The 288358-nt window shown below is 34.2% G+C and overlaps 1 protein-coding gene and 1 pseudogene across 1 annotated transcript, besides 3 other annotated features; one reads left to right on the top strand and one right to left on the bottom strand.

Moving 5' to 3' along the window:
- Positions 41400-41959: an enhancer, noted in NCBI's record as "H3K4me1 hESC enhancer chr5:27119569-27120128 (GRCh37/hg19 assembly coordinates)". NCBI's record gives its function as "activates a minimal SCP1, AML or CMV promoter by ChIP-STARR-seq in primed H9 embryonic stem cells {active_cell/tissue: H9 hESC(primed)}" and the evidence as "EXISTENCE:reporter gene assay evidence [ECO:0000049][PMID:30033119]".
- On the bottom strand, positions 49749-49852 carry RNU6-738P (RNA, U6 small nuclear 738, pseudogene; annotated as a pseudogene).
- Positions 66766-67265: an enhancer, noted in NCBI's record as "H3K4me1 hESC enhancer chr5:27094263-27094762 (GRCh37/hg19 assembly coordinates)". NCBI's record gives its function as "activates a minimal SCP1, AML or CMV promoter by ChIP-STARR-seq in naive H9 embryonic stem cells {active_cell/tissue: H9 hESC(naive)}" and the evidence as "EXISTENCE:reporter gene assay evidence [ECO:0000049][PMID:30033119]".
- Positions 112592-112792: a silencer, noted in NCBI's record as "peak5192 fragment used in MPRA reporter construct". NCBI's record gives its function as "represses an SCP1 promoter by STARR-seq MPRAs in K562 erythroleukemia cells {active_cell/tissue: K562}" and the evidence as "EXISTENCE:reporter gene assay evidence [ECO:0000049][PMID:32103011]".
- CDH9 (cadherin 9) lies at positions 122835-280824 on the top strand. The gene is made up of 12 exons (NM_016279.4): positions 122835-122958; positions 173039-173315; positions 245497-245791; positions 254583-254702; positions 255295-255462; positions 257597-257784; positions 258692-258945; positions 270857-270993; positions 271464-271585; positions 275338-275455; positions 275556-275807; positions 279798-280824. Exons 2-12 carry the CDS (start codon positions 173088-173090, stop codon positions 280283-280285), a joined length of 2370 nt encoding a protein of 789 aa, NP_057363.3. The 5' UTR covers positions 122835-122958; positions 173039-173087; the 3' UTR covers positions 280286-280824.

Raw genomic sequence — 288358 nt, 5'->3', positions numbered from 1 at the left:
TACGCATTCATCCATTACTGGACACTAAGTTTGGATTTGTACCTTGGCTGTTGTGAACAGCCATGCTGAGCTAAACATGGGAGTGCAGATAATCTCTTTGATATATTTTCTTTTCTTTTGGATATAGACCCAGTAGTGAGATTGTTGGATCATATGTTAGTCCTATTTTTAGATTTTTGAGGGACCTCCATGTTGTTCTACATAGTGGCTGTACTAATTTACATTCTCACCAAAAATGCACAATTGTTTTCCTTTTTTTACATGCTTATCAGCATTTTTATTGCCTATCTTTTGGATAAAACCCATTAAAACGGGTATGAGATGATATTTCATTACTGTCAATTTTGTCGTTGTTCTTGACACAGGTTTTTTCTCTGTTACCTAAGCTGGAGTGCAGTATTGTGATTATGGTTCCCTGCAACCTCAAACTTTTGGGCTTAAATGAATCTCCTGCCTCACCCTCCCAAGTTGCTAGGAATATAGGCATGCACCACCACCCCTGACTAATTTTTTAATTTTTTTTTTTGAAACAGGGTCTTGCTATGTTGTCCTGGCTAGTCTCAAACTCTTGGTCTCAAACGATCCTCCCAACTCAGCCTCTAAGAGTACTGGGATTACAGAGATTAGCCACTGTGCCCAACCTCATTGTAATTTTAATTTGCATTTCTATAATGATTAGTGATGTTATTATATAGTGATGTTTTTATATATATTATTAGTTATTATATATATATTGGCCATGTGTATGTGTTCTTTTGAAAAAATGCCTATTCAGATTGTTTGCTCATTTTTAATTGGATTATTTGTTTTTTCCCTGTTGAGTTGTTTGAGTTCTTTATATATTCTCATTATTCATCTCTTGTTAGATGGGTAGTTCTCAAATATTTTTCCCATTTTGTGGGTTGCATCTTTAGTTTGTTGATTGTTTCCTTTCCTGTAGAAGAAGTTTTTCTATTGTTGAGATTGCATTTGTTCATTTTTGCTTTTGTTGCCTGTGCTTTTGAGCTTCTACTCAAGAAATCTTTGCCATGAACAATGTCTTTGAGTGTTTCCCCAATGATTTCTTCTAGTAGTTTCATAGTTTCAAATATTAGAATTAAATATTTATTCCATTCTGATTTTATTGTTATATATGGTGAAAGACAGGGATCTAGTTTTATTCTTCTGCATATGAATATTCAGCTGTCCCAACACCATTTACTGAAAAATTTGTTATTTCCTTAATATATGTTTTTGACACTTTGTGAAAACAAGTTGACAATAAATATATGAATTCATTTCTGGGTTCTCTATCCTGTTTCAGTATTCCATCTGTCTGTTTTTATGCCAGTTTTATTTTTTTTAACTGTGATTTTGTAGCATAATTTGAAGTCAGGTAATGTGAAACTTCCAGCTTTGTTCTTTTTGTTCAGGATTTCGTTGGCTATTTTTTTTTAATGGTTGCATTTACATTTTAGGGAAAGTTTCTTTCTGCTTTGAGAAATGAGAGAAAATAGTACAGAGGACAGCAACTTGCAACTTGGATATCAGCGCAGCCACAGTGAAATAAAGCACCAGGCGAATACCTGAAGCCCAGGATTCCAGGTATTTGCTCCTGGATGGTGTTTGTAGACTCACTCTTGCCAAGATGGAAATCCACAGACTTAATCCACAGTCACAGGATAATTCATCACCTGTTGACTAACACGGTCTTGGCCTTGAATAAGTATTAGCAGCAGCCAGTCAGTGCTGGCCACAACACTTGGGTGAGCCCCAGTACTGTGCTAGTCTGCAAGACTTCAGGTGTATCCCTGTGTAGTAACAGCTGTGGTGACCATGAGAGTGGCCACATCACACCTTTCCCAACTCCAGGGATCCCAGTGCAATGAGAGACTCTTTCTATTTGGGGGGAAAGAGAGAAAGGAGAGCAGGAGACTGCCAGGCAACTCAGGGAATTATCCCTTATCTCACTCATATGCACCAAGGCCGTGTATCTAGGAGGCTACAAGAAGAGTTACAGTGTTTGGGGGCTCAGTTAGTTTCCTGGTGCTGAAACAACTGCAGTGACTGCAGGCTTAGGCCACAACACTCAATCTCCTTTTAATCTGTGAAAAGCCCTCTCCAGAAGAATGAATGAAAGTAAGCCCAGACTTGGAAGATTGGAATAAATACGTAACACTTCAATGGCCTGATATGCACGAGCATCCATAAGCACCAAGAACATCCAGGTAAACATGACTTCTCCAGATGGACTAAATAAAGTACCATGACTATATTAGTCCATTTTCACACTGCTATAAAGATACTACCTTGGACTGGGTAATTTATTTTAAAAAATGTTTAACTGACTCACAGTTCTGTGTGGCTAAGGAGGCCTCAGAAAACTTGTAATCATGGCAGAAGGTGAATAAGAAACTAGGAATTTCTTCACAAGTCAGCAGGAGAGAGAGAGTAAAGGGGAAACTGCCAATCACCTTTAACATCATCAGCTCTTATGGAAACTCACTCACTATCATAAAACTATCACTGTCATAGTACAGGGGAAACTGTTCTCATGATCTAATCGCCTCCCACCAGGCCCCTCCCTTGACACATGGGGATTACAATTCCCAGTGAGAGTTGGGTGAGAGCACAGAGCCAAACCATATCATTCTGCCCCAGCCCCTCCCAAATCTCAAGTCCTTCTCACATTTCAAAAACAATCATGCCTTCTCAACAATCTCCCAAAATCTTAACTCATTCCAGCATTAACTCAGAAGCCCAACTCCAAACTTTCATCTGAAGAAAGGCAAGTCCTTTCTGCCTATAGCCCATAAAATACAAAACAAGTTAGTTACTTCCAAGATACAAGGATTTGGGTAAATGTTTCCATTCCAAATGGGAGAAATTGGCCAAAACAAAGAGGCCACAGGCCCCATCTAAGTCCAAAATCTGGCAGAGCACTCATTCTATCTTAAAGTTCCAAAACAACATTGGCTCCATGTCTCACATTCAGGGCATGCTGATACAAGTGGTGGGCCCCACAGACTTGGGCAGCTCTGACTCTGTGGCTCTGCAGGGTGCAGCCCCTGCAGCTATTTTCATGGGTTTGTGTTGCATGCCTGTGGCTTTTCCAGGCTCACAGTGCAAGCTGTTAGTGGGTTTACTGTTAATTGGGTCTGGAGGACAGTGGCACTTTTCTCACAGCTACACTAGTCAGTGCTCCAGTGGGGACTCTGTGTGGAGGCTCAAACCACACATTTTCCTTCTGCACTGCCCTAGGAGGGATTCTCCATGAGGCCTCTGCCCCTGCAGCAGACATCTGCCTGTACATCCAGGTGTTTCCATACATTCTGTGAAATCTAGGTGGAGGTTCCTAAACCTTAACCATTGCCTTCCGCATACCTACTTACCCAACACCATGTTGAAGCCACCAAGGCTTAGGGCTTGCACCGACTGAAGCAATGGCCCAAGCTGTATTTTGTCCCCTTTCAGCCACAGCTAGAGCTGGAATGGCTAGGATGCAAGACACCGTGTTCCAAGGCTGACAGATCAGCAGGGCACTGAGCCTGGCCCAAGAAACCATTTTTACCTCCTAGGCCTCCTGGCCTGTGATGGGAGGCATTGCTGCACAGATCTCTGAAATGCCCTATAGACATTTTCACCTTTGTTTTGGCAATTGGGACATTCAGCTCCTCATTGCTTATGCAAATTTCTGCAGCTGGCTTGAATTTCTCTCCAGAAAATGTTTTTTTCTTTTCTACCACATGGTCAGGCTACAATTTTTTCAAACTTTTATGCTCTGCTTCCCTTTCAAATATAAGTTCCAATTTCACACCATCTCTTTGTAACTACATATAAGTGTACACTTTGAAAAAAATCCAGGTAGCCTCTTGAATGTTTTGCTGATTAGAAATTTCTTCTGCCAGGTACCCTAAATCATCTCTCTCAAGTTCAAAATTCCACAGATTTCTAGGGCAGGACAGAAATGCCACCAGCCTCTTTGCTTAAGCATAGCAAGAGTTACCTTTGCTCCCATTCCCAACAAGTTCCTCATCTCTGTTAGAGACCAACTCAGCCTGGACTTCATTGTCTGAATCATTAGCCACATTTTGGTCAAAACCAATCAACAAGTCTCTAGAAAGTTCCAAACTTTATCACATCTCCCTGTCTTCTTCTTCTGAGCCCTCCTAACTGTTCCAATCTGTGCCCATTACCGAGTCCCAAAGTTGTTTTCACATTTTCAGGTTATCTTTATAGCAGCATTCAACTCTGCTGATACCAATTTTCTGTATTAGTTTGTTTTTGCACTGCTATAAAGATACCACCTGAGACTGGATCATTTAAAAAGAAAAGAGGTTTAACTGACTGAGAGTTCCATGTGGGTAAACAGACCTCAGGAAACTTACAATCATTGCAGAAGGTAAAGGATAAGCAAGCACCTTCTTCACAAGGTGGTGGTATAGAGAGAAAGCAAAGGGGAAACTGTCAAAAAATTTTAAAACTATCAGCACTCATGACAACTCACTCACTATCACAAGAACAGCATGGCAGAAACTGTCCTCGTGATCCAATTGCCTCCCACCAGGCTGCTTCTCCATCATGTGGGGATTACACTTCCAGGTGAGATTTTAGTGGGGACACAGAGCCAAACCATATCAATGACTAATCCTGGAGTGATAGAGACATGTGACTTTTTCAACAAGAAATTCCAAATAGCTGTCTTGAGGAAGCCCTATAAAATTCAAGTTAACACAGAGGAGGAATTCTGAATTATAGAAAAATTTTTTAAAAAGTCAGTCTAAAATTTTGGAGCTGAAGAATTTAATTAACAAACTGACAAACGCATCGGAGTCTCTCAACAACAGTATTGATTAAGCGAATAAAGAAGTAGTTAGCTTTAAGACAGGCTTTATGAAAATATACACAAAAAAGAAAAAACTATAGAAAAGAATTAAGCACACCCAGGACCTAGAAAATAGCCTCTAAGGGCAAATCTAAAAGTTATTAGTCTTAAAAAGAATACATTTAGAGACATATGGGTAGAAAGTTTTTTCAATGAAATAATAATAGAGAAATTTTCAAACCTAGAGAAAGATCCAAATAGCTATTTTGAATGTCAAAGAACACAGAAGGAATTTAACATAAAATGAGCCTACCTCAAGGCATATAATAATCAAACTCTCAAAGGTTAAAGACAAATGATCCCAAAAGCATCAAGAGAAAAGAATCAAATAACCTATAAAGGAGCTCCAATATATCTTGCAGCAGAAATCTCAGCAGAAAATTTAAAGTCCAGGAGGGAATAGGATAATATATTCAAAATGCTGAAGAAAAAAAAGGTTTCAACCTAGAATAGTATATCCAGCAAAATTTTACCTTAAACTACAAAAGAAATCAGAGTTTTTTTGTTAAACACGAATGACTCCATTTTTATTTTGACAAATTTCATATTTCTCCATTTTGATCAAAGTCTTTTTTGATGCCTCAAGAAAAGTCAAGAATAGAGAATCAAGTTATTCTGGAGGAAAACATTATTCTTTTGGGTTTTTGTGATACAAATTTCATACACAAAAAGAGTGGTAAATATGTGTGACTTAAACTTAAAACTTTCTGCACAGCAAAAGAAACAATCAGCAGAGTAAACAGACAACTCAGAGTGGGAGAAAATCTTCACAATCTATACATCTGACAAAGGACTAATATCCAGACTCTTCAAGGAACTAAACCGAATTATCAAGAACAAAACCAATCCCATCAAAAAATGAGCTAAGCACATGAATAGACAATTCTCAAAAGAAGATATACGAATGGCCAACAAACATATGAAAAAATGTTTAACATCACGATGATTAGGGAAATGCAAATCAAAACCACAGTGTGACACCACCTTACTCCTACAAAAATGGCCATAATCAAAACATCATAAAATAATAGACGTTGGTGACAATGCAGTGAAAAGGGGACACTTTTACACTGCTGGTGGCAATGTAATCTAGCCCAACCACAATGGAAAACAACATGGAGATTTCTTAAAGAACTAAGAGTAGAACTACTACTTGATACAGATACCCACTACTGGGTATCGACCCAGATTGAAGGAAGTCATTATACAAAAAAGATACTTGCACACACGTTTATAGCAGCACAATTCACAATTGCAAAAACATGGAACATGGAAGCAGTCCAAATGCCATCAATCAACGAATGGATAAACAAATTGTGAAAGTTACATATATATATGTAAAGTTACATATATATGTGTATATATATATATATATATGTCAAAAAAAGAAACACAGTAATGACATTCACAGCAACCTGGGTGGAATTGGAGACCATATTCTAAGTGAAGTAATTCAGGAATGGAAAACCAAACATCATACGTTCTCATTCATAAGTGGGAACTAAGCTATGAGAATGCAAAGGCATAAGAATTATACAATGAACTTTGGGGATTTGGAGAAAAGGGTGTAAGGGAGGTGAGGGGTAAAAGACTACAAATTGGGTACAGTGCATACTCCTCGGGTTATGGGTGAACCAAAATCTCCAAATCACCACTATGGAACTTACTCATGTAACCAAACATGACCTGTTCCCCAAAAGCCTATGGACAATATATATATTTTTTAAGATACACATTTCAGTGTCAGTTCAAAGAATCAGTTTAGAATGGGAGAGTAGTGTTACAGGAGCTAATTAAAAAGGTGATGCAGAGAATTATTATCCAAACTCTTTTCAAGGGGAGAAAGAAGAGCAGAAGGCAATGAAGTATGACTTGTGAATCACATGTAACAAATTATGCCAGTAGCTAAATTTTGAAATATGAATCTGAAAAATGTTAAGAAAAAAACATTTTCTTGAGAAATGAAATTAGCATTTTGAATAAAAGAAAGTATTTTGTTCCACTGAAAAGAAAAAAAAAGGATCCTGTAAAACAGAAAAAAAAGGAAATTCAAAATTAAAACCTCCAGTACCTTTACTAAGAGCAGTTTAATATTTCAAGAAAACCTTATCATTTTATATAGGAAACCATTTTTGGTTTTATATTAGTGTATTTTAATATCAAATATTAATCTTTAGAAAGATTAATTTAGAAAAACAATTACCTTTTAACTATAGCCTACTTGATTACACAATTTTTTTTAAAATTTACCTTTTACTAACCTCATCATGACTTACGCAGACCTTTGACAACACACTTAGACTTTCTGCTTTGTCCTATATTTTCTCTTTCCTTAATTACCTATCATTTTGGTTTAGTACAAAAATTTACCTCTCAAGATTATTTTTCTGAAAAAATTATCTTTTTTCTAACCTTTCTTACCAAAAAAATCTTTAAATTCAAAACCTTTTTCACATCTGTCTTTCCTACTTGCTGCTTGCTCTTTATTTTGTTTCTATTTCCTTCTTAAATGCATGTTTTTAAACAACCTTTTAATAACCTCTGAGTTAGACAAAATAATTATTTTTAAAATGAAGAATACATTTAAAATGATTTTCTTTTAATTTTTCTCATCAAAAATACATTTCAGCTTTTTGGTACACTTTATATACACACATATTAATTTTTAGCAAAACCTAGGAAGCAATAAATTTTCAAATCTCTGTCACATATCACTATTATAGAGGTGAGAACTATTTTATAAGTTTTAGAAACAGTTTTCCCCATCACAGAATTATTCTTATATGTATTCATAGACCCAAATAAACTTAATCTTTCTATAAAATTTAACAAGTCAAGAACAAGATTTATATTAATGTTCAGTAGTTTATGTTTTTTCTGTCTTATATGAAAATGCTCCAAGAATTTAATTGGTGTTAATTATTTAATTTAACATAACTTTATGATTTCAAATTGCATGACATGTTTGTTTTTAAATGTTTATCCCATTTAGGTTTAACTAATTTATTTGTTTTTAACTATTTTCCTAGATTACTTATGAAAACTTAGATATCAGATGAAGCTTATCATTTCAAGTTATTCCTTTGTGAATCTTTTTTATAGCCTGTGAATATCAGATGTTCACAGAAATAACAACTTGAAGCTTAAATATATGGGTATTTTGCCAATAACTCAGACGATATAGCTCTGTAAAAATTAAGCCAACAATATTCACTTAGTCTTACTTATGAAAGAATTGCACAAAGAGCATTCTGTTTTAGGCTGGGTTTATTGTTTTATAACTTCTGTGTCAAAACTTGACACCATAAAACATCTAGTAGACACTAATATAAAGCAGTCTCACCAATAAACCCAGGCAAACATTTATGCTGACTTTTCAAAGATATTTATATTGACATCTTAGCAACCATTATACAACAAGCTTATTTATGATTTACTTAAGTCACTTAACTAAAAATCATTTGGACTATTTATTACTATATAGCTTACTTGAGCACTTATTTAAGCCAATCTGAATTGAATTTCTTAAGAGCTTTCTGGACAACTGTGGTAGAATTTATCATGTAGACTCAACATACAACATAATGTATGTATGTAGGTGTAAACACACCTAGACATGTGTACACACATAGATCTCATAGTTTTCATATTAGAATTTTAGACATGAAATAGTTACATACATTTGCCAGTTTATAAAAAAAAAAAAAGTTGGATCCAAATTGTATTTTTGACAAAGTGAGACATGTTCACATGGGTAAAACTTGGTTTGCCCTTACAGGTAATCTAATGAATGCTATAAAGCAACATTTTGGGTAAATAGTTGGTTTTAAATAATCAATTTTAGCCTTTTTTTCCAATTTTAAATGAGGTTAGCAATACATTTTGTAATGTTTATATTTTAGCTAGGACTTTCTGAATTGTACAAGAAAAGAAATTCAATATGGCCTTGAATCAGTAACAAATCTATCTTCTGTTTGCAACTGATCTCCTTGACTAGTCAATGAGAGTAGGTAAGCATTTCAGCAGGTTCTTTTTTATTTTATTTTAACTTTTTTGCTCATTTGTTTTCCTTTTTGATCCCTGAATGACAGACAAGAAATTTTGATGTCAGATAGAGATACTTCATATTATTTTTCTCAGCTTAAGATTTTGACCTATTTGTTCTGAAAGCGTAAATATATAAACACTTTTCTAGGTCTTTTTTTTTAAGACAATAATGTTTTCATTAACTGTTCCATCAATCTAAGTAACTGTTAGTAAGGCAAACCTATATTTATGTTTTCAAAAGGTATCTAGGTTGTTGGTTACTGTGAAGTTATTGTTGTTTGTAAAGCCATGAATTTGAAAGTCCTTTAAGATTTATTTATTCATTTAACCATGGCTGGATTGTCTTCAGTGGTGGGTGTTCATCTCAACACCAGCAGAAAAGTCAGCAAATTAAAAGTAGGCAAAAAATAAATAGAGAACTTAGAAGGTTCTACATGCTTACTTTATAAATGCAGGTTTTTTTTTTTTTGAGGCTTTGAATAGTGAACATTCAAGCTCTGATTTTTTTTCTTGATGTAATTTGCCTATCAGTTTAAAAACATGCATGAGAAGAGGTTATAATACAGCTGACTGAATCTTCAGATAACTTGACATGCCTTAAAGTTTGAGAATCTCATTAGTTTTACATTAATCTTTTGAGATTAAAAAAATTATATAAATCCTGTCACGGAACAACAGGAGATTGGACTGATGTTTCAGGTTGTGGCAATACCCCTAGTGGCTTTCAATTAGCCATCCTGAATCCACCATTTAGAATGTTTATTTTTGCTATTGGAGGATTTTCAGAAACAAGTAAGGGTAAAAAGCCAAATCACTTACAGATGTGCATCAACAAACCAACATCGAAGTGTTCACGAAATTTTAATCCAGGCATGCAGAATAAACAAAATATTAAATTAGGTGTGCAGAAAGAATTAAATTTACCAGAAAAAAAAATGCCTCAGAGTCAGAATGTAAATTCTCTAAGAAACTGGAATACCTAGACCAGAAGGACATTTGTCTTTATACCAGAAAGTACTTGCCAGAAAAAACAAGAGTCTTTTATCACACCAGGAGGAATCTAGGATTTTTTTTAATAAATGTGGACTTATAACCAAAACAAATCCCAAATAAAACAAATAGGCCCTCTCTTGGCCTGAGAGAAGACTATACAGAGTAGAAAAGTTGAGCCATCAAAGTGGAGAGCTTTGGCCAGGTGTGGTGGGTCACGCCTGTAATCTCAGTACTTTGGGAAGCCAAGGCGGGTGGATCATGAGGTCAAGAGATGGAGACCATCCTGGCCAACATGGTGAAACCCCGTCTTTACTAAAACTATAAAAATTAGCTGGGTGTGGTGGCAAGTGCCTGTAGTCCAAGCTACTCGGGAGGCTGAGGCAGGAGAATCACTTGAACCAGGATGTGGAGGTTGCAGTGATCTGAGATCACGAGATCATGCCACTGCACTCCAGCCTCGACAACAGAGGGAGACTGTCAAAAAAAAAAAAAAAGTGGATAGCTTTAAGGGCTCAAGAGAATACTATACTAGTTCCAAGAATTGTTGTGTTTTTTTTTTTGAGATAGAGTTTCGCTCTGTCGCCCAGTCTGGAGTGCAGTGGCGCCATCTCGGCTCACTGCCAGCTCTGCCTCCCGGGTTCACGCCATTCTCCTGCCTCAGCCTCCCGAGTAGCTGGGACTACAGGTGCCTGCCACCGCGCCCGGCTAATTTTTTGTATTTTTAGTAACACGGGGTTTCACCGTGTTAGCCAGGATGGTCTCGATCTCCTGAGCTCGTGATCCACCCACTTCGGTCTCCTAAAGTGCTGGGATTATAGGCGTGAGCCACCACTCCTGGCTAAATTGTTGATTTTTTAAGATAGTGATTATTCTTCAAATCTCACTTTGGGCACTATTTATGTCAAACTAAATAACAAACAGAATTACCCTGAAAGAAAATAATATTTATTTGAGAACCAGGCATTGCAATGGGAATGTACACATAATCTACTATAACATGCGTATTCTCATTGCAATGTCCTATTTCCAGAATAAATATAATTTTCTATTAGAGGGCCTCTCTCTGTTATTTAGGTTGGTGATAGTATAAACTAATATTGTAGCTCACATATATGTTACCATGAGCATTTAAAGGAAGAGTGTAGAACTCCCTATATTCTATGGGGTATAGTTCAGGAAAACTAAGGGGTTACTATCTTCATTTCTACATAGAAGAGAAACTCTGTCTCAGAGCAAAGCAAAAAAGCTTCTTTTATTGCTTTTTTTTTCTTTTTTAAATGAAATTCTCAGTAGAATTAGAAAATAAAGTTTTTAGCTTTATTTTGTTTCAGGGCTCTAGGTAATAACAAACATTCATGTAATTGTCACTTTGTAAAAATGTGCATGCATTTGAAACATTACAGAAATAGAAGTAGATAAGATTACGGTCGGCCGGCAGCGATGGCTCACGCCTGTAAAGCCAACACTTTGGGAGGCTGAGGCGGGCAGATCGCGAGGTCAGGAGATCGAGACCATCCTGGCTAACACGGTGAAAGCCAGTCTCTACTAAAAATACAAAAAAATTAGCCAGGAGTGGTGGTAAGCGCCTATAGTCTCAGCCACCGGGGAGTCTGAGGCATGAGAATGACGTGAACCCGGGAGGCGGAGCTGGCAGTGAGCCGAGATCGCGGCACTGCATTCGATCCTGGGCGACAGAGCGAGACTCTGTCTCAGAAAAAAAAAAAAAAAGAAAGAAAAAAAGATTACAGTCATTTCTAATATAAAATGCAATAATCTTTAGTTGATAATGCTAAAGAGTTCTAAAGAGTTTTATAAGGTGCATTTATATTTGTTTGTTTGGGGAGGTTACCGATTTGTCATTCCTGCACTAAGCTGCTAATATAACATACTATCTTAATAAATTTACAAATGCTGAACATTTCACAAAATCGTATGATAACACTTAGGTAGACATGATAAATACAAGGCTTACTTTGTCCTACTATATGAAATAAGCTTTTATAAAAATGTATCTAACTACTTTTGGTCTATTATTTCACTTCGAATATATGTTTTCCTTGTTAAGTTTTATTTTTAGGACCTTAGTCTGGTTGAATGAGTTGAAAATATTTCAGTTGCTAAATTAGTTTGAAATGTTTAAAAAATATAATCACTTTCTAAAATTCATGGTAGAACTTCTTTGTAAAATTCACCCAGAACAATCTGGGGACAGATATATTTCTTCCACAATAATTTTAATTCAATATTTTCTACTTGGCCTTAAACAAATTTTAGTAATTATATTTTCCTGGAAATTAAATCAGTATATTTACAAATACAATTGTATATAAAATATCTTAAATGATTGAAACTAATCAGTATATAGAGTTAGGTCTTTTTAATTTTAATGGTTTATAGACATGACACCTATCATTTTATTTCTTTACTTAACTTGATGGAGATCACTGTATTTAATAGCTTTTATGTAACTACTATCTAAAACCAGAAACTAATAGTTGATATAGTTGTGTTCTTAATATTTTGTCTTGTAATTGCATATTTTAGGGTTATTTTGATGTTCTTTTCTGTAATTCTTATGTTTAAAACATCATGGAATCACTTTTCAAGCTTTATTCTAATAAAATTTTTCTTTTATCTATTTGTTTCTAAAATGGCTTTACTGCATTCAATTGGTTTTGGTTTGCAAATCTGACACTTCAACTAGTTTGAATAAATTATAGGATAAATTTTGTTTAATGTGGTATTTAAATTAAATTTTTGTTTTCTAAATTAAAAAGACATTGGTTAATTATATTTTATTGTTAATTTCAAATTGTATTGCATGGTTTCAATCTGTATTATGTTTGCAATTTAGAAGATGTTAAGATATATTATTTCTTGGTAGTCTTTTCCTTTTTTCTGTTCATTTATTTTTGTTAGTCTTTTTTAAGATTATCTGCTTTCTAAGTAAAAATTTAATTCACTAATTTTTGTGATTCAGATCTATATAATATAGATAATATATCTGTATTATATTTTATTTTTATTGGCTGTGATTTTCTTTTTGTAATTTTCTCTGCCTTATTTGGCAGAAAACAATGTTAGGTAAAGTATTGTAAGTTTTGTTATAAATATATTCTTTATTTCATACTTACTGTGTGTTTTTCCTTTTTTTTTTTTTGAGACAGAGTCTCACTCTGTCGCCCAGGCTAGAGTGCAGTGGCACGATCTCGGCTCACTGCAAACTCTGCCTCCCGGGTTCATGCCATTCTCCTGCCTCAGCCTCCCGAGTAGCTGGGACTACAGGCGCCCGCCAGCACGCCCAGCTAATTTCTTTTTGTATTTTCAGTAGAGATGGAGTTTCACCGTGTTAGCCAGGATGGTCTCGATCTCCTGACCTCGTGATCTGCCCACCTCGGCCTCCCAAAGTGCTGGGATTACAGGCGTGAACCACCGTGCCTGGCCTAAAATAGTAAATATTGTTGTTACCTTGCCAGTCATTACTTACTAATAACCTTAACATATTATTTCTATTTTTCCAGTGTTTAAACGTATAAATTTTTTAAAACTTTTCTTTAAAAGTCTATAACATTATTTTCACTTCACAAAAATATATGAAGTTTTCCTGTTTTTATTTCCTTCCATTTCTCCCTCCATCTCCTCAAATTCCATTCTAGAGGGACTTGTAGTACCAATTGTTGGAAATTATTTATTATAGAATGTAATTTATTTAGCAATGTGACTATTTATTATCTAAACACTTATACAAAACTGCCTATATCATTCTAATAGCATCATTCTAATTACATTACTGGTATTAATGCATTTTATTTTTATATAGATGATATTAGAGTTGACCTTCCATATCCGTGGGTTTAGCACCCATGGATTCAGCCAACCACAGATCAAAAATATTTGAAGTAATAAAAGTGTACTGAACATATACAATTTTTTTCATCATTTTCTAAACAATGCCTTATAACAACTATGTGCATAGCACTTCATTGTATTTGTGGTTATAGGCAATCTGGAGATGATTTATAATGTACAGGAGAATGTGTGTCAGTTATATGCAAATATACAGTATTTAATACAAATAATTTTAGCATCCACAAATTTTGGCATACATAGGGAGTCCTGGAGCCAATCACCCACAGACACCAAAGAACAACTTTAGACAAATTTGATCACTTTTATTGTCATTGTATAAATGAGTAAATATTATGCAGAAAGAATTTACATGATTCACTTAATATCAAACAGCTAGTATTAGGTAGTGGAATCAGTCCACAAATACGACCCGACTGGCTTCAGAATACATGCCTTTAATCATTTAGACAGAAATGCAAGTATTTCCAGTTTTTCTGTTCATCACTGTCTATATCTTTCCTTTGATATTGCTCTCCTTTTTAAACCTTTTCTTTTTTTTTTTTTTTTTAGGACGGAATCTCGCTCGTTGCCCAGGCTGGAGTGCAGTGGCACGATCTTGGCTCACTGCCAGTTCTGCCTCCCGGGTTCACGCCATTCTCCTGCCTCAGCCTCCCGAGTAGCTGGGACTACAGGCACCCGCCACCACGCCCGGCTAATTTTCTGTATTTTCAGTAGAGACTGGGTTTCACAGTGTTAGCCAGGATGGTCTCGATCTCCTGACCTCGCCATCCGCCCGTCTCGGCCTCCCAAAGTGTTGGGATTATAGGCCTGAGCCACTGCGCACGGCCTAAACCATGTCTCTTAATTTACTTAGAGATAATTTGTGGCAAATGGTTATATATGTTAAAATCTTAGACTGTCATATAAAGTGACACTTGGCAAAGACTTCAAAATGCAAAATAAGTTTTGTTATTTGTTATATTTTTTTCAAATTACTGAAGTGATTGTTTCTGTATCTGTCAGCATAAATTGTTTCTGTTGAGAAGATTAATTTGATGTAATTCTCATTCCACTGCTGTAACTCTTGGGTTTACATGTTTACTTCCTTTTTTGTGTAAATGTTTTGCCACTATTTCATTTCTGAAAGCATTTTAGAATTTCTTTCACATCTTGTATCACCATGATATTGCTATTGTGGGCCTTTTTATTTGAATACTCAACTAAGAATTTATTTTTGTGTAAATTAATTAATTTTAAAGATGTGAGGATTTTTTAATGCTTAAGTTCAAATTTATTTCATCCACTTTTATTATATGATGCTTCCTTTCTTCCATTTTAAAATCCTAATTTTTTGTTTGTTTGTTTTTACTTTGTTTGGTGGAATATTTAATTGTTTCTTCTTTCTTCATTTCTTTCTCTAGTTAATACATTTAAGATATTAATTATCTCTCTGAATAGAGATTTGGCAGCATTGCACTGGCTTCATTTTACTCTTCTTACTGATAAAAAATAAAATACATACAATTAAAAATTGATACAGACAAAAATAGAAATACATATTGAACCTGCATATTATCAGATACAAATACTGTCCTAATTGTCAACATAAGATAAAAGTAAAACTCAGAAATTAGAGGCCACAGAGGTGATGGAGCCATAGCAAAAGTAAAAATATATATATTCTCTCTATAAAAATATTTTATTTTATTATTAGGTTCATTTTTATTTTTTCCTGTTCTGAATTATATCTTAGAATTCAGCCAGTTAGAAAATATTTCAATATTTGTCTGCGATAACAATATGTATAAAATATTAAAAGTCGGAAAGGTAAATGCAAATGTAGCAGCAGTAAGAACACCTGAACTCTAAACTGATCTCAAATTCATGCTGGCACTCTATTTTGGTCAACCGTGTATATTTTAACATTTTCATAATGAATGTAATAGTGTTTAATTCCATAGATCAGTATTTGTGACACTTTGTTTCTCAACTGTCAAGGTATGTACCATAGATACGATGATGGTCAAGAAGTCTGAGTTACTTTGTTATAGAACATAAAATCCAGGCCAGGCAACATCAGTTACAAAAATAACAGCATACAGGCACCGCAGGAGTCCTCAGGAGGCTGACTTAAGGTAGCCTTGAACTAAGGGAAAGCCTGAGGTTTAACTAAGTTAAAAGAAATGGGAGAGCAATTTCAAGACAGTCAGTTTCAAGAAGTAGAATGAAGACAGGAAAGAGCAATTGAGAGCATGACACTTTCAGAGACTAAAAGTAATTCAGAGTTGCTAAAATTTACAGGGAAGTTGGAAAGAGAGATGAGAAGGAATAAAATTTAGTAAGTGAAGAGATCAGGGATAGCAATTTAAGTTAAACAAATTAAGTTGACTTTGCACCAAAGGCATAGGAAGAGCTTTAAGCAGGGGAATGGCAGAAGTAGTAAGATAAAAAAGAAATAAAAATTTGAATATAATAATCATAGTAAGCAAAATAGTATTTTTTGATTATTAAAAGTCAAAATTATCCTATTACAAAAATTATCAAACCAGGACACTATTTAGAAAATTGGATGAAGTACAATGTATTTATACATAAGATACAGTAATATGAAAAAGAAAAAATAAAAGAGGGCACAAGAACAATTAAAATATGTATATTTGTATTAAGAGATAATTATTGTTGGGAGGTAGAATGTTTTAGTCTTTCACTAACACCATTTCTCCCTGTTGATCCTTATACAGTTAGAAATCTTGAGAGCTGAGATAATGTCTCTCTGTACAAGTGCAGTGTTGTTTATTTGCCATAAAGAGTAGTAGATTTTTTAAGCTCAGTATTACACACCGCCCATGCAGGCTTCAACTGACCCTCCATGTCACCTTAGGGAACTTCAGGGCAAAGGAAACTTGAACAAGTTTGATGACATTGCTAGTATTGGCTGTGTGGTGGTTAATTACATTATTTGTCTCTGATCCAGAAATCTGATGTCTTCTGACAGCATCTATGGAACTGTAACAGGCTGACTCATTACCTCGTAAGTGAAGTAAAATCAGTCATCTTAAAATTATGTAATGTGTTTGATTTATTTTTGAGAGGGTAAATAAAGTGTTTAGTATTCTAGAACCAGTACTTTAAAGAAATAGAATAAATTACCAAAAAATATTTTGAAAAATATCTCAGACACCAAATAATTTTGGAGAGTTCTTCCAAATTATTGAAAACCTTAAAAACAAATTTTACCCACTGAGGAAAGTAAGATATTTCAAAAAGTATGCCAATTTATTGTATTAGACTAACAAAGTGTGCAGAGTAATAAACAACAATTAATTCTGAAGATCAGTCTTATCTGTGACCATCACTGGAGAAAGATACAATTATCAGGTAACACTAAGAATCAAATAATAATGTATAGTCCAGTATAGTACATGTGCTTTCAGCTGTCAATTTAGCAAAATTCTAACAATGTTAAAGCAAATTCTCATGGTCTTAGTTTCTGATTTTATTAGCAATGTATCAGAGAAAATGCTAGATTGGGATATATGAATGCCAATTACTACTTATTATTTCATGTATTTACTAGTTGAAACATTTTTTCTAGACTTTGCTAAAAATGTATTAACTGACTGGCTTCTTGAAGTAGAGTCATTTACCTTATATTGATAGCATCTAGTGTAAGTAATGTCAGGCATTTGGAAAATTATCAATAAGCATTTAATATTAGCAATAAGTATCCTTTATGAAAGTCAATTATGGACCCATTATTTCATTGGGTGCATTAGGCATATGTATTTCATATTCACAGCAGCAGACATGGAAAGTGAAGGTAAGAGAAAAGATGTAAACATGACTTTCTCCTTTGTAAGAATAAGAAAAACACTTCACGTTGTTTCTTTCAATATTGTAAGGCAAAACTTATTAATGTTGGTTAAATGCAGTATATTCTTTATTGCCACTGTAAAAATTGACACAATATTGATGGCTTCAAACAACCCAAATTTACTATTTTACTATTCTGCATGTCAGAAATCCAACATGAATCTTACTGGCTAAAATCAAGGCATCAACACAACCGTGTTTCTCCATGGAGACTCCAGGAAATAAACTTTCTTTGGTTCTTCAGGTTGTTGGAAGAATTTCCTTGCTGTGGTTGGTTGTAGGACTGAAGTCCTTGTTGCCCTTCAAACCTGCAAACACTGATACAAGTCATTATTACCTGTTATTACTCCTTATTACCTCTTTTACCCATCTCTGGATTCCTCTTTTATTATTTTGATCTCTCCTATTCCTCTCTTTTTTTTTTTCAATTTTTAGGACACATGTAATTAGATTGATCCAGCAAATAATCAAGGATAATCTTCCTGCTTTATAATGTGTAACCTTAATTCCATCTTCAATGTCTTTGTTTTCCATTTTTTGCCATATAATGTAACATACTCACAGATTCCAGGGATTAGGACATGCACATCTGTAGGAGATTGCTTATGTCACTACTTCATTAATTAACGAATAGAACTACCAAAATGATTACCTTAACAAATTTATGTTTTCCATAAATAATTTAACTTATATACTAGATAACATAATTCAGATTTATTTTCCAGAAAGTTTATATCTATCAGCAAAAGAACACATTATAATAATAGATTAATAATAATTATAATCAAGTTTAAGTGTAAGTTCTATTGGAAAATTTTAAAAAAGAATTATTTCTGACCCATACTAAGTTTCTTAACAACAGAATTTTTAAATTTACACCTTAATAAGCAAAATGAGTAAGAAATGTACTTTGCATTTCAAATAGAAATACACTGAGAGTTTTAACTGAAGACGTGAAGTCATAAATGTTGATAAGAACTCCTGAAAACCATTGCAACTAGCAAATTTTCAATAAAATTGGTTGGCTATTTTCTGTATTTTAGTTTATAGATATATTATTCTTTATCTTTATGTGCTTCCTTTGGGTCATTTTGTGTTTTTCTCATTTTATTATAATTTTACATTAAATAATCATCTTATTTTTAACAGACTCCTGTACAATAGAAAAAAAAAATACCCTTTCCTCATCCATTGCTGGTGTCTTGTCTGAGATACCTATTAAAAAAAGTAACTAGAGAAAAGCATGCAAATTTATTTAATTAATTTTATGTGACACAGACTCCTTCATTAGGAGATGAAGACCTTAGGAACCAGAAAAAAATTGTATTTTTGTAAACAATTAGCAGAATCATGATTGGAGGGGAAAGAGTATGATGTAATGGTAACAAAGTGGGAGGAACTTAGCGAGGTCTGTTTGTCCAGATACTTCTTGCCATCTGTGTGACATTCTTTCTGTCTAGGTATAGGGAAGACACCTAGACAGGTGTAAAAAAACCTGTAAGATGAGGTTAATTAGGAATTAAGGGAGGGAGAAGGCCAGAGAGTGTGTTTCCTGAATTGTATGGCCTGCTTCAGGGGAGAATAGTGGAGAGAAGATGAGAGTGGCTTTCTCGCTTCTACTGTTCTCTCAAATTCTATTGTGTCATATTTTGGGGTAGCATTTCCTGCACTCAGTGACTCCCCAACGTCATTTTAAAGTTTTGGAAACAAAACTCCAGTAAATTAGTTTCTATATCTTCGTAAGAATATTTTTAAGTTGGTAGAATAATTCTAGATTAAAAGAAGAGCTATTTGAACAATCTTCTGAATTTTTAGGTGCATTTTTGAATTCATAGTTGTATTTTTATACCAACAATTAGAAGGTAAAAATGAAAATTAACATCACTGGTATTCACAAAGTATTTTTAAAAATGTAAACTACTTCTTAAATGGGATAATAATTTTGTCTAGCTATAAAAATTTAAATATTTACATTTCACATATAACTGAATTGTTTCAAGTATTAAAAAGAAGAAAATACTTAGGACCTAGAGTACTTTTAAAACATAGAAAACAATTTAGTATTTGTTTAATAGACTTTTCTGTGCTAAACCATTAGTAAGAACCTAATATCAATGAATAAACCTGAAAATATGTTATGTATATGTATAGAAAAAGTCAGTCATTTAAAGATATTAATTCATCTCAAGAAAATTTATAAATCAAAAAAAAAATCCATACAGATGTCCAAAATAATTTTGAAAAAAAAAAGAAGGTAGAGAAAACGAAGACATAAAAATAAGAGAAAATGAGTAGGGAGAATTAGGAATTGGCCTTTCCTGACATAAAAATTTGAAATAAAACCAAATGCAACAACTCGGTTAAAATGTTTTTATTGAATTAACTCAGAGCCATTTTTTTCTGGAAATAAGTAATGCCAGATGTAAACAAATACTTAAATGTATACGCTATCTTAATTAGGCTTTTTTTTGTGTAATGAGAAAAATATTGGCTTTCAGGTGGAGGTTAATTTAACATAATAAAATATACATTTCTGTAAAGATCACTGTCTATATTTAAGATAATAGGCTAAAGAGGAGGAAACACACATTGGGGAAGCCAATTAGTAGGCTATTGTGGTACCATAAACGAATAGTTAACAAATTGTTTTCAAATTCTTTATTAAGTCTGGTGCCATTATTCTAGGGTTCTCTGACTTCAGTGTTTCCATTAAAACTTTCTGGAATGTGGTATTGAATGAATGTTGAGTTTCCTGTGTTATTTTTAAACCAATTCACTTCTGCCCATGACTCATTAACCAATATTCTTTCAGTTTTTTCAACACCATTCATTCAGAAAAAAATCATTTTGGACATGGCCAGAAAAAGTAACTGAGGATAAAAATTGAATCCACAGGAGTTTTTTGTTTTTGTTTTTGTTTTATAATAATAGCTTAGGACCTGATATGATTTGGCTCTGTGTCCCCACCCAAATCTTATCTCCAATTGTAATCCCCATATGTTGGGGGAGAGACCTGGTGGGAGGTGATTGGATGATGGGGGTGTTTTCCCCATGCTGTTCTCATGAAAGTGAGTGAGTTCTCATGAGATCTGATGGTTTAAAAGTATGACACTTCCCATTGCTCGCTCTCTCTCCTGTCACCATGTGAGATGTGCCTTGCTTATTCTTCACCTTCTGCCATGATTGTAAGTTTCCTGAGGCCTCCCTGGCCATGCAGAACTGTGAGTCAATTAAACCTTTTCTCTTTATAACTTACCCAGTCTTAGGTATGTCTTTATAACAGTGTGAGAATGGACTAATACAGGACATAATATTAATAATTGTGCCTATTTCTATTATTAACTAAAATAAAATGATACAGGTTACCGAATCTGCATATTGGCCCACATGGATACTTATTTTAAGCTATTCTTTTCAGGGTATATATGAAGGAAAACTAATTACTCAAACTACTTATCCTTACTGTAATTGAATGAGTACTAATATTTAGGGATCAAACAAATGTCATCAGTTTGGGAAGTTCAACAAATCTTGCAGAACATGTTCTTTCCGAAAGCAATCAATATTTTGAAAACCAAGTAAATGTATTAGCAATATCATAAATATAATTTCTTAAATAGAGGGGCCTACAACATAGTCTTATGTCTATATAGGATTCTTTAGTTAGAGGACATTATTATGAGAAAATTATGGATAATAGAGGCAAGATAGCAAGATCTGGAGAAATTAGAGTAAGTGTAAAGTTCTTAAATCCTCAAATTCTCTTTAAAGTAAAACCAGAAACCTGCATAGGAATAATTACATCAGCTTTGTTTTTAATAATCAAAAACTGGAGGTAACTGAAATGTTCAATAGCTCAATGGTATACGAATGTTGCTACATCTGTACAATGGAATATTATTCACTGATTAAAAAAATTAAACTATTAGGCTACAAAAAGACATTTAAAAAACTTGAATACATATTGCTAAGTGAGATATACCTGTCTGAAAAGGCTACATACTATATAATTTTAACTACATGACATTTTGGAAATGCAAAACTGTAGAGGCTACAAAATTATCAACAATTGTCAAGGGTTTGAGATGAGAAGGAGAGAGAAATGCGTGAGCATAATAGGTTTACTGGACAGTGAAACTATTCTCTATGATATTTTAATTGTAGGATCCATGATATTGTGCATTTGTTAAAATCCATTAAAATATACAAAATAAACAGTGAGCCTTACTGTAAAGTATGATCTTAGTCAATATTTTGATGCTATGATAGAACACCACAGACTTAGTAACTTACAATAAACAAAATTTATTGGCTCACACTTCTGGAAAACTGAAGTCCAATATCAAGATGCCAGAATCCAGTGAGGGCCTTGTTGTTGGGCCATCACATGGCAGAATATGAGAGGACAAGAGAGAGCAAGAGGGAAGTAAACTCACCTTTCTTTATAAGAGCATCAATTCCACCTTTATTAGTCCTCATGGCTTAAATAACTCTTAACTCTTCCGCCTCTTGATACTTTTACAATGCCAATTACATTTCAACATGAGACTTGGAGGAGACAGAGTTCCAAAGCTTATCAACTTTGAACTTCAATTAATAATAATAATGTAACAATCACACTTAAAAGGATGTTAACAGTAGGGAAAATTGTTGGGACACAGGTGGTAGGGGAACTCTCTAGTAATTACTCAATTTTCTGCAAGTCTAAAACTGTTCTTAAAAAATAAAGTATATTAGTTAAAACTAAATGAAATATGGGTGGCTGAGGTGGGCAGGTAACCTGAGGTCAGGAGTTGGAGGCCAGCCTGGTCAATATGGTGAAACCCCGTCTCTACTAAAAATACAAAAATTAGCTGGGCTTGGTGGTGCCTGTAGTCCCAGCTACTCAGGAGGTTGAGGTAGGAGAATCACTTGAACCTGGGATGGGGAGGTTGCAGTGAGCCAAGATCACCCCACTGCACTCCAGTCTGGGTAACAGCGCTAGACTCTGTCTCAACAACAACAACAACAACAACAACAATAAATGAAATAAAAATTTGAAAATTATTTAAGAAGAGAATTGGTCACATAATATGGATATGTATTCAAGTTGAGAAAAGTAACATTTATTCACAGATGAGAAATTCAGAGGCAAGAATTTAAGTGGTCTGTCTATTTTTTTCTTTCGTTGTGCACTACAACTGAAAACACTTGACCGATTAATAAGTATGCACAGTTAGTGATTGATCAAATCATTGTTATTTATGAGGAAATACTGTAATTACATGTTTTGTGTGTGTGTGTACATTACAATAGAGGTTTAAATGTATATTAAACTGAGAATATTACAGACTCAATATTTACTATTCTTAATTATTAATGTATAAATGATAGTACAAAGTAGCTAAGATTTTTTGGTCTGGCTTCTACAGCATTTAAGAAATAGGCTTTTGTTGTGTGTTCTGTATCCTGCTTTTATACAAACTCACCTCTGTTAAGATTCAATAACCAAGATATAGCACAAATATACACACAGACACACACACAAACAGACACATAACACACACAGTATTTGAACTCTGGCAAATATTTTTTCAAAAAATTCTTTTTTATGTTAGCCTACAACTTTGTTACAAAAAGGGAAATTACTTTCTTTGTGACAATTTATCAATATCTAATGGTCACATACCTTATTTTATAGCAGTTTTCTTTCATGCTCAACCATTCTTACACACAGAAAAAGTCTAACCCAAAGGATGAACAATTGTGTTGCTTAGGGATAGAGACTCTTTATTGCTCCTATGTGTTTAATTATAGGCAGTGAAGACATAAACAATATGACAGCTTGTGAAGCCAAATGGATGGAAGAGAGAAATAAAATATTTTCAGCTAGATTTTCTAATCCCTGTGGTTACAAGTAATGAAGGAACATATCATATTACCACCAGCCTCATTCACTTACACATACCTCTGAGCCAGGCTTTAGAATAGGTCTTTTCTTAATATATGAATAAAGAAATAAACAAAACACCAAACCCTGTTTTCGATCAAATTTATTTTTCTGGCAGAGGAAAAAAATAGACATGAAAAAAGTATTGTATATGGAAATAAAGAGCCTTCATCCTTCAATTTCAATTCAGTCTACTCTTATCATCAGTGTGAAGAGTGATTCAGTGTAACATGAATCCTTACTAACAGAGTTCTGCCATGAAAGAAGGGGCTAGGAATAAAGGTCAAGTCAACTGTAGTACAAAACTCCCACCTTTGTGAGTTATTAAGGGAGGATCCAGACAATTCCTCCCTAAATCCAGGCTCCCTCCAACACAATGTGTGGTAAATTTGCTGGGATTAGTCCCATTATTTATTTCTTCCTTATTTGTGGTATCCCCAAAACCCACCCAGCCTCAGTCACACTTCATGGTCCAAAATCCAATCTCTTTTAAAGCTCTGTAATCCCTATTTTTCCTCTTTTCTTACCATCCTATTTCCTGACATCCTTATACTGTTCCAGAGGAATTATTTTACATCCTGAGATCAAATTCTTTGATCTTTCCTTTCAAACTATTTTTCTGATGAAAACATGGATCTCTCCTGTGGACATGGCTTCCACTGCTGGCCTGTCAGTAATATTCGTTTTTTGTTCTCACAGCTTCACAAAACAAATCTGGGTTTTATTTATTTATTTATTTAGGATTTTTGCTCTCTCGCCCAGGCTGGAGTGCAGTGGTGTGATCTTGGTTCACTGCAACCTCTACCTCTGAGGTTCAAGCAATTCTCCTGCCTCAGCCTCCTGAGTAGCTGACACTATAGGCATGTGCCACCACGCCCATCTAATTTTTTGTATTTTTTTAGTAGAGACAGGGTTTCACCATGTTAGCCAGGATGCTCTTGATCTCCTGACCTCATGATCTGCTTGCCTCAGCCTCCCAAAGAGCTGGGATTACAGGTGTGAGCCACTGTGCCTGGCCTTTTCTTAGATAGTATTTCCAAATTCAGGGCATTCCTCCTCTCTCCTTCCTGACGATCCTTGGGTTTTTGATATGGTTTGGTTCTGTGTTCCCACCTGATATGATTTGTCCCCACTCAAATCTCATCTTGAATTGTAACTCCCACTATTCCCATGTGTTGTGGGAGGAACCCAGTGGGAGGTGATTGAATTATGGGGGAGGGTCTTTCCTGCACTTTTCTCATGATAGTGAATAAGTCTCACAAGATCTAAAGTTTTTAAAAATGGTAATTTCCCTGCAGAAGCTCTTTCTTTCCCTGATACTATCCATGTAAGACTTGACTGGCTCCTCCTTGCCTTCCTCGATTGTGAGGCCTCCCCAGACATGTGGAATTGTGAGTCCATTAAGCCTCTTTTTTTTTCCAGTCTCAGGTATGTCTTTATCAGCAGTGTGAAAACAGACTAATACACCACCCAGATCTCATCTTGGATTGTATTGCCCACTTGTTGAGGGATGGAGCTGGTAGGAGGTGATTGGATCATGGGGGGTGGTTTCCCCCATGCAGTTCTCATGATATTGAGGGAGTTCTCACAAAATCCAATGGTTTAAAAGTGGCAGTTTGCCCTGCATGCTCTCTCTCTCCTGCTGCCTTCTGAAGAAGGCACTTGTTCCTGCTTTTCCTTCTGTCATGAATGTAAGTTTCCTGAGGCCTCCCCAGCCACGTGGAACTGTGAGTCAACTAAACCTCTTTTCTTTACAAATTACCCAGTCTAAGGCAGTTCTTCATAGCAGTGTGAAATGGACTAATACAGTTTGAATCTCATGTGTATTATTATTTTTCTTCACTCACTAGCCTTCATTGTTGCTGTCATCCACAACCCACAGATTTATTCTCCTCCACAGCTCAATGATTTTAGAACATAGTATTCTTACCTCAGTTCTCTGTAATTGCAATAAATACCTGGAGGATGCTTCCAACTTCTGGCACTGCAGATCCTTGAATTCCATTTCCCTAAAGTTCTGGTCTTTATCTCAGCCATAATCTATTTAGGCTTTTTTCATTGTCTAGATCTTGTGGTACTAATTACTACATCACCTCCATGATCTCAGTTTCTTGAATTCTATACTTTGACCACCAATTCTTCTAATTTACTTCATCACCCTAAACCTAACAAAACTTCAAATCTCTTAAAACTTCCATTTCATTCATCTTACTAACTTTTTTTTTTCCCTCTTCTACTTGATGTCTCATATTTCTCATTCCGCAGTTTTAATTCCATGGCCATTAATTAACAAAACAGATATCCACCAAGTAATTAATATGTGCTTGCAGTATTTTAAGTCTTTCAGATTTATTAGCACACAAAGATGAAAAGATTCTTCTGCATTAATTCCTGAAACAATCGATGAAATACATTTGCTTCTATCAAACATCAGTCACTCCACTTCATTCTCCTAATTTATTCAAGGGTGTCATTTCTGCAATTCTTCTGTCTTCCTTCCATGTAATCAAATGTTCTCTATTATAATATTTCCATTACTACATAGTTTCTCATAAAGAAACTATGTTTTGCTTACTTTTTAAATATAATACTATTTATTTGCTCATATTTGCAGAACAACTGCTTGAAATTGTTGATAATTACCATCATTTCTAGTTGCTTTCTGACTTTATTACAATTTGTTCAAATTAGCCCTTTTTATCTATGGCTCTACCAAAACTACTCTCATTTTTGTAGACAGAAAATAGGTGAAACTTCATGATTCCTGCCCCCATATATTTATGTCTTTGTGTTTATCACTACTTTCTCCTCGTTTTTTTGACTTCTTGGATTCATCACTTCTTTGCTTTTTCTCCTAACTTGCTGGTTGATATTACTCATCTCTTGTCCTGGATTCCCATTTGCTCCCCACATGTTTAATCTATGAATTTCCTAGGACTCTAGATTCAGGCAATGATCTATGTTTCTGTTAAAGATCTTTGTCTTCAAAAAATTGAAATACAACTCTGTCTTTGGCAAAGAGAAATTTATTGTCTCAGATTTTTAGACATGGAAAGTATAGAGGTACAGCTGGGTCTCATGAAGGACTGGATTATGGTATCCAATGTTGCCATCATTCTTTCTGTCCTTCTCTCTCTATCTCTGGTCTCTGTAGGCTGGCTTACTCTGTCACTACATTTTATCCCAAACTCTAAGATTACTTTTTGTTTTGGACCTCTGTGCAAGATATACATAATTTCTTCTCCTAAGATCTGTGGACAAATGCCTCAGATAGTCTTACAAGGACTCAGAGAGTCTTATCTTGAACTCTGGTAGAAAATGGGTCACTTGGAAAACATGACTAAAAGAGTAAAGAAAAGTTTCATAAAGTCAGAGTTTCATTTTTGGAAAGTTAGAGACAATAAAGCAGTCGAGAAAAGGTTTAATAACAGTTGTACAACAGTAAACAATATTAAATTTTATCTTTTTCATCAATAAATTGTTTACATTGATTTCAAATCTGCTTCCTGAGTAATAATAATAATAATAGCTTATTTTACCCATGTCATAAGCTCTGCTAAATATTTTACAAGCATCTCGTGTGATCTTAAAGAATTTCTAAAGTAGAGATAGTATTTTTATTCTCATTATCACATGGAGGAAATCCAGACAGCTTAAGGAATGTTTCAAAGGTACCTCTGGAGTTCAAAGGTAGACTGGCCGATTCCAAACTCATGTGTTATACATTAAACCTCACTGAAGATGTGCATCCACTGATTCCTGTTCCTTTGTTCATGGGAGCAGGTGTTTCCTGATCATTAAAGCATAGACTTTGATGTGAAACAGTCCTGGGATTTGACAGGAGTCTGATGATTCTTAACCATGGTAACCTAGTCAACTTTTTAAACCTGTTCTCTGTACCTTATTTTTCAACAGGAGAACTGGGTTAGTGAATAATTGGAATTGGAGTAATAATAGTATCTACATTGAATGAATTAAATAAAATTATGCACTTGTAGGCTTTCTTGCTACATATAGTGTTCACTATTAGCTATTATTATTGTGAACAGCAAGATGTCAGAGTCTCTTCAAAACAGGTACATTTCACTCTGTTTTTCTTAAAAATCAAAATTAATTTTTAATCTCAGTTACAGGAATGGGCAAATTTTATGATAATTACAACTGAATTAACACAGGCTGATAAAGTAAGAAAGCTGAGGAAGCTGAAAGAATAAAACACTTGAATTTTTATATCTACTTATCAGAGAATTGGAGACCAGTTATTTCAAGTCAGTCATACTGCATTAAATACCTCAATGCTTCACCCACTTGGATCTGTTTCCCATGCCCTTTGACCAAGTGATAAAATTGCTTTTCTTTCCATTTGACTTTGATTCAACCATACAACCTACCTTGGACATTAAAATAAGACGGAAATAATGGCAGGCCATTTCTGAATTTTCACCTTACCTATTCTCTTTTATGCCTCTGCTGCTTCTATGAGAAAAACATGTCAGATCAAGTTCACGTGACACAGAAAGGGGAGGAAAAACACATTCAAAAAATAACATCCAATTTCTGTAGAGTAAACAAGCATGGTTAACATCAACACACCTTCCAGCTAATATCCATCTACTGTAGTTAATATTCAGCCTATCCATAGATCTATGATAATAAATTATACTTACTTTAAGCAACTAGTTTTGAGATGGCTTGTTGTGAGTCAGTTTTTAAAACAAATAGCATGGGCTAAAGCTTTACCTTTTTAAGATATTTGTATGTATGCGTATGTGTATATATATATATATATACACACACACACATAATTATTGTATGAATAAATAAATACACACATATTTCTAAAATAAATATGTAGTAATATGTGTAATGTAGGGATGTTTATATTTACATATAAAGAGAAACAGAGATAATATATACATATAATAGATGAAACTAGCCATACTGATATATAAAATATATTTTATATAATACTATATATTAATATTTGTATGGTATATATTATTTTATATTTACATAATATAGTAATATATATATTAATACACTATAGTATATAATGTACACTATTATATATATTATATATCTCCATGGCTAACTAGTTTCTTATTCTACTATGTAAAGTAACATCAAAAGAGCAATGTACCCCACAGTTTACAACTTTGGTGGGCTCCCTAATTAAAGAGTTTTTTTGTTTTTCTTTTCTTTGTAAACTTTTCTAATTAAACATTTTTTCCTGGGTTGCATTGCAAATCTTTGCGATAGATAGACATTATCTCCAATTTATCAAGTCATGACAACTCTATTATTAAAAACTATCTCCTTTATATTCAACCCCATCAACAATTTAATAAAAATAATTTATTAAACCTTTGATCTACAAATTCATTACACAGAAAATTTGGTTTAAATGTTTTAAAAATATCTTCAGGATCATTCTATTAAGGCTTTAAAAACCCTTTCATTCTCTACATGTTTTAGTATGACTGAACAAAGCAACCACATTAAAAAGGTTCATGCAAGTTCGAGGCCACCTTTATCCCTTAAGGGCTGTGTGGGAGGATGAGTTGATTTGATTAGTTCAGTACATTTATAAATCAGTGATGAGGGAGTGAATTATAGATTGATGATCATGTGTTTAAGCAGAACCCATTTTATTTAATTTTTTCATCAATTTGTACTGACTAATTATATGTGAAGAGTTTTATTCTTTTATTCCAAAGGCTTGTCAACATGTGGAATGGCAGTACAGAGGAAGATAGTAGTTCTTATTTATTGTTCTGAGCACTGAACACTCCTTTGTGTATACTTGGGATGTGAAATTACTTGATTCTCATTGTCTCTATTTGAACAAATTTAGACAACAAATAAAAAATATATAAACAACCACAGAAAAAATTCCCAATGCTTCTATATAGTTCTCATTAATCCAGTGAGATTGAAACTCTAAAATAAAAGCACAAGTACCCCTGAGTCCTTTTTTATAGTTGTTAGAGAACAGACTAGAACGTTTTTTTCAATTTTTTTGTTCATATAAACATAGTGACTTAAATGCAAAAGTGTGTTTTGTGAATAAGATCTAGTTAACTTGGTATTCTGTAAATACTTTCAAGGATTTAGACAAAGACATAGATATTTATATGCATAGTAAATGCCTCATGATGTGATGAATTTTTAGCATCCTCCAACTGTATTTTCTGATTATTAATTTTTAATTGAAAAGTGTTCTAAAATTCAAACCACTAAAATTATTCAATGGCTAATTTTTAAAATGAAATTGCACTGAGTAGAAAAAGTCTATTCAGGCCAGGCACGGTGGCTCACTCCTGTAATCCCAGCACTTTGGGAGGCTAAGGCAGGCAGATCATGAGGTCAGGAGATCGAGACCATCCTGGCTAACATGGTGAAACCCCGTCTCTACTAAAAATACAAAAAAATTAGCCGGGCCTGGTGGCGGGTGCCTGTAGTCCCAGCTACTCAGGAGGCTGAGGCAGGAGAATGGTGTGAACCCAGGAGGCGGAGCTTGCAGTGAGCCGAGATTGCACCACTGCACTCCAGCCTGGGCAACAGAGTGAGACTCTGTCTCAAACAAAAAAAAAAAAGAAAAAGTATACACATATAATGTATATTTTCAATCATGTGTTGAAATTATACAGTAAATATGACATGAAATAACCAAATCTTAATTTAAAACTACTATAATTTCCCAGACATCAGTATATTAATGTAAAATAAAAGCTACTCTGTAACTCATTTTTGATTGAAATGGTTTCTCCAATATTCGTATATAACAGTAAATCTGTGTATTTTTAAGAGTTTAACATGTACTCAAGTATTATATATGTCATATTTTACTCTAAAATAAAAAGAAGGAAAACTGTATTTGCTTCATTTTATCCCTTGCTAGCTGCTTAATGCTGGGTATAGTTTTCTGTCATTCTCATTCTTCTGTCTTCTTAGCATGAGTTTACTTAAGTGTTTGGTCACTGTTTCTATTTTTCACAGTAATTTTATCCTTGAAGCTCTTGCTTTCTTAGCAATTGAACTATTGTTGTCAGTTCCAGGCTGATGTCACATCTAATCTTAGCATTATGAGTAACAGAATTAATAGCCCTCCACTTGACACAACTATTTATCCATGACTCTTAACCTATTCCAGCTGGATGTACTCTTATTTTGAATAGATAAAAACTAATCCATTTTTTAGGGAACAAGTTGTTTGAAATTTCATTTATGACATAACATTAGAAATAAAATTATATATGCAAATCTCTATTCGTATATACTTTTTTTAAAATAAACTAAATCTTTAAAACTTGTGCACCACATTATATCCTGTAAAATTTGTCTGGTTTGTGAATTTTTCAGAAATTATTTACTTTCTTCTCTGTTACGTTTATATATTTTAATAATCATATGTATTCATGTGCACGTGTCCATGCATTTTAAAATGATAACACTTATGAAAAACACTATTCTCACTAATATCTTTGGGTATATAATTTTGAGTTTTGATTGTCATACCAAAAACCCGAATATTTGAAAGTTATTGATTCATCCTTTAAAGCAATTATTTTATATGAGCTATGCTTTGGTTTTAAGCCCATAAATTATATTGAGAATAAAACCATTACATTCTTATTGTTTTACTTGGGATTATTTTACATACAAGTGGACATAAAACTTAGCTAGAAATGGCTCCATCAGTGTTGGAATTTACTGACTCATGTCAGCATTTTGGGATGGAATTCTCAGCTGTTTTGAGGTGGTATTAATGTCAAAGCCTTGACATCTTTGCATCTTTCTTTTTTGTCTTCAGCTTTGAACTGCATCTTTGTGGGTGCAAGATAATAATATACAAGTTCAGGGCTATAAGGTAAATCATCTAAGTTTAGAAGAAAAAAAATCTCCAATCAGAAAGTAGGTGACGTAGGGGTCATCACTTGCTGACTTGCTTACCTACAACACATTGAATCTGTCTCTGGGTGATGTAGCTAGGAATATGCTGATTGGCTATCCTAAGCAGACTCATTGCTAAAGCTCTAAAAGTGGCACATCACAAGCCCATGAGGCAGGGAGGTAGTACAGTATCAAATTCTATAAGTTACTATTATTACTCTTAGAGTTAATAATAATTAACTGTAGCTAAAACCTTATAAGTGTTTCACTATCAGCTTAGTGCTGGACACTAAAAATATATCCTCAATTCAATCCTATAAATAAATTCTATGACATAGATGATATGAGTAAAAAGAATTTCTCTAGAGATTATTGTCACTGTGTTAATATAACCAGTATAAGATTTATGTAAGACATTTCTTTCAGATTTAGGTGCTGTAAGGCTGCATTTTTCTTCTGAGGTATAAAATGTATTATTTTTCCTGACAAACAGTAAAAATCTTTTAACTGACTAAATTTTATATTGTGAGAAACTCAAGACCAAATTTGGTACTAAACATTAATAACCATGTAGAACCTTACTGCTTATATATTAATTTTATAATTTTCCTCCAGTTTTAATCATCAATTAAAATGACATTTTCCTGGTTGTAGACATCTGGGCTTAGAGAGCAATGACAATATTTCCCTTATTTCCTGAAATGATGAAAAAAAAATCAAGGGCAACAAATAATAACCCATAGGGCCCACACTTTCAATATCACTAGGAGACAGAGACCACTATAACTCTAGATAATGTTTAAATAATAGAAATGGGAAAAGCAATATCAACTGCAGACCCACCATAATCTCATGTCTGCTCTAAGATTGTGGGTACAGAGAGCTTGAAAGGGGAGACCTGAAGAGACTCCATGATCAAGAACAGCCAGCAGCAGAGGGCTTAGAGGAGGCATACTACATCATCCTCAGAAAGAGAAAGTGAAATAACAAGAATAAACTTATTGAACACGGGTTGGGCCTTAGAGATTCTTAGACTTCATTATGAAGTAAAAGACTAAAAATGTGTGGAATTATAAGTGGCAGTTTGGAAAAGTGATCTTTCTTGGAAAGAACCAGATTCAGAAGAGGCAGTGTACTTCGGAGATGATGTCATGAAAGAAATAAAGAAAATAGAGGGGAAATGTATGTATCCTACTGAAGTAAGTATTCTACAGCTGATGAAAGAGAATAACACCACCAACTTATTTTCTCTCTTCTCCTTCTCTCAACCATGAAAGAAAATAGACAGAAGAGAGCAGAAATACCAGAATACCAGAAGAAGGAATTCACTCGCCGCTAAGAAAGAGTAGAAAAGGGTAGACATCATAAAATTTCTGTATAAAGTTAGATATGGCAAAACACAAATGTTCAGCTAGTAGAAAGTTTCAATAATACACAAACTATACAACTGAAAAAAAAATCAACATTGCAAACAGAAATTTACATCAAAACAAAATAAAAATATGAAATATTACCTTGAATCAAAATACAAAAGAGAAATAAAAACTCATTAAAGAAAATAAAAGTTCACTAAAATCATGAAATATATGTAAAAGATAAAATAATATCATATGTAAAGACAACATCAGAAAATGCCCTTGAGATAATAGATTTATTTGAATGAGCCCTTATTAAAGCTTATTGAGTCAAGGCAGGAAAACAATCAAGAGAATAAATCAGAGATGTTTAAAATATTATAAAGGACCAGAACAAAAGTGACTGAAATGGAAGAAAGACAAATGAGGTTGAACTTTTGCATTATTATTTTCCCTGAAGAAGAAAACTAAATTATTGTACTGAAACTAATATTTCATATTATAAACTAGAAAACTTTCCAGACATAAAATTAGACCAGATAAGTCCACACTGTCTTTAATACTTAAGTGGAGTCATACTACTTCTAACCAATGGACCGTGCATGGAGACACTTTATCAAAATTTGGGAATCAATTACTTAAAATATTTGTAAATGTCCATGACTTCTTCACCAATGAGCCTGGAAACCCATATAGATAGACATGTAGACAGATCGATGCTGTTTGGAATACCAAACCATTACATGGAGGACAGTTAATTGAAGATTTGCTTGGACTTACTTTGAACTTTGAGAGAGAGAAATAAACCCTATTTTGATAGAACACTGAAATATTTGTGGTTCTTGTTATGGTAGCATAAACTAACCTATTATGCCTGATGCAATTACAGTAAAATTATGAAACCAAAATATTATTTTTGCAGTATTATATGTAAATAATAAATTATAAAATAATATAAAACTCTAAAACTGATGCACTCTCTTCTGTTATATCAGAATGCCTTTAGCTAAAGCCCAGGAACCGCTATTTATAAAATGTTCTCCAAGTATACAGCCATGGCTAAAGACCTCTACTTGATTGAAATGAAGTCTGTACATAATTATGAAAATGTTTCCGTGAAAATGTGTGTCAGAAACAAAATATGCAGAAAATTTATCATTATAAAAATCATTATTTTTCCTCTCTAGAAGATAATTTATTATTTCAATGTGATTCCATATCATCATGCATGATTTGCACCTGTTGATGTTTTGCAAAATTCTTCATTTCTAAGATGATTGCTTTATGTAGTTTGCACTTCTTCTATTTTAATTTTCATCATCCTCTAAAAAACTACTTGTTTTCTGAACTAGAGTTCTCATTAAAGTTTTGAGGGCTGATTGCAGCTGATGTGCACTGTGTAATCATAAAGCTTAGTCACATAGCTTGGAACAAGTATGGCATCTAGTCTTTCTTAGAAAGTAATTAGGTAAAATTTAACATCTTATGACCAGCATCACTTTCTCTTAAAAAAATAAAAAAGTTTGCTCCACCTGTCCTCAATTTTGTTTTGTATCACATTTCAGCTTTTTTTTTATCCTTATCATGATTCTTTTTTCTATGTTTTTTCATTTTTATTTATTTTGACTCAGCACCCTCAATAACTTTGGTATTTTTTCTTACTTATTTTTTAACATTTTCCCCTAGAACAATACTTTTGATTTTTGGCTTATGATCTGAAATATGCCCTTATCACTCCTTATCACTTTCTCTCTCACATCATATGATAGATAGATAATAGATGGGTATAGGTACAGATACATAGATATAATTTATCTCACTGATAATATTATTACTTTTCTGTATATAATTTCCCTGTGTAATGACTATGAATAATGTTATTTTTTAGCCATCATCCCATTCCACATAAGATCTAGTTGTTCCTTTAGAAAATACCTCTTGTTAATCCATTTATAAACAGAAAAGCATCATCTCCAATGGGTTTTGAATTTTGACAAGCAATTTTAAAAGTTAGCTATGTTGCTCTATAGAGAGTATTTATAAATGGCTGAGTGGGTATGGGAATGTTGAGGACCTGGACAGAATACTTAAGTGTGGTAAAGAAGAAATTATTCCCAAGAGCAATTCACATCTGATGTCATCCAGCATTCAAATACAGGTCATTATTAAAATTTTGTCAATGCATTGTCTTAACAATATATCAAATTAGAAATTTCACCTGTTAAGTTGTTAATGTTCTGAAGATGCCTGTGACAGTTAAAAACTAGCCATTCTTCAAGGTTTTATTTGTAGGTCAATAAAACCTTGAAAAATTTTATTGATTACTTATGTCCCCACATGATACAATAAACTCTCAACCCTCAGTCCCTCATAATGTGATCTAATTTGGAACTAGAGCCATTGTAGATGTAATCAGTTAGGTTAAAATAAAGTTATTCTGAATTAGGGTGGGCTTTTAATCTGATATGATTGGTGTCCTTATAAGGACAGGAGGAGAAACACCAAGAGGGTGAGACACAGGGAGTATACCATGTGATGACGCAGGCTGAGATTAGAGCTATCCCGCTGCAAACCAAGGAATGCCAAGGGTTTTCACAACAGACAGTAAGAAGAAATCAGAAACACATTCTCCTGATGAGGCTTCAGAGAGGGCACTGCCATGCTGACCTCTTGATTTTGAACTTTTGCTTTCAGAACTATGAGAAAATAAATTTCTATTGTTTCAGCCACACATTGTGTAGTAATTTGTTATAGGAGCCCTAGAAACTAATACAGTAGCCAACAATAATATTGCAGCTAGTTTGAGTCACATCTTCCTTGGAGTTTATGGGGATGCAGACCCTTAAAATATCAATAAACCCCTATACATTACAGTTTGTCTTATTTTGTTTTCTACTTTTGTTTCAGGAATATCATTAGAATTTGTTGGTAATATATAATACCTGACTTTACCTCCATAACCATCAATATTGAAAAATGAAACTGCAGTTTTGAAAACTCAGCCAATGGGTATCAATATAGTTGTTGAGGCAATGCCCATTATGTTTTCTTGAACATTTTTTCCTATTGGCCAATGCTCGTTTCACCTGTCATTACATATTTTGAATAACATTCATGGAAAGTATTATTAAATCTGTCATAGTTAAAACTAAAGGACAATGTTAGATAGTTAATTGACCATGAAATATTCAAGAAAACGTGGACTTTACAAAAACCCACACCAAACAATAACATGAAAAACAATCCTCTTGCATGGAGTTTCAAGTAATAACAGACTAACCTGGATCATGATTTTAACTGCAATGTGGCTATACTGAAAATGTCACTTGTATTTACATTAGTATATGTTTAAATATCTGTGAAATGTTATAAATATGTATCAGCAAAAAAAACACTAAAATTTGCTACAAAGAAGTTTGTAACATACACAATTATGAATTACTGAATAAATTAGTTCCAGCTACATCTTGATTAAAAATGCAAGTAAACCACGACAGAATAGCCAACTGGTAGTCAAAATATTTTCTCAATATGAGAGGAATAAAAAAATTTTGCACTGTTTGATTTTATTGAAATAGTCACCTTCAGATCTCTTAAATTAATTTAAAGTTGTTTGAGGTCATTAGTTTGTATTTCCTAGAAATGTTCAGAATTATAAGTTTTTTTTATAACATATATAAAGAAGTTTAGATTCTTTATTTTAGATGTCAGAAAAATTCTTTTTTGAGTCTTCTCATCCCTGTTATTTTCTTCATGATTATGGCAGTTAGCTGTGTGCTAGACCGACTACCCTGCTGTCGTGTTAATCAGAGGAGAGAAGCCCCTGCTGGGAGTTGTGGTAATTACAGTGGGATAGTTCATCTCTTTTTGAACTCTCTCTAGGTTTTCATTTCTCCTAACAGCAACAATAATACCAATTAAAAATGGATGTTAATTACAAAAGTTTAAAATATTCTCTTTAGAAGTTAATGTAATCTTTTCTACCAAAGAAATAGATACGTTTTTCTATTTCTGTAGCTCTTTTGTCCAGCTCTCTGAAGTTAAAAAAAAATATGTTTCAGTATAACTATGTTTATAAATGATAAATAAATGGTCCTTTATCCAGGGACATATTTTTCATTCTCATTTAGGCATATTTCGGACCCTAAAGCCATTTTAGTTATTAATAAATATACCTCCTATTACGCTTTATGGCTTATAAAATTGGCATCCTGTGTACAAAAAGACTGGGGTGTTTATTGAAGCTTTGAAAACCAATCTTTATTTATAGAGGGTTATTAAACATCAACTAGCTGATGTTTTCCAAGAATGACGAGTGCAAATATAATTTGATGTTAATGCATGTATATATCCATTGAGGTATTTCATCTAAACCTCTTTTTTATTGAAATTAAAATCATAAAGTACATGGCATTGCAAATAAATGTGAAAAATATTTATTAATAAAACTGTGACTCCAAAAATAATAAAATCAGCTTAAAAATCACAAATATATTAGTAACATATGTTGGTCATAGATAATGGAGAAAATTGGTAGTAAAATTGTGCCTAGAGGATGTGAATAGGAACATTATAAGAAAATCTTGTGCATTTTATATGCTTAATTTAAATGTAAAGCAGTAATTCTAAAACGGAACTACAATTTTTATTGGTTGTGTTCCCATTTAAATTTCATATTTTACTTTCCATAGAAAGTATTAAAATATCCAGAAAACATTCTCTAAAAGAATAAACACTTGTGACTTATAAGCACCAGATAAAATTCTAGCAATTATTCCATGAAATCTGGGACAAAGAAGCTAATTGAGTGTATTATTATAAAATTCTACGGGGAGAAACAACAAGCTAAGCAGTGCTGTCAAAGGTTTAGAATATCTCTACCCTTTTTAGGATTAATCTCTCTGGAAGCACAAGATCTAAAGCAAACCATGAAAGAAGAAATCATATTTTAAGTGCTAATGCATTGAAAGAGATTGTCATTTCTCTAATAACCATAGCATCTTTAAATATTAGATGATGAAAAAAGTGAGAGTTTTAAATTTAGTCCTCCATCAAATTCTTCTAAAATGCACTTACATATTTTAAATATAATAGGCTAAAATATGACTATATTGTTTAGAAATAACCTTATTTTATAAATTTTATATATTTTAATGGTATAAATAAATAATGCCAACTGTGGTATAATTTCTTAGAAATTTTTGATGTCCACATCTATTTAACTCTATGATGCTCTTTTGTTGATTCTAAGATTCTGTAGTTTTTGAAATTCAGAAGACATAGTTCAGGTTCTGAATGCATATTCAGATATACTTAAAACTGGATGAGTCATTGTCAATTTTTGAGTCCTTGTCTCAAAAATGAACTATTTGGGAAGGTCTGATCTCTCAATGTCCTACTAGATTACCAAAAATATCTTTGACAACCATAAACTTGATGGGGCAACTTAGAATCCCAACTTGGTATACTCTGAAGATCCCAAATACAACAATATTATGTTGTACTGGAGATGCAGTACAACAATGTGGCTTTCAGGAAGGTGATCTTTTTTATTTTTATTACTTTTTAGAAAAATGATTGTTCTCTGCTGCCAAGGCTGGAGTGCAGTGGCAGTATCATAGCTCACTGCAGCCTCAAACTCCTATGTTCAAGCCATCCTTCTGCGTCAGACTCCTGAGTAGCTAGGCCTACAGGCACAGGACACCACATCTGGCTAATTTTTATTTTTATTTTTGTAGAGATTGGGTCTTACTGTGTTGCCCAAGCTGATCTGAAACTGCTGGCCTCAAGTGATCCTCCTGCTCAGCCTTCCAAAGTGCTAGGATTATAGGTGTGAGCTTTTAGGAAATTAGTTAATTTGAGTCATAATTTTATCATCTATGGAAATTAAATGACATGGCCAGGTTTGGTGGCTCATGCCTGTAGTTCCAGCCACTTGGAAGGGTGAGAGGATCCCTTGAACCTGGGAGGTGGAGGTTGCAGTGAGCTGATATTGCACCACTGCACTGGAGCCTGAGCAACAGAGTGAGACCCTGTCTCAAAAAAGAAATAAAATAGGGTCAGAAACGGTGGCTCATACCTGTAATTGCAGCACTTTGGGAAGTTGAGGTGGGTGGATCACCTGAGGTCAGGAGTTTGAGACCAGCCTGGGTAGCATGGCAAAACTCTGTCTCTACTAAAAATACAAAAAAAAAAAAAAAAAAAATTAGCAGGGTGGGGTGGTGCATGCTTCTAATCCCAGCTGAAAGTTTATGGCCTGCTAAGACAATCAATTGTGACATGGTTGGGTGCCTGTACCCTTGCCTTTAAAGGGGACTTTGCCTCCAACAAAAGATGTTTTAAGACAAGAATTGTCCATGCAAAAGGGGGTTCCGATTCTGAAAAAAAACAAAAAAAATTGCAATAAGATAATGTATTAATAGAAGAGATAATATTAAGATATTGGAAAGACCACTTTACCCAGTGTAAAAAATAGTAATTGTTGAGAAAGCAGAAAATTGTCATGCTTTGGAAAACTCAGATCCAAGTCAGGATTTGATGCAAATTTATTTTTTAGATGACACCTTGAGGCCTGATTGATGCTTAGGAGATTACTATTTTACTAATACTGATCTGGACAATTTCCTGTTTTACCCTCTATTTTCACAAGCAAGCTACTTCAAATAATATTCCATCAGTGCTAGACTACATCCAACTGCAGCTTGCATTTAGGTTTACTGCAATCGCTCTTATGTCACCAATGCCTTCTTTTTTTTTTTTTTTTTGGAGTTTCGCTCTGTCGCCCAGGCTGGAGTGCAGTGGCGCGATCTCGGCTCACTGCAAGCTCCGCCTCCAGGGTTTATGCCATTCTCCTGCCTCAGCCTCCCGAGTATCTGGGACTACAGGCGCCCGACACCACGCCTGGCTAATTTTTTGTAGGTTTAGTAGAGACGGGGTTTCACCTTGTTAGCCAGGATGGTCTCGATCTCCTGACCTCGTGATCTGCCCCCCTCAGCCTCCCAAATTTTTCTATCTTAAATTTTATTTCAGCTTCTAACAAAACTGCAACAACCTACTGAGGCAGCGCTCCTGTTGTGGGGGCAATAGCTGTGGGGGGTCTGTTTGTCCCTTTCAGACCCCTGACCCGCCGATGGATGAATAAAGTACACTGACACACAGATATTCTGCTTGGCCAGTCCAGCTGAGGGTCCGAGGCCACTCACAGACTCCAAGGAGAGTGCTGTAAAGAATGGCAGCCGTAGCCCTGAGCAGCTCGCACTCCAACCATTTTAGTATAGAATTAACAACAGAAGCTTTGAGTAAACACACTTGTGGATAATTAACATGGTTAAGAGAGTAGTTCTATGAATGATTAAAGTCCAGGTACTGAGGTCTAAAGTAAATACCATAAGGGGGCAATTTTCCCGGTAGACCTCCCCCAGAGGGGGCCATCTGGCTCAAAGGTTAGTTAATGGAGGTTGGGAAAACAGACTTAACTGGGGAAGCCTCTATTGTCCCTAGCATTTACCCTATTGTGTCCGGAATTGGTGGGTTCTTGGTCTCACTGACTTCAAGAACGAAGCCGCGCACCCTCACGGTGAGTGTTACAGCTCTTAAGGTGGCGCGTCTGGAGTCTGTCCCTTCTGATGTTCAAATGTGTTCGGAGTTTCTTCCTTCTGGTGGGTTCGTGGTCTCGCTGGCTCAGGAGTGAAGCTACAGACCTTCGCGGTGAGTGTTACAGCTCCTAAGGCAGCGCGTCTGGAGTCGTTCGTTCCTCCCGGTGGGCTGGTAGTCTCGCTGGGCTCAGGAGTGAAGCTGCATATCTTCGCGGTGAGTGTTACGGCTCATAAAAGCAGCGTGGACCCAAACAGTGAGCAGTAGCAAGATTTATCGCAAACAGCGAAACAACAGTGCTTTCACAGTGTGGAAGGGGACCCCCAACGCGTTGCCACTGCTGGCTCTGGCAGCCTGCTTTTATTCTTTTATCTGGCCCCACCCACATCCTGCTGATTGGTAGAGCCCAGTGGCATGTTTTGACAGGGTGCTGATTGGTGCGTTTACAATCCCTGAGCTAGATACAAAGGTTCTCCACGTCCCCATCAGATTAGTTAGATAGAGTTTCCACACACAGGTTCTCCAAGGCCCCACCAGAGCAGCTAGATACAGAGTGTCGATTGGTGCACTCACAAATCTTGAGCTAAACACAGGGTGCTGATTGGTGTATTTACAATCCGTGAGCTAGACATAAAGACTCTCCATGTCCCCACCAGACTCAGGAGCCCAGCTGGCTTCACCTAGTGGATCCCACACCGGGGCTGCAGGTGGAGCCGCCCGCCAGTCCCGTGCCGTGCGCTCGCACTCCTCAGCCCTTGGGTGGTCGATGGGACTGGGCGCCGTGGAGCAGGGGGTGGTGCTCGTCCGGGAGGCTCGGGCCCGCACAGGAGCTCATGGAGTGGGTGGGAGGCTCAGGCATGGCGGGCTGCAGGTCCCGAGCCCTGCCCCGCGGGAAGGCAGCTAATGCTTGGTGAGAAATTGAGCGCAGCGCTGGTGGGCTGGCACTGCTGGGGGACCCAGCACACCCTCCGCAGCCACTGGCCCGGGTGTTAAGTCCCTCATTGCCCGGGGCCGGCAGGGCTGGCCGGCTGCTCCGAGTGCGGGGGCCCACCAAGCCCACGCCCACCCGGAACTCCAGCTGGCCCGCAAGCGCTGCAGGCAGCCCCGGTTCTCGCTCGCGCCTCTCCCTCCACACCTCCCCGCAAGCTGAGAGAGTGGGCTCCAGCCTTGGCCAGCCCAGAAATGGGCTCCCTCAGTGCAGTGGTGGGCTGAAGGGCTCCTCAAATGCCACCAAAGTGGGAGCCCAGGCAGAGGAGGCGCCAAGAGCAAGCGAGGGCTCCGAGGACTGCCAGCACGCTGTCACCTCTCAGTATGACCTAATGCTCTAAGGTAAGAACTGGTTGCCTTCAGCCTGTTCAATTACTACAGGCTATGTAACCTTTCGGCCTTCCAAAAAGGTTTGGGACTTTTCCCTATAACTTTTCTTAATATTTCCCTTTAGTATTTCTGCCAACATCCTGAGTGAATCCCAACAGCTTACAATGTTGAGGATTTCTGCTTTGAAACTCTCTACCTCTTTTGTTCCATGAAACCATTATCTCTCTATTTTTACCAGTTACTTTGACTGTTCCTTAGCAATTTGTTTAAGAACCTCTAAACTCTAGATGATCATGAAGCTGTTTAAAATCTGTATCCACACCTCTATGTGAACTCGTCCAAACCCATTTCTTCAAAGGCGAGTCATATACTCCTCATTCTCTGTATTCCACCTTGCTGAGGTACAGACCTAAATTTTGGCAGTGTATATGGAAGTATCCACTACTATCCACTATTCCCCCTTAGTTAACACATTCTTCAGGTTAAATCTGCTTTTCCACCTACACTTCTTTCCTAAATTAAAGACATTGCGGCCCTAGGGATAGGTTAAAACCTGGGCATTGTCCTAAAAATCACATTTTCATTTGCTCATCGCAGCCAGCCTGTCTCCCAGTTCTCTACATTCTACCAGCTAAATAGTATGACATCACCCTCTTTTTTAAAACTCCCAATGTTTTAGTTAGACCCTATTTTTTTTACCAAAACTATTGCATTTTAATACGTTCCTAACTCTTTTGCTCTCTCCAATCACCTCCCTCACAAATAGTGACTCAGCTGTTTGTATTTCCCTACATATGCCATCTTTTTTACAATTCAATAGCAAGTCGAGAAATAGGGTGATGGATAATAAAGATATATGACTGGAGTTACATGAATTCGAGGATGAATCCTGGCTCTCCATGTTATCTTTAATTGGGGCAAGGTTATTTCTCTGTGCTTCAGTTTCCTAATTTGTAAAGTGGGCATACGTATCTAATGAGGTTCTGATGTGTTATAAACAAAGAGTTTGGTACACACTGTTCATTAAGTTGATTTTTATCTGGGCCCTCCAACGACCTCTTATCAGCCACTCTTTTACTCATTTAATTATGAATTCATGAGTACCTACTATGTGTCAGACTTCACTAAAAATGGGAGGTCTAAATATTTCTATATTTCCTTTGATTGTCTTTCTACTTTTGACACATCTGATTCAAATGTTTTTGCCATGTTATCTGTCTGAAAGCCTGTATTTGAAGACTCACTGAGGAATGTCGCATACATTTTCTTCCTCCCAAACTTAAGAAAAGTTATTCAGATTAGCTTTAGTGCAGCTTGTATACATATTTATTATGATATTCATTACTTAATTTCAATTTATTTATTTCTTCTTATTATTAGATAATGAACTTTTGGAGTACAGAGCCCATATCTCATCATTTCTTTAGCTACCTACCAAAAATAGCACATAATAAACAATTTAAAAAGAAAATATTCTCTCAGATATTTTAATTCATATACTTACATTTCTGTAAACATATTTTAGTAAGCTGTCTACTAAAGCCATTTAAAAATATTGATAAAAAACTAAAAAAAGTTCTTAAAATTTATTTTAGCGGAAAAGGGATTTCCATGAAAAAATTAAATTGCAACATAGTAGTCATTGTGTATTTGACTAATTAATAGTTCAGATAATAAATTCCATAAGAGTTCAGGGTAGAGAAGCATCAGTGTGGGTTACTTCATTTAAGTGAAATTTCCATGGCGAGTTTAACTTTAATGAGAGGAGAGAAAAGTCAAGGGCTTTCCAGGTGGTAGGAATGAAGTAAGTCATGGAGCAGAGGCAGGAATCTGTGGCATATTTTATGGGGAAAATATTAGATCAATTTTTGAAAGTAAAGAATTCACTTACAGAAGTAGTGAGTGGTCAATTTGGAGATATACAGACTGGCTTATGAGGGGTTTGAAGGCCAGTACTTCAGTGCGGCTGTATGATTTAGGTAGCAGAGTCATGAGACTTCATTCAGGAGGTGGAAGGAGGTACACAGCATTGTGTTACAACAGTTAGTTGGCCTGTGAGTTAGTTAAGGATTTACCTTATAGGTTTCTACATATCTGGAGAAATCAGTCAAAAGCCTATTGTGATCGTCTTACTATAAAATAATGAGGACGCAATGTAGATTTTTTGCATAGTCTTTAGTCTTCTTGTGAATTTAATTTCTTATTCATGCCAAAGTGACTGCAGTATCTTCAGGTAAAATATAAGAAGTTTCTTTGAAATGCATATACTTTCCATAATTATATTCTATTTATTTCCAAAAGATACCTGAAATGTAGTGAATTAAATTCATATAAATTCTAGAGAATTTACATAATAATTGTTTTCTATAAATAATATTTGTATTTATCATTCATTAAATATTTAAATTATTATTATACTGTAGAAGAGAGAAAATGAATGGAATAATTTCTGCTTTTGCAATGTTTACAATCTATCAGCAAGGCAGTCAAATTTATCACTATAATATCAAAAGTAATGAGTGGAGAATATTTTAAGGGTTTATTGAAAACAAGTCTCATGGGAGTATAATTTTGGAAGAAATAATCGAGGTAAGTGCTTCTGAAAAGATTTCATGTAGGCTTTGTTCTGAAGTAGGTATAAGATTTTGAGTCATACAGATGGCACCGAGGGTAAGAGTGTCAAATAAATAGAGACAGAAGAAACATATGCATGTTGGGAAATGGGCAGGGAGTCCACTGTGGTCCAAATAAAGGATGAAAGGAGAAGTGTCCTGATAAGCAAGAAGGTATAGCTGACTATGGTCAAGTCAGTGGGGCATGTGTGTGTGTGTGTGTATGTGAATTTGTATGTGTGCTTGAGGAGCCAGAATTTAAGTATTTTTATTGAATTTCAATGTTATTTTGGAGGGAATAGGGACTCATGCAGGTAGAAGAAGAACAAAACAAGAGACTACTAGTGATGTGCCAGGACCAGATCACAAGCATAGCGAGGAGTTTGGACTCTGATGTTCATCAAGATTTTTTTTTTTTTTTTGCTTGACCAAACTTTAATCAGAACTTTGAAAATCCTCTGTGCATTTCCTTGTAAAATTCAGTTTTATTAAGAACCTTGCTAGATCAGTTGAGCAAGAATTTCTACCTTTGATATATGATCATCCTTGGTATTGGATGTGGTTTTTCATTCTCCACCATCCCCCAGGTAATATCCGATCACTCTAGCCTGTCTTCAGCTGGAATCCTCCTAGGTCAGTTTAGCCAGAATACCCCTGACCTCTGATATTTCCTCTTAGTAATTTTCTATCCACTGAACTTCACCCTGTCCTTGGCTATAAATGACCACTTAGTCATGCTGTATCCTCATTGCCCATACTTAGTGAAACCCAGTCTCTCTTCCCCACTGCAAAATCCCATTGCAGTGGTCTCTATACTTACCACTCTGAACTGAATAGTCTTTCTTACTGGGCTTTCACAAGAATCATTGTTATCACAGTGAATACCTATTTTCTTTTTTCCTTTTGACTTTTTTTTTTTTTTTTTTTTGAGATAGGGTATCACTCTGTCACCCAGGCTGGAGTACAGTGGCCTAAACATGGCTCACTGCAGCCTCAATTGCCTGGGCTAAAGTGATCCTCCTACCTCAACCTCTTACATAACTGGGACCACAGGTGCACACAACTATGCTCAGTCAGCTTTTTTATTTTTTGTATAAATGGGGTCTCATTGCATTGCACAGGCTGTTCTAGAATTCCTGGGCTCAAGTGGTCCTTCTGCCTTACCCTCCCGAAGTGCTGGGATTACAGGCATGAGACACCAAACCTGGCCATTTTTATTTTTTTTTTAACAATGTAAGCATCAGGAAGTCACTGGAGATTTTTGAACAGAAGGATGACACAGCGTATCGGATATTCGTTTTAGGGAAATAGCTATGACAGAAAAATGTAAGATAGTTTACAAATGGAAGATAGAGAAAAGACTAGGTGGCCACTTACATTTGCGTAATAATTTGAATGAGACGTGAAAGAGGTGTAAGGCTCTGTGTCCCACTGAACACAACGTAAGGATGCATACAAAAATATGAACTGGATTCTAATAAGTAAATTCTGGTCATACAATTCAAAATCAAATACTGTCTTTTTTTAAATCAATCAATGTAACAGCACAATATTTTTTCAGGTACTGGACAGAAATTTAATATTAAACATACAGCCATTATTAAAAAGTTTAGATATTCTTCACTTTGTCAATGAGAAAATCTTTAGAAACAATTTCTGTAAAATATGTCTGTTTAAAAACTATATTTACTAACAAATGAAGTAAAAGTTTTAATTTCTAATGTTTATAAATCATAACTTTAGAAATACTGAAAATTTTATAACAATTGAACAATTTGTCCTTGTAGGTCAAATTCTTTCATTGATTCTTCCAGTGAACAATTTGTCCCTGCAGGTCAAATTCGTCAATTGAGATCAAGCCCTGCAGGTCAAATTCAAATTGTATTTATTTATTTATTTTAAAATAGTTATCAACAAGAAATTTAATCATTTTATTATTTATTACAAAGAAAATGTTCTAATTTTTAAAAAAATTTGTATTATACAAATGCATAACAGATTTTTCAGCAGCAACATTGCATGAAAGTTAACAATAAAATACATTTTTTGCCCCTGGTTTGGTTATTTCAGCACCTCACCAACATAATGCAAGACAGAGTTTCTATGTAACATCGTGCTCACCATATTTGGCACGCTGGCATTCCCTTTTAGGCTTGTTACCCTCATGACACCAAAATGGCTGCTGCAGCTTTGGGCTTTACCTGCATTTGGAAATCTTTTGTTTGTTTGTTGTTTTTTTACTTTAAGTTATGAGATACATGTGCAGAATGTGCAGGTTTGTTTCATAGGTATAAATGTGCCATGGTGGTTTGCTGCACCCATCGACCCATCACCTGAGGTTCTCTCTCTCTTTCTTTCTTTCTCTCTCTCTCTCTTTCTTTTTTCTTCCTTCCTTCCTTTCTTTCTTTCTTTCTTTCTTTCTTTCTTTCTTTCTTTCTTTCTTTCTTTCTTTCTTTCTTTCTTTCCTTCTTTCTTTCTCTTTCTTTCTTCCTTTTTCTTTCCTTCCTTCCTTCCTTCTTTCTTTCTTTTCTTTCTTTCTTTCCTTCCTTCCTTCTTTCTTTCCTTTCTTTCTCCTCCTTCCTTCCTTCCTTCCTTCCTTCCTTCCTTCCTTCCTTCCTTCTTTCTTTCTTTCTTTCTTTCTTTCTTTCTTTCTTTCTTTCTTTCTTTCTTTCTTTTCTTTCTTTTCTTTCTTTTCTTTCTTTCCTTCTTTCCTTCTTTCCTCTTTCGATGGAGTCTCGCTCTGTCACCCAGGCTGTAGTACAGTGCTGCAATCTGGGCTCACTGCAACCTCTTCCTCCCAGGTTCAAACAATTTTTATGCCTCAGCCTCCTGAGTAGCTGGGATTATAGGCATTTGCTTCCACACCCAGCTATTTTTTAATTTTTTTTATTTTTAGTAGAGACGGGGTTTCACTGTGTTGGCCAGGTTGGTCTCAAACTCCTGACCTTATGATCCTCCTGCCTCAGCCTTCCAAAGTGCTAGGATTACAGGTGTGAACCACCACACCCATCCAGTTTTAAGCTCCTCATGCATTAGCTATTTATCTTGATGCTCTCCCACCCCTTGCCCCCCAACCCTGCCACTGACAGGCACCAGTGTGTGTGTTGTTTCCCTCCCTGTGTTCATGTGTTCTCATTGTTCAGCTCCCAGTTATGAGTGAGAAAATGCGGTGTTTGGTTTTCTGTTCCTGTGTTAGTTTGCTGAGGATGATGGTTTCCAGCTTCATCCATATACCTGCAAAGGACATGATCTCATTCCTTTGTATGGCTGCGTAGTATTCCATGGTGTATATGTACCACATTTTCTTTATCCAGTCCATCATTTATGGCCATTTGGGTTGGTTCCATGTCTTTGATAATGTGAATAGTTCTGCAATAAACATATGTGTGCATGTATCTTTATAATGGAATGATATATGTTCATTTGGGTATACACCCAGTAATGGGATTGCTGGGTCAAATGGTATTTCTGGTTTTAGATCCTTTAAGAATCTCCACATGATCTTCTGCAATGGTTGAACTAATTTACATCCCAACCAACAGTATAAAAGCATTCCTATTTCTCCTCAGCCTTGCCAGCATCTCTTGTTTCATAACTTTTTAATAATCACCATTCTGATTGGCATGAGGTGGTATCTCATCGTGGTTTTTATTTGCATTTCTCTAATGATCAGTGATGTTGAGCTTTTTTTTAATGTTTGTTGGCTGCATATATGTCTTCTTTTGCGAAGTGTCTGTTCATATCCATTGCCCACTTTTTGATTTTTTTTTTCTTGTAAATTTGTTTAAGTTCCTTGTAAATTCTGGATATTAGGCCTTTGTCAGATGGGTAGATTCCAAAAATTTTCTCTCACTCTCTAGGTTGCATTTTCACTTTGATGATAGTTTCTTTTGCTGTGCAGAAGCTCTTGAGTTTAATTAAATCCCATTTGTCAATTTTAGCTTTTGTTGCAATTGCTTTTGGTGTTTCAGTCATGAAGTCTTTGCCCATGCCTGTGTCCTGAATGGTATTGCCTAGGTTTTCTTCTAGGGTTTTTTATGGTTTTAGGTCTGATGTTTAAGTCTCTAATCCATCTTGAGTAATTTTTGTATACGGTGTAAGGAAGGGATCTAGTTTCAGCTTTCTACATATGGCTAGCCAGTTTTTCCAGCACCATTTATTAAATATGGAATCCTTTCCCCATTGCCTGTTTTTGTCATGTTTGTTGAAGATGAGATGGTTGTAGATGTATGGTCTTATTTCTGAGTTCTCTGTTCTGTTCCATTGTCTATGTGTCTGTTTTGGTACCAGTACCATGCTGTTTTTGTTACTGTAGCCTTGTGGTATAGTTTGAAGTCTGGTAGCATGATGCATCCATCTTTCCTCCTTTTGCTTAGGATTGTCTTGGCTATACAAGGTCGTTTTTGGTTCCATATGAATTTTAAAATAGTTTTATCTAATTTCATGAAGAATATCAATGGTAGTTTGATGGGAATAGCATTGAATCTATAAACTACTTTGGGCAGTATGGCCATTTTCATGATATTGATTCTTTCTATCCATGAGGGTGAAATGTTTTTCCATTTGTTTGTATCCTCTCTTATAGTCTTGAGCAGTAGATTTTAGTTCTCCTTGAAAAGGTCCTACATGTCCCTTGTTAGCTGTATGCCTAGATATTTTATTCTCTTTGTAACAATTGTGAATGGGTGTTCACTCATGATTTGGCTCTCTGCTTGTCTATTGTTGGTGTATAGGGATGTTTGTGATTTTTGCACATTAATTTTGTATCCTGAGACTGCTGAAGTTGCTTATCTGCTTAAGGAGTCTTTGGGCTGAAATTATTGGGTTTTCTAAATATAGAATCATGTCTTCTACAAACAAAGATAATTTGATTTCCTCTTTTCCTTTTTCAATACCCATTATTTCTTTCACTTGTCTGATTGCCCTGGCCAGAACTTCCAATACTGTGTTGAATAGGAGTGGTGAGAGGGGGATCCTCATCTTGTGCCAGTTTTCAAAGGGAATGCTTCCAGCTTTTGCTCATTCAGGATTATATTGGCTGTGGCTTTGTCATAAATAGATCTCATTATTTTCAGATATGTTCCATCAATACCTAGTTTATTGTGAGTTTTTATCATGAAGGGATATTGAATTTATCAAAGGCCTTTTCAGTATCTATTGAGATAATGAAGCGGTTTTTGTCATTGGTTCTGTTTATGTGATGGATTACATTTATTGATTTGCATATGCTGAACAAGCCTTGCATCTTGGGAATGAAGCCAAATTGATAGTGGTGGATAAGTTGTTTGATGTACTGCTGGATTCGGTTTGCCAGTATTTTATTGAGGATTTTCACATTGATGTTCATCAGGGATATTGGCCTGAAGTTTCCTTTTTTTTGTTGTGTCTCTGCCAGGTTTTGGTATCAGGATGATCCTGGCCAGAAATATGGAACGCTTCATGAATTTGCGTGTCATCCTTACACAGAGGCCATGCTAATCTTCTCTGTATCGTTCCAATTTTATATATGTACTACTAAAGTGAGCACTCAAATTTTAATTTTTTAGTGGTTTTATTTTTTATAAAAAATTTATTTTACTTCTCCCAATGAATAGGTGTTCATTTCAAGATACACTGCAGTCCATTATTGTCGACACTTCAACCTTACTAGCCATTGCCTTCTTCAAGTGGCATAATTTGTTATACCGTAAGTGCAAGGTCACTTATGTTCAGACAATTGTAGATATGTTTCCATATATCGATTCATGTAACTGTTAAATTAAGTTTAGCCTAAAGCAACCTCCTTGTAAGTTCAGCTTAAAAGTTCCTACATACATAGTGAACTGTAACTTGAAGTGGATGTTTAAACAGACTGTAACCTATTCTTGTACAAATCACCAAGTTTCAGCCAAAAGTGATGAACTGTTACAACAGTGTTAGCATAAGACAAATGCCAGGCTGTAACCAATCTAACTGTTTCTGTTCCTCACTTCCATTATCTGTAAGGGGAGTGTGGTGGTGGTGCTCAATTCATGAATTGTTCTTTGCTCAGTTAAACTCTGTTAAGTTTAATCTGTCCAAAGGTTTTCTTTAACATAACACATTCCCAAAAAGGAAAAATTATATGTCTAGATTCATATTTTGAATTTACAAACAATAATTTTACTCATTAACCCCACTGAAATTTATTTTTGTTTCTATTATCATTTCTGGTATGTCAGACTCATATTTTGCTGAACGTATGTGGTATGATCAATCTGAAAATAATACTTTCGATTCCCTTTGACTTCATATGTCAGAGGCGTTTGAACCAGAGGAACTCCATCTTGAATAGGAGCTGGGTAAAATACGCCTGAAATCTACTGGGCTTCATTCTCAGATGGTTAGACATTCTAAGTCACAGGATGAGATTGGAGATTGGCACAAGATACAGGTCATAAAGACCTTGCTGATAAAACAGGATGCAGTAAAGAAGCTGGCTAAAACCCCCCAAAACCAAGATGGCCACAAGAGTGATCTCTGGTCATTCTCACTGCTTCCACCATCACAAATGCTATGGCAGCATCAAGAAGTTACCCTATATGGTCTAAAAAGGGGAGGTGTGAATAATACATCCCTTGTTTAGCATATAGTCAACAATTAACCATAAAATAAGCAACCAGCAGCCCTTGGTGCCGTTCTGTGGAGTAGCCATTCTTTTATTTTTTTACTTTCTTAATAAACTTGCTTTCACTTTACTCTATGGACTTGCCCTGGATTCTTTCTTGTGTGACATCCAAGAACCCTCTCTTGAGGTCTGGATCAGGACCGCTTTCCTGTAACACATATATCAGAACAATTTCCTGTTACCTAAGTTTCAACTTTTGGTTGTAGTATATTTGAGTACAAATATCCAGGGACAAATTCTCAATTGAATATATCTGAGAGACAAATTGTCCAATGATCGAATATTTTAAAGCTCTTAGAAGGTGAAGTATCACTGTAGTTCAAACACATATGAAGTCTTAGTATTTCTTTTAAGGATATGTTCTTCTAGTCTAACTTCAGTTGGTGATATATTGTTTATATTTCAACTGTAAAATATGAGAATTATATTTTTATTATAGAAATTTCAATAATTTTACATTCTGAGTGTATTCAAATGTTAAAAGAATTAAATTAGAACTATGTCCAATAAAAGTGGAGATAATTTTATAAATAATATATTCTATTATTTATAAGTGAGAATGGACTATACAGACAGTGGGACTCCAAACACATCAATCAAAATATGACTGTTGGAGACCAGAATATGCCACCCTAAAAAGTGCTTCTTAGGCATATTGATTATTTTGAGCTGGTTACTCTGAGAAACAGACACAGAAGTCACTCTGAAAATTTGTCTTTCTGTAAGAGAAATTTACATCAAAAAAGATAATTTCTGTTTGTAGGGGTGTCTTCCTCTCTGCACCAGGAATTGAGAAATGACTGAATGAAGAAGGCATGGAATTAAATCTGCATAACAAACCATGCCTTTGTTAAAGGGGATTTTCCTCATCATTTCATCTTAACCAGGTCTTTCCCCGCACACTTTTTTCTTTTAGGTAATGATGATATTTAAGTCTAAAGTTTAAAAGTATTCTTTGAGATATACTTTATAAAATTACTCACCTTCTGGTGTCTCCCATGTATATATTAACTATAAATGTTAATAAATGTTATTTGTTTTTCTCCTGTTAATTTGTGTTTTTTCACAGAAAACCCAGTAAAAAACTATGAAGGGTACAGAAAAAAAAAATGTTTTCCCCTATACAGATAGGGGTTGCAATATCCCTTAGCTAACTGCTACTGTTAGTGATGAGAATATTTGGGCTATGTGTCTAAATAACATACCCAGGCCACTTGTTTAACTGATGCCCCAGAACCAGGACTAGATCCTCAGACTTAACTCTTATTCTATTTTTCTTTCACTACATCATTGAGCTCTCTTATGTTTTAAAGTACCGTAATGCCAACTATCGTTTAGTTGGTATTAGTTTAGTATCTTTGCTTTGATTTACAGAATTAGTAAAGTTTAAAACAATGCTTTTTTTCCAGTTTTTCTCATTAGAAATACTATGATGATACTGTTTGTTTTATAAGAGTGCAGTCTTAGTCTTAATTTTATTATTAAGATAACATTTTAATTAGAAAAGTTTATCAAATCTTAATCTAAAAGAGTAAAAAAGTTTACATAAAAAACACAGCTTTAATTTTTTTTTTTATTTCAGTAAATCAAATTGTTATAGTAGGTAGCTGGTCAGAATGAGCAGGGCAAGAAAGGGCTCCCCAACTCCACATGCACCAGGCATGTCAGGCCACCAGGCAGTTGTTAACTGTCTCTCTACAATAATAATTGATCACAGCCAGCACCAGGGAAAGGCAGTCTCCCAGTGACGGAAAACACCTGAAACTGGTGATGAGCAGCTTCCTGATAAGATCTCTGGATTTGGGCAAGCGGGCTCAAGCATGCACATTAAAATGCAAAATGGCAGATTTCTACTTGCATATGACCTCCTAGGGATATTTGACTGATGAGGAAGAATGCCTCAAGTAAGCATACGTACAACTCCAGTAAACACACTGTGGGTGCTCCCTTTCCAAGTGCTCATAGGACACTGTGCATGGGTGCAGCCCACCCTAAGGGAAGAATCAGTGGACAAGGGATGCAAGACCTTGAAGTATATGCCAACATATAAAATCCTAAGTCAAAGGGCAAATCGTGCACTTGTCTTTCAACTCAGCTGCTTAGCCTTCTTCCAAGTGTACTTTGCTTCCTTTTGTTCCTGCTCTAAAGCTTTTTAATAAACTTTCACTTTTGCTCTAAATCTGGCCTTGGTCTCTCCTCTGCCTTATGCCCCTCAGTCAAATTCTTTCTTCTGAGGAGAGAAGAACTGAGGTTCCTTCAGACCCATATGGATTTGCCACCAGTAACATACTTCGGTGCTGTGTGAGTTGGATAAATTCTGCTGCTAACAAAATGTTGTCAGATGATACTCAAAAATCTTTTCCTTGTCTTCAATTAGTTAGTTATCTGGTTTTAACTGCCTTAGAAGAGATTTCAGAGATTTTAGTTTTCTTAACATTAAAAATAATTTCAGTTGAGAGGCCATTAGGCTGAGACAGCTCCCATGTCTTGAATTCCTACATAAATAAGCTGAAGCCCAATGTGAAGATTGAAATGAAACGTAAGATATACCTGTCAGAAACTGACAATTGTCCTCTAACTAAGGACTTTCCACAGGATTATACCTAAAATAAACAAATGCCTGGCTATAGCCAATCAAGTAATTTCTTTACCTCATGTCTACATTCAGCTTATAAAATGTCACTCGTTCATGCTGCTAAAGTGGAGCTCTCTTAACCTCTTCTGGTCCTGAGTGCTGCCTGATCCATAAATTGTTCTTTGCTCAAGTAAATCCTGTTAAATTAATATGTCTAACTTTTTTTTAACTTGAGTATTTGTTTCTTCTTATAAATAAATGAGTTTTAAAAATATATTTTAATAATATGCTTTGCAACCAGTGCTTATGATGTTTCCATATTTAAAATACTTAGAATGTAAAGAACAAAAAATTCCCATACATTTTATCCTTATTCAAGGAACCTTCAGTAATATACCACAAAAAATAGCAGTGACATGTGTATAGGGACTTATAGGCCTAGACTTTTCCAGGAGTACCGTAAGAATAACTCCTATTTTTTATTGTTTGATTTTAGCTGTTGATCATTTTTTAAAATAATATGCATTGACTGAATAACTCTGAGTTAGATATGCTGACTGAATTTCCACTAAAATATTTGTACAAATTTGATGAATTAGATAACTAACAGGTAGCTGCTTCTATGTCTTCTCTGAGTTTTAAAGATGTTAAATACATTGTGAATTTAAAGTTTCCAGAGGAATATGGTAAAATTTAAAATCTCAAAATTAGTTTGAAAGCTAATATCCTTGTCCTGAACAGCTTGTGTTTAAAACTGTATTCTGATTTTTCAATACCTTTTAAACTGATTTTAGAGTTCATAAGTCATTTTTGTATTTTTTGTTTTGGAACTTTTCTGTCCTCATCATTAATGATATTCTCTTTTATCTGTCTCATCCTACTTTCCTACTGGGAGATTTTTGTTTTTAAACAAAGTTTTTATGGTGGTTGGGGTGGTCCCTTTCCATCTTCTCCTGACTCCAACCCCTACAATTTTCTTTGGAAAACAGTATAACCAGTAAATTCCTTATTTATTTATTTATTTATTTATTTATTTATTTATTTATTTATTGAGGTGGAGTTTTGCTCTTGTCACGCAGGCTGGAGTGCAATGGTATGATCTCGGCTCACTGCAACCTCCGCCTCCCAGGTTCAAGCAATTCTTCTGCCTCAGCCTCCTGAGTAGCTGTGATTACAGGTGCCCTCCACCATTCCGGGCTAATTTTTGTATTTTTAGTGGAGATGGGGTTTCACCACATTGGCCAGGCTGGTCTCAAACTCCTGACCTCAGGTGATCCACCAGCTACAGCCTCCCAAAGTGCTGGGATTACAAGCCCAATTCATTTTATATCTTTTTTTTTTTCTGCTTTTTTTTTGACGGAGTCTCGCTCTGTTGCCCGGGCTGGAGTGCAGTGGTGTGATCTTGGCTCACTGCAACCTCTGCCTCCCGGGCTCACGCTATTCTCCTGCCTCAGCCTCCCAAGTAGCTGGGACTACAGGCGCCTGCCACTATGCCTGGCTAATTTTTTTTTTTTGTACTTTTTTAGTAGAAACGGGGTTTCACCATGTTAGCCAGGATGGCCTCCATCTCCTGACCTCATGATCTGCCCGCCGGGGCCTCCCAAAGTGCTGGGATTACAGGCATGAGCCACTGCGCCCAGCCTGTTTTATATCTTGAAAGTCTTACCTAATATAAAGAGAGAGAAGCAAATTGGTCACTACTATTAAATTGTTATTAACAGGATCTCAAGAATGTTATTTCATATTTTTAATACTATTAACAGAAGAGCTCAGTTTCAACAGTTTTTGAATTAAGCAATGCAATAGATCAAGGGCATCTCCAACACTAGGTTGAGGCTCTGGGTAGGGTCTGAGTAATTTCTGGAGAAAGAAACATGCCAGCTCCATTCACTAACCTGAGGTTGTTGGTCCAGGGGCCACATAACCAGCTCATCTGAACCAGTATCACTCCATATAATGAGACAAATAAGTAGGAAATGACAAAATATGACAAAATATTTTTAAATTCTGGAAGCTTAAACTGTGTATACACACACACACACACATATACACACACACATAGTTATATTTCACATATATTTCATTATATTTATATATTCCATTGTGTGTGTATATATTTATATAATGGTAATTATTTGAGTATAATTACCTACTTTACTGTTTAACAATATCTTTTCTACTTCCTAGATCAGAAGGTGTATTGGTTCTCTAAGGCTGCCGTGACAAAATACAACAGTATGATTGGCTTAAGCAATATATATTTAAGTATATATTAAGTATATATTATGTATATATACTTAATGACTGGAGGCTAGAAGTCCAAGATCAAGGCAGTTTTATTCTGATGCCTCTCTTCTGGGCTTCCAGATGTCTGTCTTTTTGATATGTTCACACATGGTCTTCCCTCTGTGTGTGTGCATCCTAGATGACTCTTTGTATGCCCAAATTTCCTCTTATAAAGGGCACCAGTCAGATTGGATGAGCATCCCTAAATGGCCTCATTTTAACTTAATCGCCCCGTGAAAGGCCTTCTCACTAAATACAGTCATACTGTGAGGTACCTGGAAATAAACCTGAAATGTAAGAATTTCTGGGGTAATTCACAAAGCATTGAGCCTGAAGTCAGAATGTCTGAATAAAATAGCTTCATTGCATGTATTATGCAACTCAACTGGCCCCTGGTTCCTAATCTATTATACGGAAATAATAATATCTACCTTAAGGTAATTATTATATGATTTTATATATATATATATATATATATATATATATATATAAAATGTCTACCAAACTACCTTCTCTGTATTGGTAATACATTTAGTGAATGTGCATATTATATCATAATCAATGTCTATTTTTTTCACATTCTAAGTTTAAGGAAATAATTTGATAGAAAATGAAAAATTTAAATTAAATATCTTCACTTTGCGTTTGCAAGCAACACATTTTTTGTGAAGAATATATTTGAGCATAATATATTAAATGTGTCCTAAAATTATTATAGCATTTTTAAACCGCTCCAATTTAAACACTCCAGTTTTATTTAGCCCTCCATAAAGCTTTTGTTCATGCATCATTGATTTATGGACAGTTGTCACAAACAGGATAGGCCCATATGTTAAAAGCACTTGCCATTTTTTTGTGACTGCCCTCAATCAGATTTAGCAGATTAATGATTGTAGTCCTCTGCCATCCTGATTTTTGACTACAAGGTTTTAATAACTATCCCACTATTTCAGCTTTGTCTCTTAATCTAAATCATTAATCTCTTTAGGACTCATTATAGCTTCTTTTTTACACATATTCATCTGCATTCAACTTGTATGTCTTTTGTAATATTCCTTTTCTATAATGTATGTTCATAGCAAAGTATTTCTATTAATTCATATGTTGATGTATTGTTACATTGCTTCACTTTAAATATCTCACCCCCATCACCCTGCACTTCTCAGTTTCACTATTTTAAATGTTTTAACCTCTTTTAGGTCTTTGTAATGTCCTTCCATATAAGATCAAGTACAGTAGGTTGACTGTATTTTCTAGTTCAAATTAAAAAACCATTTGTTCAGCTTGACTTATGCTTAGTGACAGCTCTGTGTATTTTTCACTGTGATGTGAATACATGAAGGACACAGCCTAGAAACTTAGTGCATTATACTCCATCTGCATAGTGAGGTAAATGTGACTGCGGTAATTACTGCCACCTAAGTTTTTATTTCTTTTTTCATTAAAGGTGTTATCATGCCAGGGACAAAATAAATAATACCCAATACCTGGCTTTTATTAGTTTCTGTCTTTGTTAAATGTGAATGATGTGAATGGCAATAAGGAAGGCTATAAAGAAATCATAAATAAAACATTAGCGCATTTTTGTAATAGCGCAGGTGTAAATGTCACTAATGAAGTAAGAATAAATATGTGATGTTAATTACTCTGCTTTACCTAACTATGAAATGTGAAAGCAAATGTAGTGCTTGGCAAGAATGAAAACAGAAAAATCAAATATGTTGTTTTTATTTCCCTGGGAAATACTCATTTTTTGTTTATTTGCCAAACAAAGAGTAGTTTATATTGCAGGTTAGGTCATATGTTAGATCTGTTTTATAGAGCAATATTCTATATACATTAAGTTACATATGGCTCTTATACCAGCTGGTCCTAAACAGAAACATATGTGTGTGTGTGTGTGTGTGTGTGTGTGCGCTCTCATGCAAGCACACTTTTATATACATACATATGTACATGTATATATGTATATGCTGTTTTTATATATGCATATACTGTCTATATATACACACACTGCTTTTGCATATGCATAAGCACACACATATATAAATGTACACATAAGTACTATATTATAAAATATGTCTTTCTATCTGTTTCTTCCGGGTGAAATAGTCAGCACATAATACTTCATGAGTACTTCATTGTCCCTTATTCTACACATTCTTTCTGCTGTGGGTCAATTGCTCTTTTATAACTTGCCAAGAACGGGGAGAGCTAAGTGTGTTAGAATTATATTTAACCATGTGTAAGAAAGCCAGAAATTAAGACAAAAAATATAAGTTCATGAACTTTAACAATAATTTTTAAGAGTTCATTGTTTTGAAATGGTTTGTTTGTTCATTTGTTATGTTCTAAAACAGAAAAAGAATGTGTTGTTGAAGTTCATGGCTCACTTCATAATTTTTGTTAGTATGGGTTGAAGAGATAGACTGTTATACTAACCACCTCACCATTAGATAGAATCAACAGCACAGAACTCAGAATTTAATGATTCCTCCCAGAATTTCCTCTAATAATCATTCACACTTCTCTGCTCATTGAATGTTATTGCATCCAGAAGAAACAATTTCATATATCTCACTCTGCATGCTTTACATTTATGCTCTGTCTTATATACAGAAGTAGAAATAATTAAGCTAGTTTAGCTTTATATAACTGAAAGTCCTCATTTTACAGACAACTGATCTTTGAATCACAGAGAATAATTGACTCTCCAATTTCACATAGCCACCAAATTTCAAAATCAGAATTCAAATAGGAATTCAACACTTCATTTTCCACCTCAGCTTCAATGCTCACTTGTTCCAAAAACTCTCTCCAGGTTACTCAGATGTGATTTCTCAACCCATCTATTTGGATCCTATAAACACATTCTACCTTAAATTAATCTTTGTTTAAGGGCATCTAGAACAGTGGCACAGGTCACTTTAATTGAGTGGCAATATTTATTGTTTAGTTTTTTGAAATGTGAATTTGCTATATTTAAGAGAAAACAAATCTTATTTTATAAAATAAAGGTTTCCCATAATTGAATTGAGAAAAAATTATGCTTTCTAAAGTAAATATTTATTACAGCAAATGAAATGTGTTTCTTCATGAAAGTATTTATTCATATGTTTGTCGTGCTGAAAAATTTAAATCACACTACCTATTATTTCTAATTAAATTATTTTAAATATTAAGCAAGACCAACATCACTGGAAATAATAAAATAAGGTACTATGAAAATCAACATGACTCACATAAAAACTACTAAGATTAGAGGATTTGATTAACTTACTGAAAAAAGAGCAAGATATACAGTCCATAGTTAGCTAGAAATTTAATTAGTTTAAAAATCCTATTCACAATCATAACAGAAATCCATAAAATTACTTAGAAACACTATTCATAAAAGGGATGAAGTATATAGATAAAACTGTGAAAATACCATTAAAATACAATGAAATTCAGAACAGAGATAAATAATTATTATTCATAGAGATTTAAATATCCAAATGTTAGTAACTGCAAAAAGGTAATTTATAAACACAATGCATAATGCAATTCAAATTTTTAAAATAAAAATAGTTTTAATTTTTTTATGATAGAATACATTTCCAAGACATTAATATATTATTTTGAAAATAACAATTGCACTTATGAAAATATTTTGCAATATATAGTGGAGTGGATGTTTATAGTCTACAATCCAGCCACTCTACCTCTAGTTATAATGCAAAGGAATTCTCATACATTTGCAAAAATAAACAAAGAATGTTTAAGACATGAGTAACAACATAGTTTACTAGAGCAATATATTGGAAACAAACTCTGTGTCAATCAAAAACAAAATGGGTAAATAAATTATGGGTATATCCATAGAATAAAATACTACACATAGACAAATGCTGTATATATAAACTAGATTACATTGGTGAAAATCTTAAACCTGATGTTGAGAAATAGAAACAAATTCCAAAAGAACACATAAAACAGCAGTCCCCAATCTTTTTGGCACTAGAGACCAGTTTCATGAAAGACAACTTTTCCACAGATGTTGTGGGGATGGTTTTGGGGTGAAACTGTTCCACCTCAGATCATCAGGAATTAGCTTCTCATAAGGAGCGAGCAACCTAGATCCCTCAACTTGCAGTTCACAACAGGGTTTGAGTTCCTATGAGAATCCGATGCCACAGCTGATCTGACGGGAGGTGGAGCTCAGGCTGTAATGCTCGCTTGCCTACCACTCACCTGCTGCTGTGTGGCCTGGTTCTTAAGAGTCCATGGACAAGTACCACTCTGCAGCCAGGGGGTTGGGGACCCCTGACATAGAGTATTAATATTTTATCTGTAAAGTTAAACAACATATAAAGAATGCAACACTATATATTATTTGATTAACAATGTATATTACAAAATATTCAGAAATGCATGAGAATAAGAAACAACAATTTAAAGATACTGGTTATCTCTATCAAAAGGAGTTTACACAATTGATACAGAGTACACACATGACTTCAACTGACTTGGTAAGGTTTTATTTATTTATTTATTTGTATACTAGATGGTGCATATGCAGATATTCCTGGAAATAGTTTTACACGACTCTATAGATCTTAAATATTTTATAATACATTTCTAAAGAAAACATCTCTTAGGATACATTGTTTTCTTATATATCGTAAACAAAATTTAATTTTCAAGAGATCATTAAAAAATTAAAATTATTTTATTTACATATATACTGATTAGTATTGTTAATAAAAAATACTAGTAAGTATTATTGCTAGTAAGATAATTGCATGGCCTTTTTTTTAATACACATTCAAATAGTTCACATTCTGTAAGCAGGAATATGATGTTAAGAACATTTATCATTAAAACTTATCAAAAATAAAGGTGTGTCCTCTTCAGCTAGAAGTATATAGAACTATATAGCTATCAACTGTTTTGATAAAAATAAGTTAATTTGACATTATTAATTGTAAATTAAAATATCAATGAGTTATTTGCCTTCAACCAAGAATGGTAATCTTACGTGCAATGAGTAAGTGCAGGCTACTGGCAATTACTGTTAAAATTCATTCAGAAAAAAATATGGGAGAAAGTATTAATATTAAAATATGTATATTATTTTTAAAACTAGAAGTTCAGCCCGTACCTAAGGAAAACAAAACTTTTTAAAAGCCTAAATAAAAAAACATGGGGCATTACTCTCTAGGGAAAAGTTTGCAACTGCAAAATGTATATAACCACTTAAATGTTTATAAATAGGGGACTGACAATAAATGATTATGGCACATTCATCATAAGAAATATGCCTATTTAAAAAATATTTGGATTGTAAATGATCGGCAAGAATATAAGTAAAAAATATTAAGTAGAAAAAATAAAATGTATCTATTATAAGTTTTTTATATACCATGTATATTTGCTTATACATTATATATCTCAAGATATCACTGAAAATAAAACAAAATAACTGCATGTGAGTACGTATGTGTAATTATAGAGAAGAATGTGAAAAGGTTCACAAAAAACTATGACAAAAAATCCAGGACCTTGCACTGGAAGAATAAATCAATACATAAGTGTGTCTACAACTTATCATTTCTTTTGTTACCAAGAGTATTTATTATTTGTGTGAGAATATTTTCAAAGATCAAATAGCCTACGAAGTAAAAAATGAATTGTGATTGTAATACATTTTTTAAGGGAACATAAGTCAAGTCCTCCTAAGGAAATTCATATAATTTAGAAGCAGGATATAAATATAAAATAAAATGTCTTCTACTTTGTTAGTATGCAATTTTTATCTCTGTAGGATATACATATACTCCTCTTCAGACAGTAAATGAGGATATTTTTTCTCCCATTTCTTAATCTGGTGCTATAGGATGGTGATTAACATCTGGGAGTGGAGATGACTGAATTGGCAACTGGAAAACCAAAAGAAGCTTCCATTCATGTGTACAAATCAAGTCTCTTGATAATGATTGCAGACATGATGTGAAGTGCTTATTGCTAGTGAATCATAGTTGGCCCAAAGATTTTGCTGTGAAAAGGCTTCTTGATTCTCAAACTTTTAATAAGAAATGGTTGTAAAAGGGCTCTGCCAAATCAGAAATTTGTATTAAAGCAACATCATAACATTCTTGATTGCTTTTCCCCAGGCTTAGCCCATCCGGCAGTGCATTCACTAAGAATGAACCTGGTGCAAAAAGGGCAAAGGGCATTCTTGTTGTGCAAACTTGAAAAAACAGAATACCATCCTTCTTTTTGTAAGTCTTTTAACACAGACGTAGATTACAAAATAAATGATATAAGGAGAAGGAAGCATTTAGCTTTGCAACTGAGTGGAGTCCTTGCTAGAGGGCTAGAAGGTCCCTGCATAGAAACGCTTTCACTCTGGTAGGTGTTTTCACAACCTTTTATCTATTTCAGCTACTTCTTGTGGAGACAATTAAAGTTCCTGCTTACATTTGTAAGCAAAATCATTGAAATGCTCCTTGAAATTGTTGAGTTGGAGGCCCATGGAGGATGAGACTATAAAGAAGTTTTTATAGAATAAAAAGATAAAAATAACTTCAGAATTATAATGGCAGGGATGATTTTAAACATCAACATATCTAGGAAACTGCAGAAATGGAAAGAGCTGATCTAAAAGAAAAACAGAGAATGAAAGATACAAGCACTGCATTTCTATCTCATCTAGGTGTGAATTTCCTCAAACTTTCCAAGGTGATGAGATTCCTTGCTATATCTTAATCTAAGGGAAAAAATATAAAATGAAATATAAAATAAATTTAATACTATAGTTTATAGATGCCTTTGCTCATTGAAATAGAATCACAGGAAAGGAGCTTAGATGTGATTAAGCCCAATCCCCCAGGAAAATTGGGGCACAGAGAAGTGAAGAGATTTACACACATTTATGAGAGAAGACAGCCATTATTGGAACAGGAATTAACATGTAGGACTGCTAAACCTTATTTGGTGATTTTTTTTTGTATAAAGAGAGAAATAATAAAACAATTCATTTATATAGTTGAAAAATAAATATTTATTAGACACATCTTAGTAATCTGATATTCTCCTAGGTCTCAGGATAGAGCTGAGAAGAAGACATCTTTTGTTGAGATACTGCTTAGATTCTAATAGGGGAGACAGGAAATAAAAAAGTGAAAGAAGGAAAAAAAAGATGCAAAATGGTAATTATTGTTGCATAATAAATAGAATAAAATGTGCAAATGTGATATCACCTGAGAAGGTGATATTTGAGCTGTATTCTGAAGGACAAGGGTCTTTCACTACAGGGAATATGTTAAGAGAATATCTGGCAGAGGGTCTTGAGATTCCCAAATCTGAAAAGGCAGAATGAGTTTGAGATGCTTAAGCATCAGAAGGAAAGATGTGTTTGGAGAATAGTAACCATGCAGGCAGGTGTTAATCAAAATGGTGTGGAACTATTCAGGGGTCAGATGAAGTAAGACATTGAAAGAATATAAATAAGCCTGGATTTTATTTTAATGATAGAAAAAGCCATTGGCATATTTTAATCACAGAAGCTTTTAGATTAATATGCTATGAACGAATTGATTTATATAGAGGCAATAGCAGAATCCGAGAAATCAATTAGAAGTTTATTGATTTAGTTCAGACAATAATAAACAATACTTTGATTAAAGCGCCAGTAATAAAAAACAGGAATCTTTGATTACCTATCCTTTATATTTTGAAGATAAGTCTGATAATTCTTCAAAATAAACACAATATGAGAAATTAGTTGAAAAGAAGAATTAAGTGTATTCCCCTTGGTTTGAGCAACTGGGTGAGCTGTGGTATCCTTAAGATGAGAAAAAACAGGGCTGTTGTGGAGTAAAGTCAGGAATCAAATTTGGATTTGTTATCTTAAGAAATGTATGAGACAACAACATGGAGGTATCAAGGAGACCATGGGATTTATGAATCTGGATTTCAAGGCTCCCATCTGGGTAAAGATATAAATGCAAAGTCATCTACATATAGATGGGGACAGTGTAACATCAAACTCTAGGGATCTCTAGCTCAGTGAACTAGAGGCAGCATATGTAACTGAGAGGAAATGTACTATGAGGTGGGAAGAAAATGATAAAATTATGGTGTCATGGTGAAATCACCTTTGCAAGATTGTGACTCAGACGGTGAGAGAGATCTAACTTAACTGACTCCATCTTGCTTCTAAGCTCCAGACTGTCTTTGTTCATTCCTGGGCATAGGCTGAAATAACTTTGAGAGAAACTTAGTTTATAGTTTGTGGTTTAAGGCAAAAATGATAGTGGCCCTTTCCCAGGGCAGACCTCCTTCTTGCCTGGGGACTAGATTGCCTTTGTAGGACTAACATTCGCCACAGGATTAGAAATTATGGTTTAGGAGTCATGCCACTGCAGGCTGTGAGATTCTGACCCTTCCTTAACTGTTCCTATGATCAGTGCTTGAGATATTTTATGGACCCTGCACTTGATGGATGAGCTGGCACCATCCAGATCAATAAACTGGTTCATCTGATCTTGTGGCCCCCACCCAGGAACTGACTCAGTGCAAGAAGACAGCTTTGACTCCTTATGATTTCATCTCTGACCAATCAGCATTCCTGGCTCACCGGCTTCCCCCCACCCACCAAGTTGTCCTTACAAACTCTGCTCCCTGAATGCTCATTCGGGAAGACTGATTTGAGTAATAATAAAACTATGGTCTCTCTCACAGCCAGCTCTGGGTGAATTACACTTTCTCTGTTGCAATTCTCTTTATAAATTGGCTCTGTCTAGGCAGCACACAAGGTGAATCCACTGGTCAGTCACAATGGAAGACAAGAAGTTAGTGTGTTTCAAGAAGTAAAATGTCATCTCTATTAAGTGCTATGCAGAGCTCTTGAAGTCACCTTTGCAAAAATCATAACTGAGAAAATTATGACAGTGAAACTTACTAGACCTAATTGACCCCATCTTGCTTGTAACCTCTAAACTGTCCTTGTTCATTCCTGGGCACAGGTCAAACTAGATTTGGGAAGGAATTTAGTGTATAGTTTATATATAATAGCCCTTCCCAAAAGGCTAAGCTGTTCTTGAAAAACAAATGAAAGGTCACGAGCCACCAAGTCAAAATGAGAGGGGCTGGAATTCTAAATATTACCAGCTATTATTCTGGAGGTCGTAAGATTTGCAACTTCCTCATTCCTCTTGAAGCTAACATCACTATTGTGAACCTAAGATCGGCCTTTTGAGGTGTCTTTTCGGTTTTTTGCATTTCCAACAGCCAGATGGCTCCACTTTGACCTGCCAGTCAGTTCTGCGGCCCCCACCAAGGAACTAACTCAGCAGAAGAGAACAGCTTGACTACCTGTGATTTGATACCCCAGCCAACCAATCAGCACTCCCGATTCACTGGCTCCCTACCCACCAAATTATCCTTAAAAACTCTGATCCCGGAGTGTTCGGAGAGACTGATTTGAGTAGTAATAAAACTCCCATGTCCCGCACAGCTTGCTTTGCGTGAATTACTCTTTCTCTATTGCAGTTGCCCTGTCTTGATGAATCAGCTCTGTCCAGGCAGCTGGCAAGCTGAAGCCCTTGGGCAGTTATACTCACACGAGATGAAAGAAGTTTTGGCTGGGCGTGGCTGCTCACGCCTGTAATCCCAGCACTTCGGGAGGCCGAGGTGCGTGGATCACCTGAGGTCAGAAGTTTGAGACCAGCCTGGCCAACATGGCGAAACCCCGTCTCTACCAAAAATACAAAAATTAGCCAGGCGTGGTGGCGCATGCCTGTAATCCCAGCGAGTAAGGAAGCTGAGGCAGGAAAATCGCTTGAACCCAGGAGGTAGAGGTTGCAGTGAGCCGAGATCGCGCCTTCTCCCACCAGCCTGGGCGACAGAGCGAGACTCAGTCTCAAAAAAAAAAAAAAAAAAAAAAGAAGTTTTATGTTTTTCAGATTTGGCATACAGCAAGTTACCATGGACCTTGACAAGAGGTATTTTACAATTAAAGATATAGGAATATTACATAAAATTGTATATGATGCCAGTACAAAATGGGAAAGAACTAAAATAATCTGAATAAAAGAAGTTTGAGAAGGATTGTTAATATATTTAATCTTGCTTATACTTTCATAATTTAAGAAATTTCAATGGCATTTTTAATGAGAAAAATCTGGTCCTATATAGTTAGCCTGAGAAATTCCTGTAGGCAAAAAGGTTAGCTCTGTCAGAAATGAAGTTAAGTCATGACTATTCAAGCAAAATAAATAATTAAATTTCATTGTATAAGATAATTATCTCAGGAAATAGTGTATGATGTGAGTCTCCTGGTTAGAGATGGAACATAACATGGTAGATTACATGATGTGTATAATTACAGAGTACTTTAGAATAATAGGTACCAATCCTGTGTTATTTTTCAATCTTTTGATACTTTTAAATATAATGCCTTTCAATTAATTTTTATTTCTGAAATATATTACTAGATGTTTAGACAGGCATTTCCAAAGCTCAAGTTATGCTACACATAAAATAGACTACCAGCTACTTACTAATTTTTAACAATTCTAGATACTCTTAAAGTTACTTCCCCTGGCTTACAGTGGAAGCAAAACTAGTCAGTTGTATAATTGATTGGGTAGTTCTTTTTCTAAGGTAGTTTAATATCATTTGTCAAAATCATCATGCTGATTTGAGAATGCAAATTGGTTAAATTTAGGTAGCTAAAAGTGCCCTCAAAGAAAAAAATAGGACTTTATTTTACAATAATTTATTTAGTTAACACTGTTGGCTGGGTTAGGTAATATTGGACCACTCCATATAAAAATAAAGTGGATATCACTGATGACTCAACTTACTTAAAAATGGATCTCCAACTAATTTTAGCTGATACTTTTAGTGAGAATAGTTAATATTCAGGATGAACAAGGTTTTTTTCCTTTTTTTGATAGGTACTCTTCTTTTCACATCAGGAGAATATTATGTTGAAGGGATGCTCATTCAGAAACATCATGCATCCAAACTCCAGTATCCCCAGCATTGAATAGTGTGATACAAACTGTTTCTTATGGATAGAAAATTAATTAATTTGAATTCCTGCTTTCTTTGCTCTTGTGAAGTCTGGGAAGAGCAGTACAGCTGTAATAAATGAGGTTAAGTCTAAATTCAGATTTGTAGTCTTACTTTATTATTTTGAGAATACAATACATGAACTCACTTTGTATTTCTTTTTTTTGTTTTGTTTTGTTTTTTTGTTTGTTTTTAAGACGGAGTCTTGCTCTGTCGCCCAGGCTGGAGTGCAGTGGCGCGATCTCGGCACACTGCAAGCTGCGTCTCCCGGATTCATGCCATTCTCCTGCCTCGGTCTCCCGAGTAGCTGGGACTACAGGCGCCTGCCAACACGCCAGGCTATTTTTTTTTTAATTTTTATTTATTTATTTATTTTTGAGACGGAGTCTCGTTCTGTCACCCAGGCTGGACTGCAGTGGCGTGATCTCGGCTCACTGCAAGCTCCACCTCCCGGGTTCTCGCCATTCTCTTGCCTCAGCCTCCCGAGTAGCTGGGACTACAGGCGCCCGCCACCACGCCCGGCTAATTTTTTTCTTGTATTTTTAGTAGAGACGGGGTTTCGCTATGTTAGCCAGGATGGTCTGGATCTCCTGACCTCGTGATCCGCCCACCTAGGCCTCCCAAAGTGCTGGGATTACAGGTGTGAGCCACTGTGCCCGGCCTCATTTTGTGTTTAATAAGAAAAGTTTGGCTTACTTCAAAACAATTGAGGGACTTTTTCAACTTAAAGGAAAGGCATTATTTCCTAACATGCATTTTTACTGGAAGACAGTCAACTAAGAGCTTCAAATGGGTTTGTTATCTGTAACAAATGCATGAGTTAGGGTGTATGATTTTAGAATGGAAATGTATAAAGTAAAAAGCAGAAAGTTGAAATACAACCCATCAACATGTGGAATCCAACTGTTCAAATTGCTTCTGAATGCAGAAAGTGAAAAAAAGAAAAAAAAAAGCCTAATATTCCTGATTCATTTTCATGATCCATTGGCCAGCTGCTATGAGAAGAATCACTAATGAAGCTTGCGGTTTCATGCTGTTTGGCCCCACAGCATGAGCCATGTGTCACCTTATGGTCACATTCTGTATTTGCTCTTCACACCAAAAAGGTCCATGTGTTTTGAACACATTAAGATATGATATGTACATATTATTCAGCTTTCTTTGAAAATCACTGACAGCTACCATACCATTTGTGGGAGTGACAGCGTTCAGTGGAGCATTGTTCTGTGAAATAGAGTACAGAATTACACAGTGTGAAAGGAAAAATGTAAAATCAAAAGTTTTCCAGAAGCTATTATTTAGTAAGGTTTTTGTTAAGGAGTTAATACTGTAAGCGCTTACCTGTAATTTTTGTTTCTTCTTCTGAGAAAACTTGAGTTTTGCAAACAACCAGAATTTAGTGTGTATTACCTGTTTTTTGATGTTCCTATCATTTATTAGGTTTGTGTTGTATTTCATAGAACTGTAAGAAACTGTGTGGTCTTTGACATTACAGCTTACGATTGAGTGTTGACAGCATAACGATGAGAATTTCTTACTACATTACTCTTACAAGCATTAAAAATAAATCTCATAAGTGTACTTTTAAGTTCTTGCATCTCAAAGTGAGCAGCACTGTTTTTTCTTAAGCCACCTACTGGTTGCTGAGGTTGTTCAGTTGATTCAAGTATAAATATGAAGCTCATTTATGTCTCTGTTCTTATTTTGGAATTGAAGTTGAGATTGTGTTTCAAATGCAAAGAATTTATAGAATTTTATCTATGAATACTGCTGTCGTTAAAAGATGAGCATGTATCCTATGTTTATCTACTAAAACATGCCCTAACTCAGAATGTTTAACCTAAGTTAGTGCAGTGATTAAGTGTGCTTTCTTACATTATTTAGTTCATTATATCATGAGTTTGCTCTATGAATAATACATTATGCATATAAGAAAATTAGAGAAATTATAGTAACATAGAAGACCACACTGCTGGCACTAGCTGAGTTAGAATTACAGCCAAAGCACTTGCCTGGATATTGTAGGTAAAATAGAAATTCACTGTAGTTACCTATTTTCATATAAAGCATAATGATAATTTTTCAAGTACCTAGAAATATCATATTTTTGTTTTTTCTAAGAATCATTCACATTTGGTTCCCCCAGAAAATAGAATTTGATGATCTGAGATCAATGGAAAAGCAACTGGTTGAGATGTTTTCTTATAACTGCCCAATGAGTTATTTTGCCTGCTTCCCACATAGAGCTGATGTATCAAGACAAAGAAATTACAATAGAGAAAGATTTCAATACACAGACAGCTGTCTAAAAGGGTGACTGGAATTTATTATTACTGAAATCAGCCTTCCCCAGAATTTGGAGGTTAGGGCTTTGCAAAGATAGTTCCCCAGGGAGAGGGCTGGCTAGGGAATGGGTGTTACTGACTGGTTGGAGATGCAATCATAAGGATATGGAAAATAGTTCTCATGCATTTAGTCCACTTATGAGCGGGGCCCACAGCACTCTGGGTGGGGCCATCTAGTCATCAGAGATGCAAAAGCCTGAAAAGATATCTCAAAAGGCCAGTCTTTGGTTCTACAATGGTGATTTTATCTGCAGAAGTGATTGGGGAAGGTGCAAATTATGTGACCTGTGGAATAATGGCTGGTAATCATTTAATGCCTATATCTTAGCATAATTCTCACTTCTCTCATCTTCCTAACCTGGTGGTCTTTCACTAGTTTTATAAAGGTGGTTTAATGGAAGGGAAGGGCTATCATCATTTAAACTATACATTAAATTTTTCCCAAAGAAAATGTGGTCCAAGCCCAGGAATGACCAAGGGCGGTTTGCAAGACGAAAGCAAAATGGAGTTGGTTACATCAGATCCTTTTCACTGTCAGAATTTTCCCACTGTTATGATTTTTGCCAAGGCAGCTTCATTCTCAGAAAGAAAGCCTGTTTCAGGGAAGGAAGCAAGATTAGACAGAGTGGGGAGTAAGACTTGGATGTCCTTGGAATAAAGGACTTAGCTTGTCCAAAGATAAGTTTTGGAGCTAGGATGAATGGATTTTGAAGCACGATGGCCAGGCATTTAAACTCCATCAAGATTATTAACTAAATATGGGCCACCCTGAGGAGGAGACAAAGCCTTGCCCAAGTTGCTTTTTCATCTAAGAGCAATTTCAAAGAAGGGATTTGGTTATCCTATAAATCTATATCTATGAACACCATTTTACATGAAGTTAAACATGTTCAAAATGTCAGTCTGTTATTTAAAGTTTATCTTTGTTTTTATAATTAACAATGTGTAATATTACCTTAAAAATTGGAAGTGATCAAAGAAGTTCAACCATTTTGATAAAAATGACATTATTAATGCCATTTATTAATTTTTATGCTGCTGATGATACTGATGGGTTATAAATGTGTGTGTTGTTAAATTTGGGGGTGTTTTTATAAAACATTATAAAAATCAGTTTTTGGTTATAAGGTACGTAAAATGTTTTGTTAAAGTTTGAACTCATGATTAGCCAGAGGTAAACAGCAACATAGAAATTATAATGGAAAAACAAATGTCTTTGAGAAAATATAGCACTTGAAATGTCTGAATGTATTATATTATAAATATGCTAAATAAATTTATAAAAAAAAAAGCTAAAAAATCTAAATCTCCCAATAAACTGTCAAAATGCCACATTGGTGCCTAGCAAAGTGATAATAAATAGAATTCAGTAAAATCATCCACCCTTCAGAATCCCTGGAATCTATTATTGTATCCTTCTTCCCAACATTTCATAGGGTCATTGCTATTATCCACTTTTACAGAGAAGAAAATTGAAGTTCAATGGGAATGAAGGAATAAGGCCGTTTAGCTAAGACATGAAAGATGTGATCATGTATCCATATTCTCTTAAAAAACTACCACTTAAAATCCCTGAAATTCATTGTGCTAACATGAAGGAAGAGAGGGTGGCGAGAAAAAATAAATCACAAAAATAAGAAAACTAGGAAGGAGACACTGCCTCCCCACATGAGAATAACATAACATATATGATAACGAAAGAAAAACACATGAATATGTATGGATTTGATACGGTGCTATGACCTGTATTTTGAGCTGGAATCTCTTTAGTTAAGTATTTCAACACAAGTGAGTATCTACTGTGTTTTTGGTACAGGATATAAGGTATTTTGACCTCACAGGAGCCAGTATTTGGAAATTAAGGATTCCTCTCTTTTCTTTAATTAGAATCTCTTTCAGAAGTACATTCATATAGAAATAAGGTTTTTAAAAAAGGAAGCTTGGTTTTTTGTTTTAACTCACATAATAATTGATAGTATGAGCTATATGTACTCTAATTTTAGAGATTTTATTCAATATGTTATAAAATTCAATTATGAGTTTACAATTTTAAAATCTACTTGTAATTTAATACATAGTTGACAATTAGTCTTTGTCATATTTAAGTCATTCTATTTCTTGGAATCAGGCCAAAATTTGGGAGTAGTTAGGCAACTATTGCTATCCATCTTTTGAAAAAAAGATGCCTTTCTAGAGATTATTTTTGTTTTGTTTTGATATTTAAACTTCATTGTATGACTTTATCTGAGGCTTACCCTCTGGTTTCCCCATGCTCTGAAATTTAGCAAGGAAAGTTAAAGAAAATCTTAATGTTTAGAAGTGAAGTTCTGAATGTAAAGTCATGTGAGAAAAGTAAACATTATTTATGGAAATTAATGGTTGCCAAGATAGTAGAAAACAGAATATAATTTAAAATAAATTTTCATATGTAATTTTTAGAAATAGAGGCATAAGGACTGGGAAAGAAAAAAGAAAGAAAAGGAAGATATGTAAAAATTAGAATATGTGTGTACAGAGAAAATCCTTCTACGCTTTTTGTTCCAAAATTTTATTTAAAATGTTTAAACATTCTGTAAAGGTGAAAGAAATTTATTGTGAATACCCACCACCTCTCATTTAATATTTTATTATATTTGCTTTAACATGTATCTGCCCATTTATCCATCCCTTTTTCATCAATATTTCTTATTTATATATTTTAAATTTAATCATGTTATGATTTTAAATTATTATTCAAGATGCTCATGGTAGTCTTCTTCAGATCTTTGCAAAAATGTTTTATCAATTCATCCTGCCTTGAACACAGTATTATTTTTAAAATTGCAACTCTTGGCAGGGCAAGGTAGCTCACGCCTATACTCTCAGCACTTTGAGTGGCCAAGGCGGGCAGATCTCTTACGGTCAGGAGTTTGAGACCAACCTAACCAACATGGTGAAACCCTGTTCCTACTAAAAATATATACATATATAAATTAGCTGGGCATGGTGGTGTGTGCCTGTAATCCCAGCTACACAGGAGGCTGAAGCAGAAGAATTGCTTGAAACTGGGAGGCAGAGGTTGCAATGAGTCGAGATCAGGCCACTGCATTCCAGCCTGGGAGACAGAGCAAGACTCCATCTCAAAATGTAAAAATAAATAAATAAATAAATAAATAAATAAATAAATAAATAAAACAAAGTAAAATGAAATAAAATTGCAAGTCTCTAAGCACACACAAAAACACACACATACATGCTCATGCATCCATGCTAGCATGCACGTGCATGCACACACACACACACGCACATCCAATTTCCCATTGCGACATGTATATTTTTACATAGCCCTTAACACCTTCCAGCTTATGAAAATGTACACAACATAAAGGCAGGAATTTGTTTTTTATTCTCTAATTTATTTCAAAAATCTAGAAGAGAGTATGGTGCATAGTATACGGTCAATATATATCAGTTGTATTTTATTGTGTGCATATGTGATGGCAAATGATACCTCATTGTAAATTATGTCAAGTTTTTGGGATATATCTTCAAGTTTAAATATGCAATCATATCATTTTAAGATACCAATACAGCTCTGTAAATTGATCCAAAGCTCCTTTCCAATAATATCTGCTATTAATTTTACAACTTTTATTTCAGTTTCTTTCTAAAGTTATCTCTGTCCTGAATAACTGCCAAAATAAAGTTTTAAATGAGAAAAAAATGTACATATGCCAATTTCATCTTTGGTTTGCATTCCTACCATCAGTGTCATTTCGTATTTGTTGATTCAGCGCTAATCTATTGCTAAATTACTTCATTTGTTTCTACTACTTCTAATTGATTTTACTACTTCTATATTTATTACAAAAGTCAAAATTAATAAAGTAATTGAAAGCTGATGTATGTTAAACATTTCCCCTTCCCAAACTACCACCACAGACACAAAAACATCTGTCTCTTTTTCATTATATATGGAAGATCAACAAACCTCCAAGATTTAATGTTTCAATGGCAAAGTGGTAGGTTGGGTTTTTGAGGGCCCCTCAGATTTCTGTCATGCCCTCAAATTTACAGAAAGCCAGCTTCTTATGCTTCCTATTATAAACCGTGCTCTGCTTTCCTGTTTTGACAATCTGTTTGTTATGATGAGGTCTTGGCTTTGACTTAATCTTGACATCAGTTGGCTTTTAGCTGAAAATCTGCAATTGAGATGCTGAAGCTGTCACTCTTGTTGACCTTTTAACAGCCTAGTGTCAGAGACTCATTTCTTTTTGCTAGACTTAAGTTAACCAGAGATTCCGTGGGCCAATTTAAATGAGAGATTTGGAAAAGCAAGCTAACAAACTGACAAATAGGATTAAAACATTCAATGTGTGAAAACATGCTTGTTATTCCATCAGATGATAGAATTTTGGGTTGGCTTATATAAGCTGCTTTTCAAAATACATGAGCCAAATTCAGCAGATAATTTTTCATTTCTCCTTCGATGTTGCTTGTGAATATTCCTTCTGAAACTAAAACTGTTCAATTCTAGAGACTATATTATTTTACACTAAAAACTTTCCTGATAGAATTCAAATGCAATGGAAATTGAGTATTACAAATAAACAGTATTTATATAAATAAAGGATGTTCACTATGTCTATATTATAAACTATGTTTTAAAAATATTGCAAGGATAACTGTCTTTACGTTGTTAAGCATAAAATGTCCACAAAAGCCAATAATAAAGTTTCAGAAATGCATATGAATTTCTTACATGGTAAAGTATATTTTAAGAATTATAATTATATCAACTCATATGTCATTGAAATATAACGTGTAATTTATATACCTTAACCATGAAATCTTGAAAATATGAAAGTATTTATTAGCATTTATTTCTTACATTTAGGTATGCATTTATATTAAAGAGTGCTTAAGGTATACATTTTATTTTTTCAAAAATTTTGTGCTTTTAAATGCTGCATAATTCTTCTATGACATTCTCAGAACATATGTATTCATGATCTATATTTGGGGTTACATTTTCTTTTTTCTCTGCATTTTTCCTTTCAATCCTTTCCCAATACATGCTTGATTCATATTAATCCTTTAATAGTAATTCTACCTCATCATTATAATAAACCATTTTAATGAGCATTTTAAAAACACTTCTGACATTCTTATCAAGCATTTAATAGCACAAATTAAGTAAATGACAAATTATGATTTCATTTGTATTCACTGTAATACTGTTATTCATCAGGCATTATTTTGGCATTCATGTGAATACAACTCTCTATTTCCATGAAAATTTATTTTTATTTTGTCCTTAATTGAGTCAACTTGACACATTGTTCTAGACGGTTTAGCTAGCTGGTTTCAGGCTCAGAGTACCTAAAAAATAACCGAGGTTCAACAGGAAGAAGAGAAATTCTACACTTTCAAGAAATATTTTGTTAGGCCAGTATTGAAAAGGCATTAAAATGTAAATTTGGAAGAATTTGTATAGCAATCAGAATTTCTGTTTCATCTTTTGCTTTATCATCAAAAAGTTTATTTTGCAGAAATAAACTTTTGGAGTATGTTTTCCAGCTTGTTATGATTCCATTTGACTTTCATATTGTCCTTGTTTCCTACTTTGTATTAACTTCCTATCGCTCGCAGACCAGTGAGCTTGCACCACTCAGGACACAGGGTTTCTTAAAGAGTATTGGGGATACTTTGTCCCTGTGTCATCTGTGAAGTTTGGTTCTAACCTCAGTTCAGGAACAGGATATCATGTAACTGATGATGTTATCAGTAGACAGGTAATTAGGCAGAGTAAGATTTGTTAGTGTTTCTGTAAAGGAATTTGTAACAGCATCAACCAGTTGCCTGGGTTAAACTATTCTTGATTACAGGCAGCAAACTCTGGTACCAGATGGCTGTCCTGGAAAATGGAATGGCTACTTGTGATTCTTTGTGTTTATGACAATTGCTAGATTCCAGAAATGGTTCTTAAATTAGGGAAATTATAATGGAACCAAGTTGGTTTTTAAGAAATTTTCAGGAGAAAAAAATGTAAATAGTCCAACTATCACAGTCCTTGATACTATGTTTTGCTTTTGTTTTTCTTCCCTTGTATTCATTATCATAAAGAAGGCCCTTAACTTCACTTTTTTTTTTTTTTTTTTTTTTTGAGACGGAGTCTGGCTCGTCGCCCAGGCTGGATTGCAGGGGCATGATCTCAGCTCACTGCAAGCTCCACCTCCTGGGTTCACGCCATTCTCCTGCCTCAGCCTCCCGAGTAGCTGGGACTACAGGCGCCCGCCACCACGCCCGGCTAACTTTGTGTGTGTGTGTGTGTGTGTGTGTGTGTGTGTGTGTGTGTTTAATAGAGACTGGGTTTCACCGTGTTAGCCAGGATGGTCTCGATCTCCTGACCTCGTGATCCGCCCGCCTCGGCCTCCCAAAGTGCTGGGATTACAGGCGTGAGCCAACACGCCCGGCCAACCTCACTTTTTTACCTTTTTAATGATCACTTCTACATTAGGAGCTTATTTTGTATTGAATCAACTTTTCTAATATAGTAAAAAGACAATATTTCAAGCATATTTTTCTAGGTAGCAATCATTGTTGAGTTTAAGGTTTATTGTTCCTGTCATGCTTTCTTAAAAAAGTACTTGCAATAATTAAACTTCCATGAAGACGAGTCCTCACAAAGGCCTTTGTGTATCAATCAACCCTACACCACCCATGCCCCTACTCATAAACATTTATATTTGCTATCCGTTAGTTTTTATCTTTTTATCTTGTCTAGCATTTTTCGTCATGTTTAAAGAGAAAGCCCGTAGTTTGCAGAGACAGAAGTTCCTGCTCTGCCATTTTTAGTTACGTGTAAGAGACTGCCCAGGCTCCACATTTTATAGTATAACTTTCAATAATAAATTGACCTTTCTAGGCCTCTCATTTTCATCTGCAAATGTAAATAATGCCACTTAGCTTGCCAACCCCATAAGGATTTTTTGAGTTTCAGTGATAATTATGAATTTATAGCCTGTTTTGGAAAATAAAGCATTGCTTTCACAACTACTATTTCAGGCCAAGCCATTTTATTTCTATATCTTCACATCTAAATGAAACTTGTTAGATTTAGAAGTATGATGGTAGAAGCGATGGAAAAGGAAAGGAAAGTAATACGGTTTTACTGTCAGGAGTGAAAAAGGAAATGAGGTTGAATGTTTTTTTCTTTTTTGTGGGACGCAGTCTCCACTCTTGTCACCCAGGCTGCAGTGCAATGGCGCTACCTTGGCTGACTGCAAGCTCCGCCTCCTAGGTTCAAGGTTGAATGTTTTTTTCTAAGATAAAAATCTATTCCAACCAGAATTTTCCTAAAACACAAGTTTGAAAATAGTGTTTTGCTGCTCAGTATTCTTGTCAATAAGATAGACTTCTAATCATTATGCATAGCATAAAAGATCCTCCATGATCTAGGCCCTACCTATATTTCCAGTCTTTTATTTTATTATTGTTTATTTTCTTAGCCATGCGGTCAGCAAACTGAGCTATACATACTAGGAATTTCCCAAATATGCTTTTGTTTCATGCATTCATGTTTTTTTTTTCAATTGATGATCTTTTTGATTAGAATTCCCTACTGTTTTTGTCAAATGGCTATCTTTTCTTGACATTTTAAGAATCTAATCTTGTGGTATCTCCACTAAGAATTACGTTTAACATGAGGAATTAAAGTGATTACTCCTTTGCTTTAGCTGTCATTGTGAATTCTATTCAGTCTTTTTAGATACAAAGGCGGGAGAGCGAGAATAGAATGAATAGCCAATAATAAGGCTGAAGGAAAAGAGAAAAGACTACGTTTTGGAAAATTATGAAGGATTTTTGAACAACCTTCTCTGGAAATCAGATGTTTATTTTTTCCATGTAGCTAGAGTTGGCCTAAAAGGCGGCGGGGAGAACTGACTCTTTTTAAGTGCAAATCTTGGAACTGAGGCTTGATACAAGAGGCAGTAATATGCATTTGAAGAGGCCACGTCAGAAAGGAAGAATCCAGGCATGACTGTGGCTAAATCAGAGTAACATAGTATAGAAAGCAGAAAGCTGAACCTGGAGTGGTTCCTGAAAATGAAATCTAGTGGATATTAGCTGCAGAAAAGGATTTTTTTGTTTCTTCTCTGTTTTTTTGTAGCAGAATATTTTGGACTCATTCATAGAAAGGGAACAAGCTGTTAAGGAAACCAAGCCAGTTCAGAAAGATAAAAACAAGGATGACCTGGGATCAGGCCAGGGTCTGAAGAATGAACTTTTGAGTTAATTAATTGTGCGGAGTGTGCTGTGGCTCTACCACACAAGCCTGATATTATTCTTTAAATACATTCCCCCAAAATTTGATAAAAGAAGTATGCATTCGCATAATGGCTCTTAAAGTAAAAGCACTCTTTTTTGAAATGACTATATACAAAATAGAAAATAATATGAAAAATAATTGCAATTGTTGCATAGCTATTATGTACAAGATACTGTGCTAAGCAACATATGAAAATAATCACATTGACTCAGCTGAAAAAAATTCTAATAACCATTTTATGAAAAAAGCAAGTTGAAATTTAGAAGCATTATGCAATTTGATGAAGACCCATGAGTATTAAGGAAAGCCACAATACAAGCTAGGTGTGTCTGTCCATCAATGTTGAGCCTTGAAAGTTTTTGCTCCTCACAATCAATCCTACCTCTATTTGATTGCTTTGTGGGTAACTTGTTGCAGCCCTTCATGTAGAAAGCTGTGTAATTTTTCATAAGAAAGTGCAGTTTAAAGCCTTTATTTTAATTATTCTAATATCCCCTAGTACATATCAACCTTATGATTAAGTTTTACATACACAAGCTAAAGTTGAAATAAAAAATGTATTAATAGAAGCCTTTTGCGCACTCACAAAGCAGTATTTGGAAGAATGCAATTCAAGGAAGATGAGTTGGCGTTTCCATTTTTAATTTAAATAATTACTTGCTGACTATCTAATATTTTTGGAGTCAGATTCAGAAATATTTTTCAGGCTCTGGATCTGCAAGTTTGCATCAATTTACATATTTTAAAGCAAAATAAGGTTTTATTATTGAAACTTTCTATACAACAAAGAAACATTTTAAGGTTAGATGCAAATGCATGTATTCTGTTAGTCATGAAACTAGGATTAGGTTTCCTGATGCTTAGTAAAATACTTAGGATATAAAAAATTCTAACTTTAGGTAACAAATGCTTATATTTTTTTTCTTCAATCCTCTCTAAACCTTTCATTGGACTTCTAGGTATTCGTGAGTAGGCTTCTCATTGAAAATAGGCATTGATAATTCTGTCTATAAAATACTGCATATTGAGGAAAAGAATGGTATTTTATTTAACTTGTCCTTCTTTTTGTTCTAAATTATAATTTATACTTGACATTGGGTATGAATATAAGAAATATGAGAAACTTAGGCCAGTAATCCTAATACAGTTTTAACAATGAAGGAACTTGCTAGTTGGTTTCAAATTTCCTGAAACTTTATCGTTAATTTAGCCCTGCATAATGGAGAATCAGGTTTTTGCACTTGTCACAGAAATGTATAAGAAACAACCTTTTTTTTTAATAAGATGGTAATGCAATTTAAAAAATAGTCCTCATCCTGAAGTTGGCTCATATCATTCATTAGAATTAACCTCTTGCAAATCAAAAAAAATCTTGTGATAGCTCTACAGCCCAGAGACCATAGTCCAATCTGTGACTTGCCATGAGGCCAGCAGTTCCTGCAAACAGTAAGAGTGTAATCATTAAATTGTGTATTTTTCCTTGACTTCTAATCAGAGGTGGCCTTAGGAATAACCCACGTTAATTCTGTAATGCTCTTGGTAAATTATAGCTTTGTTTTCTCAGTACACCCAAGTGGTAGAACTTATCAAGGCTTGAACCACAAACTCAGCCTGAATTTAATCATCACTAATTTTTTCTCTTAATGCTTATGTTGATGAGTTATTTAAGAAGATTGGGAGCAAAACTTATGTAATGGATTTTTAGGTATAGTTACTTAGATGCCAGGATAGGTCTAAAAGAGAAAGATATTCTTCAATACCAGATAATACTCTAGATAGTTCTTTTTTCTATCATAACTTATTTGTTTATTTAATTTAAAAATTTTCTTTTAGATTTGTGGGTACACGAGAAGGTTTGTTACATATATAAACATGTGACATAGGGGTTTGTTGTACATATTATTACATCACCCAGGTATTAAGCCCAGTACTCAATAATTTTCTTTCCTGTTCTCCCTCCTCTCACACTCCCTCCTCAAGTAGACCCCTGTGTCTGTTGTTTACTTCTTTGGGTTCATAAGTTATTCTCATTTAGCTCCCACTTATAAGTGAGAACATGTGGTATTTGGTTTTCTGTTTCTGCATTAGTTTGCTAAGGATTATAGCCTCCAGCTCCATCCATGTTCCTGCAAAAGACATGATCTCATTCTTTTCTATGGCTACGTAATATTCCATGGTGTATGTGTGCCATATTTTCGTTATCTAGTCTGTCATTAATGAGCATTTAGATTGATTCCATGTCTTTGCTATTGTGAACAGTGCTGCAGTGAACATTCATGTGCGTGCATCTTTATGGTAGAATGCTTTATATTCCTCTAGGTATGTACCTACTAATGGCATTGCTGGGTCAAATGGTAGTACTGCTTTTAGCTCTTTGAGGAATCGCCATGCTGCTTTCCACAATGGTTGTACTAATTTACACTCCCACCAACAGTGTGTAAGAGTATGCTTTTCCCCACAACCTCACCAGCATCTGTAATTTTTTGACCCTTTAATAATAGTCATTCTGATTGGTGTGAGATGGTATGTGATATGGTTTGCCTGTGTCCCCACCGAAATCTCAACTTGAATTGTATCTCCCAGAATTCCCACGAAGGACCCAGGGGGAGGTAACTGAATCATGGGGGCAAGTCTTTCCCATGCTAGTCTCATGATAGTGAATAAATTTCACTAGATCTGGTGGGTTTATCAGGGGTTTCTACTTGGGCTTCTTTCTCATTTTCTCTTGCTGCTGCAACTTAAGAAGTGCCTTTTGCCTCCTTCCATGATTCTGAGGCCTTCCCACCCATGTGGAAATGTAAGTCCAATTAAACCTCTTTTTCTTCTCAGTCTTAGGTATGTTATTATCAGCAGTGTAAATACAGGCTAATATAGTAAATTGGTACCAGTAGAGTGAAGCATTGCTCAAAAGATACCCCAAAATGTGGAAGCGACTTTGGAACTGGGTAACAGGCAGAGGTTGGAACAGTTTGGAGGGTTCAGAAGACAGGAAAATGTGGGAAAGTTTGGAACTTCCTAGAGACTTGTTAAATGGCTTTTTCCAAAATACTGATAGCAATATAGATAATAAGATCCAGGCTGAGGTGGGCTCAGGTGGAGATGAGGAACTTGTTGGGAACTGGAAAAAATGTGACTCTTGCTATGTTTTAGCAAAGACACTGGTGGCATTTTGCCCCTGCCCTAGAGATTTGTGGAACTTTAAACTTGAGAGAGATGATTTAGGGTATCTAGTGAAAAAAATTTCTAAGCAGCAAAGCATTCAAGAAGTGACTTGGGTGCTGTTAAAGGCATTCCGTTTTAAAAGGGAAACAGAGCATAAAAGTTTAGAAAATTTGCAGCCTGACTATGCTATAGAAAAGAAAAACCTGTTTTCTGAGGAGAAATTCAAGCTGGCTGCAGAAATTTGCATTAGCAGCAAGGAGCATATTGTTAATCCTCAATACCATGGGGAAAATGTCTCCAGGGCATGTCAGAGGTCTTCATGGTAGCCCCTCCCATCACAGGCCCCAAGACCTTGGAGGAAAAAGTGCTTTTGTGGGTAGGGCCCAGGGTTTCCCCGTGCTGTGTGCAGCATAGGGACTTGGTGCCCTTTATCCCAGCTGCTCCAGCCATGGCTGAAAAGGGACAACATAGAGTTTCTGAGGGTGGAAGCCCCAAGCCTTGGCAGCTTCCATGTGGTGTTTAATCTGCAGCTGCACAGAAATCAAGAATTGAGGTTTGGGAACCTCCACCTGCATTTCAGAAGACGGATGGAAATGCCTGGATGCCCAGGCAAAAGTTTGCTGCAGGGGCGGGGCCCTCATGGAGAACCTCTGCTAGGGAATTGTGGAAGGAAAATGTGGGGTTGGAGCCCCTACACAGAGTCCCTACTGAGGCACTGCTTAGTGGAGCTGTGAGAAGAGGGCCACCATCCTCCAGACCTTTAAGGAATTTACTTAAGTTCCTTATAGTTGCTGATATTAGACCTTTGTCAGATGCATAGTTTGCAAATATTTTCTCCCATTCTGTAGGTTATGTGTTTACTCTCTTAATAGTTTCTTTTGCTGTGCAGAAGCTCTTAAATTATTTAGATTCCATTTGTCAATTTTTGCTTTTGTGGAGATTACTTTTGGTGTCTTTGTCATGAATCTTTGCCTGTTCCTATGTTCAGAATGGTAGATCCACCAACAGCTTGTGCCGTGTGCCTGGAAAAGTTGCAGACACTCAATGCCAGCCCGTGAAAGCAGCCAGGAAGGAGGCTGTATCCTGCAAAGCTACAGCAGGGGTGTTGCCCAAGACCATCAGAACCATCTTTTGCATCAGCATGACCTGGATGTGAGACCCAGAGTCAAAGGAGATCATTTTGGAGCTTTAAAATTTGACTGCCCCTTTGGCTTTCAGATTTGCATGGCCCTGTGGCCCCTTGTTTTGGCCAATTTCTCCCATTAGGAACAGCCGTATTTACCCAATACCTGTACCCCCATTGTATCTAGGAAGTACCTAGCTTGCTTTTGATTTTACAGGCTCATAGGTGGAAGGGACTTGCCTTGTCTCAGATGAAACTTTGGACTGTGGACTTTTGGGTTAATGCTGAAATGAGTTAAGACTTTAGTGAACTGTTGGGAAGGCATGATTGGTATTGAAACATAAGGACATGGGATTTGGAGGGGCCATGGGTAGAATGATATGGTTTGGCTGTGTCCTCACTGAAATCTCAACTTGAATTGTATCTCCCAGAATTCCCATGTGTTGTGGGAGGGACCCTGGGGGAGGTAATTGAATAACGGGGTCCAGTCTTTCCTGTGCTACTCTTGTGATACAGAATAAGTCTCATGAGATCTGATGGGTTTATAAGGAGTTTCCACTTCTGCATCTTTCTCATTTTCTCTTGCTGCTGCCATCTAAGAAGTGCCTTTCACCTCCTGCCATAATTCTGAGGCCTCCCCAGCTATGTGGAACTGTAAGCCTAATTAAACCTCTTTTTCTTTTGTACCTCAGGTATGTCTTTTTTTTTTTTTTTTTTTTTTGAGATGGAGTCTCACTCTGTTGCCCAGGCTGGAGGGCAGTGGCACGATCTCAGCTCACTGCAAGCTCTGCCTCCTGGGTTCATGCCATTCTCCTGCCTCAGCCTCCTGAGTAGCAGGGACTACAGGTGCCCACCACCATGCCTGGCTAATTTTTTTGTATTTTTAATAGAGATGGGGTTTCACTGTGTTAGCCAGGATGGTCTCGATCTCCTGACTTTGTGATCCGCCCCCCTTGGCCTCCCAAAGTGCTGGGATTACAGGTGTGAGCCACCGCACCTGGCCCACCTCAGGTATGTCTTTATCAGCAGTGTGAACACAGACTAATACAGTATCTCATTGTGGTTTTAATTTGCATTTCTCTAATAATCAATTATATTGAGCTTTTTTTTATATGTTTATTGGCCGCATGCATGTCTTCTTTTGAGAAGTGTCAGTTAATGCGCTTTGCCCACTTTTGAATGAGTTTTTTTCTCTTGTAAATTTGCTTAAGTTCCTTATAGATGCTGATATTAGAACTTTGTCAGATGCATAGTTTGCAAATATTTTCTTCCATTCTGTAGATTATGTGTTTACCCTGTTAATAGTTTCTCTTGCTGTGCGGAAGCTCTTAAATTATTTAGATTCCATTTGCCAATTTTTGCTTTTGTGGTGATTACTTTTGGTGTCTTTGTCATGAAATCTTTGCCTGTTTCTATGTTCAGGATGGTATTCCATAGGTTGTCTTCCAGGGTTTTTATAATTTGTGTTTTACATTTAAGTCCATAATCCGTCTTGAGTTGACATTTGTATATAGTATAAGGAAAGGGTCCAGCTTTAATCTTCTGCATATGGCTAGCCAGTTATCCCAGTACTATTTATTGAATAGGGTGTCATTTCCCCATTGTTTGTTTTTGTCAGCTTTGTCAAAGATAAGATGATCATAGATATGCTGCCTCGTTTCTAGTCTCTCTATTCTGTTTCATTGGTCTATGTGCCTGTTTTTGTACAAGTACCATGTTGTTTTGGTCACTGTATCCTTTTAGTATAATTCTAAGTCAGGTAATGTGATTCCTCCAGCTTTGTTCTTTTTGTTTAGGATCACCTTGGCTATTTGGGCTGTTTTTTTGGTTCCATGTATGTTTTAAAGTATATTTTTCTAGTTCTGTAAAGAATGTTGTTGGTGGTTTGATACTAATATCACTGAATCTGTAAATTGCTTTCGGTCGTATAGTCATTTTAATGATGCTAATTCTTCCTATCCATGAGCATAGGATTTTTTAAATTTGTTTTTTGTTCTCTGATTTATTTGAGTGTTGTTTTATAATTCTCATTGTAGAGATCTTTCACTTCCCTAGTTAGCTGTATTTCATTTTGTTTGTATGGCAACTGTCATTTGGATTTGCCATTCTAATTTGGCTCTCAGTTTGGTTGTTGTTGGTATACAGGAATGCTAGTGCTTTTTGTACATTGATTTTGTATCCTAAAACTTTGCTGAAGTTGTTTATCAGCTGAAGGACCTTTTGGGCCAAAAGTATGAGGTTTTCTAGATAAAGAATTTGTCATCTGCAAAGTAAAGACAGTTTGACTTCCTCTCCCCCTATTTGGATGCCCTTTATTTTTTTTTATCTTGCCTGATTGCTCTGGCTAGGATTTCGAATAATATGCTAAATAGAAATCGTGAGAGAGGGCATCCTAGTCTTCTGCCAGTTTTCAAGGGGAAGGCTTCTAGCTTTGGCCCATTCAGTATAATGTTGGCTGTGGTTTTGTCATAGATGACTCTTATCATTTTTAGGTATGTTCCTTCAATACCTAGTTTATTGAGAGTTATTAACATCAAGGAATGTTGAATTTTTCAAAAGCCTTTTCTGCATCTATTGAGGTAATCAAGTGGTTATTGTCTTTAGTTCTGTTTATTTGATGAATCACATTTGTTGATTTTCATATGTAGAACAAAACCTTACCTCCTGGGGATGAAGCTGACTTGCTCATGATGGATTAGCTTTTTGATATGTTGCTGGATTCAGTTTGCAAGTATTTTGTCAAGGATTTTTGCATCAATGTTCACCAAGAATATTGGCCTGAAGTATTCTTTTTTTGTTGTGTCTCTGCCAGGTTTTGTTATCAAGATGATGCTGGCCTCGTAAAGTGAGTTGGAAAGAAGTCCCAACTCCTTTTTGTGAAATAGTTTCTGTAGGAATTAAACCAGCTTTTCTTTGTACACCGAGTAGAATTCAGCTGTGAATCCATCAGGTCCTGTGCTTTTTCTGGTTGGTAGGCTATTTATTACTGATACAATTTCAGAGCATATTATTTGTCTGTCCAGGGAATCAATTTATTCCTGACTCAGTCTTATGAGGGTGTATTTGTCCCAGAATTTATCTGTCTCTTCTAGGTTTTCTAAAACCTAAAATGTCTCGATTTCCTTCAGTTCAGCTCTAATTTTTGTTATTTCTCATCTTTTGCTAGCTTTGGGGTTGATTTTTTCTTGTTTCTCTAATTCTTTCAGTTGCAAAGTTAGGTTGTTAATGTGAAAACTTTCTTACTTTTTGATATGGGCATCAGTGCTATGAATTTCCTTTCACACTGCATTAGCCGTGTCCCAGATATTCTGATAAGTTGTATCTTTGCTCTCATTATTTTCAAAGAACTTCTTGATTTCTGCCTTAATTTTATTATTTATCCAAAAGTTATGCAAGACCATGTTATTTAATTTCCATGTAATTTTATGGTTTTGAACAATTTTCTTTGTGTTGACTTTGATTTTTATTGAGCTGTTGTCCAAGAGTGTGTTTGGTATGATGTTGGTACTTTTACTTTTGTCAAGGATTGTTTTATGTCCAATCATGTGGTTGCTTTTAGAGTATGTGTCATGTAGACATGAGAAAAATGTATATTCTGTTGGTTTTGGGTGAACGCCTATCAACTCTATTTGGTGTAATGCTGAGTTTAGGTCTTGAATATCTGTTAATTTTTGGCCTCAAAAATCTTTCTAATACTGTCAGTAAAGTATTGAAGTCTCCCACTATTATTGTGTGGGAGTGTAAGTCTCTTTGTAGGTCTCCAAGAACTTGCTTTATGAATCTGGGTGCTCCTGTGTAGGGTGCACATATATTTAGAATAGTTAGGCCTTCTTGTTGAATTGAATCCTTTACCATTATGTAATGTCCTTCTTTGTCTTCTTTTGTTGGTTTCAAATGTGTTGTGTCTGAAATTAGGATTGCAACCCCTGTTTTTTTCTGTTTTTCGTTTGCTTAGTAGATTTTTTTTTTCCACTTGCTTATTTTGATCCCATGTGTCATTATGGGTGAGATGGGTCTCTTGAAGATATCTTACCAATGGGCCTTGCTTTTTTAATCCAGCTTGCCATTCTGTGCCTTTTAAGTGGGGAATTTAGCCAGTTTACCCTCTAGGTTAGTATTGATATGTGTGGATTTGATCCTGTCATTGTGCTATTAGCTGGTTATTATGTTGGCTTGTTTGCGTGATTGCTTTACAGTGACACTTGTCTGTGTGTTTAAGTGTGTTTTTGTATTAGCTAGTAGTGGTCTTTCCTTTCTATATTTAGTGCTTCATTCAAGATCTCTTGTAAGGCGGTTGTTGGGAATAAAGTCTCTCAATATTTGCTTATCTGAAAAGGATTTTATTTCTCCTTCACTTGGGAAGCTTAGTTTAGCTGGATATGAAATTCTAGGATGAAGATTTTTTTTCTTTAAGAATGTTAAATATAGGCCCCCAATCTCTTCTGGCTTGTAGGGTTCCAGCTAAGAGGACTGCTGTTAGCTGGATGGGGTTCCCTTTGTAGTGACTTGTTCTTTCTCTCTAGCTGCCTTTTACGTTCTTTCATTAATTTCAGCCTTGGAAAATCTGATGATTATGTGTCTAGGGGATGGTCTTTTCATATAGACTATTTGGGAGTCCTCTGTTTCCTGAATTTGACTGTTGGCCTCTCTAGCAAGGTTGGGGAAGTTTTTATGGGATATATCCTGAAACATATTTTTCAAGTTGTTTGCCTTCTCCTCCTCATTTTCAGGGATGCCAGTGATTTATAGATTTGGCCTCTTTGCATAATCCCATACTTGTTGGAGGTTTTGTTCATTCATTTTTATTCTTTTTTCCTTATTTTTGTCTGGTGTCTTACTTCAGATAATCAGTCTTCAAGTTCTGAGATTCTTTCTTCAGCTTGTTTCATCTTACTGTTAATACTTGTGATTGCATTGTGAAATTCTTATATTATGTTATTCAGCCCTGTCAGACCCGTTAGGTTCTTTTTTATACTGGCTATATTGTCCTTCAGCTCTTGTATCACTATATTATGATTCTTATTTTCCTTGGATTGGGTTTTGCCATCCTCCTGAATCTCAATGATCTTTGGTCCTATCCATATTTAGAATTCTACTTCTGTCATTACAGCCAGTTTGGCCTGGTTAAGGCGCAGTCATTTGGAGGACCTGTGGCACTTTGGCCATTTGAGTTACTAGAGTTCTTGCATTGGTTCTTTCTCATTGTTCCATGTGGGTGTTCCTTTAACTGCAGTGTAGATTGAGTACAATCAATAGACTTATTTTCTGGATATTTTCACCTGGCCAAGGCATTGTGTAGGATCTTTATTTGAAGCTGACTTTTTGACTCTGGTTTCAGAGGTGGATATATTGGTGAGGTATTTTTGGTATTGAAGCTTTGGGGTTTGATTCAGCAGGTGACCTCTTAGGTAGACTACTGCTCGGTTGTGTGGCTCCCCTATGTTTCTTCACATTTCCAACCATGTTCCCTCTCTGTGTTTTGAAAGTGTGGGTTTCTCTACCCCTTAATTGCTGGCTGTAGTTTATGACTTGGCATTCTTGGCCTGCTCACTGCACTTCTGGGGCAATATCGGTGTTTGTGTTCCTTCCCTAAATAAGAGGCAGCAGAGGAAGATATCTCAGCAGTGGTTGTGGCCAAGGCTTATTTGCTTAACTCTTGGGAGCTATATCCCAGAGAGATGCAGGTCAGCACCTCCTCAGTGCATTCAGCCCCAGATGATGGGTTTGTGCTGTGTGCACAAGCCAGGGGCTCCTTGTCTGGTGATGAGCAGTTGGCGATGTGTGGGACTTATGGGAGACGGACTGGCCTCCTTTCCTTGGGTTGACTGCAGCTTGTTGGAGGTGTGGATAAGGCACTTATGGTCTTTGATCCTTGATTAGTCCATGGGTAGCATGGTCAGTTCCCTTGCAGAGACTGTTGCAGAGAGGTTTTCAGTTGCCCCTGAAGGCTCTGTCCAGGTTTGATAGCTCTGGCAGGGGGTGGCTGGAGGCTCAGGCCTGGAGGACTTGCCCAGTGAGAAAACATGGGAATGGGTACCCACATAACAGTCTGGCCACTTTTCCATATAACTGCTTGGGTCTGCTCCAGTCCCTAGTCACCTCAGATTTCTCAGAACCTGGAGATGTCACCAGTGAAAGCTGTGAAACAACAAAATGGCAGCCTATCCCTCCCTCTGGAGCTTTGTCCCAGGGAGGCACAAACCTGTTGCCAGCCCAAAGCACCTGTAGGAAGTGACTGGAGACCCCAGCTGGGAGGTCCTGCCCAGGGAGAAAGAATGGGATTGAGACTCACTTTAAAAAACAGTCTAGCCACATGTTGGTAGAGCAGCCATGCTGTGCTGGGGGTCCACTTCAGCTCCCCCCGCCTATTGTTTCAGACATTCTGAAGCCCAAAGGCTGGAAATACTAAGTCACCCAAACAGCAAAGATGGCAGCCTGCCTCTCCCTCTTGCAGTGCTGTCCTATGGGGAATTCAGATCTCTGTTAGCTAGAGACCTTGGTGGGGGTGGCTGGAGGCCCCAGTTGGGAGTTCTTGCCCATTGAGGAGGAATGGGATTGAACACTCACTTAGAGCAGCAGTCAGCCTACATTTTGGTAGAGCAGCTGTGCTGTACTAGGGTATGCCTTTTGCCCTGGGTCGGCTTAGACTCTCCAAAGCCTGAAGGCTGGAACAGCTAAGACACCCAAACAGCCAAGATGACAGCTCGACCACCCCCCACCCCCAAAGGAGCTCCTTCTTAGAGTAGTGCAATGCCGATACTGGTAGTTAGCTGGAATTCCAAGCCAGTGGGTCTTACCTTGTGAGGTACTGTGGAAGCGGGGCCTGCGGCCTGTTGCTGCTCATCCCGTGGATTCAGTATCTTTCCTAGGGATATGTATATGAGTCTAACCTTCCACTTTGATGGAGCTGCAGCTACTTCTGTCAGAAAGTCAGAGTATCTAAGGCTACAGGGTCTCCACACATGCCTGAGTAGCTGCATGTGTGGAGATTCCATGTAGCTCTGTCTGTCAGACTGAAGACTGAAGTACCTGGTGGAGTGGGTTCAATAGGAAATCTCCTGACTTGAGGGTTACAAAGATCTCTGGGAGAAGCATGGTTTCCCAGGGTCACGCATTCACTCACCACTTCCCTGGTCAGGGATGTTGCTCCCAAGTGGGTGGTTGTCCTATCTTGCTTTACTTCATTGTCTGTGGGTCAGGTTGTTTTCTTGATTAATTCCAATGTGAGTATCTGTATGTTTCATTTGAAGCTGTATTTGCTTGCCCCTTCTGATTTGGTTCCTATCTACTTACATAACTATATTTGCATACTGTGATCAATATTATTATTAAATAGACATATTGTACATGCTGCCCTTGAATTTACCATAGTCTATTTAATAGGTCCACTTATTTGAAGCTGTTAAGTTTTGTTTGTGGCTACTGTGAGATGATTTAATGACTAGGACTGGGAGTACTATGCTCTAATCTGCCTCGTTCCAGTGGCCAGATTTAGTCATGTGACTGTGTCTAGGGACAAGGGAGATGAGAAACATGATCTATCTGCCTCAGTGTTGTGCTTCTGTGGCTTTCCAAGTTTGAGCAGAAAGAACAAAACTGAAATAATTGACTAAAACTTAAAACATTTGAAAAGTAAGTTAAGCTAACTGAAAAATAAATAATCTTATTTAAATCACATAATGGTCTAAATTTCTCCAATGAGCATATTAAAAAAATAAAATAAGTGAGAATAATTACTTTGTACCAATCATACTTATAACTGACCTATTTTGGTAAAGTAAAATTTAACCAATTACTTAGATTTACTTTATTCATATTTATTCTATCCAGAGTATTTTAATACCTATCATATTGCTTCCTTTAAGTTTCTAAAGGAAGAAGCAAGTCTTAAAATAGAACTTAAAAATTAAACCAAAAAATCATAAACAAAAGACATTAGTTGTAACTGCCCCAAATCCCAGAAGTGGGGGGAAAACTCTCAAGTTTAAGCAGACTTATTTTATCTCTGATGTTGTTTCTCTTTGATATTCTTTCCACTGCAGCAAAGGATTCTGACAAAATCAGATGTAATTGAACAAAATGAAAAATTATGTCCTTCTATGCAAAGGTTGCCAAAATACATTTGAATTTTTTTTAATCTTAAATTGTTTTTTCTCTTTTATATTCAAGGCATGTCCATGGATGATGTTGTAAATTTTCTCATGTCCATGACCTTGTCTCTGTAATCTTTGTAGATGGCGATTTTTACAAACACTATTGTATTAGAATTTTCTATAGTGCCTGGATGGCAGCAGATAAAATTGGAATTGGAATAGTTCAATTGGGATGGTGGTTTGGCTAAACATAAAGTTAGAGAACATGAGCCACAAACTCAGGATCTATGAGGAGTGAAGCATTGTCTTATACGCTGCTATGTCCTTGACACTTATAATTCCTATTGCAGAGTAGATATTCAATAATTTTTTGATAAATGAAATAATAATAATATGATTTATCCTGAGAGCTTTGGGATGTATATACTTTAAGCTTTTGGTTGAGAAATAAATGGCACACCTCATCTTATGCCATTGCTATTTATAGAAAGAGGCAGTTGTTCTATAGTGGCAAAATAAGCTTATTATGGAATTAGACTACCTGGGTTCAAATACCTGCTCTGCTACTTACAAATTTTGTGATGTTGGGCAAAATGTGAACCTCTGTGTAATAATTTATCAACTAAAAAATAAGAGATTATAATAGTGCATATTTAGTAAGGTTGATGTGATAATCTAATGTGTTTCTATCAGTGCCTGAGGCAATATAAGAGCTGAATGGACAGTGCTTAGCTCAGTTAATGAAATGTATAGTTAAATTGTGTGCCCACTTATCTCAATAGTCTAATATTATTAACACTTGATAAGTAAATCCAAATATATATGGCACTAAGGTCATTAGTGTTTAATAAATTAATCAGCAGTTTATCTCAAAAAAAATTTTAAAAAGTAAATGGCTTAAGGTTTACATTTCTAAAATATTTTGAAATTAGTCACTTACTCTTTGTGCTTTTCTTTTATTAGAAGTTGTCTCCTATATAGCTTTCCTGTGTCAGTCAGATGAGATTACTTCTTATCATATTTCAGAACAAGTAATAGAAATAAAATGTAAATTGGAAGATTGATTGATAGATGATAGGCAGATAAATAGAGAAATACAATTTTAATATTTCAGAAAATAGTAATATTAAATTGTCCAAAGATGGAGGCCAGGATATAGATTTTACTAATGCTGTACAATGGAAATATGGACTATGAAGAGATGACTTTCAATAAAGCAGTATACTTTCAAACTCCACTTTCTTTAGAAATTATGAATATAGATTCTATTTGGGCTTGTGTCAAAGTAATTTTCCAGGGTGGGAATCTTGCTGCTAGTCATTTTTATTCATTTTATTTGTTTGGATTCACCTTTTTAGTGAAAATTACACATTGGTTTCCACATTTTCTCAGTTGAATGAACATGGTAAACCCAATCCCCAGGTTTCTGAAGTGGAAAGGTAACTGTTAATGTCATCAGCCTGGGAATGTGAAGCTGAAATTGGTGATATACAAACAGTGCCAGTAGTCACTTTCCGTATAGAAATATGATGCAAGGGTTTCCAAAGAGTTTCTTTACAAAAGTAGTAAAATAGCTTTTCATTGTATAACCTGATCATCTTTTTCAAAGAAAGTATAGCTGGTTGGTCATTCTGAATAATGAGAGATTGAATTTATTCTATAGTTCAGTGAGGAGTGCAAAGAGTAGAATATTATGGTAATAACCTTCTTGAGTTTGCATTTATGTCATTGTAATTCTGCTGTCCTTAGGCAGAAGTTGGTAAAGATTTAGGAACTTTACATGATTCTTCAAAAAACTCAGAGAAAAGAAATCAGTAACATTTAAACTAATAAGACTTTTTAAATTAATGCATTTCATATGAATAACCACTTTGTGGAATTCTTAATCTTTTAGATATAGTCTTATAACATTACCTCTTATTTCTCTTATCCCAAGAGAGAATACAAAAATTCAAACAAGTTTGAGGAAATGTGCAATTAATCCTGGTCCTTCTGGAATATTCACATCACAGTGCATTATTGTCTCCATTTGAAAATTGTAATTATTTGAGATCTCTAATGGATATTATCATTCTCAGATAATAACCAAATGAGGACAAGATAATATGTTCTTGGAAATTTATCATGTAAGTTACAAAATATATTCTTAAAACAGGAAAAAAAGAGATGATAGAAGAGTTAGAGTAGCTTTCAAATGGTGTAATATTATTAATATTGTGGGTATAATCATACATCTATGAGCTAAGTAGACCTAGACAACTGTGTTAGTTGTATCTTGCAACTGGTTTTTCCAACTAATTTAATTGCTCTATTTTGTTTTTTGATCATTAAAATTAGAATAATGACATTATAATGATGTCATGAGATTGTTATGAAAGTTACATGAGGCAGTTACGTGGATTCTATGAGATTATAATAGGTGAGTTTAGATACATCACTTTTTAATTTGAAATCACAAAAATTTACCATAAAGGATTTGCTTTTCACCCACAAATATTTTTTTTCCTGAAATAGGACAGACATTCCTATTTCTAATATTGAGTTTTTAAAATAATAACTATGTAACACTTACTGAATAACCATAAAACCAGGGGTGGTACTAAAAATTTTATGGCTGGTAGGATACAGATAAGGTCAAACCAAAACAGATGCCAAGTATGAGCTGCCAATAAATAAAAACTATTACAAAACAGCTAATTATCCACCCAACAAAAAGATAAATATATAGAGAAAATATATATGTAATTTAAAAAAATGTGCATAGATTATGAGCATCTTAATGATTTCCATTGAAAATGTGTATTTTGACACTGTAATTTCTGTTTGTTTTTGTTTATTATTTTGTCTTGTTCTTAGATGGGAATATATTTTTATATATTTAATAAATATAAAATAACATCTTATATATTAATATATGTAATATTTATAAAATATATATTATATATTTAATATAGTTTTTAAACTAGTCTAATATGCATTGATAGGTGTGTCTTGCTTAAGATTATAGCTGCCATTTATTAATTGACTGCATCAAATAAAAATCATTTATTTTTATTATTTATAAATATATTATTTGTGAATTATTAATAATTTGACTAAATTAAATTTTTTCTCTATATTGCAATAATTGTTATATGGGGTTTCCTACACATTTTGCTATCTTTTCTACATTTTAGAATTTTTGTTAAGTTTAATAAAATATTGACAGATAATTATTTTGAAATTTGCTTTATATTCTGGAATAAAGGTTGGCAGACTTTTTCATTAAAAAGCTAGATAGGCTGGGCGCAGTGGCTCATGCCTGTAATCCCAGCACTTTGGGAGGCCGAGGAGGGCGGAACACAAAGTCAGGAGATCGAGACCATCCTGGCCAACATGGTGAAACCCCGTCTCTACTAAAAATACAAAAATTAGCTGGGTGTGGTGGCTTGCGCCTATAGTCCCAGCTACTTGGGAGGCTGAGGCGGGAGAATCTTTTGAACTTGGAAGGTGGAGGTTGCAGTGAGCCAAGAATGTGACACTGCACTCTAGCCTGGTGACAGAGTGAGGCTCTGTCTCAAAAATAAATAAATAAATAAAATAAAATAAAATCTAGATCATATATTGTATAGGTTTGGGAAACATACAGCATTTGGCTCTGATTCAACCCTGCTGTTGAAGTTGAAACAGCCTTAGATAAAACGTGAATGAATTTGAGTAACTGAGCTAAAAGAAAACTAAATTTACAAAAACAAGTTGCTGGGCTAGATTTGGCTCACGGGCCGTAGTTTGCTGAATCCCTGTTCTGGAGTATTATTTCCCCACCCATAGAGATGTCTATGGAAATGTAATCTGGATTAGTCAGGATTCTCCAGAGAAACAGAACCAACAAGATATATACATATAGATATGAGAAGATGTATTATGGGAATTGGCTCATGAAATTACAGAGGTCAAGGAGTCCCACAGTCTGCCATCTGGAAGCTGGAGAACCAAGAAAGTCAGTGCTGTAATTCAGCCCAGATCTGAAGCCCTGAGAATGAGAGGAGACATGGCGTAAGTCTCATAATTCAAATGCTTAAGCACTTGAAGTTCCCATGTGTGAGAACTTCTCCCAGGAGAAGAAGGATGTCCAGCACCAAAAGAGATAGAAAATGTGCCCTTCTTCTGTCTAATTGCTGTATCCAGGACTTTAGTCAATTGAATAATGTCTAACTCTGTTGGTGGGAAGAGATCTTTATTTATTCTACTTATTCAAATGCTAATTTTCTCTAGAAACACCCTTGCAGACACACCCAGAAATAATGTTTTAAGGGATGCTATCTGGGCAACCCTTAATCCAGTCAAGTTAACACCTAAAATTAACCACTACAGGACATCACAGTCAAGTTGAAACATAAAATAAGCCATTGTATCTGTTTTGTTTACTACCTTATAACTGGTAAACAACAAAATTCCTGGATATAGTATGAATTTAATAATTGTATGGGAAGGGAATAAATAATATAATGTCTTCTCACTGGAAGCATTATTAAATATTTTAGTTTATAGAAATTATATTTAAACTACAATGCAATAGTATATATCCTACTTTCAGCAAAGCTTAAACTCTATTAAAATGTTCCCGGTCATAGAGGATAACCTATTTCCTCAGTGAGAAAAGTATGATTGCATATCACTCTATGAATAATGTATTCAGTCATCCACATATACTACTAATAGCTTGTACAATTTAGTAAGAAGTCTATAACATAAGAAGAAACAAAAAGTACTGCCATTAGGTATCCTTAATTTCTATATTTCATACTGATGGCTGTATGTAAATATTTGTCATGGGAATATATCATTAGCTAATATATATGTTGTATATGCAAGTTTCTCAGAATTTTGAAGCAAATATTCTCATTTAAACACAACAAAATACAATGCTATTTTGTACTAAATTTAATTGTATAAGAGAGAGGTTTCTTCTGAAAACTCAGTTTATTTTATGTTTTATTCAGCATTTCAAATTTTCTACATAAAAGTTACTTAAGAGCAAATTTATTTGAGCAAGTTACAACCTATTTTAGTAGTTAATTGTAGTATTAATATTTGATTCAAGCCTACTAATATTCCTTATTGTAATCAGAATATGTATGTTTTTGTTATTATTCATTGTTAACATTCTTTGAACAAATCACATGGGAATAAAACATTCTTTAGCACATTGAGAGTGCAATCTGAAATAAGGTGTTGTTTTTGTGAGATCCACTAAGCATACTGGTGTAATAATCATAAACAGAAAGTTATCTATAATAGCATTTTTCCCTCAGGAAAATTTATATTTATGTAATATTATGTATTAACACAGATATATATGAGAAATACTAGTCTATAAGAAAACTGTGTTAGAGCTTACCTTTTAATAAAATTAATTTTCATGAATTATCTCATTTAGAAACTGGAAATTTTTCCTAGCACACCAAGTTTCACTTTATGATTAAAATGCATACCATAAAATCTGTAATGTTTATATTATTGCATAATCATCGAGCTTGAAGGAGCCTCAAGTGTTATCTGAAAATTAATACAATAACTTCTTTGTAGATTGCAAAAATTATCATATTTATTGGTACCATTTTTGACCATGAGAAAGCAATACAAATGAATGATGATCAAAATTCCCAGGCCATGTTCACTTCAGTAGTCATTCAATACCCAAGCAAATGCCTTAGTGGTTTTCATGAATGTCAACCGAGATTGACTATTTTAAGTAAATTCCTCAAGTACAGTGAAATAATTGTCATATCCAACATCATCTGTTTTAGTTTTTAAATTTTTTATGCTAGCAAATTTAGATGAAAAAATGAAAGCTCTATTTGCAACTATGTATTAGTAAGAAACAAGACATAAAGACTAAAGAGGAAAAACATTAAAGATTTAGTATAGTCTATTGAACCACAATCTCTTTATGTTTTAACAAAATGTTCCCCACAATGCACAACCGCAAGTTATGACTGCCACTCTATTCTCTATTGTGGCCATACAATCCAGTACTGTGGCCCAGATCTTACCTATGCATCCTAGCTTTACATCTCCTAAGAAATGTATCAGGCATTTTCTCTAGGATGTGCTGTACTCGTCAAAAAGTGTATGATTTAAAAATTCATATAATTTTTTTTTCTCCCTGAGTATTTTTATCTCTGAATAAATAAGACCAGAAAAGTTAAATTTTCTTTTAGGAAAAGTCCCACCAACAATCATTAATGCCTCAAAAATGTTAATTTCTCTATGATCTTCATTGATGTCTTTTGTGTGGGTCAAGATCCTAACTCTTTATTAATAAGATACCCAGCAAAAAATGCCAATACTTTAAGTTTAATCAAAATATCATGAACGTTACTGTCAACTCCATTTCATTGATGTAGGAACTGAGGTTTAGACAGCTTTGACACTTTGCTCAAAACTGCACTGCTGATGAGACTGCGAGAGAGGCTATAAAGAGAAAAAGAAACAGACAATTAGGGAGAAAAAGGAATAAGGAACGTCTTGGAGAGAGACAGACTACACAACTGAGAGAGTAGAAGAGAAGTAAAATGATGAGGTATTGCATATGCCAACAACTGAATAACACTACCAAATATTGACGCTGTAAAAGATAAATATTAAACACTACAGAACATGGAGCATTTTATTTTCATTTTTAAATTTTAAAAATTGTCACTTTGAAATCACTATGATTTTCTTTGATTTAGCTAATATAATTTGTATCTACTATTAATAATCTTTATAATCTTTAGGATTTTGAGAATGTTTGCAAAAATATTTTCTCTATGTTCGTTTATCATTATTGTTCATTTCTACCCTTCTCTATCAGCACTATCCAGTAGCACTTTCTTCTCTGTCTAATATGGAAGTCGGTAGCCACCTGTCATTATTGAACAGTTGAAATCTGCCTAGTTAGACTGAAGAACTTAATTTTTAATCAATTTAAGTATAAACTGTCTGAATTATCTTCTGAAAAATGACACCAGTAGCTTCTCACTTGGTATGTGCTACCTTAACCATTTAAACATTATTTTATTCCACTTAGGACTCTACTTTGTGTGTGTGCGCATTTGTGTGAGTGCGTTTACATCCCTTTGTTGTCACCCCTATGTAGTCTTACAATTGGCAGTGCTGTCCCATGCAGTCGATTCTGATTCTGTGGGTAGACTGCGTCCTAGAGAATGGCACTCACAGAGTACAGTATTGCTGCAAGGCTGGTGCTTTATCAGCTCCTTCAGAAGATCACTCCTATCCCATATCTGGTCGACTACTTCTGGATGGTGTGATAACTCCTTTGCTATGAAGCATGTCTGCTATTTAAATGCTATATTACGGTATGGTATTCTATATCTATAGATAAAACATTCCGTAAGAACCTGAATAGTGCTGCTGGCTGAGGATCTGATAAGCAGGAAAGGCAAATCCACATCTGGAATACACATCTATTCTTCTCAGGATGAACCTCTGGCCTATTTAGAATAGAAGAAAGGAACCTAATGTAGTTAACTTGCAACCATGTGGCCAAATTAGTATTCTCAGACTAATGAACTCTTGCTCATTTGGTTTCCTGTTCTTACCCCAATGATCAAGCCGACTGATATCCCCAAATCCAATCCCACTGATACTGCATAGGTTCCTACTTGCACTTGCTAGCAACACTGGGATATAAAGCCTTTTTTTTTCCTCATTATTCCCAGCACATCTCCAGCTTGCATATGCTTTGATTTAATATTAGTGGACCTGGAAGTCAGAAGCCTGCAATCTAGGAGTAGAGGTGAGAGAAATCATGCCTTGAGCAAGAGACGTCTCCCCTGAAGTGTATTTTCACACAGGGGAAATGCTAATTTTTTTTTTTTTTTTTTTTGAGACGGAGTCACGCTCTGTCGCCCAGACTGGAGTGCAGTGGTGCAATCTCGGCTCACTGCAAGCTCTGCCTCCCGGGTTCACGCCATTCTCCTGCCTCAGCCTCCTGAGTAGCTGGGACTACAGGCGCCCGCCACCACGCCTGGCTAATTTTTTGTATTTTTTTTAGTAGAGACGGGGTTTCACCGTGTTAGCCAGGATGGTCTCGATTTCCTGACCTCGTGATCTGCCCGCCTCGGACTCCCAAAGTGCTGGGATTACAGGCGTGAGCCACCGTGCTCGGCCGGGAAATGCTAATTCTTATTAGCAAGGGGTGCACTTGCTTTTTGGGCTCTGAGAATTAAAGAAATCGGCAGAGCCATACTCTTATTGGAATCTGCCCAAATGTATTCATCTTATGTGTGAGAAGCCCAGACTTTCTCTACCAGGGCCCTGACCTTGGCATAACAGATTTGCCTTGGCTGATAATTCAATCATCTTTTATGGTTTTCAGCCATAACTATCAAATTCTTAGTAAGCCCATCACTGGTGTCCACACTTCTGCTAGAAAAGATAAAGGCCTCTTTATGTGCTGCAAAGTGTCTCTTTGTCACTCAAAAATCACTTTTACTTTTGATAATCACCTTCAATTTCTTATTGTCCCTCTGAAAAGAATCAACACACTTTAGTTAAAGTGAGACATCTTTAATATATTTACAGTTATTTCCCTCTATAGCTAAAAAAATGCCTGAATCTGGATTTAGTGGCAAAGGCAGGTTACTTCATTGCGATATTTTTTTCCAAATCACAGCCTAAAGAATTTTGAATCTTTGGACTACTACTTTGTGCTAGGAACTATTCAGATCCCACGTACTCCATCAGCCAGTTGGCAAGTGGTCCAATCTCTAAGCCTCATCATATTGTCGATTTCTGAGACCACTTCTGACACAACTACTGTGTCAGTTTTTTTTAAAAAACCACAGTTCAAGATAAAGTTAGAATTGCAAGTGATTTATTGTGAGTCAAGCCTGTGCCAGACAAAGTTGAAAGAGAATGTATAGACAGGAAGAGCTTCAGGCTGTGGTGCAGGTCTGCTACCTACAAAAGGAGAGAAGAAAAGAATATTTCAGAGAAGCCCAGAATCTAGAACAGCTCTGAGAAAGTCCCAGCCATTCTAATGTGGAGTTCAAGTGCAAATGTTGCCCATTAGAGGAGGATGGCATTGGGCTGAAATTGTGTGCTGCCAGTAGCCTACCATTTTCAGTTTTTTTTTAGAGCTGTTTGGAGACAGCATAGCCTTGGTTCAAATGCTAGAATTGATGCTAAGAGAAGTGCAAACGGGGATTACCATTTAACTGCAATTCTCTTATGAAGCTCCTTTTTGAAAGAAAATCCTGTGGGGGTACTTCCATGTCTGTCACATGTTGAGTATATGTAGAAAGGTCTATGTTGTTTATATTGTCACACATCTTTACCTTCTAGTTATTCATTTATTTATTCATTCATCCAACATGTGTCTGAGTACTTACTTTGTGCCAGACAATAGGGGTTGAGTGGTGAGCAAGAACGTTCTTTCTATGATAAAGTAATTCTAGATTATGAGAAGGACTAGAAAGAAAATACATGAATACTGTGTAAAGAGTAAATGCACCAAGGAAGGAAGAGTGAGGCTGTTTGGCTGGTTGGTTAGAAAATTATTTCTATGGTGGCATTTAATTTGAAAGCTAAAGAATATGTATAAACTGGCCATTGCTAGATCAAGGGAAAAAGCATTTTAACTAAGTGAAAAAAAAAATAAATGTGAAGCATGAAATAGAAAGAGCATGGTGTGCTCCAGGAATTGAGAAAAAAAAAATAGTATGAATCGAAAATACTACATAAGAATGAGAAAAGAGGAAGTAGGCAGATTATGAAGTCTCTATAAGCTCAGGTGGAGAATTTAACTTTACTTCATATGCCATGAACTATCTACAAATTATTTTGGCCTGGTAAATTATCTGATTGACTCTCTTTAATGAATAACTTGTTGTTTCGTTGATAAATTCAGAGGCAACAAGGGAAGCTAAAATACAAAAATCCATCCTGAAGATACTATAGTATTGCTGAAGAGAGATAGATAAAACTATTCACAGACGTAGGTGTTCAGCTAATGTACGCAAATCTATTTGAGTTGCTAATCTGAATATGCGCTGAATCATTGTTTTCTAATCTCCAAGTCATATATATACAGAAAATCATGAGGGCATCTAAATTAGCCTAAAGAAAAGATCGCTGACAACACTTAACCCTTCATGGTAATTGAAACGGTTAGGAATTGAAACTATTAGGAAAATGATGGCTTAGTGAATATCTAGACTAGCCTATTAAAGTAGCATATGCCTACTGGCCTATTATGCATAAATGTCAGATTTATACAGCTAACTCCTTTGTATCAAATCGTAATTATCTCTGTGCTTATCACTGGTGTCTAAAACTCACAGTGTTACGTTTTTTCCCACTGATTTCCTTGATGTTTCTTTACCAGTAGAATGTGATCCTCTTTAAGAGAAAAGAGGTCTTATTTACAGTTATGTCTTTATGTTTCAGCTCATTTCCCAACATAAAATACATCTTCATTAAATGTTTTTTAAGTAAAAAATGAAATACTGATTTAATAGGTTTGAAAACAATCTGGTAATACTTGCTGTGCATATTTGCTTCGTTAGTGACACATGTTATTTAAATAACAGTTATTCAGTATTTGAAAATTAGATTCATATATGTATGGTGAGATCTAATATGGAACTTTATTAGTTGTTTGCTTGCTGATTCTTGATAGATTATGAGAAAATAAATCAGGTGAGGATGCAGATATAGGTATCAGTTGACAGGGAGGGACAAGGAAAAGTTAACAAAGCCACTGTTCATTGATATCAGGATATGACTGGGAAATGACACTTCAAGGTAACTTAAAGAAATGTCTCAGAAAATGGACAGAGGAAAATGATGGGTATTTTTAAAGTCCAAGTGTAATAGTCAACATGTGACCAAGAAAACAGAGGCCACTAAATGCCTCGCAGATTTGAAAGATGTAATATAAGGACGAGGACTTACACCACTGTTGGAAACACTAGGGAAACAAAGGTCAGAGAAACCATCATAAAGTTCCGAAAATCTGTTATTAAAGCTGTTATGATAGAGCAAGGAAGTCACCACAAAATATCTTAACCTGAAGTTCTAAAATGGATGCTTCTCAGGAGCTCACTAAGAAGTCCCTATAAATTGTTTTTACCCTTGCTTCTGGTTGTAAATATTTTTTAGAGCATAATCTTTTTCTTCTCTTTTGCCCTCCGAATCTCATTAGAGTACCTCACATTGAAAACTCTGAACTAGAATCACATATGGAAGGGAATTTGGGAAAATGTCACTCCTGGCGTCGCTTATGAGATGCAGAGATTATAGGTCAAAGAAGAAGGTCAGAATGATGTCATATCAAAATCAGACATGGCACAAACCAACCCTTTGCCAACCCAGCATTTATATCCAGCCCTTTTAACCACACATAATTTCAGAATAAAGTAAAACATACAAACACATTATTATTCTTCCAAACCGGAAGCAATTATTTCTCGTGTAACTGAAGATGTACTCAAACTTTCCCTAAAAATGGAGACACAAAGCGCAAAATTTAATTTTATCAATCTATAAGTGATAATTATATTTTTGGTAGCTCAGTCACAATCATTCTTAGAAATACTGTTACTTAAATATTGAATTGTATGTTTCAGGATAAATAATCACCTTGTTAATTCAAGACAAATGCGTAAAAGGATCATTGTTTGTGTAAAATCTATGAATAACATAATAAAAAAGAAAACAGGTAGCCTAGCTACCACCGTCTTCAATCCTGCAACTGGCCATGTGGTCATAATTTGTAATATAATTTTCTTTCTTCATTGTGCACTACTTGTTTCTTTTCTCCTTGTTGGAAAGCTCAATTGGTTCTTACTTGAAGAGGTAATCTAAAACTTTCTTCCTGAAGGGATTTGACAATCCTGCCTGTTTTCAATAACTAGATTTTCATTAATTTTTTTCTGTGAGCATGGGATAAAAAGCAAAGGCCCAGATAATCTTCTGGGTTGCAAATATATCTCTTCTTGATTTTATTGTGTAGTAACCATTCTGTTTCTTCCCGAAAATAACAATCAACCTAGTTAGTACAGTAACTCGCTTAATTGTCTGTAGTTTCAATGGCAAGGGTTGTTCAAAATGGTCAGGTGATGATCTAAGCTTCCAGTTTAATGGAAACCTTATAGGCTCCTCTCATCCGGTAGATCTTACCAATTGGAGATAAAAAGACTTTTTTTTTCTTTTTTATTTGCTAGTGTATGCCTATAATTAGAAGTAATAGAGGTAGAGGTCACTCCCATTTCCACATCTTTGTTTTCATATATTTCCATATCCTGGCTATGGGGAAAACGGCACATTGTATTGGTTGCTGGTAAAAAGGCATGAACTACATCATAAACTACATGCTGGTAACAAGCATAAACTACATCACAGGACAGCACTTCAACAGTGATAGTGGTCACCACTCAGCCAGTGCCATAAATGAGTTCACAGTAGACCAGTCTATCAGGCAAGCTGCTTTGGGGAAAGAGTTGTGTAAAATATTTTAAAATTATCTGACCTTAGTCTTACTACCTCACTTTATTTTCTCTATTGTGAGTTCCCTGGACAAAATTGATATTTTGAGGAATAAAATGGAGATGAACAAAATATTATGTAAATCCATATGATGGTGCTTTTGAGATAGGTATTTTCAGCTAGAAAGTCAAATCTATATCCAGAAAGTCGAATCTATTTCCAGAAAAATTACCTCTTCTAGTGATGACACATCAATGCCCTCTATTTGATGAAGGGGTCCAGTGTACTCAACATGCCAACATACTGGATAATATTGGAATACGGTAGCTCAGTTTTGTTCTCCGCTGTTAACAGGTTAGAACTAAGCATTGGCCACAGCAGGATCTGTCTTTGTGAAGCTTGGAATTGTTACAGAGACTTCTTTGTCTCCAGTAAATCTAGCAGCTTTATGGATTATTTGGTTAATGGGGGCCAATAGCATGCTGAATGATGTATAAGTCGCCTGTAACATACACAGACTCTCCTAAGCATGATGTCTTTCTTGGTGGTCGGAAATGCCATTTATAGCATGGCCTTAACATTGTAGGGAATATGTCAACATACTTCAGTCCACTGGAAGCCTAGAAACATTACTGAGCTAATGGGCTTCTGATCTCCGGGGTCACAGTTCACACTCTTTTTCATACTTGCTTCTAAACCAGGCATGTAAGGTACTCAGTATTAGTTGGGGACCAGTTATAATCAATGTTGTCTCATTTTTATTGCACACCTATCCAACTTTCTACTGATAGCCTGTGTGCTTTCTCTAAACACACTTTGCTAAACTTTCTGCACACAGAAAATATTGTAGAATTGACATCCTTCCCTCAGAAGCAGACCTCAACCAAAGCCTAAAGAAAAACAGAATACACATACTTCAGCTCACTTGCCCTTTAAGCAGGATAATTAGTAAATACATGTTTTATTCTGGCTTCTGGACTTTCTCAGTGGGATTAGGCTCCAAATGCTTAGTGATAACTTGACTGATAACAACCCTTTATAGGCTACCTTCCTTTTTTTGGTACTATGACCTGATTTTTCTACCTGAGCTGACCTTCACAGTGAACTACATAGAATCAAGATGTGGTCTCAAGACCTGGTTCTGAGAAAGGCAAATAAAGACACTATGTTTTCCCAGGAATACCTTAATAAATTAATCAATGTCAACAACAATTTATCTCATATATAAATTGATCTGGCTTCATGGTCACACATAATGTTAGAAACGATTATTTAAATGTAATATAGAATGGTCTTGCCTGTTTGCTTGTGGGCTGGATAGTCCATAAATGGGCAGATATACAGATATGTCCCTTTGGCACTTTTGATATTTCAGAGACTAAGCAGAGTTAATACAAACTCATGTTTTTATGTCTACTAATTTTCATTGGATTTTCACTATTTCTTTCTCTATATCATTCTATTAACTGATTCTGCAAAATTCTATTTAGGTCCAGGCCTTTAAGTAAGGTATAGAAAATTTAAGAAATTAAAATTTATTTTTCTAGTTTTACCAGTACTTGATTGCATAATCTAATCTTGTAATATTTTGTAACTTAGTATAAACACTGACATATCTAAGGAACTGTAAAAGACTCTTTTATTTGCACACTGAAATCAAGCTTCCAATATCGGTGCAATAGTTTCATGGTTAGTTACTACTTGCCAATAATGTGTCCCAAACTAGAAATCATTTCAAGTGGAGAAGAGAAAAAGAAATAAACAGAAAAAGAGAGAGATAGAGAGAATGACACATCTGCACAAATAAATTTGAAACTATGTCAATTACTTGAAAAATCAATTTAATAGTAAGCCTGGTCTTGGTGTGTTTGGTAATTTAAGTTTAAATAACCATTTATACTATGGAGTTATATTTCTTTCATTTAATCAGTAGTATTATGTAATGGCTGGAGAAAAGCCTTAGGGTGCTGAAATAAGAAACAGTTTTAACTTAATTATATGATTGATAAAACCTGTTTGAGACAGAAAACTTAATTCTATGATCAAAGGCAATATCACCGAGAAGCCTTATAGCACTTTCATAGTAGAACAATGGGAGATATACAATTCTGCTTAAATTTATCCCACTAAACAGTTTATAATGAAATACACTGTCACAAGTTCCTTTTCTTCTTTTAAATTGGTAAATAACAAAATAAGAATTTCAACAAGATGGCATAAATTGCCGTTCAAACTGAATAATTCCTTTCGATCTGTATATATAAATAATCCACGCTTGACTTTTTGTAACAACTTGAAGTAAATCATGTGTATATGTTTTCAAAGATTTATAAGATATTTGTTTGATTATGAAATTTACAAGTTTATAAGATTTTAGTGGCAACATTTAAATTAGTCACTGGCTTACTATAAAGAGTTATACAAACATATTTTATATATGCATATACTAAACCTAAGATACTCTGAATATTTTATTTACTTTTAGGAGTGTCATGCAGTTCCTTGATGTCATGAGAGCTACTTAATGACATCAGAAGTGTATATTTTCTAAAGTATTAAATGCGTATGTATGTTTATAAGAGATTACATTCAAGTTAACTCATTTTGATCATTCTATTCCATTCATTTTAATTAAAGTGTTATATTTTATTTCCTATTGTCTTAAAATGCCATTTCCACAATTTAAAATATAATAACAAATTTGTTAAAATTTCCGATCAAAATGATAATCACATTGTCAGTTTTGATTAATTGAAAGAATATGTACTCAAGAGTCATAGAATACCAGGTTTGGATTCTAGAATCTTGTAATATGGATTCCAGAGTAGAAGAGTAGAAAATCGGACTGGCTATTATGAAAACTTTCTCAGCCCCAATTATTTCTATTGTTTGTTTGTTTGTTTAATATTACATAGAATAATGGTTAGGATAATCATGGATATTTAATCTAAGGCACTGAATATATCACACCAATATTACTCAATATATAAAATGTATTATTGCATTTTATTCATATAGTAATTTTTTTTTACCTAGTATTATTTACTTCCCTCATCCATGTACTAGTGAGTGATAGGAACACAAATAATAGCAGAAAAAAGATGTTCTGCTTGAAGTGTATAGTGTCCAGTACACAATATATTAAACATAAATATGCTAATATAGAATTATGCCCAGCGGTTTATGGAAACATAAAGGAGGAAGTTCTTAATTCTGCTTGAGCTGGTAGGAGAAAGACTTAAAGATAAGTTAATATTTGAGCCAAGTCTTGAGGGTGGAATTTGTGTTCTTCAGGTACATCGAGTTAGAAGGTAGAATGGGCAGGGAGGAGAAGATTAAAATGAATAGAAAGTTTTCTAGCAGAGGAAACAGCATATGGAGCAAAAATAAGACTGACATATTTAGCTACCTGATTCTGGAATGTGTGCAACAAAAAGGTTTTATGCCATAAGGAGTCACATAAGCTGTCTTATTCTGTTTTGTGTTGCTATAAAGGAACACCTGAGGCTGGTAATTTATAGAGAAAAGAAGTTTATTTGGCTCACCGTTCTGCAAGCTGTACAAGTCGCATGGATGGCACCAGTGCCTTCATCTGGTGAGGGTCTTAGGTTGCTTCCACTCAAGAAGGAAGGTGAAGGGGAGCCGGTGTGTGCAGAAATCACCTGACAAGAGAGGAAGCAAGAGAGGATGGGGTGCCAGGCTCTTTTTAGCTGCAAGCTCTTGCAGGAACTAGTGAAGCAAAAACTCATTCACCCCTGAGGGAGGGCATTAATCTATTCATGAGGGATTGCCTTGACATAACCAACCTACCATTAAGCTCCACTTCCAACACTGGGATCAAATTTCAACATGAGATTTGGAAGGGACAAATATCCAAACCATAGCAGAAGCCCTCCGGAAAGAAAAAACAATAGCAGACCCATGGATCACCCTCTCCCTACTTGGAGTTAATCAAATTGAGGCACCAATGTTTCTCTACCACAACACCTTATAGACGTAGTATGTATTAAGATTCCCGAGAAGTTATATTAAAATGCTCTTTAGCAGTGTACACCCAATTTTTTAGTTCACTTATTATAAATAAATATGTAATTTATAGCTATATGAATTTTAGCAGACTGAAATATGGAAAATACTTCTTCAGACTTTTCCTATTTGTGTGTCTGGTGAAGTATATACTCTAAAAAATCCAAACCAAAGGACTTGCAGTGAGAACAACTTTCCACACACATTATAAAATTTCTTATGCTATTACAAAAACACATTCTTAGTTTGAAAGAAAAAATAAAAAAGAAAAAGAAGAAGAAGAAGCCACATCTGACTGATTCAGCCCACTCCATAAAGAAATGCAGAGTTGGTAGGGCGTGGTGGCTCACCCCTGTAATCCCAGCACTTTGGGAGGCTCAGGTGGGTGGATCACCTGAGGTCAGGAGTTGGAGACCAGCCTGACCAACATGGTGAAACCCCGTCTCTACCAAAAATACAAAAAATTAGCCAGGCGTGGTGGCGTGTACCTGTAATCCAGGCTACTTGGGAGGCTGAGGCAGGAGAATCACTTGAACCCAAGAGGCGGAGGTTGCAGTGAGCTGAGACTGTGCCACTGCACTCTAGCCTGGGCAACAGAGCCAGACTCCGTTTCAAAAAAAAAAATAAATGCAGAGGCAGGGCGCAGTGACTCATCCCTGTAATCCCAGCATTTTGGGAGGCTGAGGCGGGTGGATCACGAGGTCAGGAAATCGAGACCATCCTGGCTAACACGGTGAAACCCCGTTTCTACTAAAAATATAAAAAATTAGCTAGGCGGGGTGGCGGGTGCTTGTAATCCCAGCTACCTGGGGTGCTGAGGCAGGAGAATGGCGTGAACCCAGGAGGCGGAGCTTGCAGTGAGCAGAGATTGTGCCACTGCACTCCAGCCTGGGCAACAGAGCAAGACTCCATCTCAAAAAAAAAAAAGAAATGCAGAGTTGATGTGTCCCTTGAATCATTATTGTGGTTTCGTTTTAGGTAAGGTTGATGACTTGTGTGAATATGCTTTGATAATTCAATATGTGTGGTTATATATCATCTTACAATGTGGACTTAACTTTTGCCTATAAACTACCTGGAGGATTGAAAATTGTACATAAGAAAGTGACAGGATAAAATATATGTTTACATCTGTTTACATGCTAGACCCATCCGAAAAGTTTTATTGTTTATTGGTATTTAATACTCCTGGATTCCATACCATCTTAATTAAGTATGCTGTGCACTGGCATCTTAAAAAACTTCTCTCCATGGTGTTCTAATTTGCAGCAAGAATTGAAATCCATAAATTTACATATGTCATTCTATTGAGCCCTCAAAAAAGTTTCATTTAAATAAATTTCCAAGCACCTATTATTATTATGGAAAAACTTATTGAATCCTATAATCTCCTCTTATGGTTATATGGAGTAGAAATACTTCACCTTTTCAAACTAAATGGTGTTAATTGTGTCAGAACTTTTTGCCTAAACAGACACAAAAATATAAATAATGACTAAACTAGTCAGTAAAACTTTTTTTTTTTTCAGTGTTTATGTTTGGGTATTAGGGTCAGGATCAAGCATAACCATGACACACAGCATAACTGCAAATCAGAGTTTATCTGGAAAAAAATGTAACATAGAAAATCAATATAATGCTTTTAGTTCCTTAGTTTTCTCCATCTCACAGAAAGGAGTGCTTGGGCTAGGTACACAGGGAACGCTCTTGAAGAGGATCTCCACCCTAGGAGAGAGCAGTGGGTACCAGATCCTTTGATCTGTCTGGTTGACATAAGGCCATAAGGATAAAATGAACATTCTTCCCTCTGATTTTGTCCTCTGGAGGAATCCATTTGACAGTCATAAAAGGCAAGTAGAAATCAAATATTCTTTCAGGCTAATCCAGTTTAGTTCTGAGTCAATTCATTGCTAGTCTACCTTGAGGCATGGAATAGAGAAAAGCCATTATGGTTGTACAGAAGAAAAAAAAATTAAATAAGAATGTTTCCATTCTACTTATGATAGAGTAGCTATTAGCAAGTTTGCCTTCTATCTTAAACAGCTATTAAATCTAGACAACATAGATAGATGATAGATAGCATAAGAGAAGAATAAAAGGTGAGTTTTCACATTTATTTCAGCATTTTCCCTGAGTATGTTTTTCAAAGGTGCACAGGAAAATATAAAGTAAGTTAAAATAATGGCTATAATGTTACATGGATGAAAGAGAGATTGGAAACCATGGCAGCTATAACAGCTAAGTTTTGGAGACAGGATACGAGAAAAGTAGAAACTACATATGCCAGTTTCCAATATCTGTGTAAAAATCCTTTAGTTGTCCTCAACTATACTTATTCAAGGCTAAAGTTTACATAGTTAGGAGAGAACAGATACTGGGAGACTGGGAATCAAATAACATATCAGAGGTCACACGATGCTGACAGTTCTTTGATGTATGAGCTCATTTTGGACAAATATAACTTAGAGAGGATTCTGAATTTAATTGAGGCCTTGAGGAACACTAAGGAAAAGAACTAACAGAAATAAATCTGCCCTAATTGACCCCAAACCAAGTCTCAACAGGGTTAAAAACCAAGTTTCAACAGGGTTAAGGGGATTCAAGAGAATTAGTCTGCATACCAGAACAATTATCAAAGAAGACAACATAACCAAAATCTCAGTAAGAAGTTTCCACAATGTTCAGTAGATGGTAAAAAGCATGAGAGATGTTACGAGATAAATCTATCAGGTGATATTCAGGAGGTAAAGTTTTCAATGGAAGTAGAACCTGAAAATGATCCAGATATTGGAGTAAGCACAAGAATTAACACTGGCGATTGATTAGTTAAATAGAGAAAAGAGTTGACAAAAGGTATAAAAAAGCATGAGTTAGCAGCAGGCTATTGTAGTCTTAGTGAACAGAAAATGGGATTCAAAAACTTGAGTACAATCCAAGAGGAGACATCCAACATGGAAGAGAGGAAGAGAAAAAAATGAAGAGAGAGAAAGATTGTAATAGAGATGTAGTGCACGACAAACTAACAAACATAGAGTAAAAGAGGAGAGAGAAAAAATAAACAGAGCAATTTTATAAAATAAATAATGGAAAATAATTTTCAAAATCTTTTAAAAAGCCGCCAAACTACCTATTCAAGAACATGAGTGAATAAACCACAAGAAGAAATGCAGAAGAAACTTACCTAGGAATATCATCACCAACTGCAGAGAATGAAATATAAATTGTAAATCTTAAAATCAGCTAATGAAAATTTTAAAAAGCATATTTTTATCGATATGAAAAAAACCTGACTTTTCCACAGAAAGTTTGTCTCAGCAGAAGACTTTAAAGTGCTGAAAGACAATAGAATTATTAACAAAAATTCTATATCCAGTGAAAATGTCCTTCAAAGTAAAGATGAAATAATAATATTTTCAGAAAAATGAAAGCTAAGAGAGGTTGTTTCCAAGTAGACCTTCAAAATGGAAAATGCATATATCAAATTAAAGCCAAAAAAGGCTAAGAAGAAATAAACATTACTGGAATGGTTTTTATATTTTATAATACTATTAAATATAAAATGATTTTTATCATTTAAAGCAATATTAAATATACCGTCTTGCATTATCGGACATATGTAAACAAAATGCATAACTAAGATCATGAAAAAGCAGGTAGAGAAAATTAAGTTAATTACAATGATTTTTACATTGTTTTTGATGCTGTAAAAATACTGACTTGTCTCTAATAATAAAAATATGTATTGTTGTTTCTAGCATATTAAGGCTACATTTTAAACTTCTAAGATAACCAGTAGATGTATAGTAATAAAAGGTAGAACAAAAAAATCTAGTCTAAGAGGCAAAATAAGATAACAAAAATATATAATGTACAAGATGCCAAGAAGGGAAGAATAAAGGAACATATGAGACATAGAACACAAAGAACAATATGGCAGATTTGAAACCAACTATATCAGCAATTACATTAAACATAAATGATCTAAACATTCTGATTAAAACATAAAGCTTCACAGGTTAAAAAGGTACCTTTTAAAAACACACATGCATTAAATATAATAAATTATATATCAAGCCTAACACATCCAGAGTGATGCCCCATCTAAAATATGTAGAAATATGGGCAGACTCAGGACTATAGTGTAGGAGTAGGTACTATATAAAGCTCAAATCTAAAATTGATGACATTACCACCATAATGTTTTATTACGGTGCTTTTCTCCCCTGTAAGATAGAGGATGTGCTCTAATGGTGCACATTGCAGAAGTTTATTAGATACAATTTCAATTGTCTTCTTTGGCAGACTTTGTTCTCTACATGCAAAATAGTGATTTTCTAATCGTGCCCTTGCATTATTTTGCATAACGGAGTTCATATTCTATACTCAGGCTATAATGCTACTGAAAGAAGGTGGCATTTACATTGCCTTTAAGTCAGTATTATCTATCAGGATTAGTCTGGAATCCCAAAATGTAAAACATCCAGTTGAAGACTTCAACTATGAATGAATGAAGCAAAACCAAACACTAATCTGGTCCATTAGCCAAACTAGAGGTATAGTCAGTAAAATATAGGATGATGTAAAATACAGAATAATGAAGTTAGAGCAATGAGACTGGAAGAACTCTTGAGGTAGACTGGAGCCTTGTCCATGTAAGTGCACTTCTGTTTTAAAAACAAAAATTCCAGATTTGGTGTCCATCATTTGAGATCTAGTTCTTTGTAACCATGTCATTGCCTCATTTGATCCTCACAGAGACTCTATGATAAGAACATTATTTCTTCCTTTGTTGAGTGAAAACTGAGATCTGTGAGATACGGAGTAATTTGACTAGATTCATATAGACAGCATGAGGTATCACTTCCCTGAAGGGTAAATTACAAAAGGAAAATCAGACATTTGTGCCCAGAATATGCAATCTGATGTTCTTATATACAGCATGCTAGAAATAACATCTTATATACAGCTTATATACATCTTATATACAGCTTATATACATCTTATATACATGCTAGAAATAGCATCTTATATACAGCATGCTAGAAATAACAAAGGTGTCAGAGTAAAGCACACCAGTGTTCAGTCACACCTCTGCCCTGCAAGCTGTGAGATTTGGGTGTCACATTTGACCATTTCTGAGACTAAATTTCCTTATCTGTAGGGTAAGAAAATTTATGCATGCTTTGTATGTCATTGTGGGGATCCAAGTAGTTAAATTTAGAGGGTACCTACCGTAGTAACCATTGTAGTTAGGTTTCATAAAATGATAGCTTTTATTGTTAAAAAATAAAACCAATTATACTTTAAACAAAACAAAACAAAAACACTAGTATAGTCTAATTTTTCTCACTGTGTTTTGATATTTTAAGACCTGAAACTAATATGAAGTTACTAAGGTATTAAACTTCATACAAAATAGCTGAAACTATAAAACCAAGTGTTGACTAATATTATATTTCTTTTTAAGATGTGTTTGTAGTCGTTGTTACTTTAGCTTTGCCTGTTAAATTATTCTGCTGTATAGATAAGTTATATTTTACAAATAATGAGGTAATTGCAGACAGCTCATCTTTTAGAAAAAAAATTAGATACATATATTAACCAATTGACTAATTTACAAATTAGAAAGCCCCCTTTATGAGTCCCACTATATGCCAAGCAGGTAACATAAGTGCTGGTAATGTCACGATGTGTAAATGAGAAAATATTACAGTCTCCAAGGAACTTACAGTCTGATGGAGGAAGACGGACTTGTCATCAACAACAAACACAAAAGAGGCAGAACGAAATATAAGCCCAGTAGAAATATCTAAAGAGTAGTGGAAAAATAAGAGACGCCTCCATGCCTCCAGGGAGAAGGTGGCATTTACATTGCCTTCAAGGATTAAAAAAAATACAGATAACAGGACTCTTCTGGTAGAAATTTTATGTGAGTGCATGAAGGTGTTGGGGGGAAAAAAAACAAACAAGAAAACCAGGATATTTAGGGAAGTGTGAGCAATTCCATTTCCCATGAACACCGCATATTGAGATTGAAATTACTGGTATCTGAAACCTTCTGGGACCTCCAGATATCACATACTTACTGTCTCCTGAGCATAACAAGGGACTGGAACTGTAAATCTATTAGTTTAACTCACTAGCCTGTAGTTGTTTTCTGATCTATATGTATGTTGAAATCATTATGGGACCTATTGAAATTCCAAAGTCTGGGCTTTACTCAGCAGCCTAAGCTCAGATGATACTGTGTGACCAGGGCTGATAACCTCTGACCTCCTTAGGCCAGCCTGGGATGTATGCTAATATGCTGAGTAGACAGACAATAGGTAAGAGTCAAAAGCCTGTCCTTTTAGTTGATTTAAAAAGAAAACTTCTCAAGGTCACTTTCACTCTGCAGGATATAAAATGTACCTTTGGTGTCTTTAGAGAAGAAACTCAGTCTTTCTTGTCTGGTGCTTCAGTGCTTCCAGCAAAGTACTGTGTTCATGGAGTTATTCTTTATAGCTTTACTTATTTATGGAGATGATGTTACAGTCATGTTTAACTCAGAGCTTTCCATTTTTCAATCATTTTCTGGCTGTATACCAAATAATATATATATGTATATATATATATATGATATATAACATATCTTATATAATTATATTTATATATAAATATATTTGAAGTTTATATATGTGTAAGCAACTAAATATATTTAGTACAATGTGTACAATTTATAAAATATTTACTAAAATGATGTAATGTCTTGATATAGTGCATATATTGTGAAAACAGAAAGAAAAGTTGGCAATAGTTAAATAAATACAAATTCAACGATATTATAATTTGTTTTGGAATTCAAAAAGAAAAAAATGAAGGACTGAAAATAGAAATTGGATTTTATTACTAAAAGAGTTTGGCAAAAAAAAAAGGAGCAACATTAGCAGAAAGTTTTGCAAGGTATTTATCTGAAAGATATGGATGGCTCCTTATGAAGTCTTATTAGCAATTGCTATTAACTAATGAAAACATCGTACACACAGAGATAAGTATGAACTTATTTATTGTGAAATTCATTTTTCTTCTCTCACTGCTTTATAATTTCTGCTATTTGCATAATCAGGCTCCTCTTTTGAAGCTTTGAGATGCTGTTAACTCATAAAGACCTTTAAGAAGCAATGTTTTAGAATTTGAATTGTTAATTCAAATATTCAATTTTGATATATTTCAATATTGAAGTCTCTCAATTTATATTTTTCTTTTTAAATTTGGTGGAGGAAATGTAATTTTTTTTTTGGATTTATTCTTTTATTTATTTATTTTTTATTATACTTTAAGTTTTAGGGTACATGTGCACATTGTGCAGGTTAGTTACATATGTATACATGTGCCATGCTGGTGCGCTGCACCCACTAACTCGTCATCTAGCATTAGGTATATCTCCCAATGCTATCCCTCCCCCCTCCCCCCACCCCACTACAGTCCCCAGAGTGTGATATTCCCCTTCCTTTGTCCATGTGATCTCATTGTTCAATTCCCACCTATGAGTGAGAATATGCGGTGTTTGGTTTTTTGTTCTTGTGATAGTTTACTGAGAATGATGATTTCCAATTTCATCCATGTCCCTACAAAGGACATGAACTCATCATTTTTTATGGCTGCATAGTATTCCATGGTGTATATGTGCCACATTTTCTTAATCCAGTCTATCATTGTTGGACATTTGGGTTGGTTCCAAGTCTTTGCTATTGTGAATAATGCCGCAATAAACATACGTGTGCATGTGTCTTTATAGCAGCATGATTTATAGTCATTTGGGTATATACCTAGTAATGGGATGGCTGGGTCAAATGGTATTTCTAGTTCTAGATCCCTGAGGAATCGCCACACTGACTTCCACAATGGTTACACCAAAAGCAATGGCAACAAAAGCCAAAATTGACAAATGGGATCTAATTAAACTAAAGAGCTTCTGCACACCAAAAGAAACTACCATCAGAGTGAACAGGCAACCTACAGAATGGGAGAAAATTTTCGCAACCTACTCATCTGACAAAGGGCTAATATCCAGAATCTACAATGAACTCAAACAAATTTACAAGAAAAAAACAAACAACCCCATCAAAAAGTGGGTGAAGGACATGAACAGACACTTCTCAAAAGAAGACATTTATGCAGCCAAAAAACACAGGAAATGTAATTTTTAAAATTACTGTTGCTGTTGTTGCTCTTTTCATTTATTAATGAACTAATAATCTAAACATAAACCTGGATCAGTCTGAAAATTGAACAGATATGTAATTTCACTCCTTTCTGATAAGCAAATAAAAACAATTCAAAAAAGAAGGAACTACCAGGGAAGGAAAAGACAGCTACATTTTGGAAGCTTGAAAGCAGATTAAAAAAAAAAAAAAAAAGGATTTTACCAAGAATATCAGATCTTAAACTTTTAGTTAAAAAAGCTTGATAACCTGGCCACTATCCCAGTGTTCTATGACTTTTGAAAAATGGAAGATGGTGTGTGAAATAAATGGAGTATTCGATAGGATGCTAGTAGTGTGTTAATAAAAAATAGTAGTGTGTTAATCTGAATTTGAATACATGCACATTCATTACGTTATTATTCTTTAAACTGTATGTATTTTATACCCTATGTCTGAAACATTTTAAAAACAAACAATAAATAGAAATAGACATGAAGTATGAAGTACAATTTGTGCTTTTCATTCTATGTATTTCCTCAATTTTAAAAGAACTGTTCATTTTTCTAATTATCCTTTATTCAATCATTATTCTTTCAGTCATTTTTCCTAACAGATGATATAAAGACTGTATGTGATGAACACAGGTGAATTCAAGGAGGGAGTTAGTAAACGTTTGGGAAATTTTGTGAAAGCAGAGTGTTTACAGATGGTGAGGTAATCCATTGGGATGAGAATGCACAAGAATGAGGCAATTGACTTGGAAGGCCCGAGCAGGTGAGCAAGAGGGCTCTACTGAGTTTCATCACAAAAGCTCAAACTAGATAAAAATGTAAATACAAGGTTAAGAAGCCAGTTCCTATTAACTAGATTAGATTAAAGAAAATAAGGCACAGTGATAAAAAATTATGTCTTTTGATAACAAAGAGTCTTCTTGAATGATAGACTGTTATATGGGTAAGAACACCTGCATCTGTATGAATAGCAAAGATGACCGTAGACTTTATGTAACACAATGGTAGGTGCTAAGACATTATGTCCCAGACCACTCTAATATGAAGTGGTATAAGCCTACTCCCTATATAATAGAAAGAGTAGAACTCATAGTTGTTTGTGTACTTCCTGTCCTGAGCATTTCTTAGGGAAGGAAGGTAAAGCTGTAAAATTTAAAAAAAAATTATGCAAAGAATCAGGAGGTGGATTTGACATACCATCTAGTAAATGTAATGCAAAGCCACTACTATTAAAGCAGCAAGGTATTGTTACCAAAAAAGATTGGTGGAACATTTTTTTTCCCATTATTGAAGCATATGTCTCAAGAAAGGGAGAAGGTGGTCCAGTCTAGTTCCTTATAAATATGCTGATAATATATATGCTGGTTAATATATCAATATAATTTGCTTATTTACAGAACACATTTACCAAGATATACCCAGTTGTTAAAGATTGTTTGTGGTAAATATAACTGAAAACTGTGTCATCTAACAATGTAAAACAGAAATGTTTTGTGAACTAAATGGTCTATTTTTGTGATTAATATACTCCAACATATTAAGTGGAGGCTTCATGTGTTTAAAGCTGGTCCAGGCAACTCCGATGTGGTAACAAGTGACCTGGCCCTAAGACTTCTCCTAGATTCAACTGTGTCTGTGGCTACCTGTCTTATTGAAATAATCCATAATGCTTGAGAGTGGGTAAGATCACTGATTAGTGTCAGTCTAATTTTTAAATTCAGTTTTTCATTTTTCTCAAGGAGAATACAATATAATCCAGCAAGTATGAGAATTTGACATATAAAAAGGTTATATTTTAATTAAAAATTAAGAATGAACACTTATTTGAAAAGATAACTGAAGAGACCAATAGAAAGTTACTAGGGAGTGAAATTTAATGGAAGTAACGACCAAAAAAAAAAAAATTAAGAGTAAAATCCTTAGGGAAATATGAATTATAGCCTGTAGGTAATATAATATTAAATATCTATTTAAAATATTCCCAATGCAATGCAGGTATCATATTCTGAATATATTCCTCATAAAAATTTAAAACAGAAACATTGAAAATATTAGAGAATAATAATTATGTACTTTACCTATGTTCATGATGGATACATACCAACCTTGAAGAAATAAAACGTCCATGGATACTAAACAGAATCGGATATTTAGCAGCCCTTAAAACAATATATCAGTTAACTCGAGGAGATTTATACATTATATTGTTAAGTGGAGAGCAGTATGCACAGAAAATAATGAAATATGCTTTTTTTAATTAAAAAACTGAAGATAAATATAAGCAGCAGATAGATCAATAGATAGATATATTTTTAATATGACAATCTAGGGTACAGAAAATTATAAGAGAGGCTGCTAATTTCTGTCCCTGCATTGGAAGAATGGAGTGGTAAATAAAAGAGGAATAAAAATGGAGAAAGTAAAAAAAAAATATAGTGTTAAAAAAAAGCATTCATGATAAAAGCAATCTGCAATATGATCCCATTTATTGAAAATTAATTATGTGACTGGTTTAACTGCATGCTAAAATTATGGTAATAGAAATTGTGTGTTTTCAAATGATTTTGCTTTGTTTTTCTGATTGTATTCTGTGTTTTTTGACTTTTCAGATAAGCACATGGCATTCCTGAATAAGAATATAATTAAGTTATTTTAATTAAAAAAAAAACAGGTGACTGTGTTTTTACGTTTTCATAACGTATTAATCACATAATGTACCATTTAATGGTTGACCACTTTGTGCTTTGCCTTGTGCTTAGAGGATACAAAGTTGAATAAAACTAATTTAGATTTTAAAACACATTTTTCCTTAATGTAGAAATGTTTGTTATTACATATTTTTTAGAATACTTATCTAACATGCTCTGGAAAAGCACTTTAAATTATTTCCAAAAATCTTACCCATGAACCTAAACATTTTTTAAAATGTGCTTTATGCATATAGATCTTTTATAATTTGCCATATCTTTTATAAACAATTTTTGGCAAATTATTTATAAATTTGCTTGTTTTTGTAATCTAATTTCTTACTAAAATTTCCAGTGTTTTATATTAAAAAATCTTTTTAGCAAGGACAAACAGTTTAGATATATATCTATATAATATAGAAACTTTGAGGATGAGACTTTTTTTCTAGGGGATATACAATATTCCATTTACCTTTGGCCATCAGTGTCTTAGTTGTGATACACTTTGCTGCCAATGGGACAATTGAAGTCAGCTTTATAGGGTAGTGGTTAACAGGATTGGCAGTGAACTTAAATAGGACTGGTTTCTACTCCTGATTGTATCAACTGCCTAGCTAAGTAGATTTTGACAAATAACCTTACTAAGCATCGGTTTCCTTATATCCCATCAAGAAAAAACAAAATCTACCTTGTAGAGCTGTTTTAAGAAATGACATTTATAGAAGGCTAACAGTTATTAATGTAAGTATACAATAAATTAAAACCATTGCTATTATTATTATTAGTGCTATTATTATTAGTGGTGGTGGTGGCGGCATTAGTTGTAGTCATGGTAGGGTAATAATAGTAATGATGAGAGTCGTATACAGGAGATAAGTAAGCATAACTATAAGCAGAATTTTAAAAACTAGGGGGTCACTGTTATAAGCCGTCCATGTTCTGCATAGTTTATGCACATCCAAGTATGGACTTCAAGGATGTTTTGAGCTTACTGAACTTGCATCTTCAAGATAAGGCCTGGAATTTGTTGAAGCTCCCTGAACAATGAAGAAAAAAGGGAAGCTGAGAACAGAAACTCCGATGCCAAAGTGCTGCTGTTGCTACATTATTGGGATGCAGATCACCCCATCAACCACGATTCCAAGCATCCCAGATTCTGTCCCTGCTCTATATTTTATGACTACAAATACAATATATAGCCCACTTTTCTTTATCTTTTCATTAAAAAATTATTACATACTCATGCAATCACAGAGTGATAGCAAAACCAGAGAGTATGTAAGAGTGTGATTTTGATAATGGGTTTCAGGAAAAACCTAAATAAGCAGAGAAAGGAGATTTCAGAGAGATGACAAACATTAAAAAAAAAAAAAAAAAAAGAAGTGTGGAGTCAATGGCAGGGCCTAAAGGAAGGAGGAATAGCTGGCATCAGATCACAGAAAGAAAGACTTAATTGTAGAGGTCATAATAGCAAAATTAGGATTTTTGAAAAAACATATTTTGGAAGTCATACTGGTTTTGCTAACTGAAAGTCTGGGTATTAAGGTCAGGAACAAGCATAAGCATGACACACAGCATAAGTGCAAAGCAAAGTTTATCTGGAAAAAAAATGTAACAGAGAAAATCAATATAATGCTTTTAGTTCCTTAGTTTTCTCCATCTCACAGAAAGGAGTGCTTGGGCTAAGTACACAGGGAACTCTCTTGAAGAGAATCTCCACACTAGAAGAGAGCAGTAGGTACCAGATCCTTTGATCTGTCTTGTTGAGATAAGGCCATAAGGATAAAATGAACATTCTTCCCTCTGATTTTGTCCTCTGGAGGAATCTATTTGCCAGTTATAAAAGGCAAGTAGAAATCGAATAGCCTTTAAGGCTAATCCAGTTTAGTTCTGAGTCAATTCATTGCTAGTCCACCTTGAGGCATGGAATAGAGAAAAGTCATTATGGTTATTCAGAAGAAAAAGAATAATTTTCTCTTCTCAATAAAGTGTGGCCATTGGATTGCAAACTGGAATGGAGAGGAGGAAATGATTACTGGGAATGTGAAAGTCAAGGCAAGGAAGGAGTGGGTGTATTATTGGGGATCATGTAAGTGGCTACTAAATTTCTTAAGAATGAGGACCTTCATTATCATACACCAAAATAATAAAACATAATAAAAATAATAATAAGATACTAACGCGGGTATTCAGTTTCAATGAATGAGAAGGAGTAATGATTTGGTCTTCAAATGATTTTGACAAGTAGAGTTAAACAAGAAATCAGCTGATGGCAAGCATGGAGAAAAGGGTGAAGAAAAGTGGCCCAGTAATGACAAGGCAGAAGATCATCTATCTCAACTCCAGGCACTGTTTTGTTGTACATGGCTGTGAGAGTAATATCACTTTTCTTGTGAGAAACCAAAAATAAAAAAAGAATCTTCAGACAATAGCCAGCTTTCAGTTACAGCAGGTAGCTGCAGAGAATGTTCAAAGAAAAGTTGAAGGACTCAAAGGATTTTGCGGTGTCACACTGAGATCCATCAATGGGCATAATTGGACTGAAGGGATTTCACTAAGACCTGAGGGTATTTCAAGCCAGAGAGTAATTAGAATCATGGTCCTGGTAGATGACCAGAGAAGCTTAAACTTCTGAGAAGGCCTGATAAGCAATCAAATGTGGACAGTGATGGGATTGATATCAATGGCTTGCTAGAGAAAAGAAGGGAATTTATAATTTTTCCTTGATTCTTGGTATAGTTTAATCTTCAGGTCATAGGAGCAAGCCCTTGGTGCTGAGGTCTGGAAAGGGATATATTTAGTAGTGACATGCAAGAGCTATTGTGCAAAGTATTTCAGTTTTAGTTAGGAAGGTGTGAATGTCTGTTACCAAGAGCAAAGAGTGGTCTTAAATTTCAGGGTGTTCCTATGAGTGGTCTCATAGCACAGGGAGATTCTGTCTCAAGATTTTCCTGGTACAATACCATAAATATGTCTTTATGGGCCTGTCTGAAGACTAAAGGACTTACAGTTGTAAGCTTAAAAACTCGCTTCACTATAAAGTTTATTTTCTATTTCAGTACGAGATAAACTGGCATTGTGTCTATTTTTTTCAGTTTTTCTTTCTCAACAATTTGCAAAATTACCATTATGCAAAGGAATATATTTATCACACTAAAATGCAAAAAAATGAAATTTTGTATGTGGCAGAGATCTATCCATTTTTTTGAACAGCATTAAATAGATGGAGTCCTTAAGTATGACAATGCATTATGTTCAAAGAAGAAGAAAAGAAAAATATCCATATAATTTTTTTCCACAATAAGGTAATATGTTCAATATACCAAATAATTAAGAAAAGTAAATTCAAACTAATCTTGGAAAGAGTACTTCAAATAATATTTTAAATTTACTGTTAATTTTTTATGTCTAAATACATAAAAGGAGGGCATATACTCTGCTAATGTAAATAATGACTAATACTTTTGTACAAAATGTTTGCTAAATATTCATACACATTACTGCAAGTATGAAAAGTTGTTTTCATGTGATACAGAATGCTACTCACATTTGAAAACTTACAAGTAGCTATACACATGATATAAAAGAATTTTTGACAATTCCAGGGTTTAAGTCCTTTGTTTTCAAATGCTGGTTCCATATCAAACAAGAGAAAGGTAGAAGACCTTTCATTTGGCAACCCCTTTTTTTTTTCTTTTTTTTCTCAGAGTAGTAAAAATAACTTCAAATCGGGATTTAGGCTGCTCTGTTGAATTGTGGATTTCACACAAAACAGCCTTTTCCCACAGTTGGATTTCAGTGGGAAATAAAATGTATGCAACATTAGGGATTTAAAGCTTTTATTTCTGAATGTCTACCTTAAACTATGATAAAATATTTTGTTTGGTTTCTTTTTTCCACTTTACATACATTACTTTATCTCAGTATTAATAAAGAGGCTTCTATAATATGTAGCTTTATTTATAGGAGCAAGTAGACCCAGAAGACATAAGTCTAAAGGAGCCTGTGAATTTTAAATTAAGTGTCTTTGCCTCAAGAAAACAGTCTTAGCCTCCATGAAGAATTCATCAAGCTGTCTTAACCACTTGAATCTATCTAGCCCTGGGAATACGCATAAGGCTTTATTTCTTCCTTCTTTTTCTTTATTTATAGATGAACAAAATGAAGTTCCCTTTTTTTTGTCCACCTCCTACACTTCAAACACAGAAGTATTTAAAAGCCATTCACTCCATGTTCAATCACCACGTTTTAGTAGTGTCACATTTTATTTGGGGATATGTAAAATTGTGTTTTTTTTTAAAAACATTTGTTTTCCTTTTAAAGAAACGAATTTCCATAATGCACAAGCCTCCGATGGGCACCTCTATTATCTACATTTCATGGATAAGCTTTACCATTGGGGGAAAAAAAAGAAGTTGAATTTTTTTTTGTATTGTCAGTTTTCCTTTGAAGCATCAAATAGGATATTGATATTTTTTCGCACTTAAGCTATTTACTTACTGTGACTTAACGAGCCGTTATAAAGTGAGCCATATCCCCACCGTGCATTTCATACAACTATTACTAGAACTTCTTTTCAGAAGGATTTATCTACTAATCAATATCTTTCTTATTGTGCCATTTCCAGAAATACTAAACAGACTTCTTTCTGAAGCAGGGTTTAACTTTAGCTTTGGTCCACCCGCTCTAAGAGGTGTACAATGTGCAACAGGGACTCTAACAGGTGGATCATGTAGTTTTTGTGATGTGGCTATGGTCACCATTATTTTTGGTTATTTCCAGGGAAGATGAAACTCATTCAATTGCATTATCTGGTAAAAAGCAAAGTCGTTCTAGAAATTTAAAATTATTCTTAAAACCATTATCTTTACTGAAAACAGATATGTCAATTACTGAAAACAGATATGTCAATCATTAATTTTTAGATGTTTAACAATGTTTCTAAAAGACTATTTTAGATTATAAACTCGTAGAGGCACAAGTAAAAAAATTCATCGTTATCAATGATATATATTATCTGTATTTTTTTCTCCTCTTTTTCTTAAAGTTGACATTTTGACACTGAATTGAAATAGGTAGTAGTAAATTCTGCAGGAACCATAAACAAAATTTCTTTTGAGCAACAGCACTCTCCCTGTGATATATATTTTCTACAGATGATTTACAGGTTACAGACATGCTGTGACCTTTCTCTCCCAATTGCAAACAGATTAAGGAGAGCTGATTAACCGAGACTAAAAACACTGGGTCGTTTTCTCTTATGGGGGTCTTTGACAAAGCCCTCCTTTCTGAGTCCTCCCACTTCATTCGCTTGCAAATCATTGTGCCCAAAGAAGTCCTTACTCCCCCAAGCCCAAACCTGGCGCCCTGCAGCGCCATCAGCGGCAATATCTTCCTATTTGAGGGACGTCTCTTATTAATCAGAAACGCTGAATGGAAACCAATCAGATAGAGAGTTCCTTTGCCTTCAGCTTCCTGCCTGTCTGAGTTAAAAGTGATGCTCGAAGAGAAAGCCACACTGAGATGCATGAAGATTCAGCTGTGAAGATACTATAAAAAGGGAAGAGAAGGACCGAGACAGAAGCAACAACGGAACTGTCAGTGCGGAGTAGGGCTAAACTCAGTTCCATTGTTAAGCAAGGTAAGTGTTATTTACTTTGCTTGACAATGTAAGCTATTCAGTTTTTGCTTTCTTATAACGAAGTAGTACAAATATTGCTTTTCTCCTAGTTGCTATATTTTGCTCTCTCTCTCTCTCTCTCAACACTTGGAAGCACATAAGAATACATTTTAGTAGTATTTGAGTAAAATGTTTACATGCTCAGTGACAAAACTTGCAACATTTGCTTCTTATTTTACTTTTGCAAAGCTGATACCTACTCAAGCTCTTTTTATAGTCCTCATATTTGCATATGGAATATTGTCGTAAAAATAAAACTAAACTTAAAATTGTATCAGTTGATTGTGGTGGCTTTCAATTATTCACATATTTATGTGTTCATGTATGTGATTATTATATTAATTTGAAATGGACTCCTGGTCTTCTCATAACTTTTGTTTAAATCACTTGAGTCAAAATTGTCAAAAATAAGGGCATCTTTATTAATAATTGAATAAGAAATGCTTTCTTTATTTTCAATATTATAAATGAAACAATATATGAATAGTAAAAATGCCACAGATGCATATTGGATGTCAGGATTAAGGTGATCACTTTACCTGGTAAAAGAGGTTTCTTCACGTATTTGTGGCTCCCACTCAGGTCGACACTCTGAATGTATACATCTGTGAGCTATAATTGCTTTCTATTATTGTAGGCAAATATGTCTTAATGTAATGATGACTAGATAGATGAAAGCCACAAGAAAGGGAGAGTGTTTCTAAGCCAAAATTGGCATTTAAAAAATTTGAAGTGATGTGGGAAATGCATTGATTTGGTGGAGCATTGTTTTATTGTGTTTTCCATCGCATGCTCAAGATCACCATTCACATCAAATAAATTTTTGCAGGTAGGCTCGTCTCAATAAAGGCTTGGATTTTAGCTATAAGGTCATCAAAATTCTTTAGTATTGACAGTTAGAGACTGTTACCAGGGTGAAATTCTCATAATCTGTTTTAAATAACAAAGGTGTAATAAAAAGAAAGTTATTAACTGTAGTAGATAAGTTTACATTTATTTGTATCATCAACTTTTGATGAAGATATAATGGACTACAGATTGGAGGAGAAATTGGTGGTCTTCTCTGGAGATGTGTTGTCATTTTATATTTTGTATTATAGGTAGATGAGATTCCTAATAGGGATTTTTTCACAAGGTTTCTAAATCTTTTTAGCATGAAGAATGAATGACTTTGTGACATCAAAAAAAGTGGTAACTTTTGCAAGACAGAAGGGAATCTTCCTTCGACTCCCTTTGCTTTATCTATGAATTTGGAAGAGTTACCCATCTTCAGGCACAGCCGTTAAGAATGAATTTGATTATTCAAGATTCTCAATTTTGTAAAAAACCTCCTCCTACATTCTGCAGAAGAAGAATCCTATTTTCCACATTCAGACACTACATCATTGCCTAGGCAATGTGTGTCCATTGTGAAATACATTTTTGCAACTATAAAACTGGCTAATCCAGGTTTGAAACATAGATCTTTTGAAAGATGAGGAAAATGAAATAACATGCTATTACAGCACATAGCACCAAAGAACTTGAACATAACATAAATAGCATGTGTTTGTAGTCTTGTCACCAAATATGTTATGGGTTTGACTAAAGTTTTTCCAAATGAGGAGTAGATAAATAATTATATGCACTTAATAGATATATGCCAACATGTTGAAATACCAACATCTCTATATGTGTTTTGAAAAATGAAAAAAAATGTAAGATAAGTACATATTATGAGCAAATCCAATTCTGGAAATAAATAGAAAAAATGATTTAGAGAAAGCAGAGAGTAGTATGAATTTAAGAATAATTCACTAAAGTCAGACAGATTTGGTAGTACTAATAAAAACAATAGTCCTATGAGATAATAATTTTTCTAGGATAAAAAATATTATTTTTCTTTTATTACAGTATTTGATAGTTTTAAAATATTTGAAATGGTTTACATAACTATGCTACTGTTATTGCATTCATTGCATGAAGGAAATAAAAATGTCTCATACCACTGCCTGTGTGTAAGAAGAGTACAATATCAAAGTTGATCTTGAAATTATTCTTTTAAATGTTGTGTTGCTCAACTTGATAAATCGTGTGTTGAATCAGAAGCTCATCTGAACGTCACCTTACATGGAGGGATTTGTTCTGGTGTTTTCCTGTAACCCCTATACATGCCAAGCTTAGCCAATGCAGTGTCCCGTCCATGGTACATTCACCAAGTAAGATTTTTAAAGCAAAGTTAATTAGATTGTTTTTATTCTACTGGCTTAGCTCTATTCAGGCATCAATAGTGATATGAGGCAGATGCTCCTTCCCCACAATATTTCTACAGTATATGGGTGTAGTTAATAAGAATGCTTTAGAGAGTGCTTACAAATTATATAATATAAAATATGCAATTAATGTGGCAACATATAATATGCAAGAAAGTATAAATTAAGGTGAAAGTTAATTTTAAAAATATGTGTGAATGTGTCATGAATAAACATTGGCTGTAACTTGTTCTCTATGAAAGTAAACAGTCTAGATAGATAATTATTCAATATTAATGCAGATGCTTCAATATAATTTATCATTAATTTGCTATATTCTTTAAGACTAATTTTGCTCACTCAAAGGCACATTTAAATATGATGTAGAAATAATCTTATATTAGAAAAAAGATATCTTAAAAAATGTCCAATGTAATACTTTTGACTTCAAGGACACACATACACACACACCCACACACACCCACACACACACACACACACACACACACACACACACGTCAATAGCAATATTAACATAGAGTAATTTTGATTCATGGTGAGATTTTTTGTAATAAAAACTCTAGTTAGTTTCTTGGGTATTTTGCCTTGTAAATCGTCTGCTTAAAGTTAAATTTTCTTAAAGAAGAAGAAAGCATGCTAAATATAATCCAAAGGACATTGATTTCAAATGAGTCTTGTTTGTTTTTACCTGATGCTAAATTTATAAATATGGTCATTTTTATTGTAGAACATAAAACATGTTTCCTAAGATAAAGCAATTTCTTTCTCTGTATCTTGCATATTTGTTTTCAGAAACAAGTTGTCTTTACAAAGATATCCCGAATAATTCTCAATACCCATGACATTATCTTATTTAGATGTTTACATAAAATTTTGGAACTTTAGAAGAGGAGTTTTAACTCTCTCCATCTTTAATTTGACACATACTAAAGCAGAGGCTTAGAAAGATCAGGTTCCATATCCAAGACTGTCAAGTTAAATATATATATATATATATATACATATGCAATATTATGTGGAAACTTATCCTATTAAGCCATGAAACTCAAATTGGAAATATAGAAAAATACATAAAGAGATGATAGACAGATACATAGAGGATAGATAGATAAATACATAGATGATAGATTAGATAGATAGATAGATAGAGTTGTATAGATTATTGAAAACAATGAATTCTGGATTGTTATAAATAATCTAAAAAAATTTTTTTTCTCTTATGAGTCATTTCAATTTCTCTGCCTGGAAGCACCATTATCCTTATTATTAAAATATGGTAAGGAGTGTACAGTGAGGAAAATGTCTTTATAGCACTCTTCTACATTTCCATAACAGCCCTAACATGTTAATGCACTTATCCCTAAATTTAGCACTAGTAAGACATAGTCTTCTAGCCACATTACAAATGCAAAGTGCCTGAACAAAAGCAGGGTCTCTGGAGCCTGACCAAGAGATTTCATATTAACATTTCCAAGAAACACCTCTCCAAACATAAAAGTCATTATAATGGATCTCATTGGCTATGAGAGGAAAGTGGAAACATCATGGGGTGTTGTGGTCAGATGCTCTGTGTGCGTGTGTGTGTGTGTGTAAGAGAGAGATGTATTATTTATTTATTTATATTTTAGGAATAAAAGTAAAAAAAGTAAAGAGCTGAATATTTTCTTAAAATGACATTCAAAGTTTTTCTGAGATTTTTTTCTATCCTATTAATTTAGCAAATTATAAACCAATTGCAGGAGAAATAAGCATTCTTGTATATCTTCTATTTCTCTTGATGAGCAAGATAATTTTTGATCTCTCTAATTGATCGATGAAACACGAGCATATGATTGTTTCATAAATATGGATTAAAAAGCCAACCCCTCATATCAGATTTTGAAATCGACTTTACAATTCTGAAGAGCATAGATGACTTCATTTTAATTTCTACTCCAAACACTAATTCAATTTACAGTGGAAATAGTAGTAACTAATAATTATTATTTAAATTTGAATATGAAAGATTTAACATGTTCATTAATGTATTCGATGTTGAAAGAAACATTTATCTAACAGAATTTATATTGGAATATGCTGCAGTCGACATACTTTATATATTATTAACACAGTTTCCAAAGTGTAATAAGCTTTTTCCTCATATTTAGTAAAAGAACATCTTTGGAAAGTCATATAAAAAAATAAAGCATATACACCGGAAGCTGTATAACAGGGGAGACAACAAATAATGCATATAACAAAGTGTAATCCAGGCAAAAGAGCAACAGTAATTCACTTCCTGGGTCAAAAGACATTATATAAAATATACTGCTTTTATAAAACTGGGAATTCAGTCTTAAAAGTTGTCTAAGGGAGTTTTCCCCAGACAATCAGCCAACTCTAAAATGTATTTGTATTTTTTTCTACCAAAGCAGGTTACTGTAGTATTATTACATAATTTCTAGAAATATGTTTAAAAATATTCCCATATATATGTTATAAATGCTTCACAATATAAAGAACACATAAAAAAATTGTGTTTTTTTGTTTTTTGTTTTTTTTAAATTTTAATGGTAAGTAAACCGCAGAGGAAATGTAACAGTTTCCTGTTAAGGAAAACTTAACAGTTCAAGAAAACTTAACAGAAAGTTAAGAGTAAACTTAGTTGAAATTACAAAGTGACATCTATCTGTCTGTCTGTCTGTCTGTCTATCTGTCTGTCTATCTATGTCTTTATATCTTTATATCTGCATATGTTTCTTCATTCATATTTCTGTATATCTGTATCTATAGCTATGTCTGTATGTTTGTGTGTGTATGCATCCAGAATACATATGGAAAACAGAAAGAAAGCACAATGAATTAATTCAAAAATTGTGAACATTCAATGTTCACATAAATTAATTATAATATTTAATTATTACAATGTGTAACTGGAGGAACTAAAATAACTCCTTTATTAGTCAATATTAGATATTATATTATAAACAAATGATAAAATACCATTTGAAAATTTTTTATTTTTGGAAAATCTTAAACTCAATTATAGTCCATCTACAATGGTTGACTTGGATAATTTTTTGAATAGGAAAAATTAGAATTTTATTTTTTTAACTGTATCTAGAAATAATTATTCTTTATTGAATGTTCACAATTCTTGAACACCTCACAAAATTTATTATCTTTTTACCCACATTTACAGTGGATGAGAAATATATAACATAGAAGTTAATGCTATCTCAAACTATGTTTAGACAAAAAGTAGATAATTATTATCAGGAAATAAAATTATTATAATTTTACATTAGTCATGTATAATACAAAGCAAATATATTATATGGTGAAATTTTTAATTATTTAGTTGACTATTTTCCCCGAGAGTCAATAAGCTATTAAATGTTTGTTGTATTTCTAGGTAAATTAACAATGTGCTTGATTGTATATTTACTTTATATTAAAAATGATACTAAGTTTAAATAGTATTGCTTTTTTCTTGTGTGTGATCTACAGTAATTCATAAAACAGAGAAATATTTTATTACTACCACTCCTTCTAGATTAATGTCACAACTTATTAATGTTACAACTTAATAAAGCATTTACACATGTATTAAGCAGGGAGTGGAATAGGTTCAACTGTTGGAAGAGAGAAAATAGTTTTCTGCCTCCCCTAAGTTTTGCCAGTTTATCTAGATGATGTGACATATTTAATATGGTTTTAATTCAGCTTTTTCATACACTAGCATTAAATAAGATGTCAGATTCTGACAATACATAATTTTCCAAAAATTAAATAATTAACTATTATAATAATATGTACACTTATTTATTCAAATGATATTCATCTGTCTTTTTTGTTTAGTTTAGAATTCAGATGCCTAATACAATCACTGACAATAAAGAATATTATTACACTTGTAATAAATATATTTATCTTTATAATTATAATGAACTTTAGTTTAAAATATGAAGTTCTATTAAAATACAAATGGTGAATATCAATAATAAAGTGCTCTTAAAAATATTATAGGGCTATTTCAGCATATTAAAATGGAAAGTTTTTATCAATAGTCTGTTCATATTTATACATATCTCTATATATAGACAGCTAAATATATAAATATGTGTTATGTGTCTCACCCTCACAACTTTGGACCTGTGACCTTTGTTAAACTTGGTTTTTCAATAGCTAAATATGTCAGATGATTTTATTTAAATAGGAAAGTAAGTTTCAACTTTGGAATCATTTGTGATTTTAGAAAATTAAGAAGAGAATTGTTCTGATAAAATTTCTTGAAATAAGTATGTGTCACTAGCTACTGGGAGTTCATAAGCATTTATACCCAAAGATTAATGTTGAAACCTACAGAGACCAAATGACAGAATGAAGACACGAGAGGCGTGGGAGTCCATAGCAGACTCAGTAGCACAGTCACACAACCGTTTACATTGAAAAATGTTGCCATTGTAGACCTTTTGCTCCTTCCAGACCTATTAGGCATGCAAGTTTGCTAGTTGACAGATAAAGCATTGGCTTTGGGATCACTGCAACCCTTTATTAAACATGGGCAAGAAAATTCTTCCATAAGCCTAAGACTAAACTAGGTCTGTTGAAGTCTTACATTGAATAAATTTTTAAACACACATTCAGGAAATAATACAATGTTATTGCAGAGTAAATATGTGACTTATGTATGTCTTATATTTATATTGCAATGACCATAAATTGTAATCTTCCTAAATTACAGGAAAATGTGAGTAAAAGGCCTATATAGAGTGTGAGGAGATTTTAACCCAGATTGAAAATTCTACTTCAGTTATCTATTTGAAGAAATGTATCCTAACCACTTAAAAATAATATTTTGTTCTATAAAGTATGAATTTGAAAAGATATCTTGAAAAATAAGTATTTTATCATTTTAGAATTCTATGTATAGTCATACAATATAGCGGTTTTCTATGAATAAGGGATGTTTTATAAACCTTCAGTGGTATGAATTTTTTATTAAAATAGCAGTTGTAATCATTTATCCAATTCTAATTATGTAATGTTTTAGTTATATTTCTTTCTCAGTTTTTGGCTTATGTTAAGCAGCCTTGTATGAAAGTGATCTTTAATTACCTTTATGGTGAGAAAAATTTAAACGTATTAAATAACCAACTTGAAAAAAAGTAGATTTGTAACCAATGTTAGCCTGCAGAAAAGAAAGCATATAAGTTAGGATTACAGAAGATATTTTTAGTAGTTAGCATGTGATTTAAAATGTTCTAGATAACATATACACTAAAAAAATTCAAATAATATACTAAGTATATAATTATATCTAGATGTAAAGAATTACTCTCACTATATTTAATATACTAGATTCATGTGCTGAGTGTTATATGTATTTGCTCCTTTAAATATAATCTTTGAGGAAAGATATCCACACTCATCTCCTTCTGTATTTTTTTGTTATGCTTTAATTCTAAATCATTTGATGGCTAAAATAAAGTTGACTTAGGTTGTATGTTGTCTACTGCTTTCTAACAAATTGAGCATAAATCTATGCTGATACCTAGAAAGCAGTTAAGTCTTCTCCTTGCAATAAACTGTGATGACTTATTTATATTTTTGCTTTTGAGCACCTGTGTTTCTTGACTTCAGTACAGCTTTTTTTTTTTTTTAATCCCTGCTTCTCTGCTACTTCTATTTCCATCCCCCCTGCTTTTCTGCTTTCCCTGGTTCATTATTCCCTACCCCACTCTTTTACTTCAAAGACGGAATAAATTTAACTAAAAGTGCTTCTCCTTTTTAACCTGGCATTCATTTTGGGAGATTATTCAGTTAATTGCTAAAAAAAAAGTGGCTTTTTCAACATCAGAAACTCCTTAGATGTGGAAACTAATAAAAATGGATCAATGTATTTTATGATCAGCTTTAGAACCTCCTCTCCTCTCCCCCATCTCTCCCTACTACGGGAAATGAACCTTACAGGGAGTTGAGTATTGTCAAGGTCACAATTCACGAAGAAGAGATAAGTAGAACGAGGAGAAGTACTTTTACTAACAAGAAGACCTGTCTACTCTTCCAACAATGCAGTCCTGCAGGTATACAGTTGCATGAGAATTTTGGAGAATTGTTAAGAAAAACTGAGGCTTGAAAAGCAAAGGATATCCTTGTATACTTATTACTACCTTTAATGGAGGTAGGTGGAGTGGAGAGACAAAGTGGCAAAATGTTTTTATACTTTCTGCTTGGCCTCGGGAGCCCCATAATTGACGTATCTAACTTTTCACATTAAGAAGCTGATCTTGTGTCTCACTTCCATGTCATAGCGATGTCAGCCCATCTTATAATTTGTAGGTGTAGGAAGCAATGCTTCTCAAAACACCACCACTGTAGTGTGATCTCCCAAATGTGTGCAGATTCCTTGAGAAGTCTATTTGGGATCCTGTATGAGCCCTTCACTTTCCTCTCATTTAGACTCGTAATCAGGAAAAAGATCCTTAGATTTTTTTTGGTAATAATTTATTCATCCATCCATTACCTGATTATGTCATTGCCTTACATTTAAATTTTCTCCTTATTGAACACTTACTACATCTTAGGTACTGTGCTGTGATGAGGCTGCACCTGCTGCGCTGGGAAGAGCACCTTCACTTGTAGACCACTGTTTCAAACAACTTCACATAGAGATTCTTTTCTTGTCATTGTGATAAAATATCTGCTTGTAACTTTCTCTCTCTCTGACTTTGTTTTGTCTAGATAGCTTGGAACTGATCTTTATTCCACCTCTATTTAATAGCATTAAATTCATTCAAAGAAAATTTTGTTTAGCCTACTATATTTTCTCTTCAGTATAAACATCCCACATTACTCCAATTATGTGAGAAATATTTTATAGATCATATCCTACCAGGAACTAACCCTGTGTGAAGTGAATTCTCTTTGATATTGCCTCTAAAATTGAAACCAATAATCTTAATATGAATTAACACAATAATTATGCTATAACATTTCAAATTAGTTTAAGGTCATGTTTTCATTATTCCTCAATGTTTCCAAAAGCTTCGTATAGAAAAAAAAAGTTTCCATGATTTGTAATTATCTCTTTTAAAATAAGATGTTGTCAAATTGAGTGAGATATAACCTTTACTATATCTTACATTGGCCTTTCCTATTTAGTCCTTGGATCATTCTTCTTGAGAAAATTAATACCTCTTTTGCCATAATATTTAAGTAATCTTTTAGTTGTTCACGTGGCCAACAATTCCTTTAACTATTGATACATTCTACAAAATATAATTTTGTCAAGTAAGGATCTGTTCAAGTAATCTTCTCTCTCTGTATCCCTACCAACACTCCATCACATCCAGAAATGTAAGGAAGTACATTTCTTGAATCTAAGTTTTTGGTTTTTGGCAATTGGTTTTTTCCTGTATTTTAATTTTTTTCTGCTATATTCTGAGTCTTAAAATATGGTTTTTCATTTATATCTATAAACCAGTACCTAAAAATGTACTTGAAACAGAATTTTGTCAGGAAATACTTGAGGAATTGAATTATCTCCAAGTGTACTTTCAAAATCACTCTAGTGAAAATCACTCTCGTCAAAACAGATACCACACTTTGTGGAAAAGACTTGTCCTTGCCTGACTTCATGCCCTTTTTCATATGATTTTCTGTTATTCAAATATCATTCTCAACTACCAGTCCATTACAACAGTACCTATCAATTATTAAAGACTATATCAAGCCCTATGCAGTATACAGTAAATTCAGAAAGAGGAGTCTAGGGTATTTATTGTTACCAAGGAATTTTTTTTTTTTTTTGAGACAGGTCTCATTCTGTCGCCCAGGCTGGAGTGTAGTGGCAGGATCTTGGCTCACTGCAACGTCTGCCTCTTGGGTTCAAGTGATTATTGTGATTCAACCTCCCAAGTATCTGGGACTACAGGTGCGTGCCAACATTCCCAGCTAACTTTTGTATTTTTTGGTAGAGATGGGTTTCACCACGTTGGCCAGGCTGGTCTTGAATTCCTGAGCACAAGTGATCTGTCCACTTCAGCTTCCCAAAGTGCTAGGATTACAGGCGTGAGCCACCATGCCTGGCCTAGAAATTCTTGATCACAAAAACCTGAGGGCTACTGCCCTATAATGTCAAAGTATACATTTTAAATAGTCAAAACTATTCTGAAATCTGTCCAAAAATATTGTATTTATGTTTTAATTTGAGTTTACTGGAAGAAAGACTACAGCTTTCATGTTATCCATAGAGAGTTTCATATCCCCCCAAAAATGTATGGACTGCTTAACAGTTCATAAATTGAAACGTGTATGATCAACAACACAATTTTATCAGAATAAAAACAAAAGTGCACTAGGCTGATGATGTCAGCCCCATGCATGTGGAGACCCATGATCTCTTCCCAGCTCCCATATTTACTTTCTCTGTTTTGCTAGTAGGTTATCTTTACTTCTGGGTGCAAATTGTCCCATGTATAAAATGTAGTAAACAAGAAGTTTAGTAGGCAATATTTTTTGATAGTCAGCGTAAGGACAGGTAGAGTCCTGGAGCCAGATATCCTACTTACAAAAATTAGTTATACTCTATACTTCATGTGTGAGTTTGAGAAAGTCTTCTAATGCCTTGGGGCTCCAGGAGCTTCCTGTGCAAAACTAAGATATTAGCAGTAACTACATTGTAGGGTTTTATGAGGAGACACAATTGATGGCTTCTTTAATGACTACCATTATTCTTAAGATGGTTATGGTTCAGGTTCTTTATATCTGGGTAAAGGGTATTGAGACCCACCATATACAAAAGTAGGACAGTGGCCTAGATTAATTTAATGATTAATTTCATTGTTCTTGAAATTAGATAGGCTAAGTCTGAATGTAAATATTCACATCATAAGGTTCCTTAAGTTGACATAGCACACAATGGAAATACTTAATATTTTGAACAATTTTGTGTTGCAAGTTTATATTACTTGAAATTAATATAGAATACTCAATATCATAGATAGAACACTCTACACTTTATCGCTTGAAGTTAAAATGAGTATACTACTCATGGATCTTGGAGATGTGAGTGAATGATGAAAGTCTTTTAAGTCAATAATAATAAAATTTCATAGGCTCTCATATCATAATCTATTTTAATGCCAAGTATTTGAGTTTGGTTTTTTAATCTATTTACGACTTCCCCCTTTTAGTCTTGAATTGCATTAACAACTGTAAAGTGAATGCCATTCTTGACCTTAAAATGACTACAACTTATGAAAGATGATTCATTTATATAAGGATTTTATTGTGGTTTGAAAAATATGATTCTAACAAAAATGGTAATAATGATTGCATACTTGCAAGTAACATTCACCAAAATTAATTTGAACAGTATATTTTTGGTGAATGTTAATGATTTACTGGTTTTCCTAATGCATTGTCAACTGGAGTTAATGTTTATAAAATATACAAAATATTTAAATTTATAGTATTTACTAATTTTTTTTCTATAGTCAAGCATTAGCACCAAATGTTTGTTCAAACTTTACTATGCATCATACATTTTTCTGGGTGCTAATATTGTAGCAGTGAGTATGATACAAAGTTTTTAATCACAAGAAGGTATTTTCTAGAGGAGTGATACAAATAACAAAAAGAATAATTAAAATATTTTTAAATTCTGTGTAAACAGGTGGTATAATGGAGAGTGATTGGAGAGGTAAGTAGAGCTTTATGAACTTGGTGAGGGAGGTTTCTTGGAGAAGGTGACATTTGAATTGGATCCAAATGAGGAGAAGGAAATATTATGACACATACCATTTTGGGTAGCAAAAATGACAGGTGAAACAGCCCTGGTATGTTAACGAAATTTACTCATGTTAGAATAGAATTCTAACTCTAGTTAATTTAATTCATAAACCCCACATTGTTATATTATGCTTATCTCAGCAATTATAAACATATAATAAGAATGTGAACTGGACACTTTCCATTTCTTGTTTCAGTGTTTTATTAATTAAAACCTACATTCTATTTTTTTCTTGCTTGATTAAATAAGATATTCCAATATGATATAATGTTCATCTTTTTATGTATACAAAGTTAGAATTTCATTAAATATTGCTATTAATAAATTTCAAACAGAGAGTTCAAGCAGCTACTATAAAGTATTAAAATTTTAACTGTGAGTGTCCAAAAAACTTAGTTCTCCAGTGCCTCCTGGTTATAAGTGAAAGACTCACTGAAGCTAAGGCAGGAAGTGGGAACTTAGTGTAAGAATATATATCAGTATATGTCTCTGTCAACTTCTGCATCTTTATTTATAATAATACAGGACACAATCTTACAACTCTCCAAAAAATATAATTCTGTTAAATGGATTGACGCTCCTTTAGTCTGAATGTTGAGGGAGGTTCTATTCTTCATGGAGGCACGAGAGAATAAGAACCTGTTGTTCTAGACTTCTCTCAAATGTCGCCAAAGGTCAAGTCCTTCCCTATCTGTGTGATTTTTTATCTTGAACATTTTCCATCCTTTAAGTACAGTTTCCAAAAGAAGGAACCTAATTACACAATGGCATTTCTTCTCTAATTCCCAGAAACTGTTTGTTGTCTTGCAGGTTCCACTGTTAGCACTTTGTCTATTGCTTCATGCCAACCTTTATTTCTTTGGTACTTTTACGGCTTCTCTTCCCTCTTTATTGACTTATTCTTTTGATGATCTCCAGTTAAGCTTTCTGAGTTAATTGTACTAAAGTAGCCTGTGTTTCTTTGTATCAGGACTCTGGTCAGTCTTCTGATTGGTCTCCAGTTATTTTCCGTACCATATCTGTATTAGGTGATGAGCCCAGTCATCTTTTCTTGAATCTCCTGATATGCAATGTATTTACTAAACATTGAACTTTAAGCTTTTAGCAGAATGCTTGGAAAACTTTCCTTAAAAATATCTGTCAGCGTGTTACTCAAAATACATTGATAGGTCTATACCGCTTGTGTGAATTAAACAGTTGTAATGCCAATATTCTTTCCCCAAATAACACACAGATAATATGCTTCTCAATCTACACAATAGATTACACATTTTGGCTGAAATGTTGTAAGAAATAAATAATACCCAATTTGGATTTTTAAGATTATATCACAAAAAAATTAATAGATATTTTCTATAAGGAAATGCAACACTGTATTTTGGGTGAATCCTGTTTTGCTAAATTATTATTTTTTTCTGCATTGCTTAACTATCATACTAAATCATATGCTGCATTGTAAGTGATATGGTATTTATGACTTTTGATCCGTGCTAACTCTATGTCTCCTACTTTCCTGCACCTCCATTCCCAGCTCAAACTACTAGCCCTATGTTTTCAGCTACAGAGTAGAAATCAACTCTAGTATACCTAAATATTAAACGTAATGGTTAAGAATTCAGGCTCTTAGTCAGAACATAAGTTTCAATGTCGTATCAATTAATTTATTTCATTTCTCCAAATATCAGTTTTCTCATGCAAAAATGTAGATAATTAGAATTCTTGGAATTGTTGTTAATGACTGTGGTAATGCAAGTATCAAAGAGTTTATTGTTATTCTTGTTTATTATTATTACATTCACTCAAATATATACTCAAACTGTCAGTTTCTAATAGTGGCTCAAGATAATTTCACTACTGTGTTTGAGAAGAGTAGTAACACTTTTCCTTACATATTTTAGTTTTTCTTGCCTAGACTCTTAGGAAGGTGGAAAACAAAACATAATTATACCTCCAAATAAATGATTGAAAAGATGTTTTGTCCTGACTGGGATTTTACTTGATGTGACACTACATTTTTTCAAAAGAAATTTACACTGGCTTTTAAAAATACCATATAATTAATCATGAATGCAGAGTGGGAGTAACAATAAGAACATATTGAAAAAATTGAAAAATAGTTAAAAATTATGTAAGCAGTCATACTTTCCAAGGGCACAGAGAATAAAAATCTCTATTTATGAGAGTATGAAAAATATATTTGAAAATGTGTGAAAAACATGGTTCTTAGAAAATATTTGTCCAGTTTTCATCATTAATAAAAATAGGGTCAAGTTAAAATGGTTTCTAATGAAATTAAATTCTATGTTTATTTTTATTATTTATTTATTTATTTATTTATTTTTGAGACAGAGTCTAGCTTTGTCACCCAGGCTGGAATGTAGTGGCATAATCTGGGCTCACTGCAACCTCAGCCTCCCGGGTTCAAGCAAACCTCCTACCTCAGCCTCCCGAGTAGATGCAATTGCAGGTGCCCACCACCATGCCCAGCTAAGTGTTGTATTTTTAGTAGAGATGGGGTTTCACCATGTTGGCCAGACTGGTCTTGAACTCCTGACCTCAGGTGATCCGCTGGCCTCAGCCTCCCAAAGTGCTGTGATTACAGGCTTGAGCCACCATGCCTGGCCCTTACATGCTATTTTTAAATAAAAATGTTAATCCTACAAGATTTTATCTCTGTTGGATATAAGAACTTTAAGAAAAGAATGATTCAATATAGTTACGGATTATTACAGCAAGAAGAAAGCAAATTTACAGTATAATTAATTGACTGATTTTACAGGTAAGAATACCAACACCCTGAGAAATTGTTTAAAAAGTGACCCTGCAGCAAACAAACAAATAAACAAAAAAGAGTAGAATCCAGGCCTACTAGAGTAGTTATATAAATAAGAATTCATTATCAATGAGAATCTATATATTTTTACAAAATTATTTTTGTTTCATAATCCTTTACATGTAAAATATGGCATTGTATTAAGCATAAGTAACAAACAGAGAAAAATGAGTACCATTGAATTCACTACTGTGGTTGGGCCTGGCTTTCTATGAAAATCTTCCTAAAACAAAAATATGATGAATCAACCGAGCCTCCCGAGTGAAGAAGAAAGAATTGATTTATGCAAAGTGTCTATTCTGTCTTCCAGTACTAAAGAGTTAACTAAACATTTCCCAAATTGTATGTGGTGGAATTACACTCCACCATATACATTACACCATTAGTATTGTAAAGAGAGCAATGGATGGGAGTCAAAAGATCAGAAAGAGAGGGATCTTGTATTCATTTTCCACACTGGGGCTTAACGTCTTCATTTTTAAAATGATGGAAAGAGGCTAGAAGACATCTAAGGGCTCTTTCAGTTTCAAAGTCATTTACAACTTTGCTTGAAAATAGTCGTATTAAACTTTCAACCACTTTTGTAATAAGCTTCCATCCTATAAGGAAAATAAAAAAAAAAGAACAATACAAATAACTGAACTACTTGGAAGTATCCAAAAGTCTAAATATCATGGCCTCAGAACTGGACTCCCTGAAGACCTTTTCTAAGATGTGGAGTCCTCTGTGTTGGTGACCGGTTTAGCACCAGAACTGAGTCTGTTCCATTGACTTCCATATTGCCTAAATTTTCCCACATGGATATCAGTCTTTCTGTGTATAAAAAGAATGTGGTTTAGAATTTCATTATTGTCCGACATATTCAGAAATGTATTCGTTTACCCTGTCTGCAGAACACTCTGCTTAAACTGTGCAGTCAAGACAGTCACATCTGGCATTACCCCGTAACAAATTCAGTTATCAGCCACCTAAAAGAAACATATGTTTCAGCCATCAGTTATCTATTTTAAATTGTGTGGTATGACTAATTCAATTAGTAATCAACTCATTTGACTGAACTCGTTATATATGTTTATGCAACTATAACATTGTGCTATGTTTGATACTATTTGCATTTACAAATTATTATATCAAGGAATTGTGTGGTATGGAGAAATTTGTCAATACAACTGTTCAATCCTTTGAAGAAGACAACGTATACATGTCAGTCTGACAATTTTAAAGGTAAATGTTGGAATCATTCAAAGAATAAATAATTCTAAGGTCCAATGATCCTTTAAAAAAACTCAATTTGTGAAAAACTAGATTAAAAAAAACATGTACAATCAGTTATTTCATTGAGAGATTATATATTGGCATGTTTCCAAAATTCTGTGCTTGATATTTCATTGGTTTATGTATTAAAAAAATTCTCTGTAAGGAACTTCAGATACTAGACGCATCAGAAATTACTATTCTTAACCGTGTTTTATCTATAGTGTTATGGGAGTAATAAGAAAAGCATGAAGGTGTAAGATAAGCACCCCCAATTCACAAAAGAGCAACACCCTCTGTTTCAATGTAATGTCTGGAGGAAACATAACAACACGAGAGTATCCGATAGTGAATTAAACATTTTGTTTTCACAGTCTATTTACATGAAAATTAATTATTTATAGGTAAATTATCTCCTCTTCTTGTGATTTCCTTCTGGAGTTAGAGATTTCTTCCTGATGTTATGAAGAAGGAAATTAATCTATTCACTAATTAAATTAATCCTGTTGTAAAATGCAGTTTTACAATAAAGTTCTACAGATTCTCTTTTACTCTAGCAATGAACCTTTATTTATAATGATATCTTGCCCCAGTCTATGGGGAACATGAAGAGCAGCTGTGTTGGATAAACCACACATAATTAGCATACAGGATCTCTTTGCCAATGATATTGTTGACGTTATATAAAATCTTATACACTCCTGTTTGGAACTTTATAACTGCATCATATTTTATACTATTTTAAAAGAGTATTCATGAGTATGGACAAAACTTCAATGTTATTAGTCTTACTTGTATAAGTGTAGGGAAATAAATCATGTGATGGAAGTTATATGAGGCTTATATGATTTTTCTCCTTTATAAGACTCAAAATTTAGGAAGAGATTTTAATTAATATTTCTTCCAACTTTTGTAATATATTTTTATTATTTTCTGATTGTTGAAAAACATTTTCTTCTGGGGGAATATACAATTGTAGATCATAAGTGCTGACTATTAATATGTCATTAATAAGTCAACGTCAAACTCAGTTAAATGTACATATAGACACAGTGTGCAATTCATGTGTAAAACTGCTCCAAACCTCACATTCATAAAACCAAACTGCTTAACACAATGCTTTAGCTCCCTCTTTTGGATGGCCCAGATTATAATATGAAAATAGGAGAGACTCCCCTAATATGCCTTCATTTCTACTGGCATTTTATAATATTTGAGTCAATATTTATTCCATGATTAAACTCTATAAAATAATCATTTTCATCAGTTTTCAAAAGAAAGTAAGCCAAATCTACACTTAGAAGTAGTTTTACTAGTTGATTTATCAGCCATTGAACACTTCCCAAAATTAAGGATATATTTTGATAACAGTGTTTAAATACACATTATTCTAAAAGAATTAACCGTCAATTGTATGAGGGTTTTAAAATACTATTTATCCAGATAAAATATCTGAGCTCAATTATCCCATGAACTATGTACTAGCTACACTTAAAGCATTTAATAACCAAGAATAACCTTAAAATGTATTGAACACTAGGCATATATATATATATATAGTGTGTGTGTGTGTGTGTGCGTGTGTGAATTCTTAAATGTTCTTAAAATTTTTTCTCAGTTATTTTCATAATGGCATAGAAAATAATACATCGGATCAAGATGTATAAAACAAAAGTCTGTGCAACTTTCTTAAAAAATATATAATTAACAATAATATGCACAAAATAAACACTTAAGATAGACATATATCTTACCTTATAATAACATCACTTAAAATAATTCAGTACTAACACTAAAATAATTCAAGCTACTGAAAAGCAAATTATCATCACATTTGGTTAATTTTTTTAGTTTATTATTCTGCAGTAATTAAGTATAGTATTTTAATATTTAATAGCAGTAAATGCCAATTGTGTAAATATAAAATTCATGGAATTGTTGGTTTCCAGAAAAAAAGAAGTTAAGTAATTATTTTACACATCTAAAAGTATAAATGCAGAGGTATATTTTCATTTTTATTTTTAAGCTGTTTAAGTGTATTTGCTTAACCCTTACTTTGGAAACAAACAACCATTTTAAATAATTGTTTTTTTAAATTAAATATTAATTGACATGGCATTATTTGTACTCAAAATAACATAGTAGGCAATTCAGATAATTAAGTTTTCATATTTAAATACTATAAGCCTATATTATGAAATATTAATGCCATCACAAGTTATATAAAATAAATTATAATGAATATATTATCACAGTGCAGTCAGAACAAAGAATATAAGTTAATATCACCTGTTCCAGTGGTGTCCACTTTCTAAACCCAACCTTCCAACAGGCTGACACTTCTTGTAATGTATTTAATTTCACAGATACTTCAAATTGCAATCATTGTTTGGAGAACTCAATAATATGAAAAACTTCAAATTCCCTATGTGGTAGACGAATATTAAGAATTTTGCATGTAGAGAAATGACTCTGTCTTAAATTTTCTGTTATATTTAAAACTTATTTTATTTCAAAGGATATATAAGATTATTGTTTCCGACGAGTAAATTTAAAACTCTCTTTCATTTGTGTTGATTTACTTATTTACGTATTTCATAATTGAATGACCAATATTTTCTCAGCTAAATGGGAGCTGAATACTATCTTTGTACTAATTTTTCTTCTCTGTGTGTTAAGAAATATGCAAAAGCTTTACCATGAGCTTGATTTCAGCATATGTAAATGCTACATATAACAATTACATTACCTCAACCTGCTCACAAAGTGACACCAAGATCATAAAAAATAACTCTAGATAATTTGCTAATATTTTCTAATGATAGACTAGAGTGAAACAATTACAAAGTAGACTGGGATTAATTCTAGGTTATAAAATGTGTTAAATAATGTTATTTTTCAAATATTACATACAAATTACTAAGATGGGATTAGCATTTTAGAAAAAAACAAAAGATCAAATTTTAAAAAACATCCAAAAATGTCATTATTTGGAGATAGTCTGGCTAACCTATGACATCAACTTTATTAATATCTGCATCTCCATTGCTATAGTCTCATCTGTAATAGGAGATGTACATCTAGGTTTTCCATTCTTCCATAGCTTTCCTTTCTCGTCATACCCAAATACTTCATTCTAGTTCAACCTTCCATGAAATTGAGTCTACTTCACCAATTATTTCAATTCTGAATTTCACCTGTTACTACTTTTTTTGGGATTCCTCCCACAATTTCTGGGTGGATTTCAGTGCTTAGCCTAAATTAGGTTCCTCTTGTTTATCCCAGCACTATTAATAATAGGACATAATAATATAGTAATAATAATAAAAACGTATTTTACTTTGGGACAAAGGAATAAAGATGATGTAGGGAACACAAAGCCTGAGGAAAGAAAAACTAAAACCCAATAAATCACTGCTAACTCAAAATTCTGTTGTCCTGGTAGTGCCCCAGTCCAGACTGGACTGCTGGACATCTAGGAGTCCTCTGCTCTCTGCTTGCTGCTGTGCAGCTGGTTTACATCTTCCTAACCAAGAGGTACTACCCTGACACGAATTTTAATTTGGGACTCCAAAATACTCAAACCTTCTCAGATTGTAAGACTAGATTTTCAAAAATAATATAATTTACTCTGATAATATTATCCCAGAGGTACCAACATTAAAAAAATACATTATTAAAGGGAATGCTTAATATCTCAGTATGACACATGAGCATTTGGATGTCTCCATTAAAAAGCGTAGGACCATCACTTAGAATATGTCTACATGATTACATGATTTAGAGGGCTCCCTGGGAACAGAAAGATTTCCATAAAGAGAAGTTGAACTTACTAATAGTGGAATCTTAGAAATGAATGCTGTACTTTTTGTTAATAATATTTTGTCTTCAATTACAATTACATATGGGTTAGAAATATTTGATATTTTTATCTCTGAATTTTATATATATTTAATTTTACATATATATTTAATTTTACATGTATGTGTGTATGTATTTAAATCAAGATGATACATACGTGAGGAAAATTCTATATACAATATGTGAAAATAATTTTTTAAAATTCTCTTCCCATATGTAAATAGGAGCTTAAATCAGTTTAAATGGCTTTTCAATTTTGGGGTTACCAAAGTTTATGAAATAACCCATCTGTAATATAGAAGTCAATCCAAATAATCTTCTGAGAAAGAAAATAGATCTTAACCTTTTTTTTGTAAAAGTAAATAAAAAATATGATTTGTGTCTTTCAGCCTTATTAGAACCAACACTTGTTTTTACTATGCTGAATAGAAAAAAATCAAAGTTAATATTACCGTCACATATAAAGCATTTCTCAAAAATTGTCAACATAATTTTCAAAGCATAATATAAATGAGAAAATAAAAAAACAATGTATACTAAAATACGTACTACATCACTACTACAATATAATATACATTAAATAACCTATATGTGAATTAGACAGATAGAAATGGAGATAGATCAAAGAATGCTGGATTCCTGCCAGCTTCTACCTCCCAAGTGTCTTTGCCTTCAGCAATGTGGCTTTCTAAATGCTTTTTAATGGCAACTTTCTAAACAAAATATACTTTGGGTCTTCCGTTGATTTATGAGGTAGTTGGAAAATTTAGCATACTTTATGTGAAACTTGATGACGAAATAAATATAACCGAGAGTTAAAATGTTGAATAAATAAAAACTAAAACTAAAACAAACAAACAAACACAAACACTAAAGAACTAAGTTAGGTCTTAGGCAGAGATATGCTGTGAACAGGCTTTTCACCTACTTAAATGTGGGGCAGGAGAAAATGTTTTGACATTTGGGACTGCTTTGACCTTTGCAGAGCGTTTAGCTTGCCCCCCCAAAAAAAATTTCAGTGGACTCAAGCATTGTGAAACAGAAAAGCAATCCCTTTGAACATTTTTTTAAAAATTCCCTTGAGTGGAAAGCATTTCTTCAGTTGAGGATCACTCATTAAAATAATTAAGGAAAAACAATAATATTTTTGATGTTAGGAAAATAAAGGACAATACCAAAAATAAGAATGAGTCTTTCTGTCACCTCAAATCTCTTCCTCTACTATTTTGTTCCTTCATTCTCAATGTACCTGAAGAGTATGTGTGTCTCTTATGATTAAGGTAATACAAGAATGAAATAATATTTTTTGAAAAGTACTTTGACATATATATGACAAACAGCAACAACAACAAAACAAACAATGAAGAAGAATAGAAGGAACACATAGAAAGAATAGAAAGAAGAATAGAAAGAACAGTTTTGGGCTGAAGAGTTTCTCCAATTATTAAACTTGAAGCTTGTGATATTGGAGAAAAGCAAACAAAGAAATAATTTAAAAATGACAACACTTGTTAACACTCCGGATTTCAGAGCTCCAAGTGATATGGACACAACACTTTAGAAAACTATAAGGATTTAATATTGAATGAATAAAAATGCTCCCTTTATTTCAGTGGATCAAGAAACAACGTGCTCTTTTAAACTTTCTCTGTGCTTCTTTATTTTTTCTCTCAATCTCACCAAAATCTCACAAATAAAAAGCTTATAACCCAAGTTTTGACTCTTAAATGCATTTTTAATGGCTAAAAATAACAGAAATTTATTTTATGGATAATTTGCATATCGGTTTTAAATTACTTTTAGATTTAAAGCTACAACTTTTGGAGAAAATTATGCTGCCAATTATACTAAAATTCCTCTCAAAATCGACAGAACTAAATTCTCAGATTCTGAAATGCAATATTTGGAAAACTCAAAGCTCACAAATACATAAACCTTAAAAATACATTCTTATGAAATGTATAGCACATGCATTTTAAGCATATTGGAAAAGTGGGTTCTCTTTCTGAATTTATGGCATACTCTAATATGTACAATAATTAAACTTTTTTATAAATCCTGTAATTGTGCTCACATGGTGGCATTTTCTGATGAGCAATGTACTTTTTCATCAAACAATGATCTCTCCTCAACCCAGTACAGTCTATTTAGTCTATCACTGAATGATAAAAATGACTTTTAAATGTATGGCTAAAACTTATACTTGACATTATATCAGTGTTCTCGAAAATCCAAGATAAAGTTGATTAATAGTAGATACTCACATGCTGGTATTGTCAAGTTGGAGATTTATTGAGATATTATACTATTCATCTCTGAGGATGGTTACAGTTAAGGAGAAAACAGCTGTTCAAAAGTAGTGATTATTCATATTAAATTATGTGGGAATGTTAAAGGATAGATTATCTCACTAATAAAAATTATGTAAGATGTCAGTACATGTTTGAATTTGTCTTTGTCTGTACAATCCTCTTTCTATTTACCTAAGTCAGTTCTGATGATGACTGATGATGTCTCATTAGATTAGGATGACAAAATCATCAACTAAAAATAATTTTTCATTGTCATTATCAGGAGATAATGACATGGTAAATGTTCTGACTAGTGCTGTTGACACAGGTGACCCTCATATACTTAATAAGCAGAATTCTATTATAAAAGACAGCTCTGAAAAGTGGTGACTCTCATTTGCAAAAGCTTTTGTGTGAAGTGTTTGGCAGAGTGCATGGTTATAATATTATGCAGCAGAAACATGCTTCAAATAATTCTGGGAATCATTATTAATATTTAAGAAAGCATATCATATATTTTATAATTTATATTTATATTTAGTAACAGGCAACTTCCTAAGAGGAAAACATTTGAGGATACTTTTTATTGGCTTTGATAAATATATTTTGGTATATCATATATCTAATGACTAATGATGCTGCTTAAACAACAAACAAATGTTGCTTTGCTAAATACATAGGAAAAAAATTAAAAAGTAAACTGCCCGTATTTTGTGGCAGAGTTAAATGAGGTTTCTTCAGAGAAGTATGCACAAGAAATAAAAGTAATTTCAATAAAGCCTGATTTTAAGAAATTAGCATTGATGCATTTTTACATTTTAGATTTCCTCTTATAGAAAAAAAGTCTTAATAAATATCAATAGTGAGAACACGATCATTTAGAGATAAAATAATACCCTCCTTGGGTATTATTTATATTATAATTCTACCTCCTTGGGTAGAATTCCGTGATTTTGTAACAGGAATATTGCAGTCAGGCCTCTATTAATTTCTTCAATTGTGCAGTAATTCTAATTAAAATTTAACCATTTTTAACTTTACAGTGTTTTAGAAATGGAATCTACTTACGTGAAATATGTGTAAAGTGAAAGATAACATTCAAATTGTTGAAAGTTTTTTACGGTTATGTGATCCTTGCATCGCAGTCTTCTAAAGCACAGACTGAGCACCTTGAGTCACTTTAACTTTTGGTCCGTTATTTATCCTACAAAACCAGATCGTATTTCTACATTAAACTCTGTGGATGTGATAAGGATAATTAATTTTTATTTAAAACACTTTGGATTCACAGATTCTTATTTATTGAAAAACTCTTAGATGAATTGAGGGGTTCAGAGTGGGCAGATCAGGATAAAAATAAAACAGTGAAACAAGAGAAGGTTCTTGTATGAACCAGTGATAATTATAATCCATGAACTGGTAGTATACATAGTTCAACCCTCTGCAAAATGTATTTCTTAATGTTTCCTTATAAATCTATATCTATATTTATATATGTCTATATGTTTATCTGGTATATAAGTATGATGTACATATTTGGTGTGTATATATATGTTAAATAAAAACTGTCTATCATAGATAGTTTTTAGAAAGGAAACACCTGCGATAATTATCTTATTAGTTTTCCAAACTTATACTGCTTTATTTGGATTACAACATAGTGGTTACATTGTGGGTGCTAAAGACAAACTTCCTGAGTAGAAGTCTCAACTACCACTGTCAAAGTCCAGCTTTCACAGGATCCCTAGGAACACAGCTATAGTCAACCACAGTTCGGTGCATTAACTTCCTGCAGCAAGGCTTACTGCCATCATGGGAACTCTTCAGATACTTGGTCGGAAGGGGTTAATATAGAAATATTAGAGCTTCAGAAATGCTGGGGGCACCTAAGGAGTGCTTCAAAAAGCTTGATCTATCCTTGATTGGGTACTGTCAGGAAGTGGGGGTAATTCTGTACTTGTATATTAATTTCTATTTAGGAGGCTGGAAAAACACAGTTTGATGTGATTGATAATGAAGCAGTAACCAGGAAAGGAAGATATCTGGTCATATTTGAGATGTACAGTGGCCTTGCTTTTGTCTGTTCAATCACAGCTGTTGAATGAGCTCAGCTGATGATGATATTCTGTTAAGTTGTTAGTGTTCAGCAAAGAAAACCAACCCTAGTTCCTAGTTGCCAGGGCATGTGCCAGATATCAGTTCTCAAAGCTTATTTCTGCTTTCTTCTTTATCACCTTATAGATGTGTTATCTCAGGAAATATATTTAATTGATCTGAATTTTCATTTTGTATGGGATATAGAATGGGAATAACAGGACCTTCCTCGAGTGAATTTAGACACTGTTACATAATTTAAAATAGGTGTAAGTAATAAATTAAAAACTACAGTTAAAATGGTAAGACAGAGCCTTGAAATCTCAGTGAGCTTAAAACAAATGTAAACAGTATTTTTTTCTTGCAATATATATTCATCACAGGTCGGTTGGTAGGGCTGTAGAGGTGGATTCTTGTCTTCATTTTGGAATCTGGCCTGGAAGTGTTGCTACTTGGCATGGCAAAGGAAAAAGCCCATGGCACGATCATGGAGAAGCTCATAAACCCTTTTTCCAGAAATAACGTATCACATTCACTCAAACTTCAATGGCCAAATAGCCACATATAATAGCGAGATGCTGGTGAAGCCTCATCCTATGTTCGGAAAGAGGGAGACCTAGGGTTGTTTGTGAATAGAGTATGTTAAAAGATAAATGTAGGCATATTAAAATTCTAAAGAGTTTATTTTAGCAGACAGCAATTCATGGATCAGGCAGCACCAGACCTCAAGCAGTTGGATTTCACTGACTGGGTGCAAGGAGAAAACTTTTACAAATGTTTGCAGAAGTCAGGAAAAGAAAATATTTGACTAATTAAACTAAAAAAGTGCCTTAAAGTTCCTAGTTAAACTTTAGGTGCCAGTTTTTGACTGGGTATGCTCAAGTTTTGTATTCCTAGGATATGACCATTTACATTGAGTTGGGTTTAGGTTTACTCATGTAGAGACCCAGGGCCCTGGAGCTGCCTTAATCTAATGACCTCCAAATTGATTATTTTAACAAATAAATGGCCACTGCAAACTGTGAGGCACTTAGGACAAGGCCTGGCCCGTGCTTAATAAATGCTAGTTATAACACTAATAAATGACTATTATTATCATCTCCTTGTTTCACTCACCCTCCCACAGATTTTAATAATAATGGTTCAAACAACATGCGAGTTTGCTCATTTTCAGATGGGCTTTCCAGCTGAAATAAACACTAGAATTTTAATATCAGTGTTTGGCATCAAGATATTAAGGAAATATTCCTTGTAATTTTACTGAGTTCTAATAAGTGATTGGCAAAGGAAAACATGCTAATGTGTTTTTACACGAAAATATTTTTGAAGTTAAGTTAGAGTACATTTTTACACTTTGAAACCAAGGGATACTTTCTTAATTGTTTCTTGTTTGATTTTTTGGGTCTTGTAGATTTTATTTGGCTTGTACAAATAATCTGTAGATCCATTATGATGTTGCCAAATGGTACATTAGACTCATGTTATGCTGGAGACTAATTGAAAGCATTACCATGGTGATTGCTATAGTAACATTTAAATTGGCATTGGTGCCAAGAAATTTTTATTATTGAGCTGATAACATTTATTTTACAGTACAGCCCCAGAATATTAACGGAATTCTGCTGGTGTTTTCATACATATAGACTGAAGAAAAGAGATTTTTAAAATTTGTTTCAAGTATAATAATAGATTATTTAGATAAAATCCTAATGAAATATTCATAATTGCCATCTACAGATTCAGCCAATGGTAGATTGAAAATATTAAAAAATAATAATAATACAGTAACAATAATAACACAAATAAAAACAACGGAGTACAACAGCTTTTTATACAGCATTTAAGTAGAATTACATATTTTAAGTAATCTAGAGATAATTTTAAGTATGTGGGAGAAGTGCATAGGTTGTATGCTGAAAATGTACCATTTTATGTAAGGAAACTGAACATCTGCAAGTTTGGTTATCTAAGGGTATAGTGGATCCTAGTCCCTGTGGATATTGAGGCAAGATTGTATATAGATTTGAAAAGTCCCTATTCTGTTTTGGAATCATAGTGTAGAAAAGAGAGAGTGATATGTCATTTAATAGAGCATTTTTTCTAGACTTTCTAAGAGAATTTGCACCAATGTCATGAGTTTTATTATTATTATAACAAATCTTATTTTACAAATTAGGGAAAAAAATAAGAAACAGAGGCAGAGAGAGAGATTGGTGCCTTGCCAAAAGTTACACAACTACTAAGTAGCACAGCTTTCTAGAACATTTGCAAATATTTACAAGTAGAACTTAAAAACTATTCATATTAACTCTCTGTTCTTTGTAATATGGACTCAATGCTGCTAAAGCATAGCTGAAAAATCTCTTACCTTTATCTGTGATAGTTAAGGAAATATTATACATGAATAATAAAAATTAACTTTAACACTATAAGTTTCCTAAGGCTGCCATAGCAATGCATGACAAACTAGGTGGCTTAAAACAGCAGAAATGTGTTCTCTCTCAGTTCTGGAGGCCTAAATCTGAAAGCAAGGTGTTGATAGGGCCATAGTCCCTCCAAAGATTGTAGCATCTTTCTTTGTCTTTTCTAGCTTCCGGTGTTGTGGTTTCTTGTGCAATCTCTGTCTCCTTCTTCACATGGTCATCTTCCCTCTGTGCCTGCTGTCTGTGTCTCTTCTGCTCTTCTTTTAAGAACCCCAGTAATATTGAGTTATGGTCCATTCTAATTCAGAAAGACTTCGTCTTAACCTGATTACATCGTCAACTGTTCTGTTTCCACGTAAGGTCAGATTCCTAGGTTCCAGGGGTTGGGACTTAAATATATCTTTTGGTGAGACACAGTTCAACCTATAAATAACATGTTCATATTCCAGCAAAATAATCATCAGAACTGTTGACCAAATATTTCTGGCTTTCCCTCACTTAGAGAGATAATAGTCTTGATTGCACTTCTCCCCCACCTCTAACTTTAGAAATAATCGTGGAATTCTTTATGCCCATTGAAATGTGAATGCAAGTGAATGTGTCTCACCTGTGGAAAGCTTAAGGGCCATAAGATTTTCCAGGTTCCCTCTCTTTTCTTGACAATTATGGGAACATGGTGATGGAACTTTCCATTCCTTAGATTCCTGTTGATAAAGTGTTATCAGCCTCCCTGGAAAACCACAGTGGTCATATAGCATAAACAAGAATAAACATTTGCTTTTAAAGACATTGTGGTTTTGAGATTTGTCTGTTTCCACAAAATAACTCATGCCACTGCAACTGGTGCACATATATCTACCAGAAATGAAATGCTGTCTTAAAAGTATGTATGAAATTTGCAGCATTGGCTTAAGGCCTGGCCATCCAGCAGTGAAGAAAGCCTCATTAGAGTCTAAAAAGATGAAGATGAATTTTTCTCGAAGGTGTAACATTTGGTAAAACTGTCACTTGTGATAACTTGGAAGGCAGATCCTGCACTCAATGTAGGATTTTCGGGCAAAATGTGGGAAAACAGAATATTCCTAGGGTGTGCTTGTCACTATGGCTGTATTTTCAAAGTACTGTAAGAAAGGGATAAGTTTAGAAAGTCTTTTGACAAATTATTGGCAAGATGTAAAGTAATGGAGATGAGGCACACATGAGGGATTGCTGGGGTACAGGAAAGATACAAATATCTCTGACACTCCTTGATGAAAGATAGAAATAAGGATACACCTTTGTGTGTAACTGGCTAATATCATTTGTTACAAAGACAAATACATCATCATTCCACTTACGTGAGGATCTAAAGTAAACTAATAACAGCACAAAGTAGAATGGGGGTTACCAGTGACTGAGGGGAGGGAAACATTGATATAAGTGCTGTTCAAAGAGTGTAATGTTTCAGTTATTTCAAATGAAAAACAAAATTCTAGAGAGCTGCAGTATAATATTGTCCTTATAGTTAACAATAATATACTGTGCATTTAACAATTTGTTAACAGGATAGATCTCATATCAAGTGAATGGCTGTTCATCTATTTTTAAACTTCTGAATGATTATATAAGGAAGATTAAGGACTCCGCCAAGGGTTCAGTTCCCAGTAAATCCTTTTAATTGGACAAAATGCCTCACGTTAAAGCTGTGTCTCACCTAACAAAGCTCAATAAGGCCAAGGGACCCATAATTTAATAGACACAGCAAAGTCTATGGAGCCAGAGTAAGAAAACAACTATAGAAATTCTAAGAAGTATGCTTAAAAAGATGCTATTTCTGTGGCATATCTCTTGACACATGAAACTGACTGGAGTCAAATAGATAAGGCATTTCGTTTTTAAGAGAGTTATCCTGCCAGAGAAACCACCAGGCCAGACAAAGGAAGTCTGAGTCTTGTTGAGGCTGAAATAACCTCAGGGCCATCAATTTCCATAGCCAATGAGCTGGCTAAGAAACCTGTATGACTCTCAAGGAGTGTATATATAGTATCCATTGCCTTCTTTGGTGCTGGCCAATGAGGTTAATGAAAATGAAAGTATTCCAGAAGGTGAATGGACCCACAGAATAGTAGATAGGGGAGCCCCTCTTAGCAGAAAAATTGAATACTTTTTCTGCCTAATTCTCAACTCCCAGATTAGGGGGGCTGGCAACAGGACAAAATTCCATTGGCTGCCATGTGTTTCTCTTTCTTCTCCTTTTAGAGGTAAATCATTTATTGTGTTTACACTACCTCTGTGTCACCACTGTTTATCGCATGTGGGAGAGCAGATACAATATCTTTTAATGCATAGGTTTCTTTGTCTTGTGATGCTTCCTCTAAACTTGATGTAGAAACTACAACTTGTTATTTTTCCTCCTCATTCTCTCACTATCCCCGATCCTCCAACCCAAACACAAACTGGATCAATGTATAAATTATCAAATCCTTCAATTTGAACTTGATAACAATCCTGGATATGGCTTGTGAGCTGCCTTTCTTGAGTATTTTTCTGCGGGAGAAAGAATCATTCTCATATTTGGTAACCTTGGGGTGAGTCACCATGATCATCATGTTATTTACCAAATATTTCTATCTTCTAAGTGAGTGGTAAGATGGTTCTTCACTAATGCCTTTGAAGTTAGACAAAGTAACCTTATTTGGTTCATGAAAATTTACTGGAATCCATGAGTGTCAATTCTGGGTGGAGATGTTATAAGATTGAACTTCAATTGCAAAGTTATTTTTCCTTGCCTTGGCAGAGGTAGAACAAATAATTATAGTGGTATTACAAACAATGAGCTGTCATAGTCCAGTTCATAATATTTGTGGACTGGCTTGGTAAATGAGATCTGCAGGGAGCACTGCAGCATCTACCATGCAATCACATTAACACTTACTATAAACTGAATGTGCTTATGTCTTTAAAATGGCAAATGTAAGTTTACAAGGAACCTCTCAAATATCATTTATAGTTTTCTGGGTAAATGCACATTGTTTTTATTGCCCTGTAATAGAAAATGATTATATTGTGACCTAATCAATAATTTATTTTTGAAAGAAAAAGACTGTAATTTTATATTATAGATGTACTTATTTCTTAGGTTCTTGCTATACATATACTTTTTTTTTTTGAAAGAGGGTCTCACTCCGTTGCCCAGGCTGGAGTGCAGTGGTGCAATGTCAGCTCACTGTAATCAGTGCCTCACCTGTTCAAGTGATTATCATGACTTAGCCTCTCAAGTAGCTGGTATTACAGGCACCCGCCACCACACTCAGCTGATTTTTGTATTTTTAGTGGAGATGGGGTTTCATCATGTTGGCCAGGCTGGTCTCAAACTTCAGGCCTCAAGTGATCCACCCGCCTCCCAAAATGCTGGGATTACAGGCGTGAGCCACCCCGCCCGGTTTATACACATAGTTTTATTTAGTCAACTTATCTCCTTGTAAGGTCAGCTCATGATTCCCATGCTAGATATAATAAAAATAAAACCTAGTTAATAAATTCCAGTAAACTCATTAAAATAGTGACAAGCTCAGAATATTAATCCGTATCTCCTCATTCCAGGTTTACTGTTCATTCAGTTTTTCTGTTCCACATGTATAACGTCTATGTAAAATTACACAGTTATCCAAATGTAAGTGTCTTTTTTTTTGAAAGTTGTTCTAAGTCTGTTTAACATGGAGCCCATAAATTTAACCTGAAAAAAAATTAATATTCATCCTAATATCTAATTGAAATTTAGTGTCCTCCTCAATTATGACTATGGGTATCAATTCACAGCAGTATGAGAAATATCCATGAATTTATCATCAGTAGAAAACAAATATTATACTAAATACCTTGTATGTGTATTACTTGTTTGAAATTTTGGCAATGATTAGACCTGCTGCTTGATTTTGTTATTTATTGAATTAATTAAGATACACAAATATTATTTTACCATAACTGTTTTAAAAAGTATTTCATAGGTCTATTTTAATAGAATTTGTTTCCTATGTAATAGTCCATATTTTATATATTTATTTGTGCTTTAAAAATATAATTCTGTCACCAGGCTGACAAAAAGTTTCATTGAAGGAGAAAAGTTGAGATTTTTCTTAAAAATTCATAATAAACTCTTGAATAATTGATTACTATATTATGTATCATGGGTATCTCTACTTTTATAATAAGTTATTATAAATTTGCATACATTTTATAATTTGCCCTTATATAGCTGTTTAATTCCCATTTCTCTTCTCAATATTGCCATGCACATCCTCCCCATCCACCTACCCATTGCCATCCTCCCCTCCCTACCCACAGACATAAACTGGCTAACAGTTTGGGCTGAACTATTGCTTTCTCCAGCTAACTTAAGACAGAAGCTCTGTCAAATCAAATACAGTTTTAAATATAGACAATTTTTAACACTGTGTGCTTTTTCTCAAATGAAAAGTACTTTGTGTAGGCTGGCTCATGTAAGACACTCATTAGCTTGCATCTGACAAACTCTGATGTTCATTTCTGAAGCTGGAAGCTGACATGAAACCATAGGCTGAAAATTCATTTATAGCTTTCTCTGCTGATTAAAAACTTGCTATATAAATCAAAGTTTTTCTTTCATTTTCTCAGTAGATTAAATATTATTCAATAAATGACTTCTAGGGGCAGTATTCTATCCAGGGATGTGTCACAAACTCTCTGGTTATGTATGTAGACTATGTTTCTAGAGTGAAAACTCCTCAAGGAGTCTGCTGTTCTGTCCACCAAGAAAAATGCCTAGAAAATCAGTAGACACTTCATATTTATTTGATGAAAGGGTGACAACAATACATAGATTTTTTGATGACTTCATGATATGATACTTTATTCCATGGGAGCAGCATGATCTATTCACCTTTCCCTAATTCTGTCAAGGTATTTTCAGGAACCAGATGATGTACTCAAATGCAATCATTGGGAAGGACTTAACAGAGGATGTGGGTACAGTTAAGGGAGCTGACTAGGGATGCTACTAAAGCAGGAATTCTCAACAGAATGAGCCTCTTACACATCCTGGCCCTGAAGAAACACCGGTTGGGAGCAGATATTACTCCAGAGAGAGCATCCTGTTATCTTAGCAGAGCACCATCTGAAAGAAGCTGTGGCTCACTGTAAAGCAGCCAACTCTTAGTGGTGCTGCATAGAGGAGAATAGAACTCCTCTCCTCCTACCCTTGATCTCCTGCCTGTGCTTCACACTGGCTAAACCCAACCCAGGACTAATGAACTAGTGAGCCCAGGTATACAGTTCTGAGTTTACCTTTTGTAGCACTGAGGAAAATGAAGAAGACCTGAAAATGAATCATACAGTAAACATAATTTCTGGTAAATCTAATAATAAATGATGATTTGATAAATGTGTTTATCTAAACCTCTCTTTCATATGACTAATTTTATTTTATTTTTTATTTTTAAAAAAACTTTTATTATAGGTTCGAGGGTACTTGTGAAGGTTTGTTACAAAGGTGCATTTGTATCACAGAGGTTTGCTGTACAGATTAGGTAGTCACCCAGGTATTAAGCCCAGTACCCAACAGTTATCTTTTCTACTCCACTCCCTCCTTCCAGCCTCCACCTCCAAGTAGCTCCTATTGTCTGTCGTTTCCTTCTTGGTCTTCATTGAGTTCTCATCATTTAGCTCCTACTTATAAGTGACAACATGTGATATTTGGTTTTCTATTCCTGCATCAGCTTGCGTAGGATAATAGCCTCCAGCTCCATCCATGTTCAAGCAAAAGATATGACTGCATTCCTTCTTATGGCTGCACAGTATTCCATGGTATCTATGTACCACAATTTTTTTTTATCCAGTCTGTCATTGATGGACATTTAAGTTGGTTCTATGTCTTTGCTTTTCTGAACAGTGCTGCAATGAACATACACATACATGTGTCTTTGTGGTAGAATGATTTATATTCCTCTGGATATATACCCAGTAATGGGATTGCTGGGTCGAATGGTAATTCTGCTTTTAGTTCTTTGAGGCATTGCTATCCTGCTTTCCACAGTAGTTGAACTAGTTTACACCCCCACCATCAGTGCATGTGTTTGCTTTTCTCCACGACCTCGTCAGCATCTGTTACTTTTTGACTTTTTAATAATGGCCATTCTGACTGTTGTGAGATGGGGTCTTATTGTGGTTTTGATTTGTATTTTTCTAATGATCAGTGATACTGAGCTTTTTTTCATATGCTGTTGGCCGCATGTATGTCTTCTTTTGAGAAGTGTCAGTTCATGTTCTTTGCTTGCATTGCAGTTTCTTTTGGTGCCCTTGTCATGAAATCTTTGCCCTTCCTATGTCCAGGATGGTATTGCCTAGGTTGCATATGACTAATTTCTTAAGAAACTTTCTAGAATTTGAGTTAATCAAATACTGTACATAATTTTAAAAACTTTGATGTATTTTCTAAATTAATTTGAAAAAGAATTGAATGTATTTTGCTCTCACCATTAATAATACTTAAAGATTTATTATAATTTCTCTTTTTATACTAAGAATTGTCCATCCTATTACCCACTTAATAGCACTGAATGCTGTCCATGTCTGTGCCTTTTTCCCCAGCATATTAGCTGAATATCAAATTTTATAAGCTCAAACTTCAATTTTAACATTTGCATTTTGTTGCTCTCCATTGATACTGAAATTGCATTATTGTTTTTTATTTAATGTAAAATTTCAACCACTTCCATATTTTTAATAACTATGTAATATACTGATAAATCTCAGTATTAAAAATCTGCTGTAAATTCTAGACTCCATTATCCAAATGCATGTTTGATATTTCCACTTGGATGTTAAATGCATATTTGAGTTATTATTTCCACTTGGATGTTAAATAGGGCATATTGATCGATCTTAACATTCAAAATCAAAACCTTGACTTTCTACTCCCACACACAACCTGAACATCTCATGTGTCTCTCATTAGTAAATGACAGCACTAATCTGTTGTTCAAGGCAAAGCCTTAAATTCATCCCTCACTCCTCCACTTCTATTAATTTATTTCCAGTTGTCTCTCCTTGCCTTTTGTTGACCAGGATATTTCAATCTCCTCATTATTTTCTCTTCCTCCTTTCTTATCTTGTAATGTCTATGTTTTATGTAGCAGCCAGAGCTATCATTTAACATTTAAGTTATGTCGTGATCCTCTTCTGCCACAAATCCTTATGTGATTTAGATATCATGAAGATTAAATTTATGGGTTGCAAGACTCTGAAATCCTGCTGTCCCTTCAATTTTATTGTCTGTAAAGCTCTCCTTATTCGCTCAGCTGTAGGGGCACTTTTGTTCCTTCTGTGACTTGTAAGCTTCTGTCCTAAACATCCTTTCTCCACCCACCTTCTCTCACACATACATTTTGCTGGGCCTCTTCTCTGGAATGCTGTTCCCATTGATATCATCATGTCTCATGCCCTATCTCCCTTCAGCTTTCTGCTCAAATGTCACCATAAGAGAGAGGCCCTCTTTTTTTTTTTTTTTTTTTTCAGAGAGGCATTCTTTGACCACAATATCAAAAGTAACTACCTCCCCAATTTATCCTCCCTCCACTCAACTTGCTTTATTCTTCTTCTTCTTCGTAATTTTTTAGAACAATTTTAGATTTACATAAAAACTGAGAAGCTAGTACATAATATTTCAATATACCTTTCAACCAGTTTTGCCTATTATTAACATGTTACATTGGTATAGTACATATTTTACAATTAATGAAGAAATATTGATATATTTTATATTTAAACTTTATAGTTTATTCAGATTTCCTTAATTTATACCTCCTATGTTTTTTCTTCTAAGATTCCATCCAGGATACCACATTTCATTTAGCAGTGATGTCTTCTTATGCTTCTGTTGCCAAAGATATTTTCTCAGATTTCTGAGAAAATTTACTATTTTTGATGACTTTGGCAGTGTTAAGAAGTACCCATCAGGTATTTTGTAGAATGCCACTTTGTTGGAATTTCCTCGTTTTTTGTTTGTTTGTTTTGTTTTGTTTTGTTTTCACTGAGCTCATGGGTCTGGGGTGAAGGACCATGGAGATCATGTGCCATTTTCAACATATTGTAAGGAGGGTACTTACTACCCTTGTTTTAATATTGTGATATTGGACTTGAGGTAGCTTGTCAGATTTCTCCACTGGAAAGTTATTTGTTTCTTGCAATTTCTACACTGTCCTTTTTGGAAGGAAATTACTCTGTGCATCCTACACTTAGGAAGTGAGGATTTACACTCTTCCTCCTTGAGGGCAGAGTATTCACATACATTATTTAGAATTCATTTTTAAGAGAAATTATCTCCTTGCCCAATTATCTATTGGTTCAGTTGTTTATTTATATCAGTATAAACTTACAGATACAGGTAGAACATCCAAAATTCAAAACTCTGAAATCTGAAATGCTCCACAATTCAAAACTGTTTGAGTGCCAACCTGATGCTCAAATGAAATTCCCATTGGCACATTTTGAATTTGGGTTTTTCAGCTTTGAAATGCTCAACTCATAAGAATAACGTAAATATTTCAAAATCCGAAAAGATCCAAAACCGAAACATTTCTGTTCTGAAGCATTTTATTTAAAGAATATTCAACCTGAATTTATTTCAGCTATTGGGTTATAACACAATGCTTCTTTTTTTTGTCTTTTTATTTTACTTATTTATTTTTTATTTTTATCTTTTTTTATTATACTTTAAGTTCTAGGGTACATGTGCACTACGTGCAGGTTTGTTATATATGTGTACATGTGCCATGTTGGTGTGCTGCACCCAGTAACTCATCATTTACATTAGGTGTATCTCCTAATGCTATCCCTCCCCCTCCCCCAACCCCACGACAGGCCCTGGTATGTGATGTTCACCTTCCTGTGTCCAAGTGTTCTCATTGTTCAATTCTCACCTATGAGTGAGAACATGCGGTGTTTGGTTTTTTGTCCTTGCGTTAGTTTGCTGAGAATGATGGTTTCCAGCTTCATCCATGTCCCTATAAAGGACATGAACTCATCATTTTTTATGGCTGCATAGTATTCCATGGTGTATATGTGCCACATTTTCTTAATCCAGTCTATCATTGATGGACATTTGGGTTGGTTCCAAGTCTTTGCTATTGTGAATAGTGCCACAATAAACATACGTGTGCATGTGTCTTTATAGCAGCATGATTTATATTCCTTTGGGTATATACCCAGTAATGGGATGGCTGGGTCAAATAGTATTTCTAATTCTAGATCCTTGAGGAATCACCACACTGTCTTCCACAATGGTTGAACTAGTTTACAGTCCCACCAACAGTGTAAAAGTGTTCCTATTTCTCCATATCCTCTCCAGCACCTGTTGTTTCCTGACATTTAATGATCGCCATTCTAACTGGTGTGAGATGGCATCTCATTGTGGTTTTGATTTGCATTTCTCTGATGGCCAGTGATTATGAGCATTTTTTCATGTGTCTTTTGGCTGCATAAATGTCTTCTTTTGGGAAGTATCTGTTTATATCCTCCCCCACTTTTTGATGGGGTTGTTTGTTTTTTTCTTGTAAGTTTGTCTGAGTTCTTTGTAGATTCTGAATATTAGCCCTTTGTCAGATGAGTAGTTGGCAAAAATTTTCTCCCACTCTGTAGGAATTCTTCTTTATTTATTCTGTTGCTCAAGTTTTTCCAACTTTGGTCACTGTGAATTGTTCCAACCTTTCCCTTTAGAAAACCTCCATCAATGTAGCAGCGTTTTGTTGAGAGAGAGAGAGAGAGAGAGAGAGAGAGAGAGTGTGTGTGTGTGTGTATGTTAAGCACTGCTTTAATTTCTGACACTATGAGATGCTTCAAGTTCATCATGTATTTCCTTCTCTAATCTTAGCCATTTTTTGAAGGATCCTGATTCATTTTGATGGAAAATGGTATTAGACACTAAGAGCTAGGTTATAGATGAGTTCATTAGTACTGGATGACATTGCTTTTAGGCTATCTCAGCTGACAGAGTAAAGAATATATATGTGTATATACTAACTTGTGTAAATATACATATCTATAAATATTTCAAAATGTAGCCATCTATATCTATATTAAAATAAATGATTTTACATTGGTGTCTTCAGCTCTTAATTATTACCCCATGGATCATGGTAACCTCCTGTTGGTTATCTGTAAATTCCCACACCAAAAATAAGAAACCTGAATCCCAACATCTGCCAACTACTTACTTAATTGTTCAGTTCCAGTATACAAATATAGCAGCAAGAGAATTGTCAAAACATACCCTTGCGGAAAACAACTTTATTAACTAGAGTCCAGTGCCTCTGTGCAATTTTTTTCCATTTAGTCTTAGAAACTGCACTCAACTTTGGAAAATTACTTACGCCAGCATGTTTTCCTCCCACTCTCTTCACTGAGGTTGTTTCATACATTTATAATACAGTTAGATTATCTTGTTACAGCCTGAATTCTTTCCTGAAGCCATCTTTCCAGCTCCTACCTACTAAATGTTTTTTTCTTTTAATTTGTATACATTAAGGTTCATTCATAATAAGCCTTTATATAAAGTTCTGTGGGTTTTGGTAAGTGCATAATGTCATGTATCTACCATTGCAGTATTATACAAAATGGTGTCACTGCCCAAAATGTCTCCTTTGCTTCACCTGTTCATCCTTCTTGTCTTTTCAAACCACTGGAAACCACTCATCTTTTACTATATGCAAAGTTTTGCCTATTGCAGAATGTCATATAACTTAAATCATTCAATATGTAGCCTTTTCAGAAAAGATGCTCTCCCTTAGCATTTTTGAATTTAAATTTCCTTTTGTCTTTGGGTGACTTGGTAGCTAATTTCATTTAATTACTGAGTAATGTTCAATTATAGGAATCTATCACAATCTGTTTATCTATTCATCTATTAAAAATCTAGGTTTTTTCCACCAATTTTTGGAGATTAAGAATAAAGATTCTATAAACATTAATACGTAAGTTTTCCTGTGGACATTATTTTTCAATCAAGTATATATGTAAGTGTGATTCCCATGTTATGTGGTTTACTAGAAAGCTTAACTGTGGCTGAAGTTGTTCCAACTTCGGTCACTGTGATTGTGTCATCTTATGTCCCTTTAAAACAACCCCATCAGTTTAGTATCTTTGTTTTGTTGAGTGTATGGGTGTGTAGAATCTTCCAAATAGTTTTCCAAAGTGGCAGTATCATTTTGCATTCTCATCAGCAGCGAAAGAGTTACTGTTGCTCCATATCTATGACAGCATTTGAAATTCTCAATTTTTGGATTTTCACCATTCAGATATAATAGGTATGTCATAGCATCTTGTTTTAATTTGCAATTCACTAACTGCAAAAAATTTTGGCCATTTTTATGCTTATTTCTCATATGTATATCTTCTTTGGTTAGATATCTTTGCAGAACTTTTGATGATATTTTTGTATTCTTATTGTAGAGTTTTCAATGTTCTTTTTATATTTTAGATAAAAGTCCTTATCAGATATGTGTTACAAATATTTTCTTCCAGTCTGCCTTATCTTTCCATTCTCTTAACACTGTTTTACACAAAAAAATAAGTTTTCAATTTTAACAGAATCCATGTTATCATTTTTTTAATGAATCATACTTTTAGTGTTGTATCTAAAATTCATCGTCAGACCCAAGATACTTTTGGCATTTTGAGTTTTTTCTAAAACTCATTGCCAAACCCAAGGTCATTAAGATATTCTTCAGCATTTTCTTCGAGAAATTTTGTAATATTTTTATCTGCATCATAAAGCAAAGGATAGGATTTGTTTTCTGGGAAGACAAAGTCCTTTTGTCCTCTGAAAAAGCCTCCTATACAGTTGGAAAAAAATAAAATTTGTAATTTTACATTTATATCTAGGATCCATTTTGTGTTACTTCAAGTGAAAAGTGAAAGCTCTCTGCATATATTTATTTTCAATTTTTTTGCATATGGATGCCTAGTTTTTTCAGCACCATTTGTTGAGAAGATTATTCTTTCTACATTGAATTGCCTTTGTCCCTTTGTCAAATGAGAGTTGACAGTATTTGTGTGGGTCTAATTCTGGACTCTATTCTATTTAATGACCCTATCGTCTGTTCTTTCTGCAATACCATGCTATCATGATTACTGTACCTACATAGCAAGTTTGGAAATTATTTTGCTTTGTTTTTATTCATAACACTTGGTAACATTTGCCATTAAATTTATTATTTGTTTTTCTTCTGCCACTATCTCTATTGAATAAGAGTATCTGCTTAACTCACTGCTATCCTTATATGAAGAGAAGTCATTGCATATGGCATGATTTGTATCAGCTTTGGAGAATGAATATGATAGCTCATGTATATTTATTTTTCCTTTATTTTTATTTATTTTTATTTTTTTTTAGACGGAGTCTCGCTCCGTCACCAGGCTGGAGGGCATGATCTCGGCTCACTGCAACCTCTGCCTCTTGGGTTCAAGTGATTCCCCTGCCTCAGCCTCCCAAGTAGCTGGGACCACAGGTGCACACCATCACACCCAGCTAAGTTTTGTATTTTTAGTAGAGACAGGATTTCACCATGTTGGCCAGGATGGTCTCGATCTCCTGGCCTCTTGATCTGCCCACCTCAGCCTCTCAAAGTGCTGGGATTACAGGCATGAGCCACCACGCCCGGCCTCATGTGCGTTTTTAAAAGACATAGATGCATATCTTATTTTGTTCCCTTTTTTAATAACTTTTTAATATATTAATGATATTGACTGATTCTTCATAAAATCTTGTGTAATCTTAAGGGAAGTCCACTCAGATGGTAGGATGTGGTGAAATTGAATACTTCTGTCTTTTACATCAGCTTAATTACTCCTTCCCTTATAAAACTTTCTTTTCCTCTGATTTTCTTTTTTTTTTATTATTATACTTTAAGTTTTAGGGTACATGTGCACAACGTGCAGGTCAGTTACATATGTATACATGTCCCATGTTGGTGTGCTGCACCCAGTAACTCATCATTTAACATTAAGTATATCTCCAAATGCTATCCCTCCCCCGTCTCCCCACCCCACAACAGACCCCGGTGTGTGATGTTCCCCTTCCTGTGTCCATGTGTTCTCATTGTTCAATTCCCACCTATGAGTGAGAACATGTGGTGTTTGTTTTTTTTTGTCCTTGTGATAGTTTGCTGAGAATGATGGCTTCCAGCTTCATCCATATCCCTTCAAAGGACATGAACTCATCATTTTTTATGGCTGCATAGTATTCCATGTGTATATGTGCCACATTTTCTTAATCCAGTCTATCATTGATGGACATTTGGGTTGGCTCCAAGTCTTTGCTATTGTGAATAGTGCCACAGTAAACATCAGAGTGAATAGGCAACCTACAGAATGGGAGAAAATTTTTGCAATCTTTTCCTCTGATTTTCCATAGGTTCACAGACCCCAATCTGTTGTGTATAGAAGCCCTGTTGGGCATTGGTTGTTTCTATTGCTCAAAGGCAAGTATTAACACATGGACTTATGCTTATATGCTGGGTGTGGAATGCCCTTGGCTTTATTATAGTCCAATTTCATGCTCCATATTATATATTTTGGCATATCAACTTTAAAACCTTTTCTATAGTTTCTAGTGTTTAAAAACATTAACCAATCAGGCATGGTGGCTCACTCTTGTAATCCCAGCACTTTGGGAGGCCGAGGAGGGCAGATCATGAGGTCAAGAGATCGAGACCATCCGGGCTAACATGGTGAAACACCTTCTCTACTAAAAATACAAAAATTAGCTGGGTATGATGGCATGTGCCTGTAGTTCCAGCTACTTGAGAGTCTGAGGCAGGAGGATCGCTTGAACCCAGGAGGCAGAGGTTGTGGTGAGCCGAGATCACACCACTGCACTCCAGCCTGGAGACAGAGTGGATTCCATCTCAAAAAAAAAAAAATTACCATTTGTTTGTGATAATAACAAATTCTACTTGCTCCATCACTAATAGCTTGTTAGCCAACAATCTTAAACATGTCAGCATGTCAGGACCATAGACAGCTTTCTCTTAACTGTTGCTTTTCCATCTCTGGCACTGATTAAAATGATTTGCTCATAAGGTATATGTTCAAGTTAAAATATATACAATATTATATCACTCTCCATTTTCTGTTTTTTTCTTTGTGTTGTTTTATTCTAAAGCTGCATTAGTTCAATAGATATAATAGTATCTTGGCCATCTCCAAGATGGACATCTTTGCAATGGAAGACCATATACAATTTTTGATTCCCTGGATTTCCATTCAAGGGGCCAATCCAATATTGTCAGAAAAATTGCTTACGTTTATCCTTTAAATTGAAAGTGGACATATATACACACACACACACACATACATATATGTTTATACACACACACATATGCATCTCAGAAAACAATCGATCCTTGTTTATTTATTAAACTAGCTCCACCATCATTACAGACAACAGTTAATTTTCTCATATTCTGGCAATGGGTTGTTTCTAAGTCTTTATATTCTATCATTTCATATATTCTATACATATCATATTTTATAATATATGATGTTATTTTTATTTTGATAAACCATTAGCAAAAGGTCATTCAAGAGCTTCTCTTCTGATACTAGATTTTTTGCCTTAGGGAAGGCATGAAACTAAATTTTTTAAGCTGGACATTTGATGGTGATAGCCATTGAGGATTGCTTATATGAAGATGGCAGCTCATATTTCTGCTAATTCTGTTTTCCTTAAACTAATTTTACACCACTAATTTGGATAAAGATAGTATACCAAATTACATGCCAGCACTTGGGCACAGAGTTCTTAAAAAATCAGTAAATGGTTTTAAAAAGCATATCCATATCTATATCTATATATAAATCTATAGATATAGATATAGATATATAGAGATATAGATATATATGTTAAGCTTAACAAACTAGTGATTAAATATGTATATATTTATACATGTACACATATATGGTTATATAATAAATGTAACCACTATTAATTAATAAGAAAAAATAAATTTAAGCATATATCCCTCAAAAGTTATTTGATTTTAGAAGATACATCATTTTGGTGTCACTTATATTTATAGAATGTGTTCTTTATATATGTGTTATTTGCTTACCTAAGCTGTCAAGACTTGTCTCCCCAACTGGTATGAGAGACAAAACAGAGTATTGGAAAATCACAGGAATCTAGGAATCAAACAACATATGTATGACATTTTCCAAAACCACAAAATTATTGGGTGATGAGAAATCATTTGTTTCATCTATCCAAACCTCAGAAATATTATTTGAAAAAATATTTAAATTATATGACCGTATCACACAGTTTTGTTTTGTTTTTGCATTTTGAAGATCAATAGATTAATGTATGTTGAAGTTCATTATTGATCAAAATAGTATGATAATATTAAAATTAATCACAAACACTTGTGTTATTTGTACATTTCAGCTGAGAAACTTTGTCTGAAGAAAAAGATTAGAATAATTAAAATACCTTATCTGAGTTAAAACTTCTGTAAGTGTATATGTGTAGGTATAGAGAGGAGAAAGCACATAATTTAATTTAATTTTAGATGTGCATTTTATATGCTGAAAATCCTATTTAATTACAGTAATTCACCTTTTTTGACATACAAATATTTAATAGCAGACATTTTTCTCAAATATAATTGGAATATAATTAAGAGAGCAAAGGAATAATAATGAAACAATTTTCAGTTTTTAAAGTTAACAAGATTTGAGTGAGTTCCCTGATTACAAAATCAAAGTTGAGCCACATTTAAAACATTGTACTTTATAGTACATCTGATAGTATTTATTTATCAACAAAAATGTGATTAAAATGCAAAGCATTTAATGCTGACAAATAATTAGGCATAGAAAACTTAGTAATCAGCTTTTCCCTATTGAATAAGTAATATGAAGAATTTTTAATAAATCCAATGGGATAAAAAGCTTGCTATCTTTAAAATAAAAATGCAACAGAAAATCCTTTTGGGTGTGCACTTTTGTCCAAAAGCAGAGGAATGTACAGGTGTTAAATTGGCCCCAAGAGAGTTGTACTGATGTTCTCTAAATGAAAAATAAATTTATAAAGAATTATGAGAAAAATAAAGAAGATATACCATCAAAGGACTACATAGTTGAAGCAAACATTCTGTAATTTATACCAATCGTGTTGTGAAGTTTATACAGAATCTCATGTTATGCAAATTTTTATGAGAATTACTCTACATCACTGCAGATTTTATCCCATTTGTTAGGGGAAAAAAACCCTGAATGTTTTCAAAAGGCCTATTTTCTCCCAGTTCAACTCTTTCTATTTCTCTATCAGTTTGTTTATGCACTGGAATGTTAAGTCAATGTCATACATGATCCGAGGCTCAAAGTAGTAATTATTTATATTAGGCATTAATGAATTAACCAATTAATTTTTGCAGATACATATTAAGTGCTGACTGCATGTCAATAACTTTTATGCAAGACACAATACCTTGCAAACTATTTAACCACTATATGTGTTACATTTAAACTAGTGGAAACAGTCAATAAGCATATAATCCATTAAATGAAAGAGATAATAAAAGTAGTGGTAAATCATGTGAAGGAAATGAATGGATGGTATAACAGAAAGCAATAGAGACTAAAACGGGGTAAGCTATTTTTCAAAAGGTTGTTCAGAGACTTCCCCCAAAACAGAATATAATATAAAAACTGAAAGAATGAGGAGATGGCTATGGATGAGCGAGATAAGATAGATGCAGGTTAGAGCATGAGCAAAGGCAAGAAGTCCGTGAATTGGGCAAGTGCTTAAAACACATAGGAGGTCTTCAAGTTGGCACATATGGAGCAATATCACTTTGTTCTAGTCAGTCCATGCTGCTATATCAAGATACCATAGACTGTGTGGCTTAAACAACAAATTTTTATTTCTGAAAATTCTGGAAACTGGGGAATCCAAAATGAATGCACCAGCAGGTCTGCTGTCTGATGACAGCACTCTTTCTGGTTTACAGACAACCATTTTCTCATTGTATCTTCACATAGCCAAGAGCAAAAAAAAACAAAACAAACAAACAAACAAACAAACAAACAAAAAACAAAACGAAACAAAAAAAACAGGAAAAAAAGCTCAGGTACCTTCATGTCCTTTTAAAGGGACAAATCTCATCATTAGAGACTCCACTCTCATGATCTAATCTAACCTTGGTATCTCCTAAAGGCCCCACCTCCTAATACTATCAGTCTGGGGGTTAAGATTTTAGCATATGAATTTTGATGGGCCACAAATATTTAGTCTATAATAGTCTACCCTAGTTCTCCCATGTCCTTTTCACATATAAAACACATTCATTTCATCCCAATAGGCCCCAAAGTCTATACTTATTCCAACATCAACTCTATGAAGTTCAAAATCTCATCTAATATCATGTAAATAAGATATGGATGAGACATAAGGTATTATTTATCCTGAGTAAAATTTTTGTCTACATATGAACCACTGATAGCAAGCAGGTAATGTGCTCTCAAAATACAATAATGGGATAAGCAATGATAAGATAAACATACTTATTCTAAAAGGGAGGAATAAGAAAGAAGGAAAGGATGACAGGTCCAAAGCAAGTTTAAAACCCAACAAGGCAAACTCCATGAGATTTTAAGCCTTGAGAATAATCCTCTTTTGCTTAGTGCTCTGCGGTCCAAGTCCACTGGGGCAGTGGTCTCACTTTCTGAACCTCCTGGGGTGGCAGTCCCATCCCCATGGTTCTGGGTGACCACCCCTACCCTGAAGCCCTGTGAAGAAACTATCTGGCATGTTGAAAGTGAGGCAATAGTCCCTCCTTTGAAACCAACAACACATACCTGAATTATCTTTCGAGTCATTCTTCTCTTGTCTTGAATAATAGTTCTTTTTTTTTTTTTTTTTTTTTTTTGCAGCTGAATAGCTGTAGGGAGCTGGCCTATAAAATCCAAGAAATCCACCAGCCTTCTTTCATTCCTTCCCATATCCTTCTTCTTCACTTCAAACTGGCAGCTTTCCTCCTGGGCTGTCATATTAAGTCTATGGTTCACACCCCTACTAACCCCTTTATCAAAAGACATTTAGCCACATCTTTAGTATTCACTCTCAAATACTTTCTCATTTTTGCAATATGAATAGCCTGAAAATTTTTCAGATCTTTAAACTTTGTTTTATTCTTGCTAAACAATTTCATTTTAAGTAATTTTTGTGTCTCACATTTTACTATAAAGAGAAGCCAATATGCTCCTTCAACAATTTTCTTAGAAATCTCTTTAGCTATGTATTCTATTTCACTGCTCCCAAATTCTACATTCTGTAAAACACTGGAACATAAACACAATTTAGCCAAGGTCTTTTCTACTTTATAACAAGGATACCCTTTTCTCAAATTTCCAACAATGTGTTCCCCATTTCCATCTGGAAGTTCACTAGAATGGCATTTACTGTCCATATTTTTATCAACGTTCTGTTCCATGTTACTTAGATATGCTTTTTTTTTTTTTTTTTGGAGACGGAGTTTCACCCTTGTTGCCCAGGTTAGAGTGCAATGGAGCAGTCTGATCTGGGCTCACTGCAACTTCCGCCTCCCGGGTTCAAGTGATTCGCCTGCCTCAGCCTCCCAAGTAGCTGGGATTACAGGCATGCGCCACTACACCAGACTAATTTTGTATTTTTAGTAGAGACAGAGTTTCTCCATGTTGGTCAGGCTGGTCTCGAACTCCTGACCTCAGGTGATCCGCCCGCCTCGGCCTTCTAATGTGCTAGGATTACAGGCCTGAGCCACCACGCCCGGCCATTATTTAGATATTCTTGAAGAAGATTAAGCATTTCTCTATTGTTCTCTTTTCTTTCTATGACCTCACCAGAATCATCCTCAATGATCTATTCATAGCAATGCAGTCCTTTTCCTAGCATGCGCCTTAAAACTCTCTCAGCCTTTACCTATTATTACCCAGTTCCAAAGCCACTTCCACATTTTTAGATATTTGTTATAGTAGCAACCCACTTCTGGTACTAATCTTAGTTTGTGCTGCCATAACCAATTATTTTACTAGGTGGCTTATAAACAGCAGAAATTAATTTCTCACTGTACTGAAGCCTGGGAAGTCTAACATCAAGCAAGGCATGGCAGATTTGGTGTCTGGTGAGGACCAGTTTCCTGGTTCATAGATGGCCATTGTTCTGCTGTGTCTTCACATGGTCAAAAGGCAAGAGAACCCTCTCATGCCTCTCTTACAAGGGCACCATCTCATTCATAAGAGCTCTACCTCCATGACATAATCAACTCCCAACAGCCCCATTCCTAATATTATCACCTTGAGCAGGGCCCCCCAACCCCCAGTCTGCACACCAGTACTGGTCCCTGGTCTGTTAGGGACCAGGCTGCACAGCAGGAGGTGAGCAGCAGGCAGGAGAGCATTACCACCTGAGCTCTGCCTCTTGTGAGATCAGCAGCAGCATTCAATTCCCACTGGAATGCAAATCCTATTGTGAGCTGGGCGTGCAAGGGATCTAGGTTGCGTGCTGCTTATGAGAATCCAGTGCCTGATGATATATATATACATTTGTACATATGCATTTATATATTCATCTGTATACGTATCCATATCTATATGTAATGTATATGTGTGCGTATGTATTCAAGTCATAGTATAAAATCATTAGAACCACTTTGCTCCCTATTTTTAATTATGCCCAAATGGTGTTGGTGATAGAAGTATAAAAATTACTTCTTTATTTTGACCAAGAATAAGAAAAGAATGGATTCTTTATTTTTCCAATAGATCCACTTTTCTCCTGATATAAATGACACTCAAGAAATCACTCAGTCATCCACCTAGTTCATAAATAATCTAGAAGTTACACCTTATTTTTATTTTTTCTTCACCCTCCATAACCAATATATAAGATGATATTATCTACTCTTGTAAATATCTACATATGTGAATTAGATCCACATATTAGTTCTGATTTCCCAGAAACAAAACCTGAGACAAGGATTTTTGGGCAATTGATCAGTTAAAAATTTTGTTCCAGGTAAGGAATTTCAGGATTAAGTGGAGTAATAGGACAGGGATGGAAAAGAAGCCAAACAAAGGTATCAAAATCCCAGCTTCATTACGATTCTGTAGGAAAGCTCTAGAACGTAGATAATATGTTGAGTTTCATACTGTGGCACCTGTTGCATACTGGCAATGGGATATTACAGATGTCTGTAAACTTGCAGCACGTTAGGCATCCTGTGCATGTGGGCAAAGTGGTTCCAGTAGCCAAGGGAAGTTGTTCAAAGACAGTTGCAGGGGCAGACCATTAGAAGCAAAAGCATAGAAAAATTGTAGTGTATGGAGTGTGGGTGTGTGGCCACATTAAAGGATCAAAGGGAATCTGAGCAGCGTTTCAGTGTCTACTTCAAACCACTTCTCTATATGCCTTCATCATCTCTTACCGGACTAGAAGTAAAAGACCCTAACTGATCTCTCTCTTAACCAAATCGCTTTCCTGCCCTCTAACCTATTTTCTAGTCTGCACCAGTTGATCTTTTCTAAACATATAATGTTAAAATCTTCCAACTGCTTTCAATCGCACTGAAAATGAATGAGAATTTCTTACTGTAGTTTATAAACTCCTATGGGATCCTAGCCCCTGCCTAAGTCTATTGCCCCATCTCATAAAACTAGATTATTCCGCTCAAAGGCCTATGTTCCACACAAAATGGGCATCATAGTTAGAACTGACCCCAGGAAATGGAGAATACCCTTTGATTTCTCTGGCAAGGGTTATAAGCAAGGTCAATGATCAAAACAAATTCTACCAGTGGGAAGAAACCAGGGTAACCAGTGTGGTCAACTAAGGAGTTTGTTGTATTTTATCAAAGTAAGATAACAGCTGTCCTTGAGATTCTCTGGCTGTTCATTTTCCACTACAGCATCACTCAGCTACAAAACATGGGGCATGTTCTGGGCCAGTGACCACTAAGTGTTACTCTTCCATTGCACATTTTTCTAAGCATTATTTAACATTTTAAATTTCTGATATCTAATTCCGGGTTTTATATTGGCTGTGGTCAAATTTACCAATTATTCCACAGTTTACAGGATTACAAATAGCCACATAAAGTCCTGATGATAATAACCATGACCTGAGATTTCAGCATTGAAAAATGGTGTAATTTTGTATTACTGTAATTCTGGAACTTAACCATATATATGTATTAAGAGCAGCATATATTTGTAACCATATGTTTGCATTAAGAGCTAAGAGTGACCAATTTTTAAAATAATAGGCATGGAAATCAAGGTACATAGATGTGTTGGACAGAACCTGTAGCTCTAGACCATAGCAAGAATCTATAATACCACCTGCCAATTACCATTCTTCTTTCTGCTGAGTTGGACCCATGTCTCTATGCCTATAATATGAGCAACGATGCTTGATGATGACAATGATAATGATGATGGTTGTGATGATCATGATGATAATGCTAATATGTTGAGTTTTGTGCTAGCACTGTGATAACTCTTCTACATGCATTGTCTTATATTAAAAACGGTGTTTAAGTCTGTGTGTCTGAAACCTGGTTCTAATACTTATTACTTGCATGACTTTTGTCATGTTACTTAAACTCATCACACCTCAGATTTGCTATCGTCAAAATAAAATAAGTCACTGCAATGTACACGACTATTACTTTGTATTGATAAAAGTGTAAAATAAAATCAACAACAATACCTTGTGGGTCAGGTATTAATGAAGACCAAGTGATATAGGTCCGTATTTGAAAATATCACAGACAGTAGGGCACAAAGCCAAGCTAGATCCTTATATTTGACCTTTATACCTTGTTATTCCCATTACTGAATTCATAGATGCTTGGTCCAACATTGGGTTTCTGGCTTAAACAAGGTAAATCAGAGTCCATTCCCAGGATTTTTAAAACTCCAATTAGAAAAGACTATCAGTTGCTTTTTGAAATTGAAGATTTTATATCTGAATTCAGGAGATATTATCACCCACACAATTTATTCAGGTTGAGGGGGTTTAGTCAGGGTGAAAGAGAAAATGAAAGAGAGAGAAAGAGAGAGAGAGAGAGAGAGAGAGAGACAGAGAAGAGAGAGAGAATATAATACTCAAGCCCCTAATTCTAGTTTTCATGATAAGGAAATGCCGAACTGCTTCTTTGCTCCTTTTGTTATTTTCTTTTCCACACTTAATTTGATTGTATAACCCAATGACTTTTTTGCCTACTAGTTTGAGATTAATTTCCATTGCTTAATAGATCATAGCCATTATCATCTCACATCTTCTAAATTAAGTATCATACAAATTAAAACCAATTTGATAACAAATAAAATCAATTCTGAAATACCAAGTGAACAATGATTTTCATCCAAGAATAATCAACTTATTATATTAACAGGGAGACATTGTTTCAAAATTCTGGATCAGATTATCCTATACGTAACATGTGTTATCTAATTTTGCAATATCAAGTTTCAATGCTATTTTTTTCTTATTATTTTAGGAAATAAATTTGTTCTTAATTACCATGTAAAATGCTTTTATTTAGAGCGTGTACTCCTCAGTCTCAAATAAATTTGAGTGTCCTACTAGATTAATTGTTGGAAAAAAATAGTTATTGATTGGAAAAGATCGACATGGTGCTAAGTATTGCAAGACACAATCCTAAGTATATTTGGTACCATATAATTTGCCTTGAGGCAACATTTCAATCTGATGGATGAGGAGGATTGTAAAGAGGAAGATAGGGGGCAGAGGAGAAAAACAGTTTACTAAAAATGATGGATTATGAGAAGTACTCTTTAAAATATGTAATTTCATACACGTATGTATATGTTAATAAATATTCTACTTTTATTAGTCTTAAGGACTATGGAACATTTGCTGTGATAATATGTATGCTGTAGAACTTATTTTTCAAAATATTTAGTGTTTTAAATTACAAAAATATTAATATGTATCTGATTGTTTTATAGTAATTTTAAATTAGCTGCTAAATTCCTGTTTAGTCTACTTGAGTTGTATATGTCTTTCTACTTATCTATGTGATAAATGAGTTTTTCATGACCGTTCACTGATATAGAAATATAATGTATATATAGTACATAATAAAATTTAAATAATGTCTGGAATAAGTATTTCAGTTTACACGTTGTGGGAAAGTGAAACTCAAGCTAATACAGCCATTTTTTTTCTCCTTACTCTTTAGGAAAAACAAACAATACATTGAATTTGACAACCCACTGAAGTTGCAGATAATGAGGACTTACCATTATATACCATTATTCATCTGGACCTATATGTTCCATACAGTTGACACCATCCTATTACAAGAAAAACCTAACAGTTATTTATCAAGCAAAAAGATAGCGGGTCTGACAAAAGATGACGGTAAAATGCTACGTCGCACCAAGCGTGGCTGGATGTGGAATCAGTTCTTCTTATTGGAAGAGTACACAGGTACTGACACACAATATGTAGGCAAGGTAAGAATTTTTGTATGAGAAATCTAAAAGCTGAAAGTGACAGCTATTTATTTTTTTCCAGCAACTTTTCTTTTCACTAGTGATTATTAAAAAATATTTAACTAATTATGTTCTGAAGGTGTGATATTGCAAACTATTTTAGTGGGGAAGAACAAGGAACCATATTTGGGTTCTAAATGTAAATCAATGTCAATAATAAGCGTAAACTACTAAGTCATATGTGGATGGATGTGATTCATTATTAATCAGCTAGATATTATTTAATCATATGTGTATTATCTAAATAAAACTCTCCTTGAGATCGATTGATAGTTTTTCATAATTAGGAATAGTGTACTCTGTATGAGAAATAAAATACTTCTAGATATTTCTATTTCTTAATATCTGCTAGGGTGAGCTTCCTGCTTCCTGCTTGTAATCTAGACAAAAGTGTTTAAGGCAGAAGGATAAAGACAAGATTTAAAAAAATGAGAAAGAAGACACTATCTTTAAGAAGATAAGCTTCTGTGTTAGTAGGAACAAAGTTGCTCATTACCAGTCAGAAGCAGACAATAATAGAGAATATGTAACTCCCTTCTTATGTTCAATTTTGAGGAAGCAGATTCATTGCCTCTCTTTCATTGGTGTTTAGAGACTTCTTTTTCTTTAGCTCATTATCTCTCCAATTTTCTTTCTTTAGTGGCGTGACCTTTCCAACATCCATAATTTTCTATGTATCTATCATCCTTTTCCTTACCAATCACATTCATACTATTCTAAACTCAGGACAATTCATTTGTTAACTATAATTGTTCCCAATTTACACCCAATACTGAGGAATGTTAAAATTTTTACAACAAAACGAACAATTTTAAATACTTGCAGTCTACAGATCATAAATTTATTTATTTTTTGAGTCATGGCATATATGTACTTGGAGAGACTGTAATGGTTTGCATATTGTTTGACTCACTGACAGCACCAGGCACATAAATTAGATCAGGCCAAAAATGAAAAAAAAAAAAAAAAAAAAAAGAATACAAGTGCCTAATATCACAAATGTCATGCTTGTAGCTTTTAAAACAGGAATACATTTGCTCTGTGAAATTGCCAAAATTTTGATCTAATTCTTCTTTCTGTGTGTGGGCCAATCAAAAGCAGCCTCCTTTATCAGAAGCCTATTATTTTCTCTTCTTTTGACATTTCTCTTTTCTGGTTCCATAGGTCATGCTCATTCCGCCCCATTCAGTTCCCTTGCTGGTTCCTTTTTGCCTGTTATTTCTTCTCAGGTTAGTCATATGGCATCCTCAGGCATCCCTCATTTAACATCACTTTTCACACTACAGTTAATAACTAACATCAGGAAATTCAAGTTCAGCTAGCAAATGTTTTTTGTCTAAGGATGTGAAATTGCCTTACGATTCTCCAAGGAAGTGTATAAAGGACACATTGAGGTCACAGGGCCTTACAGAATCAGTTTTATCCTTGGAGATTCACAGATACAGAAGAATAGCCACAGATAAAAGAGTCGCTCATAATCCTAAGGCAGTTAAGGCGCTACAGCAAGCATTTATTTTAAGCTGAAAACAAAAATACTTCCTCTAAAAATTGAGTGTACATTAATTAATTTCTAAATTGACCACCATTCTTGTTCTCACATTTTAAATATACATTATAGTTTAAAATTTTGTGTGCAATCATGCTTCCTTTTTAATTAATTCCATAATCTGTCATAAACAATTACTAAATGTACATGCATAGCTTTAATTACCTTTCATATTTTTTTCATTTTTGTTGGAAAAATGGCATTTTGGATTTATGCGTGGACAAGTTAGGATGTGCGAATTTTTTGCCAATTTATTCTTGACAACGGGGTTATGAACCACAAATGGAACACTCATTATAATATCAGATGTTTGGGGGAAATAAATACAATGAAACCAAAACCACCTGTCAACTATTTCTATGTTTCCAGTAGGAAATAATATGTATATGAAATAGACACCTCAGCAAAATAAAATACTTATACTACTTTTTAAAGAAAAAACTCTTTCTTTTTTTTAATAGGGACTTATCTAAGATATTCCATTACCACATAGCTAGTTCATTATAAAAGTGGGCTGACTTTCAACCACATCTTAGCTTTTACTAACTTATTAAGGGCATTTACTCTCTCTTTATCCTGCTTTTCTGGCTTTTGACATCACTATTTATTTGCATATATAGTGGCTAACTGGACCCTTAACTCTAAACTTAGTCAAACATATGAGTTCTGATAAGGATTTAACTTCTTGAGCACCTCACAGATTGTCTTTTTGACCACAGTGTTTCTGGTCTCCCTGGGTAGACCTCAACCTAGTCTTCCAGGATCCATTGATAGCATCCCCTGTAAAGAAAAGGCCTGTCGTATTCACCACGGACCAGGATTGGGAAAGGCTAAGTAGCTTCTAATGGGAAGAAATTTACATGGTTTCTTTATAGTTTTATAGAAGCTGGGAATCATAGAAAATGATAGACAACATATTAATTTACAGGTGCTGTAAAATTGCATGAAATTGGGAAGATATATTTTTAAAGGTTAAAACGAGGGTTTGATCCTGAATTGAGAGGAAGCAGTTTTAGAAAAATAAAATAGTGCAGAAAAATTTAATAAATTATATACATGTATACACACAAACATGCAACTTATAAGATTTAGTCTTAATTGTGACACGTAGTAAATATTATAATTTAGAAGCTGTTTAAATTTGACAACCCTCAGATTCTTGTTGGGTTGATTTACATTGTCATTAAGATTTCTTTAACTCCAAATTTCTGGTCTTTTCTAAGATTTTGGAAAGGCCTGCCATTAGGGACAAGAAGAGCTAGAAATATTTTCATAAATATGTGCATGTGGACAAATCTAAGAAGGTAGAATTGCGTGTATATAGCACAATAAAAGAAAAAAAGAGGCTGGTCTAATAGGATAAAGTTAGACCTTCACTGTGAAAGGTCCAGAATTCTAGGATTGGTTGTTTTTGCATACAGCATGAAATGTAAATAATCTGTTAAAAGCCTTTGTACAAATCAGTTATGTTGGGAGCACAGAACTGAAATAATGAGTTTTCTTTCATTGTCAGGATGGATTAGAAGAGTAAGAAAATGAGTTAAGATAATTTTAATAAGGCAATACTGCAGAATTTTTTATGGCATTTCAGACATTTGCAATATAGGAGAGAAGTCAGAAATGTTGGAATAAATAGCAAGTTTTTGTTTTTCGCAATAATGCAATTTGAAATTTGGTTGGTCATTCTTGACTGAAACTATCAGAGATTTACAAATATTGTTTTATGTAATAAGCGAAATGTTGTACTGTTCCCCAAGAAGGAAAAAAAGTCATAATAATTGTCATCTAGCTTCTCTATAACTTGAAGAGACACTTGTGACTGAATTATTTAGGTAGAATTGCAATACTGCTCAGGAGAGAAATTAAAATAACAAGAAGCATAGCAAATGTCCCTACTATTCTGTTAGAGAATCTTTATAGCACTTTATTTTGTTATACATAAGTTCAAAGTCCAGAATAATCCCTGCTTATCATGGATCAATAATCAATTAACTATATCCCAATTAGTAATGAGAATTGAATAGAATTTACCTATTTGATTTTAATATCTGGTTGTTAAACCACATTTATTTTATGAAGAGAAACCCAATACCCAGACACAGCAGACATAGTATTTATTTTTCACAAGGAATAAAATGGTGTTTATTTTTCACAATTGTGAAGATTCATTTAGTAATTTGGAATATCAACTTAATTGACCATTACATTTTAATTTAAAAATATGTATTTAGCACTTGCTTTGTGCAGAGCAAGGAACGTGGAGCTAATGAGCCATCTATAGGTAGCCACTATTAAATAAGGTATCTTTATTGCAGAGTTACCTCTCAAGTCTTTATAATTTTAATTTAGAAACTTTTGTTATCCCATTCTGAAATCATGAATGTAATCATAGATTCTAGAGTGGAAAGGGATTTTAACATTGATTGAGCTCTGCCTTCATGGTTACAATTGGTTTATCTGTTACCTAAAACAACAGGAAACACAGTTAACAAAAGAAAAATTGGTAGGAATCTGTTTTATATTTGATTGTGTATCAAAAGGTGGAGTGACACTTTCACGTTTACATATGCTAGTTTGTGCACTAAGTATTAATATATAGCTGAAGTATATATAAAATAATGGACTCGAATAGGTAACTTTTTCTTAAGCTTTTCAGGTATGTCAGTTTGATATGTAGAAGTAACTGATGGAATATAAATTAGAAATAGAAATAGAAATAAAATCTCAAATTTATTTAAAGAGTTTTGATGAGTTGTTATAGTATATCACAGTGTTTTCCAGAATCTAAGTAAAATATGTTTATAAAGGTTTGAAAGTATCATTACTTATAGTGCAGTACATGGAGCAGCTGCTTTTGATTTGTAAATACATTGTATTCCAAAATTCTCTTTATGAATTAGTTGTTTATAACTCAGAACACACACAAAAATTAAACATTATGACTACGCTTTAAGGACAGCATACTGAGGCGAGTTTAACACTGAATTCTATAAAAACTCACTGTTAGCATATAGCTCCATGTTTTATTTTTCACTGCCAATACTGTGTAATCACTTTGCTGGAAAACTGCTTTAGCACACTAAACTTATCTTTTCCTTGACTTTATTTATACTTATTTTTGTAATGATCAGAAGCAGTTTATACAATATCTCTTGAATAATCCCATTCTCTAGCACAAAAATACCTCTAGAAAATTAACTGAAATTCACTTAAGTTGAATTCAAATTGTCCGTTAGTATTCTTGGAAATTCCAGCCTATGTTCTATGTCCCCATAACTTTGTAACCTGAGTTCTAGTCAACATGATATTTCTTCTTCCACACACCTGACCTTTTGTTCATCACATCCGCAGACCCCTTCCCAGGGAGTATCTTACCCACTTTTCCATAATCTCATATCTGTTTGTTGTTGTTGTTGTTGTTCACTCTATGTCTTACCACAACTTCTGTGCACAATCTTACATAAAACCCATTTCATTTTCCCTAGCTAGAATTATCCCTCAAAACTATGAGATCATCTCTTAAAATCTTATTCATAGACCAGGCGCGGTGGCTCACGCCTGCAATCCTAACACTCTGGGAGGCGGAGGCGGGTAAATCACGAGGTCAGGAGTTTGAGACCAGCCTTGCCAAGATGGTGAAACCCCATCTCTACTAAAAAAAAATACAAATATTATCCAGGTGTGGTGGCAGGTGCCTGTAATCCTAGCTACTCGGGAGGCTGAGGCAGGAGAATCACTTGAACCCAGGAGGCGGAGGTTGCAGTGAGCCAGTGAGCCGAGATCGAGCCTGGGCGATGGAGCAAGACTCCATCTCAAAAAAAACAAAAAAACAAAAAAACAAAAAAAACTTATTCATAGCACAAGTTGAATTATTTGGATACATCTTCTACATTGTCTCCTAGTTTCTGTGACATTTGGGCTTTCACTCTGTGTTGGATTTCTTTCCCCAAATTTTTGACAATATAGGTTTACTCAAAATTAATATTTAGCTACTATTTTAAAAATCTTTATTCTTTATTAATCTGAATCCTGAGAAATTGACATTATGAAAAATAGAAAAAGCAGAGAAAATTTTATAGAAATATATTCCCTTTTTCTGACAAATGGTACATCAAAGTCAAACTTCCTCTTTGCTGTTCTTCTGATTCCTTTCCTATATTTCCATTATATTGGAGGGTTCTCATAACTGTGAAGCCATTTAAAAAATATTAAGTGTGGTAGAAAATGGTTCTTAATATGGCTACCAAGTTGTATGTTTAATTTTGTTTTACACTTCCACCACTGATTTCAGTGTTTTTGAACTACTTCTAATATTCCAACTCATCTTCTAAACTTGCACATGATCAAATCCACCTTTATATATACACTCATCAATAAGGAAGGAAGGGAGGAAGGGTGGGAGGGAGGGAAAAACTTGCAGATGATCGAATCCACCTTTATATACTCATCAGGAAGGACGAGACGGAGGGAGGGAAACAACAAGTGACAGAAGTGACATTATCTTCAGAAGGGTATGGAGAGAGGGATGGGGAGAATTATTTATGTACAAGGCTGTAAATGATGATGATGATGATGATGTCATTATGAAAGCAGTATGTGCTCCCTGTTAAAAACCAGGAACATAAAATTTAAAAATCATTTTAAAAAACCTAAGATATTTATAATGATTTCACTAAGACAAGGGTAAGTTGTCTAAATATTTTTCTACCTATTTATTGGTTTTATTTTTGACACTGTTGATTTTCTATTGTTTTTATGCCTGTTTTATCTTGCTTTTCTCTGTCAATGCTACATTTTGGCATACTGTTAAAATGTTAGTATTAGCCATGTCATATTATGTCATATATAAAATCATAAAAATTTAAAATTTTTCCACACATTTTGTTTAGACTCTCTGGTTTTATACATGCAAGCATGTATAAAAACATGATCCACCTGCCTCTGCCTCCCAAATATTTTAGCTGATATTTTTAGTACAGTTGGCTCTCCATATATGTGGATTCCACATATGTTTATTCAGCCAACAGTAGACTGAAAATATTCAGAGAAAAATAAAGGATTGTTGCACCTTTAGTGAAAATGTACAGACTTCTTTTTCTTGTCATTACTCCCTAAACAATATAGTATAACAATTGTTTACATTGCATTTAGAGGGTATTAGGTATTACAAGTAATCTAGAAATGATTTTAAGTAAACAGAATGATGTGCATCGGTTAAATGTAAATTCTGCACCATTTTATATAGGGACTTGAGCATTTGCACATTTTGGTATCTGCAGGGATTCCTGGAACCAATCACCCACGGATACCGAGGGATGATTATGTATTATAAATTATCCTTTTTAAGGCTAGATTACTGGAGGGAGAATTCTCAAAATTGAAATATACGAATAATTTTAAAGTTCTGGGTACATATTAGCCAATGGCATTTCAAAAATTTATACCTCTTCTCTTCCACCAACAAAAAACCAATGTACCGACATGGGGCGTTAGTTATGCTAGATATTTGTCTGGTTGGGACTGTATTTTAATGTGAAATTTAGTCCTGTGTAATATTATGGTTCAATTAATTTTGAAAAAACTGAGCACCTACAGTGTGGAACACTATCTTAAGTCCTAGAAATCATAGTAAATAAGATTAATTGGTCCTTATCTTAAAGAATTTCTCTATTATAAATGCAATGCTATTATTGCTCATTGCTGTGAGAAAGACCTGCTAATAGCCTCAGTTCAGAAAAAGTAGACATTTTTTCTTCTGACTCAATAGACTGAATTCCTAATACATAAACTGTATTTAGCTTAATTTTGCACTAGAATCATCTCCAAATTAATAATGTATGCATGTTTGTTTGTTTAGAAACTACCATGTTTCCTTTTTCTGATGACCAGACATTTGTACCAGATATTCACAAATATTGCAACTGTACTCAAGCAAATCTTTTATAATTTCTGCATTATAAATCCTAATAACTGATATTAAGAGTCTTATAGCTGCAGTGGTGGTGTTTATGGAAAAAATGCCAGGGAAATATTGTGAAAATATCTAACTTTCTTTAAACATTTTTTTCAGGTAATTGGGGTCACTTTAGATAGACAATTGAGTATACACTTAGTAAAATTTACTCAGTAAATATTCTAATTCGTAGCCAGAATTTCCAAGGAAGGTGATTACTGATTCATCATATCAGAAATTTATGTTAAAAACAGAAGCATAAAAAAAGTGTTCAATAATAATGAATAAGTGAGTGACTAGGCAAATCTAAGAAGATGCCTTTTTTTCTACAAAAAGAGAAAATATTTGTACATGACTATTTTGTGAAACTTCCAACTTCCTCAATATTTTCCAATAACAAATGTTTCTCTTGAAAAACTATAATAATATTCTCCCACAGATTTTTTAGAAAAAACTACATTTTAAAACTACTTTGGTAAATGTTTCTTATATACTTGAATGTTTATTACATACTTGCTGGGTATAGTATTCTTAGGAAAAGAATTTTAGGAAAAATTTAACAATGGTGTTCAATTCTCTAGCATTCCATATTTTGTGTCTCCATATTTAAATTCTTCCTGGGAGTAAGAGTTTTAAATGCTCCATTTAAAAATGTTTCTCTTTACCACTGTCATTTTTTTCTCATTTATTTTAATACAGTTATTAGGTACATATCTAATGATCTTTCTTTATATTTCTGATTAAATATTTCATCATTATGAATACCAACCTTTACCTGTGATAATACCACTTACTTGAGGTTAACTTTGCCTCCTAAGAGTTTACCCACACAACTTTTCTCATGAGTGTGCTTGTGTGGTTTATCTTTTATCATTCTCTTGCTCTCAGCCTTTCTGTATAAGTCTATTAAAAATCCAGCTGTAAGGATTTATTGTCATATAAAGGGCTCAGAGTTGGTTTATTCTTTTTACGCAATCTGACAATATTTGGCATTTAATTGGCTTAAACCCATTCATATATAATGCCATTATTGATATATTTGGATTTAAGTCTGCCGTTTTCTTGTTTTCTGTTCCCCCCAGTTGTTCTTTATAACTTTGTTTCTGTTTTTTTAATTTTTTTCTATCATCTTTTGGAACAATTAATCATTTTTTTAAACATCTATGTTTATGCTCTTTATTGGCTATTCTTGGCTATACTTCTTTGTGTTTTTATGTTTTTAGTCTGTATTTAAGGCATCTCAGGATTCATTATTAATTTGTTACAGTATAAATTGAATTAATAGTGTATATTTTAGCATATAATACACTCATCTTACAATAGTATAATTTATCTTGCAAGACTTTGTTCTATTTTTGTCATATATTTTTCTTATATATATTGTAAACTGCATAATGCATTGTTAATGTTTATTATTAAACAATTCATTATTTATTTTAAAACTTTTAGAAATAAAGATAATCTTTTCTATTAATTTATATAAATATGTCTAGTCAGTGCTTTTTATTCTTATCTATAGTTCAGAATTTCTGTGTGACATCATTTCCCTTCAACTTGAAGGATTCTTTCAGCATTACTTGTAGTGTGGGTCTGCTGGAAACAAGTTTTCTTAGCTTTTCGTTAATAGAAATATCTTTATTTCATTTTCATTTTTGAAAAATATTTTAACTGGATATAGAACCATGGATTAATCTGACAGTTTATTTTCCTTTTAGCACTTAAAATTGTTGTTACATTGTATTGTGAATTATATTACTTTTAATCAAAAGTTAGCGGTTATTCTTATTGTTGCTGCCCTATATGTAATATGTTTGTTTTTCTGGCTGCTTTTAAAGTTCTATTTATATCTTTGCTTTCAGTATTCTTAATTTGATACCTAACTCTGTTTTTTTTTCTTTTTAATTCTGTTTGAAATTCACTGGCCTCCTTAGATCAGTGAGTTGTTTTCATTGGATTTTAAAATTAAATGAGCATTTAAAAAAAAAGTTATTTTTGTGGCCACTATCTCTTCCTTTTAGAAACTTCAAATACAAGTATTTTAGGGCATTTCATATCATCCCATAGTTGGAAACTATTTTTGGTTAATATAATATTGTCTCTGTGCTTAAATTTGGAAAATTTATTTTCAGATTTATTGTTTCTTATGTTTCTGTGTCTAATCTACCATTATACATTTTTAATTCAGTTATTATAATTTCAGTTCTGGGTTTCCTTTATTATCTGTTAGAATTTTTACATATTTTATGGCATTTCCCATGTACTTCCAATTATTTTAGTATTCTCTATAAATTCTTCAATATATTGATGTCAATTATTTATAAGTCTTTGTCCCACTAAATTCAATATCAGGGTCTTCTTTAAGTCTATTTCTATTCACTATCTTTTTTTTATTATGTGTTAGAATGTTTCTGTTTTTTTACTCTCTAGAAAGCTTAGATTATATACTAGACATTGTGATTAACACATTACAGAAATTCTATTATCTTGCTTTAAAGAGTGTTGAGTTTCGTCCCAGCAGGAAGTAAAATTGCACTGGATGCTACTTTGATCCTGTGTAGGTTTGGTTTTAGAAATTTCTAGGCAGGCTATTATTTTGTTTATTCCCTGAGTCCTGTAGTGTAACCCTTCTTAGTACAGCTTCCTTAATCTTAAGTTATTACTCTACTAATGTTTCACTGAAAACCCCAAAGTGTTTACCAAGCACATCTACTTAAAAGGAACTTGAATTTTAAACTCTTCTCAGTATCTGAAGTGCTTCAAATGTCTCTGAGTTCTTACTTGTGTCTTACTGTGTACATGTTCAGTTTAGGTGTCATGCATGTGTATGCCAATTTTAGGGTCACCTCCTCTGTGGCTTCCTCCATTCCTGGATCTTTCTCCTTTCAATTGTTAACCAATATGGCAGCCTTGAATCCTGACCCTTAATTCTTAAACTTCATATTTTACATGACACATGAAATGAAGTATTCCCTCAAAGAAATTAATGTAGAATTCTTTTTATCCTCTATTTGCTTGTAATCTTTCCAGTCTTTGTTTGCTCCTGGTTATTATTTAGTGCCATATATATATATATATATATATACACACACACACACGCACACATATATATCTCTATATAAAATTTTAATATACTTTGTAGAATGTTACTTATTGAAAACAAAACGGTCAATTATATTTGATGTCAATACCAAACTGCCTTAATTATTGAGGCATTATGGTTTTATTTTTCTGTCTGGTCATGTAAGCTCCCCAACTGTAGTCCTCCTTTAGAAGATCACTGTGACTTTCAAAGTCCTTTAGATTTTCATAAAATTATCTTGCCAGTTTCCATTAGTCTGAGAAACTGTTTGAGAATAAAGAAACTAACATGAAATGCCTATTTAAGAAAATGTATAATCTTGCATTGAATTTTGAATTTAAGTTAGAAATTGTCATAATGGCATTACTAGAACAATGGGCATATTTGAAGATGGACTGTTTCTTCTAATGTGGAATATAATTCTATTGTTAAAATTATTTAATTTAAATGTATAATAATACTATGATTATATTAGACTATTTCCTTGTTCTTAGAGTATAGATTCTGAAATCTTCATTTAGTGGTATAAACAAATAATATATCTGCAAATAAGAGATAGTAATTTTAGTAAATATAATACATACAATAATACAGATAACAAAATATTTTATGCTTACTAATATTTATAAATTGATAAGAAAAACATAAGAGAAGATATAAATTAAACCAAAAAGACTTAATAGATAATTCACAAAAGATGATATCCAAGTGGCCAGTATGCATAATAAGATGTTCAACAATTAAAAAATGCTAGAAACATAAAAGGAAGCAATATATGGAGAAATCAAATATGCATAAAAATTAGAAGGCTACTTGAGCTCAGGAGTTCAAGACCAGCCTGTGCAACATGGCAAAACCTCATCTTTACACAAAAATACACAAAATTAGCCTGGTGTGGTGTCCTGCGCCTGTGGTCTCAGCTCTTTGGGAGGCTGAGGTGGGAGGATTGCTTGAGCCCGGGAAGCAGAAGTTGCCGTCAGCCAAGATCGCACCACTGCACACTAACCTGGGTGAGACCCTGTCTCAAATAACAAAACAAACAAAAAATTAGAGGACTGTAAAATAACCTAAAGATTAAATGTTATCACAATCAATATGCCTGTGTATTTTTGGTAACTTAACATTTTTCAATCTTATAGGAAGGTCACTCAAATTCTGCCAACTTCTGTATACTCTTTAGCCAGATTCACTGATTATCAATATTTCATCCAATCTGTTTCATCACTATTTCTGTTCATATAGAGTTTATGTTAAGGTAGAAATAGTTCAGGTTTGTCATTACGTCTAGAACTTGCCCCTGCTTGAGATCTACAGAACTTTTGAAGCACTCTCAAATTCACACTAACTTGGTGGAGGATTGAACTCCAATTTCTTTTTCCTCCTCATTAAATTTCTGTTTATTTCCTTAGATTTCTTGCCAACATTTTCTACTAAGTGACTTGGATTTCTGTCTTGTGCATGTGAAGTTTAGACAACAACAAAACAGTTGGGCATTTTAAAAAGAGACCTGGAGGTTTCACTCTCTGTGACTCCTCTCTAAGATCGTGCCTTCCAATTTCTTACCACTGTCTCAGGCTTAAACGCTAACCTCGGTCTCCTCAGCACAATAATATTGCTTCTCTCTGTTTGAGCTCTATCTATACAGTCTCTACTACCCATAACTGGGAATTACCCTCAGAGGGAAAGCCTGGTTATGATATAGGCTATAAGAAGCTTAAATTAAGGCCATAAATTTTGCAGTTCTTCCTCTTTGGTTGGTGGCCAGTGTCAATAAATTTTTGTCTATCTGTATATTTGTTTGTTTGGGTCAGACTTTCTTAATAATCCTCAATGGGTATATCTGTCCAACACAACAACTTTGTGAAGAGAAAAACCTGAACACCAGGATTGCTTTTGAGAAACACAGCACAATGTGAATATGCATGTGTCACACTAAGGCTTATAATATTGTAGTATTTAAAAATTTTTCAAATGTGCTAAGTCAAAATAAACTCTCTTGTTGTTTACCCCAAAGCTATACTTACTATTTCAGTTCATGTTTCAATTCATTAGGTAGAGAGTTTTATATCATAGGTGATGGTATGACTCATTCTCTTATTTCAATATGTCACTCTTAAGAATAAGACTTTCTATATTTTGAGGTGCTCCAGCATGTTAAGAAACATGAGAGTTCAATGCTTCCTTATTGGAAAATAATTCAAACCTTCAAATTGGAATCTGCTTTGGCGGTATGTAAATATTTTCTAGTCACTTCCGGTCTAGATCTCGCAAGTCTATTTGAGGGTCACATCCCTTCTTTTCTGGTAACAATGTCTCAAGTGGCTGTGAAATCAGGAAGTAGCTTTCCTTCTTTCCAGGGCAATTCTGTGAGCACTTCCACTCACATGTCAATCAGAAAGTGAGGGCAGATGTCAAAGGTCATAGTCAGCCTTTATCTTGTAAACTTTCTGTTTTTTTATTCTATTATATGTATATAACAGATATGGGGCTAAGGGTGGGGAAAATGGAGAGCTGTTGGTCAAAGGGTCAAAACTGTTAGTGATAGGATGGATAGATTCTAGAGATCAAATGTACAGCATGGTGACTACAGTTACAATACTCTGTTGTATACTTGAAATTTGCGAAGAGAGTAGATATTGTTTTCTCAACACACACGCACACACACACACACACAAAAGGGTAACTATATGAGGTGATGGATATGTTAATTAGGTTAAGTGTGCTCACTTCATAATTTATATGTATATCAAAACATCATATTGTACACCTTAAGTAGATACATTTTGTATTTGTCATTTGTATACCTCAATAAATCTTGAAAAAATCAAAATAAATTAACACTCATGTCACTGTTTTGTCTTTTGTATTTTATAAAAATACTCCCATCAATATCCATTCAGACAAGTTTATTCCTGAAACTATAGAAGCCTCACCAGCCAGTTCAGTGCCTGGCACACATTTACACTCAATTCATTGTTGATTTTAATCTAGGTTCTTTGAGCACAGGACTATAACATTCTCTATAGTCCTATTGTAATCACGGCACTGATTAAACACAAGATAGGAGATCTCAAATGAACAGGCGAATATCTTTCAAACCTATAGAACTGCTTTGTTGGAATTCTACAAAGATAAAAAAAAAGCACCTATCATGTTTCTTTTAGTTATTTGTCTTCATAAGTACAAGCTCATTATTTTGCTTGCTATAGATGGCCTTTTTTAACTTCTTTCTTTTCTATTATTTTTTTAGATGGAGTCTCACTCAGCTGCCCTGGCTGAAGTGCAGTGGCGCAATCTCATCTCTGCAACCACTGTCTCCCAGGTTCAAGCGATTCTCTAGTCTCAGCCTCCTGAGTAGCTGGGAATACAGGCACCCACTATCATGCCCGGCTAATTTTTGTGTTTTAGTAGAGACGAGGTTTCACCATGTTAGCTAGGCTGGTCTTGAACTCCTGATCTCAGGTGATCTGCCTGCCTTGGCCTCCCAAAGTGTTAGGATTACAGACGTGAGCCATCACACCCAGCTATAGACAGCCTTTTCTTAACATGAATAAATGATCTTAACAAATAGAGCAGAGTAGGAAAAAAGTAAGTTTTAAAACATACTATGCAAGATAATTAAAATGGGGGCATATTAAAAAGCCTAGACTTTACATATTGTTTTGTTGATGTTTCACTGCATTTTAAAATATAAAAAGGCATTGTAAACACTGTTTTGAACCTTAAATGTGTTCATCATATTAAAAAAGAAAATGAGATAATAACACAAAAAGAAAGGAAATCCATTCAAATAAATATTTATTAACACGGGCTCCCTAACATGTATCAGGGCAGAGAGCGAGACACTCGAATTGGTGAAATTTCTTCTAGTTGGAATTACTCGAAAAGCTTTGGCCATGGAAGAGGTTGAAATTGACGAATAGTGTTATATAATTACATGTTTGCAATAAATTTAAATTCGGTCTTGAATTTCAAGTAACAACATCAGTTATTAATATGTCTTGTGCTGCTAATCTTCAAGGAACATCTTTTGTAAAAAAAAAAATACAAAATAAAATAGATACTAAAAAGGGGATTGTAAGCTAATGTACAAAAGAAAATGATACGTTCATGCAATCAGATACCTAGTGGGACCTTCCAGAGGCTAAACAGACCATTGTGGCTCAAGTTTTCCAATTTCTTAGGTCATTAACTGAAGTCATAATATAGATCTGGTATAGAGAGCACATTCAGTAGTCAATTTTAGAGCTCCAGTAATCAATTTAAAGCCCCACTGATACCCAGTGATCAGATATTGCTTCCAAGTCAGATAAAAATCTAAGTTTAAGACTAGGCGTGGTGGCTCACCCCTGTATTACCAGCACTTTGGGAGGCCGAGGCGGGCAGATCACGAGGTCAGGAGTTCGAGACCAGCCTGGTCAACATGGTGAAACCCCATCTCTACTAAAAATACAAAAATTAGCCGAGTGTGGTAGCACACGCTTGTAGTCGCAGCTACTTGGAAGGCTGAGGCAGGAGAATCGCTTGAACCTGGGAGGCGGAGGTTACAGTGAGCTGAGATCGTGCCACTGCACTCTAGCCTGGGTGACAGAGCGAGACTTCATTTCAAAAAAAAAAAAAAAATCTGAGTTTACTATTACTTTGCTACAGTTAGCAGCATCAAGATTAAGTGTCATCATTCTCACATCTTAGTTTCTTCCTCCTACCCACAATCTGCAACTAAAGTGCAGGAGCAGAGGACTTTTTTCAGTGTTTGACCATATGTTGTTAAAGCCTGGTAGAAATTGTTTTAATATTTCATGTCACAGGACCGCTGAAAAGCATCCACTAGAGAAAGTACAGTTGATCCTTTAACGACACTGATTTAACTGCGTATGTCCACTTGTAGGCAGACTTTTCACCCAAACTCAGACTGAAAAGTGGGAAGAGAAATCCTTATATAGGGAGGGCTGACTTTTTTGGCTGAGTTTTCTTTTGTGGGGGGGTTCCACAGGGCCAATGGCAGAACGTGAGTATTCTCAGATTTTGATATACATGGGTTTCCTGGAACTCAGCCCCCACATATACTGAGGGACAACTGTATAAGAAAAATAGTTTCCAGAAAAACAGATGCATTGAGCTTATTATTGATGTCTCTGCCTTTTTTGTGACTCCTGTGATTAATCTGGTTCTTTTGATTTCTCTTCCAAACTCCAAAATACGGTTGCATATTAGTTGCTGCTGACAGCCGTCAATCTTTCAATGTTTCCAGTTGACTTTCTTATATTAGACCCCTAACTGGTCTTATTACATCTGGTTTCCTTTTCCCCTTTGAAATAAGTTTTTTATCCTGTTACTACAGTACGTTTTCCCTAAATTACATGTCACAATGTTATCCTCCTCAAAGATTTTAATGACTCTTGCATAGGGAAAATGCTCGAATACATCTAGATTGCCATTCTTTTAAAACCTTTAAAATAGGACATTCACTATTATTAACCCCTAATCACACCAATATTTAATTTACCATTTAATCACTTCACTTTCCCAGTTTATTCATACCTTCCATTTTATTCTATGAATAGTAAATCCTGTTGAGATTTAAAAGGTGTTCATCTGATGTCACTTTTTATGAGCCATTTTCTCACCTGCCGGTCAGTGGTTGTTGTCTCTGTGTTCTGTTATTATACATTTTATAGTGTTTTTATATTTTCTTATCACATATGGGTGTGTGTGTGTGTGTATTTTAATGCACTTGTGTGCAGGCTGTGAAAAGAAAAACTACCTAACCCCCTTACGTTTCCTATCCCCTTAGCATGCTGCAGGCATGTATACACACACATGCACAGAAACACATTTGTTAGATCAGTACACACAGATTTCACTGTAAAGAGATTAAACTTCAGAAGCAAATATCCTAAAGCAAATCCTACATTTCAGCCATGTAGTTGATTTTAGCAACATATACAAATAATATGTTGCAAGATAATGATTCACTCAATTCTTTTTCTACTGTAGTTCTTATATTTAGTGAATTTTATACATTGAGAGCACAATGGATTACTTAATGCTGATCCTACTAAGCAGGTATTTCGCTAAAGTTGGAATGAAATAGTGAGAGTGAAAATACATTTCTGTAGTTAGCACTCCCCAGAGTGTAAAAATTGCCTCTTGAAAATGATGTGTTCAAGGCTAAAACCTTCGTTTGTATTCTATGAGATATAATATGACCGATGAGTGAATCCTAATTTTCTCTCATGCCATTTCACTCCTGGTAATGCGTGCTTCATCTTGACCATTTTCATGGTGAATGATGCTGGAATCATAAAGTACACATTCTCTTTTCTGACTTTCTGGTCAAGGCTAGAAGTAGAGGCTCCCATTTTAGCTTTGCATAAAGCTGAAAAGAAGCAGAGTTTGCATTTATGTCAAAAGGAACTTCATAGGACAAAAGGTAGCTGAAATGTGGGAATTTTGATAAGAATGGCCCCTTCTATGTCAGAAGCATTTCTAATGTTTTTACTGCTAACATTCTTTTCCCCTCTATGGATCAGAAAATTTAGAGGAAATGAGAGTTTATGTTGGTATTCAACTTGAATTATATGTGAACATCCCAGGACCATTCTTACTATATTTACACTAGACATTTGAATCACTGTAGGACCTGCAAGTTTTATAAGAAAAATCGTCTATTTATATTTATACAGGCATACAGGTCAAGGTCAGTTTTGCAAAATGAGATTTTTTTTTTTAAGAAAATAAATGAGGTCTAGCCTATGTAAATATATGGAAAAACATTCAGTGAAGGCAGAGCAATGAAGGTTCTGATTACAATTGCATAAATTCCAAGGGATACTCAATTATTCTATCAAACTTCTTTGGAGTTGTTGCAATCATTTAGTTATTTTCTATGCTTATTTTAGGTTAACAAGTCAGCTAAATAGGATGTAACTTGAACAAAAAAGCTTGATCATGAAGCAACAATATATTGGGAGAAACATTTATGCAATACATGAAATCATGTCAATCATGTGTATGTGTATACATAGATGCAGTGAGGTTGTTTTTCTTCACATTTCTCATGTTAGGTAAATTGTTAGAAAACTATAGATAAACCTAATAGGATTATTCTTTACTGTAAAATAACGTGACTCATGGTCATTTCTTTACATAGCTACTTGAAAAAAGAATTGATCAGAAAGAACAATAAGATCAATAACTATAATTTACACTGTATATATGAAGGGGAAAATGAATAAATATTTAGTTTGGTGACACTTTCATAAAAGCAACACAAAATAGATTCATGTTAAATATTATAATTCGGTATTTTTAAAGTATTTTAATTATATTCATTAACTTTATTAATTTAATAACTATATTTAACTTAATTACACCATTTATTTAACTTAATTGGATTCATTAATCTCATAACTATATTGTTAACTTTGCTATAACTTAAGAATATAAAAATAAACCTTCTAGACTTAAAATTGGTTTTGGTATAAAGAAGTATTGAGAATAAGGTGACTCAGGGTCAGTTGCATGGGTGTATATATGTGTGTATATATATTATATATATATATATATTTGTACATATGCACTCACAGACATACACACACGTTACACACATTTTTTAACCAGCCAGTAAAATCAGCAAAGGACAAGGAAAATGAACATCTAAGATCTTTGATGACAATTTTCAATAAGACAAGGAAAAGAGAATCAACAGAATTAATGAACATTGATATCAGGGAAAAAAGCTTGTGAGTTATTGAAGTATCAATACCAGTGCAATCAAACTATACAGCTATGGATTAAATATGTTAGTTTTAAGCCCTTCTCTGTGACATTTCAGTTTCACAACAAATATTTACAAGAATCTTAGAGTCCAGTGGCATTGAGAGCAGGAACATATTAACAAAGGAAAACATAATTTTATTTCAAAACCTACAAAAATAGGCTCCTTAATTTTGCCTTATTTCCATGATTCAATTTATCACACTGATTTTTCAAACATTTGAAATGATCATCATCGTTTTCTGATCAATTAACATATGAACAGATTTTTGGCTTCACTCACAATGACAATAATAATATTAAAACAATAGTGAAATGTAGTTCTTCTCCAATCAGTCTTGTAAAATAAAGGAATTTAATACTTGGCAGGGGATTATGAAGTACATTTTAGCTAGAGTATCCAAAAATAACAAAACATAAAATAATAGTTTATACTTTGGACAATTCTCCAACTACAGATTTATTCAGCGGATATATTCTTAGATATATGTGAAAATACATGTACAAGAATATCCATTATTGTACTCAATAAAATAGCTAGTGATAATAACAAAGGAACCTCCTATCAGTTCATTGAAGATTGTTTGAAAAGAATGAAAAATTTCTTCACTGTGGAAAATGAATATATAGAACTACATAAATGATATGAGGATCTTTCTGAGACAAATTGTTTAGTAAAAAGAAAAGTGCAAGGGATTTGAGGTTTTAGGAGGGCAAACGTCAGCTAATAGCTACATATTTATAACCTCTGATATATCAGACTGTGTGTTTCAGTTCAGTGAGGTGAGGACAGATGGGATCAACTGGACAGATGTATTAACTTTGCATTATATACATGTTTAGTATCTTAATTATTTACCATATTTGCATATTGCTTTTATATTAAGGAACAGTACTAATACTTCTATCCATTTTGAAGGCATGAAAACAGTTTAAATATGGCACCATCTCCCTCTTTGAATTCTAGAAGCTTCCCTTGCCAAAGATTTGCCCCCCAACCATACTGAAATGCTTATTATATTAATATCATACCATGCTTCTCATACTTCTGGGGATTTTCTAATTTGTTGATTTTTAAATGCCATGGACAGTCTCCACCCATTTGGCTTGCCATTTACTTGAGATAATAACTATTCATTTTTAAAAATGTACCCTCAGAACTTTGAGAGGCCGAGGTGGGTGGATCTCCTGAGGTCAAGAGTTCAAGACCAGCCTGGCCAACATGATGAAACACCATCTCTACTAAAAATACAAAAATCAGCTGGGTGTGGTGATGCGCTCCTATAGTCCCAGCTACTCAGGAGGCTGAGGCTGGAGAATCGCTTGAACCTGAGATGTGGAGGTTGCAGTGAGCCGAGATTGCGCCACTGCACTCCAGCCTGGGCAACAGAGCAAGACTCTGTCTCAAAAAAAATAAAAATAAAAATACCTCAGACACCATCAATTCCAGAAACGTTTCCCTGTAATCGTCTCTGGATTTCTTCTCTTTCCTGAATTTATTTCTGTATATACTTTAGTAACAGCACTCTGTAGTTCTTTTGTTTGGATGTTTAACATCCAACTAAAATGTGAATTCCATTAAATTAATTTTTGTGTTATCTCTGCAAATATAATGTAGAGCATAGTTACTGAAATACAATAGGTTCTAAAACTTTTAATAAATGATGATGCAAAAAAGATTATGATATTTGAAAAGTAGGTACATACAGTGGCTCATGTTTGTAATCACAGCATTTTGGGAGGCAGAGATGAGAGAATCGCTTGAGGCCAAGAGTTCAAGACCAGCCTGGGCAACATAGGAAGACTTCATCTCTGCAAAAAATTTTAAAAAAGAAAAAGTTAGCCAGACATAGTGGCACCTGACATCTGTAGTCCCAGCTACTTGGGAGGCTGAGGTGGGAGGCTTGCTTGAGCCCAGGAATTTGCTGTTACAGTGAGCTATGGTTGTGCCACTATACTCCAGCCTGGGTGACAGAGGAAGACCTAGCATTGAAAAAAAAAGGTGTAAAAAATTGATGTTCACAGGAATGTTTGTAACTTAAAATAGGATGTTGTGAGTACATCTAGAATGTAAGCTCTATTCATCAGGCATTTTTATTTGTGTGGCTTATTGCTATATTTCTAGTATCTAAAAAAGTACCTAGAATATATTTTGATAGTTAATAAGTGAATACATTCATAAATACTCTTTCTGATGAGACTGGTAATTACAGTAATTAAATAACTTCTCTAACAATATTAACTTAAAATTACTTTAAATTTGGATTGATATAATTTTAATTTCCAGAGGAGTAATCCAGGCAGAAGTCCAACAGACTCCTGGTCCTGAAACTCATGAGCAAGTCTACTGTTTTAGAAAAACTTAGATAAATATAGTGTTTGATGACACTGGTGAGAATTAAATTACCAGAGCAACAAGTTTGGGAGGAAAAGAGAAAAGGATAGAAGAAAAGACAAGCCAGGTGCAGTGGCTTATGCCTGCAATCCCAGCATTTCGGGAGGTATAGGCAGGAGGATCACCTGAGCCTAGCAGTTTAAGACCAACCTGGGAAAGGTAGTGAGAACCTGTATCCACAAAAAAATAAAATAAAATAAAAATAAAATAAAAAATTAGCCAGGCGTGGTGTGGCATGTATGTGGTCCCAGCTACTTGGAAGGCTGAGGTGAGAGGATCGCTTAAGCTTGGGAGATCCAGGCTGCAACGAGCTGTGATCTCACCACTGCACTCCAGCCTGGGCAACAGAGTGAGATCCTGTCACAAAATGAATAAATAAATAAATACACTTAAAAACATTTTTTAAAGCAGAGAGAAGATGAGACACAAGTAGACAATGGAAGAAATGACAAGTCAATAGAAGATAGACTGACCACTGAGGATTTATGTTTGGGGAGCAGAAAAAGAACTAGTAATTCCTAAAAGAGCATAAGAAGTGAAGATGAGAAAAGGGTATAAGGGAATCAGAAGAATGTAATATCACAGAGCTTAAGCAAGAATAATTTGCTATAAATGTGTGTTATTCATTCAACTAGACGAAGATAAATATTGAGTTTGTTAACTCTGAAAGAACATTTTACTGTTGTGAGTAGAAGGCAAATTGTGAAGAAATCTCTAAGGAGTATTAGAAGAAAACTTGAAGAAAGCTAATAGAGACACCTCATTTATTGTAGGAAAAGTAAAAAGGAAAAAAAATGATGCTTTAGGTTACAACCATGCCAATAAAGTATTTTTATTATTTGCAAATATAATTACAAGAGATTGGGTGACCTGTGTTCAGAAGAATAGTTTGAATAACGGTTGCAATTTAGATTGATTGTTCCCTGGGAGGCAGATGTTGAGGCCGAGATTTGCAAGAGGGAGTTTTATTAGAGCCTTCTTGGAACAAGACCTGTGAGGCACTGCAGGGGTCAGGACTGGACAGAGAGAGAAGTCAAAATGTAATACACTTGCCAGAGTCAATCTCATGAGGAACTTCAGGGCTGGAATTGCTTTACAGAGCTGCCCCAAATTTAGACACGGAGACCGGCCCTTTGCATCCTGAATCAATCAGCCACTGGATATGAGGAACTCCAGGGCAGGGCTTGGGTGAAATGGCTCCCTTTCCCTCAATAGCAATGACTGAAGAGAAGCACAACAGTGAAGCTGGGGAAATAAGTGCCTAGTTCAGAAAGGGAGCTTAGGTTGATTAGAACACACAGGTTTATAGCCTCAAATTTCCATTGTGAAAAATACTATATAATATAACATAAGTTCATCAAAAAGTTGGATGTGATTATTCAACATTTTTAATGCTTGTGAAAGTAGAAAGTGTTTTCCTTTCTATTCTATATTTTCATAGACTAATTTAATGTCTATGAGTTTGATGTTTTTTGCTATCACTGTTGCAATGCTTGTGAATCTGTACTATATACATCTTGGGGCAAAAACGGACCAAAGTAATCTAGTACTCTGGCTCTTACTGTCACTCTGTGTTCTTCATTTCTTGGGTAAAACCCAGAAATGATCAGATAATTAGGCTAAAATAATTAATGTAGTTTCTAGTTGTCCAATTTTTGTTTCCTGTTCATAAAGCTCATAAATGTATCACCAGCTGTTAAAGAGAAATATTTATTATTATTATTATTATTATTATTATTAAGACAGAGTCTCACTCTGTCATGCACGCTGGATTCCAATGGCATGATCTCCACTCACTGTAACCTCTGCCTCTCAGGTTCAAGTGATTCTCCTGCCTCAGCCTCCCGAGTAGCTGGGATTACAGGCACCCGCCACCACGCCTGACTAATTTTTGTATTATTACTAGAGATGGGGTTTCACTATGTTGGCCAGGCAGGTTGTGAACTCCTGACCTCAGGTAATCTGCCCACCTCAGCCTCCCAAAGTGCTGGGATTACAGGTGCAAGCTACTGTGCCCAGCCAGAAATATTTTAAGGATGAAATACAAGAAGCTATTTAATAGATTTGGCCTGTGTAAATATCATTATTAATGGCATGTGAGTGTTTTAATTTTAAAAGATTTCATTTTTTTGATAGAATAACTTAATTGTTCTATTAAGAGGGGATATTACAGGAAAATGATATTCTGAAAGTCTTGTAGTAATTGATGAATCTACTCAGCGTCTGTCCCTTGTAAAATCAGTAAGAGACCAATAAGAATAAAAGTTAGTAGTTGGAAGTTTTTACCACAGACATAAGCATTTGAAATTTTGATAAATTAAGAGCTGTTTTAATTATTTTTAAGGGAAAAATAATTCCAGATGCTTAAGTATAACAGTATATAGAAAAGGTGTTTAGAAAAGGTGTTAGATTCATGAAAGCAAAATCAAACACCACATGTTCTCACTCATAAGCAGGAGATGAACAATGAGAACACATGGACACAGGGAGGGGAAACTCACACACTGGGGCCTGTTGGGGGGTGGTGGGGGTGGGGCAGGTGGGATAGCATTAGGAGAATTATCTAATATAATGAAGAGTTGATGGGTGCAGCAAACCAACATGGCAAGTGTATACCTATGTAACAAACCTGCACGTTGTCCAAATGTACCCCAGAACTTAAAGTATAACAATTAAAAAAAGGGCTTCAAGATAATGCACTCATAGTGCTAGGTTTATGAGTGGTGATGAAACTGCGTGCTAAGTCTTTCATATAATAAATATGATCTCCTACAACACAATACAAACTGCATATAGGTTGGTTGGTTCATTGGTTGGTTGAGTGGAAATTTAGTAGTACTACTACTACCAGTCAATCGACACACTTAATTTTCCTGAGAAAAGAGATATAACAACACATGATTTATAGTTGTACACATTTTATGATTTTACATTCTATTCATTCATTGAGAAAGGACACACCATAACTCAGTGAAGCAAAGTCTTAGAGAGTAGAAACAACTGTTTCTTTTTGGTGGTCTTAGAAACCTGGCTTTAGTGAAATATAGAATTGAAAAATATTTCCCCATGTTCTACCATGAATGCGTGTGCTTGTGTGTGTATGTGTGTGTGTGTGTGTGTATTAATCAGCATAGAGTCTTGCTTTCTACTGAATGTAAGTTTTGTGAAGATAAGAGTCTTTTCTTGAACAAAACAATAAAGTATAAAACAGTATGAGAGCTTTATTATAGAGCTTGTGAAAATACTCTTCACAATTTTTTATTATATTTAACATGAGCACTCATATTTTCTTTTTTATTTTATGGAAAAGGTTAATGTTAAATCTGCCTTGGACCTCACATATAATTTGGTAAAAGCTCTTTAAGTTAGAAACATAGATTAATTGTTTTTTCTAAGATCATAGTAGTCTTGTGAAAGCTTTTCAAACTCCATATCAGTGTTATTTCTTTCTATTAACCTATACATTCCAATTAAAGATACATTTTCCCCCTTATTTTGTGATTCAATTAACATTCATCCAGTTTCCTAATCTCTGGGAATTACATCATAATATCCATTGAAATGATGTATCTTTTTTTTTAAAGAAGGCCAAAGGCATAATCACCAATGTGCACTAATGTTCGCAGATTATATGGTAAGGGTCCATTTGAATTTGTGCTCATTTTTCTAGGAAAAGTATACAAAATAATGAAGTAAAATCTCCCAAGTTTCTCTATCTCGGAACCTTTTGAAAGAAGGTCAATGGTGGCTATTATTTTATTTACTCACTTATGTATTCATTTGGTGCTAATTTTACAACTTTTCAATAAGTTATAAAAAATGTTCTCGATGGGCTGAAATATCCACAATGAACAATTGCTATCATCATAAACCAAAACAGATATAATTGGCATTTGATACCTTTATAATTAACTCTATTTTCTATATACATTTTGAGAGTCTCAGACATAATTGACTTACACAAAATCAACTAAAAACTAGTCCAATTTCGCACCTCAAAGGGGATTAGAGCCAGAAGCTAGATCCACTGCTATCCTTCTAGGAGGTACATTATTTTACTGTTTTTACTGCACTGCCTTTACATTTTCCTCCAGGCAAAACTAGCACTGTTTCTCTAAAAGGGCAAAGGTCTAAATGCATGTTTTATTACCGTTATTTCTATGTGATTAATTCTAATGCGATTTAATAAGTTCTGATTAATAATAACTCAGTATTTATCTGCATCATAATAATTGTTTTTGAACTTGTTTAATGCTAACATGGGTTATTTTTTAACATTCTTTTATAGTTTTATAAAACCACTGTGAAGGTAAATGTGTTCAAGAGAATAAATTTTTCTGTAGGAAAATATATTGAGTTGGTTATCAGGAGGGTTCCTTTTATTAAGAAAATTTTGGTTTAAAAATTGATAAACTAATTAGAGAATGACATCTTGAGGAGGTGAGCAGGATCTAAACCAACAAAAAATAGTTAAAATGAGAAACGTTATTTTTATCTGACGGGAAGGCAGCACAACAGAAGAGAACAGAACACATGTACTCTAGAACTTAAAGTATAATAAAATAAAATAAAATAAAAAGAAGACTACAGTGACAGAAGACTGTCACCTCTTTCTGTGGAGAGGCATGAGAGTGAGAGTCAGTAAGAAAACTTCAGGTTGTTAGTAAAAAGGGCTTCAACAGACGCTTCTCAAAAGAAGACATTTATGCAGCCAACAAACTTACAAAAAAATGCTCATCATCACTGGGCATTAGAGAAATGCAAATCAAAACCACAATGAGATACCACTCACACCAGTTAGAATGGTGGTCATTAAAAAGTCAGGAAACATCAGATGCTGGAGATGATGTGGAGAAATAGGAATGCTTTTACACTGTTGGCGCGAGTGTAAATTAATTCAACCATTGTGGAAGACTGTGGCGATTCCTCAAGGATCTAGAACTAGAAATATCATTTGACCCAGCAATCCCATTACTGGGTATATACCCAAAGGATTATAAATCATTCTACTATAAAGACACATGCACAAGTATGTTTATTGTGGCACTGTTCACAACAGCAAAGACGGAACCAACAGAAATGCCCATCAATGATAGACTGGATAAAGAAAATGTGCCAAATATACACCATGGAATACTATGAAGCCATAAAAAGGATGAGTTTATGTCCTTTGCAGGGACATAGATGATGCTGGAAACCATCATTATCAGCAAAATAACACAAGAACTGAAAAACAAACACCGCATGTTCTCACTCAAAAGTGGGAGTTTAACAATGAGAACACATGGACACAGGGAGGGCGACATCACACACCAGGGCTTGTTGGGGAGTTGGGGGCGAGGGAAGGGATAGCATTAGGAGAAATACCTAATGTAAATGATGAGTTGATGGGTGTGGCAAACCAACATGACACGTGTACACCTATGTAAGAAACCTGCACGTTGTGCACATGTATCCCAGAACTTAAAGTATGACAATTTAAAAAAAAGGGGGCTTCTGGATAATGCACTCATGGTGCTAGGTTTATGGGTGGTGACGAAACTGCATGCTAAGTCTTTCATATAATAAATATGATCTCCTACAACACAATTAAAATTGCATACAGGTTGGTAGGTTAATTGGTTGGTTTGAGTGGAAATTAAATGGATTAGTTTTTTTATTTTGTTTATTTATTTTTAAATTAAAATATTTGGAATTACATGGAAAACAACCAAGATGAGGAAAAGTGATAGAATATAGGTATCCTAGGTGCTTGTTTAGCTAATGAAGAGGACTTTGTAATTCAATGAGACATAGAAAGAGTTTATGCAATTCTATCCATAATTTTAAGAGGTCAGATTATACCAACTCATACTCCATTTACAATTGAAGCTATAGTATATATTTTAAAAATTATAACCATTGAGGGGTGATTGGGGAGATGTTGGCCCAAGAATACAAAATTTTATTTAGGAAGAATAAATTCAAAAGATCTAGTGCACAATATGGTAACTATAGCTGATAATAACATGTTGCATACTTAAAAATTGCTGAAAGAGTAGATTCTGAGTGTTTTCTTCACAAAAAATGGTAAGTATGTGCATATGTTCATTAGCTTGATTTAGTCATTCCACAGTGTATGCACGTATCAAAACACCTTGTTGCTTACCATAAATATATACAGATTGTATTTGTCAGCTTAAAATACATAGGAAATAAAATTAATGACTATCAATCAATGTTAATCCATGATGGCCTGAGAAATGGGCAATCAACTTTAAGAGAAGGAGGACAAGGAGCAAGAAGAGAGGAAGGACTCTACTTTCCAGCCATTGAAATCAAGTTATCTTACCAAAGCATAAATTGGGAGTCAAATGTGCATGCACTTTTGATTTGGTGTTTACTTTTTGCTTTACAAAAGATTTAGTAGTTATACAAAGTAATTTATATGTTTTAAAGTATTATTGTTAGTAGTAAAATACACATGCATATGAAAATAAAATCCCGAGGATGCCCAGATTTTCAGTGTGGATAGAATTACTTTTACAATGAAAACTTTTACCTAATTTATTTTTATAATTATTTCATATGCTACTGAAAGATTCTAGAAAAGAACAACATATTAAATAAGATTTACAATTATAATTATCTAAATTTATTTAGTATATACTAGTGCATATAAAGTGTTATCATTGTATTATCATACATTTTCAGTAAAATGGTGTTGCCTAAATGACTTAAATGAAAGCAGTCAAAGCTTCAAGATCATAGGAATTTTCTTCTTTAATCTAAAATCATGTTACTTTTTTGTTTGTTTTCTAATTGAACTCTGAATACTATCCAGAGATTTTTATTTTCAAAGTAACTGATTGTCTTTATATGTAGAAATGTGAAAATGCTATCCTCAACAGAAAACCTTTAGTATCGTAAGCATACTAGTGATTGGAAAGTTTTATGTTGTCTAAACCTTTCGGTTATTTTAGAAGCAGCATATGGGAGGTAAACTCTTGATTTTATCTACGCATTTAATTCATAATTTTTAGATTATGGAATTGAAGTTTAAAAATAATGTATCCTTAGAACATGACCAGCATTGATCATTTCTTTATATTTCAGTGTCCGAGGTCATTGCTAGAAAGTCTATTGTTCAGATAATACACATTCCTGGACAGGTGATTTTCTTGTTTTTTTCTCTCTGAAAACATTTAGGATGTCTTCTGTTTACATAGTATTTTGCAATTTCATAATAGAAGAGAAAAAGAATTAAAGACGATCCAAATTCCTATGTTACATAAATTTACTTTTTGAGGTGTTATTAACATAAAATTAACCATTTTGAAGTGCACTATTCAGTGGAATTTAGTACATTTTCAATGGTGATCAACTTACACCACTATTTATTTCCAAAACATTTTCATCACCCCAAAAGAAACCCTATACACATTAAATAATCATGCCCTAGTACCCCAGTTCCCGAACACTGACAATCACTAATCTGTTTTCTGCCACAATGTATTTACCTATTCTGGATATTTTGTATTTATTTTATATGTTATATAAAAAAATCATACATTAGGTGACCTTTTGCTACTGGCTTCTTTCACTTAGCAAAACGTTTTTGAGGTTTATCAACACTCTGTGTTGTATCAGTACTTTATTTTTAAGGTTGAGTAATATTCCATTGTATAAATTGATACATTGCATTTTGTTCAGCCATTCATCCATTGATAGATCTTTGGTTTCTTCCTTTGGCTATTATAAATAAGGCAGCTTTGAACATTTACATACAAGTATTCGTGTGAAAACATATTTTCAATTATTTGGGGTAAATAAGAAGAAGTAGAATTGCTGAGTCATATAATAATTCTGTTTAACTTTTTGAGGTACCATCAACCTGTTTTTCACCAGTGGTTGCACCCACTTATATGCCTACCAGCAATATATGAGTATTCCAATTTCTCTACAACCTTGCCTAGACTTACTAGTTCCCATTTTTAAAATATGCCTACTCTATTCACTGTGGAGTGGTATCTCAATTTGGTTTTGTTTAGCATTGACCTAATGACTAATCTCATAGAGCATTTTTTATATGTTTGTTGGCCATTTGTATATTTTCTCTGAGGAAATTTATTTTCAAGCCATTTATTCATTTGTATAAAAATGGTGTTGTCTTTTTGTTCTTGAGTTCTAAGAGTTCTTTATATATTATGAATCCTAAACACTTGTAAGATATATGTTTTGCAAATAATTCTTCTTATTATGAAAGTTATCTATTTATCTTTTTGGTAGTGTCTTTTGATGTACAATAGTTTGTTTTTATGAAGTCCAATTTACCTATATTGTCTTTTGTTGTTTGTGTTTTTGACATCATACTAAGAATATATTGCCAAATTCAGGTCATGAAGATTTACCTTTATGTTTTCTCCTAAGAGTTTTGAATTTGTAGTTCTTAAACATAGGCCATTGATCTATTTTGAGTTAATTATTGCCATCATTTTATTTATATCCTTATTTTTGTCCAGTCATTCTTATTAATATTTCTGCATGCTTTTTATTAGATAAAGCATTTCTAGATCTCCATTTATTTTTATCCTTCTTTTACAGTGAATTCTTTTACATAAATGAATGTAAATTATTTCTGCGTATACTAAGCACACAATCTAGAATTTGTTTAAAACAACTTTTTCTTGTACTGAGGCAGTGTCTTCTTGGTTTATTTTTTAATATAAAATTATTCACAGGTCGCCAGTTTTCGTCAAATATATCATGATAATTTTTTTGTCTGTTTATATCTATAACTGATATTACTGCCACTTCTTCTGACTTACCGCTGAACTTCAGCTTTGTGTGCCTTAAAGGTGCCTGTGGAATGACAGACTTTATCTCAGGAGGCACGCAGAGAGATCAGGCAGGCAAACGGGGAGGTCATCGTTTAGTTAAACCAACAAGAAAGACTTGTGTAAGATATGTTTCTGATTTTCTCAGAAAGCATATGCCTTATTTCAATTTGGATACAAACCGTCTCTTTCACAATGTTGGTTTGGGGAAGATGAGTAATAGAATCCAACCAAAGGTGCCGTGTACAGAAGGTTCTTTGGTTAATGTCCACTAATGTTCATTTTCTTCTCATTTTCACTCTCCTCTGCTGCTCACCTCAGAGATTCACATGTACTTAACAGCAAAATAAAGACTCTTCCATTCCTCACTCAAGTATTCTTTGTTGCTGTTGTTGTTTTCTGAATCTTTTGTCTCTTTCCTCTGAATCATGTATTAGTAAGTCTCACCCATTTGCTCCTCTCCAGGAACTTGCTAGAATTTCTTCTTAAAATTATTATGAAGGAATTTACTGTAATTTTTTTATATTCCAATAAATGTGAAACTGAATGGGAGACTAACTTTGTTTGCTTCATCTGTCATTTTAAATCAGAAGTCTCACAATAACATTGAGATAATATTTAAATAGAATCCGTATATAAAATAATGGTTAATTTGTTTGAAATATAAGCAGTGCCAGAAAATATTAATTAATTTGTGGTAAAGAAAGCATACATTTTTATACCATGGAATCTGCATTATACCTATTATTGTGCATCAAATTTGCCACCAAAGAAAATAGCATGTAATTCAAAATATTCAAAGAAATATTAATTCAACAAGAAATAAAGATTTTTTTTTTTGAGACCGTCTCTTCTGTTCCCCAGGCTGGAGTGCAGTGGCATGATCTCAGCTCACTGCAACCTCCACCTCCCAAGTTCAAGCAATTCTCCTTCCTCAGCCTCCTGAGTAACTGGGATTACAGGCGCATACCTCCACGCCCGGCTAATTTTTGTATTTTTAGTAGAGACAGGGTTTCACCATGTTGGCCAGGCTTGTCTGGAACTCCTGACCTCAGGTGATCTGCCCGCCTTGGCCTCCCAAAGTGCTACGATTACAGATGTGAGCCACCAGGCCCTGCCAAAGATAATTTTCAATAACTAGATTTTATTATTTACAGCCTATGATTTTTTAAAACATTTCTCATCTGGATTATATATAAATGCTTCTCAATAATAACATACAAAATGCCTTCACAGCACTCCTACAACAAATGTGATTAAAAAATTCATAGTCTTTTATTTCCTTTAGTATTTTAGACAAAAATCAAAAATGAGGTATTAAAATTTAACCCCCAAAAGAAATTATTGATGGTGCAGGAAAATACATAAAAATCAGGGGTATATTCTATCATAATATTCTATTAATTCTATTATAATATTGTAGAAAAAAATTAAAAAATAAATACTCAGGGTATCAAAGTAATTAAATGGCCAAAGTGAAATGAAAAAAAAAAAAAGCACATGGAAAGACAACTGCATTGCAATATGCTAATGACTATCTCTAATACTGTTGAGTACAACCATGACCCAGACACTATTCTTAATGTTTATATATTTTAACAAATATAATCCCTAGTAATAATAGTGATTGCTATTATGATGATGATTTTATGGAGAAAAGGGAGTGTCAGTCTAATCTGTGATCCCATAACAGCATGACTGAAACTGGGTAATTTCTAATCAATAGAGATGTATTAGCTTAATAAATTTGATATTGGAGGCCAGGAAATCCAGTATCAAGGTGCTACCATCCTGTAAGGATCTTCTCTCTGTGTCATGCCATGGTGGAAAGCAGAAAGCCTGTGGGGTCTGTGGAGGGTGGCAGGGGGCTAATACAGACACACCAGAGATTACATTTCAACATGACTTTTGAGGGAACAAATATTCAAACCATAGCCTATATGTTGAAGATGAAATCTTTGTGAGCATATTTGACCCAAGAAAAGTGATATCTGTGAAAACAGCCTTAGGATGTCTCTGATTAAAGAATGATAAGTACTTTCTTTTCCTTCTAGACTAATACCAACTTGGTCTTTTATAACAGTACTATGTTAGTCCATTTTCACACTGCTGATAAAGACATACCAGAGACTGGGCAATTTACAAAAAGAAAAAAAAGAGGTTTAATGGACTCAAAGTTCCACGTGGCTTAGGAAGCCTCACAATCATGGCAGAAGGTAAAAAGCAGCAGACAAGAGAAGAGAATTTGTGCAGGGGAATTCAGATCTCGTGAGACTTATTCACCATCCCAAGAACAACACAGGAAAGACCTGTCCCCATGATTCAATTATCTTCCACCAGTTCCCTCCCAAGACACATGGGAATTATGACAGCTACAATTCCAAATGAGATTTGGGTGGGGACACAGCCAAATCTTATCAAGTACCAACCCCCTCAACAAGGGCAGAAACTTCGTGGCCTAAGTATCTCTTACAGTTCTCCTGTCTTAATACTGTTAAAATGGCAATTAAATTTTAGTGTAAGTTTTGGAAGAAACTCACTTTCAAACACTAGGATGGTGATATAAAAAGGTTAAATTATTCTCTCAAATCACATTGGTGTGAATTTGCAGACCTAGGATTTGATTCCATTCTGTCTGCCTCTGATCAACATGCATTTAACCACTATCCTATACTGATGTTCCGTTTAGCCTAGTGCACAGTATATGAGTAGTACATCTGCTAAGTGTAGAAAGACTGCAGTGAGAAACTGTGAAGATATGTGATAAGATGAATGATGGCTCCTAAATACGCCCATGTCCTAAATCCCGGAATCTGTGTCTCTAGTGCCATTTATAACAAAAGGGAATTGATATTGGTAGTCAGCTGAAATTGAAATAATGAGAAACACACACAGAGAGAGAGAGAGAGAGAGAGAGAGAGAGAGATACTGCCACAACAGAAACATCTGAGAGATATCACGTGAAAATTACTGGACCTGCCCTTGCTGGTTTTAGAATGGGGCTACGAGCCAAGGAATTCAGGCAGCCCCAAAAAACTTAAAAAGGCATGGAAATGAATTCTCCCCTTGAGCCCTGAGGAAAGGAATGTGGCCCTGCTGATAACTTGATTTTAATTTATTTACACTTGTCAGACCAGGAGGATTGCAAGATAACACACTTATGTTGCCTTAGGACACAAAGGTTGTGGTTGCTTGTTACAGAACCAGTAGGAAATTTATCCAGGACATAAATAAGGGATTCTCATGATTGCTACATTTAACATTTCCTTGAAATACCAGAAATTTATGAAAGAAGAGGAGATAAAACATTTCAGATAGTGGGGTCCAATATTTGAAAAGAAAACTGGAAAAGAAGAGTTGAGAAATAGTATATGGAGATTCTTGGTTTTAAGTTACAGTGAGTAACAGCTTATTAGGATGACATCTAAACAATCTATGAAAAATTTTTTAAATTTAACTTTTTTTGAGTAATGTTCTCATTCTGTTGCCAGGCTGGTGTGTAGTGGTACAACCACAGGCCAATACAGCCTCAACATCCCAGGCTGAAGCAGTCCTCCCACCTCAGACTCTCCTAAATTGTGGGGATTACAGGTATAAGCCACCACACCTGGCCCACTATAAATTATTTATGTTGAATCTTATGATGACATACGTGACACAGTCTGCATTTAATATTTTGCAATTTTGTTAGATTTATTTTAGTTTATATTTTTACACTTTAATTTCTACCATTATCTTCACCACAATAGGGGAGTTCTTAAAACCAAATGGTGGTAATTTGTTTTTTTTCAAGAATAAAAAAAAGGCTGTTATAGAGCTGGGCGCGGTGGCTCACGCCTGTAATCCCTGCACTTTAGGAGGCCGAGACAGGCGGATCACGAGGTCAGGAGATTGAGACCATCCTGGCTAACACGGTGAAACCCCGTCTCTACTGAAAATACAAAAAATTAGCTGGGTGTAGTGGCGGGCACCTGTAGTGCCAGCTACTCGGGAGGCTGAGGCAGGCGAATGGCGTGAACCCGGGAGGCGAAGCTTGCAGTGAGCCGAGATGGCGCCACTGCACTCCAGCCTGGGCAACAGAGCGAGACTATGTCTCAAAAAAAAAAAAAAGAAAGGCTGTATAATAGCGAAAAGCTTTAAAAATGTGCAAAACTGCAGTTAGGATTAATATTAAAATTGACAATCACAAATGAAGGAAGCATGGGAAGCATTGTTGGTAGTTGAAATTTATACACTTACAGAAAGAAATGAACATTAAATAGTCAGAAAAATCTTTATTTAAATACCTTTCATGATAAAATTCCAACAGAGACCTGGTAATCCAGCTGTCACTCTGAATTAAAGAAGTTGTACCAAATTACATTGAGATACATGGTAAAGAACAAAAGCCATTATGGATGTAGTTTAATGACCGAGCAGAGAAATAATGACCAGGTAAGTTTGGAAAGGTAGATAATAGCCAAACTCATGTAAGTTTTTGGAATCCATGGTAATCTTCTGTTTTTTATTTATTCACTTATTTATTTTTTTGATCTATGTGTGTGTGTGTGTTTTATGTTTCATATAGTATACAGAAAAGCTATGGGTGCATTTTAAGCAAGTAATTCTAAAAACTGATTCATATTTTGAAAAGGATCATTCTGGTTGTTTTGTGGAACATGGATTCTAAAGGAGAGAGAGGCTTAGGGAGCCTGGTTTTTAGGAAGCCATTGAAATAATTCAGGTGGTCAACAGTGGTGGCTTGCACTTAAATGTTAGAAGAAGAGATTAAGATACAGAACTTTCTGATGGATGGAATGAAGGGATGAGAGAGAGGAAACAAAAGGTATAGGCATGTGTAGTGGAAGACTTGGAGAGAAATAGATAATTTTCCATATAAAATTTTAAATGGCTCATTTGACATTGTTGGGAATGCAAGGCAGGCATTTAAATATTGGATTCAAAAAAATCAGTTGAACAGTCAGGATAGAGATGTGGTTGTGAGAGCCATTACACATGGTTGTCTTGTCATTTGACTGGTTAAACGACTTAGGGAGAAAGTGTAAATAGAAAACGAGAATATGGATTTTTATTTTGGTATAATAACAAATTCACTAAAGCAATATCTATGGTAATGTCTAGGAGAAAATGCATTATGATTACAATTGTAGTGTACAAGTGCCTAAGTTTTAGTTTGTTTTTAGAAAATATTTTTGTAGCACAATAGAGAAATATTTAATAGAATAATAGTTACATTTTCAATCCACTAAATAATAATTAAATCAAAATTAGAGTATAATCTGTATGTGTCAAATGGTTGGCTCATTAGGTTTTCTAAAGAAGAGTGTTTGATATATTGCTAAATATGAACTTTAATATTTTACAATACAAGATAGAGAAAAATGTTCCAGAATGATAAAACCTTCAGTAGGATACGCTGAAGTTAATGTGAAGAAACTACAGCAGGCAGCGTGCTTTATGCTGCTACTGCGTAGAATATCAATTATATAACATCCTCCCTAATTATGAAATTCTTTAATTTTCTTACTGTTTTAAAATTGACTCACTTTTCAACTTTGACTGTATTCTCTTTAAACTTTTTTTTTTTTTTTTTTTTTGGAATAGAAACATTTTTGGTTTAACTCAGTGAAAATTATTCTTATAACCAGCAAGATTCCCAGCCCGAGCTCAGGTCTCTCTTCCTTTTCTTATAAAGCCTCCAGTATCAATCCCATGATACACCATTTGTCCATTAACCCATTAATCCATTAATCCATGAGTGGATTCATCTATTCATGAGGACTACTTTTCATCTTTTCATGAGGACCAAGCCCTCATGACCCAATCACCTCTTTTTTTCTTTCTTTTTTTTTTTTTTTTTTTTTGAGACGGAGTCTTTCTCTGTCGCCCAGGCTGGAGTGCAGTGGCGCGATCTAAGTTCACTGCAGGCTCTGCCTCCCGGGTTCATACCATTCTCCTGCCTCAGCTTCTCGAGTAGCTGGGACCACAGGCGCCTCCCACCACGCCCGGCTTTTTTTTTTTTTTTTTTTTTTTTTTTTTTGTATTTTTAGTAGAGACGGGGTTTCACCGTGTTAGCCAGGATGGTCTCGATCTCCTGACCTCATGATCTGCCCGCCTCGGCCTCCCAAAGTGCTGGGATTACAGGCGTGAGCCAAGACGCCCGGCCGACCCAATCACCTCTTAAGGGACCTCCCTCTCAATACTGCCACATTGAGTTAATTAAATTTCAACATGAGTCTGGGCGCGGTGGCTCACGCCTGTGATCCCAGCACTTTAGGAGGCCAAGGCAGGCAGATCACTTGAGGTTAGTAATTCGAAACCAGCCTGGCCAGCAAGGTGAAACCCCGTCTCTACTAAAAATACAAAAATTAGCCAGGTGTGGTGACAGGCACCTGTCATCTCAGCCACTAGGGAGGCTTGAACCCGAGAGGCGGAGGTTGCAGTGAGCCAACATCGCGCCACTGCACTCCAGCCTGGGCAACAGAGCAATACTCTGTCATAAAATAAAATAAAATAAAATAAAATAAAATAAAATAAAATAAAATAAAATAAATTTTAACATGAGTGTTGAAAGGGGACAAACATGTGAGCCATAGCATACATGTTGAAGAAGAAAGTGTTATGGGCACATTTGTGCCAAGAAAAGAGAAATCTGTGAAAACAACCTGAGGATATCTCTGATTAAATTATAAATAACTGTCCTTTCCTTCTACGCTAAGACAAGTGAGTAACTATTGTTAAATCAGACTCACTTGGATCAGAGATACTACCCAACATAAAACTTACTTAATGATTTCAAGGATATACAATCCAGAGAAAAATATATAGGAAAAAACTCAGAATATTCTGTGTGGCTCCCCAGATCTCTGTAGAATGTACTCTCCACTGGCATGTAAAGAACAGGTCCCCAAGTAAGATGGGCAGTCACTTGCTTTAGAAAATATATTTAGGTTATGAAACATCTCCATTTTATACTTATATAGCTTATGCGACGTTTTCCAGGGAGTATGCCAAATTAATCACAGATTCTTGATTTAATTATCAAAAGCAACCCTAAAGTGGGGACATTCCACTAAAGCATCTAAAGGTAAGTATTCTCCTCCTACTAAATACCATTAGTTTGTTTTTAGGACATCTATTCTGAGCATGGTTACGAGGAGATTAGATCATATGCACATACCTTTTTTTTTTTTTTTTTTTTTTTTTTGAGACAGAGTCTTGCTCTGTCACCCAGGCTAACTGCAATGGTGGGATCTCCACTCACTGCAACCTCCACCTCCCGGGTTCAAGTGATTCTCCTGCCTCAGCCTCCTGGGTAGCTGGGATTACAGGCACATGCCACCATGCCTGGCTAATTTTTTGTATTTTTAGTAGAGACAGGGTTTCACCATGTTGGTCAGGCTTGCCTCGAACTCCTGACTTCATGATCTGCCCGCCTTGACTTCCCAAAGTGCTGGGATTACAGGCGCGAGCCAGCACACGCCTTTTATTATTCCAAGGAGTGTCTCCCCAGCAATGCAAAAAAATGCACAAGATAACAACTGTTTAACTTCTCAGTCTACCCTCTTGCTTAGTCAGTATCTCTACTATATATTTTTAAATTACATCTCTATATTCTGCCTTATACTCTGTGCCATGTTTTCTATAAAGAGTAATCTGACATCCTAACAACAAATTGGATTTTACTCATATAATTTTAACAAGATTTTTCTTCACAAAATTTGTTAAACATAATGTTACTCCAGATTTGTTTTAATATTATTTTATCAGTGTAATTATCTTTATTCCCCTACCTACCATAGTTATTTGATCTCTTTTTCTATGTATGTTGATGTCAGTATTTATGGAATGTGTAATTTTTATACAAAATATTTCATTTTTTATTTTTATTAAAAATCGTCACTGATGCAGCAGGAACTGATGTGATTGTAAAAGATATCAAAAAGTCAGAAGAATGTCAGCATTAATTTTTATGAGACCAACTTTACTTCCTTCTCTGGAAAGTTTCTAGAGGCATTTTAGCAAGTGGTGACTTCTATTCAGAACATAAAATATTTTTTCATCTTGAGAAATTATCATTTACATAATCTGGTTTTAATTTAAATACTATAAATGAATTATCAAATGCTTTGTTCATCATATACCTTTGTCAGAGGGATAAATGTAGTATTTTTCCATGTCCCATACACTTCCACGCACTGAGATACTGACCAAAGGACATCATTCTGTGAATTATGAAATTCATTTTGTTTGTGGACATAACAATATTCCACTTGTCACAGGAAACATTGTAGAACACTAGCTTCCAGTGTGAGTGTCTTACTTAATCCTTCTATACCCAGTAGCAATAACAGTTTTGCCTCTCTATCACTGAAACCCAGTTGCATGATGGGGAAGAAAACCCCTTTTTATGTGGGATATCCAAACCATTAGAAAAAAATGATTAAAGCCCCAATTCACTCTGATGTCCCACTACACTTAAGTTTAACATAGTTATTCAAACATTTGAAATTCCTTTGGCTCTCTAAGCCACACAGTCACTAACCATAAAGACATCAGTGATTATGATATCTCATAACCTTTCTTTTTAATGAATAAGTTGTTTTCCACCATTTTTGAGACCTCTGCTAAAGTTCTTATAAATTAATTTATACAAATAGAGTTTTGTTTTCTCTCATGACCTATTTCCAGCCATGGGAAGTCTCCTACAAAAGAGATACTTACTTATGTCCTTATTTGTGTTAACAAGCAAGACTTTTTCATCATGCTGACAACCTTCTAGGAATGTTATTTCAGTCCTACTCAGTATCCAAGATGAGTTCCTAAAACATACCCAAAGAATATTTAGAAAAATGGGGCCAGTGGTGATCAAGTCATCATATATGTTGTTGCTGTGGCATGATGAACATGAGTTCAATGTTTCTTCTGTGAGAATAACAAGTCCTGAAGTTTCTCCTACAACTTTCCATTGGTCATTGTCAGATCTGAGAGAATAACTAAGAGTTTTGTTGTCTTGTGCTGACATGCTCATGGTTTAATTTGTAGATGCAGCCTTCCTTGGAATATTAATCCTTTTACAAGTATCTTTTCCATTTGTTGTATCTCCCATTTCAACTTATTACATTTTCTTCCACCTAAAGTTGGCTTTAAACTCAGCAGCTATATCAATCGCCCACAAATCTGGTAATAAGGGCCACCTTACTAACACCTATCAGTGCCCCTTCTCACCTCCACTCCAAGCTGATGAGAAATTTGACATCTAGAGAATAAAAGACAAACCTCGTTGCTTGGTAATGGAGCTGCATTTACTGGTAGCCCTTGTTAAGCCAAAAGGGTCAAATGTATGCCTCATTTCAATATGAGTCATAAATATGCACTGGTAAATTGCTAATCCTAACCCTAAGCCTAGAAATATGAACTGGTAAATTCAATGACATCAGTACTAGGTATAAGACATTCTTTAAGTATACACAATTTCAAAAGAATGTATTTAAGGCAAGTCTGGCACCAGTGGATAAGAAAGAATGAAAAAATATTGTTAGATGGAAAAATGGAGCATTGGTTAATAGCGTTCTCCCACCCCATCATTCCTGCCTCTAGATTCTAAGAAATCATTCCAGTGAAGATTGCACCGTCTGTCCTCTCATTCTCAAACTTAGGTCGTGTTCACTTAAACAATTAAGCCAATCCATAGATATAGCCTTTTTTGTCACCCATTGTCAATAGCAAGTGTTTCAATTGCCTATTGATTAACACACTTCTCTGACTATAATAAGCACTGTGGTATGTTCATCAAATGTATGTTTCCTTGATTCTTTCCATATATTAATAACAGGAACCTGTATCTTCAGTAGAAAACATATATACATGTAGGCCACATTGACAGGGAATTTGCTGTTCTAAACTTGTAAATGCATTCTCTCATGTTACATCTGTTACATGATCAGGAAAGGTGACATAAGAACTAGTGGTAGTGCCACATGTTGCATATTCGTAACCCATAGAGTTAGCAGTAGAGGCTGTGTGATATGTGCTATGTGCCATCCCAGTCTTTGGGGACTTGTAACCACAGATATTTTCAAGAAATGTTTCTTCTGTTGATATTGGGTGAGTTTCTGGGCACATTGAATATTTTGTTGAATTCTAGAAAAATGTTTCATCTCTCGGCCCATCAGTAATTGGCTAAGCCGCAAATATTGTTTTCTTTTAGGAACCCAAACAGCTCTAGCCTGCCTGAGGCACTGCCTTAGCATTTCATTTCCTTTATGAACTGTCATCTCCGTGTTGTTGTTCTTGCTGTTTCCTTGTTTGGCATTCATAAACAATCTACATTAAGGATACATGTAGACTGTTTGGACTTTAAGAATAAATTAAGTCTCCCTTTGATTTGTCTGACCACAGAGCAAGGCTATAGCCTAAAAGTCTGTGAATATCCAAGCACTTCCCTGAAGGTGGGGACCAATTTCTCTTCCACCAATAAATGGAGAAGTTTCGACTCTCGGTGTTCAAAATTTCCTTTACTTTTTTCAATTACAGTTTTATCATCCATAAATAGTATTTATTCTAATTGCCAAAGAGCAAGGCAACCCTACATCTTGGAGATCCCATGAGTGAACCAGGCAGCCTGCTGTGTCTTGGCCAGGAGGAGATCGAAAGATTTGTGCCACACAGTGATGGAGGCTAGAGATTCTTGGAAGACTCTACCTTCAGCTTTTGGCCAATAAAACAACTTGCTCATAGATGTGCCTATGTGGTGTGCACATCTGAAATTCTCCCTCATGCCATGCTCTCTAAAACAGCATTTCTTCGTAATAGAGCTTCACGGTGCTGCTCTTTCCTTATTTCAATGCTTATTTGTCATTACCCATAGCAGAGTCTATTTTCTAGGTTCATAAATATCTCATGTCCTTTCATGATGAAAGTGTTTTTGACTAGTATTAGCAATTTACTTTTGAATAAGCTATACATAAAGCTTCCTTAGGCAACCTTTGGTGTCAAAAACTCAAGAGGTCTCTGCTAAGTAGCCATAATTGAGTTCTGTCAAAACTGCGGACTGTATGTTTTGGATGCACATATTCTAACATCATTGAACAGTTGGATTATAAGAGTCTTGTGGGACTGCTTGGGCCACCACCCTCTGTAACAGTTTTAATGGTTACTTTTTTCAGGACTTCATTCACATTTATATTTCTTTCTATGAATAGAAATTTAGCTTACTAGCCATGAAAAATTGTTTAAAAGGGAATTTGTGTAAACAAATTTCTCAGCATGATCATTTCCTTAAGCTTAGGAGTGGTATATTGCTGAATTCCCTAAATTCTACATTGCTTAATGTTTTCCACCAAAGAGGACTAGGACAATTCAAAAATTGCCATTAAATCTGGTTGAATGGCAGATATAGTCAAACACTCCTGTGAAAAAAGTAAAGTCAGCAGGTCATCTTCATACATAATAATATCCATAACAATTATGTATCAGGTAAAAGTTATACAATCACTGAAAAATCTCTTTAGCACACTTTGCATTCAAGCGTTCATCCCTGACACCATCTCACCACTGTTAATTTTAATTTAAACAGTGAGGGTTTGCCTGACTCCTGATGGTATTTATCTAGAGTTTTCTCACTGCTTGATAGAATAAGCTGAGGATTCGGTAGTCATTTATTTTTGACCTACAGCTACTTATTCAGTTTTTCAGGCAATTCTTGTTCTTTTATTACTTTGTGAGTAAATAGGACATCTTCCCAAGTAGCCACAGAATCATGAGAAGGCCTGCTACCAATTTTTTCTCTTTGAAAAGTGAGGCTTGTACCAGCGATGAGAATAACTGCTAGAGAATAAGATTTTTGCTGCCTTTTAAAAATTACTTTCTTCACTGTTTAATTCCCTTAACCTATTTATAAAGCTTTAAAGCTATTACCTTTAAATTCGGTTGGTGAGACATTTCATCATCTGCTTCAAAACTTGCCACTTACTAGCAAATATACATAGCCTCACTTCTTGGCATTAAATCTTTATCATACTTATCCTCTCCTTTTTTTTCTTCTAAATGGGTACGTTAGTTATGATAATTAGTGGGTTTCAATACAATCCTGCCCAATAGCATCAGTCTGAGCAAAAGAGTGTTTATAAATAAGACTTAAATTAATCAGAAACATGGCTCAATATCAAGCTTTGCTATTAAACTCAAGCATACAAACAATCAAGAATGCAGAGGAATCAGGAAGGAATCTGGGATATTCAATGTAAGTCACCACATCTTCCTTCCTGCATTGAGAATTCCCTCTAGGCCAGCTCAAAATATAAGGCTTCTAAGAGAGAGGTGTGATTGTCTCTTTCACACAGCTAGAAACTTTCAAGTTATCAAACATCTCAATTTTTTACTCAGATCATTATGTAGCTTATGTAACATTATACAGAAAGCCATATCCCATTACTCATAGTGTCTAGGAAATTTAAAATAGCAATCCTAAGCCATGAATCTCCTGTTAAAGAATTACATGACTCAAGATTTTCTTCTTCATTTTCTCTTAGTTTGTTTGTTAAATAATCCACTTGCAAGGAGATTATACCAAAGTCACCTACCTTCTTTCTTCCTAAAGCCTGTTCCCCCAGTGACGGAAAAGAATGGATAGCAAGCCTGCTGATTATCTGCTTTCTCATTACCATAAGGCATAAATCTTTCATATTCTTTATTTGACTTAGCCCTTTCTCTTTCCAGGTTTCCGCTATTATCATTGACACTTTTTAATTCAGAGTTTTTGATCTAAACTCTTCCCCAGCAGAGTATTTCTTATAAAAAATTAGAATAATCAATAATATAAGAAAATGTGATATGACCATATGCACTTTTTTATTGTGAACTTGAAAATTTGTTTGATTAGGTAACTGATTCTTAAGCTATTTGAGGAGCAAGTCTAAATGCTGATTTTAAAATAGTGACATAAAACATTGGAACTAAATAAAATAACTATTGCAATTCATTAGCAACATTACCACATATTTATAAACATAAAGCAATTAAGAAGTAAAAGGTAATAGCCAGATGTATATCAATAAAGAAACTTTTATTTTCTAATGAATTATTTATTTAAATGAAGATTAGCCTTTTTGAAAAAATGTTTCCTTTTTGATATGCATGCAATAAATGATATGCATTATTTTAATGAAAAAATAAAACAATTCTTGAGTTAAAGCTTGTAAGAACATATTGAAAACCACATTTGACTGTTCATTTCTCAGTAGCCATTGGATATTAGTCATGCAATTGGTTCAGGTGAGGGAAAAAAAAAAAGCAAGGAAACATAAATAACAGAAGGGTAATTCGGGTTTAAGAGGACAATTGGAGTAGAATTATACAACTCCTCCCCATATTAGCTAAAAAAAAAGTAAAAATGTAAAACCAACAGACTTCTATTTCTGAAATTTTCTGTATAAAACATGAGATGGCAACTCTAAAACACACTGGAGTACAAATAAGAGAAATGTTTTAAGGGGACATCCAACATCCAACCCTCCTGGATGATAGTTTCACTCAGAGTTCTACTAATAGTGTATATCAAAGATTTAAGTTTTATTATAATTTTAGCTTTATTCTCATATAATTTTGTTTCACTATTAAATAGTATAAGTTAAGAAGAGAAAGTAAGATTACATGAGATTAGCTTCCTGTCGGTGTTGGAAATGGAGCTGAAATGCATATTTTTGGAAATATAAGTAAAAGAAAAAACAGAAATCAGGATTTAAAAATACTGATATATTTGAATATGCAAGTATGCAATAATTTCAAAGGAACAGCTAATAATAAATTATCTTTTTATTTTGTTTTATTTATTTATCTATTTATTTTGTGAGACAGTGTCTCACTCTGTCAGGCTGGAGTGCAGTGGCAGGATCATGGCTGACTGCAGTCTTGACTTCCTGAGCTCAAGCAATCCTCCTGTCTCAGGCTCCTGAGTAGCTGGAACTACAGGCATGTGCCACTATGCCCAGCTAATGTTTTTAAAAGTTTGGGGGGAAACGGGGTCTTCTATGTTTTCCAGGCTGATCTGAAACTCCTGGACTCAAGCGATCCTCTTGCCCCAGCCTCCCAAAGTGCTGGGATTACAGGCATGAGATTCTGCCCAACCAAGTTATCCTTTTTAGAGACAAGATATTTTGGAAAGCCATTTGATTTTCCTCAAAATAGAACTGTCTTTATAGAAAAGAGTCAAGGATAAAAATAAAATAAAAGATAGATATAAAGTAAAAAAAAAAAGATAGGAAATGGAAAATCAGTGAGATATAGCAAGAATCTAAAGAAATAAAAAATGTGATTACATTGGAGGAAGTAAAGAGCAGCATTTACAGAGGAAAAATCAAATCCAAAAACATGAATTAGTGAATGAGAAGAAAAAAATGTACCATAATATGGACTAAAAATAATCATGAGCAAAGCAAAAATAACAGGAAACATGGTAGATATGATCAATAAGAATGAGAGAATGCAATTGTTGTGAATTAGAATAATTAGAAATATAATAATCAAATTTCATAGGCTGAATTTAATGTAAACATAACCAAAGAGCAGTTTTAATCACACTCTAATTTATTGAATGTATGTTATATAATATAAACTGAGCTAAGACTTTGCAAACATTATCTCATGTAAACTTTAAATAACACTGATGTAATTAGCATTACTTAATTGTCACTTAAATGGGATTTAATTGTCTCTTGGAGGCATATGTTTTAGAAAGTATGCTTGTGTATCATGCATCATCTGTTATCTTCCTGCCATCACCTTCCCACTTCCATGTCTCAGTCAATTTCCAACAACATGTGCTATAGATTTTGCATCCATTTATTCAGGTTCACAGCCTCAATTGAAGTATCTGCCTTTAAACAGTCTTAGCCCTTTGAAATATTTGTCTAGTATAATCCTGATATATTCTCCTTGCCCTCTGGAGCCTCATGAGATTCCTGAGTTAGCTTTTTTTTTTTTTTTTGAGATGGAGTCTCACTCTGTTGCCCAGACTGGAGTGCAGTGGCGTGATCTCAGCTCACCAAAACCCCCGCCTCCCAGGTTCAAGCGATTCTCCTGCCTCAGCCTCATGAGTAGCTGGAATTACAGGCACAAGCCACCACGTCAGGCTAATTTTGTATTTTTTTAGTAGAGGCAGGGTTTTTCCATGTTGGTCAGGCTGGTCTCAAACTCCCGACCTCAGGTGATCTGCCCGCCTCGGCCTCCCAAAGTGCTGGGATTGCAGGCATAAGCTACCGCGCCCCACCCCTGAGTTAGCTATTTTCCCCAGTGATGTGTGGTTGGAGTATGAGGTGTCTATGAGGAGAGTTGAAAGATCAAGGTTTTGTGTTTGCATTTTTGGTTTTTGTTTGTTTCACTTAGTTTTCTTAAAGTATCTGGGCAAAATTTTATGCTAGTATTGGCAGGAAGGTAACTTCCCATCCCACAGAACTCAGCTTATTTGGTCTTGTCCCATATAACAGGATAATTAATAAATGTGACCTTTAAAATTGTATTTCTTCATTACTGTCCACAATTTTCACTGGCAGCAGGGACTTCTAGATATAAGGGACACATCCTTTGCATTACAATTACTGAAAACAAAACAGAAACAAAAGTCAAAATCTTGGTCAGATTTTGAAACATCAAGATATGTGCAAAATATTTGGTTTTAGAGTAACTTTGCAAAAGTTTCCAAAGAGATCATTTATGTGAGGTTATGTAGCCAAGTTAGTCTATGTAACTGGTTAAACCAGACATAAGGCATGTATCTACAGGATCCTAAACAGTATAAACAAAATGACTCAGGATGCCACCCGGGGTGTTTAGAACTTTAAACAGCATATCATGAATCAGTTGCTTGCTTATCTTATCCTGTCTTGGCCAAAAGTCAGTACCAAACTTCCGTGCATCCTGAGAATAAGCACAGAATTATCACAGTCCAGTTTAAGGCAACTGTTGTAAGCAAGTACTATAGTTTAAATGTCCTCTTCAGAACTGATGTTGAAGCTTAGCCTCACTGTGGCATTACTGAAATGTGGGGCCGTTAAGAGGGGATTAAATCATGAGGGCTGTGACCTCATAAATGGATTAACCCATTTATGGATTAAGAGGTTGATATAGTTTGGCTGTGTCCCCACCCAAATCTCATCTTGAATTGTAGTTCCCACAATCCCCATGTGTTGTGGGAGGGACCCAGTGGGAAGTAATTGAATTGTGGGGGTGGTTACTGCCATGCTGCTGTTCTTGTGATACTGAGTGAGTTCTCAGGAGATCTGATGGTTTTATAAGAGCCTTTTTCCCTTTTGCTCAACACTTCTTTCTGCCACCATGTGAATAAGGATGTGTTTGCTTCCCCTTCCACCATGATTGTGTTTCCTGAGGCCTCCCTAGCCTTGCTGAACTGTGAGTCAATTAAACCTCTTTCCTTAATAAATTGCCCAATCCTGAGTATGTCTTTATAAGCAACATGAAGAGGTTATCACAGGAGGGGAACTGGTGGCTTTACAAGAAGAGAGATCCTAGCTAGCACCTTAGCATGCATAGCCCTCTTGCCATGTGATGCCCTGTGCCACTCTGCAGAGAGTTCCCATGGCAACAAGGCTCTCATCAGATGTGCCCTCTGCACCTTGGACTTCCCAGCCTCCATAACTGTAAGAAATAAATTCCTATTCTTTGTAAATTACCCAGTTTCCTTGACCGTTATAAGCAAGAGAAAACAGCAAGTGTGGGACAGTAAAATTATTCATAGACTATCTAGTCATTCAAAGCTATTTTTCCTTTCCCCATATCTGCTGATCACTACCCAAGCACACAACATTACCTGCTCTGTGAAAGATTTGGAGATATTGTAACAGTTTCTGTTGCAGGGGCTTTTCCATCAACTTGGTTTTGGGACTTGTCCTCAACATAATGAACTCCCAGAAAACCTTAGAGTTTAGAAAGGACAAGAGGAGCATCCCTAACTGTGATAGGCAATAGTCTGGTTCATATTTTCTGTGTCACAATGACAGGGAGCAGCTGAGTGGAAAAATCTGTATGGGATGACAGAGACATTGACTCCCTGAGGTGTGACCAGCACAATGCTGTCATCCCGAAGGGGCATACAAAACAAGCAGATGTTTCCTCATGGTTTCAAAGAGTCTGGAAGTTCTCTCATATGGAAGAATTACCTCCAGCTGAGTAAATTACCGTTGATGACATAGCAAATGTATGCCTATAGAGAGAGCATCAAAACCAATCTGCATTCATCTCATGGAACACTAATATGTTCCCAGAATCAGGTGGACTGATTATTCATCATTGTTTATAGCTAGCAAGAGTCACTCCCTGACAATCCAATGATGTGGCATTAATTCTGATTTAAAACTGAGCAATCCTAAGTTGTTTGAAGCCATCTGAAAGTGACTAGTATAAGATGGTATGTTTATGTGAGTTGGTGGAAGACATTCATTCATTTTCTCATTCAGTGATTATTTATTAAACCCCTACTCTGTGCTAAGCACAATTTATGTTCTATGAAAACCCTATCTATTACATCGGCTTCAGCCTGGATAAGTTTATTTTCAGTAACACGCTATGGGAGGTAGAAAATACTGCCTCTCTCAAATGTTTCTGAATTAGTTTTACTAAACAAGCAAGGTGCCCTTGGTTTTTTAAATACAAATTAGTTTCCTACAGTAATATTTTCAGGTTAATTGTTCTTACCAGTTTAATAGTACCTCGTTTTTCAAAATCAATTCCACTGTTCTATGTTGTTTGTCTTATTTCAGATCTCTCATGATTTAACAGATATGTAGACAATGGTTCTGCTCCCTGTTAGTGTCTGAAAAGAAGAAATGTTTTCGTCACTGAAAAAAAGCAATAATTCCTGGATATCTACTAGGGTGTTATTGGATATTTCCTTAGTAAAAGAGGCATTTGGGCTTGGGCCAGGTCCTGAAAACCACATATCAAATGTCATCACTTTTTATAACCTTTTATAACCTTTTGGTAGGATATTCTAATAGCAGCTTTAACAATTGTGAATCTCCTGGCCCTGCATATTCTTCAAATATCTAGTTTTTAATAATGTGTACCATTAATCAATTTTGCATTATTTTAAATAGATAGCTCCTTTTTAACTGCTACTATAGGATCCTGGGAATCTTTTCAGGGAAAGTGAAGCAAGTTAAAAGCCTCTGAAAATGTTCAAGTCTTTTGCCAGTATCTTTCTTCAACTTTTAGAAAAAATACATTATATCATGTTCTAGGAATTATGCCATCCATCCTATACATACTCTCATTTTTTACTAGGTAATTTGTCAAAAAAATCTCCTTTCTTTTTTTTTTTTTGCAACTGAGTCTCGCTCTGTCACCCAGGCTAGTATGCAGTGGCACAATCTTGGCTCACTGCAACCTCTGCCTCCTGGGTTCTCCTGCCTCAGTCTCCTGCCTCAGTCTCCTGACTAGCTGGGATTACAGGCATGCACCACCATGCTTGGATAATTTTTGTTTGCATTTTTATTAACAGTAGAGATAGGGTTTCTCCATTTGGCCAGGCTGGTCTCAAACTCCTGGGCTCAAGTGATCCAGTCGCCTCAGCCTCCCAAAGTGCTGGGATTACAGGGTGAGCCACCATGCCTGGCCATGTGTGTTTTTTACAAATTAGTTTTACTTTTATTTCTTCTACTTAATGATAGGGAAAAAGCCATGCATGCATGCCTAAACAATTCTCTATGGTATATTATTGTTCTTATTTTAATAAAACATAATTAGGATAAACATCTTCATAAATATACTTAGAAGTATGTGTTTTTTATATTTTCTAAGTAGAAAAAAACTGCATTAGGATAATTGTGCCAAAAAGTATGCATATTTAATTTAAAGGAAATCATCATTTGCTTGCCGCATTTTTTGAATAAATTCACACATCGATTAGGAGTTAATATTTCTATTATTGCTTCCCAACATCATCTATAATCATTATTTTGTCACTGTAAATTTGAGAATATATATATATTTATTAACAGTAGAGACAGTATATATACATATGTATAAATATATATGTATATATACTTTTCTAAACTTTTGGTAACCAGTTAAAATAAATATTTTTGCTTATTTGTTATTTATAATTTCTTTTGTGAAATGAGATTACCTTCTGAATACGGTTTTCAATTAGTGTTTGTTTTTGTATTTAAGTCTAAGAGCTCATTTCATATTAACAATACTAGTTGATACATATATTAAAACAATTTTACCTGTTCATATTTTTTGCATTAACTTTTGACATTTTTCAGATTCCAGCTAAAATTTATAATAGATTAAGTTTAAAAATAATCATTAGACTTGATTTAAGAAAGTGATATTGGGAGAATCGACATATTTACAATATTAAACATTTCCTTCCAATAACTTGGTGAAATTATTCCTCTATTTAAATTACTTATGTCACATCCTGAAGATATAATATTTTATTGATATAAATCCTACAAATTTATTGTAATTTCACACAATATTTTAAATTGTTGTTGTTACTATTTCTCTTCATTTTATTTTCTCTTGTCACTGTCATAGACAAGGAAAACTAGTATCATCTGAGTTACTCTTATAAATCTTTTCTGTTCTTGAACTTTATATAATTGGAATCATACCAGATGCACATTTATATATTTGACTTTTGTAGTTGATATAATATATTTCAGAACATACAAGTTGCTGAATACATCAGTGTTTTATTTTTTAATTGCTGAGCAGTATTGGGTTGCATGAATATACCCCAATTTGTTGATCAGTTCCCCTGTTGGTTATTGGGCTATCATAAATAAAACTTAAATGAATAATTTTATACATGTATTTGAAGAGAGCATTGACATATATGTGCAAATGCCGAAGAATGCACTTACTCTGTCTTAGGTTAGGTGTATTATTAATTTTATTCAAAATTGCCAGAGAGTTTATTAGAAAAGTAAAATAATTTTTGCTTCAAATTACAATATTTTGCACACCCGATTTTTAAAAATTTACTTAACTATAGCTTTTCTATTATATATATAGTATCCTATCCTGAGATTTCCACCTACATTTTACTAAAGCATAATGTGTTGAGCAAGATTTTAAGTTTTTTGAATATACAAGCATCTAATTTTGTGAAATGCCTGTTTTTCTTTTACCTATTTTGTATTGGTTCATTCTGCTCATTGATTTATAATATATGTGTAAATATATATAATAGATAATGAGTTCTTTTTAAATATACACTCTCTAAATATTTTATTCCAGCCTATGGCTTTTTCACTTTTTTACATTGATTTTTTTTTTGTAACTATGCATTTTTGTTTGTTTTGAATTAATAGATTTTTATTTTTAGAGAAGTTTTAGGTTTACAGAAAAATTAAGCAGGAAATACAAAGAGTTTCTATATCCTCCCTCTACACCTTGCCCCCAGTAGAATTTTTCATATTATAAATACCTTTCATTATCATGGTACATTTTAAAAAATGATATTCCAATATTACTATATTATTATTAACTAAAGTGCATAGTTCCCATCGGGGTTCATTTTTGTGTGTGTTGGGCAGTTCAATGGGTTTTCCCAAATGGATAATGTCTTGCATCCACCATTTTGATATTATACAGACTAATTTCACCACCTAAAAATTCCCCTGTACCCCATCTATTCCTCTCTCCCTAACTCCTCCTGAGGTCCTGGCAATCACTGAACATTGTACTTGCTTCATAGTTTTGCCTTTCCCAGATGTCATATAATTAGAATCCTATGGTATATAGTCTTTTTCAGACTAGCTTCTTTGTCTTAGCAACATGAATTTAATTTCCTTCTATATATTTTTGTAGATTGACAGCTCATTATTTATTACTGAATAATATTCCATTATAGGGATGTACCATGATTTATTACTTCAACTATTGAGAGACATCTTGTTTGATTCCAGTTATGCATAAAGTTGCTATACATATTCATGCAACAGGCTTTTCAACCAGGTAATATAATTGCTAGATCATATGCTGTGACTGTTTAGCTTTGTAGGAAACTCACAAACTGTCCACCAAAGTAACTTTAATATTTTATTAAAGCATTTTACCAGTAATGACTGAGTTCTCATTGCTCCAAATCCTTACTGGCATTTAATGTTGTCAGTGCTTTGGACTTTATGCATTCTGATAGGAGTGTAGTGCTGTCTCATTGTTTTAGTTTGCCATTCACTAATGAAATATGATGTTGCACATTTTTGATATGCTTATTTGCCATGTGTGTCTTCTTTGGTGAGGTGTCTGTTCAGATCTTTAGCCATTTTCTAATTGGGCTATTTATTTTCTTAAGAGTTCTTTGTACATTTTGGATACAAGTCTTTTGCCACATGTGTGTTTGGCTAACATTTTATTTTTCAGTGTGTGGCTTTTCTTTATATTACCCTAGCACTATCTTTCACTAGGTAGATGGTTTTAACTTTAATGAAGTTCAATTTACCAATTTTTCTTTCATGGATCATTCTTTTGGTGTTGTATCTAAAAAATATTTCAAACCCGAGTGACATACTCTGTCCTATGTTATTGCCTAAAAGTTTATACATTACATTTTACTTTTAAGTCTATTATCTAAAAACACATTTTGAGTGGTGTGTGTGTGTGTGCGTGTGTGTGTGTGAAGGCTATAAGGTCTATATTAATTTTTCAATGCAGATGCCCAGTGTCCAGAATAATTTGTTGAAAAGACTGTCTTTTCTTGTTTGTGAGAGATCAGTTGACTATATTTGTTTGAGTATATTTCTGGGATCTGTATTCTGTTTCATTGATCTATTTGTTTACTTATTCACCAGTACCACACTGTCTTGATTACTGTATTTTTATAGTAAGTCTTTACTTTGAGTAATGTCAGTTATACAACTTTCATTTTCTCCATATTATGTTGGCTATTCTGAATTTTTTACCTTTTCATGGAAACATTATATGTAGTTACCTTTGCTTTAACTTTGAGTGGAATTGCATTGAATCCATAGATCAAGTTGGAAAGACTCTTTAAAATACTGAGTGGTCCTATTCAGCAACATGAAATATTTATTCAGTTTCCATTTATTTAGTTTCTTGATTTCTTCCATCAGAAGTTTTATACTTGTACATATATTGCTAAATTTATACCTAAGTATTTTACTTTTTTGGCATTAATGTAGATAATTTTGTCTTTTTAATTACAATCTCAAGTGGTAATTGCTATAGAAATATACTGAATTTTGTATATTTTAAAAATTTTTATTTAAATGGCTTGCGGATACAGGCGGTTTTGGCTACAAGCATAAGTTCTTTAGTGGCGATTTCTGAGATTTTGGTGTACCCATCACTCTAGCAGTGTACACTGTACCCAATATGTACACTTTTTTCTCTCACCCCCCCACTCTTCCCCACCAAATCCTCAAAGTCCATTATATCATTCTCACGCCTTCACATCCTTATAGCTTAGCCCCTACTTATGAATGAAAATGTATGATATTTGGTTTTCCATCCCATTATTTGGCCTTTCCATAATAGTCTCCAGCTGCATCCAAGTTGCTGTGAAAGACATTATTTCATTCCTTGTCATGGCTGAGTAGTAGTCCATGGTATATATATATGCCACTTTATTCATTTGTTGATTGATAGGCACTTAGGTTGGTTCCATAGTTTTGCAATTGCAAATGGTGCTGCTATAAACATGCATGTGCATGTGTCTATTTCATATAATGACTTCTTTTTCATTGGTTAGATACCCAGTAGTGGGATTGCTGGATCCAATGGTAGTTCTACTTTTAGTTCTTTAAGGGATCTTCATACTGTTTTCCATAGTGGTTGTACTGGTTTACATTCCCTCCAGCAGTTTAAAAGTATTCCCTGTTCACCACATCTCCACCAACATCTATTCTTTTTTGACTTTTTAGTTGTGGCCATTCTTGCAGAAGTAAACTAGTATCTCATTGTAGTTTTAATTTGCATTTCACTGATTAGATCCAGAAGTTTGTTTTTTTGGATACTTTGAGATTTTGTACAGGAACAATCATATTATATGTGCACAAAGAGAGTTTTATTTCTTCCTTCACAATCTGTGTACTTATTATTTTCCTTTCTTGTGTTATGGCATTAGGTAGGATGTCTAGTAATATGTTGAATAGGAGTGATTAAGAGGGTACATTCTTGCCTTGTTTCTCATGTTAGGGGTAAAGCATCTAGATTTTCACCATTAAGTATATTGGCTGTACAAATTTTTGTAGATGTCCTTTGTCATCATTTAGAAAATATTCTCCTTTATTTTTAGCTTGCTCTTACTGGCTTTTTATCATGAATATCTTTTGGAAACTGTTAAGTACTTTTTCTAAATCTATTTGTATGATCATATGACTTTTTTTAGCCTCTTGATATGACAGATTACCTAATTCACTTCTGAGTGTTCAATCAGTCTTGCATACCTGGAATAACCCCCAATTGGTCATGTTGTAATTATTTGTATACACTATTGGATTATATCTGATAATTTATTTTGATAATTTTTACATCCATGTTCATGAGAGACACTGGTCTGTGTTTTTTTTTTTTCAGTATCTTTATTTTTGTATTAGAGTAATTATGGCTTCCTATGGTTAAGATGTGCTCTTCTGCTTCTACTTTCTGAAACAGATTTTAGAGAATTTGTAGCAATTCTTTCTTAAATGTTGGATAGAATTCACCATTGCAGCCATCTGGGCTGGTGCTTTCACTTTTTTAAGGATATTAATTGTTAATTCATTTTCTCTGTAAGCCTATATAGACTAGTTCTCTTGATGTAACAGTGGTAGATGATGGCATTTAATGAATTGGTTCATTTCATCTAAGTTCTCAAATTTGTGGCACAGAATGGCTTGGATATAGTTTGTTTGACTACACCAAGTCTCATGTTGAAATGTGATCCCCATGGTTGGAGGTGGGGCCTGGTGGGAGGTGATTAGATCAAGGAGGCAAGCCCCTCACTAATGACTTGGTGCTATTCTCCCAGGAGTGAATGAGTTCTTACTATTTTTTTGTTTTTTGAGATGGGTCTTGTTCTGTAGCCGAGGCTAGAGTGCAGTGGCACAATCACAGTTCACTATAGCCTCAATTTCCCAGGCTCAAGCAATCCTACCACCTCATCCTCCCTAGCATCTGGGACTACAGGGCATACCACAATGCCTGATTAATTTTTGTAATTATTGTAGAGATGGAGTCTCATGATGTTGTTCAGGCTGGTCACAAACTCATGGGGTCAAGACATCTGCCTGCCTCAGCCTCCTAAAATGTTGGGATTACTGGTTGGAGTCACCACACCTGGCCTTGAGCTCTTACTCTCAGTTCCATCAAGAACTGGTTGTTGAAAAGAACCTAGCACCTTTCTCCCCTCTCTCTTTCTTCCTTTCTTGCCATACAATGCCTGTTCTCCTTTGCCTTCTGCCATTAGTGGTAGCCATCTGAGGCTCTCATCAGATGCAGATGCTGGCACCATGCTTCTTATACAACCTGAAGAACTTTGAGCCAAAGAAACCACTTTTCTTTATAAATTACTGGGGATCAGGAATTCCTTTATAGCAATACAAATGGACTAAGGCAGAATTGTTTATAATATTTGTTTACTATCCTGTGTTCATGGGATTAGTCGTGATATCTAATAGTAGTAATGTGTCTTCTCTCTTTTTTTCTTATTATTTTGTTTTATTTTATTTTATTTTATTTTATTTTATTTTGACGGAGTCTTGCTCTGTCGCCTGGCTGGAGTGCAGTGGCTTGATCTCAGCTCACTGCAACCTCCGCTTCCCTGGTCTGGGTTCAAGCGATTCTCCTGCCTCAACCTCCCAAGCAGTTGGGACTACAGATGCGCGCCACCACGCCCAGCTAATTTTTGTATTTTTAGTAGAGATGGAGTTTCACCATGTTGGCCTGGATGGTCTCGATCTCTTGACTTGTGATCCACCCGCCTCGGCCTCCCAAAGTGCTGGAATTACAGGCGTGAGCCAGTGCACCCTGCCTTCTTTTTTTTTTAGTTAGCCTGGCTAGAGTTTTATCCATTTTATTTGTATGTCCAGCTTTTAGTTTCATTGATTCCTTTTATGATCTCTCATTGTCGATTTCATTGACTTCTTTCCCTTTTTCCTATTTATTTTTTTGGACTTAACAAAAACAAATATTTTTCATGGTTCTAGAGGATGGAAGTCCAAGATCAAAGTGTCAGCAATGCTGAATTTACCTCAGGTTTAATTTACTCATCTTTTGTAGTCTCCCAAGGTGAAATTTTACCATGAATTTTATATTATTTTATTTCGTAATACATTTATGCAATTATATAAAATCATATATATTTATTAATTATATATATTCAAGTTAAATATAACTATATTTATATTTTTAAAATTATATTTGTATAATATAAATAGAATTATATTTGTATAATATAAATAGAATTATATTTATATTTAAGTAAAATATAAATAATACATTAATATAATATATTTACAAATAATATATCTAAATTTTATCTATATAATTATATATGTAACACATATAATACTCTAAAGCAAAACACCAAATATTTTAAATTATAATTAATTTGCTTAGAGTGGAAAGGAAATGGAATCATAGACAAAGCTCAATTATACCTAGACAAGGCAGGAAAAAATTGGAAACTAACATAAAGACTGAACAAGACAAACAATCAGGGACATTAATAGAAAATACTTACAAATATGATGGATATGAATCCAATAAGACAATAATTTATTTAAATGTGAATAGTCTAAATATACAAATGACAGAAATAGAGTGTATTTAAAATTCAAGACTCAGCAATATGCTGTCTTCAATAAACACGCTTTAAATATAAAGTCAAATATAGATTAAAGAGATAAAGACATTCCGAAGCTAACTCTAATCAAAGAAGATAGAACAAGGAAAATTATCATAGATAAGTTGGAACATTACATAATGATAAGAAGATTGGTCATTTGGGTAAACAACAATTCTTAACATGCATGCACTAATCAGAACACCATCAAAATGGATTTTCTTTTGATGAGATCTTAATTTTGATGACATTACAAATATTTTGTTTTTTTTTCTTTTATTGTTAATGCATACTGGGGCTCGTATGAAAAATATTTGCTGCTTTGCATACCATTATATTCAGGTCTTTTTTCTCAGATTACTCTTTTTGTCTATTAAATTTGTAAAAAAATAATTTTTTGAAAGATATTTTTACTGAACAAATCTGCCTTCTAGTATTTTTGATATGAAGTCAAGTGTCTCTCTTGTTCTGTTTTCTGAGCATATGTTTATTCCTTGGATGCTTTTAAGATTTTTTTGACAATAAAATCAAACTAAAAACCAATAATAAAAAAATGATATTCAAATATTTGAAAAGTAATAACACTTCTAAATAATCACTGATGTTATCATGAAGAATTTAGAAAATACAAATATTTTATCTAAAACTTTAGCTTTTATCAATTTGACTATGTTGTGCCTATGCTTACATTTATTTGTAATTATCTTGGTTGAAATTCACTGAACATAGATGTGAGGATTGACCTTCTAACTTGAAACAGGTCACCATTATCTCTTTTTAAAAAATTCTTCTGTGCCATATTCTTTTCTCCATTTTCTGATTGCAAATTTTCGTATATTCTTTGAAGTCTAATTACATGCATGTCTGTTAATACCCATGTCTGGGTTGACTGCACTTCTGCTTCCATTGGCATACCACACACACATACAGACACACACACACACTTCGTATACATATATTTCATAGCACGCATTCTTCTGGTACTTCCTAAGTGTAGTAATTTTTATATTACTTTATTCTGGACATTTTCATGATACAATGCCCTTCCATGTCTTGATTTTAAGCTTTGTTTAAGTGGGTCTATTTTAGCTTGAATTTTTTTCTTATGATGTACTCTTTACTCACGCAATGTAGGTTTTACTTCTAATGCATGATTTTTGTCAAATCTTATCTTAATGTTCACAATGTTTATTTGAGACTAGACCATTCTGGTGTGTCAAAACTTTCACCTCTTTCTGTATTTTATACCCTCTGAAATTAGTTGTTAAAATTTCAGGCATACTGTTCATGCACAGTTTATGATTCCAATACAAATGTTAACAAAACTCTTACAAAGATATCTTGATTGGGCTCTTCTCTGTGGCTCTTTTCCCTTTGTACTCTGCCCAGACAACTGGTTCCACAATAGCAGCCCTGAACTCTGATCTGTTTTCTCCTCGCAGCAGGATTTCCAGTCTCTGCACATACTCTACTTCCCTGCAGTAAAATTCTTGTCCAGACAGAATGCTAGAGGGAATGTATACCTTGTCATGTTGCTTCTTTTCTGCTGTCCAATTTCTAAAAACAGTGAATTTACATATTTTGTCCAGGTTTGTCGTGGTTTGCTATGAGAGCTCAAGTACAGGTAATGCATATTAGCCTAAACTGAAAATCTTTATAGTGGAAATACATTGCATAGAAGTAGGATTATAATTGGTTTTCTTTTATCTTAAAACCACAAAATAATATGCTAATTATGAAGCTAATATCTAATATGAGATGGCTTAAAGATACAAGCTAATATGTCTAAAATAAACAAAGAAATACATTTATGGCTGAAGTGAAACACACTATTCTAAAACATGTCTTGGAAATGTATTTTATCATTATTGTATTATAATGATTAAAATTACTCTATGGTTTTCCTAATTAAAATTGGACAAGAAGTTAGAAAATTTAAAATATGTTTAAGAAAAGTTAAGAATAGCTGATGATAAGAGTTGAGCTGTTTGTTATACCTTTGCAATTAATAACAGGTTAAAAAAGAAGTAAAATGACAGTTACATCACTACCACCATGATGTTAGTAAACCTATCCATCACAGCTCTATGCATATGTCCAACTGATCAAATTACATTTCCCCCTTGAACAACATGGGTTTGAATTGTGCAGGTCCACTTATATGCAGATTTTTTTCAACCAAACGTGGATGAAAAATAGAATGTTTGCAGGATGTGAAACCCAAATATATGAAGGGCCAACTTTTCACATATGTGATTTCCACAGGGCCAACTGCATGACTAGAGTATGCTTGAATTTTGGCATATATAGAGCCCTGAAACCAATCCTCCATCTATACCAAGGGACAATTTTATATACATTAAACATGTGCAGTTTTTATTGGCTATCAATTATATCTCCATAAACTTATAACAAACAAAAAGATGAAACCAACATCCAAAGCAAACCTTACTCCTAATTTTTAAAAAAACAAACTTGATTGGGAAGTAATTTGTCCTAATTTAAAAAATATTTCTATATAATTATTTTGAATTTTTTATATTTATGTAGGTACATAATGTGTGGATATATTTATGGGGCACATGAGATATTTTGATACAGGCATACAATGCACAATAATCACATCAGGGTAAATGGCATGTCCACTACCTTAAGCTTTTATGCTTTCTCTGTGTTATAAACAATCCAATTATACTCTTTTAGTTATTTTTAAAAGTGCAATGAATTATTTTTGACAATCCTTGTTGTGCTGTCAAATACTAGATCTTATTCATTCCCCCTAACTATATTTTTGTACCCATTAACCACTCCCCTTCCTCCCCATTCGATACTAAACTTCCCAGCCTCTGGTAACCATCATTCTACTCTCTGTCTCCATGAACACAATTGTTTTAATTTAGAGATCTAACAAATAAATGAGAATATGTAAAGTTGGTTTTTCTGTGCCTGGCTCATTCCACTTAACATAATGACCTCCAGTTCCATCTGTGTTTTTGAAATGACAGAATCTCGCTATTTTTTATGGCTGAGTAGTACTCCATTGTGTACATGTACCTCATTTTCTTTATCCATTTGTCTCTTGATGAACACTTAGGTTGCTTCTAAATCTTGGCTATGGTAAATAGTGCCTCAGTTAAACATGAGAGTGCAGATGTCTCTTCAACACATTGTTTTCCTTTATCTTGGCTATGTATGTATCTGTGGGATTGCCGAATCATATGCTAGTTCCATTTCTAGTTTTTTGAAGAACCTCTAAACTGCTTTCCACAGTGTTGGTACTAATTTACATTCCTGCCAACAATATACAAGGCGTGTCTTTTCCTGATATCCTCACCAGCATCTGTTATTGTTTGTCTTTTGGATAAAAGCCATTTAAATTGGAATTAGATGATATGTCATTGTAGGTTTGATTTGCATTTCTCTGATGATCAATGATGTTGAACACATTTTCATATACGTGTTTGCCATTTGCATTTATTCTTTTGAAAATGTTGATTGAGATATTTTGTCCATTTTTAAATCGAATACTTAGATTTTCTTTCTTACAGAGTTGTTTGAGCTCATTATATATTCAGTTATTAATCCCTTGTCAGATGAATAGTTTGCATTTTTTCTCATTCTTTAGGTTGTCTCTTTGCTTTGTTGATTGTTTCTTTTGCTGCACAGATGCTTTTTAACTTGATATAGTCCCATTCATCCATTTTTGCTTTTGTTGCCTGTGCTTATGGTGTATTGCTTAACTAATTTTTGCCCAAACCAATATCCTGGAGAGGTTATCAAATGTTTTCTTTTAGTAGTTTCCTAACTTGAAATCTTAGATTTAAGTTTTTAGTTCATTTTGATTTAATTTTTGTATATGGTGAGAGATAGGAGTCTAGTTTCATTCTTCTTTATATGGCTATCCAGTTTTCCCAACGTTATTTATTGAAAAGGCTGTCCTTTCCTCAGCATATATTCTTGGCACTTTTATTGAAAATGAGTTCTCTGCGGATGTATGGATTTATTTCTGGGTTCTCTATTCTGTTCGATTGGTCTATGTCTGTTTTTACACCAGTACGAAGCTATTCTGGTTACTATAACTCCGTGGTATAATTTGAAGTCAGGTAATGTGATTCCTACAGTTTGGTTCTTTGTGCTTAGGATAACTTTGGCTACTCTAGGTCTTCTGTGAGTCCATAAAAATTTTAAGATTCTTTTTCTATTCTTAAGAAGAATGTCACTGGTATTTACATTGGGATTACATTGACTCTGTGTATTGCTTTGAGTAGTGTGGATATTTTAACAATATTGATCCTTCCAAACTATGAACATAAAATTCTTTCTATTTTATTGCATCCTCTCCTTTCTTGCATTAATGTTTTATAGATTTTATTGCAGAGATCTCTCACTTCTTTCGTGAGGTAAACTCTTATGTATTTTATAGTACTTGTAGCTATTGTAAATGGGATAAGTTTCTTCATTTCTTTTTCAGAGTGCTTACTGTTGGAATATAAAAATGTTATTGTTTTTTGTATGTTGATTTTGTATCCTGCAATTTTACTGAATTGGTTTTATTAGTTCTAACAGTTTTTTGGTGGGGTCTTTAGGTTTTTCAAAATAGAAGATTATATCATCTAAAAATATGTATAATTTAACTTAAGTTACAGAAAGTGAAAAAGGAGTTTATTCTTCACACCTCTATATGAATCTGGTTTTGACAGAGTCAACTGTTTTCTCCTGCCATAAGGCGATGACAGCCACTAACTTGAGGAGCAGGGGTAAACAGTGCCCTTGACATAAATGTTTGTGCTGTGGGGGCCACTAATAAGAGAAGTAGGGGTGATGTTTTCAGACAGTGTCATGGAATTACAAGGGGTCCATTAATTCGATGTCCAGGAATTTAAATCATGCTTTATTAGATATAAGTTTATTTTACTGTGAAATGCAAACTCTTTAAGGGCAGAGTCCATATCTAGTTTGTTCAACACTTTATACTTAAAACCCAGCAGAGAATCTAGTGCAAAATCCTAAGAACTAACTTTCACAGAATGCTTAATGTAGACTAGACATAGTTCTCAGTAGCTGATTGGTTTTTATTACTTTATCCTCATGATACATGTGGGATGTGGGCCTTGGGGTACATAGAAGTTGCTAATGACCACAAACCCGGTATGTGATAGAGCCGGACTAGGTCTAAGTCCATTCCAAATATATTTCCTTCTAAATATAGAAGACCTAGAGTAGCCAAAGCTATCCTAATTATAATGGCATCCGCATTGGATGCCATTTATGTCTTTCTCTTGTTTAACTGCTCTGTGACTTACACTGCTATGTTGAATAACAGTGGTGAACTTGGGCATCCTTGTCTTCTCCAAATCTTAGAGGAAAGTATTTCACTTTTTCCCCAGTATACTAGCTGGGGATCTTTCATATATGGCTCATGTTGTGTTAAAGTATGTTTTTTTCTATCCCTACGTTTTTAGGGTTTTTATCATGAAGGGATGTTGAATTCTATTAAATGCCTTTTCAACATCATTATAAGTAATCACATGGTTTTCCCTTTATTCTGTTGATACACTATATCACATTGCTTGGGGTTGCATGTGCTGAACCATCCTTGCATCCCAGGAATAAACCCCACTTGGACATGATAAATATTCTTTTTAATCTGTTATTGAATTCAGTTTGCTAGAATTTGTTGAGGATTTTTGTGTCAATATTTATCAAGGATTTTGGCCTGCAGTTTTATTTTCTTTCTTTGTTTCTTTTTTTTTTGCGGGGGGGGGCTGTATTTTTGCCTGACTATGGTATCAGGGTAATACTGGCTTCACAGAATGAGTTTAGAAGTACTTCCTCCTTTCCCCATTTCTTGTTTTTGTCAGGTTTGTCAAAGATCAGATGGTTGTAGATGTGTGGCGGTGTTTCTGAGGCCTCTGTTCTGTTCCGTTGGTCTATTTATCTGTTTTGGTACCAGTACCATGCTGTTTTGGTTACTGTAGCCTTGTAGTATAGTTTGAAGTCAGGTAGCATGATGCCTCCAGCTTTGTCCTATTTTCTTAGGATTGTCTTGGCTATGTGGGCTCTTTTTTGGTTCCATATGAACTTTAAAGTAGTTTTTTTTTCCAATTCTGTGAAGAAAGTCATTGGTAGCTTGATGGGGATGGCATTGAATCTATACATTACCTTGGGCAGTATGGCCATTTTCATGATATTGATTCTTCCTATCCATGAGCATGAAATGTTCTTCCATTTGTTTGTGTGCTCTTTTATTTCGTTGAGCAGTGGTTTGTAGTTTTCCTTGAAGAAGTCCTTCAAATCCCTTGTAGGTTGGATTCCTAGGTATTGTATTCTCTTTGTAGCAATTTTGAATGGGAGTTCACTCATGATTTGTCTCTCTGTTGTCTGTTATTGGTGTATAAGAATGCTTGTGATTTTTGCACGTTGATTTTGTATCCTGAGACTTTGCTGAAGTTGCTTATCGGCTTAAGGAGATTTAGGGCTGAGACGATGGGGTTTTCTAGATATACAATCATGCCATCTGCAAACAGGGACAATTTGACTTCCTCTTTTCCTAATTGAATACGCTTTATTTATTTATCTTGCCTGATTGCCCTGACTAGAACTTCCAACACTACGTTGAATAGGAATGGTGAGAGAGGGCATCCCTGTCTTGTGCCAGTTTTCAAAGGGAATGCTTCCAGTTTCTGCCCATTCAGTATGATATTGGCTGTGGGTGTGTCATAAATAGCTCTTATTATTTTGAGATACGTTCCATCAATACCTAGTTTATGGAGAGTTTTTAGCATGAAGGCTGTTGAATTTTGTCAAAGGCCTTTTCTGCCTCTATTGAGATAATCATGTGACAAACCTGACAAAAACAGGAAATGGGGAAAGGATTCCATATTTAATAAATGGTGCTGGGAAAACTGGCTAGCCATATGTAGAAAACTGCAACTGGATCCCTTCCTTACACCTTATACAAAAATTAATTTAAAATGGATTAAAGACTTAAATTTTAGACTTAAAACCATAAAAACCCTGGAAGAAAACCTAGGCAATACCATTTAGGACATAGGCATGGACGAGGACTTCAGGACTAAAACATCAAAAGTAATGGCAACAAAAGCCAAAATAGACAAATGGGATCTAATTAAACTAAAAAGCTTCTGTATAGCCCAAGAAACTACCATGAGAGTGAACAAGCAACCTACAGAATGGGAGAAAATATTTGCAATCTACCCATCTGACAAAGGGCTGATATCTAGAATCTACAAAGAACTTAAACAAACTTACAAGAATAAAACAAACAACCCCATCAGAAAGTGGGCAAAGGATATGAACAGATACTTCTCAAAAGAAGACATTTATGCAGCCAACAGACACATGAAAAAATGCTCATCATCACTGGTCATCAGAGAAATGCAAATCAAAACCACGAGATACTATCTCACACCAGTTAGAATGGCGATCATTAAAAAGTCAGGAAACAAGAGATGCTGGAGAGGATGTGGAGAAATAGGAACGCTTTTACAATGCTGGTGGGAGTGTAAATTAATTCAACCATTGTGGAAGACAGTGTGGCAATTCCTCAACGATCTAGAACTGGAAATACCATTTGACCCAGTGATGCCATTACTGGATATATGCCCAAAGGATTATAAATCATGCTACTACAAAGACACATGCACACGTATGTTTATTGTGGCACTATTCACGATAGGAAAGACTTGGCACCAACCCACATGTCCATCAGTGATAGACTGGATTAAAAAAAGGTGACACATATACACCATGGAATATTATGCAGCCATAAAAAATGTTGAGTTCATGTCCTTGCAGGGACATGAATGAAACTGAAAACCATCATTCTCGGCAAACTATCACAAGGACAGAAGACTAAGCACTGCATGTTCTCACTTATAGGTGGGAACTGAACAATGAGAACATTTGGACACAGGGTGGGGAACATCACACACCGGGGCCTGTCTTAGGATGGGCGGCTGGGGTAGGAATAGATAGCATTAAGAGAAACACCTAATGTAAATCACGAGTTAATGGGTGCAGCAAACCAACATGGCACATATATACCTATGTAACAAACCTGCATGTTGTGCACATGTACTCTAGAACTGAAAGTATTACATATATATAAAATACTTATTTTATATATATAATATATATATATTTCCTCCTCTATTTTTTTAAATAGTTTGACTATAGTTGGTTTGAATTATTTTTAGATTGGTAAAATTCAGCAGTGAAGTCATTGATCTTGGGCTTTTCTTTGTTGGAACACTTTTTTAGCACAACTGCAGTCTCATTCATTATTATTCATCTGTTTAGGTTTTGGATTTCTTCATGGTCCAATCTTGGTGGGTTGAATGTGTCTGGAAATTTATTCATTTCTTCTAGGTTTTCCAATTTATTGGCACATAATTGCTCTTAGAACCTGTAATGATCCTTTGAATTTCTCTGGTCTCAGTCGTAATATGTCATTTTTTATCTTCGATTTTACTTATTTTACTTATTTACTTCTTTTTTATTTAGGCTGGATAAATGATTGTTGATTTTGTTTCTCTTTTCAACAAACCATGTTTCTGTTTCATTGATCTTCTGTATTGTTTTTCTTGTTTCAATTTCATTTATTTCTGTTCTGATCTTTATTATTTCTTTTGTTTTACTAACTTTGGGCTTGGTTTTCTCTTGCTTTTTCAGTGTCTTATGATGTATTATTAGGTTATTTGAAGTGTTTCTACTTTTTTGATATAAGTGCTTATTGCTATGAACTTTCCTCTTCCTATTGCTTTTTCTGTATTCTGTAGGTTTTCGTAGGTTTCATTAGTTTCAAGAACTTTTCTAATTTTCTTCTTAATTTATTCATTGACCCACTTATCATTGTGGAGCATATTGATTAATTTCGATGTGTTTGTATAGTTTCTAAAATTCCTCATGTGTTTGAGTTCTAGTTTTATTCCATTGTGGTCAGAGAACATGCTTGATATTATTTCAATTGTTTAGATTTTCAAAATATGTTTTGTGGCCTAACGTCTGATCTATCCTTGAAAATTATCAATAAGAATGTATGTTCTGCAGCCATTAGATAAAATCTTCTGTAAATATTGACTGTGTCCATTTGGTTTACAGTACAGATTAAGTTCCAATGTTTCTTTGTTGATTTTTTTGTCTAGATGATCTTTCCAATGCTGACAGTGGTGTGTTGAAGTCTCTAGCTATTATTGTATTAAGATCTGTTTTTCCCTTTAGCTCTAATAATGTTTGCTTTGTATATATAGGTGTGCTAAGGTTTTATATATAGGTTGCTCAATTTACAATTGTTATATCTTCTTGCTGAATTGACTCCTTTATTATAATATAGTAATAATTTTCTTTGTCTCTTTTTATATTTCCGTCTTGGTATCTATTTTGTCTAAATATAGCTACTCCTGCTTTTTGTTGTTGTTGTTGTTTTTACTGGCATAGAATACGTTTTTCCATCCCTTTATTTTCTGTCAATGTGTGTCTTCATAGATGTAGTGTTTCCTGAATACAATAGATTGCTTTGTCTTTCTTTTTTTCATCCATTCAACCAGATTGTTGGGTCTTGTTTTTTTTTTGTGTTTTTTTTTTTTTTTTTAATTCATGTAACTACACTATGTCTTAGATAGGAGGGTTTAAACCATTTACATCTATTGTTATTATTGAGAAGTAGGAATTTAATCCTCCATTTTTTTTCTGGTTGTTTGTCTTCCTTCACTCCTTTCTTTTTTTAACCTCATTATCCACTCCACACTAACTGCATAAACAAACAAGCAAGCAAAGAGAAAACTAATAAAAACTCTACATTTTAACTTCATCTGCTTGCTTTTTAACTTTTTGTTTTTCTGTTTATATCTTATTATACTATGTCTTAAAAAGTTGTAGTTATTTTTAATTGGTTGTTTTTATCTTTCTAGTCAAGATATGAGTAGTTTATACACAGTAATTACAGTCTTATAATATGTTATAATATTCTGTGTCTTTCTGGGTACTTACTATTGCTAGTGAGTTTTGTACCTTCAGATGATTTCTTATTGCTCATTAATATCTTTTTCCTTTACATTAAGGAACTCCCTTTAGCATTTCTTGTAGGTCAGGTCTGGTGTTGATGAAGTCCCCTGACTTTTGTTTGTCTATGTAAATCTTTATTTCTCCTCCAATTCTTAAGGATATTTCTACTGGATATACTATTTTAGAATAAAAGTGATTTTTTTTCCTTTAGCACTTTAAATATGTTGTGCCACTCTCTCTTATCCTGTAAGTTTTCCACTGAGATATCTGTTGCCAGGTGCATTTAAGCCCCTTTGTATGTTGTTTTTTTATTTTCTCTTGCTGCTTTTAGGATGCTTTCTTTATGTGTCCTTGACCTTGGAAGTTTGATTAGTAAATGTCTTGTTGTTCTTATTTGGGTTAAATCTGCTTTGTGTTCTATAAACTTCTTGTCCTTGAATATTAATATTTTTTTCTAAATTTTGGAAGTTCTCTGTTATTATTTCTTTGAATAAACTTTCTACTCTCATCTCTCTCTCCTCTTTAAGGCCAATAACTTAATTTTCCCTTTTGAGGCAGTTTTCTAGATCTTGTAGACATCCTTCATTCATTTTTATTCTCTCTTTCTCTCTCTCTCTTTTTTTTTTTTTTGGACTATTTTGTGTTTTTTCAAATAGCCTGTCTTCAAGCTAATTGTTTCTTCTGTTTAATCAATCCCGCTTTTAACATACTCTGATGCATTCTTCAGTGTGCATTTTTTCAGCTCCAGAATTTCTGCTTGATTCCTCTTAGTTATTTTAATCTCTTTGTTAAATTTATCTGATAGAATTCTGAATTCCTTCTCTGTGTTTTCTTGAGTTTCCTCAATATGTTACCGGGAAGTGTGGAGTCCTCGGTTCTTAGACTCACTTGGAAGAAGGAATTCGGCAAAGAGACCATTTAGGCAAAAATAGAGAATTTACTGAAGAAAAGTAGAGAGCAGAGAGTTTATTTAGAGAGACAGTACACTCAAAGATGAGGCAGAGCAGGCTGTCGAAAGTGAATGAATCAGCAACAGCCCCGAGAGTTCTGCATTGGTTTTTATTGATGCCAGATATTTTCTTGAAGTTTCTGTTTCTGTCTTAAGTTTCCACCTTTTTGTTTGTCCAGTTTTTCCACTTGTGCTTTAGTCCTTACCTAGTTCCCGTCCCAGGATGGTGGGATTCTCAGTGACTATTACTTGGTGTGCATGTGTGGGTCCAGTGTTGGATACAAATTCTACCCAATGGCTGCATTGCTTATTCCTGTCACCCCAGGAAGGTTGAGTAGTGGTCAAATCTATACTTATCGTGCCTTGGTATCTCTTAGGAATTTCTCCTTTGCCCTCTTCTCTTCCTTATAAGCTATATTCTGACAGGTTAACTACAGAGTGAGTAATTACTGGGCATCTTAAGGGTGTTCCTTTCAGCATAGGTACTTCCCATCTTCTCTGCTCATATCTGGTATGCATATTTTAGGTGGTCTCTGGGATGTGAGATTTTCCAGACTTCTCTTTTCTCAGGTGCTGTCCCTCCTGCTCATGTCTAGCTATCTGCCTACTCTAACAAAAACGGTATCATGAATCCTCTGTTTGAAAGGTCAGATAGCTCTGTCTTTCCAGAATTAGTACCTGGTGCCCTATTTAGTTCATTTGACGAAGTCATGTTTTCCTCACTAGTCTGAATGCTTGAAGATGTTCATCAGTGACAAAGCATTAAAGAGTTTGATATTTATTGTAGTCTTTTCAGTCTGTGCTTGTTTGACTCGTCCTTCTTGGGAAGGCGTCTCAAGTATTTGAAGGAACATGGGTGTTGTAATCTTTGGTGTCTTTGTCACTGAAGCCATATCTGCATAAGAGAATCCCAGGCTCAGTAATTAATGCTGTGGCTCTTGCAGACTCATAGAGGTACTGCTTTGGTGGTCTTGAGTGAGATCTGGGAGAATTACCTGCATTACCAGGCAAAGACTCTTGCTTTCTTTCTTTTCCCACTTTTCTTCAAGCAAACAGAGTCTGTCTCCCTGCGCTGAGCTGCCTGCAGCTGGGGTAGGGGTGACACAAGCACCCCTGTGGCCCCCGCCACTGGGACTGCACTGGGTGTCTCCCAAGGCCCACAGTAACCACTGCTTGGCTACCGTCTGTGTTCACTCAAGTTTGGAGTGCTCTAAAATCAACACACAGTGAATCTAGCCAGGCTTATATTCTTCCTTTCAGGGCAGTGAGTTTCCCCTGGTCCTAGGTGGGTCCAGAGATGCCACCCAATATCCAAGACCTGAAGTCAGGAACCTTATAAATCTGTGTGGGTTCTCTACTATACTAAAGCTAAGCTGGCATCCAAACCACATGAAAAAATCCCTCAGTCTTCCCTCCCCTTTCCTCAAGCAGAAGAGTCTTTCCCTGTAACCATACCACCTCAGGCCCATGACAAGTACTGCCTAGCTACCGCCAATGTTCACTCAAGGCCCAAGGGCTCTTTTGTCAGCTGCCAGGCCTGGGTCTCTCCCTTCAGGGAAGTGGGCTTCCTTCTGTCCCCAGGCAGGTTCAGAAATGCTGTTCAAGAGCCAAGGCCCATAATTGGTACCCCAGGATTACTTTTGGTGCTCTACCCCACTGTGGCCAAGCTGGTCCACCAGCTGCAAGATAAAGTCCCTCTGCTTCCCTCAAGCAGGATTCTCTTCCCACGACCACCACAGCTGGGAATGTGCTTGATCACACCTGAAGCCAGTACAGCTCTGAGTCTTACCCAAGGCCCACAGCAAGTGTTGCTTGCCTACCACTGCTGATAATTCAGGGTCCAGGGGCTCCTTTAGTCAGCAGATGATGAGTCCTGCCAGAATTGGATTCTTCCCTTAAGGATAGTAGGTTCCCTTCTGGCCCAGGGTGTGTCTGGAAATGGGGGCCTCAGGACCCTGCCCTATCCTACTGTGACTGAGCTGGTATCCAAGTTGCAAGACAAAATCCTCTTTCCCCTCCCACCTCCTATTTTCAAGCAGAGGAAAAGATCCCTCCCAGAGGTGCTAGTTGTGCTGTTGGTGGTTGGGAGAGAGGTGGCACAAGTACACATTTGGCTGCCCTAGTTGGTGTCTCACTAGGTCACATCCCCAGAAAGTCCACTGGCTCTGAGCCGAGCAAGGCACCAGGACTTGTCCAAGAATTACAATTTTTGTGGCCTAGACGGCCCTTCAAGTTTATTTTAGGCCCCAGAACCCTTTAGCCCATGGTAGCAGGACTTGCTGGCATTTGGCTTCTGACCACTGGGATGGGCAATTCCTCTCTGGCCAGGGTTAGTCTAAATGCTTTCTCCATGGGTGCCAGCTGACTTCTACCCTAAGTTGCTTTCCACTGTGACAGGGCAGCATTGAGTTCCAATGCAAAGTTTCACAATCACTACATTCACCTGCTCCAGCACATAGATTCACTCCTCACCATGTGGCTGGTGCAAGGGGATGAGAGAAGAGTGGTCCAGCCAATTCAAGACTGTCTTTTCTACCTTTTTCAGTGCCTCTTTTATTAATATGATGGTAAAATCAGGTACTGTGGTCACTCACCTGATTTTTCATTCATATGAAAGCTTTTTTGTGGATAGTTGTTCAATCTGATGTTCCTGTGGGAGGAATTTTCACTGTAGGCTTGAACTTGGCTGCCTTCCTCCACCTCCTCTTCCACAAATCCATTTTTTAAAAGATGTTAAACTCAGATGTTTTATTAGCCTGGATTCTCCAGAGACACATAAAACATATGTAATTTTATTATAAGGAATTGGATCTCAAGATTATGGAGGCCAGAAAGTTCCAAGAGCTGCAGTTGGCAAGCTGAAGACCCAGGAGAACCATGGTATAGTTTCAGTCTGAGTCCAAAATACTGAGATGCTAGAGAATATATGGTATTGAGTTCCACATCGAGTCTGAGTCCAAAGGCAGGAGAAGATTGATACATTGGCTTGCAGATAGGCAAAGAGAGTAAATTCTCTCTTACTCAGCTTTTTATTTTGTACTCAGGACTTTAAGGGATTGTTTAAAGACTAGTCACCCATACTGAGGTGTGCAATCCACTTTACTAAGTCTAGCCATTCAAATTCAAGTCTATCCATTCAACTTATGTTAAAAAGGCAAGTTTTATTTATGATCTGATTTTATGTGAAAAGTTAGTTTTAAAAAGAGGAAATATTTATGGTCTTCAAGAAATATATGTTAAGTGACTTAATAGAAGAATATCAGTCTTTCCCTTATGTATTTTACAGTTTAGTGGGCATGGTAAACAATTACATCAAATGTGATGAATATCATGATAGGGAATGAAGTGTGCTATGTAAGTCAAGAGCAGGCTCATCCATCCTAATCTAGTGAGTCAGGAAAGGCCTCCCTAAGGAGGAAATTGTAAAATGAAATATGACAAATACTTAGTTAGAGGAAAATACAAAAAAGAAGGTAAAGGTGTAAAAAGGTGAGGGAAACAGATGCAAACATCAGGCTTGAAAGCTAGAACAGGCCTTCTGAGACATAAAGGCAAAACAAAACAATTGCTATGTATAGAATGTATAGCAAGAGGGAAAAGAGGCAGAGATGCCTCTGGAATTCAGGGCCAGATTATCCTGGATGTATAAATAAGGTTATAGAATTCAAGCAATTACATTAATAATAAAAGTAAAGTTTTAAAAAGTTATATTTTTTCAATAAAATAAACTTAGATTTAAAAACAAACAAGCAAACCACAGGCCAATATAACACCAAAATGTGCATGATGCTAACTCTGGTTTTTATGACTTCAGGTTTACAGTTCTTAAATGCTGTGACTTGAAGATGTTTAATCTAGATTGTAATAAGACTACATTTGTGATGTGGAAAAATCACCCTCTTTAGTATGAAAAATTGCTTGGAGTAGAGCAAGAGTGGAGGCAGCATGATTAGAAGATTGCTCTGGTGGTCCAGAGAAGATAAGATGAAGGAAAATACATGATGTAGCCATAGAGATGGAGACAGATGTCTTGAGAAGATATTTCAGAGATGGGAAGGCTACATGTGACAATTATTTTGATGCTGAGCTTGCAAAGGAGGTGTAAAATGTGAAACATTTCTAATTTTGGCTATGATTTAAAAACATAATTTAAATAGTCAAATAATTCAAAGATAAAATGGAATGCTGAAGAAATAGGTGAGGGCAGGATGTAAATGGGAATTGTAAAGTATATGATGTAAGTCAACATAACAGGGGTAAGCTAGTTAAAACTCCATTTTTATCTAAAATTTACTTTCTTGATAATTTCAAATATATAGTTTATTATTTATTATAGTCACCATGCAGGGCAAAAGACCACTGAAGATTATTACTCCTGAATAAATAAAATTTTGCATTCCTTGATCAATATCTCCCATCTGCATCCACATCCTTGTAAATGTTCTCACCACAAAAAAAAAGATAAGTATGTGAGGTGATGAATTTGTTAATTAGTTTGATTTAATAATTTTATAATGTAAGCATATATCAAAATATACTGTAGTCATAATTTTATGATAAAACAATTACTGTTTTCAATTAATTTTAAAAAATTATTTTCAGAATCGTGTTAGGATTGTAAAATCTTTAAGGTTGTTTTTCAATTCGTAATTCCTAGGATTACATGGTCTGTTTGTTGTAAATATTCAATGATCAGCCTCCTACATTAAGAAGTTATTTTTACAGATGGACATTTATCAATGAAAAGAAGATAATTTATGAAAACATAATCCTATTTTTTCCTAAGACATAGTTCATATGGCCAGAGGACAGGCTGTGAGTTTTATATTACTTGAAATCTAAAAGGTATAAAAAATAAAACATTTTCTAAAAATGAGAACATCGTGGTTGAAGAACTATTCTCTCAGAGTCGTATAGAAAATAAGTAATTACAAATCTCTTTCTCTCTCTGATTAGTCTCTCTGAATACAGAGCCCGTGAATCTACAATCAATGTTCTACAGTAGTTCCCCCTTAATCATGGTTTCACTTTCTGAGGTTTTAATTACCCACAGTAAATAACAACAAGATATTTTGAGAGAGAGAGAAAGAGAGACCATTCAAATAACTTTTGTTACGGTATATGGTTATAATTGCTCAATTTTATCATTAGTTATTGTTGCTTATCACTTATTGTGCCTAATTTATTAATTAAACTTTGTCATAGGAAGGTACATATAGGAAAAAACACAATATATACAGGTTTCGGTACACTCCACAGTTTCAGGGATCCACTTATAAAATGTATCCCCCACAGATAAGGGGATACTCTGTACTGAAGGAGAATAAAATCAGTTAAAAATTAAGGTAGCTATTCTGAACTTGTCATTATAATACCTTCAGAAATCTCTCAAATCATATCTTAGAGCTTAGTCATTTTAAATGTAATCAACATTAATTAATCTTTTACACTCAAGATGTAGGTTAATGGATTTTTTTGTAATGCACTGGAGGTTTAAATCTTGGTAACATTTTATTCATAAATATCTTTGTTTTGACAGATACATATTAATTTTCACATTATTTTAAATCTAGTCCATTATGATGTCTAAATATGACTGTTAAAAATTTTGAGTGTAATAAGAACTGAAATATTTAACTCCCTCTCACAGCAAAAGTCAAGATAACCATTAAGATAATTATTGCAGAGCTGTTATATGGAGACGAATTGATAGCGCCAAAATTATGTTTTATGTAATGATAATGTATATATTTACAGAACTCTTCTTTTCTACCTCTCTAAAGCTTCACACTGACCAAGATAAAGGAGATGGAAATTTAAAATACATACTAACAGGAGATGGGGCTGGCAGTCTATTTGTTATAGATGAAAATACAGGAGACATTCATGCTGCAAAGAAACTAGACAGAGAAGAAAAATCTCTGTACATTCTTCGTGCCAAGGCTATAGACAGAAAAACTGGGCGGCAGGTGGAACCGGAATCGGAATTTATCATTAAAATACATGATATCAATGACAATGAGCCAAAATTTACAAAAGACTTATACACTGCCAGTGTTCCTGAAATGTCTGGAGTCGGTAGGTATATTCTAATCCATGTAAACTACTTTTTATTTGTTTGTTTGCTCAGGTAATTATTATTGACTTGTGGTTATGATATGTGGCCTCTTTCAGAATAAGAGTTATAACTGTTAACTACTATTTAGCTTAAACTAGCTCTTCTATTTTTATTTCTATATATCTTAATTCTCCTGTTATGTTGTAATTTATATAAAATATGATTATCAATAGCAGTTAATTCATTTTATTTCAATCAATACCCTCAACTCTACTAACTGGCATTCAAATGGCAGTCAAGTGGAATGTATTTTTGCCAGAAATCAAAAGAATAATAGATAGTATCAGCAGTTTTGGACAATTTTGCTTGCATTATTTTGAATAACAATGCTTGCATTTGGCAAATTTCTACTGAAGTGTTTTTTCATTTGATCATTAAAGCCAACTTATGTGGTAGGCATGAGAAATAGAACTTTAAATCCCTATTCTGTTAATTAGAAACTCAAGATTCAGAAAGATTAAGCAACTGAATTAAGATCAAATAACCTGGTAGCATCATGACAAGATTGCAAGTCTCTTTATGTTATTTTTGTGCACATTCTACCACTGAACATTGCCTTATGCAAACTGAAAATAATTGTTTCACTTCTTAAGGCTGCCCACCATTTTAGATACCACTTGTGCGGAGTTTTATATGTGTATGACTACATTTAACTCTATTAATATAAAAGGTTTAGGTTTGTTAACGAGACAATGAGAACTGATTCACATCATAAAAATATTTCTAAAATAACTGACATAAACTTAATTTACAAGATCTGCAGCCAATTTCCCAAATTTGATACAATTTAGTTGAATACTATTTCAAAACCAGTTTTCAGTGTATGATTTTGACATTCTTATAACTAATATATGTTTCAGTCTAAAATAATTTCTATAGAAGGAGAAACAAACTTATCCACCTTTACTGAATGTTTAATGTAAAATGTTAACTATGTGAGATATTTAGCAGGAAGAACCAAGAATTTTTAAAAACGTATTTATTCTCACCTCAAATGAAATGTCATCTAATTGAGGAAAACACAGTTAAATAGAACTGAAATAGCACTTTCAGGTATTCACTCTAATAAAACAAAAGGAATTTATCAAATTAGACAGGAGTCCTGTGAAATCATAAAGCTCTAATACAAAAAATGAGTGGATATGTTCCCTGTTATATTTTTTAGTATCTTAGTTGCATGGAAAGTACTAGATTGGTTTGTATAGGTCGACCAGTGCGCTAATTTAAACACATACCATGTTTTTTTTAATGGGTTTATATGTGAGATTAAGGTACATATAAAATTACACTCATCAATTTCCTATTGATGATTATTTTAAAGTAATTCTGTTTTTGTTAGTACCTTTTGTAAAATATTATTGTTTCTCTTGTGTACATATTATTTTACCAGATATGTTGAAACCTTACAATATAAAACTTTCACTTATCCTTCCCCAGAAAGATTTGACATACCTAGAAAAGTAAAAAGTATAATTAAGATAATGGAAATATTTGAATATGAGAAACTTTAAGAATAATTATTTTAAATGTGAATACACAAAGTATTTCAAAGAAGTACCCCACTTTTTTGAAAAAACAAGTATTTCCCTATCAGAGACTATTGATATTTAATCGCACATAACCTGTATTTTCTCCTACATTGTTTTCTGATACTTAATGGACTATTATATTTTACTCTGTGTATTACTATTTGTCACCTGTATACATAATTCAAATGTATTTTGTCTCATGTGAAATACTAATACAACTAGGTTCTATTAATATTTGTTGAGTAACAATATCAGAACTGAAATATGCACACACACACACACACACACACACACACACACACAAACATATATGTATATATTTTAGAATCCTTCACTGGTTCCATCACTCATAATAAAATATACAATATATAAGTTTATGCATGAAAGATGTTTTGTAGTTTATATTGTACAAACTATCTTTCTGTAAGGCAATCTATATTTCATTTACATAAGCTTTAAAGTGTAAGCAGTACAACTTCGGATCAGTGTAGGTTGCAGATACAAGGATTTGAGCCATTGTCAGTTGCATTCACTACCTGGCTAGAATTCCCACAAAATGAGACAAGGATATAGTAGCAGGCAGATGTATGGCTCTGGCTGCAGCTTTTGGAACTAAAAAATAAAGATTTAAGAATACAGATAAATTTTAATCCTATTTGTAGAGGACAATTGTTATTCTTCATTACTAATACTAACATTATATTACTTGCTTCCACTTTGGTTCACCTATAACTTTGTATGTGCTTCCATTACCTAAATATAAATGTATAATATATTATATACAATATGCATATGCAGAAGATACTATATTTGGTTTAATTGCCTATTTTAATAAATACAAAAACATGAGCCCAGAAGAATTAAACTGACTTGGCCAAGTTACTACTAGCCTAATTTTAAAAAGAAAAACAAAAGTTAATAGATGCAGAGTGTATTAGTCTGTTTTATGCTGTTGATAAAGTCATATCCGAGACTGGGAAGAAAAGGAGATTTAATGGAATTACAGTTCCACATGGCTGAGGAGGCCTCACAATCATCATGGCAGAAGGCAAGGAGTTGCAAATCATGTCTTACACGGATGGCAGCAGGCAAAGAAAGAGAGCTTGTGCAGGGAAACTCCTGTTTTTAAAACCATCAGATGTCTTGGGACTTATTCACTCTCAGGAGAAAGATGCAGAAAAGACCCTCCCCCATAATTCAATCACCTTCCCATCAGGGCCTCCCGTGACACATGGGAATTGTGGGAGTCACAATTCAAGATAAGATTTGGGTGGGAACATAGCCAAACCATATCACAGAGATAGCTGGACAATTTTATGCCTTACTATTTTTCTCTGTTAAGTAGTTATGTTTATTATTTATTATTCAAAATCTAGTCTGGAAATCTTTTAATTTATTCAATCGTGAGTAACTCCTGTAAATTAGTATCTTTCTTATTTATTACTTTAAATCAAATGTCCTTCTCATTTAAATTAAATCTAAATAAGAATATAAGGGGATAAAACCCCTGCATTTTAATACATACATATCTATATATATCTGTATATATATAAAACTATATATAATCACATATATCACTATATATAACCATATAAATGTGTCTAAATAAAAAGTAGATATATTTTACCTCATAAACTTGTATTGATCTTTTATTGTAACTCTCCTACCTTATTTAAAGGAAAATAAAAGACTAACATTATAATTATTGCAGGTGTGATTTTCTTTACTCCTATGTATCCAAATAAACCAATTTACATAGGAAAACTAACAAGTAATATTTAGGAACTCTGTCATGCCTTGTGTATCCCATATATTAACAGTTAAATCTGATGCATAATCAAAGAATTAAGAATACATCTATAAATAATACACAATGATTTAATTCTAAAATTATTTTCAGATAGTACAAGATATTTTCATTTAAATCAAAGAGTTAAAAACTGCAAGTATTAGCTTTGTGAAGAAATAGAGTCTTATGGAATAAGATAAGATTTCTCTATTATTGCCCTACTCTTCTTTACAATGTTATTTTCTGTTGATCTCTATTTATCTGCCCCTTATTTCCATTCATTTTTATTTCTTAAAGTATTTGTTTCTTCTTCTTCTCTCTTACCAACTCCTTCCCTTCTTGTTTCCCTCTGCTTCAGTTTCTGTCTGTCACAATCATATGCCATATTTCACATTGGATTTTTAGTGCCAAATGCCCAACCCATTTTCGGTTAAAATAAAATGACTCCAATAAACTCATGAAATCTGAAATACACTAGCATATTCTAATCAGAACATATAATCTGGAAGATATACAAAGATATATATTTAAAGATAATGGGATACACTTTGATTACAATGTTTTGTATTTTCCATTTCTATTTCTACTTTTTTTTTTCTTGTGATCATTACACTATTGATAAAATATTTTCTATCAACTTGCTTCATGTGCATGCTTTCGTCTTCACCTAGGCAAATTTTTGTTTTGTAAATTTGGTGATTGGGGATGCTTCCTTTCTCAGTGACTGGAAATTTCCCCCACCTTCACTCTCAAAAACCTATCCAGTCCTCTTCCTAACACTTTGACCCCCAACCAGGAATCCCTTTGTAATTTTTTACAGACAACAAAAATAACTCGGTCAATGAATTCTTCATGTCCCAGAGGTTCACTATGTGTGGATTCAATAATGTATCCAATTGTATTTCTAACACCAGAGAGATAGGCCGTTTGGTAAAGTATTTATAAAGAAAATTCTTGACCAAATATATTTATAATGGACTTTGACCTAGTCCAGCTCTATCACATACCGGGTTTGTGGTCATTAGCAACTTCTATGTACGCCAAGGCCCACATCCCACATGTATCATGAGGATTAAGTAATAAAAACTAGTCAGGTGCTGAGAACTATGTCTAGTCTACATTAAGCATTCTGTGAAAGTTAGTTCTTAGGATTTTGCACTAGATTCTCTGCTGGGTTTTAAGTATAAAGTGTTGAACAAACTAGATATGGACTCTGCCCTTAAAGAGTTTGCATTTCACAGTAAAATAAACTTATATCTAACAAAGCATGATTTAAATTCCTGGACATCGAATTAATGGACCCCTTATAATTCCATGACACTGTCTGAAAACATCACCCCTACTTCTCTTATTAGTGGCCCCCACAGCACAAACATTTATGTCAAGGGCACTGTTTACCCCTGCTCCTCAAATTAGTGGCTGTCATCGCCCTATGGCAGAAGAAAACAGTTGACTCTGTCAAAACCAGATTCATATAGAGGTGTGAAGACTAAACTCGTTTTTCACTTTCTGTAACTTTCGTTAACTTATTCTCACACTGAAGCAAGTCAAAATATTCCAGTCTCTTTTCTACAGTGCTCAAAAGACAGGCCTTAGGCTACAGGGCAGGAAAAAGCCCATACTATTCACCTCTTTTCTTTGTTTCCTCTAGTTCATAGAGTGATTCTGTTTCTTTAAACTTTAGTTGGTTTTACCATTCTATCAACCACTCCAGACATATGGAAAGACAGATGATAGATAGATATACATAGATACAGATAAAGAGAATGTGTGTGAGAGAGAGAAAGCTTTTACATGTTATACAACATAATAGGCTGTGATACATATTTTCTGACATTACCATGCCACAAAGTTGCTGTTTGTTAAAGAAGAATAAAGGCAGTATTTCCCCTTCTCTATACTATCTGTGTGTAGAAAACCGTTTAAATTAGTAACATTTATACTGACTAAGTAATCTTTGTATACAAATATTTTATTGTAAGTTTATATAGAGAGATAATTAATGCCAGATAGATAGATAGATAGATAGATAGATAGATAGATAGATGGATGATAGATACGAGGCCTAGGTTTTGGGGTCATTTACATTTGCGATTTTAAATATTTCAAACACTAGATTCAAAACATTTTCATATTTGCATATAAGGCACAAATATATAGAGGGATGTTTTTTCTTTTATATATGAAGTTTATTTTGTATAGTGTAATAAAATGAATTGATTTAACTTCCTCTAATATGATGTGTAAATATATATGTAAGACCAACTGGCATAACTTGGTTACATTGTGTAATCTAAACTTTTCTTATCTTTAAATTATAATAATAATTATATTGATGAATTTTTCTCCCATATCCAGAGGAATGCTTTTGGTTCCCCAAAATCTTTAGCCACCGAATTATTTATCAGCTTTTAACATTTCTTCATGATTTACTATTATAGAATTAGCCTTTGAGTCTTTGAAATTTTCCTAAAGATTATTAGTTATACAGTTAAGTAAATAATGAGTTAAGAATTACAGTAAACTTCTTTGATTCCTTAACATATTTTCTATTTAAAGTAAGATATTATATGCAAAACTCATAAAAATGTGAATTGCAAAAATAATGGTCTCGCGAATACTAGATGACGAGTTAGTGGGTGCAGCGCACCAGCATGGCACATGTATACATATGTAACTAACCTGCACAATGTGCACATGTACCCTAAAACTTAAAGTATAATAAAAAAAAAAAAGAAAAAAAATGGTCTCAAAATCGTGTTTACCTCTTTGATATGAGATGCAATATATAAATTTGTCATTCAAGTTTCACTATATTTTACTTACTATATTTTTATCTTTAATATGAAAATAAAATATTTATTTTAAATAACTAAAGAACAAATAAAAATTATACATATTTTGGAAAATTTAGTGGGATGTAAATATCCATGTGTATTCTCTTTTATTTTGTCTCTATAAAGAAACATTTATAAAATTAGTATAAAATGGCTGGGCACGGTGGCTCACGCCTGTAATCCCAACACTTTGGGAGGCCAAGGCGGGCGATCATGAGGTCAGGAGATCGAGACCATCCTGGCTAACATGGGAAACCCCGTCTCTACTAAAAATACAAAAAAGATTAGCCAGGCTTGGTGGCGGGCACCTGTAGTCCCAGCTACTCGGGAGGCTGAGGCAGGAGAATGGCGTGAACCCGGGAGGCGGAGGTTGTAGTGAGCCGAGATTGCGCCACTGCACTCCAGCCTGGGCTACAGAGTGAGACTGCATCTCAAAAAAAACAAAAATTAATATAAAACATATAAACCATTTTCTATTTAATTTTATTACTAAATGCTTTTAACTTTTAATTACACCTCTGAAAAAAACTACAACTCTTTATTCCCTATAATCTAACACACTGTCTCTCAGTTTGCTAAAAAATAACATATCAATGATATTTTGTCAGTGACTACCAGTGTTTAAAAGCATTCTTAATTATTACCAGAGCTCTGAGAGGTGGAACAAGTATTTTATGTGTGCTTTTAGCTTTTTGGCCACATCATAGAGTTTATTTCTGTTGTTTATATTAACTTCTTTCTCTTTGTTAAGCGTCCTTGCGTAACTTCAAAGATCATCTACCGACTAATAGAGCTAATAATCGAAATTAAAATTCCACAAAAATATTATTTGAAAGAGTCAAATAAACATAAAAGATTGTTTTTACCTGTACCCATTATGAAAGCTTACAATAATGTTCATGTTAAAAGAAAAATAAAATGGGTAACTCAAGAAATGTCCTAAAATTGATGAACGAACTACTTGTATTTTCAGCATATTGGTAATGCTTAATAATTCATATTTCAATAACCTCCAATTGTGAAAACCACACTTATTCTAATATATATCACATAGGGTTATATAAAAAGGACATTACATGTAAATTAAAAAAAAACACTTGTTGAACTTCTGCACATCATAAAGTGATTTGTGTGGGGGGAATGTAAATCACTTTATCATTTTTGCTTTCATCTAATGAACACATGGGTGGATAATTTTTTAATGATAAAAGCTTACAGCTGGAATGGATTAAGTAAATATGCAATGTTTCCATTCACTCACAGGACACATCAATTCCATCACAGTTGAGAAAACAGAGGCCTCAAGAGAATGAGCTCAAGTTGTCATTGTTATGCTAATTAATTTTGAGAAAACATTAAAAAGCCTTGCTCAATTGATGTGTTAACATTCAAACATATTGACAGGAAATGAGCTGTTAATATTGATCTTAATTACTATATATTAATTTTTGGAATTGGCATACACATATACACGCAACATTTGAGAAACATCCACCATAATTCAATTAGACAAGTTATTGAGTGTGTAATGCATGTGGGCTATTAAATTAGGTGGTAGGGCCAATATGGAATTCCTCCTATTTTCAAAATCTTTAAAATGTATGTAAGAGTGAGACTCAAACTTTTAGAAATTATGTAAAATATACTGAAAAATGTCCTACAATCTAGCTTTGTCCAAGGGCAAACCTAGTAGGCTTCATTTAAGGGTGATGTCAGAACCATGCTTTGAATCTTTATAGAAATTCAGGAAAAGATAATTTTAAAAATTCATCAATATATTTTATTATGCTGATCCCTGCTTTTAAAGCACTTTTATGTTTTGAAAGATTTGAAACAAAATTTAACATAATTTAAATTTAATGATATAAAATTAGATAGTAAGGTTAAATTGCAGTATTGCATGTGACACAGAATTACACACTTTAGATCTTCTTTTGGAGAATAATGATTTACAAATGTGCAGCAAATAACCAGTATTATGCAGCATATCAATAGAGGTAATCATAAGAACCATATTATCTATATTTAAAAGAGAGGCATAGGCCCTTCATAATTAGGTATATCTTGGGAACAAAAAATATCTTGCAGGTCAATTTTACAGCATTTTGGTTTATTTCTTCATAGAAATTTTCTCTTTATTTTTTTATTTTATTTACCATTTACAGTCAAATATACCAGAATAAAAAGCAGCAGCAGGTTAAAAAATGTTAGATTTATCTTTTAAATACATGTTTCCAGTTAGTGGTAAATGTATTAATTACAAATTTCATGTGTGTTATATTCATTTTAAGAATGTTTGCCCTAAAACACTTCCAATCAATTAAAAATGTGATGCATTAATTAGTCTTATTATATTCACCTTACTGATAATATATTTTGATACTTTTTCTTAGATAAACAAAAAAATTAAGAAACACTTCAGTTTATAGAAAATGAGAAAGGAAAGTAACTTTTTTGAGGAAGTATTTAAATAAATTTCTTCAAACATACAACATCGTCTAATACAAAACACTGAGAGCAACATATTTTTAAGAAAGATTGTTTCAGATTTGGAAGTATGTAAATGTCTCTGTTTGGGGATGGGGGTTTCATGTAGGTACATCTGTTATACAAGTAACTGCAACAGATGCAGATGACGCCAACTATGGAAATAGTGCCAAAGTGGTCTATAGCATATTGCAAGGACAGCCATATTTTTCAGTGGACCCAGAATCAGGTACAACATTTAAACTTGGCTGACTTCTTATTGTATAATACATTAAGATGCATAATTAATTTAGAGATTTTTAAAATATTTTAAAACCATTATTCTTTCAGTTTCATGTTTCTATTTGTTTCCTGTCATTATTGGATGTAAACAAATGCAAACTTTCTATTATTTTAATAACTTATTTGAACCCTTAGCTCTTTAAACTATTATTCATTGGGTTTAAATTTGAAACACTAAATACAAAATTTCACAGAGATTCAGCACATTATGTGGCATAGAGAATACTCAAAACTTGAATATGACAATTATCAAAATTAAACAACTGTATATGTCTAAAGATTTTTGACTGAAGTTAATTTTTGTAATCAAAAAAATTAAATACATTGATTTAGCAAAACCCATTTCATGAACTATAGCCCGTGGGAAAATCCTTCCTGTTCTGTGAATTATCTTAAAGTGGTTATGGATTGAAGGACATATTTAAATACACTGACATTTTATGTTTGTTATAATCAACTTTTGTAAAATGAGTCTTGTCTAGCTTAATTTTAAAACTCAGCGATTTAATTGCAAAACTTTTGTCTGCTTTTTCCAAAAGGCATAATAAAAACTGCATTACCAGACATGAGCAGAGAAAATAGAGAGCAGTACCAGGTTGTTATACAGGCCAAAGACATGGGTGGCCAGATGGGAGGCCTTTCTGGAACCACCACAGTGAACATCACGCTGACAGATGTCAACAACAACCCTCCTCGATTTCCCCAGAGTAAGAAATGTTTCAGTGATCTCATGTCCAAAAACTTCTCAAATACACTAGTAGCCGAGTTTAATATTCACATTTCATACTAGTAGTTTTGCTATTGGTTTATGCATAAAGAAAAAACCATAATCCATTCCTCTACCAAAAAAAAAACACAATTTCCCACAAATAGAGAGTGATGGTGATTATTTTCATCATTTTTTGGAGTATGTAGTGGAAGAAAACAAAGTATTAAGCTTCTCTGGCAACTTTTAAATTAACTTCTCTAACTTTGAAGGATTATAAAGTTTTCCAGACTTCCTTTCTCATCATTCACTGAGATTGTCTCAACATTTTCCTTTGGATCCACTTCTTGGTTAGGAGGGTGGGCTCTCATGTCTGCCTATCTGGATTCAAATCCTGTGTCTCTCACTTGTCTTACCTCAGCTACCTTGTTTTACACGCAGACTTATAATCTCTTATCTAACTGATTCTGAAACACAGACTTCTTGATAGTTTAAAGATATCAGTGCAGATGGGCTTATTTAGCATCATTTTTATATTTTCCTAGTGGCCCATAGAGTTATGGTTTACTATGTTTGTGAGGGCATTTTAGACGTATTCAAGTTTGGTAGTATCTCTGGTACTAAGTTATGAAGATTACATCAGTTAACACTCTTTCAGTTGTCACCATTTTAGGATAGACATTAAACCATGGATGCTTTGCATTTCATGATGTCCTGCAGAAAAAGATTTCCATTCTCTGCTGAAATTTGTTATTTTGCAGTGAATAAATATATAAGGACCCCTATTTCAAAATATTCAATTAAATGCTGAAACTTAAATTCATATCGCTAATCTCAATACAGTAAAACATTTTTCCAGGCCAATTATATTTAAAATGTTGTATTGATCTTTGATTGGTGGACATATTCATATGTTATATGTAAAACAATAAAGTTTGCTGAGAACATAAATAATAAGCCTAAATAACATAAACTTAATCTTTGCATTCATATTCCTTTATAAAGAGACTCGATGCATTTTTAATGCCTTGACATTCTGTAATTCTGTTATCTATAATAATGCTAACAAAACTTTGGAACTATAAGAGTAATAATAAAATATTAAGGACTAGACCCAGAACTAAATTTTTGTAACCCATAAAACAAACCTATGAGTGAATTACTATCATTATCATCCTTATTTCTTAGACGCAGACATCAAAGTTTAGCGAATTTAACTAACTGGCCAGGTGGTCAGAATTCAAACCCAGGCAGTTGAATTTATTTACTCATATTCTTAACCACCAAATAAATTGGAAAGAATATAGACTTTGAAGTCAGAAAGAATTAGTTTTTGCATCCTCCCTTTCCCAAGTCTGCAGGATAATTTCCTTAAGACCTGCCCCTGAAGATGATATAGCTAAATTGGTCCTTTGAGGACTAGTGTGAGGATTAAATAAATTAGCATATAAGCCTTTAGACCTTGTATAGACTGCAGCACATTGTAAATGTTTAAAAATATTTCTGACCTTCATTAACATTAAAGTTTTCTTTTTTCTATTGTCTCTTGAATAGGTAGCCACAAACTAAAATGCTTTTTAGGGTTACCAGAATACAATATAACACTTGCCTGAACCTACAAAAAATACAAACATCCATGCCCCACTAAAAGATATTAAAACTAAAACAAACAGCAAAAAAAAGAAACATTGGTCTGTATGGCATTATTTTTTATTCCTGATTTAGAATAAAATAATAAATGCATTTTAAAAAAAATAATTGAATACATGTTAAAAAAAAAAGTGTGATGACCATTTTGAAAGCCCCAGATGAGCAGTAAATATTTGTTTTTCATGTTCTTTTAAGCCAAAAGTTCTGGATTCTTATATCAGGCCTACCATCTATAGTCTAAATAAATTTGGGACATTCTCTAATTTTTTTTTCTGGGACTTACACTTCTCATTTACTAAATGAGAGTGTTCTGTTTTATAAATTATTTTTCCAAATTAATAAATATACAATTTTGACAGCTTACAATTCAATATGATAAAAACTCTCCCTATTTAAAATTAATGTATTTAAGTTAAAAATGCAGAGGAAATGAAAAAATGTTATATAAAGATGAAATGTCAAAACAGCTCTTACTTAATTTATAGGTACGTATCAATTTAATTCTCCTGAGTCTGTACCTCTTGGAACTCATCTTGGAAGGATAAAAGCCAATGACCCTGACGTGGGGGAAAATGCAGAAATGGAGTATAGCATTGCTGAAGGAGATGGTGCAGACATGTTCGATGTCATCACTGACAAGGATACACAGGAAGGGATTATAACTGTCAAACAGGTTTCTTTTCACTGTCTTCATCTTTTCATTGAGTGCTTTATAATTTACGTTTGCTTTTCAGTAAAGGGAAAAAAAGCCTGGGATTTATTTTCCCCCATCTTTTACATGCTGTCTATCCTTCAGATAAATGAGAATAGTTGTGATATCACTTCAAGCAAGTTAAATGTCTTCATAATTGACACTTAAAACCTCAGTTGTTCATGCTAAAACTAGAAAACAGTCAAATTAAAATTAGATAAACTTCAAGGTACTTGTTTTGTATTTCTCCATAGAGGAAAATATAAACACACAGCCATCATTATTTCATGCACTTTTCAAAATATTTTCATTGTAAGTGTGATGATATATTTAAATAAATAAAACCTGAAGATGCTTTGTGTTTTCCATTGGTTGCCTCGATTTTCAATGCAATGTGGGAGAACATTCTTAATCTTTACATCTAATAATAGAGCTCAATATTATCATTTCATATTGTCCTTATTTCACTTTTTATTCATATCTTACTTTCCACAAGTGCTCAAATAATTGAAGTAGAAATAATTTTTATTCTATACTTCTATTTTATATTTTTCTTCTGATTATAACTGCATAACTTTAATAATGATAATACATAATGTATAAATCCATTAGATAATACTTCATTTACTTGTCACCAAAAAAATGAAGCATATTACTAAGTGAGAATCAATCTCAATGTGTATGCCATTATATTAAGTTAACCCTCTGTGAATAAGTGTATGGCAAAACATATATTTATAAATTTATTTCATATACCTATGAAGCAATCATTGTCATTTAAATAGAATTGTTGGTATAATCATGATCGCTGGCTATTAAAATTTGAAATCGTCTTTCATTGTCATATCTTCTGAATTATGCTAATTTCTTTTATGTTATTTAACTCCAGAATTTAGATTTTGAAAATCAAATGCTCTATACTTTAAGAGTGGATGCAAGTAACACTCACCCTGATCCACGATTCTTACACCTGGGACCTTTCAAAGATACAGCTGTGGTCAAAATATCTGTGGAAGATATAGATGAGCCTCCTGTGTTCACTAAAGTCTCTTACTTGATAGAAGTAGATGAAGATGTAAAGGAGGGCAGTATCATTGGACAGGTTACAGCATACGATCCAGATGCCAGGAACAATTTAATAAAGTAAGTACTTTGAAAACATTTATTATGTTTTTAGAAATATAATAATCTCACTATTTACAAACTGTGTGAAAAAATGGTTGCACAATGTATAATCAAGCACAGTAATAATACCAATAATCTCACTATTTACAAACTGTGTGAAAAAATGGTTGCACAATGTATAATCAAGCACAGTAATAATACCAAACACTTCCAGAGAACAAATTCTTAGCTTGGCTGTCTTTGAAATGCTCTGGGTACAAGGTAGATAGTATTATAATTTGTTTTTGGGGAGGATAAAACTGAGGCACCAAGTACTTAAGTAATTTGCCCATTGTTTATTAGCAAAGCTGATTTTAAGAACCAGGCAGTTTAATGCCAGAGTCAATGATTTTAATACCTTTATTGTTGCCGTAGTCCTTGTCTCATTGTCCCTCTTGGTTAAATACAAGTTCAAATTAATAAGGAACTAAATAAATAAATTAGAAAAAAATGTTTTCCTAGAAAATATGAAATATTTTCTTTTGAAAATTGTTGGGCCTAACACATATCAAAATTTTTGAAGAATATTATGTCAATTATATTCTCATAACAGAGTATTACTAAAGATATGACATTTAAGTGAATAAGAAAGGTAAAAGTATTAATTTGTATAGCATATCTTTCCAAATTTTGAATAGTTTTCACCATTTTAAAGGTTTTAAATATGTCAGAAATATAAATGAATCTCATATATTGTTCAAAGGGGAATTTAAATATAGTTGGGGCATATATAGATTAATGCATGGGATGAATAATGATAGGTGGATGTGTGGAGGAACATATAGACAGCTGAAGAGATAGACAATACAATAATCTGTTAAATATATGGCTAATAAATTATCTAAAATTCTACTTTGCTTAACATTTAATTAGTTAGGGAAAATGGTTAAATTCTTTTCATGTTGTCCTTTACATATAGCATATTAATAATCACAATACTAAATATATAACCATTTAATTTTCATTTTAGGACTATCCAAATATGTTAATTCATAAAGCAATTTGTTGCACTAAATATATTTTAATGATGATTTAATTTGTTGGTGAGATTAAGAACATGTTAACCTTTGTAATTAAGAAACAGTCCATAAAATCCAATGTGTAGTTAATGCCTAGAGCTTATATTAGATTGAAAATTAGGGTTAGTTTTAGGTTTATTACAGTATAATTCACTAAACATCTGTTTTAAAAAAATACATTATCAGTATCAAATTATGTACTTGTTATATTGTTTAACATCATTTTGAAACACACCTTCTTGTTATTATTGGAGATTATTTACCTCTGGCAGGATTTTTACCATGATACATAAAATGCTTAATTAAAATGTTCATATTGCTTAAAGTAAAACTCTTGAAATAAAATGAAAAATTAATCTAGCCGTCCAATGACCAATGTATATGCACTAGCGTGTTCATATCCAAAGCAATGTAGATTTGTGTTTTATTGAAATGGTATATGAGTGCTTGTTGGTGTCTTTTGTATGAGGGTTTATTAGAAAAGAGTGTAAATTATTTTTATGTTTTCTGCAGTACTGAAATGGAAATAAAAGTATTCATCTATTTTTTAAAGGACAAGGGGTTGGTCATACCAGTAGCTACAAATGCTCAACAAGTGTCTGTTTTTTTATAGTATTTGTCATGTTTCAAAAAAATCATCAATGTTGGTTGTGTCTTGATTTCTCCTTAGTGTCTGTTGCACCATATTTTTATGCTAGAAATCCTACATTCATTTTAGAAGTAATTGATTGTAACTTGTTTCAGTGCAATCACACATTACTGGAAAACTGTAAACAATGACATCATATCAACTTAGATGATGAAACATGTTATTGCTGGACAATTGAACATTTTTGAGTCTGAATGAGACCAAATCTTTTTAATAATCCATGTTATCTTTTCTTCATTCATCTAGCATATTTGCTTATTAGGAATTCAGTAAATGCTGGGCACCTTGCAAGAGGCATGATGCCCCTTCAAGGTCACCAAGGCTATTTATTTTGTAAAATAAATTAGCCACTTAGTCACTTTTGCATGACGCTTATAAGAGATACCTTCTATAGTTTTGTTTTTCTGTAATGTTTTTGTCTAAATTTGGTAAAATGGAAGTACTGCTTCATAGAATACAGTAGGATATATAATATGCTCTTTAATTTTCTGAAAGAGTTTGCACAGAATTAGAATGTTTCCTTAATGTTTGGTAGGATTTAAAAATGACAATATTTGGGGCTGTAATTTTGCTTTTTATATGAGTTGTATCTACATATTTTATTTCTCTAGTAGTTACAGAATTATTCTGGTTATCTAATTATTTAATGAGCTAAGTTTTGTTTTTAATTTTTTATCTCTCAGGGAATTTGTAAATCTCATCTAAGTTGTCAAATGTATTAACATAAAGTTGTTCAAAATATTTTCACATTATCCTTTGATATCTGTAGTGATGAAAGCTATCTTTAATATTGTTAACTTTTATCTACTTTATCCTGATCAGTGTGACAAAACTTTTTTGAAATTTATTTATTTTCTCAAAAAAAACTAACTTCTGGTTTTATATATTTTTTGCTTATTTTTTTCTTTTTTTTTTTAAATTATACTTTAAGTTCTGTGATACATGTGTTTAACCGGCAGGTTTGTTACATAGATATACACGTGCTACGGTGGTTTGCTGCACCCATCAAACCGTCATCTACATTAGGTATTTTTCCTAATGCTATCCCTCCCCTAGCTCCCCCAACCCCTGACAGGCCCTGGTGTGTGATGTTCCCCTCCCTGTGTCCATGGGTTCTCATTGTTCAACTCCATTTACCCTCTACAGGCCCCAGTGTGTGATGTTCTCCCTGTGTCCATGTATTCTCCTTGTTCAACTTCCATTTATGAGTGAGAACATGTGGTGTTTGGTTTTCTGTTCCTGTGTTAATTTGTTGAGAATGATGATTTCCAGCTTCATCCATGTCCCGGCAAAGGACATGACCTCATTATTTTTATGGCTGCATAGTATTCCATGGTGTATATACAGTCTATCATTGATGGACATTTGGGTTGGTCCAAGTCTTTGCTATTGTGAATAGTGGTGCAATAAACATAAGTGTGCATGTGTCTTTATAGTAGAATGATTTATAATCCTTGGGGTATATACCCAGTAGTGGGATTGCTGGGTCAAATGGTATTTCTGGTTCTAGATCCTTGAGGAATCACCACACTGTCTTCTACAATGGTTGAACTAATTTACATTCCCACCAACAGTGTAAAAGTGTTCCTATTTCTCCACATACTCTCCAGCGTCTTTTGCTTCCTCACTTTTTGATGGTTGCCATTCTAATTGATGGAGATGGTGTCTCATTGTGGTTTTGATTTGCATTTCTCTAATCACCAGTGATGATGAGCTTTTTTTCATATGTTTGTTGGCCGCATAAATGTCTTCTTTTGAGAAGTGTCTGTTCATATCCTTCACTCACCTTTTGATAGGATTGTTCATTTTTTCTTGTAAATTTGTTTAAGTTCTTTGTAGATTCTGGATATTAGCTCTTTGTCAGATGGATAGATTGCAAAAATTTTCTCCCATTCTATAGTTTGCCTGATCACTCTGATGCTAGTTTCTTTTGCTGTGCAGAAGCCCTTTAGTTTAATTAGATCTCATTTATCAATTTTGGCTTTTGTTGTCATTGCTTTTGGTGTTTTAGTCATGAAGTCTTTGCCTATGCCTATGTCCTGAATGGTATTGCCTAGGTTTTCTTCTAGGGTTTTTATGGTTTTAGGTCTTACGTTTATGTCTTCAGTCCATCTTGAGTGAATTTTTGTATTATGTGTAAGGAAAGGATCTAGATTCAGTTTTCCGCATATGGCTAGCCAGGTTTCCCAACACCATTTATTAAATAGGGAATCCTTTCCCCATTTCTTGCTTTTGTCAGGTTTGTCAAAGATCAGATGGCTGTAGATATGTGGCATTATTGCTGGCTCTGTTCTGTTCCACTGGTCTGTATATCTGTTTTGGTGCCAGTAACATGCTGTTTTGGTTACTGAAGACTTGCAGTGTAGTTTGAAGTCAGGTGGCGTGATGCCTCCAGCTTTGTTCTTTTTGCTTAGGATTGTCTTTGCTATAAGGGCTCTTTTTTGGTTCCATATGAAATTTAAACTAGTTTTTTCTAATTCTGTGAAGAAAGTCAATGGTGGCTTGATGGGGATAGCATTGAATCTACAAATTACTTTGAGCAGTATGGCCATTTTCACGATACTGATTCTTCCTATCCATGAGCATGGAACGTTTTTTCCTTTGTTTGTGTCCTCCCTTATTTCTTTGAGCAGTGATTTGTAGTTCTCCTTGAAGAGGTACTTCACATCCCTTGTAAGCTTTATTCCTAGGTATTTTATTCTCTTTGTAGTGATTGTGAATGGGAGTTCACTCATGATTTGGCTCTCTGTTTGTCTGTTATTGGTGTATAGGAATGCTTGTGATTTTTGCACATTGATTTTATATCCTGAGATTTTGCTGAAATTGCTTATCAGGTTAAGGAGATTTGGGGCTGAGACGATGGGGTTTTCTAAATATACAATCATGTCATCTGCAAACAGACACAATTTGACTTCCTCTCTTCCTACTTGAATACCCTTTATTTCTTTCTCATGCCTGATTGCCCTGGCTTGAACTTCCAATACTATGTTGAATGAATAGGAGTGGTGAGAGAGGACATCCTTGTCTTGTGCCAGTTTTCAAAGGGAATGTTTCCAGCCTGTGCCCATTCAGTATGATATTGGCTGTGGGTTTGTCATAAATAACTCTTACTATTTTGAGATACGTTCCCTCCATACCTAGTTTATTGAAAGTTTATAGCATGAAAGGGTGTTGAAGTTTATTGAAGGCCTTTCCTTCATCTATTGAGATAATCATGTGGTTTTTGTCATTGGCTCTGTTTATATGATGGCTTACTTTATTGATTTATGCATATTGAACCAGTCTTGCATCCCAGGGATGAAGCCAACTTGATCGTGGTTGATAAGCTTTTTGATTTGCTGCTGGATTGAGTTTGCCAGTATATTACTGAGGATTTTCACATCAATGTTTATCAGGGTTATTGGCCTGAAATTTTCTTTTTTTGTTGTGTCTCTGACATGTTTTGTTATCAGAAAGATGCTGGCCTCATAAAATGAATTGGGGAGAGTCCCTCTTTTTCTATTGTTTGGAATAGTTTCAGAAGAAATGGTACCAGCTCCTCTATGTATCTCTGGTAAAATTTGGCTGTGAATCCGTCTGTTCTTGGGCTTTTTTTTTGTTGGTAGGTTATTAATTACTGCCTGAATTTCAGAATTTGTTATTGGTCTATTCAGGGATTCAACTTCTTCCTGGTTTAGTCTTTGGAGGGTGTATGTGTCCAGGAATTTATGAATTTCTTCTAGTTTTTTTAGTTTATATGCATAGAGGTTTTTATAGTATTCTCTAATGGTAGTTTGTATTTCTGTGGGATCACTGGTGATATTCCCTTTATCATTTTTTATTGTGTCTATTTGATTCTTCTCTCTTTTCTTCTTTATTAGTCTGGCAAGTGGTCCACCTATTTCTTAATCTTTTCAAAAAAACTACTCCTGAATTCATTGATTTTTTTGAGGGTTTTTTTGTGTCTCTATCTCCTTCAGCTCTGCTCTGATGTTAGTTATTTCTTGTCTTCTGCTAGCTTTTGAATTTGCTTGCTCTTGCTTCTCCAGTTCTTTTAATTGTGATGTTTGGGTGTCAAGTTTAGCTCTTTCCCACTTTCTCCTGTGGGCATTTAGTGCTATAAATTTCCCTCTAAACACTGCTTTAGCTGTGTCCCAGAGATTCTGTTATATGTGTCTTTGTTCTTATAGGTTTCAAATAACTTATTTATTTCTGCCTTCATTTCATTCTGTTGTATAATGAAATGAAATTTTCATTTCATTCTATTGTATAATGAAATGAAATTTTCATTTCATTCTATTCTATAATGAAATGAAATTCATTTCATTTCATACTATTGTATAAATGATATACTATCATGTATATTATACATCATAAATAAATATTTAGATTAGAGATATATACAATCTTTACATACACACATATACTTGGTGTGTATGTGCATATAAAATCTCCCTATATCTGATAATTTCCATGTGTGTATATAAAACCTCTCCTGTATCTGATAATTTCCCAAGGATATAATTTCAAAAGTAAAATTTCTCATTCAAAGACTGATAGTAAAATTTGCAAACTTGCTTCCCAGTGTTTAAAAAAATGGCTTTAAAAAAGTTCAGTTTAAAGGTCATCCGGAAATCTTTGTTTTGTATAGGGTACTCAAGTCCTAGAAATAATCAATTATAATTTCACCTGTAGCATCTCAAGATTATTATAAGGAGTGGAAAAATATTGAGCGAAATTAATCTCAAATTGTATTCTTCAGATGGTACTACCAATTCTGCCAATTTGCAAGGCCATACCGGAAAGCATAGCACAGAGGATGGCTTCTGTTAGCATTCAAAATGTATGCAAAAAAGCCTTAGATATCCAATTATAGTGTGAAGAAAAATCAGCAATAATTCAACAAGAATGCAACATTGTAGCATGGGACTGTTTTGTTTGCTACGATCAAATTTAGAAGGATGACTGATCTCAGAGCAGAAATAGGCTATGATAAGCATCACAGAGAAACATTTTTCCAGGGAAAGATTGGGAACTAATTCTCATCCACGATTAAATCTGTTCATCAAATATATTTTCTGAAATACATCTGCCACTTGCAACATGAGATTATGGTTACAATTAGCAGCTGTTGTCAGCTCTGCTTCACCTCATTAGTAATCACGAATCTCCAAAGTTATAGGGTTGATTATAGCTTTACAAGATCTGAAATAACATGTTGCCTCATTTTACACCTATTTTATGCTTAACGTATTTAAAGTTCAATGATTTTTAAAAGATCCTTTCTACTGCTGTGGAATTGAAAAGTAACAAAACAAACTTTCTGGTGAGGGATTTAATTATGCCTCAATAAAATGTCCATGACTTCAAAATAAACTGGAATAAATGTGTAAGTGCATTCCTGTATAGTGGTGCTTCTCTCATATTTGCTTGATTTTATTGCAAAAGGTAAAATAATAATAATCTAACAATAATATCACTAATCTCTGCAAAAAAGATTTGAACTATTTTTTCAAATGAAATTATAAATAATGTCATTGTATAGCTAATACTCAATATTCATTTTTGAGGGATAATGAATGGCTAGGTCACAGCTATGAAAACATGTTTCTGGAAAGCAGTAGCTGAAAAGTAAAAAGCAAATTATGTCCTACCTAAATTGACTTAGTCAGTGGAAGAAATATATGGAATCCAGCAGAGAAAAAGGAATGCATTCTTGACATATTTCTGCATATTACTCATTTATTCTGGTGTCTATAATTGAGTTTAGATTATTTGTGCTAGGTAAAAATATAGATATATGATACATGCTTGACTTTTAATGGTAGAACATAAAAATATAAAGCAAATAAGAAAAATGAAAAGCAGAGTTCAGCTTTTGTGGGAAGAGAGCCCTTGTGCTCTCTTTCACATGTTATTTGATGCCTATATGATTGGATCCTGTCTCTGCAGAGAGTATTTATACAAAACTTATGACAATGGCCTTTTTAAACTGATTGTTCAAAATTCAATGCAGGGGGACCAATAAAATATTGTTGTTATAGTAGGCCATCTGCTGGAACATAGAGATAGCTTTGTTCTGTGTTAAGGGTTTATCAGGCTCTTTCTGGTCATTTGTGGTAATCCAATGTATTTATTATTAATAAGTAAATCTGAATGTGCTATTCTGGGTGAAAATAGAAGTTTGGCTGCTAAATAAAAGAAAATTATCTCTGAGCTTTGACAAATTGTGAGACATCACTTGCACTGGAAACAAAAATTTGAATATAGACCTGGAAGTTGGCGCTGTCAAAGTTAAAAGTGAGCTATTTCTGTATCGTCTGTGAGTGCCTTCATGAATTCTTAAAGTGAAAAACAGTGTCTTTCAAGGTTGTACCTAAGAGTAAGGTGGCCAGAAACCCAAATCTATTTTGATCCTGAAAAAAGATACAAGTGTATCAAAGCTTGATTTTTATCATGTTGCAATTGTTAGCTATTCCTCAGTTATAGAAATACCATCAAAATCTCTAGGCTAAACGCTAGGGCAGCTAGCAATGAGCACAAAAGGAAATTTTATTTTCCTCTTTGACCTTCAATGCAAACAGCAGGAAGAAATCCAAGATCTATTCAGACATAAGCAGGTAATGGTTAACTATTGACCTTTCCAACAATAGAGAGAAATATTTACAGGTGAATATTATGAATTGAGCTCCATTCAATGCACAGATGTAATTATGTTCTTTTGCTTCCTCTTTCTTTGTGTACGTTTTAGGTTTGTTTTTATTCATAAGCAGAATTTGTGTAGCTAAGGAAAATAAAATATTTTTGTTGTTCCAATGACTTTATTTGCTTTTCTCTCAAAAACCTTATAATAGTGATTTGGTCCCAACATCAATAAAGCCCACATCAGGAATTGTGAAAGGGTTGAAACCTATAGGTAGGAAACATAATATTTTGTTTCATGTTAGCACAACTGGAAATAGAGGTTTAAAAGAAAAATTTCAGTATGACTTGCATGCTCAATTTTACTACATTGTTATTTTGCAAATCGGATCTATCTCTGATAATACTCTGACAAACAATTGTTGGCTAAAAGCCAGCATGACATTTGCTTCCAAAAATAAAAATAAAATAAAATAAAATAAAATATATATATATGCTGTTATGCATTCTTACATATTTTTATATCTAGGTTTCTATTTCTCCTTTATAGCCTTAGGACTTCCCACCCAAGAAATATAGGCTACTCTTGGGCAGCAATCATATGTCAAATGAGTGTATTTTAAGTGCCTAAATTCTTTTCATAACACCATGTGAAAAGATTACAATAACGATTATTGAAAAACTGAGGGAATACTATCATTTGCATGTACTTCTGTTGTGCATTGTAAAATCCTGTTGAATGACAAAACAGAGACAACTGAACTGGTTCCATGTACTGGGAGTGAGGTAAAACCTGAGACCAAGTATATAAGTTTTTAGCCATTCCACCACTGAGATGACACCAAATAACTTTTTTCCAAAGGCCCAAATACTCTCTTTGAAGCAGTATCTATGACTCAGCAATAATTGTTTTATAAAATTTAGCAGAAAATAAATTAAGCAAGCATCTTCATGTACTATATTAAATTGTTAAAATTATGATCAGACCCATTTACTTAATAGATCCCTTAAGTTCAGCATAATTCTTAAACAATAGATTAAATAGTATGTCCTTTAATAAACAATTCAAACAAAAGAATCATACAATTTAGGTTAATGTATGTTCACCCAATAATTTAAAAATTGCCAATACTGGCAGGGTGTGGTGGTTCACGCCTGTAGTCCTAGCACTTTGGGAGGCCAAGGCAGGCGGATCACGAGGTCATGAGATCGAGACCATCCTGGCTAACACGGTGAAACCCTGTCTCTACTAAAAATACAAAAAAAAATTAGCCGGACATGGTGGTGGGCGCCTGTAGTTCCAGCTACTCGGGAGGCTGAGGCAGGAGAATGGCGGAAACCTGGAAGGCGGAGCTTGCAGTGAGCCGAGATCGCGCCACTGCACTGCAGCCTGGGCGAGAGAGTGAGACTCAGTCTCAAAAAAAGAAAAGAAAAACAACAACAACAACAAAAAAATGCCAGTACTTCATAATGTTTCAAAACCTAAATGTCTATTACTTATGTTTGCCAAAGCCAGCACCAAACTGTGAATATATTTAAGATTTACAGTGGGAGCTGTAATTTCCCAATTCACTTGATCAAAAGGGAGTTCATAATAAGATGCCTTAATAAGATACCTAGAAAAATGAGGACTACAGCAGAGGCTGATTAGCCTGTTAATTGTCTTGCATTGCTTTTCCTGTTTCCGTTCTTATTCTAATCACTTCATCCCATAGCCTAAAACTGCTATATAAAACCTAGCCTGTGGAGCTACAGCATAGGATTCATCTAAGAGTTTGTTAAAAATGCACAATCTCAGCTCCCACCCCAGACCTACTGAATCAAACTCTGTTTTTAACAGGATTCGTATGTGATTCACCTAAATGTTAATGTTTGAGAAGCACTCACTTTCTGATATGGCTCAATTAAAGACTGCAACAGAAATCTCACAAAGATGTAAAAAATTAACTAGTACGGCATAACATGGTCTGATGTAACTGAAGGACTTTCATATAAATTAATCTTTTCAAAAATTTATCTTTTAAGGATATATTAGATTTCTATTGCTGCCACAAAAATACTATAAATGTATTATTATCTTATAGATAGGTCTGAACTTTTGTGGATCAGAAGTTCAGTATGTGTCTCACTGGGCTAGAGTCAAGGTGGGCGGTGTGAACAGGGCCATATTTCTTTCCGTATATTCTAGGCAGGGAATTGCTTCCTTGATCATTCAGGTTGTGAACAGATTTCAAGTCCTTGCAGTTGTGTGGGGAAGGCCCCTGTTTCCTTGCTGGATGTCAGCTTAAGGACCATTCCTAGTTTTTAGAGGCTGCCTATGTTCATTTTTTATTGGTTTGTGGCTCCATTCCTTCAGCTTTAAAGCCAGCAACAATGGGTCAAGTACTTCTTAGTCTTCAAATCTCTTCTCTTTTTTTCTTCTGTTTCATCTCTCTAAACCAATTTTCTGCCTTCCCATTTCACTTTGTTTGTTTGTTTGTTTGTTTTTGAGATGGAGTCTCACTCTGTCACCCAGGCTGGAGTGCAGTGGTGCCATCTCGGCTCACTGCAACCTCTGCCTCCTGGGTTCAAGTGATTCTCCTGCCTCAGCCTCCCGAGTAGCTGGGATTACAGGTGTCTGCCACCATGCCTGGCTAATTTTTGTATTTTTAGTAGAGACGGGGTTTCACCATGTTGGTCAGGCTGGTCTCGAACTCCTGACTTCAGATGATCCACTCACCTCGGCCTCCAAAATTTTGGGATTACAGGCGTGAGCCACCGCACCTGGTCTTCCCATTCCACTTTTAAGGGCTCATAGGATTAAACTAGACACACCTTGATAATCAGGGATAATTCCCTGTTTCAGTGTTTTAACCTTAATCACATCTGCAAAATTACTTTTGCTGTGTAAAACAACATCTTCACAGGTTCTGGGGATTAGGGTATAGACATCTTAGGGAGAGGAGATATTATTTTGCCAACTGCAGAGTCTTATCTTTAATAAGATACAAAGCTTACAATGACCTCTTCCAAATACAGCCCTAATGAGAAAGTCACAGAACTCTGTGGTGATATAACATTTCATTTTGATTTGAAATAAGTTGGAGGGATAGAGTAGAGAAAGACCTTGATTCAGCTGGATATTCCTTGAATAAAAAAACATTCAAGAGCGATGTATTTTATAATAGCCTTCTCGATATTCACTTATAGAGGACTCTGGACACAGTTATGTATTTTTTAACATACTTTCGATTTATTCATTACTATTGACTCAGTCAAGTTTAACATTACTGTTTAAAGTGTCTCAAGCACTGCAGTAGGCCTACGATAGGATAAGTGAACCAAGTGATACTTAAGAACTCACTTTAACAGCTGCCATCCAGATTCATGTGTATAAATAACAGTTCTAAAGTACACATAGGATAATATAGTAAGTAGAAAGAGTCAAACATATGAAATTGCTCAAATAACAATTCTATAAAATAAAAATTCAAGAAAGTTGTTAGCATTTTGCATTTCATGTCTTTGTCAGATCATTGTGGAAATTACCTATAGCTTTAAGAAAGAGTAGAACTAATAACCTTAGAAGAATGCCTGGATTTATGAGTCTGTCTTCTGCCAGGTACTCTGTTGATCGGCATACTGATATGGACCGTATTTTTGGTATTCACTCAGAAAATGGTTCTATTTTCACTTTGAAAGCCCTTGACCGGGAATCATCTCCTTGGCATAACATCACTGTTACAGCCACAGAAATAAGTAAGTTGGAGCTACATCTACCCGAAGACACTGTCTTTCATCAAAGTGGTAAAATAATAGCACCAGCTAGACTCATTTTCTTGAGTGGTATGATTGTATCCTTAGCAAGATCTTAGAGAAATGGCTTAGAATATCAACACATTTTTAAATTATTTTTAAGGATTATCAAATCATTCATTTCAAATTTGATTTTCTTTTACACCTTATATAGGAGAGAAATATAATTTAACCTCATAAAAATAATCTAAGAAAATTATCTATTACAAATAATACTTCATTCTCAATTATGTTTTCCTCAATTTTATTGTGCTTTTCTTTTGGACCATGTAAGAGAGCTGAGATATTCATCAGCAGCCCAATTGAGAAAGTGAACACCACAAAAAGGATCTGTTGCTAAGCTACAAATGGGTGAGTGGTTTCACTGCTTCTGTGTAAATGAGACTGAAATCTTACACGTGTTCTCGTTGCAGATAACCCAAAACAAAGTAGCCACATCCCTGTCTTCATCAGAATTCTAGATATAAATGACCATGCTCCGGAATTTGCCATGTATTATGAAACATTTGTTTGTGAAAATGCAAAACCTGGGCAGGTAAATAAAATCATTAAAAACTTAAAAGAATATATTTTCTCTTTACAAAGTCAAATGACATTACATCACTTTATTTGCAGGATTTCTTTTGTGCAGGCTGTTGTCAATACTTCTTGTCCACCATTTATCCTTAACAAAGAACTCACAGTGATTTTTTAAAAAGGTGATTTAAAAATGTTTTTATAATGGAATCAATAATATAGTAGGGAATATTATAACATATGTTTTAATTTATATACTAGGTTTATAGTGAATATCACATATGTAGAAGCTGTTACCTGCATTCATAATTATGCTTATGCTGAGTTATCTTCACTAATAGAATGAAAATATATCATTAAATAAAACCTGAAGTATGAAAATGAAATTGTTTCATGTTATTATAAAGGTAATCATAATCATTGTTTTCTTGATTACATTTTGCCACTTTTAATAGTTTCAGATTTTGATATGAGTGATATTTTGTAAGTTTTAAAGTTTCATATCATTGAAATGAAGTAGATTTGTTTGTAAAAGAATTATGAAGTCTTCTTACAAAGTAATTCTTTCAAATGTATATAAAGTAATTCTAAATAAATGCAGAATATGCTCATTTTTGACAAAAAAATGTAGTATTTTTCAATAACAGTAACTGCATAAATTTTACCAAAAGTAATTTAACCATGTAATTAACTACTTTAAAGATAAAATAGGTAGATGTTAAGAATCATCTTTAATTCTGTCATGTCTCTTTAAGGTAGAAAATAAACTGAAATACAGTTTTTCTTCTATTCCAATAGAGAATATTATGAACTGAATGTTTGTAGCCCTCCTCCAAATTCAAATCTTGAAAATGTAACCCTAGTGTCATTGTATTTGGAGATGGTGTTTCAAAGAAGTAATTAAGATGAAGTGAAGTTATAAGGGTATAGAGCCTGATCTGATGGAATTAGCATACAAAGAAAAGATAACAGAGAGCTCATGCTCTCTCTTTCTCCCTGTCCCTGAATTCGTGGGCCAAGGAAAAGCCATATGAGAGCACTCAGGGAGAAGGTAGCTATTAATATTTGCAAGCCCTCACCAGAAGCCAACCATGCTAGCCTCTAGATCTCAACCTTACATTCTCCAGAACTATGAGAAAATGCATTTCTGTAGTTTAAGCCATTGAGTGTGTGGGATTGTTATGGCAGCCCAGCTGACTAAGACAGAGATACACAGTACATTCCACCTACATATACAAAAATGCAAATGAGATTTTTATTTGTAATAACATGGAATTTTCACATAGCTATTTGGATAAAAATGTGCTTTTCTTTTTCATTTTGCAACATATAATGGGCATCTCAGTTTAGTAAATGATTTTTTTGAATTTGATGCTTAATTTTCATAACATAGTTACATATTACTTATTCAATTATTACCTTCTTAATGGAAATTTGGTTTATCCACAAAATGTTACCCTAGCAGTACCCCAGTTATACTATAATGAACACTGTAGTACATTTTGCTTGTTTACCACCTGGTACTCTTTCTTTTGATATAATTCTCAAAGTAGGAAAAATTAAATTGTATCTATAAATATTAATAACTATTCCCAAATACTTCTCCAAATCTGTCGTAAACTAGGTGATATTCCCACCAAATACATATGATTGCCTATGTACTTGGCAACTCTAGATTTTAAATGTCTGCCAATATGTAAATTTCTCATAACACTTTTAGTGTGAATTCTTTTAAAATCATTAAGGCCAAACATTTTTTTTTCATAAAAATGTGGACTTAAAAATAATTTACAGCTGTATTAGTTTCCAAGGGCTGCCATGACAAATTACCACAAACAGAATGACTTAAAACACAGAATTTTATTTCTCATAGTTTTGGAGGCTGGAAGTATAAAATTAACACGCAGCAGGGCTATCTATGCTCTCTCTAAAGGTTCTAGGAGACTATCCTCCCTTGGCACTTTCTAGCTTCATGTGCTTGCCAGCCATCCTTGACATCCTTTGGCTTGTGGACGCCAATTACTCCAATCTCTGTCTCCATCATTTCATGGCATTCTTCCTGTATCTGTTTCTGTGTCCAAACTTGCTTCTTCTTATGAGGACTCCAGTCATCGAATTAGAGTCCTCCTTAATTTAGAATGATCTTATTTTAACTTGATTTTATCTGCAAACGGCCTATATCCAAATAAGCCACATTCACAGGTACTGGGATTTAAGACTTGAACAGATATTTTGGGGGAACACAAGTCAACCTACAATCACATATAAATATTCTTTACTCACTTATCTATCAGTATGCTTGTCTTTTACTGATTCATGTGTGTTATTGATATATTATATGCTAATATTTTATAGAAATTAAGTATAATTAATATTAACTAATTATAATTATTTAATATATATTACCCTAATTGAATTTAACAAAGTTAAAAATAAAATAGATTTTAAGTATATGTATATCCTCATAAAATATACTTATACAAAGCTCATCTAATAATTTCAAGACTTCAAATGTCATATATAACTAAAAGACCAACTTTTTATGATTTAAATTATTACTAAAAGTTAGATTTGTTATTGCTATGTAGGAACAGAAGGTTGAGCAAAAATATTAGATCCTATATAATTATTTTCTTATATTCCAATTTTCTAAGGAGAAAAGTTTATTAAAAATTGTGCATTGTGCACTTTCAAAAGCACTTTATTAAAAATACAGTTACATATCATGCTGTCAAAATGATGTAATTATCATTAATATAAAATTAAAGTGAAAATAACACTGACTAGTGAGTATGTAGGTTAGTATAGTTATAAAAGGTATACAGTAAAACAATGGAAAGCTTAAACTATTGTGAATTTCAATAACTTTTCACCACACAATGTTAGACTATGAGACCTGTCTATTTTTGTAGAAGAGAACGTTAAAAGTCAGAGTAATTAAATGGCTGTGATTTCAAATCACACAGATGGGAGGCAACCCAATGTGTAGCTCAGTGCTTTTTCCACTATAAAATGCTCAGTGAAATTTTTCTGCCCAACCCATAGTTGGCTGTTCCATATTCCATTAGGACACACTTCTTATTTACTTACACTAGCTCAGCCAAGAGGTGCTCTAATTTTGAAACTTCAACATTGATTTTACAAAATCTTAAAAGCATTTCTTTGTATATCTGTCTTTGCAAATACTGTTAAAGGAAAAGCAAGCAATTTAAATAAAATAGTTCAATTATAGTAATGGTGTCCATAGCTTCAAAATCATTTTCTTTCTGATAGTACAGACAAATTTATTTATTTTAAAAATATATTAATAATATTGTTAATATATAGGAGGGATTGTGCTAAGCATTGGTGTTTTTAAAAATGCATCTTCTGTGTACTCGTCCTTTGAAGAATTATTGTCTAGTGGAAGTAACAGATTGCTCATCAATTAATAATACAATGGACTGTGCCTTTCAACAATATCAAAAGAGGATAGGTATTGGAGGGATTGAATTTTTCTTTAAGCTGGCCAGGTATAAGACAATAATGCATTAAGATACCTTGCAAACCATTGCTTAATGGATGTCTTCCACTCTTAACTAAATAAGTTATCTAAGACAAAACTGTAAAAAATAAGACATTGGCATAATTTTCTGAAAATGGCATTTATTTTGTTTTCTTGCTTTGTTTTCGTGATGTATTTAAAGCACAAATACATGGATTTAAGATATCTTGTAATAACAAGAACATTGCCTTAGGCTTAATTAATTAATTAATTAATTTTGGTTTCAGTTGATTCAGACTGTCAGTGTCATGGATAAGGATGACCCTCCCCGAGGTCACAAATTCTTTTTTGAACCAGTGCCAGAATTTACTCTCAATCCGAATTTCACCATTGTAGATAATAAAGGTATAAGAAAATTTCTAAAACTAAAAATTATGAAACTTTAAGATACACAGTTAAAAACAAATATGAAAGTTTTTGTTTTTTTACATGTTTTCTCCCCCAGATAATACAGCAGGAATCATGACTCGGAAAGATGGCTACAGTCGCAACAAAATGAGCACCTACTTATTGCCGATTTTAATCTTTGACAACGATTATCCAATTCAAAGCAGCACTGGTACACTCACTATCCGTGTGTGTGCCTGCGATAATCAAGGAAACATGCAATCCTGCACCGCAGAAGCCCTGATCCTTTCAGCCGGCCTGAGCACGGGAGCTCTCGTTGCGATTCTACTCTGTGTCCTCATACTGCTTAGTAAGCTCTGCCCCTCTGAATGATCCTTTAACTCACAAAAATCTCTCCCTCACTGTCTGAGCATGGTGCACTGAATAACAATTTTCTCTATAGATAAAGATAGAACATTTTCACTTTTTATTAAAATTCTTCTTTCAATTAGGAAAAAATAAGCGTTTTTGTGTGTGGGGATAGGCCCAGCTTTCCAGAGACCAAAAAGAAACATCTAACAAATGCTATACACATGCGTATTTAAAAATATATACTTTATAGCATTAGCTATTATATTTTTGACTATGTTCACTGTTCTAAGGACATTTGATTTCATTGATTTCATCTTTGCATCAACTGTATAAGGTAAATACTTTTCTTCTAGAGAAAGGCTGCATAATTTACTCAGTCACTCATTTAGGAAAAGCTTTAGCTAGTATTCAAACACAGATTACTCTACCATAGAGTTCTCCTTTCTATTATTCCCAAACCAAAGACTACTTTGCCCTTATAGTTACTAACTGTTAACAGTTACTAACATATTCTGAATTATCTATATCAGATGTCTAACATGCAAATGTGTTAAAGTTGTCACAGTAAGTTAGACATTTTCCCCTATATAACTTGTTGTGCATTGGTGTGACATAACAAATTAAAAAATTAAAATTCTGTTTTAAAAAATATCACTATGTCGCTGTGGTCCTACCTAGCCCTGCAATATTTTCTAAATAAAGTCATGTTCCAACAGCGAATGTTTTATTTGAGCATGCACTAACAGGACAACGATTTAATTCAATTAAACAGTTGTTCCACTGGAAAACATTCCCCAAAAAATTGTTTCTATCAAATATTCAGCCCAAATGCTTATGCTTAGGGCAGGAGAGCTAGCCAAATTTATGTTCTAATGCTCGTATGTGCTAGCTCCTTTTCTCTGCAAATCCTTTCAAGCTATCTGGATGAAATCCCTTTGGCCAGATATCCTTGCAGGACTTCAGTAGGGGATTGATGAAAGTGAGGGAAAAACATTTGTCTCAGTTAAGATGTTCCAACTATTTTGAAAAACATTTTCTCAGTGTGGTTTAGAACAAACACACTGCTACCATCACCATCAGCAGTTTCAATCCCCACCTACTGCTAGAGAGTTCAACTCCTCTGTAAAATATTTTTATATTCCTATGGAGATAAAAATTTGGCTTAGCCTTTTAGCTAAGTGCTACTGATTTCACGTTGTTTTATTCGCTCAGGAAGTTCCACTTTCCTAATTTAGAACAACATGTAAATATGTTTATTGTTAGATCATTTTTAAAATTTCTATATTAATGTAATGCACATACACACAAAGACAGTCATGCACACATAGGGAACTGAAAGCATCCCCCCAAATCAGTTTAGATATTTTAACATTGTCAAATTAATTTGATACTATTTTTTTCTATGCAGAAATCCTAGAAGGTTTCCTCTTCTGTTCTGCAGTCAGCCACCTTTGTTCCTTGAGCAATATGGAAAGCACTAATTTCTTATTTTTCACTTTCCCAGCTCATTGCCTAAATGTGGAGTAATTTTTTATTATTGTAGTTAAAATTGCTTCTAATTTAGAAATTTATATTTGCAAAGTTATTAAAGCACTTTATTGTTATTTTGAGTCTTTATGGTAATAGCTGGACGTAGTTAATGCATTTCTATAGTTAAGAGAGTTTGCTTTTCATAAGATAGTGACATAGCACTGACAATAATATTTTAAATGTACTTTCGTACATTTTGAAGAAATGTAGCTCTTAGTTTATATCTATTTTATAAGGCAAGATGGAAGATTAAAATCTAGGGCAGGGCTTTTTAAACTTTTTGGTTGTAGGGACACTTTTCAGCCTGATGAAAAGAATGGATCTAGCCAGAATGATGATTTAAATTTATTAGAGTAAAACATGTAAGACAAAAAGGAAATACGCTTACACAAATGAAACAAAAAACACAAAGAAAACCGTGCTTGCTTATCAAATCACACATGCTGTGTTCTGGAGCAAGTCTAACTATGGTTTGATTTATCTGTCAAACTGTAATGCAATATGAAATATCTGTCACACACACTGCCACTATCACCATAGTTTATGCCAATAATCCTATTGAAAAAAATGCTAAATTTGAGTTACAGATGGATGGAAATAATGATGTACTTTTTTTCATTTCTTATCCTATTCTTCCTGAATTCTGTTCACGTGCCCCAGATTAATAACCTCAATCTAAGAAATGATCGGATAATTTTAATACGGTAGAAAAGGAAAAGCTCAGAACAGATTCTAAGGACCATTTGTGGGAATTAGTACATTTTTATTAGTTGAGAAACCCTTAATACAATTTGACTACACAATTGTTATTTTACTGATTGAAAAGTGGAGAACTTATAAATTTATTTAATATTAAATTTAGAAAGAAATCTCTTTTTCTAGTGCATGGCTCAAATTTGATAGATGTCAGATCTATGTTGGACTTAATTAATCTTATGTCCATCTTTTAAAAGAAGAGTACAGAGGTCTCATTTTTACTGCAGTTTTATATATATATATATATATATATATATATATATATATATATATATATATATATAAGATGATCCTGAATATAGCTCAGCTTCCAAAGCCCATTCTGTGAAGGCTAACTACAGATACTTCTAATTATCTTTCATAAAATCTTACTTTCAGTTAGGAAGAGCTGAGAAAAGTCTGCTGGCCAATGTGAAAATAACACTGGACAGGGCTTTAGTGTAGTTATAGGGGCCTCACGGGCCATGTTGAAGTGTAGTCTCAATGACAATGAGTATGCTTTGTTTAATCTCAATGTAAAAATTGAGAAAAAGAATAATAGCTTCTTCAGCCAACATTTTCTTATTTTCTGTGAAGCATAAATAATACTGACAAACAGTTAAGAACCCTAAAGTAAAGGAAATCTAGTTTGTATTTTTCCCTGGTAATGCTGAAGTGTGTTTTGAAGATATTTTCTTGGTTTTATTCTCACCTTTCTTATATGTAAAGCTATGGGCTTGTGCAATCTTTAATGGAAAATTTATATTTTTAAAATCGTGTTTGCTTCTTTTAAAATGAATCTTATTAATTGCAACATGCATTTATTAGAAAAAGGTTCATCTTCCAGTACACATAATTTGAATCCCAGTATTATAATGAGAAATAAGAAAATATATTATATGAGGGGAAGTTCACAGTTAACTATGTAACATAGACATGTAAACAATAAAAATAATACAGCAAATAGAGGGAATACAATTAACGTTTCATTCCAAAAGCTTAAATCGGACCTTGTATGTCAAGGAAGTCCTCATTAACAAGATACAGTCTGAGGTGTTTTGCACGATAAGTTAAAGATGAGTTTGAGTTTGAGTTTTATATTGTAACTTTTAGAGTTATATTTCAGCTTTCTAAGCCTCCTATAAAATTAGACCAGTAAAGGAATTTAGTTAAACCTATGAGATACGGGAAGTGGTAAAATCAGTGACTCATACATATTCATGTATGTGTGTATGTACACTCATAATATATAAATATAATGCATATACAAGTATATATGTATCTATATATGAGTAATGTTTTGCATATATTCCCTTGAATCATTAAGAAATGATACTTGTGCCAAAGTGAAAGGAATGATCAATATCACCATGAGTAGAGCTTTAGTGTTTTTGTATTTGAAATGAGTGCACATTTGGAAAGACTGCTGAGGTGTCAGGCAATTGCAGTTGGATAAATATAATAGTTGTACTTGAATAAAGCCAGAAGTTCATAGGAGAGTATGTCTTGACAGTAAATTAAAGGCATGGTAATATCTGCTCCTTTATCAATACAGTGCATCCAGTCATTGCCTAGAGGAACTCTGTATTTGTACAGGGTAGTTAATTCTTTTTATTCGATCAATCTTAATATCTCCTGCACCAAACGAATTTCACACTCAGAAGTGTACTCTATTTTATCCTGACTCATGAAATCTCACTATTTTCCCATTTCTTATTAATAGTTTTAGTCGTGTTGTTTGCTGCATTGAAGAGGCAAAGAAAAAAGGAACCTCTGATAATTTCAAAAGACGATGTCCGGGACAACATTGTGACCTACAACGATGAAGGCGGCGGGGAAGAAGATACCCAAGCTTTTGACATTGGCACATTAAGGAATCCAGAGGCAAGAGAAGACAGTAAACTTAGACGGGATGTAATGCCTGAAACTATTTTTCAGATAAGGAGGACTGTGCCTCTGTGGGAAAATATTGATGTACAAGATTTTATCCATCGAAGATTAAAAGAAAACGACGCAGACCCAAGTGCACCTCCATATGATTCGCTGGCAACGTATGCCTATGAAGGGAATGATTCCATAGCAGATTCGCTCAGTTCTTTGGAATCTCTCACAGCTGATTGTAACCAAGATTATGATTACCTCAGTGACTGGGGGCCTCGTTTCAAAAAACTTGCCGATATGTATGGGGGTGATGATAGTGACCGAGACTAAGAGGATTGTTTGACTTAATCAATATTAGTGGAAGTACTGTCTATGTTATTAGATTGAGTGGCCTGCATTCTCTTCCTGGGAGGAAATCTTTCAAAAATTGAAGTTACAAACAATACGTAGATGTTGTCAAGTAGGGATTTGCTTAATCAGTAAGTCTTTGTGAATGAATACGAATGATACAGATTTTTAAAAAAGTAATAACCAGTTCACCCTCTTTGCCTAACAATCTCGGAAGGAAAATATATCACATCAATAATCAATAAAAATAAGTAAAAGGCTTTTTGTGCCTTTTCTTAGGTATAATAATTTATAAATGTTTTCTTAACTGACTTTCAGTCACCTTTACAATTAAACTAAATATTGTGCAACCGCTTTGTAAATTAATATGAAGAAGATATATCCCTAATGAAATAGGAATGACTATTACTGCCATATTTATTTAGTTGAAGAATGTCTTTGTGTTAATTCATTCATATTTTTATAAATGTATATTTATATTTTTGTATTTTTATGAAATAAACTAGTATTTATAAAACACATTTCATTTTATTTAATTCCTAGAGGCAGATCTGATCTCATTTATAACAAAAATGTTTTACACCTTTAAATGTAAAACGTGATTCACTCAGGGAATAAGCAGTTCAGAAACTACTGCATGGATTTGGACCTACAATGTAGTGAAACTATAAAATAGCTTTGGTACAAATTGTTATTTTTCCGTTTCATCACTTAAATATTGACTAATGTTTATAGAACCACTGATGTCTAACCATCAATAGAGTATGAGACACATTTGGAATATAAAATATTATATATATACATATATATATAGTTGTGGATAATAAACTTTAAGTTTTTATTGCAAGTCTTTACTATGGATCAACTAGTGGATTATATTTGAGAGTAAATGAAGTGTGTATCAGTAATGTCATGTAGATATAGAAAAAATCTAAATCAACCTTCTCTAAAATGAGAAATCACAGTTCTAATTTTTTTTTCTTCATGATGAGACAATTAATGGAATATGTGCTCAGGTGTGGGTAACATGTTTAAAATGTGTATTGAAGACTAGAGAGCTTGTTTTTAAATTTATTATTTTATTGAGGAAATTCCAAGTCATTATATTTGAGAAAATTTTGAAAGAGCTAAGGAAAAGTAGAGAAAAGAAACCTAAAAGAATGCAATGGTTAACTAATGATTGCGATTGTCCAGAAAATAGAATGTAGGCACCTCAAAGCATGGGAGAGAAGAAGAGATGGGAATCGTAAACAATCATCATCTGCAAATATTTGAAAGACTGCCATGTGTAATCTGGCCCTGATATGGCCTACAGTGTAAAACTTAAACCAAGATAGGGGAACTTCACAGAGAGATTGCATGTTATCTATTTTCTGTGCCAAGAATTAACCTTTTATTCCTCTTTAATTATTCATCCTTTAGGCGGCAGATGCCATGCTCATGGTGATTCCTAGGTGGAATTCATATAGGAGAAATTTAACTTTGTCTAGTCTGTTACCAAGAGATTTTACTGAGCAAATACAAAATTATAAACATGTACTTATTTGTTGTTATATCACTATGTTGTAAAGTTTTTGTAGACCAGGACTAACTCAAGAACTTTATCTTCAGTAACTAACACACATTAAAGATTGAATTTAATGCTAAGAAAAAAAACATACTGGACTATTAAGAATTACTTGAAATGTTTCTCAGGACACAATCACCCAGGAAACAGAAAGATTTTTAGTTTCAGTTTTAATTTAGATAATTTTAGTTTTATCTTAGAAAGGAATTAGTTCCCCCATTGCCAAAACTCATCCATCATAGATCAGACAAATACTCGAATAGGATATGTAGAGTGGGTTGAGGTGATTAAAAATGTTAGGCATCGAGCAAGGCCTCTTATGATCACTTTATTCTATAATCACTACAAGGTTAAATAACAATAAGTAAATCAGCTCTAAGAAGACCTATACTGACTGTACATGTAATGGCTGTTTAAAAAAAGAAGACAATATGTGGCAGGAGAGATGAGGAAATTCGTAGTTACATAGCTTGCCTGGGCTTACCATGCTTGAAATACTAAGAACACTGCAACAAACCAAGCTACCTACAAGCTGTAGATCTCTGATTGATATGAGAGAGTCAGATTGTCATTAGATAGAATGAGACATTAAATATTTTAACTTGCGAAATATTATTTGGCTGTCTTTTTTTGAGAAATAATGAAGTTAGTTTCAAAGTTCTCACTTTTCTTGATCTGTGAAATGACTGCCCTATGGTAGTCTTTGTAAGGAGGACAGAGCTAGAAGAATTAATATTAACTGGTATGTGATTGTTTTTATATACCTGACTTAAAAGCAATGAATCAGAGGATCTGATTGAATGAAGGAAATTAACAGATCTGTGTAACACTAATACTTTCTATACTTTTCCAGTAATCTATGAAATGTCCATAATAGGAAAAATGCATTCAGGAGCCAGATGGACCAGATTTTATTATTTCCTTACTAGCAAACTAAATGAATCATTGAAATTCTTCAGAAAAACAGACATCATAATATTCACCCTGTTGAATTTGGAATTTATTTTACTAGATGCACACAATATTCTCAGTAAGATTTGTTTCTGTTACTTTATTCTCATGAACTATGGGGTTGTTAAAATTTGAAGATAATTTATTCTTAATGTGTACTTACCAAACTAAATTAATTAGCTCTGATTATTTCAAACTAAAATAGAATTAAATTAAAATCAATTGAGTAACCATTATCCCAAATATAATTAAACTTAATTTCATTGTTTTATTTAGAAAGTTCAATAATTTTTAGAATATGTCTGTATTTATATCTGAATTTCTTTCAGTATGAATAACCTGTCTACACTATTTACATTTTAATACACAGTGGAGATATTATTCCATTCAATTTTGCTCTCAGGCACATTGAATCTATTTCAATGACTTAAATACCAAATTTAGTAAAGAAAATAAAATAGAATTAACAATAAAAGCAAGCAAACAAACAAGAAAAAAGTAATAATACCTCACCTTAGTCAGTGGTGGATATTGATCATTCCTTTCAGTTTGGCACAAGTATCATAATTAGCCTCCAGGATTCTTTATTCTGTTGGTTGTTCTTTAACTTTACCCAGTCTTCTTTACTGGTTCTTTCTCTTCTTTTCTTGCTCTCTGTTTTAGAGTTGTCCAGGCTTTTTTCTTTTCTAGTTAAATTCAGGTCCTCGGTATTCTTAGCAATTTTCCATGTTACTATACACGTCTATATCTATATCTGTATCTAAGATATAGATTGAAATTTTCTGATTTTATGCCTCCCACTTTCACCTCTATCTAATAATCCGAACATATATCCAACTATTCTAAATTTCTACTTGAATAAACATGTCAAAAGTAACATGTCCAAATTTTAACTACTAATTTTCGCTCCTGTCGTTACTCAACTTCCCCCATCTTCGTTAATGTCAGCTCTATCCTTCTAATTGTCCAGGCCATAAACCAAGCAGTCAATCTTCATTTATTTCATTATGTTATCTTCCATATCTAATACTGTAGAAAATCCTACTAGTGATACCTTCAAAATTTAACTGATATACAATGTCTTTTCATCATATCTCCTGCTACAATGCTGGTCTAATACCCATACTTGGATTATTGCAGTGTTCTTCTAAGTGTTTCTTCTCACTAGCTTCCGCTCCTGCCATCTATTTTCAACCAAATACAGAGCAGGTATGCTTCTTTTTTTAACTAGCTAAGTTTGGACATCTCAGTTCTCTTTTCAGAACTTACCAATTGTTCATTTGCATTGAGACGTAGTCCTCACAGTGGCCTCTAAGGACCTGTCAGATCAGATTCCCGGTATTTCTCTGATAAATTATTCTCATTTCTTTCACTCATTTCAATTAGATTATTCTGGGCTCCTTGTTTTTCCTCAAAACTGGCAAGCATTTTTTTCCATTCGACTGGCTAATTATTTTCTTTGGAATAATCTTTCCCCGGATATCCACAAAGTTAACTTCATAACTACCTTCAAGACCACTTTTAAATGTGACTTTCTTAGTGAGAACTACATTGAACAGTCTATTTAAAATCACCATCCTCCACACCCATTTCTCCTTTCTCTATTTTTAAAAATAAATGTTTGCCACAGCACATAGCACCAGTCAACCTGATATAGAATTTGTTTATCCTTTAACTTTGTGTCTGTCTACCTCTACTAGAATGCTTGATCTCTCCGGACAATAATTTTTATATATTTTATTCATTAAAGTATCTCACGTGCCCAGATTGTTGTCTCATACCTTGTTGGCATGCTGCAAATACTTGCCCAATGTTGAATAAAATGCTCAATATTTGTATATGAGCATTTTAAAAATTTTGTAGAATTATAAATACATGGGAAATGAAAAATAAAATGTGGCTGGGCGTGGTGGCTCATGCCTCATGCCTGTAATCCCAGCACTTTGGGAGACTGAGGTGGCAGGATTGCTGAGGTCAGGAGTTCGAGACCAGCCTGGGCAACACAGGGGAAAACCCATTTTACAGAATTTTTTTAAAAAAATTAGCTAGGTGGAGTTGTGCATGCCTGTAGTCCTAGTTAATTGGAAGGCTGAGTCAGGAGGATGGCTTGAGCCCAGTAGTTCAAGGCTGCAGCGAGTTATAATCACACCACTGCACTCCAGCCTAGGCAACAGAGCAAGACCCTGTCTCAAACATAAATAAATAAATAAATACATACATAAATAAATGTGAAAAAAAGGGAAAATTATACTCAAATTTGCAGCAACGTACCTGCCTTCAATGCAATATTGAATATACTCTAGACTGTTAAATTGAAAGATAGTTTGCTAAATTCTGGTTGATCACAATTAAATCACTATTTGAAAGAATCTTTTCAAAATTTCTGAAAAACTTGAATAATTTTTCAAGTTAAAAAATAAAAACCTGACACAACTAAAATTGTGTTTAATAATCTTGGTTTCTAACAGATAACGGTAAAGGGATTTTACTACATTTCAGACCGTCAATTCTAAATGTCAGAATCAAAACACAAGCTCACACAGAGAAGGAATAAAAATATGTACACTTCTCTTTTGCAATTGTAATTAACTTTATGACGGCCTAGTTATTGGGCAGCTTTTTGCCCACTATTATCTTGTACTCAGGTCATGGAATATGGTTTCTGGCAAGCTGAACAGTTCAGCTCTAAGAAAATGTTGTCTTACTTAAATATGATTAATTACTTTCCAAATTTCAATAAAAATATTGGGACTTTTAAAAAAAAATGCACTTAAATAATTGTTTATAATGCAGTAGAAATATCAGCTACTTCAATCTTTATGGTGAAAATAGCAGCCAGGCACAGTGGCTCATGCCTGCAATCCCAGAACTTTGGGAGGCAGAGGCAGGCAGATCACCTGAGGCCAGGAGTTCAAGACCAGCCTGGCTAACATGGTAAAACCCCACTTCTACTAAAAATAAGCTGGGCTTGGTGTCATGCACCTGTAATCCCAGCTCCTTGGGAGGTTGAGGCAGGAGAATTGCTTGAACCCCAGAGGTGGGGGTTGCAGTGAGCCAAGATCGTGTCATTGCACTCTAGCTTGGGCACTAAGAGCAAAACTCCATCTCAAAAAAAAAAAAAAAAAAAAAAAAAAAAAAAAAAAAAAAACACACTGACAATAGCAACCCAGAGACATTGAACCTCATCTGACCTAAGTCAGTGTTTTGTTTTGTTTGTTTTGGAAAATATGTTGCTAGCTCATATTGTGTTTAAAACTGTAACAATTTACCACACTATGGACCGCATTTAAAAATCAAGATATTTTACCTATAAATTATTCTCTCTAGATTTTCTAAAATAATGTAACAGTTAAGTTAATTTAAGCATTTATTCATTATATTTATGTCCCACTAAGGTAATTTTATAACTTGCCACTTCATGTCTATAACAGTTTTCTTTTATATGTTTTAACATTCTTATTATTTATGAACTGATAAGTACAAAACTCTTGAGAGTAATAATTTTTCAACAATATATAACTATATTTCACAAATAAGAGGCTTATCTTTTTATTATATTTAATTTTAGTGTAATCAAAAATATATATGTTATGGTGTATGCTATTCCATGACATTTTTGGCTTGGTTTTCTATGTTTCCTTATTACTAATTCTGCCCCAGACTCTATGGCAGTTGTCTAAATTTCAGCTTCAGACACAAACAAGTAGGGAATCGATTTTAGATTCTTGAGGAAATCTCTACTGCAGTTTGCTGAACTGCTCCAGTCTGGACAGACCAGTTCCTCACTCTACCTGTGCTGAGCCCTCATTCTGGTGTTTCGTTCTACCAGCAACTGGGGATGGCCTTGATCTCCCCTGAAAAGCTAGAGTCCCGAGCCTCACATCCCACAGCAATCACATTCTGTTGTTTTCCTTGCTCTGCCTCCTCCCGAGTATAAGATAATTTGGACTACACATCTCCAAAATGATGTTATTGTTTATTTTTGTCTAATATTGTAGCTTTGTTATACTTTAAAAATATTCCTGGTAATCAATTGTGCTTTTTGCTCTGGCTGTATTGGGCACTTTGGAGTTGTGCTAGAAGGAAGGATGTATTTTAACTCCTTGGTCATCAGAAATCTCTCTTACAGATACTTACATGCTGTTTTATTAAATTATATTATCTGCTGCTCCTTGCAGGTATTGAGCATTTAAGTTGGTAACTTCTATTATGTAACATTAGCTACAATTTTTTAAATGTTATAAATGCTGTTAATAAATACCTTATTTTTGATTTTTGATGATTTTAAGTCCAGTACATAATCCTTATTCATATTAGCAAATAAGAAATTCATATGTAGAAAATTACAAGAAAAATATCTTTTCAGGTGATTATGTTCTTGAGATGAATGTAAGTATTCAGATTTTTTTATTTGTCTTTACATTCATTTAATACTACTTTTCAGTGCATTTTATTCTAGATTCATTTAATGCCTTTCATATATTAGAAATTTATTATGCACACATTCATTTAATAGCCAATTATAACATGACCCGGAACAGCATTTATATGGCAGCAAATGAAACCAGGGCAAGTATACTATTCCTATATATTTACTTGAATTAAGAGTTCTAATTATCAGAGCATGTCACATTTATAACCACTTTATAATTTAACTTCTTAAGAATACTTCAGTTTTATGACATGGTAGTTTCAAACTTTTTTTTCATAGAAAATACATTAGAGCCTTTTTTATTAAATATAGGATTATTATACTTATAAAAGTAATGATTTTAATCAAAAGTATTCTTGATGCTTCAAATTTTAATTTATTTTCTTCAGGATGCTATGTCTAAAAAACTCCATGGATAGAGTCTTACGTAAGTGAATAATTAATTGATTTATTAATTTTATAAATTCTTTTTAAATACTAGCATTATGCAAAGCCATGCAACAAATTTAAAATAGTATAATGCGCACCTCTTATTTTCTTAAGATTTTGGAATTCAGTTCAATAAACACAATTAACTAAAATATAAAGTGGTATGTGATAAGGGCTTAGAAATAACAGAATTAACAAAATGTGTTTTTGGCTTCACATTTTTAGGAGTTTTCAAGTCACATTATATTGTTTAAAAATTGTTGAATGAAGATTGCTATATCCAGTAAAAATCAATCAAAGGTACCTTTGAATAACATATGTAAGACACTCTCTGGTTGATTAAACTCAGCCAATTTTGCTACTAAAATTTAATGTCACGGTTTGTTAACAAGGAGTCTGACTCAATTTTTTGATGTTTGACTGCTGATAGCTTTCGAGCCTCATCCTTCCCTTTTCCCCTTGATCCCCGCTTCTGGACAAGCTGGCAAGAAAGTGCTGGTATTCCCTCCTTTGGTGCAGGCAAGAAATTCAAATCTCATAAATCCTCGCTACATGAGCAAGATCTCACCAGCTTATACAATAAAAACCTAGGCAAGTCTCTTTCCTTCCTCTCTCTAGCCATTTAGGATCTTCCTGAGAGTCCTTCCTGCTCTCCCCAGAGACCTCAGTTACATAA

Source organism: Homo sapiens, chromosome 5 (assembly GCF_000001405.40).
Source record: "Homo sapiens chromosome 5, GRCh38.p14 Primary Assembly".
Classification (NCBI taxonomy): domain Eukaryota; kingdom Metazoa; phylum Chordata; class Mammalia; order Primates; family Hominidae; genus Homo; species Homo sapiens.
Note: the sequence above shows the minus strand (reverse complement) of the source record. Positions and strands in the feature narration are given on the sequence as shown.

Excerpts from the sequence above, each read along its gene's own strand:
- CDH9 (NM_016279.4), top strand. The coding sequence starts at position 173,088 with ATGAGGACTTACCATTATATACCATTATTCATCTGGACCTATATGTTC. Across the intron at positions 173,316-245,496 it reads ACACACAATATGTAGGCAAG|CTTCACACTGACCAAGATAA; the intron begins GTAAGAATTTTT and ends ACCTCTCTAAAG. Across the intron at positions 254,703-255,294 it reads TTCAGTGGACCCAGAATCAG|GCATAATAAAAACTGCATTA; the intron begins GTACAACATTTA and ends TTTTTCCAAAAG.